Here is a 234,771-nt window from a genome sequence, read left to right on the forward strand (position 1 = left end):
GAAAGAAAGCTCAGGAATTATTTGCATATATGGCTTTTGGTCCAGATTAATTAACCAAGATCAGCTACAGCGCTGTATTTATTTCTAACACTTTGTTAAACACTTCCACAGAATCCGTGAAACAAACGTTAAGTCTTTCCCTCATGACGTTATGAGCTCTCCGATTAACCTGGCTTGTGCCTTTTTCATTTTTAAAGACAAACACTATATTAATGAAAACGGATAGATTTATTTCAAGTGATATAGTTTTTCAAATGAGTGCATTTCATGCACGTTATTGAGAAGTCTCTTAGAAAATTAGAACCCATCACCCACAAAAAAAAAACTAAGAAAAACAAACAAAAAATGCTTTGGGTTTTGTTATCTTAAGAACAATCAGATGGAAGCACGAGGATACAGCAGACTTGTTAGTATCAGCAGTTCACAAGACAACAGTCTTACAGCACAGGAGATCCAACGCAAGGAGTCAGCAGGCACTTGAGACATGGAGACAAAAATCAGTGTAGTCACAGGATGGTCTCCAAAAAAATTCACGGAATAAGCAATTATACCTTGAGCTTTACAAGAGGCACAGTGGGAGTAAAGTGGAACTACAAATCAAAATCACTAAGGTTACTGAAGGGAATTGGGTTTAAAAAAAATCCACTCCCTTGTTTTTCAGAGATGACATTCTCTGTTAGTGGCACTGGAAATGAATGTACACATAATGACAGGGGTCAGGGAAACATGGAATGATGGCAAGATGTCAAAATGAATACAACCTGGAGTGGTCCAGCTTTCTTTGCTTGCATAGAGGCTTTTATTGCTTTGCAGCAAAGGGTTAGACTCCAAATGAAAATACTGTTGAATTAAAAAAAAAAAAAAAAAAAAAAAAAAAAAAAAAAGGTAAAAAGCACCAAATTCTGTCTCTCACGTGGGTATCAATGCCAGCTGTAGAACCAACATTCATTAGGCCACAGCTACAGCTTGCTCAGGTTTGCAAGTAAAACCACTATGAGCAAGAAAGGCACTCCATGCCAAATGTGGCATGTTCTCATTTAGTGACTGGAGTCACAGAGTTACATAATAAGGATAAATATGGTCAATCTTTTCTCACTTTGGCTGCAGGAGAAGATTCGCGAGTTGTGTGTCGGGAATGTGGATTATCTTACAGCGTGGTCCAACAGATCTGATGAAAATCACAATTCCTTGCCACTGGGTACGTGACCGCTCCAGAGACGCAAATCGTGCATTACGTCATTGGAAACCAGGACTGAAATTCTACATTGTCCAGATTCATTTCCAAGAGTCCCTGCATTGGCCTCAAACATCAGTGACTGGTAGGCTGGCATCATCTATGTCAACAATCCCTGTTTCCAACATTCTCCCGGTGCTGGGCATAGAAGAGGTCATTTTGCTAGACTGGTTTCCTGCAGGGAAAGCCGGGATCTTGATGTGTCCTGGCTGGTTCTTGGCAACGGTGCTACAGTCTTCCCGCTCCCGATACGGGGGCCCGGGGTCAGAGTGCTGAGCTCGGGTGGTCGAGTGAGGGAAAGTGAAGGAGCGAACAGGGGAGTTGAGCTCTGAATATGAGGTGGGGGCCTCCTGAAAAGAACAAGGAGAAGGTGATGAGACAGTAACAATTATTGAGCACATGTTAGTAGGTGTCAGCCTCAAAAACAGCCATAGAGTGAGTCAGCAACTGTAAATCAAGAAGCGCACTCAGCTATTACTTGAAAGAGATTACTCTATCCTGTCTTTACAAGAATGAGCCACAGATAAAAGAAGAATTAGTCATCACCGACTTGAATGAGCCAAATCCACAGAAAATATTTCAATGAGTATTTACAGTTTGACACAATGAATTGTTCTGCAGTCCTTAATTACTAGTTTAAGACACGTTGAAGCAGAACTGTAGAAGGTGGTTAATGTTATAAGTAACAAAAGCAGACTATTTACATGAGCTGTTGTCTCCATATCTTCCTGAGATGAGGCATGCTCTGTCACAGTCTAAACATGTATCATGCAAGTACATCTATAGAGTGCAGTGGAGCCATGTACACAAACTACATGGTGGGACTAATGAGTTCAAGTAAGTGAATGAAAATTATGGGGTTGTGGAGTGGGTTACATGGCAGAAGGTGGCAGCGATTGGTCAGTATTTTGGGCATGCAGTGCTGCCCATGTACCTCGGAATACAGGGGTTTGAAAGGCGTCTGACCTGTCGCATCTGCGGGGAGACAGGGCAGGGTGGAAATTAGAAACACCTTAGAGATAGGAGAATAAGAAAGAAGAATAGATGAAGAATAAAGACAGAAAGATGCACACTGCAGAATGCTGTGAAAAGAGAAATGTGCCATCTAATTTAAAAGGACGAACTACACCCAAAAAGCAAGTTGTGTGTGAAAGAACTACTAGAGAGTTACATACACAAGCAGTAGTTTCAGGAGCTTTAGATTTAAATGCTGATCGATTCACGCAGGCAAGCTTTATTCCTAAGCACCCTTGACTTGCTTTGTGCAAGTCGACTGAAGCACTCTACACAGAGATGGAAATGGAAAAATTTTAGAGGACTTCAGCTGGAAATCAGCAACCTGAAACGCATACATGCAAATTTAATCACTATCATATATTTGCAAAACTTTATGTCTTTTCATACTATATCCACTTGCATGTTTAGTTAAGCAGACCTCTGGCAAAGTATCTTTAGTGCAAATCCAGGGTGAAAATACAAAGACACCCTTGTTTATTGAAGGATGTAAAATGTTAGCCTAATGGTTGGAATGTGGCGCTTCTTTGAAAAGAAGCATTTTGCAATTTTAATTAAAGAAATATATCAGGTACAAATCAATTTGCACTAAAAACATTTCAATAATGGCGTTCATAATAAAGTTGGGAGTGAAAATAAAATTGGCAACACCAAAACTAAACCGCTTAACATTGTGATTGTTGAAAATATGTGAGATAGATATGATGAACTAGACATTCTTCCAGCAAACATACAGCAAGTGGAACACAAGCACAAAAGAGAAGAACATTGGAATAAGAAACATTCTGAGTTCAGTATAGTGGTGGAGGGAAAGAGACAGATTTACATAAACAACTGTTATCCATGAGATCTGTGGGCTAGAAATAAAAAGTTAACGCAATTGCTCAAACTTATGTCCTCAAACATTTAGGCCACCCACAGAAAAACATTACCCAGAGAAATAATGTTGCTCCCTGACCCAATTTATCCAGCCTGCCAAACTTCTAGGGAAGAGTCTTCCTTAATTAATCATAAACCTTATAAATATTCAGCCATACTATGGCCATGATTTGAAAACTCCTGGTAACCAATAACCATGAATATCAATATAGGATTAATGCCCTCAATGATCAATCTTCAATTATTAAATTGCAACACTCAGGATGCCCGGCAACACGCAACATTGTGGGTGTTTGCAGTTTTACATCTGGACAACCACAGTGACCGCGTCGGAGACCAGTGTACACATTTTCACACCCACGATTACATGCTTTGGAATATCACCCATGGAAATTTCTCAAGTGGTTGAGAACAGTACATACAGTAAAAACGAACGAACTGTTATGCATCTGTAAAAATAAAATGACATCCAGAGGAAACAAATATATGTTATAAAGTCATTACACATGCAGGAAACCAACCACCTCCATATGCCCATAAATAACCTGTGTGCATAACTGTAATGTTGATAAGCCACAGGTTTACAGTGTGGCTTTGTCCTGCTGTAAATAGTGACAATTACATACTCCAGCCCCAGAGCTACATGAAGAGAATAAAACCTACAGATGCCGCAGATCTGGCCGGCCCACGCTGTGCCACAATCGCACCGGATATGGCTCGAATCCAGCTATGCATTTCTTCAGGACTGTCAGCCTGGGTGAAAAGTAGGGTATTAGTGGAAGACATAAAAAGGTGTTAAGATGTCAGATGTAGATTTGGGTTTCTAGACATTTCATTGTGCTTATGTGTAAAAAAAAGAATAAAAAAAAATAAAAGTAAAATGTTCAATTATATTATATTTAAAAACACAATTTCTATCCCTCTGTAACACTTTCACCCAAGTAGCCAGTCTCTCAAGGAATTGACAAGTGAACATGCAAGACAGATATATCCAGGAAAAATGTTTAGATACAGTAGTACCTGAAAATGTGTGCAGCCGCGATGTTCGGAGGAACATCATGGCCAATACCGCTTTCATACTGCCACCCCGGCAATATCCCGGGTTTTTCAAGCCGGGTTTTTGCCGGGGCTCGGAGCGTCCCAGCTCAGAAACACCATTTAATACTGCACCTCGGACCCGGGAATTTCCCGGGTTGACCCCATTCATACTGCACAAGCTTGTGCCCTGGAAATTTGTGGGAGTCATCACCAGAGCAGTTTTCATTGGCTGAAAAATGGTGATGTCATTGAAAGTGTGTCATAATTGCTGTTAATACACACTTTTTCAGTGAAATAAAAGCAATTTTCTCCAACAAACTCCGATTCTGCTTCAGCTTGATCTGCACTCCACCATCCACCATTTCTCCTAAACTCCTTCTCGAATCTTCCACGGGCTCCCACCGATGATGACATCCTCCAGAGACAGGCAGACGGCCAATCAGCTTGTTTTCCGTGCAACCCGGGTTGAAAAACCCAGGTTGCACCATTCGATAAATCCCAGGTTTTTAGACCCGTGATTTTTGACTTGTACCATTCATACTGCACCAAGACCCGGGTCGTTTGAGCTCGCCCCGGCAAAAACCCGGGATTTTGGTGCAGTATGAATGGGGTATAATTGAATATACCTCTAAGTTACATGATTACACTACATTAGAAAAAGGTAGGACAAATCCCAGAAGCATTTAAAACACTTTCACCGGAATTTTAAAATGGTCGTCTTAGCCCAGATTAGGTGTATACAGTATGCACAGTGCTCCCTCTTTATACTACAAGCTTACTGGTATTATAGAGACTGTGGCATTAGATGGAGGGTAGACCACAGACCATATTGGTGATATAGAAACTGTGGCATCAGAAAGAGGATGACCGATAATGCATTAAATTGTCAAGAGGAAAAGCACAATTGCAGAGAAAAGTGGATCCAATAAGAAAAGGTAACATTTACAGATTTCATATTAAGACACCGACGCTCTTTTTAAGCAGCAGTACTGTTGTGCTGGTTTAGGGGCCTGGTCTACTCACCCATATTGCATAAAATAAAGGCTAGTAGAGCCCTGCTGTATTGTCTGTGACCAACAGATGAAAGCCAAACACTTGAATCTGTTCGCTGGCTCTCCTGAGTTGCGCCCAGCATTCCTGAGAACAGTGAAGCCCACACCTGGAGTAAGCTGTCAGGAAAGATTCAGCAAGGGCAACCAGCAAGAGATTCTGCAGTAACCACATATAGCCCAAGAAATACACCATCAGATGCGGCACCTGCAGAGGGTAGGTGCATGCACAAGATGTGCACACATACACAATACAGACATCTGTGTGCGCACGCCAATGTGCTGTATGCGTCCACGTGGACATGGAGGATGGTGGGAGTGCTGTTCCAGGCTGTATAAAGCCCAGGTACCATGCTCCATGCCGTCTTCTCTTCTACTTGAATGGAGATGTAAGCATTTCTTCCTTCTCCTATTTTCCCCCTAGACACACATTTTGAAACACTGCAGAGGACCGGATTGTGATCCTACAATTTATTCTTATTTCTAGTACCTCAAATATTACAAGTTATATATGTGTGTGTTATGGGGCAACATTAGTTATCCTATAATATAACAAGTTTATTCTCAGGGATCTGCACAGAATACGTCTTGTTACTTTGGAAAATATTCCAGCAATGAAGTGAAATTTATTTGCATGAAGATGGACCACTAACTGTGATATGACCCATTGCTATTGTGTGCACACAACAAAAATGCGAGGAGGAGGAGTATCAATAATGCAAATCTATGGTATGAACATTTGCAATTGTGTATCTGCCTTGCAAATCTGCATGAAAGAGATAAAGACTTTACTGTGTGTGGGAACATAGGCTATACTGTATGTCAGGAGAGAACAGGCGTAAGGTTCCCAGACACAATACAACAGACAGTTATTTCAGTAATAACTGGCAGCAAATCGTCATTTCTATGTGTACAAAAATCATCTCTGATCCACATCTAAATCACATTTAAACCTGATGGTGAACCATCAGATGCTGAATGGGATGGATGGTAGATACAGTCAGATGATGCTATAAAGTAGCTCCGGCAGACCCTGGGATCATAAGTTCAATTCCCGACCATGGCCTTATCTGTGTGGAGTTTGTATGTTCTCCCAGTGTTTGCGTGGGTTTCCTCCGGGTGCTCCGGTTTCCTCCCACACTCCAAAAACATATAAATAGGTTAATTGGCTGTTAACAAATTGATCCTAGCCTGTCTGTGTGTATGTTAGGGAATTTAGATTGTAAGCTCCAATGGGGCAGGGACAGATGTGAAGGAGTTCTCTATACAACGCTGCGGAATTAGTGAAGCTATATAAATAAAGGATCATGATCTTCTGTGTACCTTTATGGCCAAATCTAACAGACCTGTATGCTCGAGTGTTGGGTTAAGCATCCAGATCAGTAGTGTATAGCTGGCTATATCTGTAGATAAAGCTACCATCTTTAAGCACACAACACAAATTTTAAGATAAGCCAAATCAGATGAGGTTTATTAAAACCTCTTCTAAATGCAGATGCACAAGATTATCTATCTCTATCTTCCCACATGGTCACTAAAGGACATCGAGAAATTACATTACATTTGGATCAATCTAAAACAAGACAATTTGTGTCCCAAAGAAAAGGAATAATAAATTCCTCAAATCGAACACATGTTGCAACCAATCAAAAAAACAGTTCAGATTACCTACATTAGACTGCTAAAAGCTGATATGCGATTGGTAGGTTGGCCATTGTTATGCAATAAGCCGCTGTGAGTCCCATTCAACAGCTGTGTAAAACTTGAACCAGGATTAGATCAAATTGTTCTCTCGGCACAAAGCTAAGTAAAATAGAATCGAGGCATGACGATTTGAAAAAGATGGAGCAAATCGCTGATAGCCACCAACTAGCCTTTTTTGGAGGGTCAATTTTTTTTTGGAACCAAAAGATTTTTATTTTTATTTTATAGGAGAAAACATCAATTTGTTGCACAAATTGTTTGTCTGATTTTCAAATGCATTCATAGCATTAATAACATTTCTTTTCAATGTTATTTATTATCTTTACCTGCAAGATGTATCTTATGTTAATTAGATATTTAAAATAAGGTTCCTGTTGTGTGTGCAATTGTTTGCAAAAGTAATAAAAACACTGGGTCATTCAAATAAGTCTCTTCTTTAGCTACTTGAACAGTTGAGAAGTAAGCCTTTTCCTACAACAAGGGTAACCCATATCATCACATCTCAACACAAGACAAAGTACATACCTGTACAAAAAACGTTCGAGAAGTTGTTACAATTTCAAACAAATTATCCCTCATCATTATGTCACTGTAAGGGAAGAAACAAATAAGTTAATCCATAAATTAGGCCATACAAGACATTTACAAATTAACTGATGTCAGAGTCTAACCAAAGTGCAAAACAAAACTGTACAGAATGCATAATTTATTTTATTTATTTTTAAAGCTGTACTACCCACCTAGGAAAATAATTTCTGAAGGTACCCCCTTCCTCACAACCCAGGCACTGCACGCAGCCATTTTTCCCTGGGCCTCTGCCTGTTCCGTAAAATTCATTGAGCTTAGCAAGTTTAATTGGTGGCAGAGGAAGGTTGAGAGCCAGAGGGCCAATCACAAGCTGCGATTACTGGATTGGCCCTCCTGCTCACAGAGCCGCCCAACCTCAGACAGAAAGGGGTACACAGACTACACAGTGCAGCCATCAGGCTTGTACACAGCTGCTTAGTTTATATATGCTTTTAACCAATGTCTCTCAACAACTGTGTGTACAAGACCTTAGCAAACAATAAATCCGATTAGAAAAAAATCCAGCTGTTAAACAAATATGAAGAAAGACTTCATTACTGTCTGGTAAAACTGCTATGCTCCCTCACTTTTTGAGATTGGCTCTAACAAAGTACAGGCATTGAGCACAAAAAAATACATAAAATGAAGAGTTAACTATATTGCAAATCTCTGCATTTTATACTCCTCAAATGGTACTGTAGATTAAACCTGTATAGGGTGTAACATAAAAGCATTATGCGTGGTCTAATCTCACCTTTGTTTGCACTCCTGCACTTTCAGCACCTCTCTCAGCTGTATCACACGAAGCGGATCCCTATCCTATGGAAGGACACAGGATAAACTGACTTATTGTTCTGTTCAGTATGTATACATTAAAGAATAAAGCAAAAGACATGTCTTACCAATTCAGACTTAAAGTATCCTATCGTATTGTCATCTAAGAGAAAAAATCTTCGTTTCCAGTTCTTCATCTACATCAGAAAGAAAAAAAAGCAAGCAATAGCAACAGGTTGGTTATTTGTTTGCCGTTTTGTGATCATATCATTTATAATTAGGACATCTGTTTCCTTTATTTATGCCTATTACAGGGTGGTAAGGTACCAATATACAAGGAAGATATTAGTATTTCATTTATGTGGACATATCCATTAATATAAGTTTAGAGTGTGGAGCACACTGATCTAATTAATAGCATCATACCTCCCAACTGTCCCAATTTAGGGAGAACAGTCCCAATCTGAGGGGTCTCTGCGGTCATCCCAACCGGACAAAGCTGGTAAAGTTGGCAAGTATTGTCTTTTCACTGCTGCTCTGCATGGCAGGCAATGGTGCGTATGACAGTGAAAGTGTTTGGAGAGGAGGAGGAGGAGGGGTTGGGGAAGAGGATGGGGCACCCATCGTGACGTAGACAAACCCCCATTCTGATGTGGTCACAAACCTTGTCCCGAAGCAGTCTTCCTCAATTTTGGGAGGTGTACAATATCAGATGTGAGCTTTAGAAAGCTGCAATTTTCTGAGCAGGAATGCAGCATTCTGACAGCAGAATCACTTTGATGTGACAGGGGTACAGAATTCCCCCATCCACTTTCTTGATACACTCAGTCAGTGTATCCTGCACTCAGATTGGTGCAGTTCCCTGATCAGAAAATCACAGCATTCTAAAGTGCATGTCTGACACTGTCCTTAGAGAATAATTCTGGTTATTTAATGGGGAGTCTTCAATGACATATTTACAATTTTTACTATTGTTTTCAGCATTGTTTTGCATTTCCATGGATATCAGAACAGCTTTTGCCAAGAAAACCATTCCTAAAACGGATCACTCTCTGTCCATGCCTCTGCCCTCACCTGGATCCATATCAGGACATGGGCACGTAAATAATCCAGTCCTGTTAGCAACAACATATTCTAGAGGATCCATACTGTGCTAAAGCAAACCAGCAGCAACATAATATGCGCAGGGTCTGTCAGTCTACTTATTACCTAGAACACAACAAATGCCATTTGCATCTTACCACAGCCCCTTGCTTGACGCAGTACCCGGCTTTTATGACGCTGCCTTCTGAGACCCGTAAGGGCGGAGTTGTGAGTTGGCTCTGGGTGCGTTTTAGATTGCCTCTGTCACCAGTGGGGGCACACTCGCTGAGCTCTTGCTGTATAGGAGTAAATAATGGCTTATAAGATAGGGTTAACAATGACAATTACATTTCTAGGACTAGCTGCAGAACAGTATGAGTGCAGACATGCCACTCTTGGTATATGGGAAATTGGGCTTACCCTGTATGGTGTAAGCTTGGACAGAGCTGTTAGATTGGAAAAGAGGGAGACAGGACTTTGGAAATGGCCTACAGCAGAACATGCAATGTCCTACTAAAACTGCAACTCAGAAAGGCCCATCATCTTTGTGCTACGCCTTTCTCAGAGAACATTTTGTGATTATTATTTTTTTATTTCCCTTTAAATAAAAAAAAAACAACAAAAAACAAACAAACAAACCTTTAAAGTCAATTATCTTTTATTTATTGATGATAGCAGGGTGGGGAATACAGTCATCATGTGAGCCTTCTGATAATTACTTAGGGATTTTAACGGACAAAATCTATGCATTATTTTATGAATCTTCTAACAATTACAATGATAGAAAGTATGTGTACCTTATTGGATGCCTGGCTACATGTTAATATTCATTATCATAGACTTGGATGTGCTCTTACTCTAGAAGTATTGTGGTAGACAGGATATGCATCTCGCTAGGCCCAGATTACCTGTTTCGTGCCGTAAACAATGCTGATCAATGTCACCTGTGCTTTCTGCCTGTCTCCAGGGAACCAATGATGCACTGGTGGCACTAATCTCACTTTCTTCATTTATAAAGCGTCGCGGTTTATCACTACTTAGGCACATGAGGCAGCTGCCTCCCATCTAACTGAACTTCTACTCTGTTGGCTGGCATTTGTACCCATGGACTTGTCTACAAAGGACTTACAGTGATAAACGTAGGGCATCACACTGAAAGGGTTAAATTGTACCTGTTGCCAGAAATTTTGAAGGCTGAAATAATATTCAGCGTATTAAATCACTAGGACCAAGCAACATCATGTAGGCTTCCTTGTGCCACTGGTTCACAATATAGTAACAAACAGCATTTCCATAAACACAGATTAGGACCACTAGGTGGCTGCCACCTGCAGCACAGGCCACTACCACTAGAGAACAATAAATCGTCTCTCACCTGTGTTGGTGTAATAATGGGGACACCACCAACTATTTCAGTCCTGTAAGATACCTGCTTTTTGCTGCCTGCATTTTCAAGCTGGTTTTGTGCATTGTCAGCAGGACATGGTTGGTCACAATTTTTTGGTACCTACAAAGAAACAGTTAGAGAGACTGTTATTTGCGAGTATAACTATACACAAATGCTAATATATGAATAAGGGAAGAAAGGGGCCCCTAGAACTATACACCACATCACTGATGGCCAATGGTTATTTCTTCTGATTCGTTTCACTGTACACAGTGATGTCTTGTTACACAATATTTGCCATGCTGTTTACTTTCTACTGGTGTGTGACATACACTAGCCAAAAGGAAAGCAGATTTTAAGGGGCGTATTCAATTGTTCCCCCGGTACCGGAAAAACGAGCGCTCTAAAACTATTACTGTTTATTCAGTAATTACTCGCTGAATTTCATCTCGCAGCTCCCTGAGCTGCGAGATGAAATTCAGCGAGTAAACTACCGTATTAACGGTTTTTGCGCGCAATATTACCGTATAAACGGTAATAGTTTTAGAGCGCTCGTTTTTTCCGGCGGCCGGAGGAACAATTAAATACGCCCCTTAATGTTCTAATTCAGCACCTACACAGTGGAAAGAGACGTGGTGAACCAATAAATTTACTTGACAACCCAGTCTAATCACTAGGAACTACATCACCAGCTGCAACTGCAGCGTATCCATTTGCTAGAAACCTGTAATACCACTGGTGTCCTGGTGAATGGACAGGCTGCACTGGTGTCCTGGTGAAAGGACATTGGTTCACCCCACAAAACATCTGCCCCTGCTGTCTGTAGGTGACACGGGCACATTAAGTTCTAGTCCACTGTTGGGTAACCTGTGACACTCCAGGTGTTGTGAAACTTCAAATCCAAACATGCTTTGCCAATATATAGCAGCTTTATTGCTGGAAGGGTATGCTGGGACTTGTAGTTTCACAACACCTGGAGTGTCACAAGTTAGCCAAAACTGTTCTAGTCTTTTCCATGCCAATAGCAGCATTAAAACAGTCCCCACAAGAAACACACTAAAGGTATCAGTTTAGGACAATTGTATAAGAAAATAAGCAGTGACTGTAGTTACAGCAATAATGTCCAAATAAAATATAGAGAGAGAGAGCGAGAGAGCGAGAGAGCGAGAGAGATGTTTAATAGGTTTGCATTATATATTTAACATTGATTATGCATTTCTTGGAGTTAATCAAGTTACATGTAGTCTACAGAGAGCAACCTGATTTTGAGAATGTGTCAGTTTCAAAAAAAATAAACAAGGATTTATACAGAGGTTGCTGACCTTTGGGCTATAGGCAGTGCTATGGTTTGGCTCAACTCTTATAGAGAAGTTGTTTTCTCAAAGTGTGTCAGAAAAGAGGAGAATTTCTGGCCAAAGTTACATGGGGCATCACTGAACATGATAGGTATTGCTCCTTATTAAAATAAACTCTAGCAGTCAAGGGCACGGAGCAGTCTTAAAACCCACTTCCAATGTTCCATTTCACATCACTCTGCAATTAGGTTAAGACTTGTCTCAGCAACTCAACCAAAAGGTCTCATAATAAAGTGATTATTCTGCAGCCAATGATATGTGTGGGAGGGAAGATAGTTTCTGGCAGGAAGCCTAGCCTCCCACAGCTCTGTGCTTTTAATAGGCATCACTTCAATTCTCGAAATGGAAGTTAAATACAAAGACCATACTTTGCATTATGAGAGCCGTTAGGCGCAGCAGAGTCTATAGAAACCTTTTCATGTGCCATTTCCTGTGTGAGATGATCAGACGAACAATTTTCTCTTTTAATACTCATACAAGACGACACACAGAAAATGTCAATTAGTAAGGCTAGGAAAAGGCACAATCTTCATCTAATGGCATTGGTGCTGATCCTTCTTTCTGAAAAGTGCTAGTTCTTATTTTACTATTATAAATAAGATGCTTTAAAATTTAGCTTACATCTGTAATTATTACTATTAATAATGCTATTAATATTAAGAATGGTTATGATTATTCATTATTATTATTATTATTATTAATATTAATATTAATAATAAAGATCTGAATGCTTAACACTACACTTAAGAGGCTTGGAACCTTTAAAATGCTGTGCAAATAAACAAGTATATTGTAAAATGTTTGCAATGTTCTCAGCGTACCCTTTCCCTCGCCCCATCTCTCTGCTCATCATTCACATACTAGAGTCACCCAGAACAATGACAGGACGCGGGAACGTCTCAATGGAAAACTGGCAACTCTGCATTAATGAAATGCTTTTAGCACTCTTCTGAAAATAGATTATAATATGTTCAGGTAACGCCGACCCACAGATATTAAATGATCAAGCATTATCCCTCTCATATTTAAAGGTTTCTTACCTTTCTTCAAACTAATCAGAAGCTTAGTAAATTCTGAATAGGAGAGACTCATGCTGGATAAGCTTTCATAAGGTTACCAGTAATCGTCAGTTTTAAATTACCATCTATTGGACCTAGTAACACAGAAGCATTTGCCCCACAAGTGTTTTGTTACAAGTATTTAGATCACTTATGCTATCAAGTCAGGCAGTAAAATGGTCCATGCAGGCTCCGTGAGGAATGCAATGAAGAGGAAGGGTGACCTCACACAAAGTGCATATGTCTATGTAAACAGACACTAACTAGTGCAGATCTGGTGCAACACTGATCAGAGATGCAAAAATGAAATCTATAACTCCTAGCAATTGCACATGGCAAAAATAACACTTCAGTAATATAAGACAGTTTTAGGGGTATATTAACTAAACTATGGTTTTGAAAAAGTGGAGATGTTGCCTACAGCAACCAATCAGATTCAAATTATCATTTTGTAGAATGTACTAAACAATTGATTGGTTGCTATAGGCAACTTCTCCACTTTTTAAAACCTGCAGATTAGTAAATATACCTCTTCGTGTAAGTTGGATGCAAATAAATATAGCTCAAGTCTCACCTGTGACATGTGGAGCAGACTTTGCTGACCAGCAAGATCTGCCATGCTGATCCAGAAGCAACATGATTGTAATGCTTTAACTTAATGTGTCCCTTTGACCAAGCGGTGAACGGTCTTATTATACCATAACATTAAACTTCAGCACAGCCTGGCTAACAGAGCAAAAAAGCCTGTCCCATCTGCATACATGGAGCTTTTAAGATATTGCTGTAAATCTTTTAAAGTAGTTACAATATGTGAACAAATTCATAATATAGTTAGACAATCATTTGCAAAAAAAAAAAGTTTTTAAAAGCATCTTTGAGACTTAGTAAAGCATGATACAAGTTAGTAGTGAAGGGGATACTCACTGTAATTTTGGTAGCTTTGTTGAGGACGTTCACCCATTCTACTAGATCTTGCTGATCATTGGCTTGGAGGAAGTATTTTCTCATGCCAGCATTCATCACTGGAAGAGGGCAAAAATAGGGTGTTTGACTAACATGCCCTTTCAAAATCTACCATCATTATTAGATTTCAATTTTAAAAATAAATACAAAATTAAAAACTATTAAGAAAAAAAAAAAAAAAAAAAAAAAAAAAAAAACTCGTTGGGTAGTCTTCCTTGAGGTTATGGTTGCAATATGAGACACCACACAGAAAACTTAAATACACAATCCAGGAAAAGTTGACTTTTGAATTATGTCTGGTGAATTTATGGTATATCACGCAGCTAGCAATTCATCTAACTAAATTACATCTGTTAAAATAAAAATTTCCTGTAGGTAATGCTTCAAGAGAATGATTATATTTCATATATAAAATGGGCATTACAAACATCCCCTTGTGCTTGGCAGCTACATTTCTTACATCACTTCTTTTAAAATGTAATAAGTGTCTGTCAAAGCTTCATTGAACTGCAGCACACATGGATGCTAAGACTTAACACAGGGTATAAAGCAGTATGAGATCACTTCCTGTCTCTAACTGTACTGCAGTAGAAGAAATACTAATTTCCCAAAAAAACAAAACAATAAAACATTAGAAATCAATATTGAACGCATAATAAATATTATAAATAATAATAAAAAAAAAGTGAAACAGCTTTCTGATTAGGACCACAAATTGTTGAGAAGGATGACTGATGTTAAACAGAATGGAATGTAACGAAAGTAAAAGAAAAAGTCGGACATCAGGAATTCAGGGGACAGGTTGGGATCTGCCCTTGAGAAAGGCATTCCAATTGTTTATAGAGATAGGACTGAAACAGCATGCACAATATATGATACAGTGGATCACTGTAAAAATGTTACGAAAAGAGACACAAAGCCCATTGTGTTTTGTCTTTAATAAAATTGCTGTTTGAAGAAAATGCATTCAAAGCGCCGAAAGACTGTTATATTAATATTCCTAAACTAAAAGTAACAAACTAAACAGGAAGAAAAAAAAAAAAGAAAAGAAGAAAAAAGAAAAAGAAAAAGAAAAATTTTAGACCCTCTGGCACAAAAGAGTGGATAGGAAAAAGGATGGCAGGGACAAATTTTACCTGCCCACTTCCCAATGTGCCTGTTAAAGTGACCTTAACCAGTTTATATCCATGAATACAGTTTTGCATGTATTAAAGTCATGACTTATTGATTGGCCTTCTGAGTTCAGACTCTGTGCTGCCTATGATATAGGGAAGGTCCTCATTGCCAAACTTTGTAGCAATAACAAATTGAAAGGGATATTTGCTAGGAAATGTCATGTTACGGTCGCATTTCTGATTATTGCCACAACAACATTTTTTAAACATAAAATTGTCTGTTTATTAGTGGTTCACCATTAAACATAGAGGTGTACAAAATAATGTAGAATTCAGGAGCCAGTCAGCAAAATCTAGAAGGCAGCAGGATCTTTAGGAACAGAAAGAATCCTCAAAGGTTAGGTACCAGTGCTCATTTTAGGCTTCTGTCCAGTCATGCATTAAACAATGTTCTATTCCAGGAGGAGAGGTGGTGGGGAGAGTAAGGTTGCAGCTACAAAGACTCTCTTAGCATTGACTAAGCAGCTGACCCAGATTCTCAATGATTCCATCATGTTACTGGAAAGATTTACCCAGTTATATTTTGACTGAACATTCACCTTGACGGACATACAGATTGATGATACCACACAACATTAGACACTACAGAACATGCAAGTTGGAGCTGCAAATTGCAGCTTTTGGAACAGAGACCTATGTAAATCAATCGATAAAGCACCAGGAGTTGACCAATCGGTCGTGACCACAGCAGGGAGCATGGTATGGGTGCCAGTTATCGCTCTGTGGGTTTGAGAGGACAGTGGAATTTCCCCTGAGGGGAACAAGTGTGCGTTGAGCTTTAGGAGCTTTGTATAGGAATGTTAAGGAAATAGGGGAAAGAGGGGAAGGTGAGCAGCATCACATCAAGGACTATAGTTACATATAACGTTCAAGAGCACTCTCATCCCCAGTAGAACGCACGGATGTAACAATAGCTTCCGTTAGGCAATCTGGAGGATTTATCTTTTAATGTGCAGCATAAAGTGTATGGAAAAAAAGAAATGGCATTAAGCTCCGAAGCTGGTTGGGAGGCAGTTTTGAAGCAGTGAGAGCCCAAATCCAGGAGTGGTTTCCTTGCACAGCCATTCCCTAAAGGTGGGAAATCAAGTCTCCAAGCTAGGGTGAGGTCTACACGAGCAGCCTGCCCCACTGGAGCCAGAGTCAGGGCCATCTTAACAACATTATGGGCCCCCGGGCAAAGCAGTGCACCGGGGCCCCTAGATATAGATATATAGATGTATACAGATACAGATATAGATATAGAGATAGATAGATGTACTTGCTCAGTGACCCTTGTAGGTTTTTTTGCAGGTTTTTTTCTTTTGCAGGATTATTTATTCTCATTAAGAGCCATGCCTATGAGGCTGTGGCCATATTCTCCCCACTGCTTGGTGGTGTCCATTATTAAGGGTGCCATTTAATGTGTATTGAGGGCAGAGTGACAGATAGCTTCCTGTCTAAGGTCACGTGAAAAGCTGTTGAATATTATTTACAGCTGTGACATGCGCTGGGCCTTATTATCTAAAGGGAAGCCGATAAGTTGAGTGAATAGATAGCAAAGCTCAAGTTTACTCTGTCAGTTCTCCTGAATTTTTGCTAGCATGAACTTCTCTCCATGGTACAGTTGTTTCAATAGAAGACGGTCGTGTTTCAGCTGTGAAGAGAAGGAGCTAGATAGCAAGGAAGCCAGGAAGGAAGAGCGGAAAATAAAGCACATCTATACAGGAAACACCAACTTAAAAATAGCTGATCTCAGAAGGGTCTTCTGGATAGAACTCTGTATTCAAACAAACTACTGAATTAGCAGTAAGGATGTCTATTTAGAGACCAATGAATTTCATTTTAACATTAGCAAAGTGATATCTGAAAGGACACAGCAACTCTTAAAATAGGTCAATTCTGCCAATAATGCCAGCTCAGATTCTCAAACCATAGACCCCAATCCAGGAAATCAATGCACGGCTATCCAAGCTGCTCTGATGCACTTTTAGCAGCTCATAATACTATTTATCCTTTAGCTGACTAACACTAAAGCAGGTCTCCCAACAATTATCTCCACAGGCAGTCAATTCTTCAATAACAGATTCAAATCTCAGCTTAGAGAGAAAATTGTAGACAAAACCATCTGAAACTAACTGAATTCTGACCTTCAACTACTTTCCTAATATTACCACAACGCACTACATAATGATATAAATGAAAGATGGAAAACCAACCACACAGTTCTCTATGGGAATACGTGGCATCTTTGTCAATGACTTATAGGAGAGTGTTTCCTGTTGTATTGGTAAAGAATTTCTCTGCATTCCACTCCAAATGCCTTAAATACTGATACCCTCCTTTGTCAATATTACGCTAAGCCAGAAAAATTAAAGAGGAAAAATGCAGGATAAAGATTACGATTGCCCCAAGAACAAAAGACAGTAAAATACCAAAATGGTGGCAATGTATGTCAACGTACAAGGGTCAAATGGCAATGAGAAGTAAGCTCTTTTACCTAAAGCTGATATAAGTCAGGCACTCATTTAAATGGCACCATCAACTTGTGAAACTGGTCAGAGAAATGATCCTGTGGGCTCTAAGTTTCTACTAATACGAGACAAGACTCAGTAGCTGGACCATTACTCCTGCAGTTTAACCTTCTAGCCATCCTGTTACGTATTAGTTGAACGTTCTGAATCACATGGGCAATTTTGGAAGACGTTTGCCCATTACAACAATACGCAGCTCGTTTTAAAGTATTGTGAGTGAGCCGTTACTTGTTCCCAATTGCCTTTTGTATGTGGATGTACCTCAACATTATGCTGTAATTTCCTTTCTTTTTCTGGTAACTCAATTTAAGAGATCGGGAGAGCTACAAAACTTGTTACATCCTATTGATCCCCTCTTGGATCAGCTGTACTGAACAGGACATGTATATTTTGGGAGTTTCGAATCCTTTAAAAAGGACCTTATGACAAAGCAGTTGTCCAACTTGAATCAAAACACCTCTCAACTATGTATCCCCCACTGGATTAGCACACAGAAAGGGAAGCCTCTTCTGGGATACAAGAGGTTAATAGACACCACTCAGCAAGATGAAGTGCATAATATCTGTGTTGCTGACTGCAACTGGGAAAGATGCTATATTGATGTGTATTGAATAGGATATTGGATTGGTCAGGTGCAGCCCCCATTCAAACACATGCTGCATTTCCAAAGTGGATGACCCCAAAAATCATTGCTTCTTCACACATATCAGGTTGGTGTGATCTACAGTCTATTGGTCTGACCAAAAGACACATTCACTACCCTGGAATGCCAAGGAAGACTTGAAATTGAATTAAATCAGGCAACAATCATTTTTTGCACATTTTAGTATTTGGATTGTTGTGCATGCTAGAGAAAATATAAAACATTTTACTAGGATCTGACCAATATACAATGCAGAAAATAAATTCTGCCAATATAACTGATCATTCACTCACCGAAACAAAATTCAGCTTTTGGTCGAATTTTGGTGGCATCGCTCACCTATGGAGAAAGAAGATTGGATGAGACATATTCCAAGAGTCGGAGGCAAGATCTGGGCGTTTTGTTTGTTAAATAAAGAGAAGCTTACCTTTGAAATATATGTGAGCTTCAGGCAACCTACAGAAGGGGAACCTGCTGGGAGGTTCTGCAAAAAAGAAGAAAGAGTAGATAAGCCACAGTAGAAGAACAAACATCTAATAATAAAAAAGATTTACATACAGACTAGTCTGAGTGGACTGTCAGCCACCCATATGCAGTCTCACCACATTAGAACAGAAGGTAGCAGTAGGCACTACGTAAGTGAGTATGAAACAGTCTGCCCTATAAACATCTCAGCCGTGGCTCATGTCCGGTATCCAAATAGGCCGCATGTCCTCATCTCACCTGAGGATTGTCCATGTACCATAGCAGACTATTCAGGCTAGTGTCCAAGATGAAATATCTCCGCAGGAACTTGCCACTATTTTCATGCTCCTCGATGTCCAGGAAGCCACAAATGCGATTCTGACGATCCACATAAGGCATGTCTGTGCTGGAACATTACCCTGGAAAATGAGTCACAGCTCTAATCATCACTGTGTGGGACTTTATTAGCGAAAGCACTGCCCGAGTAAAATATCAGATTCTCACTCACTATACAATGACCTCTCCAAGGTAATCACTAACTGTAAATACATGATGAGGAGGGACATTTTATGTTACAATTTAGGTTTAACAAAACAAAATGTGCTGGAGCTTTGCTGGGATTTTTTGCAAAGAACCTAATTTCTCTATCTATTCTCATTTAATGCAAGCAGCTATTTTTGTTCTGGATATCTTGTTTAAGCTACTTTAAAAATTGTATTCAAAATGCAACTCAATAACACTGCCTACAATACAATACAATGGCTTGATTAGATACTGAAAGAAGCCAATAAAAGGTTAAACCTCAAACTTAAACAGTTTCCTCAAAATGCCGTATTTTTTTTTAAAAACCAAATATGGTGCTAACATGAATTAGAAAATTATACATATTCATAGAAAAATGTTTCCATTGTGTACAGGATGGGTTGGAAAAAATAAATAAAAATGATTAACTCTCCTTGCCTATACAAATACCCAGGTCTGGGCATGCTCTCCTTATGGCAGCATGGCATGGCTGGCAGGCAACATTACCTGTAGGAGAAAAGCTGCCTCTAATAATCAGGCAAATAATCTGTGATAAAATGTATAATTTACGGAATGTCAACCAAAACTGAATTTAGCCCTTAAAGCTGTGTTACCATATAGAAAACATTTGTATCCTACAGTGGTGCTGCTTTCCCAGGCCATTTTTGCCGCTGCTCTGCCAGTTGACACAGAACTGGAAAATAAATAAAGATCGCCATCTTTAAATGGCATCAAAAGGTGGGGTGTGACCTACAGAATAAACCTAAGCAGCGGCCTCTTACTCACATACACCCCCAGTTTTAGGTCAAGGTTGTCAGAGAAACGGTGAAGCATATAAAAATATTTTCCTAGATGGTAACGCAGATTTTTTTTTTTTCTGTTAAATATATTTTATTAAAATGTTTTTTGCAACAAAAAATAATCTGAGAGAAAAGAGGGGTAATGCATATCCAAAGGGCTGGCTACAGCATAATCTGGCGAGAGATGCCCTTCATTAGGCAGGTATATAAAACAACTGTACTACAGTTAAAGGAATATTAAAACACAACCTACAGTACCTTACTCAACAGATCCTAAAAACAAACATTCAGTAACATACGTACAAAGTCACGGAACCTTGACAGAACACGAGGCGTTTAACTTTCCATTTACATTACTTATGTATGCAAGTCCAAGCTATTGTTCTCTGTTGCTAGATGATTTCTACACAAGGTAGTTAAAAAGTACCCGACACAAGTTACTTTCAAGCTGCATCACAAATTAGAAAACCGTGATGCAACTAGACAATAATGTCCTTTAAAATCATGGCAATTGAAGGGGAAAAAAAAGAAAAGAAGAATTAGGCTAAAAAGTATTTAGGTCACCATCATTTTTCGGTTTCTCTGAATCCACAAAAAACTACGACGTCATACAGGTTAACATCCTAACTTCCTCAAGCCACAACCTCTAACACCTGCTGAACATCACTGCAAATGTAGATTAAGTGGAGAGAACAATCATCTCTTTTCAAGGTCAACCATACCAACTTCCTGAAATACAGGCTATTCACACACTCTTTGTGTAACCCTATAAATCATTTTGTATTTATTTTTATAAAAAGTGCGTTGGATCAGTGTCTGACCTCCTGCGCATGTAAATATCCCCAGTTCTGAAGTAGGCAGGGGCTAGAACAACCCTGTAGCCAATCAGATAAGCAGGATAGTTATAGCAGCACAAAGGCCGCCATTCACCAAGCCCAAAAGGCCCAATGCCCAGTGAAAAATAAGGTTTGATCCCGCTGAGCATCTCTATCTGGCAAAGGGCATAATTTATCAGTAAGTAAGTGGCGGCATTTGCAGAGTAGTGGAAGCTCGCACAGCTAGAGGGGAAAAAGCAAGACTGTGGGGTCGCTCCTTCCAAAGTATCCCCAGGTGCATTTGTGCCATTAGTTTTGTGGAGCAGTGTAAAAACAAGTTTTCTTTTTTTGGAGATTAATGTAATTAGATAACATGATAGATTGCATTTTTGGGGGTGCTCTTTGCTGCAAAAGGGTACCCCAGCTAGCAAAATAAAAAAGGGCAACATCTCTAAGACAATAACCTCTTCCTGAACCCATATCAAACTCAGTTCTATGTATAAGAATTGAAGCTATTTTAAAAGCGTCAATTGCAGTTGGACTGAATGGAAAATTTGTGCAAGGGGATTCCCTGTGAAAATGTATCCTAAGTGGACATCTGCATTAAGAATACGGTTAATAAAACTACTTCAAGAAAATATTGATATATGATGAATTATCTTCGTATATCTGTTTTCAATAAGGACCTCGATTAAATCACCCCAATAACAGAATACCCCCTCTTTGATATCCACCTATAGGTTAACTACCCAAGGTAGCAAATGAGAGCCCACAACATTTTAGACAGTATCCACAGGTTATAAGTAAAAAGAAACAGGAAGCAAACATGCTCTGCACAAATGTGATGGGGAACACACATCCCTTCCAATAACCAGGACACGTCAGTGGGGAAGTACTCAAAGTTCTTGATAACGTTGCATAGATTTTTATTCTTTAGGCCCATTCTGAACTAGACCTTAAATAATTTTAAGTATGAGCAAGTTGCAGCTGTGTCTGTAAACACCAACCCAGACCATTTTATGAACTCTACATTTGGTTATTCCAGTTACTACTCTGAATTGCCATTATCTTTAGAACATTCATGTATTCAGTGAAGAGCATGCCCCTTAAACCTCAGTGACACCCCGCGTCATGGTCTTCTTCTGTTACCGAAGGCCGAACAAGTAAAACCAAAATGATTTACGTTCTATGCCATGTCCCTCCTCTCCTATTCAACTGTGTTAGTCAAACATATTACACCGCGTTATACAATCGAAACATGTTTAATTGTCACATTACTCCCTGTTCATCTAATTACCCTACCATAGGCACACAAATGCACACTAGGGCAATTTCATTACAAGACAATTCATTTTGGAACGTGGCAAGAAACCCAGAGGAAGCCCACACAACAGACACCATCCAGGATGGAAACGAAGCAGCCATGCTCATCACAGAAACTCGGCCCCCTTTCAGAGACATGGGGAAATCCCACTATGCAGACATGATGCAGAGCTTGTCCGATCAGTTCCTCCTTCACAACACCAGATAAAGCCTGTAAATAGCTTTATCTGGAGGATTGGGTGTTGCAGGCACCAGCATTGAGGAGCAGCAGCTCACGACTTGCTGAACACCTCGCCATGGGACCCTCTGTAGTTCTAAAAATTCAGGGTTGGAGTGTCTGGTAATCTGTGGTGTAACATGGCGCAGGCGCCTTCAGTTCATATATATTTTGACTTCAATTGTTGGTGTGTGAAAACTGACAAAATATATGGGGCCTATGGAATATTTAAAATACCTTTAGCAATTTTGGATTCACTGCATATGATTTTACCTTCATGGCAGCACTATGTTTGAACTGAATTCTTGATCCGCCAGAGTGCAAAGAACAACTGTGTGCAGGCACAGCACACGAACTGCAGATTAACAGACTTCTAAACACGGAACATGCAGCCAGATAATTCAAGAGCCTGCATAAGAAAGTGCCAACTATCATTTACATTACAAATCAAAATCTTGTATGATCAGTCAGAGGAAACCAAAAATAAAAAATAATGTAAATGCCAGTCTCTATGGGACGAACTCTGCGTACAGCAGTCCATAAACGCACACACAAAAAAATAAAAACTAATCCAATTGCTATTGTGCAAATAGTAAGATGCATATACTGCGAACAACCCAGAGTCATTCCATGTCAGTTCAACCAGGGGTGTCCACCACCCATCTCAGATTTGTTTGAAATTTTTTAAGTCGAGAGGATGTCAAAATAACTATTTCTGCCAAATATCTTGACTGTCTGACAATTAGTTGATTAAATATTGATTTTTTTCAATTTATTAAATAATTTACTAATCGCGGCTTCTTAATCCGGTTTATTTGAAGTATCACGGGTGTTTATTAAGGAATCACCACAAAGTTTGGACCCCTAAGGTAACTCTTCCTCTCGAAGCCAAAAATTCAAACCAAATTACTTTATCTGCCTCATGTTTTGCATTATGGCAAAAAGGCATGTTTTTCGAATAGAATTATAAACGCTAGGTTCAATCAACATTAGGGATCCCATTTTTTTTTTTGAGGGGGGGGGGGGGTGTTTCAAAAAGGTATACATTATTAACACAAAAAAAAAAAATCAGCAGGGTGCTCCGTTTCATAGTGGAGGGAAAAAAAATAATGAAGTTGATGCTTGATTACTGTTGTGGGCACATATTAGTTGTACAATGAAAAATAAATATTATTTAGAATTGAAGTACACCTGTCACAACCACAGAAGGGGGAAGTAGTTTTGCCGGGTGAGCCATTGTTCATGAGACTGCAGCTTATCAATTAAATAGGAACCGATATCAATGCACGAGTGATATCACAATGTACCTCAGTGGAGCCACTCCTTCCTGTTAGATTGATGAGCTGAATATCAAATGTGGCCATAAATTGGCTGCCTCCACCACGTGGTACAGTTAGTTATATAGTGTATTATGGAGCTACATAAGAGGTATCTCTTCTTGTCTTAGAGTGTGCTAGAAGGGAACACTGTACATACGGAGCTACACTTTTAGTATATGCAGACAGAAAAGAAAAATATTTCTCATTAAGGGAGTTACAAGATGTGCTGCAGCTGCAACAAACTTTCCCAATACAGGAAATCAACTAAGGATGTATTTCTGTAGTGAATAGAAAATGTTCCTGCAACAGACATAAGAAAAAAATTAAAACACAATTAACATTAAAGCTTCTCAAAATACGATTTTCATTTTCTTTCCATTTTAAACAGAGTCTATGTTTAAGCTTCCTCCTAAACATTTAAATAATATAGAAAGAACAATTGACGCCTCAGTCTACTTCCAGGAACAGATCTTCATTAGAAACATGTATCCTCGCTTTAAAGGGCCACACTAGGACAACAGGACAAAACACCCTCCATCAATGAATATCTTTCTGCAGCTGAATGCTATTAGCGCAGCAAACATTAGGGTCATTGTTCCGACTCAAGGAAACAATTGCAGGACGCGCAACTCTCTCCCCCCTTCATCCTGGGGCTTTCCTCCAGCACAGAGCTACTGTTAATTACCCCTTAGAGACAAGGCCTTAAGGCCGGCAGGCCATGCTGGAGAAACTGGGGGCGCAGCTAGGAATTGGATGGGGGGTATGGAAAACAGGCACATAGTCACTTCCCTTCATTCTCCACAGGGAACAAAGCTGGTTGTCTGAAAACCACTATGAATATTTATAACATTTCAATTTTCAGCTGAAAATCAGAGGCAAATCTGCATAATGGAAATCATTTATCAAGTGTAGCGTGCTGGGGAATGAGAAACAATAGCTCATTCATTTATAATAGAAACATAGCATTTGAGAGCAGATGAAACTGAAAGTGATGCAGCCGTCGGTGGTTATTTTGTGTCCATTTAATTTGAAGTTACCAAACATCAATAGCAGGGTTTGAGTAACAGCTTAATTGTAATGTAAAGTTACCAACACATACCATTCTTAATAAAAAAAATAAGCTATAAAACCAGTATCCAATGTCCTGCAGTAATGCCATATGCATAGCTTAATATTAGCTGTTGTAATAGGCTGAAGATTCTGTGACACAAAACTCATGTGACCATTAGGATGGTTCAGGAGCCTGATTTTATAGTTGCACATGGGCAAGCTTGGGTAGAAAGTGGGACATAGTCACAAATATAAAGACACATTTTGGAGAAAGGGGTGGGCAACATTTAGTAAAAAGCATTTTTGTCTAATTATTAGTCACATAGAAAGTATATCATACAAAACGAGTGACATGATCTTGTCATTTTTGGAAGGGGGCTCTGATAAGATCTCCCCTGCATACAAACATCAGTAGAACTGGTGGTTTATGAATCAGGTAACACTAATTCTAAGTTTTAGAGGAAGGAAAGATCAGACCTGGGGATAAACGTATTTTGTTTAAGCAGATCGATGTTTTAAAGGCAAAACCGCTGACAAACTGGCTAAAAACGGCAGTTTTAGCTGTCCTGATTTATAACCTTGACTATATACAAACTGTTGAACGTATTAAGCGGCGGTTTCACAAAATTGCTCCCATTAGCAATCAAATATTATTGCCCCTTAATATAATTATTTATTCACATTGCCATCATAATACAATAATATTGCCTTTTAATAAAATGAATAAAAAATTGTCCCCATAATTATAAATTAAATTGGCGATTGCCACAATAATTTATAACTCAATGGTCCTACCTCTTATGTTTTGAATGACAAGATCACTAACAGCATGTCTGAGCTAACAAGACTATCAGAAGCAGGTATTTAAATAAGCTGCGCTGTTACACTGAACCCTCAACCCGCCCTACAGTAAATACAGTGGTTTGGAGCACTAAGCCACCGGGCATTGATGGAGACGTGCGGTGGACTAACAGCTGCAAAAAGTGCTGTTTGATACATTTTTCCCCTGGACTTTCCCTGTACTGCCCCCACCACGCAGGTAAATCATGGTGCCATCATGACATCTATCATCATATTACCCAGCATTCCTCCGCCACTAAATCATCATTTAGTTATAAAGCGCCACTAATCACGCAGTGCAAGTGCTTTGTACAGCATGTTGGTAATCAGAGGGGCAGGAACCACTGATCAATAATTGGCATGTCAAAGGCTTTAGTGGGAACTCCCACTGATTTACCAGTTGTAGGCAATTTTATAGATGTTTCACATATAAAGATTCCAAGGAGACATTGATTTTGTTACAAAAAACTTAATTTTTTTTTCACAAGACCCATGTGTGCCAATCCCTATTTTGTAAGAATAGTAACTGAAAATAATTAGCCTGTGCACTCTACTTATGTGATATTTTTCTCCTAGACTACTCTGCCAATAAAAGAACAGATCAGCACCCACACATGACCCTCTATTAAGTAGAGGCTGAGGACACAGCTTCTCCTGACACAGCAGCTCTTCTGAATACTCCCATCTTTATTGCAGAAATGGGATAGTAAAGACACACTAGACACCTATTGCGTAAAAAGCTTGGCTTACCCGACAAGTATAAATGACCATAAGAAAACAGCAAGATTACTTTATCCTTTACACACCCAGAAAAACAAAAAGTCTTCATTCACAGCTGAGAATACTCAACCATTTAACACCCAGAAGCCCCAGCGTGTTCCCATTACTACAAAGGTATCGGGAAGGCTGTGGCAAGGGAAGGCTCAATTAAAGTTATTTTTCTAATGAACAAAAGAGGACCTATATTATTAAGAAATTCATAAAAATTAATGATTGCTTGAGGCCATAAGAAATAAGAATCAACTATCATAACTTCTACCAGTACAACCACAGGCCTGCCAAGTCAGTTTCCCAGGAGTAACCAGATTCTGACCCATCATATCACATATACCTGGAGACTGGGTGACAGATGGAGGCTGGTCTCCCACCTCCACTTCAGTAACAGAGGGAGTGCAGAGCTGTACACCATTTAGCTGCATTGAAGCGCTGGGGCGATGGATTCCATTCCGACCAGGCACTACCTGTGGAGGTTTAATGTTCTCATGGGTTTCTTCTAGGTGCTCCGGTTTCCACCCACAGTCAAAAACATACCAGTAGGTTATTTGGTTTCAGACAAAACTGACCCATGTGCGTTTGTGCGTTAAAGGTCGATGTTTCAGATTGTAAGCTCCAATGGGACAGGGACTGATTAGAATAGAACTTTCTCTGCCAAAACATTCATACAGCGTATCCACAGCAGTGTGGCACAAATCTGCCATATACACAGCTTTAAGTACAAGGTGCCATTCAGGGACATTTATAAAACGTGAACTTGTTATAATAAATATAGAACATTTTTGCCTAAAATATCTGCTGCTCACATTTCTAAAAATGCAGCCTCCTCCGATATGTATTCTATTTTTTTTGTAGGCAGCTACAAGGTGTGAAAGCTACACAACCTTGAGAATCCCTCTTATACAACAAACTCAGGATGTTAGCTAGAAGTTTTTCCACTGAAGGACTTGCATAAATTGCAGCTATACAGTCACATAAACATCGTTCTCATGGCAGTTCAAAACATGTACCTTCTTGCCCAAACACTGACACAATTATCACTTGCATATTTCTAATGCCATCACACAAGACAGCTTCCTATTAGTATTCAAGTTATAAATGGCATATCTATCCTATTACTGATATGTACTCCAGTTATATATTTCTACAGAATTAGCCAGCTCCTCTCTTTGAAGGGGGTCAAACATGAATGTAAGAGCAGCAACCACACAGAATTCACATTGCATCAAATCATTTACTGTATGTGCCCTGGTCCGTTCTATAAAAACTGGAACTAAAACCAACTATTTGCACATTTATAGGGTGAACAATGAACTGGTCAAGATTATCACTGCTCCAAATATAGTTGTATTTAGACTAGAAGAGCAAAGGTAGAAAACATGTAGCTCTCCAGCTGCTGTGGAACTACAAGTCCCTGCATGCCCTACAAGCCACAAAATTGTCTAGACCAGTGGTTCCCAAACTTTTGTAGTTCACGGCACCCTTAGAGTCTCCAAATATTTTCAAAAAAAAAAAATATTTGTGTTTCGCACACACTACAATTTGGATCTAACATAGCAGAAAGACATTTGTAGTGCTTGCAGAATATGACAGTAGAAAGATAGATGGAATTTGGAACTGCACAATTATAATATATAAACCTTAATCCTACCACGTTTAGATAATTTGCCATTTATTTGGATAACAATGTTACGATTGGATACAAAAATGGGATTGAATTCTAACGCATGCCCAATTTAAAGCTAGTGACAACTTTTTTTTTATTTTATTTTAAGGTGTGACTAAGGGTGAAATTCAAATCAGAGCGAAGCCTCTTGGGTATTAAGAAACCTGAAACCTCGCTGATTTTTACTCACATCTCTACGAGGAAAAACCAACGATGTTTCAGGTACTGAACATTCCACAGAGCATCATCATGCGAGAATCCAATGGGAAATTGTGAAGGGTGGAATCAGTCCCCCAAATGTGTGTGCTTATCAGTTTTCTTGGACCTCCAAAAAAGGCATTTTGATCAAGTACTTTCAATACCCAAATAAACAGTTTCCTTTGAGTTTTTTTCAGAGTAAAATAAATTTTTCAGCAACAAAACCTCTTCCCTCCAATTAGCAGAACCACTGGGCTCCCATGTCTAAAATTAGCCAGTCCTGCTTGGGCGGAGGAGGATCTATTGCTAAAATGAAGATGATTCCTTAACTTATATTATTTACTTTAGCATACAAGTCAAAGGTTGATGCCTTCTGTTCAAACCATACATAATGTATGATTCCAAAGTGTTTGACAATTTATTCTAACTGGTTCCTATAAAACAATGCAGCCAATAAGCAGTGTAATTTAGCCTAATTAAATACTTTTGGATTTAGTAATCATTGAGGCTTAATGCTAAATGTAGATAACAATATAGAATTATAATAAGAGTAAAGTAATGCCAATATACTCACAGCTCTGTAGACAAGGGTAGCAATGGCTTTTGGGTTGTTAAACAAAACTCACTGTACTCTTTTCCTAGCAATCGGACACAGCATCAATTACCTGTTTTATTTTTTTATATGTCAAATGTGATACTTGATAAATCTTAACAGCCAAGTTAAATGGTCAACACAGCTAACTTCATTCCACTACAGCAACTCTTCATATTGAGCATAGTGTCACCATCCATGAAACCACACTGTACAATATTAATAGCATATAAACTGTTTGCTCCCTGGGGAGAGAAACACAACTTTTAATAATCATTTAAACAAGATATGACACATTTTGCCACAACAGAACTCTGTCTAAAAGGTCAGATTTTTTTTTTTATTATTATTGAAAGCCAAGGACTGTACTTTCGATCATCCAAGTGCTCCAACAAAAGTGCATAAAAACACAAAGAAAGTGTACAAGGTCTGTGTAGAACTTCAGGTCCTCCACAAAATAGGAAGGGTCTCTTTATCCCCAACTTCTTAGAACCATAAGGTGGTCTCTCAATGATCCACAAGATACAGGAAGTCCTGCTACCCTGGGATCTACAGTGGCTTCAGCCAGAGAACAAATTCTTTCGACCACCCTACCTACCACCACCTCTGGATGGTGGTGTGGACCTCAGAGGTCCAGGGAGTTTCATGAAAATATACAAGAGTGAAAAATGAAAGTGACAAACAGTGGAGAAAAATAAATAAATAGGTGTTATGAGTTACAGCCCCAAGCCTTTGGCTGGGAATATAAAAATGTCCTGCCCAGCCAAAAGGAAGTGTGTGCAGCATGAAGAACATGGGGTTTCATGCTCAGTGCCATATTCTGTCAGTGAGGGGGGGGGGGGGGAGGGGGGGCGGCACCACTTTCCAGTGATTTTCAGGCACCTTCGGGTCGCTAACCTCCAAACCTGGGATGAACAAATCCATGAACCAAATACCATGGAATCAACACATTTGTTCCTTGTTAAATGCACGCTTTCCGTATAGGTGAAGCTGCAGCTGAGAGTAGTTGTTTTGGAATTATTTTGCCCAGCTCTGTTCTAAACATTGTCATCTGACACACGACCAAACCATCTCCAATATTTAAAAGGTGCAAGATATTCACAAGCTCCCAGTAACGAAAACAGCTAGGAATTGAGGGCATTAAACACTTTGCTTTTTCCTCCTAGCCATCTATTTTATATCAGATCACATTACTTGTTTTATTACCTGAGATTATAACAAACTTCCACTGAACATTTTGCAGTGGAAAAAAAAAATATTTCCAAAAAGTAACTTTGCGTCATATTGAAAACAACCAAGACTGATGAATTTAATCATATCCTTGAAATGTACATACGGGAGAAGGACAAATAAAGTAATGAATTTACTAAAAGCTGCAGGCAGACACGCCAACATGTACAAGCCAACTGGTAAAGTTATTCAATGGGACAAAGTCCTTTATCGGTCTTTCAGCGAAAATATAGGTCACTGGTTTGCAGAAAATTAATACAGTCATAATAGTCGGAATACCAAATCATACATAAAAACACAAAATTAATTTATGACTCTGCTAAAGGAGGTTCAGATGGAGACAGAGAATAGAGACGCTCACAAGAGCCTAGTCTAGAACAGTGGTGCTCAACACACGGTCTTCGGAGAGCCTGCAAAGTCATTGTTTGTGGCCTGTGGGAAGCAGAAGCAATACAGTTACTGCTGCAGTATTTCTGTCCCAGCCATCATGATTCCCCTGTATCTGTCCTACAGGCCCAGTTCTCCTTGTATTTGTCCTATTGTACATCTGGTTTTGTCTTTAATAAAAATTGCTGTTTTAAAAAAAAAAAAAACAACGGAAAACCGCCAAAAATCGCCAGTTTGTTGGAAGCCCGGCTTAGTAAAGTGGGGAGATGGAGGGAAGATCCTGCTACAGGGGGTGAGGGGGATTTTACAGATGTAAGGGAAGCCAAATGTGTTACAAGGGTAAGGCACAGCTCTAACCCCTATTATGTGACCACACCCACTATATTAGATGGCACTGCCCACAATTCTATCCCCAGAGGGACTTTTAATAAAGATGTGAGGTATAAGTAAAACTACAAAAAAAAAAAAAAAAAATTGTCATTTAACATCGTAAACTCTACATATTTTAAATGTTTTAGAAAGTTTTATTGCAACCTTTTCAAACGAGTACTATCTCCCAATGCTGCCCTCAGACAGACTGCTGTAACCCCTGGGCTAGCGGGAGATTAGATACTGGTTTGGCCCAAACCTTTGTGCCGCCATTGCATGTAGTGCTATGGAATATGTTGGCGCTATATAAATGATGATGATGATGATGTAGGTGGCTAGTGCACTTAATGGCTCATCCTCCTAAATTATTGTTTGGTCTATAAATTGTGAATGCTGTGTTACCAATGTGTAATCATACATTCAGTAGATAACATTGTCTGCAGGTTTCACTCTTTTCATTGCCATCTAAGGAGAGTTGCAGACAAAAGCACACGTATTTGCTAAAGGTTACAATCACCATTAGGCCAAGGAAAGAAAAATCTGAACAGAGCTATTGAAAGTGCATTCAAGCCTACACAACATCTAAATGTAGACTTCCAGTCAGTTTAACATTCACTTTCTCCATGCAATTCTTTTTAAATCATTAAACCAATTTACACCATTGGGTTCCTGGTAACTTCACTCCCCCACAGACTTATAACTGAACACAGCTTTGTATTTACAGATGGTAGATACAATCTTCAACTAAAATTCCTATTGCATCAGCTCTTGCAATATTAACACTTTACCAACTAACATTTTGTTACTTTGTACATTTTGCTTATGTTTAGTTATTTTTTACATAATATGCTGCCATATGTAGACTACAGAGAATACATTAAAAGATGATTTATAGGGTATATCCACCTTTGGGGCCTTTAAGCCCGGAACTGTACTACGCGCCCCCCTGCACAGGGGCTGGGCTGCCACTGACAGCCGCTGGTCCTTGTGTAACAGCAGAGAAACAAGTGGTTTTAGACAGCTCCAACTCAAAGAGAAAATTCTTTAAACAACGTACATATTAGAGGTTTATGCTTATGGTACCATACATACACTGTGCCCACAACATTCACTTGAGTAGACTACAAAATAAAGTTACTCCTGGTGGAAGTTAATATTTTTCTGGTCATAAAGGCTGAAACACTTGCATTTCTGAAGCAGGTAACATACAGCCATACTTACAGTCAGTTAAAAAAGTACTCCCTCTTTAAAATCTGTGTTTTAACAATGCACAAACATCAGACAGGTAACCTCAAATTTTCTACTAGAATACTTTGTTATCAAGAGCAGTACATTATGCATTCAATGACTGCACAGCACTGGGTACTGAGATTACAAAACATCCATCCCCCAAAACGATCACTCCTCCTTCACATCAGGTGATATTCGACCATTCGATCAGATATCGGGTTAGTGTGTGTATACTTACAGGATGAACAACTGTAGTTTCATTTGGTTGGTCGAAAGGTTTAAGAATTTCATTACAATCGCCTTACAATTATGCAGTGTGTGTGCACTCATGTTCATGATCTCCATAGAGTTTACAGAGTCACGGTCTTTTCAGCCGATGCCGGCAATGAACATGACCGCGTGAATAAATGTAGAGAGTGCAGTAGATGGAATAATTCGTTCTGTGACTGAATATTTTGTTTCAGAGTCACAAAAGCCAACGGAATTTGTTATGGTGTGTGGCTAGCTATAACAAGGCGGTTTTAATCAGCGCGACAGGAATGAATGAATGCATGCTGTGCTGTCATTCTCTAAACGACCAGATGAAGACCACAGATCTGAAGGTAAATCGCGTCTAAAGTGTACACATGAATCACCCGACCGATTGGACCTTCAGTCGTAGGTACCATTGTTGTAGATAATACGTTGGTCGGAAAATTCTCCAGTGTATACTTAGCCTTAGAGGCATATTCAATTAGGTCCGGAGATCATGGCTGCGCATTACATAAGGAAATAGGGTACCGCAACAACGTGGATTTCCCATTGTAACCCTATGTTGGGGAGGAGGGGAAAAGGGAAATTGGCATTGTTGCGATACCGCATAGTACCTTCACCGGCCATTCCAGAGCGTAACCATGATCTCCGGACCTAATTGAATATGCCCCTTAGATGGATGGTTGGTATGAAATTGTTGCAGTAATACAAGTGCATGAAGACCAACACCCATCCACTTTGATCTTACATGTCCAGAGACATTGTTCCTAAAGTCTTGCATTTTATTCAGTGCAACTCTGAAAACACAAGCCATACTTCAATGGGTTTTTTTTGTCTGTGTGTGTGTGTGTGTGTGGGGGGAGGGGGGTACTTTTTTGGATGGGGAGGGGGTGGTTGGAGAAAAGGGGCTTTCTCCTGGCTACCCTTCAATGAATATTTACTCTTATTCTGATGGTAGCAATGAACTTTAACATTTACTAAATTGACAAGAGACCAGTAGATCCCTGGATGCAACTTTTGGAATATTTGCAGACTTTTGAAACACCATAAAGTTTGCTATTTGGGTGAATTTGCAAGAATGACCATTCTTGGGATGATTGCCAAATGTCTTTAATGTCCTCCATTAACTGTAAAATGATTGACTTCAAGTTGCTTGGAAATGGCCTTCTAACCCTTTATGCTGGTGAGCACCAACAATTGTTTCTCTTAAATCATTGCAGATGTATTTTTCCTTGACATGGTGTTGACGCAAACCTGAATTGCCCACTTACAACTGCTAAAGGTTCGGCACTTATATAGAGGTGGTAGCACTAATTGACAACATAATAATGACGTGTACTTGGTTAGCAGCTCCTGGCTAATTATCTTTTTTTATTAATGTGAAAGCAGTTAGTGTATTTTACTTTTTAACACATGGCTTCTGCTGATTGTAGATATATTAAATTTTAGGACTTAATGAGGACTAGATGATTGCAGGACATAATTGACAATTTAAAAAAGGGTGTACTTTGTGACACAGACATATCTAATATATAAATGTCTAGTGGCGTGTGTTAGTCTGTCTGTCTGTGGAAAAAATAAAACCAAGCTGCAGCAGCCACCTGCTGGGCGGAGTTATACACTGACCTACTAAATTCTTAGTGTGTGTGGAAAAAAAATTCAGAAAGGGCTGAAATTTGGTATACTAAGATGTTTTTAATTTGTTAATTTAATTTGTTAATTGTTAAAAGTGTTTAAAAAGATTTAAAAAAATTCTATATATATATATATATATATATATATATATATATATATATATATATATTTATATTTATACACAGCAAAAATATCAATGGGACCTTTTAAGAAGCCAGGGAAGATGAACTCTAGGTATCAATACAAATGAACATGCATTTCTTTTGCTTCCTCAATAAACTAGAAGTGTACGCAAGCCCCTTGCTACTGATAGAGTCCACTTTGTAAACATTAAGGCTCATTTCCCATTTAGGTGCAAAATTTGCACTACTGTAGTCACTAATAACATACTTGATTGCACTTTCTAATTTCTAGCAGTCAACAGATACAAGCCGATTATCGATTGGTTGCTGTGCGGCTTTGCATGTAAATGTTATATTAGTAACTGTTCCTTAAGGTTTTTCATTTTCAACCTGCCAAGTCATGCTGCCTGTAAAACCTACAATATGTGTCTAAATTGACATTCTTACTTTACTTTGTAGTACAATTTAGAAAATTAGAGCACACATTTGGCTATGTGTGGGTTACAGAATCTTTTTCCTGAACACCAGTTTTCATAGTCCCTCAACGTTCATAGAGTGAAACCTTTGTAATGAAGAGGACTCCAAGCTGAACAATTAAAAACAGTCAAAAACTTATCCATATCAACTTCTGCCGTAAAATACCCAGTTTGGACTATTCACAAAACCAACAACCAGACTAATTTTGCACAGAAGATATGAAATAAAAGTGGATATCACTACTAGCATTGAAGCCAGTGTGACAGTGTAGAAAAACTTCACATGAGCAATACTATATTTTGATTTGATAAACTGATGCAAAAATTATTCATATACTAGTAATATGGTCTCAGAACTAAAAGTGTACCCATCACCCACACACCTGAAAGTGTACCCATCACCCACACACCTGAAAGTGTACCCATCACCCACACACCTGAAAGTGTACCCATCACCCACACACCTGAAAGTGTACCCATCACCCACACACCTGAAAGTGTACCCATCACCCACACACTGCAGAAAACCGCCATTTTGTAGGCTGAACTAACACTGTACAGGAGTAAACCTATCAAACATTAGATGGGTTGCCTTGGAGAATATTCAATAAATAAGACAATGTAAAATTGTACCTTTCTAAAACAATTAATATTCAACAGGTGTAATCCAGTTCTACTATGTTTAAGAGATCCCTGGATAACTGCAGTTTTAACATAACTTACTGCATACCTCTTCATTTTTCTGTGTCCGTTAACAGGAACAATAAACCCCAACAACATTTTTTTCATAACAATGCCTATTATGCGGACAAGTCTGAGATCAGATGTCTGTGAGGTCAGATTAACCAGCAAACCTGTGTGTTTAAGTTTCTATCTCCATGTGAACCCATATGTTCAGTGCGGCGTCTCTTGCTATCAATGTGTCCGATTTACTCTGGCCGCTGTGACCCATATGACAAAGATATGTTGAGCACCAATATTAAAGGAGAAGTCCAGCGCTGAGCTACAACTAATTAAAATTAAAAGTGATTGCAGCTGAAAGGAGGGATGTTGCCAAATCCCACTAAAGAACTTATAGAAAGCAGTGAGTGTTCAGCACTGTAGAACCCTTTCTTCTTTCTAAAACATATGTTGAGATATTAAGGAAAAAGCCTGTCACCTATGCAATATTGCCACGATAGGCAAAAGGCATATACGCTGCATGCTTCTCTGGCCTTTCCTATCTGCAAATTTATGTTCATCTCTCTTGCCATCTGCCAGTAGAACTAGGTCTGTATTTGTTGGGTCTATGCCTTATTCTCTTGCTGCCTGCCTGTGCACCTAGGAGTCCAATAACCCTTTTCTCACAAAAATGTCGGATCAGACACGGGGTAATGAACACGGTTGCAACCTAGGTATATCATCATCATTTATATAGCGCCACTAATTCCACAGCGCTGTCCAGAGAACTCACTCACATCAGTCCCTGCCCCATTGCAGCTGCCAGGTCGCCACTTTGCACACCGGACCCGTCTCAGCCCTGCATTATTGAGTCATTAAAAGGGGACAGCAGAGGCTCATTTAGACGACGTAGCAGAGGCCAATGAGCTGCTTTTAACAGAACCCGGAGAGAATAACCCAGGAACACTTTTCATACCGCAGCATATCCGGCTCCACCACGGGAATAACCCTGATCACATTCACACCAACACACTACCTGAGTTATTCCTGGATCCATGCATCTGTGTGAAAGGGGTATATAGCTGCCTTTCTTGATGCAAGTCTTTGGGTCTTTGTCTGCCTCTGTTGTTGTATGGCTATGAGGCTTTGGGTCTACGCATGCTTCTTTTGCATTCTGCTTATACAGCTTATGCTTATGTGTTCATGTCCATCTCTTTCCCTGCCTGGGCACCTATGTGTACTTGCTGTCTTGCCTGGGCACCCCACTGGGTCCATGCCCATCTCCCCCCCTCTCTCGCTGCCTGCATGGGCACCTACGAGTCCCCTCCCCCTCTCTCACTGCCTGCCTGGGCACCTACGAGTCTCCCCCTGCCTGCCTGGGCACCTACGAGTCGCCCTCTCACTGCCTGCATGCCCGGGCATCTACCAGCCTCCCTCTCACTGCCTGCATGCCCGGGCATCTACCAGCCTCCCTCTCTCTGCCTGCATGCCCGGGCATCTACCAGCATGCCCGGGCATCTACCAGCCTCCCTCTCACTGCCTGCATGCCCAGGCATCTACCAGCCTCCCTCTCACTGCCTGCATGCCCGGGCATCTACCAGCCTCCCTCTCACTGCCTGCATGCCCGGGCATCTTCCAGCCTCCCTCTCAATGCCTGCATGCCTGGGCATCTACCAGCCTCCCTCTCACTGCCTGCACGCCTGGGCATCTACCAGCCTCCCTCTCACTGCCTGCACGCCTGGGCATCTACGAGTCTCTCTTTCACTGCCTGCATGCCTGGGCATCTACGAGTCTCTCTTTCACTGCCTGCATGCCTGGGCATCTACGAGTCTCTCTTTCACTGCCTGCATGCCTGGGCATCTACGAGTCTCTCTCTCACTGCCTGCATGCCTGGGCATCTACGAGTCTCTCTCTCACTGCCTGCATGCCTGGGCATCTACGAGTCTCTCTCTCACTGCCTGCATGCCTGGGCATCTACGAGTCTCTCTCTCACTGCCTGCATGACTGGGCATCTACGAGTCTCTCTCTCACTGCCTGCATGCCCGGGCATCTACGAGTCTCTCTCTCACTGCCTGCATGCCCGGGCATCTACGAGTCTCTCTCTCACTGCCTGCATGCCCGGGCATCTACGAGTCTCTCTCTCACTGCCTGCATGCCTGGGCATCTACGAGTCTCTCTCTCACTGCCTGCATGCCTGGGCATCTACGAGTCTCTCTCTCACTGCCTGCATGCCTGGGCATCTACGAGTCGCTCTCTCACTGCCTGCATGCCTGGGCTTCTACGAGTCTCTCTCTCACTGCCTGCATGCCTGGGCATCTACGAGTCTCTCTCTCACTGCCTGCATGCCTGGGCATCTACGAGTCTCTCTCTCACTGCCTGCATGCCTGGGCATCTACGAGTCTCTCTCTCACTGCCTGCATGCCTGGGCATCTACGAGCCTCTCTCTCACTGCCTGCATGCCTGGGCACCTACGAGCCTCTCTCTCACTGCCTGCATGCCTGGGCACCTACGAGCCTCTCTCTCACTGCCTGCATGCCTGGGCACCTACGAGCCTCTCTCTCACTGCCTGCATGCCTGGGCACCTACGAGTCGCTCTCTCACTGCCTGCATGCCTGGGCACCTAGGAGTCGCTCTCACTGCCTGCATGCCTGGGCACCTACGAGTCTCTCTCTCACTGCCTGCATGCCTGGGCACCTACGAGTCTCTCTCTCACTGCCTGCATGCCTGGGCACCTACGAGCCTCTCTCTCACTGCCTGCATGCCTGGGCACCTACGAGTCTCTCTCTCTCACTGCCTGCATGCCTGGGCACCTACTAGTCTCTCTCTCTCACTGCCTGCATGCCTGGGCACCTACTAGTCTCTCTCTCACTGGCTGCATGCCTGGGCACCTACTAGTCTCTCTTTCACTGCCTGCATGCCTGGGCAACTACGAGTCTCTCTCCCACTGCCTGCATGCCTAGGCACCTACTAGTCTCTCTCTCACTGCCTGCATGCCTGGGCATCTAGGAGTCTCTCTCTCTCACTGTCTGCATGCCTGGGCATGAATGAGTCTCTGTCTCTTGCTGCCTGGGTACCTATGAGTCTATGCTCATCTCTCCTGCCACCTGGGAACGTACGGGGGTTCTGCTTTCGTCTCTTGCTGTGTGAGTTTCTCTCTCTTGCGGTCTGACATCGTAGGAGATGACTTCTGCCGGCTTCTGAACCGGAGTGTGTCTGTCTCTCTCACTATACGCCCGTGACTCAGATTTCAAGTCTGTCTCTGCACATGTCTGAAAGCCACTTCGCTTCTATAACCTAAATGCTGTCTCCCGCTTTGTAGCACCATATAACATACACTCTCCGTGACTTTACTGTCACTCAGTCATTTGTTCGGCGTCTCACCTGTACAGAGCTGTCTCATATCTGTGCGGCCGGTGTGTCCTGGGACCCGGTTGTTATACTCAGTGCACAGTACTACTGACCACCGGACGTCACTTCTCACAGCCGCTCCCTCTCCGCGCCTTCCAAGCCTCACACTGACACCTCCAAGATGGCCGCCGCTGCCATCTCGCGGACCAATCAGAAGGCGATAAATACATAACGTTTCCGCCCACTCCCGTCTTGTGGTCTTGGTCTGTATGTCTCGCCCTCAGCTCCTGCACATACCTGTCCCGTGGTGACGTCACAGCATACGTCACACTTCACTGGAGAGTAGAGATTTATAGGAACATGTACATGTAAACAAGTATGAGTATTTGGTTCTAAATCTATTACCTCTTTTTCTATAATGTATAGTACTATTGTTATTTTTTATAAGGCAACATATTAGTTTTCAATATAGTTTTCATTAGGCTATGCAGACAATGCATTGTTATGACAGCTGGACTCATGAAGATTACATTTATATACATTTTAAATCAGAGAGAAGCAGTCCCTAGCGGTATATATATATATGCTGTATATATCTGTTCTGCAGGGCAGCTGCGGGATTCTGTATTTTTTTTTTATTTGTAGCTCACCCATGGCTGGTTATGACCTGTTCTCCACTTCACTGGGCATGCATGGAAGAATTGCCACTGCGTAAGCACAGAAGAGGAGTCACCGCACTTGTGCCACTTCCCCATACCCTAACGCAGCGGTTCCCAAAGTGTGCGCCGCAGCTCCCAGGGGTGCCGTGGCGCTGTCACAGCGGCCAGGAAGAAAAGAAAGAGAAAAAAACTAACCAATTCGGCGACACCTCGGACCCAGCATCCTCCTCCCTCCTCGCTTTTCACTGAATGTCATCACGTCCGACATATTCAGTGAGAAGTCTGGGAGAGAGGAGGATGCTGGGTCCTGGGTGCCGCTGGATTGGTAAGAAGACAGAAGAAATAGAAGAAAGAAGGCCAAGTATGGTAAGTAAAGAAAGGGGAGAGGAAATGGTGATAGGAAACAGCAATGGAGGAGCAAAAGGATGAAGGAGGGCACAGAGTGTGTGGATGAAGGAGGGCACAGAGTGTGTGGATGAAGGAGGGCACAGAATGTGTGGATGAAGGAGGGCACAGAGTGTGTGGATGAAGGAGGGCACAGAGTGTGTGGATGAAGGAGGGCACAGAGTGATGATTTATGTACATGTTTTATTTTGTTTGATCTTATTCCTCTTAGTACTAGCTGTAAATTATTCTTTAACAGAAATATAATTGAAAAACATATATAAAAATATTCTTTTCCCTTGGATTTATGTCTATTATTTTTACAAACAACTTGACCTAAATACTTATTACGTTATTTTGACCCACCTACTTATAAAACGGTACTGCTCGGTAATTATTTTGGAGGGGTGCCTTGAAAAAATCATGGAGACTTTAAGGGTGCCGCGAACTGAAAAAGTTTGGGAACCATTGCCAAAACGCATGCTCCTTTGCCCAGGACTTGAAAGGTAGAAGAGCACCACCTGACCTGCCCACCTTGGACAAATATTTTTCGGTCCTTACCTTACCAGGCATAACGTGTTCCACTGGCTCTGATCTGACCCCTTCATTTCAAGCACTTATTGCTATCTGTAAAGTGATTGAGCAATTCGCCTATTGTATATTCATGTATTTGAAGCCAGCAGATGCCAGGCAGTGTCAGTCCTTCTAGAGTCTGCTGGTAGTTTTGCTTTTAATGTAAAAATATATGAATATATATGGGTACTGTCACTGTTCACTTAGGTCAATCCTATGCCTTGAATGCAGCAGATAGCTTAACATGTATTTGCAAACGTATGCAGCTGACTCTCCTGCACAGTTTTAATTAGTTGGCACCTATTCATTTTACTAGCTTCTCTTGAAATATGGATTCTGCCCACCTGTCATTCAAGGGATGGAGCCGTGAAGAAGGCAGCCTTGGATTGAAACCCTCAGGTAGTTCGGAAACATTTTCATCCAAAGAAGACCTGGAGAAAGACCATTGAGAAGGAAGTCCTAGCAGTAGGGAAGACGTGAAAGGAAGTAAAGAGTCATGCTGGCATTCTAACCTGATGGATGTGCTACTCCGAAGCCCTTTGCACCACATAGGAGCTAACAGGAAGAAGAAGTCATTCCAGGGAGGATTTGGTGCACACATCTGACCAAATTCCCTTTCCCTAGAATGGTGCCACCCTCCTCCCTGAGAGCTGCAGCCCATGGAGTCCGATGAAGCTGCAGCTATGCTGGTATTTCATATCACCGGTTGAATAGGGTGTTCACACTTTCAGATCTGGCTAACGACTGGTTTTGAGCACAGTTTAGTTACCCACATGGATATCCGATGTGGATAGATCTGGTTGTTCCATTTTTGGGCCAAGTAACCAGATAACATGGGGTACAATCAGTGCAAATGTCTAATAAATGTACAAACATACAATTCACTCCAAGCATGTTGTAACTTCAGTTGATGAATAACAATGCGTATGGTTACATAGGTTGTAACATTAGCAATTGTAATAAATACACATTTTTAGAAGAGGGGTTTAGTACTGTTTGTGTAACAAATTAAAAATAACATATGTAGCTACTTAATTATATATTATTTGTTAGTTGTGTATTTTTTAGAACATGAGAGTGTCTCTGCAGCTGGTTGGCTTTGGAGAGTGTCTTACGTTGTAAAGAAGATGGGGATAGGGTAGGAGGGTGTGAGGGTGTGGGAGGTTTTATGTAATGATAGGTGGGAGAAGGAGCTGGTGAAAGATCAGGTAAGCAGTTTTTTTGCTTTGTGTTTCCCAGGATTGCTGTTGAATGGTAAGTGCATCAGGCTTACCAGACTCTATGATATTTTTTATTGAGTTGCTTTGCAAACGTGTTATGTATTCCAGGCTGGAGACAAACCAGATATAACTCATTACTTCCTGGTGTGAGGCAGCACCTGTTGTTACATGCAATCTGGTAGTTGTTTGCACAGCAAATGTGCATTATCAATTTATCTGTATGTTTGCCTATACATTTAGCCTAATAGTAGGGTTATGGGACTTCGTTTTCAATAATGATGATTTTTGATATCGCATGCCAATACTAATACATTGTTCCAAAATTGATGATCAAATATGAAAGCAGGGGAGGGCTGGCAAAGTTTAGCCCGGGGGGCAAGACTTGACTTAGCAGCCTATGTTAAAGGGAAAAAAATGCAGGTGGCCTAGGGACCCATCTCAAGATAGCCCACTAATTGACTGGCCTGGGGGGCAGATGCCCCCCCAGCCCAGCCTGCCCCTGTATGAAAGGACCTGTAAATTTGCCCACATTGTACCCAACATTGGTTGGTGGACATCCTGGTTTTCTATTTCAAAGCTGTGATAACCCCATTTAGTAGTAGCATACCTCCCAACAGATCCAATTTAGGGGCCATCATCCTCCCAGTACAGAGTGTTGGGTGGTATGTCCCCCTCATCATGGTTCACAGGGGCTATGTGCAACTGACACTGGTATGCACAGAAATGCAAGGATCTTTTTAGTGGACAAAGGAGTAATGGGTTTGGAACTGCTACTATTACCCCCAGGAGATGTGACATGCTCGTATGTGGTGTGACTATGCCCCCCCACCTTGACATGACTACACCTTCTATTTGCACAGCGTTCTCACATTGTCTTGATTTGCACTGGGACAGTGTTGGAGGGTAAGAATTCGCAAGTCAGCATCAATCATCGCACGACAGCAGATTACTTGAGATCCTTACAGAGATTGCAGTTGCATATATTTGATTAATGGAAAACTAGAAAATATACAAATTGTTTTTATGAAAGTGCTACTTGTAATACTTGCAAATAGATTGCAGAAGAACTGAGCATATTTGAGATAACATGTATTCCACGAGAACAGCATTATACTATGCAAAGCAGACCTCTTGTTCTGCCAGGTAAGCTTGTTCAAGACAACTCAGCTAACAGGAGTACAGAAGACAATTTCCTTCACTTAGAAAGACTACATATAATAAGCTTAATAACTAATTACATGTTCCAAATAACAAATACAACCCAAAACAACTAGACAAGCTTTAATTAATTAATCAATGTTGTTAGTTAAACCTGAGTTTCAAATATCTGAAATTCTGTCATATGATGGACCGTTATTCCACAAGTATTACAACATGTCTGTTCACGATGGATCTAGCTACAGTCAGAGTGACCAGGTTTAATATTCATTTGACATTTCATTCACTCCTACACTGAGTCTGAAAGTCACTGTATGCTACCTATCAGCTCTTTTCCATTAAATATGCTGCCAGTCATCTTTTCTTGACTAAGGCAGAATTACGCTTACTGCGCATTTGGTTTATATTTACACTGATTGCCTTTTTTTGTCTGCTGAATAATTGAAGCCCACGATACCACACATGAGAGAACACATTTTTAGCAGTTATGTATTCTACATGGAAACCCATGGAGAATGTTTACCATCTTTGAGAGAGAAGAGATGTACAGGGTCATAGTATTGGTGGCACATGCACACAATTGTGTTGACATGGACAGTATGCATGCTACATTTTTGGAGTGTTCAGTTTCAGCAAGCCCTGTGTGATTGGGGCCTGCATTTCCTATAGAGATCAATGATTTATATGAACCCCATACTCCCTTTCCACCTCTGAGTGCTCACTATGTAATACAGGTGTACAAGAAAATGGAATCACCAGTAGGACATTGGTCTGCTCTGTATGTAACGTGGCATTGAGCCTGCCAATGTCTAGAATTGTACAGGAGGTATCATCATCATCATTTATTTATATAGCGCCACTGATTCCGCAGTGCTGTACAGAGAACTCACTCACATCAGTCCCTGCCCCATTGGAGCTTACAGTCTAAATTTCCTAACACACAGACTAGGGTCAATTTGTTAGCAGCCAATTAACCTACTAGTATGTTTTTTGGAGTGTGGGAGGAAACCAGAGCACCCGGAGGAAACCCACTCAAACATGGGGAGAACATACAAACTCCACACAGATAAGGCCATGGTTGGGAATTGAACTCATGACCCCAGTGCTGTGAAGCAGAAAAATGCTAACCACTAAGCCACCATGCTGCCCGTATGCGGCGTCATTCTTCCACAAGAAAGTCACTCAATAGACAACTATTTAATGGTTGTTGTAAAATGATCTGGTGTCATTCTAGAATATCTCATAAAGGCTCGATCACCAGATCTGGGTTCAGGTCTGGTGATAGAGGAGGCTATAACATATGGATAACATTAGTGTCATGCTCATGAAATCATTGGTTGACCACATGTGCTCACCATTGTCACGCCTGGAATACTCCCCTCCTGTCAGGAAAGAAATGCTGCAACATGGGGTGAAGTTGATAACGCACTATCCCATACCATGTTAGGAAAATGCACCTCATAATATTAGGGACCAACCAGGAACTTTCACTGTGGGAAAGAAGCACTCAAAGACTATAGAGCTTTTTGGCTTGGCACCAAACGTACACTCATCTGTTGAGAATATGGTGAAAGATGATTCATCTCACTATATCAGCTTCCTCCACTGCTCAGTTGTTCACCACTGAACTCCCAAACTTGCATTGCCAGAGATGATGAGCAGTATATACAATGATATCCTGCTCTGTGGAGGTCGTGTCTTCCTATTTTGCCCTGCACTTCGAATTAATGCAAAGATTTCACGATACTGGTGTACTCTACAGTCCACTGTTGCCCTTTGATTTTGTGTTTCCGCTTGGAGTTCCCTGCTGACGTCACTTTAGGCACAGCTGATCATGAAACAATAGCAAGTTGAGCTGTCGCGGCCACTGAAGCTCCTGCAAATGTCCCCCAAAATCACCCCACAATTATAGGCAACCAGGGCCACCCACGTGTATGCATGACCCTAGACCAGTGATGGGCAACAAGCCTTCACCTGTGGCCCCCAGCTCCTTCCTGCTTCATTGGCAGATTTGTTTGTTATAGCTTGCAACATTTTTTAAATGCCTCCTGATATGTTAGATAGGTGTCTCTTTCTTTGATTACATATATTGTTTTACCTTACTGAGATTAATTAAGGGTAAAGTGCGGCCCTTTTAAACGTTGGAATGCCGCACTATGCGTCCTACAAAGTGTATCAGGTTCCCCATCACTGCCCTAGACCTTTATGGGATTTTATTTGCTTAAACAATGCAGTAAACACTCCTCTGTGGAAACCGTTGCTTTCATGCTCCACGTTCCTCATTTACCCAGGTTTCCAGATGGCTTATTTGTCCACTGCCTATACAATAGAGCTGTGCACATGAGCTTTCAAAATATATTTTCCACCCAATAAAGCATTATTTATGGCTAGGGCTGTAAGAAGAAATATATCAGCCTATTGCTGGAAGGGTCTGCTGGGACTTGTAGTTTCACAACACCTGGGGGTAAATGTATCAAGCTGAGAGTTTTCCGGTGGGTTTGAAAAACCAATCAGATTCTAGTTATCATTTATTTAGTACATTCTACATAATGACAGCTGGAATCTGATTGGTTGCCATAGGCAACATCTCCACTTTTCAAACCCGCGAGAAAACTCTCAGCTTGATACATTTACCCCCTGGAGTGTCACAGGTTAGCCAACACTGCACTAGAAAAAGGACAATTACAATTTGATGCACACAGCAACATATTGTTAAATATTCCTCTTTTTAACAATCATATCTGCATATTAAACAATCATATCTGCATATTAAAATACAATTGGGTATATTTTAAATCTTACATGTAATACAGGTTAATAAATCTGCAAAATGTATCAATATTGTGTGTCTGTTTATAATAGAAACATACATGCTTGCAGGTGCTTTGAACTGCAAATGAATGGTTCTTTGCAGATATTATTTACATATGACAGGTTTGATGGTTGTGTACACAACTTTATATTGCCCTTTTTTTTAAATACAGTTTGTATCATTGTAATCTTTATTGATTCATTATACTGTTATTATACTTTATAGAAAATTGTTCTATTGTTGTTCCTGAATACATCTCAAAGTTGTGTAAGAGTTTGCACCTTTTTTCCTAGGAGCTCAAGACTGCTGTAGAGCAATGAGTTTATACACTATGGAAATTAGTATAGTCAGAATTGCCATTTACTCAGCACTTACTTTGCCAACTAATGCGACGGAAGAGTCAGACGATTGCTGGGACTGGATAGTTTTTTTTAATGTTTAATGTATAGTGTTATAATGATGGTACTACTTGAGGAACAGACATGTAACACTGGCATTATATAATGATGACTTTGTAAATTTACCCACATACTGACCATCTATTGTACGGTATGTGGTCTGATCCTATCCTATCCAATTACATTGGCTCAGGCATGGTTGAAAGAAACAAATCATAATCCCAATCACAAAAGAAGTTTAAAAAAAGTCAAGCTGAACCAAGCTATATTCCTTTGTATTATAGCACTTATCTATTCAATATTATGTTTCTCACACTCTACCACCGCACTAGTCTCAGCCCTCACATACACATCATTCTTCTATTTTCCTCATATCACTGTACAAAAGTTTGCTTAAAAATTCTTTGACCAGTGCTGTGTGCAAGGGGTTGTCCACCTACAATAAAACCATAACTCTTATTGTTTATATAGTGCCAATCATATGATGCAGTGCTGTACAGAAAATATGTAATAATTCAAATTAGTCTCTTACCCATTGGAGCTTACAATCTAAATTCCCTAACACACACACATGCTAGGATCCATTTTATTAGAAGCCAAGTAGTGTGCTAGCATGTTTTTGGACAGTGGGAGAAAACTGGAGTACATCCATGCAAACACAGGGCGAACATACAAACTCCAGACAGATAGGACCCTGTATGAAATCAATGACACCAGCTTTATGCGGGAGCGATGCTAACCACTGTGTCACAATGCTGCCCAAACTATTGCTTGCATATAAGGTCTACCTAGTGAAATGGAATGACTTGTACCCACTGTCCATACAAAAGTTTTACACCAGGGGATTGCTTTTTCACTGCTCCTCACTACACAGAAACAAATACAGCAAGCGGCCGTTTGAATTTCAGCGTGAATTCCCACTCCCCAGTCTATGGTTTGGACCAAGTGCTTTGTTTTTATTTGGTGGAGAAAAAATGTAAAGTCTATATAAGTATAATTATTATCCTCCGAAGTGATTAATATAACTCATAGGGATAGATCTTATTTGGAATCTTTATGTAACAGAACTGCGACTAGAGGGGTCCAGACCAGACGCCGAAGTCAATACAGTACATTGGCAATCAAGCAGAAATATAATAAAGTATAGGCTGGTTCGAAACACATCAAACAATATGTGTACTAAATTCTCAACATTATCTTTCTTATAGTACTATACACTGCCATTGTGTAAGCATGTTGCAAGTAGATTGATTTGAACATGTATGCATACAACATATAAACAAATGATTCTCAATTCAGCTGAAAAGTCCAGTCCAGTTGAGCACTAAGATGTTTTAACTAAATCATGAAAGGTTCTCCCAATGCTTATACCATTGTTCATTTCAAAATGATATCGTTGGTGAAGATCTGTTTAATAGGAACATATTTATTTATTTTGTTTAAATGTGTAAGTAATAATCTGTTGACTCCTCACACCTTGACAGGGATGGGAATAGAAGAGATTAGGTATGGATGGATGGATGAAGTTGTAACCTAATGATTTAAAAATATATAGAAAATATGTAAAACAAACATTAGTTTTTCATATGCTCCAGAAATTAATGTATAAATAACAATACAATATGAATAAGAATGGATCTGTTTACAAGCAACAAAACCGTCCAGGAAGAGGTGGTTATGAAATCTTTACAGTTGATTAATGCATACTTTACTCTGCTAGGTATTGTATGTTAATGTGTACTTAGAGGCCACTCTATATTACCATGGTTAATGTGTGTAAGTTAATGGAGTAGAGAAGCAACATTAATAAAGGTTAATCATAAGTGAAGTGACTAATTACTTATTCAACCGAAAAATAATTCCTGGAATAACTTGCTGGGCTTAGAGGGACTTTATATTTAAAGAAGATTTTTAGTTAAAATGAAAATATAATGTTCAAAGTAGTTTAGTATGGGAAGTATACATGTCATTTCTTTATTCTTTGGTGCTGCCATACCCCCAAATATCACCAGGTCACAGCTTCTTACAGCCCCTAGACCACTGGTCTCCTGATTCTAATATCTGTGTCCTGCCCATAGTCCATTCATTATTAATGGTGAAATTATACACTGGTTCATTTAGCTACAATGAGTGAGAGAAACAGTGAAAAGGGGTGGATGGAAAGCCCAGTGCATGAGACTGTCATCATGATACATGCACTAAGGCATACTTAGAGCATACAAATGTCCTGACTGTCCCGCCGCTCTGTCACTCAGGACTTTTGTTCTGGTTGCCGGTCCTGTTGGAGGGTGTGTCCTTTAAGTCGTAACTTAAAATTTTAGCAACTGGGGCAAGAAGAAAAATGCTGCCCCCCAAGCCCTCAATTTTAACCAAAAGAACCTAAAATATTCATAAACAGCGCCCCCACTTCAGTGTTGCATCCTGGGTGATCACCCCTATCGCACAGCCCTAGTTACAGCCCTTGCCCTACTCACAAAGATGCACATGGCAACGTAGGGGTTATGGAAGTGGAGGTGTGTTGGACTAGTGCTACAGAGGTGCTAGACATGCATCTCGGGGAATGTGGTCACAATTGTAAAGCGCTACGGAATATGTTGGCGCTATATAAATGATGATGATAATAGCGTGGCTGTCCCCAGATTGACATGACCACGGCCCTTTCCAGAAGCGCATCACCAGAGTCCTGACTAATACACTAAAAAATGGTGGGCACTACACCCCTACAAGTCAATTCAAGCTGGTACACTAGGGAACATTGCAGGCTGGGGTCTATATTGAGTGAACATGAGCACCAGTGGAAAAAAGGCATTAAAGGTACATTTATAATACAAAACTACATAAAACATTTCATTTTCTTGCTTTATCGGAGTTGTCCTTTAAGATTTTAATTTAAGAAAATATTGCAGGTAAATCCTGTAAACCACAGTAAATACTTAGATATTAATTTTTAGTAGTCTAACTACACTAACCTGATGATAGCTGATTGGTTGCTATGGGTTACAGCCCATTCTCTTTGCGCCATGTTATTAAATACTCAAAGTGCTTCTCTGCCCTGACAGTAAACCCTGATTGCTGTATCTCAGAACAAGGCAGTAACCAACAGCCACCTTTATCAGACAAGGAGCCAAAGAAAGACAATGAAATTACTCTCAGTTTGTGTAAATGTGATAATTAGGTTATATCTTTCGGTGCAAATGTATATTATGGGGTCAAAATAAGGAAATTAAGAAGAATATGATGAACTCATTAGCATGCACTCAGACCAATAGTATAGAGCAGGGGTTCCTAACATATGTGCTATTATTGGGCATGAGTCTTTAAGGAGAGTAAGGCAAAAAAAAGGAGTAAATTTGATTCTGGACAAACCATGTTACAATGCAAGGGGTGCAAATTAGTTTATTATTTTGCACATAAGGAAAATACTAGCTACTTTTTCAGGTAGCACGCAAATACTTGATAGCTTTATTTTTACACTGACATTTAAGGTTGAACTAGGATATGCCCTACCCCAGCTATAAATCTGTCCCCACATTTTAAATTGACCCCCCCACCTCCAATGCAACATGGTTTTGCCAAGGTGCAAAATTACTCCTTTTGTTTGCTTTACTCTTCCTAATGACTCAGGCCCAATGTGTATAGTTGGAAATCGTAGAAATAATAGTCTCTTAAGCACAAAAGCAATTAAAAGGTAGTGTCAATGTAGGCTGGATAACATTCATTCAAAGTTGCAATTTTATTGCTGGTAAGGATACACATATAATCGTGAATGAATAAAGGTTGCAACCTTTAGCGGGTACAGTAATAAACTCTTAGCAGTGGTAATCTGAATCCCATAGCATACAAATGAACAATAAATAATAAAGCCAGTAGGTGACCATCATTAGTCCAATATGGCAGTCCACCTGTCAAAGCCCAGATCAATATGTGTATTGAAATAACCCCTCTATTTTGGATGATGGTAATAGTCAGATATAGAAAATGTGGGTAGTTCAAATTCAACCAGGGGGTAAATGTATCAAGCTGAGAGTTTTCCGGTGGGTTTGAAAAGTGGAGATGTTGCCTATAACAACCAATCAGATTCTAGCTATAATTTTGTAGAATGTACTAAATAAATGATAGCTAGAATCTGATTGGTGTTTCAAAGCCGCCGGAAAACTCTCAGCTTGATACATTTACCCCCAGGTATGCGATGCCTGGTGTCCAATATTGCAGTCTTTATATGCAAAAATAGGTATAGATCCCGTATGTCAGGCGCCGTCCCCGCTGATTCCCTGTCAGACGGGGACGGCTTCCGGCTGGGCTGTGTTGTCGGGCACATGCGCCCTGCCTCAGGCAACGGGACGCCACTTTTCTGCATTGTGCTGCCCCCTGAGCCTTCCAATCAGCTGATCATCTGACTCTATTTAAACCTGGCTCTGGCGCCATTAGGGTGCCAGAGTAACAGGTTTTCCTGTCTAAGTGTTCCTGGTTTCCCTGCTCTGGTTCTCCCTAGAGTGCTTCTACTGTTCCTGCTCTCCATTGTGATCTGGCTTGGCGACTATCCCGTTATCTGTGTAACCCATATTGTACTGCGACCTCGACTTGATAGACTATTCCTTCGGATTCTCCTTGGTACCATATATTCCCGATTGGCTCGACCCGGACCGTCTGACCCTTCTACACTACACTGGCAACTGGCTAGTAGGACCGCGACCTGCGTACCCTGTGCAGCGAAGTCCAAACCTCCTTGCGGGGGTCCCTGGCGAACACCTGGGGTACGTTAGACTCCGCACCTGCTAATTCAGTAGCGCTAATACCGGTTAGTGTTTTCTCCATTATGCTCCTCAGAAGGCCTGCGGCCTGACACCGTAATGGCAAGGGGTAGGAGTGTCCAAAGTGTAAGATGAATCCCAATGGGGTAAATAGAGGATCGGTATTGAGGACGCCTTCTCCTCCCAAATGTTGATATCAAATAGATACAGTCAGTCTGGGTGGAGCGGTATCAGGCTGCTTTATGAAGAAGAAACTTACCCTATATAGGGCTATGGTGATGTTCCTCTTCCGGAGCCCTTCCCGTCTATGCCGCCACAGTAGAACGCTGTACAAGTGGTCAAAGTGATGAACAAGCAGCGGCCGCAACTTTGTCCGGTCTGCGCATGTGGTAAAGTGAATGAAGTACTGTTCCTTTGTAAGCTCCAACCTGGAACACGTATAGGGAGCAGATAAAGAGTAAACGATAAATTAGCAACGCGTTTCACCTTGGGCTTCCTCAGTGATATAGGTAATCTGCAGGGGTAACAATAAGTTTACAAAGGCGCCTGGTATAGTAATTGGTTGGTTGAATGCCGGATTACTATTGGTCCCAGCTGTGACTGGTAGTTCCCACAGCTGATTAGGCTCATGATCTTAATGTTGAATAGTGAGTTTCAGGTCCGCCCACCCATTCAGAAACTTGAATGACAAACAATGATCGTGGACTGTAAAGAAAGTCCCCAGTCCATATAGATATAGAGTATGTACCATGTATTGACATAGCTAGAACCACAAAGTTCCCAATATCTTAAATGAAGCATTTCTTGTTGCTTACATGTGTGAGACAAAGATTACATGGCTAAGGTATTTTTTAGGGGATATATGAAATGATACGGAATACATATTCAGAAATTCACAATATAACTCACTAATAATATATTTCTAATACAGATATTTGCATATGTGTTGCAGAATTAGTGTATTGATGCTCTGCATTGTGGGATCAAGGATCTGAGGGGTAATCATATGAATTGGCCCAGCTCAAAGTCAATGTTTAGACCCTTTGGCAATAGGGTCTTCATGTTAAATATCCATTTTGATTCTTCCTGTGAAATCAATTTGATGTAGTCCCCCCCCCTCCCCTCCATGGCTTATCCACTTTCCTGATACCCATGAATTTGAGTAGGGAGGGATCCTTGGTGTGATGGATAGTAACATTTTCTGATACACTGTGCTAATCTAAGCCCTTCCTAATGTTCCTTTGATATTCTTGCACTGAGTTTTCTAATAGTTCTACAAATGTATTGGAGACTGCATGGGCATTGTAATAGATAGATGACCCCTGTAGTGTCACAGATATTTCTGCTGTCAATAGTATATTCCTCCCCAGTGGTGTAGGATGTTATGATGTAACACATTTGGTGTCATGAATGGGGCCTACTCTATATGCCAGACATCAATTGAAATAGTAACAATCCTTTTTGTTTCTCTCTTAACCATGTACTTATAGAGGAAGTAGTTTTGGGGGGAATGGTACTATTAACCAATTGCTTTCTGAGGTTATTAGCTTTGGTGTAGATGAACCTTGGTTTCTCTGGGAGAATGTCTTTTAATTTGTCATCTCCTAGTAGTACTTTCCAATGTTTTTTGAAAATGTGCTCTATTTTTCTAGAGACATGGCTGAATTTGAAAATAAATGGAATCAGAATGGGTTCTGGTTCTCTGTCCTTACTATTGAGAAGGATTTCTCTATTAGTGTCCTTGATGGCATGGAGCGCATGTTCCACAGTTTCACGATCATAATTTCTCTCTAGGAAGCGGTCTCTTGTGTTTCATACTGTTCTAATTTGGAAAGGTTTCACTGTAATGTCATGAATTGGCCTTTTGGTATGTTATTAATCCAATTTTTGTGGTAGCTGCTGGTAAAGGGAATATAAGAGTTGGAGTCCACCTCCTTGAAGAATGTTTTCATTTCCATTTGGTTGCCCTCAATGTAAATCTCAAGGTCTAGGAATTGGACCTTTTGGACGCTGGTGTTCGCTGTGAGATGTAAGTTGAGGTCATTTTGGTTAATGTATTCCATTGTATATAGTTAAATTTCAGTAAAACATATTTCACTTGTAACTCACATTAAATTAATACAAATAAGTCAATAAATTGTTCATTTTAAACTAAACCCTCTACTGGACTAAATCTGGGCCCAGGCTGAAATGCTTAACAACTAATGCTGTACAGCAGGTTTAGGGAAACTGTGGTTCTCCATTTGTTGTCTCTACAAGGTAAGAAATGTTGGGACTTGTCCTTTCAAACCCGCTTGACAGTCATATATTGCTTAGATTGCTCTAGAGCACATCACAATATAAAACCTAATAAATTAATCATCTCTTGTGCTGAGAGCTGTGAATGGAACAGATGGTCCAGTGCGATATCCCCAGCCATCCATTTCTGCAGACAACAGCTCAATTGTACTTTGATGTGTGACAATTTTGTGATGAGAACACAGCAGCATTATCAGTATAATTGATAATGGCTTTAATTTATAGTGTATTCTCCTGTGACTCAGCCGAATTGGGAACACAGGCCACATAACATTTTTACCAGACCCTCCAACATGTCCTATTCTATTCGTTACAAAAATGATCTGCTACCGAATTTCATTTACTATTGCAGTTTTTCTCAGAATAATCTTTTTATCCCATATGATAAAGCAGGGAGTACGCACATAACCACATTCTGTATCGTTAAACACAATTAATCCATCCTGCCTCTTCACACGTGTCGCAAGCCTTGCTAAGAAGACATGTGAAGTGATTTTCTTACCTTTAGCTACTTATTCATCCACTTGGGCCTTCCTAGTTCAAAGTCCATAAAACATACACCATTGTTGAAGCCAGTGCATATATTTCACAACAAGTAACTCACATCACTAAGTTGTCACATACAAACTGCAGAACATGTGGGTCCCTGATGCATTCCATTTTGCACAAATGCAGCGTCTTTCCTGGGAAAGTTCATTGTTGAAAGATTAAACAAATTACACTTTAAACTGCAACCTTCATTAATTCACACTTCATTAATTTCAACTTTTCAGTTTAACTTCTTAAATAATGCATAGTTAAGCCTCATATATACCTTAAATAAGTCATGAGAATAAAAGGACATCAGAACTGTCTTTATTACATTGTCATTACTGTACATTGGGGGTTTTTTTTTGGTTTTTTTTACATTTGTAGCCATGGGTTTATAGGAATTCCACTTTTTTATAGCAAATGCATGTGGAAGATGTCCCATTGACATGATGTAAAAATAAGTCATTTTGCCGGGGTAAATAAAGCTATGGAGCAACTACAAATTTGGTAATGCCACAGTAAATGTGTCCTCTCCAGTTATTGCATATCGTGTCCTGATACTGTGCCCTGCAAAGTGAAGTCTTGCTTTTGCATGTGAGCCGAAAATGAGATACACAAATGAACCATACTTGCCTACTCTCCCGGAATTCCCGGGAAGCTCCCGAATTTTGGGGAGCCCTCCCGGAAGAATAGGCAAAGCTCCCGCATTCACTGAAATTCACGGCATTGAACAGAGGGGACGGGGGGCTTAATCGTGTCAATAAGCCCAGCCCCCGCTATTCAAAGCCGTGAATTTCTAGTCCACATTTTGTTATGAACATTTCCAATTCACCCAACTGCTTCTAACAGAACAAAATGTCACATGTAAATTCATGTGTGCATTGCATAAAACTTAATTGTGCAAACACAAGTGCAATTTGCATTCGCACTGCAGTGGCCACACTTTTGCACAAGTTGGGCCTGAGTCATAAAAAAAGGAGTAACTTTGCACCTGGGCAAAACCATGCTGCATTGGAGGGGGTGGTAATTTTATAATGTGTGGACAGATTTATTGTTGGGGTAGGGCATGTCCTAGATCATCTTTAAATTTCAGTGCACAAATAAAGCTATCAAGTATTTGTGTTATGAAAAAAACAGCCAATATTTATCTTATGCGCAAAATAATAAACTAATTTGCACCCCTTGCATTGTAACATGGTTTGTCCTAGATAACATATACTCCTTTTTTTGCCTTAATTTCCTTAATGACTCAGGCCCGTTAAGAGGATAGGTATAAAGTCAGGAAAAATGGTTGCCTATAGCAGAACCAAAATTGATCATTACTATTTTCTATAATGGTTGCTGTAGACAACAACGCCTTTCCCTGAAGAACCAGTTTTTAGAAATGTTTCCAATTGTGCTTTGCAGTAAGCTGTTTTGAATTTGTTTAACAATGTTAAAAAGCCTCTACCATCAGTTAATTAATTAATACCATGTTATTGCAGTTGATAAATTAGTGGGAAAAGGAGGACCAGACTTTTATTACACTGTAAAAAAGTGAGGTTGACAAGTATGGGTCCAGTCCCCCAAGTTATACAATGCAATCCCACTATTCAAAGTAATAGCTATTCTTAAGAACTAGTCTGATAGAAAGTGGTTTGGGGGTCTATTTGCTAACAAGCTGCGGTAACCATGGTTTTTGAATGCTAATTATTGCTGCAATTTATGAATAAAATCTCTCTGAGCTCAGCTGCCTTGGTGATCCTGGCTAGGAGCTGTAAAGATTAACGCTTCTCAGGTCCAGTCTCAGGAGATCTGCACATGTGTGACACAGCTAGCCAGTGTCTGCTGCCCATACTTCAGACCTTGACTATTGAGTTTGACTATAGTATGTCCTGGCTATACCTCTAATTACCATTTTGTTTACTGAACACCATATGACCGCTAGTTCTTTACCAGACCCTTATTATCTTTTGGATCATCGTTGTTTGCTGTTCCTCACTTACCAACAGAGTACTAGGTTCCTGCTAGCGAATTTGACTATTGTAATTTGCTGCTCATATACCTGAGAACATTTGCTGTTGTATGAAGAGAGACCTGTAGGAGGAAAAGGCCCTGCTCGACAGTGAGTTACAGGTAAGCTTCTGGCCTTGGACCAAGAGAATCTGAGAAGATTCACTATGATCCACTCAGAGGCCACTGCAATAAGCCAATCAAGGTTCAATATGGCATTTTTAATTTGCGCTCTGCAACAGGTCAATCCATTCTCGCCACATTATGACTCCATCCCCTCACAGTGGCTTATATTTAACTGTTGTGAGAAGTACGGTTCAGTTAGTTGGTAAAGGTTAAGAAAAGAAGAGCTCTGGAAGAAGACCCGAGATCAAGATAGAAAAACACCAGAGAAGAAAGAAGTCAAAGGAGAAAAATGAAGGGTGGAAAGCATTGCTGTAAAGTCGAGGACCACGAGGAGACAACTCCAAAGACCTGGAGTAGCAGAGGGACCTGGAGTAACAGAGGGCTGTATATAGCCCCCAATCACTGCGCCCTCTACTTGCCCAGATGATGAAGACTGGAACAGGCAAGTAGGTGAAGGTGGTTTCAAGGAGGTCACTGGGAAAGTTAGTGCTGTTCTGCAGGTGGACCGGTCGGGACCAGATAGGCCCTTCTTACAGTTGCTCACTTGTTACCAGAGTATCAGGTTTCTACTAAAGACTTTTAACTATTGTAATTGGCTGCTCATACACCTGGGAATGTTTGCTGTTACTCATTTGTTAATAGAACACCGGATTGCTGCTGAAGGTTTTAGCTATATTCAGTTTTGAACTATGATCAACGCATCCTCACGGCCTATGCACTAAGCCTCAGCTCTGAACATATTTGCAGCTTACCTGTGGCCTGTATATCTAACTGCTATGTGTATGCCTATTTTTGCATCACCTTTATTGGCATTCATGTACCGCAATCATCAACAAGACATCTGTGTCTAGATGCTGAGGCCTAGTGCATAGGTAATGAGGAAGTGGTGGTCAGAGTTCCAAAATGAACATAGTTCCAGACCAACTTAATATTTATATCAGGGGATAAATGTACCAGGCTGTGAGTTTCCGGCGAGTTTGAAAAATGTAGATATTGCCTATAGCAACCAATCAGATTCAAGTTATCGTTTATTTAGTACATTCTACAAAATTATATCTAAAATCTGATTGGTTGCTGTAGGTAACATCTCCACTTTTCAAACTCGACGGAAACTCACAGCCTGATTCATTTACCCTCAGGTCTGTCTTTTAATCTTTGTTTATATATACAGTATATTACTCTGTACAGAGATTTGACAATGGCTCCAGTCACCGGGTTTATTAATTTCTAGATTTTACAGAAAAAGGATCCTTGGTAAATAGCCTTAAATTTTGCATGGGGAAACCTATCGTCGGTGAGACCCTCCCCTTATGTATAGGGTAAATGCCTATACAAGGCAGAAAAGCCCTATGGCCGGCGGATCCATAGGGCTTTTCGGCCTACAATAATAATTATTTAAAAAAACGTTTTCTTATAAACATGTAGATTTGAATATGTTGAAAAAACGCTACTTACAAGTACTGTAAACTAAAACAAATTATGAGATATATTTATTGTCTCAGCTTTACATATGACAAGTTGTGACCTTACATTTCCTAGTTTTGTCAATCCTAATTTCTTGATTATTATACTAATGCTGAATTTTTACCCTTCCTTGTCTACCAAACACAGACCTTTTATTTCATATGTTGCTTGACTCTTTCATTGCAGGCTGAAAGATTTACACTCAGTCTGACAGTGCAGGGTCTGTGTGTTTCAGCCTCTGTTTGGAGAATAATGATATTAATTGTTATGTTAGAGGCAGAACTGACTGTGTACTGATTTGAATACATTACCGTAAAGTTAAACCTTTATTCCAAAAGCAATCAATTTGAGGTACAAACAGTATGACTAAAATAATGTTAGAGGGAACAGTCAACATGATTAATTGCAGACCTATGGCAACGAATAAACAAATTGTTGTCATTCATTTTTAGGTGTATTATACATTTTATCACAATTGTAATGAGGACACACAGATATGCATGACGTAAAGTGGATGGGATTAGAACAAGCTGCAGCCAATCAGAGCGTTAGAATGTTAACAGCAGCACAAAGTATTTCTGCTCCGTTTTTTTAATTGATGTTTTTATTTTATTTTTAGAATGCTTTCCATTTGAAATGAATGGATTTTAACTGAACAGTGTCACATAAGCGGATTTCCTGCTCCAGCAGCTGTTAGAAAAGCTCCAAGCTGAATATAAGGCTAGCAGGAAAACAACTAAAGCATACTTGCCTACTCTCCTGGAATTCTCGGGAGGCTCCCGAATTTCGGGGAGTCCTCCCAGACTGGGGAAGTTTGTGGAAAATGGTTATATTTATTAAACATAAATGCTATTTAGTTTGGATGGAGGAAAATAGGTTTATATATTAAATGGGCATACTGTTAATTTAATGTTGGGGCTGATTGGAGGGAAATAGGTCTATGTATTAAATGTGTTTGTTATTAATTTAATGTCAATTTTGTTTTGAAGGCAATGGATCTATTTTGCAAATGTGAATATTATTATTTTAATGTTGAGACTGGTTGGAGTTTTCTAAATTTTATGTACCCATTTTGTTTCCAAATAGGGCCTCCATTATTCCAGGATCCAGACAACCAGCAAATGAGCTAAAGTAACCAGCAGCCACAAGTGGTGACAGTGACAAGAACAGGTAGGAGAGAGCAGGACAGTCTGCCAACTGTCCTGAGTCTGGTGGGACAGTCTTCAATTTGGGTGACTTTCTCGCTTAGTCAGGATTTGGTCCGGCTGCAAGGACAGTTGGGAGGTATGTCCCAGGTTCATGGTGTACTGTTCGTGAAGGCAGAACTGCATGCAACTAACAGTAGTGCACACAGCATTGCCTATGTATTTGTCTAAAATGTTAACCATGTTACATCACAGGCCCCCCCCTGTTTAAAGTGCCCTGGGCCCCGAGAGCCTTAATCCAGTTCTGGGGCAGGGTGTCAGATTGACACCTAGTGCTCTGCTCCTCCTCCCAGTACCACCCCTAATATTATTTTGCTTAGGTTTACCCTAAAACAATTAATAACCCTGTTAGTATATAGGGCAAAGCAAAAACAAGTGCTTTTGCTGGCAAAAACACCTGGGGGTAAAGGTATGAAGCTGAGAGTTTTCCGGCGGGTTTGAAAAACCATTCAGATTCTAGCTATCATTTATTTAGTACATTCTACAAAATGAGATAGAATCTGATTGGTTGCTATAGGCAACATCTGCAGTTTTCAAACCCACCGGAAAACTCTCAGTTTGATACATTTACCCTCAGGTTTTTAAAGCAAACAGGCTTTTAGCATTTTGATAAAAGTGCTGTAGGGAGAAGGAACATATAAAATGCAATATAAAGTGAGGTTTGTTTTTTTGTTGTTTATTTATTTTATTTAAAATTTTTCATTTATACTAATAAAGTATGGCTGGATTAAGCAACACTAAAATAGGCTCTATTTATATTGATAAATATATAGAGAGCCTATCCGATGAGGCAGCTGTCCAGCACTTTAGGACCCGTCGGGCTTACTGTAAGCCTGAGGGTCCAAACATTGCCACTTTAAATTAACATGAATAAACGGCGCACTGACGTCCAAGTGAAGTGCCGGACAGCTGCCTCATCGGAATGACTGGCTGTCTGCAGGCGCTGCCATCGGAGAGCTGGATTTCGGATTTAAGGTAAGTCTGCTTAAATTGCCTTCTTCTTTTTCAGGAATCTTCATTTTAGTGGAGGTGTAAATCGTGTTGGGGTTCTTGTCCCCGTTAACACGTACCCAACCCCGTCATTAGGTCTATTTATTACTTTGCAGGATAGAATTAAACATATATTTTAAGTAACCAGGGGGTAAATGTATCAATCTCCGCTTTCTTCAACTCGCGGGAGTTCGGCGAGATGACAGCTAAAATTTAAAGCGGCGCTGTCTTGTAAACGGAAACTTGCCTTTACAAGGCAGCACCGCTTTAAATTTTAGCTGTCATCTTGCCAAACTCCCGCGAGTTGAAGAAAGCGGAGATTGATACATTTACCCCCAGGTGTACTCTATGTTATGGTTTTCTCTGAATGATCCCATGTTATTCATACTGAGAAGCAGGAAAAAGTCAAACAACTCCACTCAACCAAAACAGTTCAAAACTTGTGCAACAGTATTCTAGAACGACTAAACCTATTCTAAAGGCAAATTACACAATACCATATTAGATAATAAATATTCATATATTGGTTAGCATTTAACTTGTTTTGTTTACACCGTGTACAATGTCACAACACGGTAAAACAGTAGATGGTACGGGTGTGATAAAGAGGGAATAGATGGAAGACAGCAGACAATGGAGAAAGGGTTATATTAATCTTTCCCCGCTTCATTTAACAATGATCTAATTGATCAGAGCTCCACTCCCATACTCGGTCATACAGTACAGCACTGTCACATCAGGGCAGCCAGCTTGGAAAGTAAAATGCGAGAGTCAGTGATGGATTCAAACTCCCATAGGATCTGTGCGTCGGCCCCTAGTCACATACCTTTCTTCTGCTGAATCCCACTAAAACTCTATTCAAGAGAACACAAACCAAAGCCTTTAAATAGAGGCAGGCTGGGCAGGAAGGCACGAGGGCAGCAGTGGGGCATCTGCCCCCTGTGCCGGTCCCATAGTCGGCTACCTTGGGCTCCGTCACTGGGAATCTGCATTTTTTTCCTTTAAAATGTTCCTAATAGGCTTCTGAGTCAATTCTTGCCCCTTGGGCTAAAAGTTGCCACCCCTTCCCTGCCTTTAACACAGTGAGCCTCATGCTCCTAATATTTTGTCATCCCAAGCTTACTTTATAACATGTCATGATCATAATTGCACCACTGAGTTTGAATGGGGAAGATGTTGTCCCCCTTTGAGGCCTGGTCCCTGGCTGCTGCCTTAAGCGCCCATTTACTACCCTAAATAACCCTATTATATATATATTCACCACTGAGTCATAGAAGCTTTACTCCATTCTGCTCTCCTCTGGGCTTTGTTTACTTTGTGAATTCCTTTTTAAGAAAAAACATTGACCTTGACATGTTTATACCTCGGATGGACAATGGCAGCACTTTTTTATTTCAAATTGATCTTTTTTTTATATAGGTTGCTATAAAGATTAATAAGCCACAGCATAATGGCTACGCTCTGCAGCTTGTACAGTGTTACTGTAAGAATTGCATTCAAAACACACTGGCGTATTGGGAAGGTTAATCCCATACCGTGAATTATTAAGCTTCCATTAAACTTTTTGTCACATTTAGGTATCAGCCGTACATTAAATACCATTGTAATGCACTACTGACCTCTAGTGCTAATACAGCTGTAATGGCAAGTTACAAATGATTAATAATGTAATAAAGTACAATTAATGCTGCTGTTCTAATTACACAGTGGCCGTCTTACCACATGGAAGCAGAATAAGCCCTGTTCCTGTTGCAAAGCCTTTAGTTCAAAAAAGAAGCTATACTGAGTCACAATTTCAGAATGATACTGTGGCTTTATGGGGATAATTAAATTTTCTAAAAATATTGGCCTCAGTAAAACGAGAAGAGTTCGGGAAAATTCATAGCCTCACTTCCTGTGTAAAATATGCAAATGATGGTCTTGAAAGGCTGACGGGACATCTGGGTAAAGCCATTTAAATGAAGGTCCTTTGAGTCACTTCCTCACTTCTAACAATGAAATCACAGCCAAAGGTTACTTCATAATACTATAATTCCTTTGTACTCCAGAATTATGAGACCTCTCTTCATTCCAAGAAACAATTTGCATCCACACTAAACTGTAACTCAAAGTTCTGTATTTCTGTGTCCCTTTAACAAGCCTCTCCCATTTGGGGCTACTATCAATTGTAGTCTTCTGAAACCTGGATTCCTGCATGTCATTTGCCATATTGTCTAGTGCCTGCGTGTCCATAACAATTTGAGAGACCCAATACGTTGAACAACCAGGAAACTGCTTAAACTCTGTTCCACCTATAAACAATAAGATCTGATTTATAGGATGGTTGACTTAATCTAGAGAATTATGCCATTGGCACTGGTTGCAGAATATAGATCTGTACTGACCCACCTTGTGACTTTTCAAATCACATCATTATACTGTTTTAAAAAGTATCTTAAGTATGATGGGTTTTATTAGAGACATTGGGGTTTCTAGGGTAGCTAGTAGTGTATTTTCATACTTTACTAATAGCGTGAAGCTATTACATAGAAACACTATTAGTGTAGATGCATATGCAGAACTTGTCCTGAGCTCATTGAAATTGGACATGAACTGTGTCACAGTATAGAGCTACCAGTGTCGGACTGGGGCTTCAAGGGCCCACCGGGGGACTGCAACGCTAGGGGCCCACCAGAGGGGGTGTTGCCAGCCATCATAGAGGCGAGACAAGACACTAGAGGGGGAGTGGTCAGCCCACAAAGGACAGCTTGCACCATAGTGTAGTATATAAAGAATGCACTGTGTACATAAAGAGTTCACAGACTTGGCCTGCCCCTTAGATTGGGCGGAACAGTCACCAAAAATCGGGATTGTCCCACTAGAATCAGAACATTTGACAGACTTTCCTACCTGTTCTTCTCACTTTCACCACCTGTGGCTGCTGCTTTCTTTAGTTGCGGCTTGTCTGGATCCTGGAATGTTGGGGGCCCAATTTGGAAAAAAAATGGGTACAGTTAGAAAATTCCAACCAGGCCTGACGTTAAATCAATAGGACCCACGATTAATACTTCATTATGAGTTTCCATGATTCATAAGTCTTTTTGCCTGAAATGAATATGCAGGCCCACTGTCAAGTACTGGAGATGTAGAAGTTGCAGTCCTCATGCATACATACAGTACATATTTCATAGATTCACATTACACTGTTCAGGAAGCAGTATTATGAAATACATTAATACATTCCTTTTGAAACATGCATTTGGGTGAGCCTTTTACAATGTGTGGCTTTCAATGCATGACACTGGTATCCTCATCCTACATTACATAATTATTATTCTATTTTCTGGATCTCATTGGGACACTCACATTCTGTTGGTCCGCGCAGACATAGCGACTGCAATAAAACAACAAATTTCTCACCATTATGTTGCTGGAGAAAAGCACAACTATTGGGAATGCAGAAATGACAGAGGAGATGGGTAATGCAAATGTAATTATATTCCAACCAATATCATGCAGAATAAAACACGCTGAGGGTATTATTTGCTAAAATTGTTCAAGGTGCAAATCTGCACTAAAACCAGAGCAATCAGCATATTTGTCTAGTGCAGAGAAAACCTGAGACATTTCAATGGCTACATGGGCGACCCACTAACCTTGAAAAGGGCCACAAATTACCTAAATCAGACAATTTAGTGTGACACCTCCGTGACCAGATTTTCCACCAACTTTTGATGCTAGGTGTAAAACTGGAACAAACACAAAGCAGTACTGCAGAGAGGTTTCCATCCGTTAACCTGTTTTAATGTGCCCTTACATAGGAAATGTTTGTGCATATGTGTAAGTGGAACCAAACATAAATCACAATTTTGCAGGACCCCAGCACATAACAGAGCCTTCCTAAAAAGTCCTTATCTTGCTTTAATGAAGTAAGCAGGAATCATACAGGGAGGAAAGAGGGAGATCACATGGTGCAGACTGAATGTCCCTCCTCCTTGGATCTCATATATGCGCTGCTTGTGCTGGGTGACCCTGTGCTGTGCGGAGGAGGTCACATGACATCATGTGGAAGATCAAGTTCAATATTATTCAGTTTTATAGCCCATCCCCTTATGCTGGATGGGCTAAATATTATAGGTTGTTGATACAAGTGTATTGTAATCTTTAAAATTATGTGAGAGAAGCACTTGTATATGTGTGTTCCAGATTTATGACATTTGAAACTTCAGGGAAATTATATTATATGCTGGAAAGACAACTTTCCAATAGGTTTCAGCTCAAGGAAAGAGCTGGTTTAAGGGTTCCCTGGAGTGAATGGAAGAGAGTGCAGACCCAGTGTGGGTTTCTGACTTTTCAGCTGCATTAGCAGCTGCAGGGTCAAGGTAGTGTTCCTCCCTACCTGGGGAAAGAAGCAAAAAGCCTATGCAGAGAGAGACACTTGGTTTTCCTGTGACTGGCCTGCGACTACTGTGTCTATAGATTGTCCCACAAATAGAAAGGGACTATTTGTTAGTAAGAGCTGGACATACTTGGATTTATTTTGTTGTTTTGTTAGTTAAATATTTGTGACCTAATAAAACAATCTGTGGCTAATTACTGCACAAATATTTTCTGTACACGGATCCTTTTACATATTCATTACCATCACTTCTGTGCCAAAAGAAAATAAGTATTTTTGACTTGCTCAAGTAGGTAATCTAATACCTAGGTTCTAGGCTGTTCATCAAGACATATTTGTTTTATAACTGTAATAATTATTGTATGTTAGATGCTGCTAGCTGCTGCACCTACAAGTGTATTATCACAATAAACAAATGATCATGTTTTTAAAGCCAAGCCATTTACAGTTTGTTACATGCCCAAGATATCGGAATATAAATTGTATGACAATGACCAATGATTCTGATATTCTGATATCACTGTAGACACAGTTGGCAGGTGACAGGTGTCTATATAAAATATAACGCCAAGTATATGTTTCTGACAAAATGTTACAACAAGCTAACAGAAATATTTAATCATATTCAAATCTTCACAAAATGCAAAACTTTTGTTTTGGTGGAGTTAGTTTTGTTTACACTGCACATAAATATATTTTACAATTTTCTGTTTTTCATTATAGATATTTATTCTCTGTGTAATAAAATTAGCTGCACTACAGTTAAATTTCAGGTATCACTGTTTCCAGTAATACTGAGCTACGCTCTTAATCTGATTTCTTTCCAGTAGACTTATTTTTAGAACAATATACCTTATTTACACACGGATAATGTAGGCGTTTGGATAACTGACCTGTAAAACGAAATTAACAGTTATAACCACATTCTCTTGATTAGTAGTGGGCAACAAGTGGTACTTGGTCCTACTGGGGGGTCTCACATTATATTTGAAGATCACATTTTGAGAACAGAGCACTGGCGCAAAGTATTCCGAGCCAAAGCAATAACCTATAACTAACTAATTATGCAAATGTGTCAGACTAACCTGCTATATACACCATGTGAATGGATAATGCTCACTCTTTAACATTAGAGTCACTAGAAAGCTAATCCCACTGTGAGGATTCACAACACTAGCTCCTGATGACAGCTATCAGAAACCAATTGAATGAAAGCTACAAACACCTTCTCTCAATTCCTGTAATCAGGACTTGGCTAAGAACAGCATTCTGGCTCGTCACCTCCTCTGGACTACTGCACAGCTTTCTTTACTTTGCAATCAGTTTTGCTTAGGATTTCTCTGCTTATACTTTGAAGAAGACTTATTTTGTTGCACTGTACATCATGGTTCTACCTTCTCAAATCCCTCGACCTCACTTCTTCCCCCACTGTTCTACCTTCTCCAATCCCTTGCCTTTGGCTTCGCCCATCAATATTCTACCTTCTACAATCCTTTGACTTCAACTTGTACCTCTCTACCAGTCCTCTTAGGATTAAGTGGCTTGGCCGGATGTGGTGTGTCTCCGATATCTACCCCAGCCAATTAGTTCATTCCTGGGAGCTGCCAGCACTATGACATCCACATTGATCAGGTGACCAGCCCAGCCTGTCATTGCTTGGCGCTATTTGCAGCTTTTGCAAGCGGACCTTACACTGTTTGTACCCCATAATTGCAGCAACCATCTGAAACAATGAACACTAGTGCTAAGAGCATCTTTATCTTGAGGGAAGGGAATGGCATTTCAAAAGATGTATTTATTTTTACAGTGCAAAGGTCTGATGATCATCAGTACGTATCTTGCTCTAGGGATTGAGGACCTGCAACAAATACGTATCTGCTGCTGTGTCCAGGTCTGACTCCGTCGTAATTACATGAACATGCCCTTACTGTACTTGGCCTACAATAGCCCGTCCCTTCCTTCTCTGTTCTGCATTTCTAAGAAGTCATAGTGTAAGATAAAGTGGTCGAATCTGCATACAGACGTATGTTTCCACATTTTATTGTGCACATGAGCAGTATGTAAAAAGAAAAATACATTCAACTCTACATGAGCTCCTAAGTGTTATCCCAACCGACCCATGGCCTACTAGTTATACAGCCATGTTATATATCAGGTTAGCCAGGTAATAATTGTGTTCTACAGTGTATAGAACCTGAAACTGAACACAATTATTACCTGGCTAACCTGATCTGATTGCTGGTATAGAACAGCCCGTTAAATATTTCAGTACTCCTGATTATCCATCCATATGTAAGTGTACTTCTTATTGAATAGCACAGTGTAATATGGATGCTATATAAATAAGAGTAATAAAACAACCCTTGTTATTATTAAAAAAAAAACAGTTAATCTGTTTGAGTCTATCTCGTTCAAACAGCCACCCAGTTATATTACATTTATATAATTTATCAATTATAATATATAATATTATAATAGCTATATGACTGCTTTACCTGTTTGGTGGGGAATCTTAGGAGACTATTTGTAACGTTCCTCCCTGCGAGTTATCATATATACGACACATACGACAAAGGCCCTTGCCCTAAAATTAAGTGTATTTAGGTTTATCAGTGAACAACCAAATAGAATAAGTGACAATTTATATATTAACCTTGAACAGTGTAAAAGCACAGGACAAGTTATATTGAATCAATTAAATGGCTCCATGCATTAGCTGAGAAAGTTATCTTGTCAAAACTCCAAAACACTTTCAGAAGACTATTCTAGTGAGGTATGCAGCAACCCAGTTTATTGAGATTAATTCTGCTTCCCAGACATAATGTAATAAATAACCCAAGATCAAGGATCCTGTTTTGAAACACAGGCATGCAGCACGTAATTAATCAATGCATTTATACTGATATATGGGAGCTTGTGAAAACAAAGGATGTAAGCCTATTTAAACACAACATTGTTGTATATTATAGTATATTATACTAGTGATTGATGGAGCTTTGTGTGGACTATAAAGGACATTGCATGTACTGTAAAGAATAGCTAGTACAATATTGACATAATTACAGGGAATATGATACAAGGTGACTGTGTACTTTCTGGAGACGCTGAAATGATATTTAGTAGGATCCTTTATTCCTATACACATTTCCAACTTGTTTGACCTGTCCACCAGGAGATCCCAGAGGACAGGTCATGTGACAGGGGGTAGGAGGGGTGTGATAACATTGTCATGTCACCATAGCCCCACCCCCTACTATAAAATGCCAAAAATTCACGGCATTGAATAGCAGGTGCAGGACTTAATCACGCAATCACGCCCCTCCACAAGGATCTGGGGAATTGCCTACTCTCCCGGGAAAGTCATGAGCCTACCGGAAATGCCGGGAGAGTAGGCAAGTATGACATAGCTGCTGAGAACAATAAATGTGACCGCTAAAGGAGCTTACTCTGGCTTTCTTTTTCAATTTAGTCCCAGGTGCCCAGGGGCGGGCTGGCCCGGGGGGCAGGGGGGCATGTGCTTTTGGGCCAGTCTCTTCTGCTCGGTGGCTGGTCCCAGCCAGTGGTTAAAGTGGAAATGTAGAAGTGGTGGTATGCTAAATGCAAGTGAATGGAATGTGACTGCTTCACAATGAAGACAGTAGAAGTGGCACTATGACACACCACCAGGGCTAGACTGGGACTAAAAATCAGCCCTGGCACTTAAAGCACACAGGCCCAGCTCTCATCCAGACAATGATGTTAATAATTACAGTACTTTTTGCAAAGCTCACTATTAGTGTCCTGTGAGATACAGATGTATTACACGCAGCTTGACTCTCTATTTGCAGCATAGGGTGCACCAGTATCAGGCAATGGTAAGTACAGGACCACCAAGAGAAATTTAAGATCCAGTAAACTTTTGGGGCCCCCCTCCATAGATGAGGAGGAAATAAACTGTCGCCACACAGAAACGGGAGCAACCACACAACCCTTACCCCTTAGTGTGTGCCTCAATTGATATTAAGTCACTATAGAGCCCCAAATCAAATTATACCAAAGAGTAGTGCCATAAAATCACAATATACCATGCATTAGTGCCCCATGTTCAAGAAAGGAGAATAAAGTTATCAAAAGTACATTGTACATGATAAACTGCAGTAACTTCCTGATTTCCCTGATGGGGCACCAGGCAAGGAGCGAGCTGTCATCTCTCACAGACAGGCAGTCTTGAGAGATGATCTCAACAAACAGAACTCTGCACTAATCTCCTGGTAACACTATAAAGAATTACAGCAAATATCTAAATTATAACAAAATAATATTGTGCCATCACACACTTACATTGCCATAAGCCCCTTGTGCCATCACACATACATCACTGTGCCACTTCATCATAACCAGACTGCCCCCCTTTATGATCACACTGCTCCCTCCATTCTGCTTCCCCCCCTTGCCTCCATTCCTTTACTTGCCTTTCAATTTGGCTTCTTTAATCTTTTCATCCTCTCTTGTCTTCTTCCTTGCTCCTTTCTGCGACACTCCTCACTTAATGTCGGGCATGACATGATGACATCACGACCAACATTCAGTGCGAATGGAGGAGGGGCACCACGATGAGGTAGGTTTCCCCCCCCCCCTCTCCAATGCAGACCCAGCCACACAGCATTGCGGCCGGAACGCGGGACATGTAGTCAGGTGGCTGGCTCCTGGAGAGGAGCTAGCCACCAGCCCATCTGGCATTTACCCGATGGCCATTCCAGCCCTGCATACCACTGTATACCAGCCCACTTCCATCACTGCTTGTAGGAATATGCTTTTTGAGAAATTTGATATCACCAGACAATAGCACATTTCAGTAAATCACATTCTATTACCAGACAATCAACTTGCATGATATACCACAACAGCTAACTTAAATTAATTTAGGTGTAAGTGATGGATACAGAGGGAGGTGCCCAGATTTACAGCTAATTTCTCAGGAATGGCATGTGTATCACTATCTGTACACAGCACTTTGATTTTTCTTCAGGCTGTACTATTTAAAATGTGTTGTAACTTTAAAACAAAAGAATTCACACTAGTGTTCTGTCCAATGCACCAATTCTCTTTCAAGCTTTCTGATTTTTATTCTGTATTTATGACAATCCATGCAGATCCTTGCAGCATTCATTTTTATTCATGTCCATTTGCTGTGTAAGGCATCAGGGACAAACGCAGGAATTGTAGAGGGGGTTTTCCACACCATGCCACCAGTGGGCGTGACCAGCATGCATGGGGGCGTGGCTATAATTTTAGACAGTGTTTGGCTGCTCTCCAAGTCTTCCTATCCCTATAATATACATGGGCAATGCTGCGTGCACTACTGTTAGGTCATGCAATTCTTCCTTTTCAAGCAGAGCCGTGTGAAGCGGGGGCAGGGTCCAGCGACTTAAATTATACAGTGCCCCAGGCTTGTCGGGAGGGGGGGTTTCCAGGCACTAGCAACCCAGCCCCCCCTCGGTTTGCCTATGGGCATGTTGTATACATGCCTGCTTGCTTTTTGGACCTCTTGTAGGGCAGGGTGGCATCAAGACCACATCCCCATCTTGTCCTGTTCAAGAAGGCAGGATCAAGTTACCCACTGAATCATTGACAACCCATTGGCATTTTGTTGGCTTCTTACTCTTTTATAAGAGCAGAACATTTGGCATAGCAGTGTTTATTACAAGTTTGTCCCAGAATGATCTCTCAGCATTAACACAGACATATTAAACTCTAGTTCGTAATAACACCAGTAATGAAGGTAAAAATATTGACATTTTTGGCGCAGTAACATTTTCTATTAAGAAATAGCAAATGGATCAAGACAAATTTTTAACTCAGGGTTCATCCATTAGGATTATCTTCTGGGAAAAGATGTGTTTTATAAACGACTGAATAATATTACAGATTTATTTTCTCTATCGAGTGTTGAGAACATCTGGCTTCAATATGTGGGAAGGGATCGAATGAGAAGATCAAAATCTGTTTTACTGAACAGTATCAAGTACACAAGAGTACTGTGCTCTTCACTCACTCTTCCCAGATTATGGAAAGGGTGCAGTAAAGCTGCTTCTAACCTACTGGAAGGTGACAATCCAAAATATGTGAACCTGGGTCAGCTGCAAGAAATTCAATTTGAACTCAGGCACGCTGGGCAGCTATTGTGGTTTTATAAAATAGTCACTATTCTTGACGGCAACAATTTTATTGCTTTACTGAGGAGAATGGTCATTAAAATACTTGAGAATCCAAAATTAATTTTAGGTGAACATTGCAATTCACAGGTAATAAATATGACCCTGATTTAGTATGTTTATTATTTGTTTGTTTTTAAATCCATATTTTGAGTTGTCTACATAACTAACTAAATAACTAGCAAATGGGTAGATTTCTTTTTTTTTTAAGGTTCTTATTTATTTCCAATTCCTGTGAAAAGAGGTTTTGGGGGAATTTGTATGTCAGAATCATTAAATACTTAATAAAGAAAGCAAAAAGTATTTACAAATTTCATTCATCCTTGGTTTGTTTAATAATTACAAGAACCTCCAAAACATTTTGGAAGACCAAATAACCAAAAGGCTTTGTTTTCTCTATAAATACAGAATTTGCTAGGGTTTAGAGTTGCCTCTTTGCAACACATGGTGATCTGAATAAAAATAAAATCTTTTCTAACTCCGTTGAGAAGGGAGATCTTAACCACAAAAAAACAAACAAAAATGAAAAAAATAATAATCTCAGCTGTTGGTAGTAGAGCATCCATCAAGTCGGATTATTACAAATCAATCAGAAGTTCATCAGATAATTGAAAAAAAAAAGCTGTCCTGTCTTGCACTCTGGGTGAGTTTGACACCAGGGGCCTGATTCATTAAGTATCTTAACTTGAGAAACTTCTTATTTCAGTCTCCTGGACAAAAACATGTTACAATGCAAGGAGTGCAAATTAGTATTCTGTTTTGCACATAAGTTAAATACTGACTGTTTTTTCATGTAGCACACAAATATCAACTTTAAATTTCAGTGTACAAATAAGCTATCAAGTATTTGTGTGTTACATGAAAAAACAGTAGTAAATTAACTTATGTGCAAAACAGAATACTAATTTGCACCCCTTGCATTGTAACATGGTTTTGTCCAGGAGACTGAAATAAGAAGTTTCTCAAGTTAAGATCCTTAATGACTCAGGCCCCAGGACACAAGATTCAAAAAATGCCTGCTGCCATCTTCAAACTAAAACAATTTGTAATAATTATATATATTTATATAATTTTAGGATGTAAGCTCGTATGAGCAAGGCCCCCCTCCCCTCCTGTCTCCATACCTGTTCTTCTGCTCTGTCTTTACTCCATATGTCACCCTGGAGTTCCTGAAGTATTGGTACTTTGTGTTTATTGTTCTGTACTATGTCACCCTGTTTGGTCTACTGTTTGTACTGTGTACAGCGCTGCAGAAACCTTGTGGCGCCCAACAAATAAATGATAATAATAATAATAATAATAATAATATATCTATATTTCAGCCATGAAGAACAAGAGAGAAGCTCAAGTGCTCCGTCCCACAGAAGCATGCAGGCTCCAACTGCTCTTTTAAAAATCATATATGTAAGAGTGAAAGGTCTGCATGTGCCCCAATCTGTGTGATGGAGAGTAGAGGGAGAAGATGGGACACAGCTTTCCACCCTTCCTTCAGCAGTCCCAAAATACCTTAAGTGCTCTTATTAAAGTTAAACTCCAAGAAATGGTTGCATAAACAAAAAAACAAAAACTCACAGCTTTGCAATCTGTCCATATGCCAGGCTCCCTCTTATCAAATGCCCGCAAATTTCAGACCTTCTGCCCTTTAATTTCTTTGTGCCAGACAACCTCACCCCCCTCTGCCAGGATTCATCATTCAGTCAATGAGTCAATATTTTCTCACAAATGCAAAGTCATTGGTATTTGTGTGTTTCTCTTTTAAAAAGTCATTAGGGAAAAACAAAGAAAAAAAAAAGAAAAAAGAAAAAAAAGGAAGCCCCAAGTAAAAACGAGCAAACACAAGAGAGGAATATTTAGTCTCTATTATCAGTATCCGACTCATCTTCTGCTTCCCACAGCCATGTGAAGAAAGCGGTGACAGATTTGAGGGCGACACCTTTTCCCTGTTGCTTCGCTGGGTTCTTGCTAGATTTTCACTTGTAAAATGGTTCTTCTTTATCACATCTTCATCATATAGAGCATCGAAGAACATCCTCAAAAGATTTGGGGGCTGGTCAATTTTCACAACAAGTGCCTGTGGAGCATAAGGAGCCTGTAGCTCCTTTGCCTCATTATTTAGGTATTTCTGAAGTAGCTTAGCTCTGGTGTGGATCACGTTGACATCTACTCTATAAGGACTCTCAAAGATAATGGCAGAGTGGCACACAGCACTCATTGGAGTTCGGATATAGGAGTTGGATGACAACTGCTGGTCATTTAAGTTGGCTTCAATCCAGTCAAATATCTGTTGGTTACTACTATTCTCTTTCAAGAGTCTTGTGAGCACTTTGTCCAGCTCTGCTGGGGAAAGATCTTTCTTACTGGATGACTCAGTCTCCTCTTCCAATATGTACTCAAGTTTATGTTCACTGATAAACTTGTTCACATCCTGATCTTTTGACAGGAATTCCTTCCAGCTGAGTCCAGATTCTTGCCAGAGGGCACCTGCTTTTTTGTGAGACATTCCTTTACACTGTAGACCTAAGAACTCTGCTAGTAAGATACCTGCTTTCCCAATTGGAACCAATGTTTTAGTCAACTCTCTGCACAACTCTCTCATTGGAATTCCTTCCTCCAACAAAACAGGTCTGATGAGCTCAAATACAGCCAGATGTGAGGGATGTCAATCTCCATATCTTCACCCACCTCAAGTACTTCCAAAACTCCCTTATAATACTGCTCCTTGGATAGTGTGCCCGCCTTCACTAGTGTACAGAAGGAGCCCCATGTGCTCCGGGCAATAGTACTCCTTTCCAACGTGGACTCAATACCATTCCGAACAAAGATGAAGAGCATCAAAGGGCAGTTCAGCTCCTGCACGCACTGGAGTGCCTCCTTCATATCATTAATATGTAGCTACTCTTCTATAATTGATCTAGATTTTTTCTCCAATTCTTCTTCGGACATAGAGGATATTGAGGCGGTAGCTGTAGGAGCAGCTGTTGAGGGCTCACATTTGATGCTTTCTTTGGTGTGATCCCTTGGCTCAGTCATACTTGCTACACTTTGTAGTGCAAATTCAGAAAAAAAGAGTGCAATGACTGGTATATTAGGATTTCAGCACTGAGTAATTCAGCAATGGAGCTTTCTCTAACACTGCTACCACCCTCCTCTTTCTCTTCTATCTCTTTGCCTGCCAAACTGCTCTATACTCTGTCCTAACCCTTCTCTATCCCTCTCTCAAATGACGCTAGATCGCGGTGGAGGGCGGTATTTATAGATTCAAAAAATCGCGAGATCCGACGACGTCACGATAACGTTTTGCCTCATTTTGGAATCCGAAAAGGTGCGAGAGTACCGAGCCGACTCTGTCACGACTGATAATGGGTACCTGCTGTTGTTGGCGCAACTCAGAGGAAAGCGCGGAGTCTAACGTGCCCCTGGTATTCACCAGGAACCCCCGCAAGGAAGTATGGACTCCGCTGCAGGGACACGCAGGTCGCGGTCCTTCCTAGAGTCCACAGCGAGATACAAGGAGGTGTCAGACAGGCTGGGTCAGCAACGTTCAGGTAGAAGAGGTACAAAGGAAAATCCAGAAGAATGGTGAGGCAAGCCGGGTCGGTAACTTTCAGGGAGAACAGTACAAAGGCAGAATCCAAATAGAGGTGGTCAAACGGTCCGGGTCAAAAGGTCACAAGCAGCACGAGGATAGTCAGGAACGAATATAGCAACTGGTAAACACAAACGCTGGAGGCAGGAAGACCTGATACTGTGGCACTGGTGAGAGGGCTGGAAGAGGTTTAAATACTGTGGTAACCCAATCAGAATCAGCGCTGCAGCGCTGTCATACCTGCCGCCGGGAATCCTGTTCATAGCGTCCCGTTGCCTAGCAACGGGGCGCGTCATCACACCCAGAGGTCGGACGGCAGCGGAATCCGGAAGTAATGCGTCTGGTTGCTAGGCAACCAGACGCGCTGTCAGCAGACAGGCGGCCGTGCGAAACGGCGCCTGACAGACTCGGCTCGGTACTCGGAACCCCGAAGTTCGTGTGGGTTCGATTTTCAAGAAACCGAGCCCGCCCATCTCTATTTTTAATCTGCTTATATATCACTTTGTCCGATTTTCATTCTGTCCCTATTTTTTTTCTCAGTCTATCCAGACACAGGGATCTCTCTCAGCGGTCCTGAGTATCACACTCCTCTCTCCTGTCACCCCCGGCAACCACCAACCACTCCCAACTGTCACCCCCGGCAACCACCAACCACTCCCAACTGTCACCCCCGGCAACCACCAACCACTCCCAACTGTCACCCCCGGCAACCACCAACCACTCCCCACTGTCATTTCTCCCTCCAGGAATCTTTTTTTTTTATTTTTTAAATCTTTATATACACCTATAACAATTAACAAATGTGACCACATCTAACCAGGCATGTATATGAACACAGCCATGAGTACACACATATATTTACATATAGGTACAGCCTAGGGTACTCAGGTTTTGGGGTATCCCAACAGTGCTCCCATTTTTCAAACTAATTTTCCAACTAAATATATCTGGACTGAATTGGATAATCGATGACACTTATTATTATTATTATTATTATTATTATTATTATTATTATTATCATTACTAATTAATTAATTCCGCCAGGTTAATTAATTGGGGAACTGTATGTGGTAAAATCAGAAGAGGAGTAATGTGTCCAGGGGAAATGGATCATGTTGGCAGGTATGGCTAAACCCAGGCTTGACTATCCTGGGGCACTCCAGGTGTTGTGAAACTACAAGTCCCCGCATACCCTTCCAGCAATACGCTGCTATATATTGGCAAAGCATGCTGGGGCTTGTAGTTGCACAACACCTGCAGTGCCACAGGTTAGCCAAGCCTGGCTTAACCAATGAGCCAGGACTGGAAAAGGAGTTACCATTCATGTAAGGTAAATTCCCATAATCCTCTTTTTGCAAACTGATGGTGTATAACTAATAAATACTTATTTTCATTAATATTGTTGCTTTGAACAAGTCCATAATTATATATTATGTTTATTAACAATAGTGCACAACAATAAAAGCATTCTAATTAATAACTAAACAATGCTGATTCACTCATAATCTTGGGCACGTTTGAAGAACACTTACACTAGATTCTTATATATTATATTTAAGTAAAATGCAATAGATTGCTAATTACTGCTTACTGAATGACAGATAATGAATACTACATGTGTAGTCTGTGCACCTGCATGGGGACCCTGCAATTATTATTTTTTATAGAATTATATCATGGTATGTATTAACTAAGGCCCACCATAGTGCCTCTGTCTGGCAGCTTGGCCACTACACTGCAAGGACCAGGTCCCACTCCTCTGCTTTAACTGATGCTGCATTGGACAGAGTTAAGGAGCTGAACCCAGCAAACAAAGTACCAGAGGAGTGGTGTGCTATAGTACAGATCCTATATTTGACCTCTACTACATACTTGCCAACTCTCCTGGAATGTCCGGGAGACTCCCGAAATTCGGGTTGGTCTCATGGACTGCCGGGAGAGCTGGCAAATCTCCCGTATCCCACAATATCAGGGCTAAAATGACGCGATTCGCTGTGAATCGCGTAATTTTGGCCCTGCGACAAAACGGACGCTTTGTCGCGGAGGCGGGGCCAAAATGATGCATTAGCCCGGGCCAGCCCCCTCCCGCCCTCTAGACACGCCCATCTCCAGGATACAACTTGCCAAAAGTAGGCAAGTATGCTCTACCATCTCTCCAGGGCATGGCCTCTTAGTCCCACCTTCAGGTGAAACGTGTCTATCACTGGGATAAGTCTGTGGTGTGTGGCTGACAGTGGGACTTGTGCCATGCAACTAGCAGTTCGATCTAGGCTGAAATCACCAATGTAAATTACAATGTTTTGTGAGGCCTGCATACATACATTTACGGACAGAGCAGTACCCCTGCTTGAGCTTATAGCACTGCTCATAGATGTACAGCTATACACCTGCTAGATCCCATAACAGAAAGCATTCAGGATGGATAATAATGTAAGCCACAAACACTATTCCTGCACAGGGACCCTCTGCTGTCTGTGTCTATCACTGTATTGAAGCAGTATGCAGTACTTTTCTAAGCATGACTTTAACCATTTTCAAATGCAAAGATCATTCTAGGACTTTGTAGATCCCATTGTAAAAATGATTTATTTCACACAACAGAAGTAGAGAACGTCCACATATCCATCTGGAGGTAGTGCCGTAACCAAGAATTGAAATTCCAAGGCGACAAAACCCTTTTTGAAAAGTAGTTACTGTATAGAGATGTGCATTAAAAATACTAAAATTATATTTATACTGCTTGGTGGATAATAATTATAATGTCATGTGCATTTAGTACGGGCAGTGATTTTATTGCAGCTAGCAATGACATACAAAATATTTTGACAATGTCCATATTTATTTCAAAGAGTCATATGGGATAAAATGTTCATTTCATAACATGAGTCCTGACTGTGAAAGTCCTGGAGTTTCGTTAGGTTGATGTTAGTACGCTCTCTGGCGTAATGTCAATGGACAGAGTAGGAAAAACACACACATATGCTAACGCTTACTGTACATCTGGAATGACGCATGACCCTCCCACAGAGTTGCAACTACAGATGTGACTCATTGACTCCATGGAACATGAAGACACAGGAGGAAGTCACTTGCCTCTACAGGGTCTTAAATTTGACAGCCACTATAAACTTGGAAAAACATCTGATAGATTTTAGAATCAGAAGCTGAGGAAAACCATATTGTGAATCCTGTGTATGTGAAATCAGAAAACACATGGGTAAATGTTTATTCATAGTTCTGCAAAATGGCCGTGGGACTCGATTCCTTTGATGTGTTTGCGGTGCCATAAACCTATATAAACTGTAATAGGCACAGCCTTAGTTCCACTTCACCTAAATACAAGTTCATTTTTACAGGGCAACATTCTATGCATTTTTGGCATTGTTCAGTAGATTAAAGTGTACCATAAACAGGCAGGAGTTTTTCCTGGGATAGACGATCAACTATTTCACACAGGAAGTCAAGATTGTAGACCAGTCAACATGACCCATTTATGATGATGTCCGCTACATCTTACCCCATTATCTGATCACTGCCACCAATTTAATTCCCGCAGTGTAATAATGCTCTGCGACTTTACCCCATATGTGATTACAGCCACCAATCCCATTTGTACAGCCTGATACTGGTACAGCATCTCTTTTACCGTTGTTTGACCGCAGTCAATGAGCTAGATGTAGGAGTTTTAAGCATAGTCAACTTATCCCATCTTTGTGATTCAGTAAGTACGACAGGATATTTGTAATTAAGTTAATGAATAAAATGGCAATTAGGTGTTGCTTTCACAGCAAACCTTCTTGCAGGATTATATTACTAGCCCAGGGTCATTTGCTGCACTCAAAACTAGCTGTCCCTCCTCCTCCTCTGTTCTGCAATCGTGTAATTGGAGGGGTGAATGGGGGAGGGGCTAATTGGGTTTGATACTAAATTAAGATATTCTGTAAGGATTTGGAGGAGTCCATTATTGGAGTTAACATCAGTTACCTAATGCAGCCTGGGTTATTGCAGTTGGAAAATAAGTGAAAAAATCGGTACTACCGAATAATGGTATTATATCTCATAACATATTTAATAGGGGGGCAAACATTTTCATCATCAGAACCCCAATGATGAAATAATAAATGATCCCTAAAACCCTTGTTTACCATTGTATTAAATAGAAGTTTTACTTTCTTGCTAAATCGTAGTCAAAATAAAAAAATAAATCCACAAGTTCCTATAAAAAAAAGGATACACCTGCACACCAGGAATGACAGATGCACGATTGTCATGCCAATCACAAGTGTTTTCACAAGCGCTTATAATTGACTAGTGGTAAAGGGAGTCATGTTTATTTCCAATTATAGTCATTTTGAGTCTGCTATTCATAGTGAGCAGGTTGGTCGTTTTTTATTTGGATGTTTGGGGGAAGTCCATTTGGTCTATGTTGGATCAAGAAGTTTTGGGCATTCGTTTATTTAAAGTTTAATTGAAAATCTCATATTTGTTATTTTAAAAATAATTTTGCAGAGTGCTGAAGAACAATCTTGCTAATTACCCCAGTCCACACAACTCAGGGTGGTGGGGTGGAAGGGGGAGGGGTGAGTGAACATTGGGCTTATAGCCTCTGTGGGGGCATTGTTTTTGCACCCCTCCCTCCTATAGAGTTTACCAGCAGAGAAATCGACATCTGTGGTCTCCCTATTATAGGATGAGACCAGCCCAGCCGTTGTCTAGCTCTAGAAATGATTGCGGACTTGTGGGAGGGGGAACATGCTGCTCATTTTATAATTAGTTTATTTTTTTTTACACAGGGCACTGCTCATATGTAATATTTTATTACAGGTCACAAGTGCTTCTTAATGGAGCCTAACAGGTTCCATTAAATGTAGGTCTTCTGCTTGAGAAGTGTGCTTCTAGCTGCACTCCAAGCAATGTTGTAAAATGTTTCACACAAACTAAAGTGAGTAATTTGATAAAAACAGTCCTAGGGGTATATTTACTAAACTGCAGGTTTGAAAAAGTGGAGATGTTGCCTATAGCAACCAATCAGATTCTAGTTATCATTTATTTAGTACATTCTACAAAATCACAGCTAGAATCTGATTGGTTGCTACAGGCAACATCTCCACTTTTCAAACCCGCAGTTTAGTAAATATATTTCCTGATGTTTCCTTAAACCACTAATAAGGCTTAAACAGCGTTATAGGACAAAAACAGAAACCTTTATTTAAGTGGAAGGAGTGAAGTAAATGGGTAGGAGATTGGATTAAGATTTTTCTGCTTCTCCCCACATTGAGGCGCCATGAGTACGGAGAAGGGACTTGCACCTTCATGTGCTGGGTGGCCCTTCATGATGCACTGGTAGAAAATGTAAGTGTTTTGCGGTGCTCAACTGTTGTGATTCTTAAATGAGTTGCAGCATGTTTTTCCATACATTTCTGGGATGGGCAACCTTATCGTCAGCTTTTGCTTGATGTCATAAAGGGTTGACCCCATTGAGATGGAAGTCTCCTCCTGGGACCCTCACTGTAATGTTGTATTGAGCAAAAAAAGAAAGTATGCAAGACTGGAAAACAGCAGACAGAGTTCACTATGTTATGGAAGGGAGGTGTGTAACGGCAGCATGTGATATAGTTGTCCAATCATATGCTGCTGCAATACACACCTTCCTGCATGGTGGGATTGATTGGTCTGCCTCCTAAGTTGTCTTCTGTGATAGCTGGGGTCAGTGCTGAATACAAGGTAGTGATGGGATTACTAGAAGAGGGAAACACACTGCTCATGAGTTCGCCTGATGAATATGTGTTGTCCCAGAGTGGACAACCGCTTTAATAAGTTACTAGGAGATATAGTTCAGTGGTTGGCTGAGCTTCATGATAAATGCAGCTAAGGGGTTGGCTAAATTCTACTGTAAATGTTGTCAGCACCAGCTGGAGTTCTAATGGAAGCTCATCTCTGATCTATAGCATGGACTCCCAGCTCTGTTGCTCAATAGCAGCACTAAGCTGTTAGATATTACTTCTTCAAGTGCAAAGGAGCCCATTACTTGTTCAATCATGTCAACTGAGCCATCTGTAAATAAGCATAAATAATTCAAATTGTGTTCATTTGGGGCAGCCAAGGCCTGCAGTTGAGAAACACCAATATACAGAGTACCCTGTACTGCAGCATTGACAAGACAATAATCAGCTGACTATCAGGAGGCAGAAACCTAATGCAAGAGCCACCATAAGACGAAGATAGCAGGCACTGATGTGGCTGCTGGATCCCTGACTTCCACTGTTACAGTTGTTGGAGAAGCAGCATTGGACACTCACACCAGAGACTTTTGTACCTTCCCGCAATGCACGATCGCAGAATGACTTGAAAGAGCAAGACTTCATCACTCCACCTGGAAATATACACAAACCAGGACCAACATGTTATGATTCTGACTATAACAATCAACATATCAAAGGAAGATTTCTTTCTTACATGAAAGCTGCCTATATGTTTAATATCATTTATTATAACTTATTTATGGAGCAGTAGAATGACATAACATGTGATCATGTTACATTAAGTTTACATTGTATCTCCATGGATTCTCGTATTATTATAGTTTTAACAATATACTATACTGTATTTAGTTAGAAGCTGAACAACAAGACTTCATGATGTCATAAGGAGAATATGGGTTCTGGTCAAAAAATATTAAAGACCGTTAGCCTATGGAAACTAAGACCCCCCTCGTTCTGGGCTAGCAAAGATCTGAATTCTGAAAAAGCAAAGTTCTATGTTAATGAAGTGGCAAACATCAAGACTGTCCTGGGGAGGGGCCTGGATATGGCTATAAGAATTCTGAGTGGGTGGAGCTTGCTTCTCTAGATGGATGAGCTGATAGGATGGGTTATGCTTATAATTGGCTTGTCTGCAGCATCCATCCGATAAGGTAGTTGTATCCCCTAAATTATATCCCAGTTGGTACATCCCCGCTTGAATAAACTCACAGCACAAATTACAATTACTTTCCAAATCTTAGGTGACATAATCTTGTATATTAAGACTTCCTGAATATGTTGGTAGTATTCTCGAGTGCATGAAAAATGTATAAAACAAAAGCATGTTGATTTTGTCCTTAGTGTCAAAGGTCTTCACGGTATTTCAGATACACTACTAAAGGAAAATTATTATGTTTAATTTTTCTCTGTTCCTTCACTAAAGACGTGCTTGGGACACATGTTCGCAAGAAGTTCATTCAGCATTGAGTCATTAGAAATTATATTGCTGTTTATAAGACCTGTTCTTTAACACTTGTCTACTAAGTAGGTCTAGTTTTGATAATGACTGATTACAATAACTAACAACTCAGATCTTAACTGTCAGAATGGTGATAGTCCCACAATAGTGAATGCATACTCACTGGATTGCCCACGGATTATGGCACAAGCGTCAGATTCTCGGGGGCATTGCTGTGATCCTTGCCGATTACAGTCATGGTCATTGGAACCCACACAAGAAAAACACTGTAAACTGCTGCCTGACAGAAGAAATACATTTGTATAAAATATACCATAAAAGTAAGTTCAAGGAAGCTTCTTTAAAGAAACACAACATGCCAATCTGCTCTATGAGTGTAGTAATGGAACTGTGTCAATTGACCACACGCTCATCTGGCAAATCAATTTTAAAATAAGGGACAATGAGACAATACTTTTAGGCTTAGGAGACCAAAAATATGATAAAATAATACCTAACTGTTGTTGGAATTAAATTGCTAAGATCACAAAACCACATGTGCTGTTTATAATTTACCTTCCATTCAAGTTTACTATTTACTTAACAATTTTAGAAAGTTTGGGGCACAACAATGGAGTTGGGCCCAGTAATCTTAGCACTGTTTCCAGATTTGTTCTGGAAGTACTAGCTGGGCAGATTAATCCAATTAGCACACTAAGTGATAGAGTATATCACTTGAATTTAAAATTGTCTTTCAGTAAGAGTCACATTTGAGAATCTTCTGTAGATATACGGTATATAGTTCAGTAACGATTTCTAACAGAATGATGTAGTTGATAGACAATAAAGTAGCATACTTTATACACTGAACAGCCACGTTAAAACCACCTGCCTAATATTGTGTAGATCCTCCCTTGTGCCAACAAAACAGCTCTGACCCATCGAAACCCATGAGCCTCAAACCATTCCTGGACAATTTTTGCAGTGTGGGAGAGCACATTATCCTGCTGAAAGAGGCCACTGCCATCAAGAAATACTGCTGCCATGAAGGGGTGTACTTGGTATGCAACAATGATAAAGTAGGTGGTATTTGTCAAAGTAACATCCACATGAAAGCCAGGACCCGAGGTTTCCCAACAGAACATTGCCCTGAGCATCATACTACCTCAGCCGGCTGGCCTTCTTCCTATAGTGCATCCTGGTGCCATATCTTCCCCAGATAAAGGACGCACACACACCTGACCATGCACATGATGTCATAGAAAACGTGATTCATCAGACCAGGCCGCTGTCTTTCATTGCTCCATGGCCCAGTTCGGGCACTCAAGTGCCCATTGTCTTTAGCGGTGGACAGGGGTCAGCATGGGCACTCTGTCCAGTCTGCACTGTGTTCTGACTCCTTTCTATCGTAGCCAGCATTAACCTTTTCAGCAATTTGTGCTACAATAGCTCTTCTGTGAGATGGGACCAGGCCAGCTTTTGCTTCCCACACGCATCAATGAGCCTTGGGCGCCTATGGCCCTGACACCGGTTCACCGATTGTCCTTTCTTGGATCACTTTTGGTAGGTACTAACCACTGCCTACTGGAAACACCTCACAAAACCTTCCGTTGTGGAGATCCTCTGACCCAGGCATCTAGCCATCACAATTTGGCCCTTATTAAAATTGCTCAGATCCTTACGCTCGCCCCTTTTTCCTGTTTCCAACACATCAACGTCAATAACTGACTGCTCCCTTGCTGACTAACATATCCCACCCCTTGACAGGTGCCATTGTATCAAGATAATCAATGTTATTCACTTCACTTGTCAGTGGTTTTAATGTTGTGGCTGATTGGTGTGTGTGTTCCTATAGTTTTTTTTTGTGCACAATTATGGTCTTTCTGGTGCTATGAATAACATGAAAATTCATTTATAAAGCATAAAAAAGTGTTTTGTGATTTCATGCACCTTGTTTGCACAATTTCACCCGTTTAAATAGAGCTTTTTTATCCCTTCAGAAGGACATCTCGGGGTGGTGAAGATCATTTCCTGGTGTTATATTATAAAGTACATTTCTACTTGTGTAAGGAAAACATTCATAATACATAATAATTTTGTGTCACATATAATAAGTTCCTGATGTCCCATCATTTTCACAGTCATGGTTGGTTCATGTAGTCTACATTACATGCAATTATATACCTGGATTAAGGGTGTATGTTAGGACGGTTTTTGGTATTTTTATCATTTACTTATGTAGCGCCGATCATATTATGCAGCAGTGTACAGAGAATATGTACTGGAGAAACTGTCTGCCTCTTCACAAGATGTAAGCAAAACCCCTTTTTCAGTCTTTGAAGCCTCTGTGGTTTTAATCAGAGAACATCACAGCTTGTACACATGGTGCTTGATCTTGTGTAGTTAATATACAGCATTATGCCCCCAAAAAAATATGTAAGGAGCTATCAATTACTAAATGGACGGACCAAACTAGCCAACAACATGAAAGGTTCTTGGGGTATATTTACTAAACTGCGGGTTTGAAAAAGTGGAGATGTTGCCTATAGCAACCAATCAGATTCTAGCTGTCATTTTGTAGAATGCACTAAATAAATGACAGCTAGAATCTGATTGGTTGCTATAGGCAACATCTCCACTTTTTCAAACCCGCAGTTTAGTAAATCTAGCCCCTTGTCTTTGTTGAATCTTTGATAGTCCATACATTTGCAAGCAGGGCCTTCATACCTTTCTGCCTGTAATTACCCTGTATAGTTTTATTTACTGTGTTTGTTCCCAATTGTAAAGCGCTATGAAATTTGCAGGCACTATATAAAAATAAATGTTGATGAAGATAATGCTAGTTCAGCTAGAGCCTTAAGGTTTAACACCATCAAGCTTAATTTGGGTGTGATTTAAAATCACTGCTATAAAATACAAACATCACGGATATAGCTATATGCACATTAAAGATATATGCACATTGAAAATATATAAATCCTGAGGACATTTAAAGATGGAGGCCAAGGGCAAATGCCTACTCTGCCCTGTTGTAAATCCAGCATTGTGTGTAAAATCATGTATATAGGTCTTTAAGGAACAAGTTCCAATACACCATCGAAGAAGAACCTCAGGATTTTCGGGTTTGGGAATCTCAGATAGCGCACCATGGTAGTCTGCACTAGCTGGTTAGGAACACTTTCCTAAGAACTGGAGTGGTGAAAGACATCAGGGGGTAAATGTATGAATCTCCGGATTCTTCATCTCCGGCGTGTTCAGCCTTTTCAGCGCTCAAATTTAAAGCGGCGCTGCATTGTAAAGGGAAGAGGCTGAACACGCCGGAGATGAAGAATCCGGAGATTCATACATTTACCCCCAGATTGTATGTTCTTCAGGACATGAGCCAATGTGTTATAAAACCACTGCATGTTCTATTATATTTATGAACTTTTGCATATCCATTTACTTGTATTTGTTAAGAAATATCCATGTAAGATATTATATTCTGATCCTTGCACATGTATAATGTGTGGACTGATGGATCATTGTAATAATAATAATTACATAAATCCTTTAGAATTTTCATAAATTCATTAATTCTTTACATTCTCCGTAGAACTGAGCTGAATTTTTTTGTAATGAAAAAATATAATTTGCAATTAATTAGTCATTTGACTGAGTTTATGGTTACAGCTGTAATTAAAAGCACAATTTCTTCTAAAGTTGCGCAAAGATGAAAGAACTCTTACAACCTAACATGGAACGCTGTAGACATATTAGATTACTGGAAATATTTCTTAATTGAGGCTAACAAGAAAATAAGTAGAAGTAAACAAATGATGTCATCTGCTGTTCATAAATCCCAAACTAACGAAGTAAAGCTGCCAATGGTTCTAAACCATCAAGCTTTGTTGGCAATCCCGATTGGACGTAGAGACTCCAAGTTTATTATAATCAATGAGGATCATATTATTGATGACCAGTAAACCAGCGACTCTGCCGATGATCTAGACTTCAACTCCACTAATCATCATTTATTTATATAGCGCCACTAATTTCGCAGCGCTATACAGAGAACTCAATCACATCAGTCCCTGCTCCATTGGAGCTTACAGTCTAAATTCCCTAACATACACACACACAGACACACAGACAGAGAGGGAGAGACTAGGGTCAATTTTGATAGCAGCCATGCACCGGAGCACCCGGAAGAAACCCACGCAAACACAGGGAGAACATACAAATTCCACACAGATAAAGCCATGGTCAGGAATCAAACTCATGACCCCAGTGCTGTGAGGCTAACCACTAGGCCACTGTGCTGCCCTATTATGGTGGCACATAATATAACTAGGGCTGTTGGAGAGGGGCGACCAGCAAGGGCACAACACTATAGGGGGGGCGCACTTTATGAGTATTTTAGGTTCATTTGGTTAAAATTAAGGGCTAGGGGGGTGGTAGTTTGCCTTCTCGCCCCAGGTGCTAACATTTTAAGTTAATGTTCTGAGTTTAATAACAATTTGAAGTCATAAATGTATGGTGGCACAGTGGTTAGCACTGCTACCTCACAGCTCTGGGGTCATGAGTTATATTCCCAATTGTGTGGAGTTTGTATGTTCTCCCAGTGTTCGTGTGAATTTCCTCCGGGTGCTCCAGTTTCTTCCCACACTCCAAAGACTGGCAGGGTAATAGGTTGGACCCTAGTGTGTGTGAGCTTGTGTGTCATTGAATTCCAATGGGGCAGGGGACGTTTTGAATTACAAATATTCTCTGTACAGGACTGTGTAATACGGTGGCGCTATATAAATAAGCGATAACAATAATTAGTAATACTGAATAGGTTATATAATACTGAGACATTAACATAGCGATCTAGGGATATGATTGCATCAGTTCTGTAATATAGCATGTTATAATGCAATGGGACTAAGTTAGGTAAAAGCCTGTTGCACCACACTTGGTAATGCAATACCCTGTGCAATATTTATATATTTCAAAATAAAGTCCAACATAAATATAAAATAAATATATACAGAAAAAACAGTAAACCACAGAAGGGTCAGCATAGTAGGAAGGTAGATTGTATATTAAATGCTCCAGGTTCATATGGGGATATGGTGCTAGGCTGCCTTAATTGAAAACGAAAAGGTTTACTAAAGGGGAACAGTGAAACAGTGTCTAGATATGCAGCTGCGAAACGTCATATATAATAACAAAATGTTTTACAGTGTATGGAGCAACGGGAATTAAACTAGATTACTTCTTTTGAAATAGTTCAGTGTATAGCAATAAGCAAGCTATGGATCTCCAGTTGTTTTGCATTTATAAATCCTAATGTGTCCATGCTGGGACTTGTAGTTCCACAACAGCTAGACAGCTACAGCTTGTCTCCCTTTGGTGTACACTATAATTCTTTACTGCAAAAGCAGTTTTTTCTGGTACTGAAGGGGTTAGCCCTTAGTTTGGTTGAAACCTTGAAATGAGCTGAGAGTAGGTGGAAAGCCATAAAATTATATTTTTAACCAATTTAAGCTACAGAACTTCCTGCCTGACACTATTGTAGAATTTCAAAGTCACCACTTACCTTCCTGTATCCTGAGAGCACAGAGAAGCAGAAGGGTGTATATTAACCACATGGTAACCGTCCCAGTGTCTTCCCTGCTGACTAGTGAAGGGGCCTTCACTACCTCTAGGATTATCGTCTTTCTTTAATCTCTTGATAAATGGGGGCAGCACATGCTGGCAGAAACAACTCATTCCAGTTAAAAGCTCCTGTCACATTATCTCTAGAAAAGCATCCCAGCTTAAGCCTCCTATTCCAAGTTTATTCTGATCTCCTGAGTTCTTAGGTCATTAACCCCCTTACACCTATATATGCCATAAGAGAAATATCACAGCATTAAAAAGTTTTTTGTTTTTTTTAAATTATATCATCAAAATAATATATTGTTTGATTGGTTATTATTTAATATCACACATAGAAAAGAGATAGTAATCTATTTTTTTCTATAAACTCAGCATAATTGTCATAATCATAATTAGACACTTGCTGGTGGTTTATAGAAGTCTGATTCCTCCAGCTACCTTGTCAGAATTCTCAAGTCATGTTGTGTATGTGTTGAATATATATGTTTACAGCAAAGTATTTATATGATTTTTTTGAGGTATAACATTTTGATCTAATAAAAGATGTGCTATTTTGCTGAATTAAATCTATAATTACATAGGTTTTCACGATAGTTACGATAGTTATGATTTACAGGACAAAAAACTTGTATAAAGAGAGAGAAGTCAGTTGTACTACTAAGGGGGGACATGCAGCAATACAGTTCCTGTAAAAGAATATGTCCCAGAACAGAGCTAATGTAAGAATTACAGATACAGAATGTCAAGTGTCAAAATAAAATCAGATTTTGGGATATTCTTAATTTCTAAGTTTGTATTGTAAAGGCGCATTTTGAACAAATGGGTATGACCCACAAAAGATGCTTAACCTGTGGGTCAGAATCACTTTTCGTGGTTAGATGTAACATTCTATTCAGACCAATGGCACAATGACACTTGGGGAGTTCTAGAACACTGGCACACTGACACATGGGCAGTCCCAGAACACTGGCACACTGACACATGGGGAGTCCCAGAACACTGGCACACTGACACATGGGCAGTCCCAGAACACTGGCACACTGACACATGGGGAGTCCCAGAACAGTGGCACACTGACACATGGGGAGTCCCAGAACACTGGCACACTGACACATGGGGAGTTCCAGAACACTGGCAAACTGACACATGGGGAGTCCCAGAACACTGGCAAACTGACACATGGGGAGTCCCAGAACACTGGCACATGGGGAGTCCCAGAACAATGGCACACTGACACATGGGGAGTCCCAGAACACTGGCACACTGACACATGGGCAGTCCCAGAACACTGGCACATGGGGAGTCCCAGAACAGTGGCACACTGACACATGGGGAGTCCCAGAACACTGGCACATGGGGAGTCCCAGAACAATGGCACACTGACACATGGGGAGTCCCAGAACACTGGCAAACTGACACATGGGGAGTCCCAGAACACTGGCAAACTGACACATGGGGAGTCCCAGAACAATGGCACACTGACACTTGGGGAGTTCTAGAACAATGGCACACTACCATATGGGAAGTCCCAGAACAATGGCACACTGACACATGGTGAGTCCTAGAACACTGGCACATGGGGAGTCCCAAAACACTGGCACACTGACACATGGGGAGTCCCAGAACACTGGCACACTGACACATGGGGAGTCCCAGAACACTGGCACACTGACACATGGGGAGTCCCAGAACACTGGCACACTGACACATGGGGAGTCCCAGAACACTGGCACACTGACACATGGGAAGTCCCAGAACACTGGCACACTGACACATGGGGAGTCCTAGAACACTGGCACATGAGGAGTCCCAAAACACTGGCACACTGACACATGGGGAGTCCCAGAACACTGGCAAACTGACACATGGGAAGTCCCAGAACAGTGGCACACTGACACATGGGATGTCCCAGAACACTGGCACATGGGGAGTCCCAGAACAATGGCACACTGACACATGGGGAGTCCCAGAACACTGGCACACTGACACATGGGGAGTCCCAGAACACTGGCACACTGACACATGGAGAGTCCCAGAACAATGGCACTCTGACACATGGGGAGTCCCAGAACAATGGCACACTGACACATGGGGAGTCCGAGAACACTGGCACACTGACACATGGGGAGTCCCAGAACACTGGCAAACTGACACATGGGGAGTCCCAGAACACTGGCACTCTGACACATGGGGAGTCCCAGAACACTGGCACGCTGACACTTGGGGAGTTCTAGAACAATGGCACACTAACATATGGGAAGCCCCAGAACATTGGCACACTGACACATGGGGAGTCCTAGAACACTGGCACATGGGGAGTCCCAAAACACTGGCACACTGACACATGGGGAGTCCCAGAACACTGACACATGGGGAGACCCAGAACACTGGCACACTGACACATGGGGAGACCCAGAACACTGGCACACTGACACATGGGGAGTCCCAGAACACTGGCACACTGACACATGGGGAGTCCCAGAACACTGGCACACTGACACATGGAGAGTCCCAGAACAATGGCACGCTGACACTTGGGGAGTCCCAGAACACTGGCACACTGACACTTGGGGAGTCCCAGAACAATGGCACACTAACATATGGGAAGTCCCAGAACAATGGCACACTGACACATGGGGAGTCCCAGAACACTGGCACACTGACACATGGGGAGTCCCAGAACACTGGCAAACTGACACATGGGAAGTCCCAGAACAGTGGCACACTGACACATGGGATGTCCCAGAACACTGGCACATGGGGAGTCCCAGAACACTGGCACTCTGACACATGGGGAGTCCCAGAACACTGGCACACTGACACTTGAGGAGTTCTAGAACAATGGCACACTAACATATGGGAAGCCCCAGAACAATGGCACACTGACACATGGGGAGTCCTAGAACACTGACACATGAGGAGTCCCAGAACACTGGCACACTGACACATGGGGAGTCCCAGAACACTGGCACACTGACACATGGGGAGTCCCAGAACACTGGCACACTGACACATGGGGAGTCCCAGAACACTGGCACACTGACACATGGGGAGTCCCAGAACACTGGCACACTGACACATGGGGAGTCCCAGAACACTGGCACACTGACACATGGGGAGTCCCAGAACACTGGCACACTGACACATGGGGAGTCCCAGAACACTGGCACACTGACACATGGGGAGTCCCAGAACACTGGCACACTGACACATGGGGAGACCCAGAACACTGGCACATGGGGAGTCCCAGAACACTGGCACTTGGGGTCCAACCTGTAAAAAGGGTGAGATAATAAGAGCTTCTGGATGCTGTGTGTTTACAGAAATCTGCAGTAGTTGCAATACAATAACACGCAATTGAACACTAGATTCAGTGACGCTCAGCAATAAATGATTTACAGCATGAAAATATAGCTAACAAAGTAGAATTTATCAACAACATGAAGGAAACACTGAAAACCATTTGGCAATTTCAAATCAGTAGTTAATTCCAAACCAATATATTTCCATTTATTTATATTTACAGTACAATATATGATCAGCTCATTGTATTTGTTTGTCCTTTTGTCATTCTTCTCTTCTCTGATGCTTTAGATCCTGTGGATTTCCCATTCATATCTTCATGAAGCAACAAAAGGCTTATTTAAGAACATGCTGCAAACAGATGTTCTATTAATTCAATCTAGCAAAAGTTCACTAATGTAAGTGATTCTCTGACTGGTTGCGAGGCTATGTCTGACAAAGCCGTCCGTTGTCATTTTTTTGTATTGATAATAAACAGGCATTTTAGTAGCAATTTGTATCCATGAGAAAATATGTAGTTCCAGTTTGACACCAAGATTGCACTACACAATTTATTAAATGTGTGTATTGGTGGGTATTATATAGGAGTCATGTATACAAAACACTATGTTTTCCTGTGAGGTGCTGGTATTGTCTAGCAACATCTCAGTACATGTTTTATCTGAATTTATAAGCCAGACCATTTTTCAGAGCACTTTTAGAGAAGCTCTGCATTTGGGGAAAAGACACCTAGATCCGCACCTAGTGTGACATTTGCTTAATTTGCAAGCCAATTTTGTTCTATATACTTTGTATATAAATAATTTATTATTTACATGTTACAAACACTTAACCATTGGCTCAAACAGGGTGAAGTCATTTTACAGATGAGATGCAGTGGTAGGGAATATGGGGCCACACAGAAATTGTTGCCTATAGGAGCAGAGGAAGTTAATCCGGGCCTGATTCAGATTTGGATTAAAACTGTTACCAGCAACTAAAAGTGACTTCATTTATGTTTGAGCAGAGATGCATCTGACCTCTTGTGTTTCCTCTTCTGTATTTTGAGCTGCACGAGTCTAAAGATATGTGCAACGTTAAATATAACGCATAGCTGCGTCCAAGGCGAAGATACAGCAATCATCATCACTTGCACCCGGTTTATGTAGTTGCAAAATTTGCATCTCCCAGCTAACATATTTCCAGATTTGTGTAAGTCAAAATAAGACGTATCTCAATGAGGCATGCTTAACTAGCGCTGGCAAGCCCATACTACACTGCACCTGCGAGTTAACGCCCCTTATCCGTCTTTCCAAGACCTAGGGGGGCCATATGTGCAAGATACCTGCAGCTCTAAATATGGAGCCAAGTTGTGAGCATGCACAGTGCTTCAATTTTGCACAAAGATACATCTCTGCTTTGCGTAAATGCACTTTTGTGCTCCTCTCCATCAGGCCCTAAAAATAGTGGATACACAAATACGTAATATGTTTCAAAAAACACTTTAAAGGTGAAGAATGATCTGGTACATTAAAGTCCTCCTCCCTTTTACCATTATGGATAAGTCCAGCTTTGCTGACATATAAAGAAACTGAGCCCACCAACATACATGCCTTTGGGGGTGTAGGTGGGCCACGTCTAATAGATGACAGTGGTGATTATATACAGTAACTCAGACAGTCCGTACTGTGTGGTTACACTTGGCAAATCGTGACGATATCTGTGTCTGTCATGGTCAGTGCAGCTGTGAGATAGAGTTGTTATTAGCACATATAAGGCAAGATGCACAGAGATATATTTCTTAAGGGGAAAAATGGGTTCTCCAGTGTTTGCATAATACATATTTATTTACAACACCCCATTCATGCGGTTATGAGCTGGATGTCTTTCTTTTTCTTGCAATCATTTGAAATAGCAAGTACAATGTATAGGAGGACCCCAGCCATCTCTTATGAAGCGCTTGAAACATGATGCAGTCTTGCCCGGCAGGACGTAGAATGAGCTCACAGCTCGCTTTGACATGGTGAAGAACACCTATAAAAATTTCACAATACACGTGGAGATGCAGGGCCAGTTTTCTGCCTCCCTGATACAGGAAGGACATGCGTGAGGGAAGCTGGCGTCACCCGCTCCCTGTGCCTCCCGGAGCCGCAGGTGCCTCTGCTCCACGTTGAAGGTATACATTAAAAGACTGGATCCCCCTCTTCCACGTCATCCCGATTGCACTCCGCTTGAAAACCAAGCATCCCGTAAGAAGCAGGCGCAGGTTAGCTCTTCCCCATCTTAGCAATGAGTTCATCACAAATTTTGGTAAGTTCTTCTATCTCCTTATTCTGTAAAGAGGAAGAATGATTGTGCGATTGTACGTGTGACAAAAGGGAAAGGGAAGGAGGAAAGGAAAGACCTTTCGTGTACTAACCTTTTGTTCCAGGGTCCTCTCCAAGGCATCTACTTTAAGCTGTTCCTTCCTGAGGCTGGCTTGGTAAGCTGCCTGTTCCTGCTGGGACTTACTCCGTACCTGGGCAATGTCTGAATTAGCTCTGTAAGGAAACAACACATAATCTTATCATACAGCTATGGCATATGATTTATGAGAACTGGTGCACAGGAAAAAGTACCCATTGCAATCGGACATTTACTTTAATTCTGTCACTTGATATCTGCCTGGTTTGTACTATCCCATTACCTGTCCAGCTTCTCCTCCGCATGGATTTTCAGAGCATGGTACCGCTGTTCTTCTTTCTTTACCCGTGCCAGATACTCCTGAGCACATTTCTTTAGCACCTCCTCATTCTGTAGAAGGAAAGGTCGTACGTTATCAGATCCTTCAAACGTGTGAAATTATTGCTGTAACAGGCAGCAACAAAGTGATCAGTGCAGCAATGCGGATCTCTAGAGTTAATCAGCTAGGACTTCAGTCCACAAGATCACTTACCTTTCTGAAACCTTCCAGCACATCCTTCATTTTCTCATATCTTCGGAAGAGATCAGCCAGTGACTTCTCCACCGAGTTGAGGTCGGCAAGAGCTTGTTCTTTTTCCAAGATCAGCTGCTGAACTGTATGGTGAGAGACAGACTTCTCTCTCTGCTCATCCTCTGTCCAAAGACAAATCTATTATCAGTGTCCTGAATAAAATACACACCAGTACTTTTCCTATGCAGTGCCGGAAACTTAGATAAAGATGGCAAATCTACAAAATATACCGTCATCAGACCCCAGACTGGCAACGCATAAATCAGTTAATTTGTAAGCTGTAGAGTATTCTCAAGTAGAGCAACCATATACTGTCCCTGCTCCTGGCACTAATATCTCTCACTGCAACCGCCTACACTGGCACACATGACCTGTAGCACAGGTACGTTCCTGGAGAAATTCCAATGTCCATCAATGATAAAATGAGCACAGGGGTAACACATAAGGGAATGAGCACACAAAGGGGCAGGTGGAGGTGTTTCTCCCAGCGAGTAGCTAAAAATGTTTATGGTTCAAACACCCAGAAAGTAATCACTGCAGTTTTTAAAAGGTACCAAAACTGTATTTTATAGATAGTTTGGTATGGCTCTTTACATAAACAAAATTAAAGATAATATTATTAATGCTTGGTCCTGACAAGAAAGCACCCTACCATATTCTACTGATAAATGTTACACACAGATGTTGCTGTCTAGATTGGTGGTAATCTAAAAGCGGATGCTGGCAACACCGTCAGGAGTCAGCACGACATGTTCTGTCCAAATATTGAGGAGCGGGACCTACTGTTCTTATCAAACAGAATGACGTCCATGTGGACACCGACACTAATCTTTCTACACTTAAGGGGGCAGTTTTAGACTAGCTTAAGGCTACATTATGTTATTATAGTGACTTTGACTGAATGCGATTAATGAAGAGGGCGGCACCACAGAAGGACGTCCATGCGGACGCTGACAGTAATGTTTGTACACTTAAGGGGGCAGTTGGAAGAGGCGCAGCCTCTTCAATGTTATTAAGTAAGGCTTACATAATGTAGCCTTAAGCTAGTCTATAACTGCCCCCTTAAGTGTAGAAAGATTAGTGTCGGTGTCCACATGGACGTCATTCTGTTTGATAAGAACAGTAGGTCCCGCTCCTCAATATTTGGACTGAACATGTTGTGCTGACTCCTGACGGGGTTTCCAGCATCACATTTTAGTACCCAACCCGTCTAGAACACAGTTTATATAAAAAAAAAGTATTAGTTTGATATAGACTAAGATTGTGTTCAAAATAATAGAAAAATAATCATGATGACAGTTTTTTTTATTTAGCCTGTTCATTAGTACTACCATTGGGTCTAACCCACATTGTATAATATACACACTATCTAATTACCGTTGCATGAACTATTATATACAGTTAACTAAACGGGGTGGAAACCCTTACAGCATTGCAATGTTTGTTACAACTGGCCAGGGAAACCAACGGCAACCTGGCCAAAAAGTGTGTCCCAATGATGGGATGTGGGCGTCACATGATCAGCTCACACCGTCACTTGGTATGCCCTCATCGGCACGGTATACTCTACTACTGCCGGGAGTTTCATTCACCTAATCGGCTTTAAATTCTGGAGATTCCTCGAATTGTATAATTATTAATATCGAGATTAACGGAGATTAACCCCGATTTATGCTGGCCACAATGTGATATTTGCAGCTCTATTCGGCAATTGGCCCAATATTGTAGCATCTATGATCTCAAAATGACCCTCACACCAGATCATAACCCAATGGAAATTGCATAGATTATTACCGCACATATTGGTCGGAAGATAACTGCACATGACCATCATTGCCCTCCTCACTAACAGGCCCCGGAAGAAAATGTGTCTGTCTGGCCGGATCTTGTCTAATTTGGCCACTTACATGTTCCTGAGCACTGCACAATAATTTAATGGACAAGCAACACTTCCCAGAGTTCACAACACAGAGCTATAAACATACAGTAAGTTCTTACCTGGGCTGCCTTGTGTTTGCAAGCAAAAAAAAAAAGCAGGAGGTAAAAAAATAAACAAATAAAATAAGCAAAAGTAAATCAGATTAATTAGAGGGGAGAGCGGTTAATTAGAGGGGAGAGTGGCTTAATAGAGGGGAGAGCGGTTAATTAGATGGTAGATTGGTTTATTATAGGGGAGAGTGCTTTATTAGAGGGCAGAGTGGTTAATTAGTGGGGAGAATGCTTTTTTATAGGGGAAAGAGATTGAGGGCCAGAGCTGGTTGTAAAATGAAATATAGAGGGGTGGAGTTATTTGTAAAGGAACACTGGACAGAAGTGGCAAAAACTCCACTAACAACCAAAATGTTGTGCAGCAATTCAGGTTTATATCCTTTCAAAACTATGACTGCAGCTGGCTTTTTTCAGTGTAGGATCGTAATTGGCTCTATCTGATCACATATTGATTTCATCAACTATAATTTGTGTATTCTAGAGGATCCATTACTTGTAAATCAGGAGGCTGCTCTATTCCTGGGCTAAAACGGAATTTACAGATGCAAGACGTTGTCTGGGGTGATGTATCAAGTGTGATTGGCAATCTCTATATTAATAAGCTGCGTGAATCTTTGATGCTACCTACGCAGCTCAGTGACTGGTTGTAGATGTTTAGCCCCTTCATAAATCCGACAAAAAAGAATCAGTTTGCACACAAAATGCAACACATTCATCAGATAAAAATATATACAAAAATACATAATGAATGTGGTTCTTTTAAAGTTTTTACGATATGTTTACATCGATTGAGGTGGGGCCCTCATACTATTTTTCATATGTGTTATAGCATCAAATATAAAATAGTGTTTGTACTGTCCAGTTCAGATCAGTAACATTAGTTGCATTGTATAGCGATAATAAAGAAAAGTGTTTTATATTTGTCAGACGGGTTTAATGTTGATCTGTAGTGTAGTGTGCTTTATGAAATACCGTCTCCCTTGTGATTTATTTTCCAGGAACTGAGCTAATGATCAGGAAACAAAGAACAAATTCATTTCTGGTGTAAAAACTGCAAAGATATAACAATATGTATCTGTCAAGCGTTCCAGGGCAGTGTCCAACAGAATCCCATTTAATGTAAATGTTTAGTACAAAGGTGTAATGGATAATCTGCAGGAAAGGTGTTATAAGATTCAGAGGCCAGCAGGGTCAGTATATTGGGATAAAAAAAAAAAAAGAGCGCCCACCAATTCAAATCCCTCGATATGACAATATGACGAACATGTATATAATACTGATATAAATATATATATATATATATATATATATATATACACACACACACACACACACACACATACATACATACATACATACATACATACATACATACATAGTAAACTTACCAATCATCTGTGCAATTGTCTGTTCATATTCAGCAACAATTTTCCTAAAAAAAAAAAGCCATCAGTCAATACTTATTTTCATTCCACATCATCCCAAATCAGTTTACTATATTAAATAAAATATACCTTAATTAAGATATTAACAATAAATGTAAACTGCTCAGATCCAGACAGTGAGGATTATTAGGACTAGATTAATTTCAGTGAATATTTATATGTATTTATATGCACTACATGGCTAAATGTATATGGACACCCGAAAATCACACCCATAAGTGTTTGTTAAACATCGCATCCAAATCCATGGGCATTAATATGGAGTTGGGAAGGATTTTCACTACATTCTTGAACATGGCTGCGAGGATTTTCATTGATTCAGCCACAAGAGCCTTAGTGAGGTCTAGCACGGATGTTGGGCGATAAGACATGCAGCTGCTCTCTGTGCAGGTCAGTCAAGTACTTCACACCAAACTTGGAAAACCATTTTTTGATGGTCCTCACTTCCCCTTACCACAGAGTTGGAAGCACACAAGTCTCTAGAACGTCATTGTATGCTGCAGCATTAAGATTTCCACTTCACAATAACAACATTTGCAGTGGACCAGGGCAGCTCTAGCAGGTCAGTGTCAGGCACCGTCCCTGCATTGCGTCCACAGAGCGGGGACGGCTGCCTGCCACTTCCGGCTGGGTAAGCTCTGTTGCTAGGCAACAGATACGCTGCTTCACCCGGCCATCAGAACACTCCCTGAGCAGGCCCAGTAGCGTGTCCTGTTGCTAGGCAGCGGGACGCTAATTCTGGCTCCTCGTTGGCGGTCGGTGACCGCCAGCCAATCACCTGCTTCGCACCTCTATATAAACCTGACTCTGACACCATTATGTTTCCAGAGTATCAGGTCTTTTCCTGCCTCCAGCGTTCCATGTGTTAGTCTCCTGCTTTTGACCTCCTGTTTGACCTGGCTTGTACCTTGACTATTCTCCTGGATCCTGATTTGGTTTGCTTGATCTCCTGGTTTGACCTCAGCTTCTACGATCTTTGGATCTCCCTTAGTACTGTGTTGTCCGATTGGCTTAACATGGATTGTCCTGACCACCCACATCTCTAATACACTGGTGACTGTCGTGGAGAACCTCAACCTGTGCACCCTTAGCAGCAAAGCCCAAACCTCCTTGTGGGTGTCCCTGGTGAATACCGGGGGTGCGTTGGACTCCGCACCTCCTTGTTCAGTACACAAATATCAGTTAGTAGCTGCATCCAATTCATCAGCTTGACAGTCAGAAGTTTGATGAACTGACTGGTTAGAAAGGTGGCACCCTAAGGCAGTGCCACACTGAGTCACTGAGCTCTATAGTACAAGTACATGTTTGCCTATGGAGATGGCTGTATGCTTGACTGTATGCACCTGTTAGCATTGGGTTTGGCTGAAATGGTCAAACACCCTAATTAAAAGGGGTGTCCACATACTTTTGGCCATGTATTGCTAATGATACACAGTTTGAACAAGTAAACAACATACAGTATGTATTAATGCTAATCCTATTACATTGCACTATATTACATTGCTATTATCATATGGCTACTACTGTATTATATTGATATGCACATATTTATCTATATTTTATATAGGGCACAAGGAGAAGCATACAGACTGTGCATTAAAGGTTTTCTCTACACATTGAACTGTAAAACGTAACTAATAGTACTCACCCTATCTGTCCAACACTGCCATTTGGTACCCAGTTCTCTATACACCTCACTTTGTAGCACAATACAACCAAAATGTGTAGGCCTGCCTCTCAATGCTGGGCATGGATTATTCTCCAAGCTGTGTATTGAGGGACTGGATGACAACTTGCAGTTCAAACAGCTTACCGGAAGGCAATGGCGTCTGAATAAATGGTGTGGACAGCGGGTGAAGAGTGCTATCATTACTATTAGCATGTGCACTGCCCATGGACAGAGTATCGTAAATTATGTGTAGAGATACACATTAAAGGAGAACCCCACCCTGGATTTAACATTGAAGTCAAATAAATCCAAATAAAAACTGTGATTAAATTAGATTTTTTTTTTTTATAGAATATATCATAATTTATATATGGTAACACATACTCCACTTTTTTGCTACACCACTTTTACAGAGTACACGTTTTATCTATCATTGAATAGAGTGCTGAGTATATTGAGCGGACATCCCTTAGCAAATTTTATATTTGTTTGTTTATTGGTTGATTTGTTGATGTACATTTACTGGGTATGAGAGTGTTTGGATGATTAAGGCAGTCATGTTATTTAGTTAGTACTATAACAACCGTTTAATCTGTTAATTCGTTATCTGTTACATAATGTTGTCCAGTATGATAGAAAATTAGCTTTATACCTATGATATGAAAAGAATGTTACATTTCACCACGTAGGACACGTTCTCCTATCAGTGTTATAGAAAGAAAGGAGCATTAGGAAACCTGTCTGCTATCCAGGTGGATGTGAGTTTGTACTTATCTCCTTGCCATATGGAAGAGGGTTTAGTACTTAGGATTTGTAAGGCCGTCTGAGGTATAAAAAGCAGGATTACAGAATACAACAAGAGGATCGGCTGCTCTGTTTAAGTCGGCCCAGGCTCCCAGACCCCTTAATATGAAAACCTAGATCCTAGACTTATAGCGCAGGATTTACTGCAATACCTGAACACTCGTCAGTAAATGACGGAACTGAATGGATCTCTGTGACGACTCACCTCATCTCCACCACCTCACAGCGGCTGCCATCATACTTCTTCTTCCACTCCACTGCCTCCCTCTCTTTAGCTACAATCTAGTGAAGAACAAGAGCAGATTAACGGGACAACCGAATATCAGCGGCAAAAAGAAGAGCAAGTCATTTAGGATTAATGTGTAGATAGATGTCAGAACTAGAGAGGAGAGTTCTGACCTACAGATCCTGTCTGCACCCTAATATGTATCTGAAAACTGTATTCTATAAGGTATCTAATTCAGGACTTGATTTACAATTAGGCTCAGAAGGCCTGTGCCTATAAGTAGTCATAGATCTAATACAGGCAAGATAACATAGTACCTCTCATTTCATCAATCACCCATCTTTAGTTAATTCTACAGACTTTTAACAAACCTTCACCTGTGATAGAACTACACAAGGAATGTGATCTCCAATATATCTCGCTTCTACTGTCCCACTCAAAACGTAACATTTTGCATTAGGTGGTGATCAAAGACAAGCTTAAATCCTGTGTTTACTTATCTAAATAGTGCTGTTTGTTCAATCTGCCAGGTCCCCCAATGCCCCAAATGGTCCCATGCTTGTCCTCTGCATATTACACCTGCTTGTATTATACAAACAGGCAGCGGTGTTGTCAACGCTCCTCCCCACTGTACATCACAGTGCATGTGAATGGGAAGTATAAGAGGGAGGGGCATTGACAATAATGCTGCCTGCTTGATCAGACGAGCAGCCCTAGAATGCTGGAGTCTGGTATGGAACTACTGATGGATTTGGGGGACTTTACGGACTGTGTGAGAGGTGTGTAACAAGTAAGCAATACACTGTATTTAAATTTAAAGTGAACTGTGCCCATTATTAGATTTTAGTACTCTAACGTCACCCACAGGGGACTGGTCATGGGGACCAATGGATCCTTTACTAAGGAAGCTTTAATGCTACAGTACATTGAGTAGATGTTTCTAAAATACCATAGTACTGGATTTTTATGCAAAAGAAAACTAGAAAGATTTACCAAACGAACACTGATTGTTGAGAGGCATATCTCATTTTAAAAAAGTAAAAAGCTAAATAGAAACAGGTGTAGTATAAGTAGTTTAATACGATTTCTATAACCAACAATAGTTTCAAAGATAAATTCCTTCTTTTTTTTTTAACAAATAAAGTAATGTTAGTTCCCTGCTGAATGCTGTACTATTAAGTGACTCTCAGTCCATCTGTACTGTGTACTGTGAGAATATCCAATGGTGCAATAGAGACACCTAGTGGCTGAAAACTGAATTTTACATTCAAACATGTAGAATTTCAAGCAGAAACGTAGGTGCATCCTGTGAACATTTTTATATTCTAAAAGAGAAGTTCCCTGTTCATGTGCAGTGTGAGTAATCAGAATGGATAGTTGCAGGGAAAACTATGTGATAGGAAACTGTGATGGACATTTACCTCTTCCCTGGCGAGTTGAAGTGCTGTATCAAAGTCTGGCTGCTGGTAGGCATGTAACAGGCCAGCTCCGGATGTCTCCATAACCACCGCTCGAGAGTAAAGTGACTTATGCGAGAGGCCAACATCAGTTGAGTCCAAGCCCTCAGACTGTAGGTAGGAAACAGGGTTTGTTAGAATCCCGCTGTATGTCTGCTTACCCTATTATTACCATGCAAGAAGAAGGTGCACACATTGGTAATGTAGCATAGATCACAGCACACAGCGAGCAGCTCTACCTTGCTCTCTAATTGTGAGTCACTACAGCAGATGACATTATAGGACAAACTCATATTTCTCCACTGTGACAAGAGGTTATTTACCCAAAGGTCACAATGACCGCTAGTGACTAGTTAATCAACAACCCAGTGCAGTTCCTGAACAGGACAAACAGTGATCGTGCAATAACTCCTTGCCTTCTACTCTCCTAGTAAAACAGGATTTAAATATGAAACAGCAAGGCATTCATGATGCTGCAGATTCCACAGCCAATGCAAAACGCAGTGCCGTGTGTGTTTAATTGGGTGTGCTGTTCTTAGACTGTAAAGACATACTAGATCCCATGTACAAGAATTTGCTTATTGCCAACACGTACTAGATGAGCAACACTAAAAACCTTGGTTTTCTTTATGGCTTATATTTTTCCTGAGAGAGAGGGGACATGGAGACTGTCTTTATTACATGTGGCACCTTTGTGTATGCATCTAGAAATGTGCTTCATTGAAGACGTACACTTTGATGCGTCCCATTAAAATATATGGCAAAAGCCAATCTCCACCAGCTCAGAGCTGGTTCAAAGGCCAAGTCCTATTGTGGAGTGCAATTGGTTGTGTGTGTTTCACACAGCAAGAAACACCACTGAAAATGTGCCTTCTCCACCGCTTTATCTAATGCCGTTAATATAGCTTCACAAAATAAAATGTTGATTTTGAATTGCACCACAAAACTAGGTGCGCCAACTCCTTACTTAGCAACTAAGACCGTCATTCGGTCAAACTCCCGGTCCTACGCAAATGCTGCTATCTTGCTCCGCAAACCCAAGCCCTCTGATGAAAAGCCAAATGCACAGCAGCACCAAACAGCGTTCTGCACTACACTGGTGCCGTTTTGCGCTTTGTAAATAAGGACTACACCGTGTCTGTGAGGTGTTTTAACGATTTTGTAAGTCAAACACGGACAGTATTTAACCAAGCATGTCTAAATTAAATACCACTAAGGTCCAAATTAAAGAGCAAAATACAAATGAGGGTCACATTAGCGTTATGGAGATTGCACTCATCTCATTGGAAGAACCTACTATTTATTCCTCTATTATTAATGACTAAATTCAAAATTTAGATCATTGCAATTTGTAATCTTTCAAACTCTTTTATAAATACAAAAATAAAAAAGTATTTGACTGGTACTAGTCCCTCAACTGATACCCCCAGCATTGTAATCACTGCTGGTGTCTGTATATTTCAAGCCTTGGGAGAATACTGGGGCAAATATCTAGGCGTTGCGGATATTCAATTAAGGTGCTGCATTCACTATACAACTCCAAGGGTGCAGCTTTACACTTGGAAATTATTTTGGATATGTAGAATACTCTGTGGGGTATATTTACTAAACTGTGGGTTTGAAAAAGTGAAGATTCTAGTTATCATGTATTTAGTACATTCTACAAAATTACAGCTAGAATCTGATTGGTTGTTATAGGAAACATCTCCACTTTTCAAACCCGCAGCTTAGCAAATATACCCTTGTGACTTTATGTTTTATTGAATATTTACATACAATTAGTGGACATACACAATATCTTCAAATAGGGTGTTGAGGCTGTGTGGAAAACAGAGGTCTATCTTGATGGACACCTAAAGTAGCTCATTACCATAGTCTGTTATACTATCACAACTCACAACTCTTAAGCATCTTAATAACACTGTTATGCAAATTCCCCAACCCGTGCAGCAGTCATCAATGCACAGAGCACAACTAACACACACAGGTCAGGCAGCGGTGCACTCCCACATTATAGCTACAGACCACGAGTTATTTTCATCCAAGGTCAGGTGAGAATAGTATAAAGCTGCAGGACACAAACTCATTCATGGCAAAGTAGAGTAAGTCAGACAGATTTGGTTTTTTTGCAGCTCGTCACAGGTCAGCATAATGTGGTTTTAGGGGGATAAAGACAAACACAGGAAACCAGCTCTGTTTCCATGTCTGTGGTATGGCGAGGATGACCTGCGTTTAGCCACATGCTGAACACAGAGGGCCTGATTCGTTAAGGAAAGGAAAGCAAAAAAAAGGAGTAACTTTGCACCTTGGCAAAACCATGTTGCATTGGAGGGGAAGCTAAGTTAAAATGTGGGGACAGATTTATAGTTGGCTTGGAGCGTGTCCTAGATCAACTATCAATTTCAGTGTAAAAATGAAGCTATCAAGTATTTGTGTGCTACATGAAAAAACAGCCAATATTTAACTTATGTGCAAAATAATAAACTAATATGCACCCCTTACATTGTAATATGGTTTGTCCAGGAGAAAACCTACTCATTTTTTGTCTTACTTTCCTTAATGAATCAGGCCCAGAGACTTCATATATAATAGTGAGTTAATTTTTCTCAATGAGAATAACACACAAGCCAGAAGAATGAATGTGCTCCAAGGAGTTATTTTATTGCGGTCAATTCCTCTCCCAGCATTATATTTGTACTACCCTATAAAGAGCAATTGACTTTGTTTGACATTAGCCTCTGCTGCATTCAACAAATGAATAAACGCAGGTCAACCTTACTACATGCTGGAGGCTATGGGTGATATTTTATCTGGGCCAAGCACATAGCTCCAATGTTAATAAAGTCAAATATGCAGAGAAATTTAATTTTATTCACAGAATGCACTATGACCTCATGTTTTATCCTTATACTTTATAGTGAAAAACATTTTGACCCTCGTTTTTTATGTTATATCATATAACCTTGTTTACACATGTACTTTATTGTCCAAAAAATTGTTAGTATAGAAAAGCCTATTGCTGATTGTTTACTCTGTGTTACTGTACACCTGTGCCATGTTATTAAGTTATACTTCCCATCCATTAAACCCAACCTATCTGTTAAATATACCTCTATACTTAGCTGGCCTACTTCAGTTTATTAGGTTGGGAGTATACTCCTTAATAAACATAAAGACAGTCAGCATACTATTAGTCTACAGCAATTTACTGCTGTCTGGCTATAGTGCAACTACAAGTTCCATAGTAATAAAAAACACAGACTGTAATGAGCTTGATATAATAAATAAAATTGATAAAAAGTAATCAAATGAGTCGAAACGGGGGTGTCAATCCCCAAAAATAATGGATAATAAAGAGGAGCGATAGAAAGGTCGCCAACAAAACCTACATAACAATGACCAAGGATATGGAGGTGAGAATGTATGTAAACAAAATATTTATTAAGAAGCACTAAATGCAATGCAGGAATAAGTACAGTACATGTATAAAAAATACACAGAGATAAATAACAGCGAAAAGATACCTAGTGGAGTAAAAATATAATAATGAATAAAGTTCCGGATGTATATATTTTCCGGCTATTCATGCACCTTGATATTAGTAATTAAACTTAGAATGGGTGGCCAACCCATTTTTCGTACCTGTTTTACACCTCTAAAGTTCACACATTATTGCAGCATTTCGATTGTGGATAACATCTGAGGTTACATATACATCCAGCAGGGGGGTCTCCCCAGAAGAGCCACTACACTTTATTGGAGGATATTGAATTATACTACATTAATGCAATGAGGTAACTCTATATATGACAACCACTTTCTAACTTTTTATATTGAACTAAGGTTTTTTCATTTTTTTATGCTACACAGCATTTTGTGACTTTGGAGTTTGTATGAGCTGGCCAACCATTCCAAGTTTAATTACTAATTTCAAGGTGCATGAGTACCCGGGAAATATATTATACATTCGGAACTTTATTCATTATTATATTTTTACTCCACTAGGTATCTTTTCACTGTTATTTATCACTGAATATTTTTTATACATGTAGTTTATTTATTCCTGCATTGCATTTAGTGCCTCTTAATAAATATTTTGTTTACATACATTCTCTCCGCCATATTCTTGGTCAATGCTATGTAATTTTTGTTGGCGCTTCTTTCTATCTCTCCACTCGTAGTTCCATGACAGTTTTGTTGGCGCTTCTTTCTATCTCTCCACTTGTAGTTCCATGACAGTTTTGTTGGTGCACCTTTCTATCTCTCCACTTGAAGTTCCATGACAGTTAAGGAGCAACAGGTGTCCTCTGGTCCATAAATTATACAAATTCATTCAGTATAAGTCATGGGTCTGATTTATAATGACAGCTGAAGGTTTATTCAATGATGACATAAAAAACAAAAAATATTTTTCTACTACTGTTCTATGACACTGTTACGCTTAGCATCAGATGAATGAAGAATTATAATAAACCTATATAGCAGTGAATGATATAGTTCACTTTGGGAGATAACTGTGTAAAGTCTTTTGTGTTGTAGTACAGAAATTGGTCTGCAGGTGGAACTGCCCATCACTTGACAATAGGATATCTGTCAGACTTCGGTGAGGTACACATTACAGTGTTTTAAGCCAATTATCGGGTCAATCAGACGATAAACGACTGATTGGCCCGACATCATTGTGGTGTGTACCCTGGAACGATGAACGATAATAGCTCCAAAGCACATGAAATCTGTGACCAGGATTTTCAAACTGACTTGAAAATCTCATTCAGTAATGGAACGATGTTGTTCCAATTCTGCAGGGTGTCCACACTCACGATCAGGATCTCCACAGAGTCTTGGCGGTATATTTACTAAACTGCGGGTTTGAAAACGTGGAGATATTGTCTATTGCAACCAATCAGATTCTAGTTATGATTTATTTAGTACATTCTACAAAATGGTAACTAGAATCTGACTGGTCGCTATAGGCATCATCTCCACTTTTTCAAACCCGCAGTTTAGTAAATATACCCCATGATCTTTTCAGCCAATGGTTATGACAGACGAAGAGCACAGACCTAAAAGTAAATCTTGTAAAACGTGTATAGTGTGTACACACGATTTGGCATTCTGATTGGGACTTTTTTTTTTTGCAATCATTATAGATAACATATTGTTCGAAAATTTCTGTAGTGTGTACCTAACCCCCCCCCCCCCTCTGAATACAATATTTCATGGATATTACAAGTGGTGCGATGCGGTCAACTTTGCCAGCCCGTGCCTGATCATCACCATTTATTTTTATAGCACCACTAATTCCGCAGCGCTGTCCAGAGAACTCACTCACATCAGACCCTGCCCCATTGAAGCTTACAGTCTAGATTCCCTAACATACAGACATACAAACACACACGTTCCGTTACGCGCCTGTATCTTCCAGAATACCATGTTCACCATAGCGATCAATGGTCCCTATTGCAAGCTGACAGCTTCTCAAATGTGGCTATAAAAGTCACAAGTGTTTAAGCCCTTGTTTGTTAAAGTGTAGGCATTAGGAGATGAGTAAGGTAACTATTATCTTTATGAATTAGACCTGATTAAAGACCAGACTACTTTGTTTTTAGGGAAAGATTTCAGTGTTTAAAGGTTAAAATTTTAGGGAGAAGCTATTCTGCTCTGAGTCAAATCAACAGATATATTGAATGCAGTTAAGTAACATTCTGAATGTTGCTCTCACTTTCACCTTAGTATTGGGCGGAATTAGCCATTCAAATTTGTCTTTTGTCTTTTTTTTTTGCCATTGACTGGCATTTTCCACACTTTGTAAAGCTGATCCAATTTAAATGTACACACGTCTTAAATGTCTTAAGCTTCAAATTACATTTTTGCGTCACCTGACAATCCACAAAACTTTTCCAAATGTGTTTTGTGGATATTAGGCAGCGCAAGTGACTAAATTGGTCCACATATTAGTTCTAGATGTACAATGAAACCCTCATTTGATGGAACATAAGACAAAAGGCTAAAACCGCCCCAAACGTCAGGTAAAACAAGGGGGGGGGGGGGAACACACAGGGCAATCTGCAACCGAGCATATTGGATTATATTGTTAAACAGTTTGTTCCAACATGCAAACTGTCTACAGATGGTGGACTTTCAAGGAAAAAACAGATCTCTACAGAAAATAAAATGTTAACTTGAGAAAAACAATCAGAGAGCATATCCAGTACGATATACTATATGAGCAGTATTTTGTAACTTGTGCAATAACACACTACAACATGTTGCCTTTGGGTGAATTTGGTGCAAAATGTGGAAAAAGAGAATATAAATTAATATACAAATTGGTGTTTGATGGTCTTGAGACGAAACGTAAGTTCCAGGAAGAGGGAGAATCAGGGAAGGTAAAATGGGTGTTTGACTGTATTTTGAACAAGAAACTATTATTTTCTGCTGCCCTTGTTGTAACAGTAAAAATATATAGAATTCTATTTACAACAAAAGCTTATTATCACTGTGACAGTTAATCGTGACAGGCATGAGGTGCTGTGGTGGGACGGAAAAAACACTGTGGGGATCAAAGGACACACACTGGCAAATGGATGCGGAGACTGGTTCACTGCACAACGCACCCCAGATACCTCTGTATACTGGGAACCCTGGGAAATGTGTCTGGCTAACTTCAAGGCCTCAATTCGCATGGCTGCAAACTCTAACTCCTCCTGCTCCGGGAAGAGGACAAGTCAGAGAGAAAAGTATGTAATAATCATACAAGACAAACAGAGGAGAGATCTCGCAGACAGAGCAGGTTCGCTGGCAGAAAAACCGACATGAGCAGTGCAGGGAGGACAGCCAGGAGGAAGACGAGTTTAGAGAAAGGAGATTGACAGAAGGATAATGGAGAAACACACATTTACCAACTCTCCCGGAATGTCCAGGAGACTCCCGAAATTCGGTTTAGTCTCACGGAGTACCGGGAGAGCTGGCGATTCTCCCGCATCTGGCCCATTTGCTCACTTCAATACAATTAGAGCCGGAATGTACGGGCAAAGGGCGGGGCTTCGCAATTTCCGTCATTTTGGCCCTGCCCCCAGTGATGTAATGCTTGTCTGCCGCAAACCGTAAAGCCCCGCCCCCAGCCAACAGAAGGTTGGCAAGTATGGAGAAACATTATAAAGAAACGATGTACAATTGAGAAGTGAAACACTGAGCACTCCAGCTATGGCTGAACGATATGTCCCATGATGCTTAGCTTGCTGCTGGTTGGCTAGGCATCATGGGACATATAATTCAGCCACAGTTAAAGAGCCAAAAGTTGCTTATCCCACTTTTAGAATACAGTTAATTTAGAGATGAACAGACAAACCTGTAGCTTCTGTGCAAACGCTTGTGGGTTTTTCTCCGCTAAATCCGGTTCCAGGTAACTCAGCTGGTCACAGAGCGCCGTGTGGTGTGAAATACGAGACAGCAGAGTCTCCGCGGCCAAGTACTCATCGTCAGGAGAGCCCTGCATCACAGGCAGAATCACACATGATGCGCACATGTAGTTATATGACAATATTAAACACAATCATTAATAGACTTCAAACAACAAATGGAAACTCATAGACTGACTCAGATATAGAACAGCCGTCTCTATTTTACATTTTATGCTAAGTGTCCTTTATAATCCAATCTCTCCAAAACAGCCAAGTACTATGCAGCAACTTGCATAATATATTTATAATATATAAGCATAGAGCCCCGTAAAGGTAATAGGTGACATCTATGAAAACAGGTGAGGAGGAAAAGATGCTGTAACTGATATCAACCAATCAAATACTAATTTTGTACTAGTTAAGAAAATGACAACAAATATCTGGCTTTGGTGCATTTTAATGTGTACCGGTTTTCATAACCAGCTTCCAGTGACATCAGTCACATATCAAATTACGTATTGCTTAGACAACCTGCAGCACTGTAGCTGTTGTGGAACTACTAGTCCCAACATACCCTGTGACTATCTGGCATTGCATGCTGGGACTTGTAGTTCTGCAGACTGCCCACTTCTGCCACAGCGTATTCATGGTTAATTTCAGAATCACAAACTTAGCTGCAGATGAAGTCATTAGGTATTTCTGATAATATGAATTACTGTTGTTCTCCAAAAGAAATATGGTTTCTTTTAGTAGCCTACAAATTAAACACGTATCCAGATAAACAATTACAGAACACGCTCTAACCTTGTATGTTACCACAAGCCCCAGGGAATACTTATCAAGTGCACATCAAAGACCAGCACAAGTGTTTATGAAATGTGTTGGACTTATTGCATTTCCTTAAGCTGGAAAGCAGAATTGATTTGTCTCCAGGAAGAATAAATTAAATGGAAGACATAGGAAAGAAATGCCAGGAGTTAATGTAATGTTTCTTATTAAGTGCAGCAAAATAAAAGAGAACCATTTATACTATATAAATCGCAGTTTCTCACCAGTCTTCCACTGTGAGTGACGTGTTAACCTGCTCTATAAATAGTAAGATGAATGTAAATACATTGCTTCCTTACCAGCTCCATTTTGCCGCTCCCCAGCACCCCCGGATCATCTTCTCTTTGCCGCAACCTCTCCAGGGGCTGGTGCCTGGTATCCTGCATCATGGGTGGAGATCTTGGGATGGGCAACTGTCCAGAGCACAAATTAGGTTCCATCCCCTCAAAGCTTGAGCTAGCGAGAGACCATAAACCATGAATGAATAAACACTACAACTGTCTGCCTGGTCCCACAACTTGCCTCCATCATACATGACAGGACGATCGGCTTCTCATGACAAATATCAGCATTACTTACTCTGTTCCTGGAGTGCACGAATCTGAAAACTTGACCAGTGTGTTTCCTGGGCTATCCTGCGATGCTTCAAACATGAGGTACATGGACTGTGTCTGGGTTACGTCACGGAGCTAAGGAGACATTACAACAGCACGATGGGAGTGAGACAATCTTTGTAGGCTGCTGTCACAAGCCGCACACACCCAGAACATAATTCTTTGTACATCAATCAGTTTATATTTCAATGACATGAGAGTCAGAGCATAGTCAGTCCCACAAGAGGCCTGGATTAAGCATAATGTAACTATGGTATGAGGCAGGTTTATAGCATGGAGAGAGCACTCATTACTTCCTCTTTTTTATATTTAGACTATACAAGGACATATTGTCTATCATTGATTTCCATACCTGTGTTCTGGAGCCTTAGCACACTTAAAGAGGAAACACCATTGTTAAATTATTCCAGATATTGAGACACTGAGACCACAGATACATTGTGGTTGCACCCATGTCAGTGGCACAAATATCTGTAGATGTAACAGGGCAGGACAGGGCAGAGTCAGGCAGGGAATATGTCTAGAGTGCTGGTAGCTCCTAACTTCTGAGAGTCATTTCTATCAATGTCAATGGTAACACCTGCTGGATCCTAAATTTGATTGACTGGTTCCTGAATTGTAAATTATTAGTTAGGATGATATTTCTTTTCATGAAGAAATGTCATATAACAGCCCATTGTGACATTCTGTGCAGTCCACCATATATGTAATGTAACAATCAGCCTATTTTAATTACCGTAATAACTGCAATGGACATATCAAAAGGTGCAAACTAGTCAAGTATCTCTATCGTGGCGTTTATACTGTGAACATTGGCAGACCGCTAACCAAAAACCCTTATTAAGTACATGTCAGTAGTATGATTTGAGCTCCCTTAGGAGTTTACAGAGAGTAAAATATGTCATTCAAGTGCAGGCCATATATAATGTGGTATATAATGTATATGCAATATATGGGGGGGAATTCAATTAGCCGCGTTACTGCCGAAAGTAACACCGCCTGTGCTCTATTACCGTTAATACGGTAATTTTAACCCGGATTTCTGCTCGCAGCTCCCTGAGCAAAAATCAGCTTTAAAAATGACTATACTACGGTAATAGTGCACAGGCCGCGTTACTTTCGGCAATAACGCGGGTAAATGAATTCCCTTCATAATGTTGAAAAATATCGCCCACTGTGACAACTCTGATATTAAAGAGCACTGCAAGAAAAGTAGACCCCATTAAGCCTCACAAAACAATCACTGAGCCACGTGAGCCAATACCAGACCTACTTTCTATATTCTACATGTTCTCCATTGCCAGCAATGTCCTATTATAGATTACTGGGAGAGGCTCACATGGGAAGGGAAGTATGTTCATATGTGTCTCACAGACTACAGTATACAATACAAACATTTTTGGGATGATATCAATTTGATATATTTCACATATCCTTTTTAACAGTGAGCATGCAGAATACCCCCAACATGGCAGTCCTCCTGCTACTTCTTTACTCTCTCTTCTCATGTGTCATGTGACAACTGAGCTAGGCTTACCGGAGAGCACTTCCCAGTTTTCTCCATGTATTCTATGCTGAAGGAGTTCCCATACTCTAGATCTGAAAACAAGAATATTAGATTAACCCAGATGAATGACACACACTTTGCTCTCCACACATGCACTGTGTACACACGAGAACTGGCTGCACACTCAGCACTTTCAGCCTTCGTTAACCTGCCTTGAATCTTAACTTTATATACATACTGTACTGTATTTAGACCGGCACATATTCAGAGTAGCTATTATCATCCTATACTTATATATGGCTGGTTATATTGCTAGGGCTGCCACCATCAGTTTTACTCTCTTACTCACTCCTACTAACACATACAATGTGATTTCAATATCATATTCTGCATTGTAAATAGAGTAAAAGTCATAAAGTAAGTTAACACTCAACACGGCAATGCACTATGTAATTATCACACCATACACATTATACCTTGTACTGTTGTTAAACTATGATGTAAAGCCATTGTCTGCTATCTTTAGGAGCATTAATTACTAAGGTGTGTGTTCAGAGACATAGGGGCTAGACTGATATTCACATGTTACATTACTATTTAGCTGAAAGGCTTTTTATTGCTTCTTATAAAGGTGCAGGTCAGTGAAAGTGTGGCAAAAAGTAAACATGTAACAATTATTAATATATCTAAAAAATAGAAGAGGGAAAATAAACAACCGTAGCATTTTTTCGCAAATTTTGGTTTTTGAGACAAACATCTTCCTCTAGACGTGGAGGCGTGGAATGAAAAGCTCAGAAACAAATTAACTAATGTCACAATAAATTAATCAATGGAATGACGTCAAGGGCTATATTATGGGTATACGTGGACGGAGAGAGAATGTGAGCTCAACAGGTCCACACCTTTAGAAAAAGGTCATAACAACTACTGAGTGCAAGAATGTGGTTGTTATGTATGAAATGTTAACTGATAAACCCATGGAAAAGAAAGCAAGATTGATAGTGAGACCTACCTTCAGTGTACAGACTGTGTAGTTGGTTAATAGTGTAAAGAATGACAAGATCAAATATTTCCAATCTTTAAAACCTATATCTGTCCCTGCAAATTCGGGTCACCTGGTAACTATGGGCCTGAGTCATTATGGAGAGCAAAGCAAAAAAAAAAGGAGTAACTCTGCACCTTTGCATAACCACGTTGCATTGGAGGGGGAGGTAAATTTAAAATGTGGGGACTGATTTATAGTTGGATAGAGCATGTCCTACATTAACTTTAAATTTCAATGCAAAAATAAAGCTACCTAGTATTTGTGTGCTACATGAAAAAGCAGCCAGTGTTTAACTTGTATGCAAAATAATAAACTAATTTGCATCCCCTGCATTGTAACATGGTTTGTCCAGGATCAAATTTACTCATTTTTTTGCCTTGCTCTCCTTAATGACTCGGACCCTATGTGTTTGCTGTATTAACAACCACAAATACTGTAAGTGGCAATGATGGAGATGCACAGCAGTACGTGCAGGAAGGAGGTGACATACCCTCGGAGGCTGGGAGGAACTGGTTCTCGTTGACAAAGCTGGTCAGGTCGGAGGGCTGGGGATAGTCTTGCTTCTCTGGTTCCAGGTCCACGGCCATGCATGTCCATTTCTGGCTGCTGACGGAGGAGGCCAGCTTTTCCTCATCTGTAGCATGTTCTTCTGAGACTATCACAGGAGGGGCGTCTGATTTGGAAAGTAACGTTAGCTCCTGAAAGAAGATGTGCCCACATTTAACTAATGTTTCATGATGCGATATTCACATGATCACAAATTCTGCAACTCAATTCTATAGTAACTGAATTAGTGAAACCAAATACAAATTAGAGTGATGAGACAGACTTAGCAGGTGTTCTACTAGTTTAAAAAGAAAGATGGCTGCTGCACTTTAGCCTTGAAAGCACAGCAATTACACCATGTCTCGGTGCTGTTACCCACTGTCACGGAGATAATTCCATTTAGTGGTGCTTTGGTTACATAAATATGGTCTGCATGTGTAGCAAACATTTATCAGACACTGAGAGCCACGGTCCGTCCATAGACGTACAATAGAACACTGTTGAATATGTTCCATAGAGATCTATTGGAAGTTCTGTGGAGGCCTCTAAATGTACTACAGTAAAAACAAGCACAATTTCGAGCAAGGTAGATCTCAGAGTCAGGTAACGGGGGTTGGGAGGGGGCAGGTGGGGTTATTTCCTTCACCTGTATATGGGGGCATATATAATTCCCAAAAGTTCCACTAAGGGGTATATTTACTAAACTGCGAGTTTGAAAAAGTGGAGATGTTGCCTATAGCAACCAATCAGATTCTAGTTATCAGTTATTTTGAACATTCTACAAAATTACAGCTTAAATCTGATTGGTTGCTATAGGCAACATCTCCACTTTTTCAAACCCGCAGTTTAGTAAATAAACCCCTAAAGGTAAAGATGTTCTTTAAGTACACCAATGTGATTCTATGAGGAGGGACAGGTCCACAAAGGACCGGTTAACCCAAAAGTAATTTTTTCCCCCCCATATTTTAATTACCTATTTCTTATTTTGGGTTTTAACGGAAATATTATTATTCTTGAAATCTAATGAAGTTTACTATGTTTCTGCATTGTTAATGACCTGGGTAGGAAACCATGTCCCAGTGAAAATTAAAAATCCTAAAGTATAATGTAGTATCCTGAACTATGTATCCAAGAATACGATCTTGTTACTAGAAATATTCATATCAAATATAATTTGGTAATGTACCCCTATTGTAACACAGAAGAATATTAGAAGTCTTGTAAGGATGACTTGTACTGTGTTATGTTATAGTAAGGGGGTGCATTATTCCTTACAATACACAAGTTTTACATTTCAACAAGTAGCTTGTATGAGATGATTGACACATCCAGGTGGGTGTTACCCTCACTGACTGTTACACGTTCTATCACGGAACACTCTACAAATTAGTGTGACAATTAATCTGCCATAAGTGACAGAGATTAACTACAACTTTCATCACCTGTTTGCACATCTTAGGTGCCCAATGTATACTAGCCGCAGAATAATGTTAAATCAAACCAATATAACTGTAAACTAAATAAATACTTTGAAATAAAGACATTCCAGGTGTCCCCCTATTTTCCTGAGTTAAGTAATACATGAATCAGGATAGAACAAGTAATTAATTAGACAAATTTTGAAATGTTTAATTTAAAGTGGCCCTGTCACCTACACACAGTGGGCCTGATATATTAAGGAAAAGAAAGCAAAAAAAGGAGTAACTTTTCACCTTGGCAAAACCATGTTGCAAAGATTTATAATTGGGGAAGGGCATGTCCTAGATCAAATTAAAATGTCAGTGTAAAAATAAAGCTATCAAGTATTTGTGTCCTACATGAAAAAACAGCATAGTATAATAAACTAATTTGCAACCCTCGAATTACAACATGATTTTGCCAAGGTACAAAGTTATGCAACTTGTCAATTTGCTAGGAACCATTACTGAAGCACTGCCTGACTAGTATTTACAAGGCCTCATGTTTTTAAGGTGGCGATTGAACTGATGGGCTACATTCTTGTGAATTTTGACTCCACCCACAAAATGGCTGCCTCCATGGTTTGTAGTTGACAGGGCCAATTTGATCGAGGGGTTGAGTCCAAATGGTAAAGTAGCCAGTGTTTTAAATCAACTTTTTTTTGTACCTTAGTTAGCATATTGTGCACTGTTCTGAGTAAACGATCAAATTCATGACAGAGCAAAATAAGCACTCGTTTGCAAGGCACCAAGATCTCATAATTTCCCCAGCATACGTCTGTAAATGCCATAAATAAAATAATTCTTATACAGTACTGCTCAGAAACAAAGCATTCAGAGGCAGCCGTTTAATCCATACAAACCTCAGAGCCATTTTCAGTGACTGGGGAACGCTTTGGTGATTTCTTCACCCTAAATGTGTCACTGAAACAAAAGAAGAACATAAATAACGTGGATACGAGAAACTGAGCTGGCACCATAGCTCTATGTGAAACTGCTATTAATCATTTCTCTCTATTTCTAGAGACTTGATGCCATAAAGATGAAATGACAGACTTTTCAGCACCATTTTGTCGTAGTTCAGGCTCAAGTCAAGGAAACTTTTTAAACTGACAGAGGAGTTCTGTGACAAAATTCCATATCATCACTCACTCAAATAACAAAAATGAAGAAAACTTAAACACATTTCCCCATGCCACTAAGGGGTATATTTACTAAACTGCGAGTTTGAAAAAGTGGAGATGCCTATAGCAACCAATCAGATTTAAGCTGTCATTTTGTAGAATGTACAAAATAAAATATAACTAGAATCTGATTGGTTGCTATAGGCCTTATAGCAACCAATCAGATTCTAGGTATCATTTATTTTGAACATTCTACAAAATGACAGCTTAAATCTGATTGGTTGCTATAGGCAACATCTCCACTTTTTCAAACCCGCAGTTTAGTAAATATACCCCTAAATGTTTCCTGTGTACCAAACAGCCTTCAAAATACAAAAACAAAACAAATTAATAGCGGTAAACAAGCATTAGACCCTGAACATCCAGCAGAGGGGACACGCTGCTGTGGGGGAGGATGGGCAGCCTCCTCCCCTCATATCTTTGAGCCATACAGAGAACACTTGGCTACATAACACATATTCACAAGCATGCCATCAGCTATAGCGTAGGTTTGGCAGGTGAACAGCGACATACCAGGATTGGCAGAGGAGACAATAGGAATATGACAGGTCAAGGAGAAAGACAAATACAGGCTGAATGAACGAGCAGCAGGGAGACACAGAAAAAGATTGGTGTGAAGTTACTTACAAGAGAGAACAGACAGACACGACATCTTCAACCATCCTATAGACACAGAGACAAAGAGACAGACAGACAGGAGGCTGTGTACGCACTGTGATTCGCACCACAAGAGTTATGTGCACACAAACACTTATTAACATACATCAGGAAGAAACTTCACAACAGTCTGCCCAGAAGACTAAACAAATCCTCCCACACAACCCTGGAAACTGGCTCTGTGACTGCCTTAATGAAAAGTGCAATTATAGGAAAGCTATATGTGTTCAGGGAGGTGTATAGGTTTATCATGCACTGTTCCCAATAGGCAACGAGAATTCTTATCCTATCGGAATATTCTCCAACTGATTATAAGATGATCTGCAATCATTTTATTTTTCTGTTGTCTTGTGATGAACTGTTCTGCAGACTCCTGCAACTAAGTGAAACACTAATGTTGGACATTAATGGATATTTTCCCATACGGCCACCCACGTGTGTGGATGATCTGACAGAGATCCTGTCGCTCAGATCTCAGGCCAAGTGGCAAGATTACAAGTGTGTACAGTTTAACAGTAGTACTGGATATTAGCCATACTCTATAGTAGGGAACAGGGAAGAGAGGGGGGCGAGAGCTCAGACTACCATCTCCTCAAAGTGAATTGTGAGACATCAGCTGAAATCTTTGGAAATAAAACATTATGATGTTATAACCGAAAATATTCCATATTCATTAAGAAGGTAAATAACCAATTAGAAGTCGCTCATCAGAGTTTACGCTTTATGGGCCTGATTCACTAAGGAAAGTAAATGCTGATATATGCAGTATTTCAGCGCGTGCTCAGAACTGGACCATACGCCAGTGAACGCAGCAATGTTCAATTCATCTTCGGAAGCAAAGGACATTTTCTACAGCCTATGATATCATTGGCGGAACGAGGACTGAGAGTATGCGCGTAATCTATGTACGGTAAGGGCGTGCAAAGCTAAAGCGCACGCTGCAGCGTCTGATTCAAACTGGGCATCTCAAAGGTACGTGTTTCTCTGTTGTATCACTTGCACCAGCTACAGATCGGGTGTAAGTGCCGAGTACTAGTCATGACGGTCGCATATATGCTAGAAAAAGTGTTTGTAATCAAGAGCAACTGTAAAAATGCATTTTTTGTACAGTGGACATTCATAATATCCTCATAAATGTATTTTACAGGGGGAAAATGAAAAAGAAAACTTTTTTTTTTTTTATATAATGTCTTTTCACTAATGACTACATTCTTAACAGCTGACTATAATATCATTTTTTTTTGGACTTTATATTTCACATATGTATAGGACGTATCCTGCAGTGTATTGTCTGGTAGATCAGAGCGGACCCATATTCAACAACAGACATATCTTCAGATCCACTCTTAGTTGAATACGGACATGCATATGCCCGATTTACATGCATTTAAAAAAGCAACAACGCAATTTACGCTCGTTATGCGTGCCTTAATGAATCAGGCCCTATGTGTCTATGATCAGTGCAGTGGATATGTGGTATTCAAGTTAATGGTCTTTGGATAGTTACCTATTCACAACAGATGGACAGCCTGTGGCTTTTCTACGTATGTGCTGAAATCTCCAGCACACAACTTGAGAAGTTAATATAACTTTAATATAATAAATGCTATTTTTCCACTAGAATATTTTGCAATTCATCTTATTATCAGTTGGGAAATAGTATTTTTATTTTGTGTGGAGTTGCATGTAACAAGAGTTCCACCCTGAAAGGCTGCATGGAGAGTATGCTGTTCAGTGAGACCCTACAAATCATATATTTGTCATATTTACATTCCCCAGATCATTCAGTTTAGAGTAAACAGTGCTCATATGTGTTCTCTATTTTCCCAGTCATGTTTTTTTTCCTCCTGGATAACTATGAAAGATTATTTTCAGAGAATTCAGACTACTGATTCACTCAAACAACAATACCTATGAAAAAAATCAAGTGTTTTTTAATGTAAATCACAGTGGCAGGTGTGAAAGGACCTCTCGGGTCCTCAGCAATAATGGTAATAATGATATGTGAAGACCCCGGATAAAGGCCAAGGACATAGGATAATGGATGATGACATTGTGAGTACTTGCACCAGCGAAATTTGATAAGAAGAACCCATAAGTGACATGAAGAGAACTATCTAGCTTTGTTAGAAGATTTATATTTACTCAGGAAAATATCAATCATATGTTTCTATCCTATAACCAGATCAAACGCTTTTTCATGTATAAATGTAGCCCACTAATAAATGAGCACAGCTCAGTTCCAACTTGACATTGGCATGTCTTTGTCTTGATTACTTATCTCCTGGTTAACCAGCATCTTATCTCACTGATATCTGAAGGGACTTGATAAAGGAGAGGTAAATTTACCCTAACACAGGCTATAAGTAGAATGTTGGCATTTACCATTTCCCTTGTTTATTTACTTCAGGCTGCTATTAATGATTTGTGATTCTAAACTACCATGGGAACCACAGTCTTGTGATGCAGTGAGCAGAGAGGCTTTGGAACATCCCTTTGAGCTTTGTCTGCACTATGACATCCTCCTCTAAAAAAGCTAAGGAGTTGGCTCAGTTGGTTATAGCACCAACAGAAAAGCATTGACACTCGGAGGCTTGCTGGAGTTCCTGGTAAGAAACTCAGTGGCCACTACCTGAACAAGTTACTTGTGACCCAAGTTGCACTTTTATACAATAGCGGGATTCCTCTTACTAATTACACAGTGTTTAATAAAAAGTTGGTACATTAAAAAAATACTTAATAAAAATAATAATCTGTCAGTTATGTCTTTTTTAGGCTAAGGAATGTTCCTTTAGTTTTTTGCCCTGCAGTCATATAAATGAAAGCATCATATTTGCACCGTTGTCTTCCGTAAGATTGTATTTTTAAAGATTACAAAACCTGGACTGCAAATATGACATAAATCCTATAGGAATTAAAGGGTATATAGCCTGTGATGGTGTTTTCTGGATCATGGATTAACAACAGTAGATGAACTTGTGTCACTTACGTCTTCAAAGGAGTCTTCTTCTTCTTAGCTGGCTTATTGCTTTCTCCGTTCTGCTCAACGCCTGTCGGTATCTCAAAGGAAGCTGGTGTTTTTGCAGGAGACTCTGATCTGTGGGCAGTGGGTTTACACGGTTCAGGAGGTTCTTGAGCTGACGATGGTGGATCTGGCATTCTCCCACTGGAAGAGAAGGGGTTAAAGTTGGGGTCATCCCATTGATCCATATTGTATGTGTAGGATCCTTTGGAAATGGGAACATCATCAGAATCAGTAGGAATAGGACTGGGAGGTCCAGGAGGAGCGTCAGGTTTTTCAACAGCTTTTTTGGGCTTGGGTTTCCGTAGTGGCATTTTGCCTGAGGGTTTCTTGCCTTTCCTTGCAGGAGGCTGCCCCTCGCGTGCCTCCTCGGAATAATCGAACTCCAGCCTCACTGCTTGTCCAATCACTGCAGGAGTTTCCAGTACTTCAGGGCCACTTGGGGCCACTTCAAGCTTCTGGTGGGTAGGTATCGGTGGGGACAGCCTTCCAGTTTCCTGTGCAGGACAATGGTCAATGGGAAGAACACTGATACCACTATCAAGCTGGGGCTCCACGGAGGATAATTCTGAGGATGATATGGATGAGATTTGCTGTTCCCCTACCAATGGCAAGTCTGCATCTGTCTGGGGAGGGGATGGACCTGGTTGTCCCTGCAAATTAGTGTCCACTTCCGCTTCCTGTGACTCTCCTGATAATGCCTCACTAGTGTCTTTAGGGCTAACAGCTTCAGTCTGTTTTTTAATACTTCCAGCCTTCTTCTTCAAAGATGCTGGCCGTGCCTTCTTTGTCCTGCGTAAAGTGCTACAGGCACTATCCGATCCTCCGTGACTGCTAAGGATGTCTTCAAGTTGGAAGTCTGCGGCTTGCAAGCTAAGGGAGCGGGACAGAGTATTACGGCTGACAGGTACAGAGTCTGTGGATCTGCGGCGGGTTTTGGCCGGAGCTTCTGAAGAACTGGAATTGGCTTCTGCCAACTCAGCATTTACCAAGTCCAAGTTGTATGTGCCACTACTTGCTATGGGCTTGTCCTCATCAAATACCACAGAAAATGAGCGAGAGGGCTGACGGAAAGGAGAATCAGGAAGATCCTCTGAGATGGTCACATCAGTTGCTTGTGTGCTCTCCAAACTGGGCACCAAATCTGAACAAAGGAAAAGATATACATCAGTTATATTTCTCAAGGTTACCTGTTTTTCTGCTATATATTTTGCTCCAGCTAAAGGACTGATCAGTAGTGATGACAGTCTCATATGCATGCTATAACATGTGTTTGCAATCATGTGCAACTGTAAACATGCATTTTATGCTCAGTAGACACTAGCAACATCCTAATAAATGTATTTCACGGGAAAATAAATTTAAAAAAACGTGTTTTTTAAAAAAAAAAACCTGTTTTATCATTAATGCCTAAATTATTAACAGGTGACATTAATTCAATAAAAACAACATTCTGTGCGTTCTTTGGTGATTTTATAATCCACATTGGACGTATCCTGCAGCTTCTTGTGTAGTAGAGTGCAGCAGACCTGTCCCCCTGTTTCAACAGCACACGTATCTTGAGATCCGTGCCTTAATAAATTCGAGAGTACGCAAAACCTAACTACATGTGTATAATACTAAACGCAGGTTGCGCTCAGACTGCGTGCCTTGATAAATCAGGCCCTGTGTGTTTAATCTAAAACAAGCACCAAATAAATATTAATATTTTTCAATAACATTATTATTTCATCCAGTATACGGCATTTTCTAGAATTCAGAGTGCATGTTATCTCAGAGAAGTTTTTGGGGAACTGATCATTTGCGCCTTCCTGGTTTACCTGGTTCTTCAGGTTTGGGTGGAAGTTGGGGAGTCTCTTCCTCCTGTCGTTGCTGTGGCTGCTGTTCTTGAACCTCTGGAAGGGTAGGGATGGGGACTGGAGGTGCTGACTTTACTGGAGTTGTGGACTCTGGAGTCTCGAAGGCTTCTTCCGAATCTGAGCTCCTGCACACAAGATAGATATTATTATAAGGACAACATGAATAGCGGCACAAGCCTGGTCCTGTCTAAATTCAATAAGGAATACTACAGAGGGAGGAGGAAAAATAAAGGGCACAAAAGAGGAGGACAATTTAAAGAAGGACAGGCAGATGGTCAAAAAAGAAAGGATACAACATGCAACCGATACAAAACTTAATCCATTATTTCAAGGACTGAAAATTGTAAGAGAAGATAAACCGGAATGAAGTACAGGTGACATGTAAATGATTATTTTCCAATCATCATTTCTTTACATTTTACGTTTCTTTCTTTACCACCATTGTTAAGATAACTGGAATATGAACATATATCATGCTCATTAGTAGACTCTATCCAAGGGCTGATGCATTGAGTGTTACATCTCCCACACTCCATGGATATTCCTCATCTTGGGCCTGATTCATTAAGGATCTTAACTTAAGAAACTTCTTATTTCAGTCTCCTGGACAAAACCATGTTACAATGCAAGGGGTGCAAATTAGTATTCTGTTTTGCACATAAGTTAAATACTGACTGTTTTTTCATGTAACACACAAATACTTGATAGCTTATTTGTACACTGAAATTTAAAGTTGATATTTGTGTGCTACATGAAAAACAATCAGTATTTAACTTATGTGCAAAACAGAAAACTAATTTGCACCCCTTGCATTGTAACATGGTTTTGTCCAGGAGACTGAAATAAGAAGTTTCTGAAGTTAAGATCCTTAATGAATCAGACCCCTTATAACTTTAAGTGTTTCAGTATTGAAGGAGTCCTATAACGTAAAATTTTGGTGTGCTTTTATTGAACTAACAGATGATTGATAGATTGGCCTTTCAGCTCCTGTAGATATTAAAACCATTTCAATGTGAAAATCATGCAAGACAAACCTATTGAGAGGGTTAAAGGAAAATGTATGTAAGCAGTAAAAATATGACTTGGGGCTTTAAGTCAGTCTCCACATCAGCATTAATACACAGGAATGCATTCTACTTCTCTGAGCAATAGTAAAACATTAGCCACAGACTACTGTGGCAAAGGGACAAATTGCCATGTAAAATGTATATATTGCTTGCCTGTCTTTTGAACCAAACACATCAACGCTATTATGGTGCCCTTGTTTTATTCAGCAAGTGTATTATAAACATTGTGAAAGGTAGCCATCTTGTGAATGGCATCTATCACTCCACTCAGAAACCACTGACATCATTGAGGCACATCTTACTAAGTTACTGGTTCCTGGTGAATTGATAGCTTCTATACTCATTGATTTAATGATTTGATAGCGGCACTCATATGAATATTTTAACTAACACCAATGACCACGTATGACCTTAACCCAGTGAAGGGCAGACAGCCTTATATAACAGGAATGTTTGCATGTTACTGCGTGTTTACTGGTATGCTCTACTCACTGCTCTAGGTGTGGATAAAATAATTTGGGACTAAGGAGTGCTACTATTTGCAAGGCACTGAATAAACGGAAGCAAAAATTATTTTGCAATGAATAGAGGCAATTACAGACATACAGGCTTGCATGACATATCCTAGACTTACAGCTCAGTAACATCAGACAGGCCCTGGAGCGAACATACACACTGTAAGATGACAATGATGTTTATCTAAAGTTTTATGTACAAGGGCATACGTTATAGTGGCTTCCTCTGCCAGCTAATTTAATATAATCTCACTTTGGATGATGCAACCTGTACGTCTGTGGTTCTGGAATGCTGGCATTACAATGTTCCATTAAGTATTGTATAAAAAATTTCATATAAGTAAATTGTGCTAGAATGATATCCACTCAGACGCCATCTGATTCATTCCAGATCAACACCGATAGTAACTTCAAGGAAACAGCAGGAGATAAAACATATGTGCGGGAAAGCAATGCACATACACAAGGTTTTGATATTACGACAAGCCGTGAGAATGAAATAAACGAAATATAATCCAGACAAGTTGCCGTATCAGAAAAGTAGGTGATAAATCAGAAGGCCCAACATGTGGCAGGTTACAAAATAAAATGAGATAAACATTTTCTATACTCCAGCTGTTGCTGGCTCGGCATCATGGGAAATGTAGTTCAACAGCAGCGGGAGTGCTAAATGAGGTTAAATCATTATATAACAACAAAGGCTATATAAATAATAATGGTATTAATACTTAATAAACACTAAGAAAATTGTAAAAGACTTTAAAATGTACTCATTACCTATATAGAGTGAATACTGCCTATTAGTTCACTAAGAGCCAGTGGCATTGATGAGGCATGAGGCACTTGTGTAGATGTCACTGGGGTTTAATGAAACAACATGAAATTCACACTGAAAATGAAACCTATTGCAGGTTTACTGTTTGTTTCTAGGTGACAAGATGCAGCACAAGGGAGCGAAGGCATCCACAGGTACTACATATAAGGCTGCCATTTCTAGTTTTCTTGAGATAACTATTTCTTCAAGCAAGGCATACAGATGCTGACGTCTAGTTCTCATACTGCTGAAGGTACTGGGGTGATAACCCAAGGGGTACCCTGCATAGTCCCTTATTTTATCCACTCCAGCAGGTCGGAAAGGAAGCTTAGTGGTTACTGAGGGAAGTTAAACATTCCCGCAATCAACAATCAGGCAAAGCAGCAACGGGAGAAAGGTCAATTAACAGGCTGAGGTCAGATCAGGGAGAGGTCAATGAGTGTAACAAACAGGCTACTCGGTACACAGAATAGGGACACAATAGGAATGCACAACCTGTAAGTGATTAGCTGCATGCCTGTGCTCATATGAGTAAAGATTATAAAGCAACAGAATGTAAACACATGAGTAACAAGACGGCAGATACAATGGGGAAGATTCAACTGGCCATGATGTGTCGTCGGACAGCGCTGCGATGTCCAGTTGCGCACACTGCCGACCAATACGGTAAAGAATAGAGGTGTGAGGAAAAACGAGCTGGGATTCCATCGTCAACATCGACGTGATGTGTCTCCGTGGACTGTTCCGCAGACACATTGAGCTGAACTGAATCGCCCTCAAACAGGAGCAAGTAAGAAGGTTATATAATGAAGCGTGTATGCAAAAGACTCAGGGGCATATTTAATAAAGCACGATAGTGCTTTTAACGGGTCATTAAGGTCCCACAGTGTCCTCCGCAAATTTATTAAGGGGGCATCGCAGCAGATATCATGGATATCTGCTGCTTTGCATTCCTCTTCGTTTTTGGGAGCAGTCACCATTCAACAGAATGGTGACTGCTCCTGGCCGCAATCTAACAAGTCCCGAAAAAACATTTTTTTTGGGAACTTGTCATGTTAATGTACGCCAGCTGCAGCTGGCGTACATCATCCGAATTGAAGAAATCTAATGCTGTCAGCTCTGCTCCGAAGAGCAGAGCTGTACAGCGCATGTGTGGAGGGATCACATGATCCCTCCCTGTCACTCAGCGTCTCTCTCTCTGCAACGATAGAGGGGATCTGTGTGCGCATGTCCAGTTCTTGGAACTGGACATGCGCAATTGAAGAGTGAAGAGAAGACCCGAAGACAGCGCTTCCGAAGAGGGGGGTAAGTATGATTTTTTTTTATCACTGAAACAGCAGTTTTTCGGAACTGCTGTTTCTGTGCAGGGCTGTACATAAATGTGAGAAGTAGTTCAATCCTTATCATTGCGATAAGGATTGAAAACTACTTTTCACTTTATGTGAATATTGATAAATGTGCCCCTCAGAGGCCGGAGTTTAGCAGGTGGTATTCCTTACCTAAGAATGGATATGTTACCTTTATCTCAGTAACTGACCTTTCTTCAGGTGTATTTGATATATTTGATACATGGCATGTATTACCATAATAATTTATGCTGCTGGTTCAATGATTTATTAACAGTTATTTATATAACGCCTACATATTGTGCAGTGCTTTATAGACAATATTTATTCATTCACATCAGTCCCTGCCCCAGCGGAGCTTACACTCTATATTCCCAACCATACAGACGCGCACACACACAGGTTACAGAAGCTAATTAACCTACCAGTATGGTCCCCTCGTTACAACTCTGCTTCGCTGGGCAAGTCTGTGCTGATATGCGCATGTACCAGCTGTCTAGTACGCGCACAGTGGAAATGAAAGAATGAAAACCCTCAAGCTTGGATTTTCAGTTTCACTTGGTGGACAAAATAAATGAATACATTGTGGGGAAAAACAGATTGTACACACACACATACTTTAAAATCGTCTAATTCTTCTATGATTTTCGTCTGTATCTCTGTTACACCTATTTAATACATTAAAGGTACATCGCAGCAGATATCATTGATATCTGCTGCTTTGCACTCCTGATCGTTTTTGCGAGCAGTCACCATTCAACAGAATGGTGACTGCTCCTGGCCGCAATCTAACAAGTCCCGAAAAAAAAATTTCGGGAATTTGTTGTGTTAATGTACAGCTGAAGCTGGCGTACATCATAGGAAATGCTGGTAAAAGTTGTGCTCTTCGGTATGTCCAGCTCTGCTCCGGAGAGCAGAGCTGGACAGCGCATGGGCAGGGAGTGATCTTGTGATCCCTCCCTGTCACAGCCTCAAGTTCTCTGGTCGGCACATGCGCAGTAGCATGAAGAAGATAAAGTAAGCCGAAGAGGAGGAGATCGGGATACAGCGCAACGGAAGAGGCAGTGGTGAGTATGGGTTTTTTTTATCACAGAAACAGCAGTTTTTCGGAACTGCTGTTTGTGTTCCATTTTTAATAAATTTGAGAAATACATCAATCCTTATCCATGCGATAAGGATTGATAAGTATTTCTCGTTTTGTCCGATAAATGATAAATGTGCCCCTTAATGAGGGATTTTTCCTTCTGGTACATGAATTAGTATAGTAAGTTATTTGTAGTATTCATATAATGTTACTGTTTTCACATTAATGTGGTTAGCACAGTATACTAACATACTATTGACATTGTGGTAGCATACTCTTCATAACATCAGTTTTGGAAATATATTTCAGGTATTTTATAAATAGACAATAAAAAGTATTCACCCCTTTGACATTTTTCACGTTTTATTTTGTTACATCATGGAATTACAATTGATTTATTCTGGAATTCTTAACACTGATCAATACAAATACTCTGTGATGTCACTTGAATAATCACAAATAAAAAGCAGACAAAGATTGATTACTTGTGTATTCAACCCACTGTTTTAATACTTTGCATGTTTAACTGTAATTCCAGTGGATAAATGTATGAATCTGCCCATTCTGCAGGTCGATAAATATCTGCGACTTTGCCAGGAAAATTTAAAGTGGTAAAACCTTTAAAGGCAAACTTGCAAAAAGCGCATTTACCCCCAGGTGTCTATTTTGGTAAGTCTCTACCAGCATTGCACATATGGGGCCTGATTCATTAAGGAGGGCAAAGCAAAAAAAAAAAAAAGAAGTAAATTTGCTCCTGGACAAACCATGTTACAATGCAAGGGGTGAAAATAAGTTTCTTATTTTGCTCATAAGATAAACACTGGCTGTTTTTTCATGTAGCACACACATACTTGATAGCTTTATTTATACACTGAGCTTTAAAGTTGATCCAGGACATGCCCTACCCCAATTATAAATATGTCTCCATGTTTTAAATTTACCACTGCGTCCAATGCAACATGGTTTTGCCAAGGTGTAAATGTACTCCTTTTTTTTGCTTTGCTCTCCCTAATGAATCAGACCCATCGAGTCAGTAATGTTCACCTATTCTTCTTTGCTATATTGCTCAAATTCCATCAGTTTGGATGGGAACCGCTGGTGACCAGCAATTATCAAATCATTGTCACTGGGGCTGAGGTCTTTGACTTGGCCACTTCATGACATTGATTTTTTTGGGTATTTAAGTCACTCTGGTGACCTCCCTAACAAGGGCCCTTCTCGCATAGACGCTCAGCCTGTTCTAGCCAAACTCACGGTTGTGCCAAATTCTCTCCATTTATTTAGTAATGGATTTTACAGTCCTCCAGGGGGTATTAAACGTCTTTGAAATCTTCTTATATTCCCCATTTTTTGTTTCTTTTCAATAACCTTTTCTTGGGTTTACTTCGAATTCCATCTGATGTAGCTCATTTTGTAAATACACTAACCAGCTGTTGGACCTCTCAAACACAGCTGTATTTATTAAAAATAATAATAAAAACTTTAATTAAATACAAGTGGACTCTAAGTCAATTAATTATATGACTTATGGTAATAGTGTGTGGGCCGCGTTACTCATCAATTGAATTCCCCCCCTTAGAGTTGTTGTTTTTTATTCAACAGAGTATTGAGCTGTTGTTGATCAGTGGCATAAATTCCTGAATAAATCTATATATACATAAAAAAATATGTGAAAAAAAAATACAAAGTGACAAAGATACAATTTTTTTTATAGCCTAATAAACTTATATATTATTCAGAGTTATTTACATGAATTTTGTAAGCACAAGCTACCAGACTTGGGGGCGCCCTGATGCAGGGTCATACTAAAGTCAGCACCTGTCTCCAGCTCTAAGGACTTGGGTAACTGGGGAAAGCAGCAGACATAACAATAGTCTTAAGGGGAAATTTACCAAGCTGCGAGTTTAAAAAAAAAAATGGAGATGTTGCCTATGGCAACCAATCAGATTCTAGTTACCATTTATTTAGTACATTCTATAAAATGACATTTAGGGGTAAATGTATCAAGCTGAGTTTCCCGGCGTGTTTGAAAAGTGGAGATGTTGCCTATAGCAACCAATCAGGTTCTAGCAGTAATTTTGTAAAATGTACTAAATAAATGATAGCTACAATCTGATTGGTTTTTTAAACCCGCCGGAAAACTTTCAGCTTAATATATTTACCACTAGGGGGTAAATGTATTATGGTCCGTTTTTTTCAACTCGCCGGAAATCGGCAAATTTACAGCTAAAATTTAAAGCGGCGCTGGCTTGTAAATGCAAACTTGCCTTTACAAACCAGCGCCGCTTGAAACTTTAGCTGTAAACTTGCCGATTTCCGGCGAGTTGAAAAAAAACGGACCATAATACATTTACCCCTAGATGTCATTTTGCAGAATGCACTAAATATTATTATTATTATTATTATTATCGTTTATTTGTTAGGCGCCACAAGGTTTCCGCAGCGCCGTACATAGTACAAACAGTAGACTATACAGGATAAGACAGTACAGAACAATAAACACAAAGTACCAGTACTTCAGAAACTCCAGGCAGGCAGATACAGTAGAGACGGAGTGGAAGAACAGGTATGGAGACAGGAGGGAAGATGGGCCCTGCTCATATGAGCTTACATCCTAAGGGAGGGTAAACAGAATCAGGTACATAAGGGAGCCAGTGAAGCAACGGGGAGAGAGAAAGGGGGCAGGGGAGAACTAGAAGAGGTGAGAGGTTTAGTGGATGGTTGGTAGGCCTCAAGGAACAGGTGAGTTTTAAGAGCCCGCTTGAAGGAGCACAGATTGGGTGAGAGACGAATGGAGCGAGGGAGGTCGTTCCAGTGAAGGGGGGCAGCACCAGAGAAGTCTTGGATTCTAGAGTGGGAAGAGGTGATCAGAGTGGAGGAGAGGCGGCGATCATTGGCTGAGCGCAGGGAGCGGGCAGAAGTGTGAATGGAGAGGAGGTTAGAGATGTAAGGGGCAGTAGACTAAGAGAGAGCCTTGTAAGTGGTGGTGAGGAGTTTGAAAAGGATTCTGTAGGGGAAGGGGAGCCAGTGTAAGGAAAGACAGAGAGGGGAGGCAGAAGATCAGCGGCGTGAGAGGAAGATGAGTCTCGCAGCCGCATTGAGTATAGAGCGGAGAGGGGCAAGGCGGGAGCAGGGAAGGCCAGTAAGGAGGAGGTTGCAGTAGTCGAGACGGGAGATGATGAGAGCATGGATGATAGTTTTGGTGGCATCTTGCGAGAGGAAGGGACGGATGCGGGCAATGTTACGGAGTTGGAAGCGACAGGCTTGGGCAAGGGATTGAATGTGGGGGGCAAAAGAGAGAGAGGAGTCGAGAGTGACACCTAGGCAGCGGAGTTGGGTGAAAGAGGAGATAGTGGAGTTGTTAACAACGATAGAGAGGTCATGGTGGGAAGGGAACCTGGGTGGGGGAATGACAATGAGTTCGGTTTTGGAGATGTTAATTTTAAGAAAGCGAGAGGACATCCAGGATGAGATGGCTGATCTCATGGCTGATAAATGATAACTAGAATCTGATTGGTTGCCATAGGCAACCTCTCCCTTTTTTTTAATCCCTCAGTGTGAGTGAGACACACTGGATTGATTAAGATGACTGGATTTGTCTTAAAGGGGCAGTATTATCTTTAACTGTGTTACTGGTCCCTTGAAATGAATGCACATATTTTGAGTTTATATTTATTAATGGCTCGGTTGAAGCGCGCTATAAATTTATGTGCACTAATATATATATATATAGATATATATATTTATATCGTAGCGGTACGGCGTACCACTTTATACCAGCCCACTTCACTCACTGTATAATTGTATATATAAAACAGTAATTGTGAGAGAGGAGAAAGAAATGTAACCATGTTTCTAACTCTGCCTTTGTATCTTTATTGAAGCTATAGAGATAACAGTACATTCTAGCTGTGTCACCACTTTGGTGGTGAATATGCATCGCAGAGATAAAGACCAAGAAGAAACAAAGATAGTATGTGGTTAACACAACACTGAGCTTAAAATACAGCTGATAAAGTTGATGCTGTATGCAATTTGAAAGAAACCTTAAAGGGTAATGCTGCTAGTTATAAACAAAAAGTTGCTTGTAGATCTTTGGGTATTTTCAATGTATTTTTTAAGTAATTATTTAGCTAGGGCAAGCAAGATTTTGACCATTTTACCTGATCATTTGACCTCTGGGTAATTTTCTAGCATGTCCTTTACAAAAATAAGATGCATAGATAGGTATTTTCACACGTGATAGATCCTCACGGAAATGCAGACATAGACTGTCAAAAAAAGTAAGGATAAGCTGTCTTGCAGAGGTGTAGGGATAGGCTCTCTTACAGAGATGTAGGGATAGGCTCTCTTGTGCAGGTGTAGGGATAGGCTCTCTTGCGGAGGTGTAGGGATAGGCTCTCTTACAGATATGTAGGGATAGGCTCTCTTGCAGAGGTGTAGGGATAGGCTCTCTTACAGAGATGTAGGGATAGGCTCTCTTACAGAGATGTAGGGATAGGCTCTCTTACAGAGATGTAGGGATAGGCTCTCTTGTGGAGGTGTAGGAATAGGCTCTCTTGCAGAGATGTAGGGATAGGCTCTCTTGCAGAGATGTAGGGATAGGCTCTCTTGCAGAGATGTAGGGATAGGCTCTCTTGCAGAGATGTAGGGATAGGCTCTCTTGCAGAGATGTAGGGATAGGCTCTCTTGCAGAGATATAGGGATAGGCTTTCTTGCAGAGATGTAGGTATAGACTCACAGAGATGTAGGGATAGGCTCTCTTGTGGAGGTGTAGGGATAGGCTTTCTTGCAGAGATGTAGTGATAGGCTCTCTTGCAGAAATGTAGGGCTAGGCTCTCTTGCAGAGATGTAGGGATAGGCTCTCTTGCAGAGATGTAGGGATAGGCTCTCTTGCAGAGATGTAGGGATAGGCTCTCTTGCAGAGATGTAGGGATAGGCTCTCTTGCAGAGATGTAGGGATAGGCTCTCTTGCAGAGATGTAGGGATAGGCTCTCTTGCAGAGATGTAGGGATAGGCTCTCTTGCAGAGATGTAGGGATAGGCTCTCTTGCAGAGATGTAGGGATAGGCTCTCTTGCAGAGATGTAGGGATAGGCTCTCTTGCAGAGATGTAGGGATAAGCTCTCTTGCAGAGATGTAGGGATAGGCTCTCTTGCAGAGATGTAGGGATAGGCTCTCTTGCAGAGATGTAGGGATAAGCTCTCTTGCAGAGATGTAGGGATAGGCTCACTGGCAGAGATGTTGGGATAGACTCACAGAGATGTAGGTATAAGCTCACTTGAAGAGATATAGGGCTGTTCTCAGGGAGATTGTGGACTAGGTTCTCATAGAGATGCAGCACTAGGCTCTCACATATATGCAAGGATAGGTTCTAAAGCAAATAGGCAACAATAAGAATTCTACTGAGATAGGCACTCTCACATAACAGGATATACAGACACAGGACCTCATTTAGAGTCGGACGCAAGGTCAGTTTTAGGCGCATCAACCAAAAAACCATTATCACGCATGTGCAGCAAGCACCATATCTGCCTGCATCTTGTATGCAATTAACACTTGCGACAGCTTGCGGCTTACTATGAGGGAAAGGGCGTAATCCGGAATTGTGAAGGTGTGACCCGTAAGTAAATCCTAGACGTAGTAAGGGGCAGATGCAACACACGTCAAAAAAGGGCTAAAACTGTGCGGGAGGAATTCAATATGAAATAATTCTACTAACATGCAATGCAATTTTACAAAACTGCACCAACACAAAAGTCTTTACATGTCTTAACATATCTCCCAACTTCCCCCTCCAGCCTGTCCATGATCTGAGCCTGAGCCTGCAGGCACTTCAAAGTATGGATTACTGATCACTACTTAGAACTGTTCACAGTACACCTGAGAGTGGATGGACCATGTATATAGAATGCACTTTTCCCTTGTGTCCATTCCAGTGATATTCTCAAGAGACCACTAAATCTATAATACAAAACTACCTTAATAAAGAGTTATTAATATAATTTACAAATATACATGTAAATGTTCCCATTTCATTAATGAACTTGGGTTGTTTGACATTATGTTTACATTTACAACGCGATTTACTGACAGCTACTGTCCTTTGCTAAGAGCCAATTTATGCTAAAGGTGGCTGAGAAAGGCCATGGATGTATGAATAGTGCGTATACATAGTCTTAGTGCAGCTACTGGGGTGCGGTACAGTTAGAATGAGACATTGGAAGTAAACATGAAAGATTAACTAGTTTGTAGAAGTCTTACGACAGTCAGCTGTTGGCAACCATGCTTGTCCTTCACCATTTATCTTACCTGACCCTCCTGTCCCTTCTGTTTTTAGAAAATGTTTTATCTTTTATGCTGCATGGGCACAGTGCCAGCTTGGAGCAGCTGGGTGCCCAGTATATTTGTTTGGCATGTTGACTGCTGGCCACAGAGCCAGGACACTTGTTCCCCGTGTTCATAGAAGTTGTGGAAGCAGCTGCTTTCACCAAGGAGGTCACAATCACCAACGGAAGAACAAAGATGGTAACAGCAATAACAGTTGAACTGAGATGGTATTCCAAAATCTCTTCCAAACAGCCCTCTACTTGCTGCAATGTCACTCCTCAGTACTATTCTGTAATTTCCCAAACTTTTAATGGATTTATATTTGTGAGAAGATGATTATGTGGCTGGTAGGCACAGAGCTGATCTAAAGTGCAGCTATATCTAATAAAGCTCATAGGCAAGCTCCAGTCAGAGTAAACAGTTGTATAAATGAAGATACATTTGAAGTGTCCCCCCAAGGTCTATTCTGAGCTACTGGGAGACATCCTTATAAAAAATAATAAACAAAAAAAAACTAGAAATAAAAAAATGTAAAAATAATTTTTCCTAAATTAGAGAAATTACAGACATTAGGGGGTATATTTATCAAACTGCAAGTTTGAAAATGTGGAGATGTTTCCTATAGCAACCAATCAGATTCTAGCTGTCATTTTGTAGAATGTCCTAAATAAATGATAACTAGAATTTGATTGGTTGCTATAGGCAACATCTCTACTTTTTCAAACCCGCAGTTTAGTAAATATACCCCATGGTATCAAAAGAGCAAAGTAGGTGAAAACATATATGAAAATATTTCTAGGGATGCACTAAATCACGTGAAAATAATCAGTGCACTATTTACGCTTTAGCTTTTATAACCCCAAGAAAAACACTATTCAAGACGGTTAACAAAAGAAAACCTTTGTCATGTAAAGAAATAATATAAAATTCACTTAACCAATACAAAAACAAATGAAAACATTACTATCGCTTAATCAGTTAAACTGTTGCTGGTCACGAAGCTAAATAGTACCCGACCATTAAAGGATTAATTAAATTGCAAGATATTTTAGGAAGGTCTATTTCAGGCGTACTACAATTGGATTTTAGGGCCGCAAGTGCGAAAAAATAGTGATCTCTTTCTCTACTCATTGACACTTTTATGTTTCCATCTGCTTTACATACATTCATATGAAACCTGGATGTTGTTCAAGGGAAATACAAGACCGGCACACAGTCCTGTAGAACATCTGTAATGTCTACTATAATATCAATATGCTTTTGTTATTAAAGGCTTCATAAACTAAAGGATTACAGGGTCACCATTTTAGACTGTGTTTTATTTCTCCAGCTTAGTATATATGGGGAAACAAGGAAATAGCCCCAAAACTGATAGAAAATAAAAACGGACAACAGATAAGAAAACGGCCACAAAAAAATAAAATAAAATTTTCTTAAATAAATATCACATGGGTCAGCTGGACCCCTATCTTGGATGAAAACAGAAAATATATAATGTAAGAAGCAACAGACAAAAGTGTGGCTATAGAAATAGAGAGGGGCAGACAGAGAGAGGGGGTTTGAAAGATGGAGAGGAAGAGAGATAGGTTAGAATGATGGAGACAGAAAAAGAAGACGAGGGAGAGACAGAGGGGGTTTGAGAGAGATTGAGGGGTATATTTACTAAACTTCGGTTTTGAAAAAGTGGAGATGTTACCTATAGCAACCAATCAGATTCTAGCTGTCAGTTTGTAGAATGCACTAAATAAATTAAAGCTAGAATCTGATTGGTTGCTATAGGCAACATCTCCACTTCTCCAAACCAGCAGTTTAGTAAATCTAGCCCTGAGAGACAGAAAGAAAAGGCAAAGGAGAGGGAGACAGAGACAGAGAGAGAGAGAGAGAGAGAGAGAAAGAGAAGGTGAGGGAGTCACAAAGAGAGAGTGAAAGAGAAGGCTGGAGAGAGAGAGAGAGAGCGAGAAGCTGAGGGAGAAACAGAGAAAAAGAGTTTCTGAGAGAGGGAAATACAGAGAAAATTAGAGACAGAGAGAGGGTGAGAAAAAGAGACAGAAAGAGAGTGTCAAAGAGGAAGAGACAGGGAGAGTAAGAATAACACTAATGAGTAAAAGGGTCGCTAATATGTTGTTCCTTTTTTTAAGCATATCACATTTGTTCTGCCCACAATACATTTTCATAGTTATAGAAATCATCAACAGAGTACACACAAAACACTAAAGAAAGAGAATGCTGCACTTTTGCTACCTCTTATTTAACCTATATTTGTGCACAAATGAGATCAAAACTGTGAAATTCCAATTATGTGAGTCCTCTGACTGACAGTAATAGTGTTAAATATCTACAGCCAGCACAACATCCAGATAACCAGAACTCTCAGCCCTGTAAGTAACTAGTGCCTGAGGGAACAATTGTCTGACTTCAATGTGCTCTCACCGTCCTAATGATTTCTAATTAAATATGAGCTTAGGGTTTGTGTGTGGGAAGTATGAATTAACAACTAATATGTTAAAAAAACAAGAATACACCAGCATCAAACTATAATTTAAGTCTCACATCCCTGTTATACGGAGCACTTCCTGTCCATAGACCAAGCGGACCAGTCATTCACGCATAAAGCCACATTTGTGTCTCTTAGAGCGCCAAGTAAAAATATATTGTCTAGTTTAGTGTCTGAAGAGCCGAATAGAAGGCACCTATTAAAAGGCTTACTGACGGTATCTTCTTTATCTCTCTTTCCTTCTTGGTTCCCCTCTTTCCTTCTCTATGTCTCTCTCTCTCTCTCTCTCTCTCTCTTTCACTCCGTCTCCCTCTGTCTTTCTTTCCTTCTTTCTCCCTCACTCTCTCTGTCTCCTTTACTCTTTCCCTCTCTCTCTGTCTCCCTTTATCACTCTCCTTCCTCTCTTGGTCTCACTCTCTTTCTCTCTGTCCTCCTCTCTCTCTCCCCTCTCTCTGCATCTCTGTTTCCCTTCCTCTCTCTGTCTCTCTCTTTTTTTTCCCTCTCTCGGCATCTCTCTCTCTCTCCTTTCCTCGCTGTCTCTCCTCTCTTTTACCACTTCTCTCTGTCCCCTCTATCTCTCCTTCCTCTCTCTGTCTCTCCTTCCTCTCTCTGTCTCTCCTCTCTCTCTCTCTGTCTCCCTCCCTCTCTCCTTCTCTCGGCCTCTCTCTATCTCCTTCCCTCTCTGTCTCTAATCTCTCTCTTTCCCCCTTTCTGTGTCCCCCTCTATCTCTCTTTCCTCTCTCCCTGTCTCCCTCCCTCTCTCTCTTTTTTCCTCTCTCACTCCTTCCCTCTCTGTCGGTTCTCTCTTTCCCTCTCTCTGCCCCCCTCTATCTCTCTCTTAGTCTCACCTTATTTGCAAGCAATGCCAGAGGCAAAATAGAAGGTGAATAACTTATATTTGTTCCAGAAATACTGAAATTATTTCTGGAACAAATGACATATAGTTTGTGGTATAATAGGATAACTAAATGAAAAAATGTTAACATGTGGAATGCAAAAATAACTCTGCCCTACAAAGAAAATAGTAACATAAAAATAAATCATTATACTGTGATTGTTTTTTTAATTCCACCTGTTGTCTGCACACACTGGAGGCAATCATTGTGCAGATTGGATCACTATTCTTTAGAAAGCAGCCTATGAATTCACTATTGCCATCCTTATATCATGCTTCATCATTATCACTGGGCTAAGTGAGTTGCACTGATAGGCAGCATTCTAACAAACGTTGGGTAAACCTACATAATGACCACCTTTGCTACATGTAGGCAACAGGCAAAGTTAAAAGGTGTGATATGTCTAGAAAGAGGACGCTACTCACTTCAAAGGCCAGTACGGCAAACACACACAAACAACCATAAACCTTTAGAGCAACCAGGTACACGGAAAAGTAAGACATGTTTCCCTGTCGTGTCTAGAACATGGAAAACCAGTTGGGAAAAAAAGGGCAAAATATGTATATTCTAAGTTAAAATGCTTTGGAAGGTTAACAATTCCTTGTCATGTTCATTTAGTGCAACTAAAACAATCTTGATTTAAAAATCTTATTCCCTACTTTCTAAAATTCTACCATCATAAGTGCCTCCATTCTCAGTGTTCCCTGGAGGTCTTACAGTCCTTACCCGCCACAGACACTCAGGTAAATACGCTGCCATTCATGCCATTACTAGGCAGCAATGACACACATTCCTTAACATGACAGGAACACTGTGTGATGTCTCTGAAAAGGCTCATTTTGTCTGAAAGGATTGTGAGGTAAGATAGCAGGGAGTGCTGTAGAGCAGTAATCAGATGTACTGGCACATAATGCACACGGGCATAGCATAGCTCTCCTGGCACAACGCCACCCCAGGCAGCTGCTTGTCGCTTATTAGGAACATTTTCTACGCAGTGTTGTGCAAAAGCCCAATAGATTAAAGACAAAGTGAATTTCCCTTTATAAAATTGGACGACAATAGCACCTAAGCTTAAGCTCCAATGGGGACTGATGTGAGTGAGTTCTCTGCACAGAGCTGCGGAATCAGTGGCGCTATATAAATAAATGGTGATGATGAAGCTTAGAGTGGAGGCATATAAGACTGGATACCAGCATTGCTTTTTAATGGTCTATAGGCAATTTGAGGGAGTTACTCAATTAAATGTTTTTGTGGCAATCATCTAGATGTGTATAATATTAATATTTTAATGGAAATGCAAACTAGTGTTTAACACTTTCTGCCGAAACACTAGACACCAGTGCTGTGATGCGAGTTCACTAAAGGCTTAGGGGCTAATTGTGCTGTGCACTAGATGTCGCAGCCACTAGAGACTCAGGATTAATAGCCACATGGAGATTTCAATGGTTGGAGACGAGAAGCACTCAGAATTTATGAATGAATGACATTGCATTTATGGTTCAGAGGTTAATGTCACAATGCACTGGTAATGTCATATTTAGCAGGCACAGTGCCCTGTTACATGACATGAGATGCACAACACAGATTTATGACCTGTCTGAAATGATTTCCGATCTGCACTGGGGTAGCGCTCGGGAATATTCTTGTTAAAAGGAAATTAGTGATTACTCACATATTTTCGGAGGGTTCACTCGCCAGGCTTGTGGCCTGTCCCTGCTGCAGTGCTGACTCAGTCCCTCCCATCCTCAGCAGGCTGCAGGTCGGCTCCAAGCCTCCTGCACTGCCCAAACAGCAGTGCTTGACCCAGAGCAAGACAGGACCCTGCAGTGCGGAGCAGAGCAGCGACCCGCTGTCAGTCCTATTATCCAGCCCGAGGAGATGACAGCCGGGATCAACGTCAATCAGTCCTTCTCCTGCCACAATCCAGTGTCACCCAGCGCAACGGTGGTGCCACGGGAACAGCAGGAATGGACACTTTGCTCACACAATACAAATGGTCACAGTCACTCCTTTCCCAGAATAGGATCCATTTACCTCCTCCGTCTAACCTCAGCACAGTGACAAGTGTGATTAGTTCAGTCAACCTCTGAGCACAGTCACTGGCTGATTGAAAATGGCTGTAGCTCACCGGGTGATGGTGGTTGCCTGCTCAGACAGCACAATAAAAAAGCAAGAAGGGGGAGGGGAGCCAGGGTGATTGTATCGCTCCTCAATAAAAGGGAAAATTGTCAATCCTCATCTCTCACCGCCGCATCCCTTTTGTGGAAGAGATTTGCTTGGTGGGGAGAGGGATGAACGGTCAATCTATGTGTGAATTACAGAAGCATAGATGAGGAGAGCAAAGACAGCATCAGCAGCAGCGCAGGCTCAAGGAACAGAGGAGGAGGGGGAGTAATGGCTTCTATTTAACTCTTCTATGTCTGAGACTTATACTAGCTGCCTCCTAATTGGTAGCGATGTCATTCTTACAAATGGATGCTGAAATAAGAAATCCTATGTTGTCTCCCTATAGCAATGAAGAGCACATACCCTGCTACCTATAAAACACCATGTACCTGACACAAGACAACAAAACTCACTGCTGCTCAGGTTTGTCATCACAAGACAACAGAGACGCCCCCTTTCAGGGATACATTACCCACCTCGGACCCTCACAGACAGCTAAGTGTTACATATCTAGGATGGGGAAGAGGAAGCCATACAATAAAATGGAAGCTGATCTTTGCTGCTGAAACTGTTAAAAGCACAAACAAAACAGTGGGTGATGTGGATGATTCTTCCTATTCTTTGCAAACAGAGCTCGATATCACTTTCTACCACCCGCTGAGATATTAGTGTCACTAATTCCCATAGAACAAGCAACACAACCATATGCCTCTCAGCATTAGTCAGACAGCAGGTCACTCCGACTTCTGTCTTCACTATCTTATTACATACAGAAAATATTGGTACTAGACAGTTCCCAGCAATTGCAACTTTGAAGAAAAAAATATAAATGTTAAAGAAAAAAAAAAAAACTATAATTTAATATACGTATAAAAGTACAATGTAAAATTTAACACACGACCCAATTCATGGACACAGACAAATACCCTCACACTAGCACTTCAAGTTGAATTTTCCCAGTGTGAACCCACTAACTCAGAAATACACATGTAACTAAACTGCATTAACCTGGACAACCTATACTCTAAAGATGGGTACACATCCTACTTCAGATGTAATTTCTGTAACAATTTCTCCAACGTAAGAAAGTCTGGATGATCATGTCGATCCATTCGTACACACTTACACAATTTATAATCATCATAATTTATTTATATAGCGCCACTAATTCAGCAGCGCTGTACAGAGAACTCACATCAGTCCTTGCCCCATTGGAGCTTACAGTCCTAACATACACACACAGGCAGAGACAGAGAGAGACTAGGGTCAATTTGATAGCAGCCAATTAACCTACTAGTATGGTTTTAGAGTGTGGGAGGAAACCGAAGCACCCGGAGAAAACCCACGCAAACACGGGGAGAACATACAAACTCCACACAGAAAAGGCCATGGTCGGGAATCGAAACCATGACCCCAGTGCTGTGAGGCAGAAGTGCTAACAACTTAGCCACCGTGCTACCTTCAGATCTGTGATCTTCATCTCTCATAACCATCTGTTGAAAAGATCTTGACTCTGTACACTCTACAGATATCAGCCTACACAGCTGGATGTGAGTGTGTACACACTGCCACATTTGCTCGGCATTGCTCCAAAGCTGATTGTGAATTTTAGGAAGTTTATAAAACAAAACCAACAGATGCAATGTGTTTTGGTACGATAAAACACGTAAGAGCATACACACTAATGTAATATCTGACCAATTGGAATTGTGTGATCTGGACAATAATGGCATAGGTGTGTACCCTGCTTAAGTACATTATACCCATTAACACAATGTACACCTGCATCCCAAATGCAAGCACTCAGATAACTAACGGACACCTGCACCCCAAGTGTAAATACTGAAGACAAACAGGCCACATATGCACCCCAAGAGCATGCACTCAAGAAACAAAACCCACATCTAATTTTTTGTCTGCTGCTAGTGACTTCTTTTAAACTTCAATCTCTACAGCTCATGTGTGACAGGCTAGAGCCTACTACATTCATTTCAATGGACGTATGAGAAAAAACTCTTAAATGTTTCCAAGCTTTTTAAAGCAACAGAAATACGCCAATCCTAAATAGCAGGTGTGAAGCCAGCCTTTAAAAACACATTAGTATAATATGTAAATAATTATACAATAATATTTCTGTTCCTTTCTTTTCCAGCTGTATTGCATCTTTGCACAGATGCCTAAATTCAATACAGCTGTCAAAGTCCATTTAATCTGGTTACACTGCTGCCTCCAGCAACCAGCTATGAAACTGTGAGGGCTTGAAGCATGGACTGGTCGCCAGGGAGGGATTAAGAAGTGTCAGTGTAGGGTGGCACAGATGGGGACATCATATAGTGCTCACATTACACAACCATCTGTCGAGTGATAAGTATGGGCATGGCACTTTTACTGGGTCATCTCATGCATCTGAACAGGGCCCAAAGTCAGATTATAATTGTGTTTCTAAATGTGTCCCATGTAATTTAGATTAAATTACAGTATTATGGGAATACATGGGAACGAGTCACTTAGTGATCAAACCCTAGGCTCTAAGTCCAGTAATATACCAGACAATGGAGAACAATGCACTTTATGTATTAATGCTATACTACGCCTCCCTGTGTCCCAGCTTTTCCAGTACAGGCCTGGTTTCTTGCAATCTTTAACTTGACAGCATTTATTGTTCAAACCTTACAGTTTCAAGATGTAATTAAGCAATAGACTGGGAATAGGTTCGTATAAGAGTTTCACAATAAAAGGAAGTAAAGAGTCGTCTTCCATTATGGATTTCATGTCAGAACATCCCAATTCTGCTCTAATAAGAACGCACATTGTTGGTCCTGTCCTCAGGACAGAGGAATCCTTGGATTGCAACCATGAGAGCAGCGACATTCCAGTTCCATTTCCACACTCAGTGTGAATGCTACAAAGACTCTCTGTAATAATATGGTCTGACGAACAACATGCAGAGAAATCTAGTAACGTTTTGCTGTAGTGCATTTCTATGTGATCATAAACAGACTTTTGCATAAGTACTTTAAAAGGATACAGTTAAGTGGAGATCCATGGGAACATATGGCCTCTTTACATTATAGCTTATACTGCATGTTATAAATGTGGGTAAAACACATACAGATATATGGTTGAGTGCATAAGTTACAGTACCAAGAAGTAACTGTATTATTAATAGTATCTGCTGATATTATTTTTCAGCCAATGTTACTGTCATTATTTTAACAAACATTTTATCAAGAGCAAATGACAACAGACCACTTGTTTTACCCAAAGACGCCACAAGCACAGTGACACTTTTAGCCTTTAGGTTCCCATTGCAGGTAACGTATGTTCCCCACACAGTGGATAGAACTAAACCTCATGAAAAATGGTAAAAGCACAGGCTGGAGTCAAAGTGCCTGAGTCATTAAGGAAAGTAAGGCAAAAAGGGGAGTGAATGTTCTCTAGGACAAACCATGTTACAATGCAAGGGGTGCAAATTAATTTATTATTTTGCACATAAGTTAAACACTGGCATTTGCCATCTAGCACACAAATACTTAATAGCTTTATTTTTACACTATAAAACTGTTAAATAGCTATTCACTAGTTTAAAACAATTCTGTAACTTTCCAAATTTTTTTATATACCCCGTAATTTTCTTATAGAACCTTTGAAAGTGGGTGGCCAGTCCACTGTTATAAACGGAATAAGCATATATTGTATATTTAGCACTATTCTTGTTCCGTATTTTGCCAGTGTTAAATGAGCACTATACATATGTGCTGTTAACTTGTTTTGGAGATGTGAGTCTGAATCAATCTCACCCAATTGAGCGTGGTGGCTGTTAGGGAAAACCTCCCCCCTCCTGAAGCCTGTGCAGCCTAAGTGTGTCACAGTCGGGATCACTAGGTGGTATACTTCATGCTTAACAAGCACTTATGCAACAGGCAAATCTCCACAGTTGGTGTTCGATTAATGTTTGAAACTCAGCTTGAAAGAAAAAAAGGTCCTCAGCAAGTCCTGCAGCTAAATCACCACTGTCAAAAGTGATGCAATCGACTAGTTTCGTCAGTGGAATCCTGACTTTTTTCAAAGATCATGTATAGTAAGGGTGTGCTAAGTTCAAGTGCACGCAGCAGCGTACAATTCAAACGTGTAAATGTATTTTATGTACAGTAGGTATTCATAACATTTATATAAATGTATTTTATGTACAGTAGGTATTCATAACATCCTAATAAATGTATTTTATGTACAGTAGGTATTCATAACATCCTAATAAATGTAATTTATGTACAGTAGGTATTCATAACATTCTAATAAATGTATTTTATGGTGGAATTTTTTTTCATTATTTTTAATATTTTGTCATTAATGATTATGGGCCTAATTCATTAAGGTAAGTTAAGAAAAAAAAATTGAGTAAGTTTTCTTACTATTTTGCACATAAGGAAAAAACTGGCTGTTTTTTCATGTAGCACACAAATACTTGATAGCTTATTTGTCCACTGAAATTTAAAGTTGATCTAGGATATGCCCTACCCCGAATATAAATCTGCCATCACATTTTACATTAACCTTCCCCTCCAATGCAACATGATATTGCCTTACTTACTTACTTTTGCTTAACTTTCCTTAATGAATCAAGCCCTAAATTATTAGCAGGTGCATTCTTTTGTGACTTGATATGCTTCATATGTTCTGGGTGTATCCTGCAGTGTACTGTATGTTAGAGCGGAGCGGATCTAGACCCGTATTCACCAACAGACATATCTTCAGATCCACTCCTTCTTGAATACAGACGTACAAATGCCAGATGTACGTGCGTTTTACAAAAAAACTGCACATTATGTTCGTCTTGTGTTCCTTTAAGAATGAGGCCCAAGTGTGGTATTAATGTGTCTTATGCACTTAAAGACCAGCATTTCAGACAACACCCTGTAAGCAAGTAATGTATACAAACCATTTAGTGATCCCTTCTTTAATGCACCTTATGACAGGGTTTATTGTTTGAGAGTTACACTTTGTATTGTGAAACACTTTGAAGGACACAGTCTGACTATTTTCATTCCTTGATGACCTTTGTAACAGAGTAACCAGTGTTCCGTGAAACAAAACAGGCTGCTCCTGGGTTTTATGTGTGGATACTGTGCTGTTATTGTGTGATGATGACACATCAAGTCTTGGAACCAGTACAATCCACATACACAACTTTTGAGTCGAGAAAGAGCTCTCCAAACCCTGTACTCAAATCTATTTTGAGATTAAGTACTGTGCTAAACATAATAATCACAATACGGGACACTGCTTTTGTGTCAGCATCATTACTTATTTATATTCCATCAATATATTCTGCTGCGCTTTACATATATTCCGCATGTGCTTAAACAGGCATACAGAACAAATCCCTCAACATCACATGACCAATAGACAGTCATGGTGGAATTCAATTGGGCTATATTAAAAATATTAATTTACAGTGAATCCAACCTTACAAAGCCTTCATGATAAGAACAGATGCTGATTGGACAGCACTAATTTAGTTGACAGGAATTCAGTAACTGATTTCTACATTAAATAAAACCTATTCTATATACTGCCATATTAATGTATGTAAATGTTGTATGGCAATAGACAATACTTCCATCACCACCTTTAAAGAATAGAAATCAGTAGCATTTGGTTAATTACAATCAACAGCAACAATTGTTGATTTGTAAGACGGCACGGAGCTCCACAGTGTCGGACAGTGTAGAAAACAGGACATACATAAAACAGGGACATACAAGGTACACATACGTAAAACAGGGACATATAAGGTACACATACGTAAAACAGAGTCATATAAGGTACACATACATAAAACAGGGACATACAAGGTACACATACATAAAACAGGGACATACAAGGTACACATAAATAAAACAGGGACATACAAGGTACACATACATAAAACAGGGACATATAAGGTAAACATACGTAAAACATAGTCATATAAGTTACACATACATAAAACAGGGACATACAAGATACATACATAAAACAGGGACATATAAGGTACACATACATAACACAGGGACATATAAGATATAAGGTACACAAAATATACGCAGACATGAAAACCAAGAGTAAGGAGAGTCCCGCTCATTAGAGAGCTTCAATTCTAATTGGAGGTGGGCACAGCTGAAACAAGAGGAGTAAGTGTGGCTAGCAGTGGAGGTTGGGATAATGTGAGGGTGCATTAGTAGGTGCGAGAAGGTAATAGATGGGTTTTCAGACAGCGTTTAAAGATTTGGAGACTGTGGGAGAGTCTGATTGGGAGTTGTGGGGAATTCCATAAGTGGGTAGCGACACATGAGAAGTCCTGCAGGCACGAGTAAAAGGTGGGAACCAGAAGTGAGGCGCAGGTCCAAGGTGTATCTAAGAGGGCGAGGGGGGGGGGGGAGTATTTTGATATGAGATTTAAGATGTATGAAGGGGTGGAGTTGCTGAGGGCTTTGTAGGTATGGGTGAGTCGTTTGAACTGGATTCTGGAGGACACAGGATTTGCAAAGCGGTGCAGATGTGGAGTAGTGAGGTAGGAAGATTAGTCTTGTTGCAGCATTTAAGATGGTTTAAATCGGGGATAGATGGGTGACAGGAAAGCCAGATATGAAGAGGTTGAAGTAGTCACAGCAACAGTGACATCACTATACTAAATGATGAGATGTTTTGAATTTTTTTGCAAAGATCTCATGTTCATACCCTTCATTCTGAATCATTTCCTCTGGGTAACAAGATACAACTAGACTGTTCTCTAGACTCCTTACCCCTCCTGAATTGGCACAGCCCATGTATACTGCTTCACTTAAAGTTAAACATCATAATCAGGAATGAAGTAACTGCAAACTGAACACTTATTTATCATCATAAATGACTAATAAATTATCAGATACATTTTTCAGTATATGGTTACAGAAGTAATGCCACCTCTTAAGGATGTACAAACCTAGTACTTTCCCCTCAATAAGTGCACATTAGGCAAAGGGAGACAGATTTGTGTCTTTATCTGGTAACACATAAGAAGTTTGTGACATAAATGTTCATGTTGAAGCTTTCCAGCGTTGATGGTTTGTGCTGTACGACAGCTATATATCACTCCTCACACATCCACCCTATGAGTCATTACAATGCCAGCGTTAATTTACTATTGCACAACGCTTTGAAGTAAGCGATTATCATTATGATTTATATAATTACAGTTTATTCACGAAGACCAAACCTTAACTTTCCAACCAACAGTCTATTGTCAAAACCAACATTCACAGGCTCCTCTGTGGTTAGATTCTGGGTAGTCAGATCAAAATGTACATTTACCTATGTCATTAACCATACTCAGAACATGGTGACTACTTGCCTAAATATATCTTACTATTAGATGAACAGATCTCTCCTGTTAGCTGGATACTATATACTGCAGAACTGTATTATATAGTAGCTGACTTCCAGGGCACATTTCCGTAAGTAAAATGGAACTTAAATCAATATGGCCAGATCCAATCATGAATGGGGTGTAAACGCCCAACAACATCAAGACAGAGAATGTGGACGATCTATATATACAGCTTCTCACTGCCAACAGCGGTGCCCGATACTTGCCCAAACACATGAGAAAAAAAAGTATAAAATGAATTGCACTACATGCATGAGGTAATTTTTCCCATGTTGTATTTAGGTGTTGAAAATAATGCATCACATTCCATGTGAAGCAAGAGGGGGAGCTTCTTACTACTCAGCAACGCTCAATAAAGGTCCAAACACATGAGAAAAAATAAGTATAAAATGAGTGGAACCCATGCGTTCAGTATTTTTCCCCATGACTTAAGTACTGAAAGTAATGCATGCATCATTTTCCTGCATGCTGCTCGCCAAGCCGTCACCTCTAGGCCCTCAGTTCCTTCCCGCTCTATGAATAGTCAGTCATTTTTTATGCTTTATGCCCCCATCAGCCCCAGCTCTTATTCTCTGCTTCATGTTCCAAACAAATTTCTAATCATGAGGAACAGTACCTCATGAAATAAATCCAACCTCCTGGATATTAGTCAAGCAGTGATGTCACTGGTTCCTAGCAAAATTATAGGCTGCATACTGGTTCAGCCCACAAGATGGATGCCTCCACTGTGTATAGACGACAGGTCCCTTTTAATAAATGTCATTGATAACACACTTTTAGTTGAAAATTAACTTTTTATGGATTGGCCCAATAAGTGTGGCTATCCATCTCGTCTTTCCAGCGTTTCCACTTTAGAGCACGTTTTCCTGAGAAATTGTGTAAAGATTAAAACATACACTGGAACTCACCCAGGTTCTTTGTTCTTTCTATTTATACTATTAACAGTAAGAGTTTTCTTTATATAGCTTATAATATGACTAACTAAAACTTGTGATATGTAAACATCACCTTTTTATCACATTAATGGTATCCTTTCAGGGGCAAACGCAAGATTTGTAGAGGGAGGTTTCCACACCACGCCGCCAGTGGGCGTGACAAGCATGCATGGGGGCGTGGCTATAATATTAGACAGTGCTTGGCTGTTCTCCAACTCTTCCTATCCTATAATATACATGGGCATTACTGCGTGCACTACTGTTAGGTGCACGCAGCTCTACCTTTACAAGCAGAGCCGTGTGAAGCGGGGGCAGGGTCCAGCCACCTCAATTATACAGTGCCCCAGGCTAGGAGAGGGGTTTCCAGGCTCTAGGAAATCCCTCCTCGGTTTGCCTAAGCCTTTTGTTATCTGTGAAGACAGGATTTAATGGACACGGACATGGTGACTTTCCATCAAGTCCAAAAACAAAAACATAATTCTTTCATGGCTTTTATTGATATGCGACTAAGGCCTCTAATAATTATTATGTGCCAGTAACACAGATTTTCTATCTTCACTTATTGCAGGGATAGAAAATCTGTTATTGCTGCAATTTACGAATAAAATACCGTCAGAGCAGCTGAATGATACACATCTAGCTGGCAATACTGGTAGCAAGAGTAATCTTACAGCTTTACTGGATCAATGTTGGTGCATCTGCCCATACGTTACCGGCTTACAGTTCTAATTGTCCAAAGAAAATTAATATTGTTAAAAAATATAGAAAAAAAAAAATTATTTTCCCCTTATTCTGAGTTGTAAAAATACTTTAGTTAAATAAATAGAATTTTTTTCTATGGATATCTTTTGATAGCGAAAGAAGGACTGCGGCAGTGCATGTACTAATGGGATTTTTGTTAAACAGGCTTTAACAGATATATGAATAGTTAGAAGTTGCCTGTAACACTGACAAACACAAAAGATGAGGCGCTCCTGCTATGCTAACTAAACAATATTTACTTCCTAAATGCACACAACGTATAGTTGTATAACTTGCAGTGAACATTTTGAGCAAAGTTAATCAAAATTGCACATTTATAACGTGATATAACTGCACAGTTTTAAAACAGCAATCCCATGTAAAAATGAGGTGTGTTTTAATATAAATCACTGTGGCAGGCTATAAGAAGCAGCTTATTAGTTACCATTTTCCTTGGCTGGATTTTTCAGTTTATTAATGATTTATAATTCTGCAGTTTCCATAGTGTCATGTGAGTACCATGGCAACCACAGTCACATGGCACATGCTGGCACTGTAAAATCACCCTGCTCTTTCTTTCTCCTCTGCCTTTACATGACATGCTAAGAGTCGGAGTCAGTGTGTGCCATATTTGTCTACCTCCATAAAGAGTTTGAAAATTATATAGTGATTCATAGGAGGACAGAGCTAAGATACATGCTTTAAAGGTATTAAGAGAAAACCTTCTATGTAGGATTGCTGAGTTAGCATCCCAGCCTCCATGACATCGGCATTCATTTCGCCCTCTTATAAAGAACAATCACTTTATATTAATTGGTTATGGTATATTGCACATAGAAACAGGTACGGCTAGGCACATGTTTACAACTTTTACAAAATTATCATTATTATTATTATTATTATTATTATTATTATTATTAATAATAATAATAATAATAATACAAATATTACACTGAATATATATTTAAAAAATAATGATAGATGTTTTATATGCTGGCAGGCATCTGAGCCCCCTTCAACACCCATTCTCTCACTTACAGGTGTATATAAAATATTTCACCTGTGGCAACTTAGGAATGTGGTAAGATGAATGTGAACTTTCATCATCTTACCACAATTACTCTTAAGTTGTCACAAGTGACCGCCCACTATGTTCACTGACGGCCCGTCTGCCGTGGCTACTATTCTGCCACACCAGGTCGTCTTTCCAAAATCTGGGCCTTTATTTTAATGTCTCACATCATTATCAAACTCTCAAGTCTGTGTCTTCCAGCTTACCCTGCTCACATGATGACATTGACCCTATCACAAGCAGCCGCACTGTCCTCACTGACAGAATCACACAAGTGGACAGGTTACTGCCCCTGAAGATTAGCACACTTGTCCTGAAATGCTCTGTGCAGCTGTGAATATTTTGATTTTATGATTGAATACCGGTTAATCCAATCCCAGAATCCTGAATAAAACCAGTGGATGTAACAAACAAGCAGGAGATGAAGAATGATGACAAACATGTGCTCAGGCCCTAGTCAAACACTCCTTATAAAGTACATAGCTGGAATCTCAATTATTGCTGAATACCACCGACCACCCACTATGTTTACAGCCCTGTAGTTTTCTCCTTAGCTACATGGAACATGTGTGACCTTCTATGAATAATCTGTAATAATTATTCCATTCTGACCTTTACTCTGAAACTTCTGAAACTTCAAAAGGTTAAAGCAATTAATACATAGGGTAAGTGTTCTGAGATGGTTTGTCTGGCTAGTTATAAACACCATTAGCTTTATGCAAATTACTATATACTGGGATTAAAGGAAATAATGCTTAATGTTCCTTGCAGAAGACAATGAGTCAGTAGACTCACATAAATGTAACTTCAGATATCACGGTTCAATGAGGTACCAGCTGTTCCGTCTATGCACACAACCCCCACCCCGCATTAAGCAGATTGAGATGTCTGCAGTGGGACCACTGTGATGTCATTACTAGGGAATTCAAACCCTTCTGTCCCAGCGGAGCCAACATTATGGTAGATAAATGTGTAGAAGCACTCTATGCCATTGTCCAGGTTAGTCATCCTTGTCAACATCACTGGCTAACAGCAATGTGCCTTCAAAATCTTTCTCTTAGGGACGCAGACCTAACTTATACTAAGCAAAATAAAGGTCAGCGAGGGTCATGGTTGCCAGCTTAGCCTATACATAGATGCATGCCCGCTTTCTCCAATTAGAGATCTACCTACTGAAGATGAGGCTGCACTTATTTCTAAAGGATTGCAGGTGCCCATGAAAACGTTTATAATAAAAAATGGGAAATAAATCTTAATGTTCATCTGAGAGCCAATTCACAGAATGCTTACAATTTTATTCATACTCGGGATGGGGCAACATGCAATGTATTGTTCCTGCAGGTTGTACTAGTGCTGCCAGGGTAGCAGACAAGCCCACAAGAGGCACTAGTGAAGTAAGTGAATAGTTAAATGCTCCCATATAAGGAGCAGGACTCTACAGGAGTTTACAGCATCCTGTCAGTCTATAGCCAGATCCCCTCATCAATGACTTTGGTTGCTTAGCAGCACAACAATTGTACTTGTCAAACAAGTCAGGACATTCTGTACCTCAGGATCTACTGTGGAATTGTTGGTTTATCTGGCAGCAGGAAGCTGTGATCATATGCTGCACGATACAAACTAACAGAGCGAAGGGAAGTTTAACTTTCAGACTCCTGTATTCCTCTTACACTAAAGGACTTCTCCCTGATCGACGTTACAGTTTACACTGCTTCAAGGCACACTGCATATCTTTAATGTATGTGCATATGTACAGTGTATGTGTATATGTTTCCACAGAATTATACACATTCCACACACTGGAGGTAGAATTTTTTTTAAAAAAAAGTGGGGTGGGAGGTATAATAATGTGTTCAAGTTATAACAGGTGAAACACAACTTACAATATATAAATAATAAGTATTCTCTGACAAACGTACAAGTTAGCACCACGTTGTCTCACACTGACATCACACTGCTCTGTGTCTCATTACCCCACTCCGTTGCAAATAGGTGAACACAGTCCCTAAACTCAAAACCTACAATTTGTGTCAAATCTGCACCCTCTGCCAGATTTATCACTTAGTAACCTGTTGTTTTGTTGTCCTCTGACTGCTGTGTCTCACATCATAGTGTAACGTGTCTCAGGACTCTTCTGCAACATTAATACCATTACTGCCTACAGTATAGCAATGATAGTCTACGTGTTCCCTATCTGTAGTGATTCCTTACATCATGGATTATTCCATATTACATATTTGCAGAATGTCACACCCAAGATCCAGTGACTCGGTGCTTCCTTGCTATATTCACCCTCATGTGGTGTGGCCCATTCTCAGTCCTTTTTAAGTTTTGTGCTTTCTGCTAGAATTTCAGTAAGTCCAGTCTCCTTCATACAATTCACTTTATAATCATAAAGGGCACTGCATGGCTCCCATAAAACTGACACTCCTGATTACCTCGTTACAGCATCTATACCCACTTTACCAAGAAAGGGGCTGACAGGTAGAGAATGTGACGGCTAAAGATTTCTTCTATTAGTTTCTCGGTCGTCTTATTTCTACAATTCACTGATGTTTCTGGCACTGAGCCCCCTGATATATTCTCACTCACCAGACTCCGTCCCCAGAAAGCTGCTTTGGGTTTCACTCAGTCAAGGCGTGTCTGTTGTATCCTAATTCCCAGAGAGCGGACAGCTAAGGAAATACCCCGGATACACCATGCCTGCGTCTGTCAGTCCCACGGAATGGAAGGAGCCGGGGAAACTTTGCTTCTCCTCAGTGAAAGTTGAGACACAACAAAAGGCCAGGGAATGTAGTGAAGCAGTGTCTGGGAGGGGCTCCGCATCTCTCCCCCCTTCTTACAGCAGGGCACAGTGAAAGCTCCCAGGCAGACATGGGGCCAGAGAAATCTGTGACACAGACTGGAGAAGCGTGCCTGGGCACTGCTACAACATTCCCACCCCTAAGGGCAGGAATACACAACCTTCCAATCAGTGGGGGGGGAAAGATGGAGCAAGGAGGCAGGGAGGGAGGGAGGGGAGTTGTACACACTCTGCCCTAGGACTACATATAAAAGACAGTCTGCGTGTCACAGGCATTGGAACAGATTTGTAGATCGCTGTCACAGGACACAGTGCCAAGAAACCTTTCAATTCTAAAAGGTGTTGCATAAATCCCTAATGTGCCCTATTGTTAGACAGACAAATATAAAGCCGAGATCATCACAATGAAGTCATCACAAACCTGCTAATAAAATATTTTGTCATGTATATTCAGTTTTTCTTCCAGAAAGGAGAAGAATGTCACAACGTGACACCTTTCATAACACCCAGCTCTGCAATATTGGCAGCAGAGTAAACATTTTCCAACAGGGATCTGCAATAACAGCGATAATCCTGCTCTTGTCTTCTGGTAGTTGCCCAGTGTTTTCTTATTCTCCACCTCTTGAGTGCAACCTGATACAGAACAGCCACTAGAGCTTGTCAACAAAGTTAAGTTGCCAAGGAATTTAAATTGTGTTGGGTGACTTTAAACATGGCAACCTCTTGTTACAGTAGGTGCTACCTAACAACCAATCTACCTGTTACACTAAGGAAGGGATCGCCAGCAAACCCAAAGCTGTGATACTTTAGCTAGCACCACAGACAGACATGCATACCTGCTGATATATTTTTTTATTGTTATTTGTGGTACTATATAAATAAATAGTAGTGGTGATGATGATGATTATGATGATGATGATATAGTGCTTTATAGACAATATTTAATCATCAGTCCCTTCCCTAGTGGAGCTTACAATCTATGTTCTCTAACGTATGGACACACACTAGGGTTAATTTTTTTAAGTAGCCAAATGAACCTACTAGTATGTCTTTGGAGTGTGGGCGTAATACCACAAAAACACGGTAAGAACATATAAACTCTACACAGGTAGGGCTCTGGTCAGGATCAAACCCATAAGCCTAGCGTGGTTAGGCAGCAATGCTGACCACTGTGCTACCATACTGATGTGTTTGTAATGACACAACATAAACACAGAGACAGTTTGCTCAAAACAATGAAGAATCTGATCAGTAAACGCTCTGATGAAGCTGAGGGGTTATATCATTGTGCATATATATCTGTAGTGGAATTGCCAACAGAAGAGTATCCTTGAGTACAAGAGTACATGTAAATACACTGGTTTGTTTAACCAAAAGGAGCTTTAGGAAATCATGTATTGTGTTTAAAATATATATGGCCTGATTCATTAAGAACCGTTACGTGACGTATCCAGAAACGGACTATACGCCAGTGAACACAAGTGCATGCGATTCATCTTTGAACGCAATGGACACTTCCAACTGCCTATTTGTTCAAGGACGGAACAAGCCTACGATTTCAATGTATTTTTTATTAATGATTATATTCTTAACAGGTGTTGTGTCTGTCTGTCTGTCTGCATACGGCAAGTGCCATATAGGCAAAGCGCACTTACACCTATATTCAACTGGAAACATTTCTTCAGATCCGCTTGTACTTGAATAACGCATGCGTGCAAATTCCGGGCTATTAAAAAAAAATACATACTGCGTTCACTTTCCATTCCTTGATGTGCAAATGTAAATAACGGCAGCACAAGAATTACAGTTTTGTATCCAACTCACGTACTGAGGGCTGCAAATAGCTCAGTAAAACAACTCCCTCTCATTATAAATGGGATACACTGAAGAAGAGCTTGAACCTCCACCCTCAGAACACACATCCTAGCTTTCCTGCACTCTCATGACAGGACATGAGGATGTCTCCACACTGTCTGGCTGGGTAGATGTATTCCTGGGTAGCAATACAGAATACAACCAGAGAGGCACAACTTGCAGTGGGCATATGTAAAGTATGGTGACAACATGGGCAATGTTTTATTGCAAAACCTTTCTTACTCCATGCCTGAATAAATTAGTATTTGTGTTGCAAATGTGCAAGCTTAGTACAACACAGCAAAGTCTTTAGTTCGATTTGACCCAACTTTGCAGTACATACACTTTATGTAGGTTATAAATGAACGAGCAAAAATGCAGCCATTTTTATGGGAAGCAGACAAACCCAGATGACAGTGTTTGCAGGGGGTGCAAACATTTGTATCCTCTGATAAAAAGAGCTGGAGAGATCCAGGGTTTCTCTGCTCATATCAGGATAGGTGCACTTGTATCATCATCATCATCCCCACTAAAGCCTGGTGTGCACCCACATGCAAGGATGAGATTTCATTTTGTGGGATAAGATCATTTAAATAAGCATGAGGGTTTGATAAGGTGCAATCTGGGGAGGGGGTTCCATTATAATGGGGGGGAGCAGATACTTTTTCTCTTGGCAAAAGGACTTAATTGAGCATTTTAACCAATTTAATAAAAGCTTTTAAATTTACCATAGTGACACATATAATAAATACAGTCCCAATGTACCGTCTGTCACCTATAGCATTTAATGAGATATATAAGGCTCATTCCTGAAGTATATTAGAAGAAATAAGGTTACAAATAATGAAGGGGTGGCTCTAAAGCGATGGTTTGAAGTGACATTTTTACTGTTTCCAGGACGCTCATTCCCAGCCAGACCCACAAGTCCACAAATTTAGGCACAACAGGAACAGTCCCAAATATCGGAATGTGGGCATGTACCTTGTGTGCGAGGCAGGTAAATGAAACGCACTGTACCCCATGTATTTTACAGTTCATAATTCACCCTGTATATCACTAGTTAACATTCTACTTCTTGTATCATAGCTATACTCCTTACAGGATACGTAGAGTAACAAATTACAATTTTTTTCTTTATTTTGCCATGCACACCCCTGAAATGTGGATTTTGACCACACAAAATAGCAATTTAGGGTTGTATTTAACAAGAGCATTTCCTATATCAATGAAGTAATAAGACGCAAGCAATATATAACATACCATCAACAGAGCACACATAGCATACAATGTACTCTGATCACAAAATACATCACCTTGGGCCTCATTCATTAGGGAAATTTAAGCAAAAAATTGAGCAAGTTTTCTTGCTCAAGTTTTCTGGACAAAACCATGTTGCAATGCAAGGGGTCAAATTAGTTTATTATTTTGCACATAAGGAAAATACTGTCTGTTTTTTCATGTAGCACACAAATACTTGATAGCTTATTTGTACACTGAAATTTAAAGATGATCTAGGACGTGCCCTACCCCAAATATAAATTTGCCATCACATTTTAAATTTACCTCCCCCTCCAATGCAACATGGTTTTGCCTTACTTACTTACTTTTACTTAACTTTCCTTAATGAATCAGGCCCCTTGTTTGGAATTGCATCAACGACATATATGATACCTATGCTATAGAAGTAATATAACAATTTTATTCTTTTAACAAATGTAAACTTAGGAAACCTACATGTGCATGTACTGTGGTTGCCTTGTCAAACAAAAATAGCTTATTTGTATTGTGACTAGGTTGTTTGCCTCAAAAATGTAAAACACAAGGGGCCCGATTCCTTAAGGATCTCAACTTAAGAAACTTCTTATTTCAGTCTCCTGGACAAAACCATGTTACAATGCAAGGGGTGCAAATTAGTATTCTGTTTTGTACATAAGTTAAATACTTACTGTTTTTTCATGTAGCACACAAATATCAACTTTAAAATTTCAGTGTACAAATAAGCTATCAAGTATTTGTGTGCTACATGAAAAAACAGTCAATATTTAACTTATGTGCAAAGCAGAATACTAATTTGCATCCCTTGCATTGAAACATGGTTTTGTCCAGGAGACTGAAATAAGAATTTTCTTAAGTTAAGATCCTTAATGAATCAGGCCCAAGGTTATTAAAAAGAACAGATGTAGTGGCAACTTTAGCTGACTATCTGCACATGAAGAGGTTCTGTAAAATCAGTCTGGGAAACTAATTAAAATGATATAATGTATTGTGTAGTGAATACCCAATGTGTTTCCCCAAGCTGCGCCCTAACATGGATGTAGGTGGTTTAGCAGCACTATATATTTTGTTAAATTCACTCCAGATTTCTCAAAAATCAATTCCAACATCAAAACTACTTTAAAGAAACAATAAAGGATGTCCCCACAAACAATACACAATCCAATCAAGCTACATAAACACAACACATCCTTTCAGGGGAAAAACAAGTAAAAGTGTACTTTACATAATTACTGCCACGAGTACATGAAACAAAGGATAGCAAAGACTATTTGTCAGCTGTTGTAAAACATCCATAACCACATAGACACTAACTGTCCTCTTTTTGACTGAGAATTCCTAAACAACCTGAGAACTACAATTTCCAACACACTCCTTTAACAGATACAATTACCACAGTACCTTTCATTGATTGCTCCTTTTGCAAACAGCCTGGGACTTGAGGGGAGTACCAGCGGCTCAGGAGACGTAGGGGTCACAGTCTTCTTGGTAAATGGCCGATCAGAGTGAAGGACACTGCGTAGCTTCTGGGTAAAACTATAGGCGTCTGATGTTGGAAAAGTTGGGCTTCTGATGACCATAGGGCAAGATGCTGGCTCATTTGGAAGAGAAACCAATTTGTCATTAGTAGGTCTGAAGGAACCATGTTCACAACTTGATACTTCTGAGTCAGGAGCTGGAGAGGATGCCAAAGGTTCATTGTCTGCAGTATGGTGGTTTCCTAATTGCCCAGAGAGAGAGTTTCCTTGTTTGATGCTTGTGGACAGTTCCATACACTGAATTTGAGTCTCTTCCTGTAAAAGTTCTGCTCCTGCAGACGAAGGACCACATTGTTCATCAACCACTGGTACATGAATGGTCTCTTGTGTAACATTTATCTCTACAGGAGTTACAGCCTGAGCCAAAGTTGCAAAGTCATCAGTGGGAGGGCTTATGGCCTGAGACGAATGATTTGTCTCTTTTGCAGTAAAATGTGGTTCATCACATAGAATTTCTGTTTCTTTAACAGTGGAAGATAACATCTCAGATAGAATATCCATCTTTTTATGGGTTGGATGTAACTGATCGTGTATTATTGTTGTCTCTTTAATTTCAGGGACATCACTAATTCCTTTGACAGTCAGGTTGGACCTCTCTTCTACTGTTTCAGAAGCTATCATTTCTTTTTCTTCCAGTGAAAGATTTTGATGATCAGAAATAAGTTCTTTGCTGTTGATTTGTGGCTTTAATGTTGTATCTTCAAAGTTTTCATCTTTCTCCTTGGGAAGAAGATCGAGAGATCCAGTTGTCACTTTAGCTTCATTGCTGACAGCAGCAGTTACATTGGATGTCTCTGCTTCTTTACAAGATTTTACTAGTTGAGGAATAACAGTTTTCACTTCTAAGTCTGGTTGGTTTTGTCCCTCTAAGGATAATTTAAACTCCTCATTGGAGGTGGCTTGGTGCATACATGCTGGGTCTTGCATGCTGACAACTTGGCTCTCAGATGCTGTATTTAATATATTTTTTACTTGGGAAGATGAATCGCTGTCGGTAATATATATTACTTGAGAAGATGGATCGCTGTCGGTAATAGATATGGTATCTGCTAAAATGCTCAATTCTTTTACATATTCCCTGCCTGTTAGGGTCCCGATAACGTCATCTGTGTGTATATGGATGTGCTCCTGGGAATTGTGGTTCATTACTTCTGTCCCTTTAGGATGAACGCCAAGCATTCCTTCACAAGCCATCTCAGGATGTTTCTCTTGAGGGGGTATTTCCTTGTGTATATTATGATGTAGAAAATCAAATGCTCCCTCTGATTTTTCAACATTAACACACTGTGGATGGGTACGATCTGAGAACTTGCTCCTTGAGTTAAAAGGCTCTGTTTCTAAATGATGGCTATTAATCTGTGATATCGCAAGATTACTATCCATCTGAGAACTATGTACGGTATCTTTCTGGACACCAGACACTGATGCACTTTGCAAGGACATATCCAGATTATCTGCAGAATATTCAGCAATGTTTTCAGTGCTCCCCATTTGCTCATATGTTTCCATCTTAATAGGCTGGGCTTGTTCTTTTGTTCCAATTCTGGGCACAAAGTCGGATTTGGAGTACTGCTGTCCCACCACTATACCAGAAACATCAGATGACTCTGGAGGCTGCAGTTCCTCTACTAAAGGAGTCATGAAGGAGCAGGTACTCACATGTTCATCATGTTGTATTCCTCTGGACTGATCCCCATGTCCAACCTGCCCCATACCTTCAGTATAACATCTCTGAATGTCATCAAGAGGTTGTACATGTTGAATATTACAATTATTGTGTATTGACTCACCAATACTAGATATAGGCGACACCTGCAGTAAATCTTCGTGTGTTTTTCCAAGAGCCTCTACAGGTAAATCATTACTGCAAAGGCTCTCTTTAATGTCCGATTGTCCAGACATAATTTGAAGGTCAGTACATACCCTTGTCTCACCCTCTGGACAAATGACTGGACTCTCATTTTTTCCACTATAACCACAAGGAAGAGACAATTGTAGGTTCTTGTCTGATGCTGTCAATATGGGAATTTGCAGTAATTCAGATTCTAAACTTAAACAAACAATATCAGTTCCATTCTCTCCCTGACATGGAGACGTTGCTGCTAATTTACTTGTATTGCCCACATGGATTTTATCATTGTTAGGTGTCTTTGTGGTGCTATCTTTATGAGAAACTTCCACTGTGCTGCATGTATCAGCTGATATTTGAAGCTGGGTGTCTGTATCTGCTGGTACCTGAGGCAGGGTGCATGTGTCTGCTGGTACCTCAGGCAGGGTGCCTGTATCTGCTGGTACATGAGGCAGGGAGCCTGTATCTGCTGATACCTGAGGCAGGGTGCCTGTATCTGCTGATACTTGAGGCAGGGTGCCTGTATCTGCTGGTACCTGAGGCAGGGTGCCTGTATCTGCTGATACTTGAGGCAGGGTGTCTGTATCTGCTGGTACTTGAGGCAGGGTGTCTGTATCTGCTGGTACATGAGGCATGGTGCATATATCTGCTTGTATTTGAAGAAGGGTGACTGTATCTGCTTGTACTTGAGGCAGAGTGCCTGTATCTGCTTGTACTTGAAGCTGGGTGTCTGTATCTGCTGGTACCTGAGGCAGGGTGCCTGTATCTGCTGGTACTTGAGGCAGGGTGCCTGTATCTGCTGGTACTTGAGGCAGGGTGCCTGTATCTGCTGGTACTTGAAGCTGGATGCCTGTATCTGCTGGTACTTGAGGCAGAGTGCCTGTATCTGCTGGTACTTGAAGCTGGATGCCTGTATCTGCTGGTACTTGAGGCAGGGTGCCCGTATCTGCTTGTACTTGAGGCAGGGTACATGTATCTGCTGGAACTTGAAGCTTGATGCCTGTATCTGCTGGTACTTGAGGCAGCGTGCCTCTATCTGCTGGTACCTGAGGCAGGGTGCCTGTATCTGCTGTTACTTGAGGCAGGGTGCCTGTATCTGCTGTTACTTGAGGCAGGGTGCCTGTATCTACTAGTACTTGAGGCAGGGTGCCTGTATCTGCTTTTACTTGAGGCAGGGTGCCTGTATCTGCTGGTACTTGAGGCAGGGTGTCTGTATATGCTGGTACTTGATCCAAGGAGCCTGTATCTGCTGGTACTTGATCCAAGGAGCCTGTATCTGCTGGTACTTGAGGCAGGGTGTCTGTATATGCTGGTACTTGATCCAAGGAGCCTGTATCAGCTTGTACTTGAGGCAGGGTGCCTGTATCTGCTGGTACTTGAAGCTGGATAACTGTATCTGCTGGAACTTGAAGCTGGATGCCTGTATCTGCTGGTACTTGAGGCAGGGTGCATATATCTGCTTGCATATGAAGCTGGCTGCATGTATCTTCAGTTGCTTTAAGTTGAGGTTGGATCCCCATACTGGCAGTATCATTTGCATTTGGAGACATTCCAAAATATTTACTACTTTGGTTTTCTTTCACCAACTTCAGTGACTGTTTCTCAACTGGAATAAAGCCACTTACATCTGGCTCACTGCAAGGCACAGTTGTTTCTTTCTGTAATCCTGAAGCACCAGTAACTTCTATTCCATTAAAACACAATTTTTTGTCTGTTTCATTGCAAGTTTTAGACACAGGCTTGTCCATTTTAAAGCCTATGATTGAAGAGTCTGATGTGCACGCTATAGGATGCTCCTGCAGGTTGGAAGTAATAAGTTTATTCTCCAGGACTGCGCCAGGACAGAGAAATTTGTCAGAGGTTAGGTGGGGTGTGTCCTCTGAGGACGCTTTCTCTTTCTGATTCAATGTGATCAAGGAAACCTCTTCCTCCTTTGTAGACCTGCCTTCCAGGTTTCTGCTGACATTTATTACCTTTAAGTGTTCTGGAGTTACGACAGAGGCATCCTGCATGAGCTGAACCTTGGACGACTCTCCCACGCTACAATTTGTCTTGAGGTTCAGCCTCTCCACATCAGACAGGACGGATAATTCCAGACTAGAATTAATGTCACTACTTTGTCTCTGATGTGAAGCGTTTAAACACATGTCAGTTCCACTCTGGATTTGGCTGATTTTCATCTTGGTTTGGGCTGGAAATTTCTCAGTCTTTTCAAGCAGAAAACTTGTCTTTTCTTCCTTTAGACTTGCTAAATGCTCGCGGTCCATAGCAGACTCCAGTCCAAGGAGAGGCAAATAAGGCTCTGTCTGTGGAGGTAGACGATGGACCTCTTCTCTTAAAAATACTGCACTTAATGACTGAACTGGCTTATCCAGTGAAGTGTGTGTGGCTGGGGAGTGTCCCAAATTAGTGGGACACGCAGAAATAGATAAATAAGTGTTTTTTATATCAGTCTCTGCAGCTTTTTTCTGATGGGTGGCTGATCCTACATTGTCACATGCAAGTTTCCCATGATCGGTTCTCTGTATATCATTAGCAACATACTCTTTAACATTACTCTTCTCTTCTGCTACCAAGTCCATTCTGTTAGGTTGCTGAGGGAGATTTATACACAGGGGAGTCTGCTCACTCCTATTATTATACTGAAGCACATTTTGACTTTTGGGAGCTTCTTTGATCTCACTAATGGATGGAGAAGTGCATGCCTTCTCATGGCTACACATGGGTGATCTTTTTGCAATATCATCATTATATGTCAGGTTTAGTCCCATTGTCTCAATGCAAACATTTGTCACATCTTCCAAAAATAAATTGTTCACACAAGTTTCAGTTTTATTGTCCCTAACTGTTTGCATGATATCATCATTTTTATTGATTACTTCCTGCTGATCACCAGAAGAAAGAATCTGCAAATTGTGTGGTGAGTTTTCTGAAAGAGCTGTCTTGGATCCAGTGGGAGTTTCAATACGGTCTTGGTTTTCTTTAAAGTCACTGCGATCATTGACCACGTTATTCTGTACACTGTTGTCTGCGTAAATGTATGGGACAAAACCAATACCTAGGCTTGTGTCTCCACCAATGTCAGTGATGTCATTAGGTGTACATAGCACTTTTCCACTCTCATGTGTTCTTTGACTGTGGAAACTTTTTTTGTTCAGCAGATCGGAAGGAATTAGATTTTCAGAAACGTCTTTTAAGGCCTCTATTGTAGGCTCGTGGTTTACTACATCTTTATTGCTAAAATCTCCACCATCTGTCCTGAACTTCTTCAGCACACCATAGTCACTGCTGGTTTCCTGGATTGTGCTCTGAGGTTGAATGTTTTCTATTGAAGTCACTTCTTTCAAATTAACGTTAAGGTTCATATTATCATCTGAAGTCTCTGATGGCACGGCAGCAGAACTGTGACATGCTGTTATCTCACCCGTCTGTGTCAGAATACTTTCCTCCTCTGCAGACGGCTGAGCAGAGTGTTGATTAAGCAATGATGTAACAAGATTATCAGAAAGGACACTGAGCTCTGACACCACCGGATTGGGCTCAAAGCTCTGAACAGCAGGGGTTTCTCTGCTGTGTAGAAGGGTTTCTGGTACATGTCTATGTGGAGTGGAGAGTTTATTTTCATTCCTGTCTGAGCTTCCATCTGTTCTAGTAGGCAAGATTAAATTGCCCTGACTCCGTAACTGGCTGCTCCCACCATCTGTAGTCAAAGGGTTATTGTTCCACAATCCGTCTTCTCCTTCACCAGTAATACTATCCCTGGAATCTCCGGTAGTTTGGTTACAGGTGTCGTCTGGTTTTCTCAGCATTGTATCTGGCTGTGATGCTGCTGCATTCCTTGAGAGGACTTGTAAGGGTGCTGGAATTAGCTGGGGTGTGGCAGTCAGAGGTTGAATACTTGGGTCCCAAAAATTCCAGTTATCCTTGTTTAAAGTATCATTGTTGTTAAACTGAGTCATTGAGAACACAACACTGTCTGGATCTATATCTGGATTGTCCAATAATTCTGTACATGCTGTTGACTTTCCTTGGGCTTGCAAATTAAAAGCATTGCTAATGACTGAAACATTTTCTTCAGAGGATGACTTAGTCCACGGCATCCACACCGAGTCCTTAAGTTCCTCATCTGACTTCCTAGGAATTTTTTCTGGCAACACTTGCTGACCCCATTCTCTAAGTATCCCAACAAGTCCTATATCTTGTGATGCTTCAAATTCATCTTCTCTGGACTCTTCACTGGAGAGGACACTGCAGTTAATAAGGTAAATGGTTCAAATCATTCAGTCTTCCACAAATAAAATTTTGGACGAGCAATACAGTGTAATAGCAAGGATGCAAAGAAAGATCCAAAACCGACCACAACAAGCAGAACCCATGGACAATAGAAGCTCGGAACACCACAAGATCATGCACCAAGATCATGCACCACATGCTTGAGAAAAAATGGGACATTTATGAAAACTGGTGCAGAGGTAACATGCAGAAAAGGTGTTGTAACCAGTAGCAACCAATCAGACATTTCTTTCATTTTCTAAAGTGAGCTAGACAAGCGTGACGATATTCTAGATATACATATCCTCCTTATTCCAGTTACATGTGCCTCACTTTCATAAATGTCCCAAAATTAGTTGTACAAAATAACTAAAGAAAAAGCTAATAAACATCACAATGCAAAACGCAAACAAAAAAGTAAATTGTCCTCTAATGTGCAGATCAAAAATTCCTTGTGCTACATAGAGATTAAGGAGTGCATTAAAATTGTATTTGCCTATGTGTGCAATGATAGCTAGCTAACAATAACATTAATGAGACCCGCATGCCCCGATAGAGGAAGTTCGTCGCTAGGAAAATACCACTGGACTCAAGCCAAACAGATGGAATAAAGGCAAATACAACAGCAGAAAAGACATTTCCAAGAACAACGCAAGCCTGCCACACTTTGCTCAGCATCATCCAGCATGCAAAGAATGTGTAGAAGGCTCCAAACTCAAAAAGGAACTCTCCAACTAGAAGAGTTGCCGCTACTTCCCTGTAAACCGGTTCCAGTGTGCAATGTATATAATTACCCCTACTTAATGTAGTGGCAGTTAGATCTATTTATTTTTTACAATGTTCCGATCGCCTGGACACAGTGGAGGCAATCGTCTTGTGGTACAAATCAATATTCATGGAAATGCAGAATATCAGTTCACTAGTAACTAGAGATATCACTGAGGAATGAGACATTTGTTGTCACTAGTTCTTTGTGAATTGATAGGCTTAATATCACTTCCGCCGCCCCTAGATCTAAATGAACAGGTTCAAACACCACTGCGTGCAAAAAAAAAAATATCTTATATATTCACATACAATAACGTGGGGTGTAACATGTATTTTAATATGGGGTGTAACATCATCACAGGATTAAAAGCACTAGATTGTCAGCTCCTAGTGCAAGTTCCTCTGTCCTGCTTTTTTTCGACCTGTTTGTGTTTGTTACGTTTTTGGGCAGAATTGTACAACTATAATAATACACATTATGATATAAGTAAACACATAGTACAGTGATGTGAAGTATGTGCCATGACTATTATTGCTAATATTATAATATTTGGCATAGCTCTGTTTACACAATAGATCATTTTGCATGTCTGTGTTATATGAAATATGTTTCTTGTTGAGCGTTAATACTAATCCTAGATGCAGACTACAAAGGATTTAACAAGTTTGCACACGACTCGTGCTTGGCTTTCAAGCAGAATATTTAACAGCTGGAAGCAAAGTCAGGCAATAGGACAAGCTCAGACCATATACTCAGGTTTGGGCTAATGAATAATAAAAAGCATTTTCACCGTAAATAGTTCACTCTAAGCTCACAGCTGTCAGATATGAGAAACACAAGTCTCCCCCAGAGTTGTGCTACAAGCCATGCATATAGGAATGATACCTGATGGTGCCAGGCTGTGTGCTGCTCCCAGATTCCTTATATTCCAGGCCCTCTATATAAAGACCAGTCTGCGGAAGGGCAGGACGCAGCTGTCCTTCTTCCCAAGCACTAGGCTGCGATGGGATGCTCCTGGGAAAGAGAATGGATCATTGGACAGAGGGAAATCAGAGGGAAATAGGTGTTCATGCTGAAAAAACAAGTGTACTATATTTTTCCAAGTTAAACAAGATACGAAGTATTGTCCCCAGAGACTTTCCATATCCTCATCAAATGCCAAACTAAAGATAGCCATGACCCCTGCAGCCTTCAGCTTGTAAGCACAGAAACTTGCATGGAAAAAATGAGTGGTTTACAGTGACAGATCCAATTGCTTCTATGTTATTCCAGGACAATTATAAACGTCGGTTAAATGTTACACTGCAGAAAACAGCAAGTGTCTGCTGTATGCAAAATGATTTTGTGCAACGTGTCTAAATACTGGCGATGTTAGAATGGCTTCAGTTGGTCTTCTATAGTATATTTGTGGCTCTCAGCCCCCATAGCATACCTCCATAGACCTAACTGCAATATACATTACACATATTTTTCTCGTGAAAAACATAAAACAGCTCTAAAAGCTATCTCTAAAAAGAAAAATAAAGATAAAATAAAAGTAAAAACACTACTAGCTTCTAAAGATAAGCCCAACTCCTTGGGCACTTAGTTTAAAACTGAGGCTACAGGGGTTGGTAGAGGGGAGGGGTCAGTCAGCATACATTTAACAAAGTTAACTAGCTAAGTGCCAACTCCCCAAGCTCCCCTCCACAACCCCATGGTAGAAGTGTCCCCCAGATAGGATGATAGAGATTTTTGTATACAGTTTTATTTTAGTACCCTCCCGCTGACATAACAGTGCTGCCAATAGGGAGCAAACGACAACACCCATAGCTTTAAAGGAGTTTATCCGATCACATAGATAAGTAGTGTTACCACTACTGTTGCCTGATGTCAGCTGCCAGGCACAGGTGCAGGAGCAGGGAGCTTTCATTTTTTATGCTAGGGGAAAGGGCGTAGTGGATGCAGTGATGCTTTAATTGTCTGTAGCTTCAGTACAATCAAGTAACACATTTACTACAAACGTCTAGCTCGAAAATATTATTGTCTCAGCTTAAGGGGCAGCTTCTACGCTACATTCTTTGCTGATATAACATATAATATCATAAAAAAAATTCAAAGGAATAGTGAACCCAGAATCCAGGTTAATCCAGGTACTGTCAATGGTTCGTAGAACATCTAATGTCTCAGTTAGTGGCTCTATAAATGATTGCTTGGCTTTGAGATGGTATAAAATATCTGTGTGATAAGGAGAACCCTTATTTTTATTAGCAGAGGTGATAGGCAAATAACTGTGTGTACTATTTCAAATAAGATTGCATTAACAGAGCAATGCCTATTTAAGATGTCTGCAGCAATTCAAATGTAAAAAATAATAGCAAATAGCAAAAATGTGTTTACTAGAACAGTTTGGATTCATGGTGGCTTAGTGGTTAGCACTTCTGCCTCACAGCACTGGGGTCTTGAGATTGATTACCTCCCATGGCCTTATCTGTGTGGAGTTTGTATGTTCTCCCCGTGTTTGCGTGGGTTTCCTCCGGGTGCTCCGGTTTTCTCCCACACTCCAAAAACATTACAGTCGATCAATTGGCTGCTATTAAATTGACCTTAGTCTCTCTCAGTCTGTGTGTCTGTGTGTGTGTGTGTGTTAGGGAATTTAGATTGTAAGCCCCAATGGGGCAGGGACTGATGTGAGTAAGTTCTCTGTACAGCACTGCGGAATCAGTGGTGCTATATAAATAGCTAATGATGATTCATGAACTTCGTTTTATACATAGGTGCTTCAACCTCCACAATCTTCCTGCAACAGTTTGATAACAGCCTCATATCACTACTCTGTGTTGTTGGGGTACCCTTGTTCTTTCCCCTATGTAACTATAGTCTGTTGTTGTCACAGTCACTGTAACTGTCATGTTCAATTTTAACTGGGGTTTATTTCTGCTTTTTATGAGATCCAACTCGACAGTGTGTTACAAACGGTCAAGCAAAACTGTAATTAGAAGCCTATGGCATGCTCACTAAAATATAGAAATACATAACACATCCCAGTAAATCATTTTCCTGTTCTCAAAATGCATTCAGCAGCTATCTTATATAACAATACTAACAGCACTCTCTGGAGGCACAAAGTAAAAGTGGAGCCTAATATGAAAGCATTCTTCCAATACTTACCCGGGATTTGCTGCTGACAATCTCAAGTTCTCAGAGAACAATGATGGAAAAGTTTCATCTCCCTGGTGCTGTCCTCCTAGTTGGCTGCTAAGATCCCTCTGAGGATAAAGCACGGGAATGGTTTCTACAGATGGAAAGAATTCCTGCAAAATAACAATCAACACATTACAAAATGTCCAATTGTTCAAACTGCACTTGTCACCTACTCATAAAGGAGGAAGCCATGCTGTACCAATATTCAAGAGAATTCAGCCTATTAGCTCACTAGGTTCTATTGACATTACTCAGGCACGGAGCACATTGTCAACATTATGAAAATAGTCCTACAGTTTGGATCAGTGCTCAGAGAATATGAGAAACCACAGTGGGCTGCTGCCTACTTTCCTTGCACAGAGGGTTGTCCCCCCTCCTTTGCTTTACCAAATAGCAAATTAAAAATGAATGATGAAAAAAATACCTAGGAAATAAATAGGTAATTGGAACAGCCCAAAGATGTGTAGTTGAACCTGTATTACCTACAATAACATAGGTGACATTGTCATATAAACGTTCAGGCTTACCAGGATGACCCATCAGCCTGCTTGCACCACAATAATATAATTTCCGAAGCGGGCAGCATGCCCCCTTAGATTCCGAGAATCCACCCTGAACAGAGCAGGTATAGGACAAAGCGCAGGGGTATTTGAGAGCGGCTTCATAGTGCATGTGCCAACTCTGTGCAGGTGGGGGGGGCGCTGGAGTGTTTAGTTAGTGATTGTCAGGCGCTGTTCCCGCACACACGCCAGGTGCCGGGGACAGTCACCTTATTTGCCCTCCAGGTTTGCTTGGCACGGGACGCTACTTCCGGTTCTCGGCCAGAGGTTCAGGCGCATGCACCTGAACATCGCATCTCCGATGACACCATCAGCGCTTCCTGTCGGTGGTCAGCTGCACTAGGGTGCCAGAGTATCAAGGTCTCTAGTCTCCAGCACTTTGTTTGTTTCCTGTGCATACTTGACTTCTTGGATTCTGACCCGGTTCTGCCTAACTACTCTTTGAATCTCCCTTTGGACTCTCTTTCCTTTGGTACCTTGTATAGCCCGCACGGTTTGACCTCTGGACTTCACGACTACTCTAGTTCACCTACACCTCGCTGATAGCTGTCTGGGAAGTCCACGACCTGCACGTTTCTGCAGCAAACCCCCTAGGGGTCACTGGTGAAGACCTGAGGCATGTTTAGACTCCGCGCCTCCAAGCTTAGCAGCACTAATACCGGCAGGCAAGACCTTCAGAGCAAGTCTGTTTGTGACAGTGATATCTATATTACTGAGAGAGTGTGAATAATACATCATTATTATACATCATTATAATTAATTACCTCTAGAGTGATTACTTATTTCCACATAATATTGTTACCTCGTTTTATTAACTAAATCCTACTTCCTTACCTACTAACCATCATTAGTCTCAAATTTATTTGTGTCTTAATGAAAATGTACCAATTTGGCTTGTTGTCAGGCACTGTCCCCACTTTCTCTCCTCACTGTGGGAGCCTAGCAACAGGACGCAACTTCTGGAAGAGTCCCGTTGCAAGACAATAGGGCGCAACTCTCAAAAACCAGTGTGACGTCACTGACTGACGTAAACTGTTTTTTACTAGCTTATATAAGGCTGACTCTGACATATTACATACCTAGAACATGTCTGTCCAAGATGTACAGAGCCATAAGACAGACATGCAGTTACTTTTTATTACCCAGCTGTGGAAGCTAAATGAAGAAAATTATCCAATTCACAAGCAGCACTTTAGTTAGGTTCATGCTATAAACACATACAAGCAGGTGGATACCGCATCGATGCCTATTCAGCTATGATTGTGAGAGACAATACACTATGTCAAATATTAATACATCTGCCCCAAGTGAACATATATAATGCACTACTTGATGAAGTGCTCTGAAAATACACTTTACTTAGTGAGAGAGAGCCCAGCATGGTATAAAGAAGGACATCCATCAGCCTTTCAGCGATAATTATTTAATATGAATCTTCAATTCATAATGTCTCTTTAAAGCATTCATAGGTTTCATCGCAGCAGTGTCTGCAATGTTTTCTCTAAACAGAAGCATTACTTGTACAAACCGTTATAATCCACACTATTAGATAGGTCCGAATCAGACTGGCTGTTTAGATGAATAACAGAATATCATAGCAGTGAAGAACACTGGGATCTATGTGAGTTTTTTTGTCTAAACTAATGAAATAGGAATCCAAATAAGGCGACAGTCAGTAGAAGAGTTGCTGGAGTGCGGTATGTGATTTATAACGCAGTGCTGAATACAACCAACACAGCCACAAGTCAGAGCTCTCAGTGTGTGGCGTGGGTCCTAGATATAAAGGAGTATTGTGGGATTGTTTGTCCTTCCCACGCTCGTACATCCCAGAAGGCATCTCTATGTAACACTCCATAACCAGATGCTGACACTTCACTATCTTCTGCCCGTGTCTAAATATGCAGTATTGTTATTTCCATGGTAAAGAGGATATTATCCCATAGAATCCTTTCTTAACCTTTTATGTCCAGGACACATGTTAAGTATTTGCTTTATTCTTCATATTAAAAAAGGCTAACAATACATATGTCTATCTATATGTTAATATATACATATATATATATATATATATAGATATATATATAGATATAATTAGATCAATCAATCACTGACAGACAGACATTTGGAAAGCAGAGATGTAAAATATATCTGTACATTTGGCGAGAACTGACAATTATTTGAAAGAAACCTACAAATTGTTGAGTCCATGTAATGTAGATTGGTAGATGACCACAATTTTTTTTTAAATCTAACCAAAATTTATCACCTCCCCAAGATTCATAAACCATGCAAACCATTCTAAATAATGAAGACGAGAGGAGTGTTTATAACCGATGCAAAATGTGTGGTAGACAACAGTATGTACAAGCCCTGAGTTAACTAAAATGAGTACAACTTTATGCTATATGGCGCTATATAAATAAATGATGATGAAGATGATGATGATAATTGCTTCCAAAATTCATATTATTTCCAACCTGCTGAATTAATAATAAGTGTGTGGGGGGCAGGAAAATGAGAAAGAGAGAATCTAACATTCATCACATCATCTATTTATATAGCGCCACAAATTCCGCAGCGCTGTACAGAGAACTCACTCACATCAGTCCCTGCCGCATTGGAGCTTACAGTCTAAATTCCCTAACATACACATAGAACGAGAGAGATTAAGGTCAATTTAATAACAGCCAATTAACCTAGTAGTATGTTTTTGAATGTGTGGAAACCCACGCAAACACGGGGAGAACATACAAACGCCACACAGATAAGGCCATGGTCGGGAATCGAACTCATGGCCGCAGTGCTATGAGGCAGAAGTGCTAACCACTAAGCCACCACTGCCATTGTAAAGCTTAAAACGAGTCAGCTTAGTATGCAATACTATATATTACTGATTAGGCTTGCAGCCATGGTTAAAAATGTATTAAAAGGAATGCTACACTGAAAATAAAATCAAGCAAAATCTGTTGGTAACGGCTCAGGCTGAGTGAACAGCTGTGAGTCAGCTCACAGACCTCAGCATGTCTCACACTATGCTAATCCTTTCTCTGGTAGCACTAAAGCCTATTACATTGTGGGCTCAAGTGCTGCTCTCCAACACCGAAATACACTTTCATGTCCTGTGCATTAAGAACACATAGGAATTAATACACTTCTCAGCTCCAAAACAATACTCTTCTTGTGTGACCATTAGCTGCTCATACCTACTCACAAGCACTTGTCCATAAACATGGATTCCTTTTAGACAACAGTAGAAACAAAGTGTATTGTTCACAACTACTTGGAGTTGTGTGAGGGGGAAGATAAATTATAATAAAAATTTGATTTTTAATATGTGGTGTCACATTTATTTTAATATAACTGAACCTTGCAATTTAATGTGGCATTATGGCTTCCACCTTAAAACTCTTGGACTGAACCAATATTAATGAAAATATATCTTCAGAAGGGTTAGGTATTAAAATTCTACAGTCAACAGACCAACTGCCCAGCCCACGAACTTAAGTGGGAGGCCGACTTGGGCAGGCCACCAGATGAGGGCACCTGGTCAGTAATCAGAGAACAGGTCTTGAGAACCTCTATCTCCTATCTCGTGAAAGGAAACGCTTACAAAATCTATTTTTTCGGTGGTATCTTGTTCTGACTAGGTTGAAAACAATATACGGGACCACATCTGATCTATGTTGGCGGGGGGGGGGGGGGGGGTGCGGCGAACGAGGATCGTTCCTCCACATCTGGTGGTCCTGCCCAAAGATTGCTCTATTTTGAGATGATGTGGTTGCTTTAATAAGTGAAGTAACACAGGTACAAATTACTAAATGTCCCTGGTCCTTCCTTTTGGGCTCTCCATTAGAAGCGCTCGATAAACATGCAGAGAAGCTGTCCATACAAATCCTTAATGCAGCCATATGCCTAGTGGTCTAAGAACTGTAAAAAATAAGATCCCCCATCTAGACAACACCTCATCAATAAAATATGGTTCCTGGAATCAATGGAAATTTTTTTGGCAAAGCTAAACAATAAATTCTCCCAAATCTGTTGTAATTGGTTTATATATAATATCCCTTCCAGTTCACACGACACCAGCGCTCACCCTCAGGATACTTCAGCCCTCTTCTTATAGGTTGTCAAATTTGATGTTATATGTAGATTCTGTCTTCCTCAAATAGAGGAATGCTGGCCGTCAGGACTCCCATGTCTTGTCTCAGTCTACCCACCCCCCACACTTCCATCTCCCTCCCTCCTTATTACAATACATAAAATAGAGATCACACTTCGATATATCACTCAATGGTTTGGAATTTAATATTTTGATACAGTTCAGACCATATAATGGAACGTGTAATTTATTTGCCTTTTGTTACATTTTTTTGTACATTCTTTTGTGTAAGGGCCGGGGCTGTCAAACAGCCCCTTCCTGATGTATATACAGTCACCTATTTTGGCCTACTTTGGCTTTCTACATTGTATGTATACACTGTGTGTTGGTACTTTATAAATAAAGTTATTAAAATAAAAATAAAAAAAATTATTAAAATTCTACAGTCAAAGGGACATATTCAATTAGCCGCGGAGTGCCTTCGAAAGCATTCTGGAGGCACCCCACGGCGATGTAATATCACATATTTCTCTTCGACGCCCCCCCAATAGGGGAGCGAGGAGGAATCCACAATGTTGCAGTACCGTAGTGCCTGAAAAAGTGCTCAGACGTGATGTTTGAAGGCTAACTGAATATACCCCAAAATGTTGACAGTGAAACGTCTACACCATTTCGACATCTGCGACAATTTGAACCAGCTGACCATTAGTTAGTGGCCTATGGTTTAAGTTTGTTTACAATGGAGTGAATATTATGATTTATATCAGTTCTATGTAATGTTTATGGTTTCATGTTAACTTAAGTATGTTATATAACATTTATAATAATTTGGCTGTTTAATGGTATTAACCAGTCGAATAGATCTGCCAGATTGGGGTGTCTTCTAGGGGATCAATAGGAAGCTACATCCACAGGGCCATCTTTTCCATTGGGCACGATGGGCAGGTGCCCAGGGGCCCCACGGGCAAGGGGCCCCATAGGTAAGGCTCTTAATAAGAAAAAATAATCCTGCAAAAAAAAAATAATCCTGCAAAAGAAAAACTACAAGGGTCACTGAGCGAGTATATTTAAGAAAAGCAGTGCATCTGGGCCTATATATATATATATATATATATATATATATATTATAGGTGCCCCGATGCACTGCTTTGCCCGGGGGCCTGTAATGTTGTTAAGATGGCCCTGTACATCCATAGGGTCCATGTGATCATCCCCTTATAGTCTGTGGACGCAGTACTCACTTAGAGTTCCCGTGAATCCACTAATGGGAATGAGCAACTCAGCCAAATTTTAACATTTAATCAATACTGTTCCCTAAAGGTTGGATTGCCGATTGTGAATCATAGCCCCAGTTACGTGTATGAACTTTTGGCCTCAAAAACCACTAAACAATCCCATTAATACTTATAGAAAGGGAGACTTAAGGTACTCAGAGTCCACTAAATACCTTTGGATCTCAAGTCTTTTGAAAGGCCTACCCTCTATAGGGGTATTAAAGAGAAGGCTGAAAACAAATTCCTTCACCCAGGCATACGATATTAATCTCATTACATCATGGTGGGTCCATGGGAGAACAGTGTTAAGTAATTATTGTTGCTATTATTAGTATTATTCGTAGTATTATTATTAGCTAATTATTCAGAGTTTTACAATCTTCAGAAAAATATACAGAAAAACTATATCCACTTATCTGAAGACCGTGACATATTGCCCGATGCCATATCAGTTTATTTCTCAGACAAGGATTAGTAGTTTTCCAGATAAATGTTTTAGTTTCAAGATAGAATACGTGGAATAAATTACATGGAGGGTTATTTGTATTAAAAGGGTTTCATACCCAGCACCTACTGGCCCACAATGTAGGTTTGTTTAAAGGGATTATGTGAAGTTTGGATTCTTTGTTATAATTAATGGAACAACTTGGTCAATGCATAAAGGTTAATATATGAAGATTAATCATCAAAAAAAAATGCAGAACACTACAACTCGGTAAGGCAGAATTTTTGCTGTATATTTTACTTCTATTCTTATTTATAACATAATATGTTTATCCTACCAATGGTAAGCTATTTTATAACAATCATTGGGTCCCTATAGCAAGACTTAATTGTGGGTCCTTCATAAACTAGTCTGACGTTGGTCTGAAGCATGAGGAATCTGGAGAGAAGGAAAGGGTAACAGACTTGCATAGATAGTAACTCAATTCTTCTATGGTGATAAGCGCTATCTAACGGTATCTAATGTGCACCCAGTTATTCATGAGGGGTCCCCATAGGAAATGTCCCATAGGCTAGTCCCACTAGGAAGAAGATAACAGAAAATGTCCCATAGGCTAGTCTCACTAGGAAGAAGATAACAGAAAATGTCCCATAGGCTAGTCTCACTAGGAAGAAGATAACAGAAAATGTCCCATAGGCTAGTCTCACTAGGAAGAAGATAACAGAATATGTCCCATAGGCTAGTCTCACTAGAAAAAAGATAACAGAAAATGTCCCATAGGCTAGTCTCACTAGGAAGAAAATAACAGAAAATGTCCCATAGGCTAGTCTCACTAGGAAGAAGATAACAGAAAATGTCCCATAGGCTAGTCTCACTAGAAAGAAGATAACAGGAAATGTCCCATAGGCTAGTCTCACTAGGAAGAAGATAACAGGGAAATGTCCCATAGGCTAGTCTCACTAAGAAGAAGATAACAGAAAATGTCCCATAGGCTAGTCTCACTAGGAAGAAGATAACAGGAAATGTCCCATAGGCTAGTCTCACTAAGAAGAAGATAACAGAAAATGTCCCATAGGCTAGTCTCACTAGAAAGAAGATAACAGGAAATGTCCCATAGGCTAGTCTCACTAGGAAGAAGATAACAGGGAAATGTCCCATAGGCTAGTCTCACTAGGAAGAAGATAACAGAAAATGTCCCATAGGCTAGTCTCACTAGGAAGAAGATAACAGAAAATGTCCCATAGGCTAGTCTCACTAGGAAGAAGATAACAGAAAATGTCCCATAGGCTAGTCTCACTAGGAAGAAGATAACAGAATCATATAGATTTAGACAAAAACACAAAGGGACAGGCTAAGGGTCAGGGCAGGCAGCAAATATTCACAGTCAATACACACATATCAAAGTCAAGGTCACTAGCATACAATTGTAGTCCACATATCAAGCAGGTTATGTAACAGAGGGTCATATATATAGAACCAGAATGTACAAAGTGCTAGGACTAGCTGCGGCAAACCTCATCCTCACACAATTAACACCAGTCTGCACAAGCTTTATAGTAAACCAGGTAACAACATAAAGCTCCCCCTTCATGAAATGCACGCAAATAGGTGCATCTAATAAAACAGGAAACTGAATGGGCCCCTATACAGTACTGTGCATGAATTAGCTCACACAGGAGCCACGATGAGCAGGAGGTCAGCATTTGAGGCAATGCGAGTGTAAAACTCACATTGCCTCAAATGAGTGTACACTGTTCACCTGATTTGGATGTAAATATCCTCAAATTAAAGCTGAAAGTCTGCAGTTAAAGCACATCCTGTTAGTTTCATTTCAAATCTATTGTGGTGGTGTATAGAGCCCAAAATATGAGAATTGTGTTGATGTCCCAATATTTATGGACTTGACTGTAACATGTTTATTCAGCACTATTTCTGATTGTGACTTTTTGTTGAAATAAGCAAAGGTTCATTAGAATCCTGCTGTGTGATTCTCTCTTGCAGTCCTCCGTCTAAGGCAGACAGAAAAGAGTGGAGGGCGCAAGCACTTACTCAATGGCGATGGGCTCAGTAAATGTTTGAGGAATACACCACAAATTGCATAAAATCAATTAACTGTCCACTGGGGTATTACATCCATGACAGGCAATTTGTCTTTGCCAGATTATGCCACATTTCTGTGGGCAACCTCTAATAGAGAAGCTCTATTCATAATTCTCAAGAGAGAAATTAGCCAGCTGCACCCACTGAGAGGTAGACCCATTATGTCGCTTAGAAAGCTTCCAAGAACAGGCAATGCTCATCCTGGCATAAATAAAAGTGTCACAAGTGTTTTTATATGAGGCGATCCGAGCAAAAGTAGAAGCAGGCTTAGTGGTGCAAACATATCTGTATGGCTGGGGCTATATGTACAACAACTGTTTTAGTCCATTGTTCTTCAAAGTCAGAATTGAGACTAAAATTGCACCACCATCCTATACAGTAAGAAAATATATTAGGTAATTATATTTGTCTTGTAGTTTTCTGTATTTACTTTTTCTGTAAACTGGAATCAACACCCCTCCGAAACTCTCCAGTAGCTACGTCTACCTGCTATTTGCTTTCTTCTCCTCCTAATAAATAGATAAGCATGTCATTCCTGTGGTGGAATTATCCAAAGCCTTCTGAATCAGGCCAGTTACTACATTCTGGCTAAAACTACCAGCGTCCCTTTCACCAGGATCATTTATAAACCAAGATCCAAGATGGCAACTTCAGTACAGGTACATAAGTTTACAGCGTCCGATCCACGCTGTGGGCGGATCAGCGATGCTCCTTGATGAGGTACATGAGTGCGCCTAATTTTGCTACAACATGCAAAAATTTGATTATTTTTTTTTTGCAAAACGTTGTTATTTTAAATGAGATAAAAGGGTGTATAATGGGTGCACAACCTTTTTCTTCCTATAAAAGGACTTGAATTTTCCGGCATTGGCACCTCTGCAGTAAAGTGCAATTCTAGGTGCACGTTGAACAATGTGATAAACATCACAGAAGTGATACGTGTTATAAACAGTCCCGATATATATGCTTGTGATTAATTTAAGACATTAATGATGGTAAACTGAGTAACATTTTAGTAGAAACGTAATAAATTAGGTGGTCCTGAAGTATTAGACATTTGGATTTTTACGTGATCTTTCCATGACAAAAATGCAAAACTTGAGCAGGTCCAAAGACCATGATGTGGCATGTACCTTTATATGTGCTATGCGGACAAGGAGGTGAACATATAAAGACATATTGCAGTCTGCACTTTTTGAGATCTGTAAATGACTATTTTTGTTATGTTTCTGCCTTATTAATAACATTAACACTGATTCAAATTTTTCCAGCCAGGCCAATAAAATAGTGGCCAAATGACAACCCTATAGGCCCACCAGCAGCTGCTTATCTGTTCTGGGCTAGTCACATAGTTCAGAACAGTGTTTTTCTGACAGACCTACAGGCAGCAGCCATTGCAGTGTTTGGAGGAGCGAGCAGTGAATGTATATTATATTTACTGTATCAGTGAATCCCTATGACCAGGTACAGGGGAACAGGTAGTGAAAAGGGAGGGGGCAGTTCATCACCGGGCCCCCATATAAAAATTTGGGTAGGGCCGGGTGATGCAGCTCTAACAACCCGGCCCATACACATCCAGCTAGATCTCCGGGGTAAGCAGGGGGCCCAGTAGTGGACGCACAAACTGTAACTCTGCCCTTCGGAGTGAATGAGTTAGTAAGAATGTGTCACTGTCACTGATAGTTCTTCTACTGTCTGTGCTTATAAATTAATACACATTTCTGGAACTGAAAGGCTTAGAGCTGTGAGTGACATTTCAGTCCCAGGCAATAGAAGGATATGGAAGGGAATGAGGACATCTCCATTGGGACTGTCCTATCCCATTTCAATCTATCATCAGCCACATATGGTCTGGACCTGATGCTGCTGCAATCTGAGGATATAGCACAATGGAGGTTGTGTGCAAGGTGTGAGTACTAGTGAATTCATTTCTGGAGGTTTATTACAGTTATGTCTATTATTAACAATATAGCAGGTTAATGGGGCATATTTATTATTAACCACATTTTCAACAAAATCCCCCGAAAACTGCTGTTCTCAGGGGATTTTAATAAAAAATGTGTTTCATAAATAGACCCCAGTATGACAATCACACAACTACAATTTGGAATTAAATATAATTTAAAGGGAAATTATAATGCCTCTTTTCTTTAATTTTCTTTGCATACTTAGATAAATTGCATGAGAGGGACTTATTTATCTGCATATGTGCGCTGCCTATGTGCATTTTAACATGGGACCTACCATACTGAAATAAAATGAAACACCATCCATAGCTTGCAATGAAACAATGGTCACTGTGGGGTCAAATTACCATTGAAGAAGGGAGAACCCTGGCTTAGACTTAAGCTGGGTACACAATACAGGTTTATCACCCGATTATCGCGCCAATCACACGATAAACGACCGATATTGCACCAGTGTGTACGTTCTCATGTCTTATCGTTCCAGAGCACATGGTATTGTTTCATTTGATTTTATAACCGGACTAAAAATTTGTATAAACGATAGAATGATGTCGTCCCAATCCTGCAGTGTGTATGCTCTCACGACCAGCAGTTTAGGCAGATCTCCATAGTTTACAGAGTCACGATCTTTTCAGCTGATGGTAATGACAGATGAAGAACACAGATCTGAAATTGTGTAAAACTGTGTAAGTGTGTGCTCACCGGCATGCTGATTGGGACTTCCAGTAGGTGGTAAAAGATATCGCATCGGGAGTAGTTTTCTGTAATGTGAACCCAGCTTTACTATGTAATAACTTATTAACAAATCAGAATTCCCCAAGTGAGTTCCCAAGGATTTGACCAAAATGGATCTAGTTTATTTACAGTAAAAAAAAATAATGCAGACTGGAAATTTCTTTCATGCATTAAGGAAGATAAGGCTCTCTGTGGAAAAACTACTGTTCGTATATTTTGCTGCACAATTTAAGTAAAATAATGAATTAATAGGAAATTAGCAGTATGCAAAATACATGTATTCAGTGCTATTGAGTCCCCTGAGATTCTGGCTTCTAATCATGCATGGAATCCAAGGCAAATGATAGTTAAGTGTGGGGTTTTCCACTTTTATCCTGCTGTGACAACCAGGAATCAGTGGATTCATTCTGATGGCGTCTTCAGGGATCCAGCTCACTTATTCTGTGTACTAATATTTTCCAGTAGCTGTGCCAAGGATAATCACTTCCAGACAGCTCTCTGTGTGTAAACATCAATGTCTCCGTTCCCGCTCCACCCTGGCATAGCCATTCATAACAAGCCTTACATCCTGAAAACTGAGCTTTAAACTGTGCTTTAAAAGCCTTGTAAAACAATCAAGGTGAGAGGACTTTCTCTGCGCGCTGCCGTGAATATCCATGCTGCAAAGTATAATAACGATGAGTGCCACAATACATACGTTCCAATGCCTCGTCCCGACAGTAAGCGCCGTTACTTGTATACAGTATGTATATGGCTATATGTTTGTAGAAATGGACAGTTTAACTGTATTATTTATTTATGACTATTAATGACTTAGGCAACCTCTGACACAAAACACGTTGAATTTCCTCTCCCATGGTGCTCAGACAGCTGGTGGCCAGAATACTGACTTTCCTGACAGTGTATTCACATTTCACCTTGCTTCTATATTAATGTTTATTACCTTATTGTCTTTGTTTCATATGTTGGCACACACATATTACCCAGAATCCCTCAATTTTAATGGCAAGAAAAAAATTGCTCTCCTGTTTTATTAACTTTCCTGTGCCGCAACAAGCACAAGCTACTTCACAGCTGCTTGAAAATACTTACAGAAGCCTAGCAACGTCTGCAAAATATATACTAACAAAAGTGCTGCCGTGTCATTTTATGAAGGCTTCATATTGAGTGACAGCATATTAACCCACAGGATTGAAGACGTAAGGTTTCAATGCTACATGTGCTTAATGCACCCCAGGTTTCTACCCAACAGACATTGCAGGGATCCTAAATCTACATCTCAGCTGCAGTTCTGGCAAGTGTCCCTCTGCTACTCCATCCCTCCCCCCTCCCTCTACTTCTAATCCCTATTTCACAACAAGTGACCACATACCGAGGTCTGTAACTAAGGGGATCAGCCTACGTCAGACTCATGCAGCTTACTGAGTGCATTACAATACCTTCCTTGCAAGAAAATAAAACAAATCCACTGGCAACAATTAACCCATTCAGTGGTGAAAACGGCATTTATCTCTTAATTTATAAAACAGCAATAAATGGGTTAAACTCTCTTTGGTGTATTTCCACTTCACAAGAACTTCATTTACTAACATGTGCAAATTCTAGTGTAATAACAGGTACAATGACAGTCATTGTAATGTGGAGACAAGGAACACATACCTCAAACCAGCAGTAATGAAAGCAGCTGAGTTTACACCATAATGCCTACTGTACTTCCTGGAGAGGTCCCAGACAAGGAGTGACCATTTACCAGACTGCAGGTGAATCCTGGGTAATGGGCTAAGGTCGTCCTCATGGAACTGGGAGTGATATTGCAGACACCACTGTAAGCCTGTACAAACACAGGGCCGTGTCAGGTCAGGCAGGGGGCACCCAGAGAGGGGGACATGTGCTGATCTGGACCTTGCTATCCCAGCTGTTAGGGGTCTGGGATGTTCCACAACCCTCAGATCAGGAACAAACAGCAAAGAGCAGCAATGATAAAATCAGGACAACAAAAACAAAATGTATAAGTTACATTCACACTGTCACAAATGTTCGAAAAATATGTACTGTAAAAAATGTAATAAAGTATAATACACAAGCTGTTGTACAGATTGTAATATGATCTGTAATAAGATCTGTGCCATTGGGATCCCGCTCTTAAATTGCATTAGAAAGGTTTGATCTCTTGTGTAATATAAAAAAGGTCACATCTCACGGCAATCTTACTGCTTATTACATCACAATACCTAGCATAACAAAGACATGTTGCGAAAAAGTAAAAATAAATTATAAATGCAATCATATAATAATACTCAATAGTAATAACTAACCCAGAGAATTTGATCAGCATATGGCAAATCTTATTTCTTAGATGCCGCTAAGAACCGGTTTACCACTAGCAATGCGTTTCCGTCGCAAAAAGGAAGTGCAAACCGCATGTGACAATGTATATAAATGTTATGCATTTGCACAAGCGTTTGATAGACGATTTGTGTGCGTTATACCTGGGGTTGATGTGCACTGGACGTGCATTTGTGACTGTGTGCGGCACAGAGCTTTTCACATTCATTTCAATGGTTTTGAAATTAATTGGCTATTGATAGCAATAGAAGAAAGTCTAAATAAATAAATAAAATCGGGCAACGTGGCCCACTACCCCCAGATGTCTGAACCAGCCCCAGCATTAGACATCCTTAGCTACCAGGGTGGCAACAAGTGTGGGGGGTTGAAGCCAGCAACATGCTAGACAGCCAGGGTTGGTTCCCACTATTAACAGGGAAAATCACAAAGTGGCAAATGAAAAGCTGGAGCCTCTATGGTGGGGGAGTGGATGTAAAAAAAAGCTTCTTGTAATTCAGTGGTAATATAATTTGTAATCATTGGGAAAAATTGTAATACAGTTAATTTTTCTTGTAATCCACAAGAAATATGTTTCTTTTGTAATATAAATGGAAAAAATTGTAGTCCGAGGGAATTCTTCTTGGAATCCACGAAAAACTACTCAATTTGTAATCCACAGGATCTTCTTCTTGTAATCCACAGGGAATGTTCTTTATTTGTAATCCGCGTGAACTCTTCTTGTTATCCAAGGGAATTCTTATTCCGCATTTAATCCATGAGAAATAAATTAAAAAAACACATGTCAGTGGTAATTGCTCTGCTCGGCATCAACCGCTCCCCCCCCGCAAAATGACTGTGAATAAAATGGCTGGGACTTTCCTTGCCACTCATCCAATGACAAGGCAGCTACAATGTTATTGACTGACAGTAAGGGAAATCCCATGGACTCCCCTTATTGGATCCCACATCAGTAAAATTAATAGAATCTAGAAAACAAACTAACAATTCTGTGGAATTCCACGCATGTCAAAAACCAAATCAAAATTTTCATTTCAATGGAGTTTTTACCTGTAGCGAACAGCTCCATTGAAATGAGTAAGCCATTGTAATGAATGAGCCTTTCATATCAATGAGAAAAAATAGAGCACAGTGTTATCTCCTAGTAGGTATGTACACAATGCGCTCCCCACAGATATCAATCGTCTTCATTAAGTGTGGAGACATGCTAGGAACACACAGAAAAGGAACACACAGGGCCTGAGTAATTAAGGAGAGCAAAGCATAAAAAAGGAGTAACTCTGCACCTGGACATTGGAGGGGGAGGTCAATTTTAAATGTGGGCACAGATTTATAGCTGGGGTAGAAAAACTTTAAATTTCAGTGTAGAAATAAAGCTATCAAGTATATGTGTGCTACATAAAAAAAAACAGCCAGTATTTAACTTATGTACAAAATAAGAAACTAATTTGCACCCCTTGCAGTGTAACATCCAAGAGAAGATTTACTCCTTTTTTTGCATTGCTCTCCTTAATGACTCAGGCCCACAGTGTCCAAAAAAAGTACCACAACACAAGTGCAGCTATAAGCACAAATTGGTATTCCCCACAGCAGGGCTGATGCAGAGTTGAATGCAAAACTGGAGTAACTTACTGACAAAAAGCGGCATGGAAAACAAGCGTATTTCAACCATATGCATCTTGAGATGCGTCCACTTCTACATCAGCATGTGGACAGCACGGTGGCTTAGTGGCTAGCACTTCTGCCTCACAGCACTGGGGTCATGAGTTTGATTCCCGATCATGGCCTTATCTGTATGTAGTTTGTGTTTGCGTAGGTGCTCTGGTTTCCTCCCAAATTGCAAAAACATACTAGTAGGTTAATTGGCTGCTATCAAATTGACCCTAGTCTGTCTATGTGTGTGTGTGTGTGTGTGTGTTTGGGAATTTAGACTGTAAGCTTTAATGGGGCAGGGACTGATGTGAGTTCTCTGTACAGCGCTGTGGAATTAGTGGTGCTATATAAATAGCTGATGATGATATGTGCCTGGTTTACAATAAATCATCATTAGCACATACTTGTATGATCAAGCCTTTAATGTGCTTGAGCCTGGACGGGGAAGTGTCAGTCACGCTAGTCTGCGTGACCATATGCCTGTGTCCACTTTCTTAGCATGTGCAGAGCACTTTCATGCAAGATAGGCTATGCACACCGGTGTATGTCCCAATCTGCATGCGCCCTAAAGAATAGAATTGGTTTTATTTCTACATACATGTGTTTGCATGCTTTATGCTTGCATTAAAAATGCGTGTCAGCTTCAGCTTTAAACACCAGTAAGAAATAGCCCTATAGGACAAGTTTAAAATACTGACCATCTTCCTTATTTTCTATTCACTTATTTATTATTTTTATATTAACAGTTATTTATATAGCACCTACATATTATCACTTTACAGAGAATATGTAATAATCATACACACATTTGGGTTAATTTTGTCAGGAGCCAAATAGCCTACCAGCGTTTCTTTGGAGTTAGAGGAAACTGGAGCGCCCGGAGAGAACCCACGCAAACTTGGGGGAGAACATACAAACTCTGTTGCATTCCAAAAACTTCCATTTACTATAATAATACATCCTATAATTAAAATCAAGCTGAAGATGTATGATGGGGGTAATATGTGAAACATATTTTAAATGGCAATAAATGGCAATAAATGGGAATAAATGGGAATAAATGGGAATAAATGGGAATATGAAAGCCTGGCCTTTGGTCTCACAGGAGTGTCCACATACTGAACCACTGTATAAGGGAATAATTATCTAGAAAACCAATACACTTCCTGCCATTTTAACTCTTCAGTTCTGTTTACTTGGCATGGACCAACATATCGGGCCTGATATAGAGTTGGACATCAGGCCATTTGTGCCAAGTAAAAATGTAACACGTAAAACCGCGGCCTTTTTTGAGTTGCATACTTGCGGCGCCTTTGTCTTGGAGAGGTGGACAGTGGACGTTCACTTGTGATTTCAGTGCAGCAGTGGCGTGGAGATACAAGTCAACCACGCCCCTTAGAGGTGTGTCTGATTTTGACTTACGTATCTTTAAGATACGCCTTTAAGGAGGAGTATCTTTTCGCATCCCATAGCCCTAGTGCAAGTTTCCAAGCCGATGATGATGACACCAGCGTTTTTGCGCTGGATATACCTACAACTGTATATTTTAAGTTGCGCAGATTTTAAGATACCTGCAATTCAAATTATGGCCTCAAAAACTTAAGAGTGCACACAAGTCACAGTTTTATATCTAACTCTAAATTGTAGCATTAAAAAAAACTTCCAAAACAGTTGGCAGCGGCTAAGCAAGGAGTCAGCGCACACAATCGATGGGGACATATTTTTACTGGAATGTAGAAATTCCAAGACAAGACTCTCTGCCCCGCAACATATGTTGCACAAACCAAAGGAAAAGTTTTACAGAGAGCAAATGGCACATATTTCACATACACAGCAGTGAGGATGCCATGTCTAACAGAGTATTGTTACACTGAAAATACACAGTATCCACAAAGTCATCAGCTTAAATCTACACAGATTAAAGGATAACTCCACCCGTCCTTTAATACTCTTTTATGATCATGCAAAACTGACAACCCACAGGGCAAATGCTCATTTGTGACACCATTTGTCAACTTTTACGCAAATGCACAGTATTTTACGGATGTTTACGGACAATCCACCCTGGCAGCATCAGGCGGGCACAATCGTGTGCATCATTGGTTGGCAGGAGCAGGATTGGGGCATTTCTTGATGAGTGCAGATTAAGCAATCATATGCCAACATGAGATTCTGATGTGCAGAGTGAGATTATATACATGAGAAAAACAGACATGCAAGGTGAATTTGATGGAGTGCTCCCACATTCAAGTGCTATATTTAAAAAGCTGTCGGCATTCTCTGTATGGCCCTATAAAGTAAGGCTTACACACAGGAAGTACAGTATACACAGGACAAAAATGTTTCCTACATGAACTTTTTTCCTTCTAGTAATCTACTATGTAGTCTACTATAGAACATTACTAACTGCAGAACAAGGGTGTAATCACATACTACTTCATGGAAAACAGTATAAATTTAAATTATTATGATTTTATTTTTCTGTAAAACTATGATTTCAGCATATTTTTGTCCACTTTTGGAACTTTTCTCCTCTACTCACCTATCCTCAACTGTCTGATAGGCTCTCAGGTTATGGAACAATTATGATAATCGCTTAGATTTGAGAAAAAGCTGAACAGTACCTTTTTTTTATATTATTTTGCTTTTAAAAATAATGAAAATAAACAAACTATTAGTATTATTATATCTACAGTTTCTATGAGATGCCAGCACTCACTTACCTGGGAAACTTGTGAACCACTAAACAGCATTATCGGAGCTAAGTATGGCAGAAGCCGTAGCAATGGGCAAAAATGTCTTCTGTAGTGGTAGCGATATGCCACTTGTAGTAGTGCCCATTAGTACACAGCGCTGCTCTACAATGACATCTCAGCATCACAGCTGATAGGATCCACAGTAATATTTACTTACATACGGTAAAAACATGCAAAAAACATGCAACCAACCAATCTGCTGTAATGTGATGTCTTCCATATGCCTAAAAGAGCCGAAGTCACTAGCAGAAATCATCATCATCACCATTTATTTATATAGCGCCACTAATTCCGCAGCGCTGTACAGAGAACTCACATCAGTCCCTGCCCCATTGGGGCTTACATCCTAAATTCCCTAACACACACGAACAGACCCACAGACAGACAGAGAGACACACACTAGGGTCAATTTGTTAGCAGCCAACTGACCTACCAGTATGTTTTTGGAGTGTGGGAGGAAACCGGAGCACCCAGAGGAAACCTACGCAAACATGGGGAGAACATACAAACTCCACACAGATAAGGCCATGGTCGGGAAATGAACTCATGACCACAGTGCTGTAAGGCAGAAGTGCTAACCACTACGCCACCATGCTGCCCTGTCATATGAGAGCACGTACAGACGTCTCTGATGCCTTGCCATACCGTTGCACTCCTCATGATCAGTCTCATGCGTGACACTGATCATCTGGCAGAAAAAAAATTAGCAATGTGCTCTGGAGCATATTGCTATAGAACAGTAATGGGCGACACTAGTGGCTCTGTGACCCTTTACCTGCATCCCCCAGTTCTATGCTATGACTTATTATCTGCTTATGCTATAAACAGGAGAGAGTAATACTGATAGGAGCAGCCGCAGTCTGTGGATTCTAGACTGACTGGCAAAGGTAAGTGGGAGTTTGAGGGGCATGTGAGGGCATTTTATGGCAAGAGGGTGGTGTGAATGGCATTTGGGGGAATTTGGTGGCAAGTGGGAGGACTTAGGACATGTGGGAAAATTTTGCCGCTAGTGGGCGGTTTGTGATGAGTGATATGGGGTGCGGAGGTCATTTTGGGGATGTTTTTTATAACTGAGATTAAAGATTTTTTGGAATTAAATGATTTTGTAGGCTCTAGGCCAATGGTTCCCAAATTGTGTGCCACGGCTCCCTGGGGTGCCACGCCAATCTCAAAGGGGTGCCGCAGCCAGGGCCGGTGGTAAGCAAAGAGGGGGACTACTTGATAATTATTTTGGCTTAGGGGTGCCTTGAAAAAAATTATTGAGACCCTAGCGGTGCCTTGAACTGAGAAAGTTTGGGATCCACTGGTCTAGGCCCACACATGTGACTCTTGAAGTATATCAGGTTGCCCATCACGTATTTACAACCAAACTGCCACATAATGGTCTGGATTCTTCAAGAATAATGTCTACTCTTAGTTAGGAATTGTAAATTAAGTGCATTGTGAATTCATGTTGACATTTGCAGAATTATAAATTGGGTTATGATCCTGAACGTAATTCTATGGGGCATGTTCAATTGACGGCGGGATCGCCGAAAATCCCGCGCTCGAAAAATATTACAGTTGATACGGTAATCCTGCGCGTAAATACCGTTAATACGGTAATTTACTCGCTGGATTTCAGCTCGCAGCTCAGGGAGCCGCGAGCTGAAATCCAGCGAGATATTACCGTATTAGCGGTAATATTTTTCGAGCGCGGGGTTTTCGGCGATCTCGCCGTCAATTGAATATGCCCCTATGATAAAGAGTATGCTCTTTTATAAATATAAAACATGTATTTGTTGTTACAATGATGCCCTGCTTGTATGATGAGTTTTGAAAACCATTTTACATTATGTTCCTTTACTGTTGCAATACTCCTCTTTGGATAAAAATATTCCTTAAATATCATCATCATCATCATCATTTATGTATATAGCGCCACTAATTCTGTAGCGCTGTACAGAGAACTCATTCACATCAGTCCCTGCTCCATTGGAGTGTACAGTCTGAATTCCCTACTATAGACACACAATCACCCAGAGACAGACAGACAGACAAAGAGGGAGAGACTAGGGCAGCCAATTAATGTACCAGTATGTTTTTGGAGTGTGGGAGGAAACCGGAGCACCCGGAGGAAACCCACGCAAACACAGGGAGAACATACAAACTCCACACAGATAAGGCCATGGTCAGGAATCGAACTCATGACCCCAGTGCTGTGAGGCAGAAGTGCTAACCACTAGGCCACTGTGCTGCCCACATATGTTAAATATGTTAAATATGTTAAAATGAGTAATTATACTTCACAGGAAAAAATATATAGCACAACCACTATAAGCGCCAGTGCATTTAGCGTCATGATACAAAATGGAGGTCATTTACAAAGCACAAAACGTCTGGGGGTCAGCAGAAAATAAGTTTTGGTCGCGCAGTTCACCCAAATTTGCACAGCAGCAAAGTGCATAGGTTTTACAGAGCAAGGGTGCTGCATTTAAGGTGAAACAAAAGCTTGTACAGAACGTCGAGTTACACCACAGCAAAATTAATGTGCATTGCAGTGCACCATGTAGCGAGGTCCACTGGACTAAACATGACTATCCCATCTAGTAATCCCCCAAACTAGACATTTTTCTTTTTTGTACACGCATATAAATAAGAAAGCTGATTTTCAATAGTTTCCTTAAAAAACAATGATCAGTAAAAAAAACTGTAGGAACCCTACAGATCTACAAATAACTGGAATATATATATATATATATATATATATCGCATATTTATAATATATATTATTATATTATAAAACTAATAAACAAAAAGGCACTTTTAACACTTTACATTTTTATGTTTCTAAGCTATATAAATTTATTAAAACTTCCCAGTGCCTAAATACTGTACATTTAAAAAAAAAGGTCTGCATATACACAGTAGACTTAATACTTGAATAAAAAGTATAATAGAAATGTAAAATAGTTTGCAGTGACTTTTCACTTTTTGGAACTGGAGCAATGCAAAAAGAAAATTACAGTCTATAAAGTCATTTATGACTAAAGGATTAGTTCAACATGTCATTGCTACAGAATACAGTATAATGTATGTATCTCCTGTGATACATATAAGAAGCATAAAATACTTACATCCAGGGCGCCCTCATCGTGATGCTGTGGATCAGAATGAGTGGGACCAGCCGGAGGCTCTATCTATAAACACATATTTGAAAAGTTAGCATGTCCATCTATTTACAGTTCCCTTCTGTCAACCACCATGTGCTTATGTGCTGTATAATACCTGGCCCGCCCCTCTCACCCAATTAACTATTTGTAACTCCCCCTCTGTAATCTCGCCCAGTCAGTGTAGTTCATCTGTCTACCACCTGGGGGAGCTATAACCCAAATTGACTGTTTGTTCCTTACGCTTAGACATACACAGACTAATGAACTGGTTAATCATTACACAGACACAATGCTGATTTCTAAGCCTGTACATGAAAAGCCACATAATAATTATTAAACAGAATATTAATTAGTATGATATACTTAAGCTGATAAAAACAGTAACATCCAACTCTTAGATATATATATATAATCATTTCCACAAAAACTAAGACCTTGAAGATCTGACATTTTAGTAAAGGACAGGACCACTGATAGTTGTGTGCACTATGGTCATAAAGTAAAAACACTGTACCCAGTACATATATTTTAGGGTACACTGATATTCCTGTATGTCATGATGTCTCACCTGAGGTTCTGCTTTGTTATGGCTGTTGTCATTACCCATCTTGAACTGATTGAGATGGTGTCATGTATGAGAAACCTGCAAAGAGAATAATATTATAAGACATATTAATCATTCAAACAATTATTGGGGTTATTGCTTCACTGAGGTGTAAATCTCTACCCAGTAAATTGTTATCCTTTGTAAGAAAATGTAATTACACAAAGTAGTAATAAGCACAGTCACCAACCATATGTCGTATTCCTTGTAATTTTCTATTGGAGCACTGCAAGTGGACAAAGTCACACATGCAGTGCTCATCTCCTGTAAACAATTTACTTACTGTTTTTTTGCAAGAACAAACATGTATGTTTCCTTAGAAATAATGAGAATAAATCAATAATCATCTTTAAAATACAATTACAGTATATTCTGTAGAGGGACTCAGCATGTTCCGTATTTATTTTAACACTAAGCATCTGTCAGTAAAGACTGCAATCCAATATGTTTACTTTCCTTCCTCCTGTAAATAAGTTTGGAAATCACTCACTGCAGAGTTCCCCATCCAATGTGATGTGTTTCCCAGCTCCAAAACACGTATGGTGGCAGTATGTGTCATATAACTCCTGCCTGTACATGCAGAGGTGTAATGTTTTCACTTCCTCCTACACAAACAGATACAATATATATTTTATCTGGGATCCGCCCATCATAACACAAAACCTGTTAAACACACATTGCCAGCACCCGCCCTTAGTCAGAAACATAGGAAGAAGCCAAATCTCCCAATTATGCAGGATTATTTACCACCTATAAAGGTACAGTATGCCTGGGATTAGTGTTCATGTCTCACTTAAAGGTTCTTAGAAAATGTACTTCTTTTGAAACCAATATTGAGGGTATTTACAGTGAGCAGCTCATACACACAATTGTGCCTATATCTGTACCCAGGGCTGCCCACAGGGGGTATACATGTTCTGAGGCCCGTTATGTCAAGGGCCCCACAGCTATTACTGTAACCTTTTGGAGCCAGGAATAATTCAAACATGGTGCCCTCGAATGACCAGGCCCCATGTGTCAGGATCGCGATGTCATGGTGCCAGTCATGTGGCGTGTGCAGGGCCGTTAAGAGAAACTTCAAGCACCAGTATAGCAACTTCTTGAGGCTCTGTCCTTAGCCACTGAAGGGGAGATGGGCCAAACCAGGTTGGTGACTCCTCCTATTACACAGGCTGGCCAGGGCCCCAAGGCAGGCTCGGGCCCCGGTACTTTGTACCTGCTCCACCCATCCCCGCACCCCTGGGTATGTGAGCATGCAGCTGCCAGCGTGCCCTGCAGTGTTTGTCAAGTGAGAAGACCACTGCACCACAGTTCTGTTACTTATTATAGCTCCTGCAAATTAGTTTTTTACAGTATAGTAAAAGTTATAGTACCATCTACAGTCTACAGCGGATCTTCTAACCTGCAGTGACTGGGAATATCCAGTTTAAATCTTACCACCCACCTGGTAGAAAAACACCACAAACAGGTAGAGTGGTTTACTATAAAAGTTCTTAATTACATACAGATTTTATTTTTGTTTTTAAAATGTTATGTTTTGTTGCATTTGTTTGCTTTCTCCAACCCAAAACATGATACAATTATTGTTCTAAACTTATTCATCAGACATTGAGAAATAACATTTTTCAAACCCATCTTTCAAGAAGAGGTGGGATCAATATTTGTCTGGGGCCGACCTTCTAGGTACTCCCGACTCCTGAGGCCAAAACATCCTCCTCTTATTAAACATAGAAGATGCTGAGACAACACAATGTGCCACCAAAACATCTCATTCTGAGATGAAGCAGGCACGGGGTTTCTATTTGTGCGGTTTTTTTGCCTTGCATTTTTTCAATAAGTCTGCCCTATTTTTGCCTTTCCTGATGTAACGCCCCCTAGTGGCGTTTAAGTAAACCCTGCACCCCAGTGAATACAGGAGGGATCACCTAGGGGCAAGTTAAGTAGTTCTGAAAAGTGACACAAGCTGGTTGCTATGTTGACAACCCAGCCCTCTCCACTAGGAGTAAAATAGAAAACTATTCAGCCGTTATAGAATCTAGAATATAAATAGAAATTGAGAAAGGCAATTTGGTATGTCTGCATCATCCTCATCAACATCACCATTAGCGCCCTCGTCGCCTACACAAATCTCCCCCTCATCCTCTCCTAATTCCAAAGTGGCATCCTCAATTTGTGTATCAGCGGCTACACTCGGGCTGTTCAGGCACACATCAGCACAACTGCTGAAAGGGCCCTTCTTTATGGGTACACTAACAGAATGCTCACGATTAGACATCCCACTGGTGGATGGACTTTCCACAGGGATTGGTGCCATTTCTGATTCAGAGCATACATTATCCTCTATTGCCTTACTGTTTTCTTGCAGCTCGGCTTTCACCCGTAACAGTAGTTGTGCACCACTTTTAGACTCCAAATTCCTTGGTCTTGCTTGGTCACGAGTGACAGTACAAGAAGAAGGCTTAGTAAAATTTTTGGATCTGCCCCTAATAGAGAAAGGCGAAGGCCTCATTCTTTCTTTGCCACTGCGTGTGTAGAATGGCATGTTGGCAATTTTTTTTTTAGCGGCAGTTAACTTTTCCTCAGTTACACTTCTTTTTCGCTTCAACACGGTAAATTTTTTTGGGGTGTGTGTTTTTTTCTCTCATTTAAAAAGACTATGTACTTTTACATCGGCTTTACCAGATGACATACTGGGAACTTACCATCAGGACTGGTGCCAGCACCTGCTTGCTGATTCTGCTCATATGTGGACTGCTTTGAATCCATGTTAATGAGCCCAAAGCACTTGTAGTGCAAAAAATTGTAGAAATACTGCTGACAAATATGACTTTTATCAGCTAGTAAAATTAATATTTCACACTGGGGAATATGGGACACCCTAAAGCACTTGTAGTGCAAAATATTGTATTAGATACTGCTGACAAATATGACTTTTGACAGCCAGAAAAATTTGTGTTTCACACTGGGGAACATGGGACACCCCAAAGCACTTGTAGTGCAAAATATTGTATTAGATACTGCTGACAAATATGACTTTTGACAGCCATAAAAACTAGTGTTTCACCCTGGGGAATATGGGACACCCCAAAGCTCTTGTAGTGCTAAAAATCGTATTAGATACTGCTGACAAATATGACTTTTGACAGCCAGAAAAACTAGTGTTTCCCACTGGGGAATATGGGACACCCCAAAGCACTTGTAGTGCAAAATATTGTATTAGATAATGCTGACAAATATGACTTTTGACAGCCAGAAAAATTAGTGTTTCACACTGGGGAATATGGGACACCCCAAAGCACTTGTAGTGCAAAATATTGAAAAAAAAAAAAGCCTCCTCTATCCTCCTCTCTTCCTGCTCTAACAATTGTTAATAGAATTGGAATTAATATCAGAATTGAATAGATTAGAAATGAAATAATAATACAAAGAATAAGGTGTACAATTATTGCTCTGTCCCTGCTCTAATATAGCCTGTGACCTAACCCTGCTCTTTCCCTCTGTCAAATGGCGATGGATTGCTGTGTAGGCGGGTATTTATGCTTTTCAAATCTCGCGAGAACCGAGCTCCGAGATCCGACTACGTCATGATGACGTTTTGCCTCAATTTTGATTCCGAACGAGTGGAAGAGTACCGAGCCTGCTCGGCTCGGTACTCGGATAGGCGAAGTTCGGGTGGGTTCGGATCTCAGGGAACCAAGCCCGCCCATTTCTAGTTGATTATTTAATGATTTTTTTTATAGTGGGCAGGGGTCTCAAGAACCCCTTGGATGTCACTCCCCAAATTGGAACAGATCCTGCACTGACCAGAGCCATACAGGGCAGACATGCTCTGTGATGCCTCAGACAACCATATGATATCAAGATGTCATGTGTATCACATTACGTGAGCTCTAAACCTGTACTTGACTAGGTAGTTCCTATATATATATATATATATATATATATATATATATATATATATATATATATATATCTATAATATAATATATATATATATATATTTATAATATAAATGTCTATAATATAAATGTCTAGTGGCGTGTGTTAGTCTGTCTGTGTGTGTGTGGAAAAAATAAAACCAAGCTGCAGCGCCACCTGCTGGGCGGAGTTATACACTGACCTATTAAATTCTTAGTGTGTGTGGAAAAAACAACTCAGAAAGGGCTGCAATTTGGTATACTAAGATGTTTTTAATTTGTTAATTTAATTTGTTAATTGTTAAAAGTGTTTATAAAGATTTAAAAAATATATATATATTTCTTGAAGGAGAAGTGACAGTTGGGAGTGGTTGGTGGTTGCCGGGGGTGACAGTGGGGAGTGGTTGGTGGTTGCCGGGGGTGACAGTGGGGAGTGGTTGGTGGTTGAAGCCTGGGCTATGGCCCAAATGCATGACAAGAACCTTTTTAACACCTTAAGTAGCTTGATTTGACTAGAATGCATGAGTATCATGCACGGGTTAACTTGTATATATATATATATATATATATATATATGTTTATATATTTATCTACACACACACACTCACGCACACATGATAATGTGAATATATATAATTATGCAGTTACTGGTTTCTGAAAACCATGATGTTTCAAGCAAGTAGCATTTTAGATTCCACAGTCCATTAAAGGTTAAGTTGTCTACAACAAATGTTTTTGTCTTATTTACATAACTGCAGCGCAGTGTCCTATTCAGTCTGCGTCATTGAGTAACACTGAATCCTTCTGCTAAGTTTAATGTAGGGGATCTTTGCCAAGTCCCATTAAATGTTATTCCAGCTGCTTTGATGCCTACGTCAGACTGGACGTTAAAAAGTCACATGGAGAATTGTTTCATATCATGAACAAACTAATCTGCAATAAGATTGGAAGTGTGAAGATGGATAGATATAGATATATAGATATAGATATATATCTATCAGTGTGTGTTCTCCCCAGAAAATGTTACTAGCCGGGTGGTATCAAAAAGTAGCCAGGTGGGGGCATTTGCACAACTTAAATGTTGAAATCCTGACCTTATATTGATTTAATCTCTTGGTTAACATTTTATTTAATAATTCTTCTCTTCTTCTTAGAGGCCCAGTCGTCTGCAGCTTTTTCATAATCAAAGTCTTTAGGATCTGGTTCTTCTAATGAAATCAGTATCAGATTATTCAGTGTGCTCTGCTTCATGCGATTTTTTAAACTGGTTTTAATTCGTTTTAGAGTAGAAAATCCTGTGCCCAGATACTGCACTAATCTGGCTATACACAAAAGAGCCCCAAGTAAGAAGCACCGTCTTTAAGGTTTACCAGCAAGTGGACTGCCGGAAAACTCTCAGCTTGATACATTTACCCCCAGATGTGCTTAGATGCACCTGCTCAGCAGCAAATTATCCCTGCCAGTTATTTTAAAATGTTGGCAACTTTGTCTCAGAGTCACTCCTCGAGTTAATCCACATAAAGTTGTACCCTTCATATTAAAAAGCTGTAAATAGTGCTTCTAATAGCTCTGTGAGTCACACACAAGAGGCACGTTGATCCAGTAAAGTCACAATTATATACGTGAAAGCTATCATTATTTGTTATCAGCCATATTAAAGGAGGTGGAAACTCTCGGTGAAAGAGCCAATCTCACAATTAGCCAGGAAGCAGCAGGTGTTCCTAGCTGAAGGGAGCAGCACATGATGTAATGTAAATGTCACATGATTGGCTCAAATCCAACTATGTGACGTCCTATTGGGCCAGGAATGCCCACTGTTCGAGTCCCCTTCCACCTAATGGTGCTCCATAATGTGATTGGTTAGGGATTTTGCACACACTTTAGTGTTTGATCTGCACTCTGGGGTGTATTTCAATAGACACAGAGGTACAGTCATCATTGTTAGTGCCCCTGGCTATGAAACCAGCCCTGCTGCAACCTTTTACAGTTCAACAAATCTAGACTACAGTATGAATCAGTGGAGCAAGTAAGGAACAGAGAATAGTTCAGCACCAGATTTCTTTAAATAAATGTGTCAGGAACCCCTCCAACCAATACAACACCACCCGGAGTCTACTCTGATAGTCAGGTGTTCGCTGGAGCCCCTAGTGGTGGGGACAGACTTGGCTGCAGACTACAGAGGGTCGTGTGGCGTGTATCAGCTGCGGGGAACCCAGGAGCAGAGGATAATGGCAGGCAGCAGTTCCAAAGGACGGGCCGAGGTCAGGGGTCACTTGCTAGGAAGAATAGTCAGGAATCAAGCCAAGGGTGGAGGTCACGGGCAAATCAGCAGAAATGGTGGTAGGAGCTAGAAGGTCAAGAGCACAGGCAAACAGGCAAATCCAGGAAACAGGCAGGGGTCATACACGGCAGAAATCAATCCAAAGGCTTAACACCAAAAGTACAGGAGTACAGCAGCAGGTAGCAACACAGGAACTGGAAGCTATAACCGGCAGGGAGGCTAAGCCCTCCTTGCCTTAAATAGTACAAGCAGCCAATCAGAGCCTGGCTCTGCAGTCAAACAGCCCCCTGCATAATTAATTTATTTCATAAATTCAGTAGCCCGCAGGCTGGTGGGGCCAATTCGCGCATGCGCCCGGCTTTCATTCATTGCCGGGACGCAGCGCTGCAGAGGAAGCGTCCAACCGTTGCCTTGGCAATGGCCGGGTCACGGCCGGAAATGACGTCCCGGTCGTCAAGGTGACAGCCGGGACTTCGGGGAGACCAGGAAGCGAGTCGCGGCGGCGGTGAGTGCCGCCGCGGCTCGTAACAAAACGCAGATATTCAGGCTAGATAGCATGGGATGGTTTCTACAATAAAATGGAGTCGATGAGCATGTGAAGACTGCAAAAAATAGCATGCCTCCCGTACCAGTAAGTACCATCCATATGTGGAATAATGCTAGGGCTCTTCCCGACTGTGCTGTGGGGACCAGGGTAATTTACAATATTTGGACACCTGGGGGTAAATGTATCAAGCTGTGAGTTTCCAGTGGGTTTGAAAAGTGGAGGTGTTGCCTATAGCAACCAATCAGATTCTAGTTATAATTTATTTAGTACATTCTACAAAATGACAGCTAGAATCTGATTGGTTGCTATAGGCAACATCTCCAATTTTCAAACTCCCCGGAAACTAGCAGCTTGATACATTTACTCCTTGGGTGAATTTCCCATCCAGTGGTCCCAACTTAATGGACACTGGTCTGTAATTAACACATATTGTTGAGTTTGGTTGGGGATATAAAAAACCCTCTTCCCTGGAAATCTGTCCCCTGACACCTTCCCCTCTCTTCTGGATCCCTATCCTCTCTAACCTGACAAATGTTCTCTGAGACTCCCTCCCCTCTCCCCTTACACCTTCTTCTCAGGTGCCTGTCATCTAACAGCCTCCCTTCTCCCACATGTCCCCTTGATCCTGGGATCCTGTCCCAGGCAGTTTTGTTTATGTCCTATCTATTCATCAACAATTAAATGACAGATTTGTTTGTATGTGTATTGAGTAGCCCCCGGAACAGAAATACTCTGCAGTCACCTGACAAGCTGTGTTGTCATCTTGTGGTACTTTATGAAAAATGACACCATCATCAGAAAGTGCCTAAAGTGACATGCAAAAATATTGTAACTTAACTGAATAAATTAAATGTAATAAAATTTATAAATAATATATACAATATGAAATGTCAAATTTATGTCCTTGAAGGTGGTGTGCTATCAAGATATCACAACATCAGAAGGGGGTATTAAATTCTAGTGATTCATTAAGAGCCTCTGCATGTAAAGTGTGCAACCTAAAATCCAGAGGACCTCTGTTAGGTAAATCACAGGAGTAATGTGATTGTGTTGCAGTGACAAACAATATGGAGTTCATTGCAGAAATCCATAGCAGCCAGGAAAAGTACTGAAGTAATGCTAGAATTAGTAGTTGCCACAATGAAATACAAGAATAGTAGAAAAAGCATAACAGTCACTATGCAATATGTAGTCTTTTAGGCAAGGAAAGATAATTTAGATTGTCTCTTGAAGCAATGCTAGAGCAAATTAGCACAGACTTAGGCAAGGCTTGGTAATACACAATGTTTCTTGAAGCAAGGCTGGTGCAAATTATAAACACAGCCAAAACCCAAAATATTTGTATGATGCAATTCAGACATCAAAGATTTGTATGATGCAATCCTGAATCTTCTTCTAGTTTGTTCCAATCCTGAATCTTCTACTAGTTTATTCCTGTCCTCTCACCAGTTGCCAAACCGGGAACTGGTGCAAGGACAGGAACAAACTAGAACAAGATTCAGGAGTACAGGTAGTCAAGCTCATCCAATTCTATCAAAGTCTATCACAGGCTCTGACATTATTTCAAACTCTATCACTAGCAAGGCATGAAGGCAGGAGGAGCCTTTAAATAGTGCAGCTCACCAATCAGCAGAAGGCACACCAGCACTGCAGCTCAAGGTGACTGAAAACAAGGATGCACATATACACAGCAGCTCAGACTTGACAGAAGGCAAGATGAACCAGCTGACCCCTAACAGCCTGTCTATTGCACAACCTCGGAATCTGTTTCCTCCCCGACTGGTCTGCCCTATTGCTGCTGTACCCGTTATCCTAAGACCTTCAGGATCTACACGATGCTGAGCAGTAAAATGTTTGGGCACACCACGTGTATTCACCTTCCTCATTATATTCCTTCTGTGTTCCATATTCCTCAATTGTAGTGGTAATTCCTGTTTGTCTTCACTTGTTTTACTGCAGAATTACCGGGCACATTTGTTCGGATCTCAGTTGAATCCTGTTTATTGTCACCTGTTTACTAGTTGGCATTCTGAAATTATAAAATCGTGGAGTTTCTTCTTTCCGTCTCACAGTTGCTAGTAGCCATTATTCCCACCTTTTCTGGATATTACTTCTTGTCCAACTGCTGACAAAGGCCTGATAGTTTTATTTAAGTACTTTACATATGTCTGCTGATGCTTCTCTCACTCCTGGGATATATATTGCAAATTGACTCTCGCTGGCAGTAATTTTCCTGGTATCACAGGGATCACAGAGTGTAATCTTCTGCCCGTCAGTCATTGAGCAGATGGAAACCTCCTGTACTTCAAAAACCCATTTCTGAGAATGTGCTTGAAAATACTTCCATATTTTTTTTTTTTAATAAAGCATTTTATTTAATGTTTAAAGGTTTTTTTTAACTTGTGTTTTAATTTTTTGAAATATTTTCCTTATAATTTAATTATTTGGTTTATTTAGGCTTTCAGTTCCACTGTGCAAGTGCAGAGCATGTAGATATTTACAGAGACTGGCCTTATCGTTCTGGACCATTATAGACATGGCAGTTGAGTAACGCTCAGCTGCCTGGTGATATTTTTTTTATAAATTGCAACAATAAAATCCCTTATCATTGGAATAAGTGAAAATAACAAATGAGCCTCATCTGAGAAAGAGGCCTATTCACAGATAGACCCACTAGAACTGATAGGGCCTTTGTTGATACGACAGACACAGGGCTATGCAATTCACACTCACTGTCTGTCTCTTCCAAATGTACCGCGTGTATTGTTTTGGTTTTGTCTGTAGTTCCAATTCTCACTTCTGTACATGTTTGCAGCATTTGTGGTATGTTTGCTTTTGTGCTGCCTTTGATGTAATGTTTGTGTCTATATATAAGTTCTGCAGAATTTGCTGCCTGCAGGGTGTGCTTTGTACCTTGTTCTTCTATATGTGTCTCCTTTGTCCTATAACAGCACGTACTTCTCATGCTGCACCTAGAACACTGTCATACTGGTTTTTGACACTTCAAAGGTTCTGGATGGTTGTAATTCCTTCTCTTGGGTCCTTCTTGTAAGAATAATTTTTCTTGCAACCTTCTGTTTAGTCCCCATTAATATGCAATTTGTAATCCTATCACCTGTGTTTTTGAACAAGGAGTCCTGAGCCATCGGCTTTACCTGAGTTAGCCACTGACTGATCTAACTTTTGATGTCCTCTCTAAAACAACTTGCAAAATATCAGAACATTTTTGCAGCGATTGCAATGTGTTTCAAGTTAGTTCATTAATAGTTTTTCCTTTGTCTGCTACAGATTGTTCTCCTAGAGTACAGTTTGCACTGTGTATATTGTACCATTATTTCCCTGTATATAAGCATGCATGCTGCCTTTGGTGTCTCCCTCTAAATGTGTGCATCAGGACCTGTAAATAAATACCAGATGCAGCAGTTCCTTCCATCTTGCCCAGATCAGTGCAAGAGTGTGATACCTCCCAATATGTCTGTCCCCACCAGCGGGACAGGGGGCGTGACCACTGCAAAATGGGGGCCATGTTGTTTGGCCACGCCCCCAGAGGGCTGCCTAATGTAGTAAAGCGCTAGGCTGCCCATTACATACCTCCTTTCCCCCAACATTCTCACCTGCGGGACAGCCCTAAAATCAGGACTGTCATCATCATCATCATCATCATTTCTTTATATAGCGCCACTAATTCCACAGCGTTGAATAGAGAACGCATTCACATCAGTCCCTGTCCCACTTGAGCTTACAGTCTAAATTCCATAATATACACAGACAGACAGAAATACAGACTAGGATGAATTTGATAGCAGCCAATTAACCTACCAGTATATTTTTGGATTGTGGGAGGAAACCGGAGCACCTGGAGGAAACCCACGCAAACACAGGGAGAACATACAAACTCCACACAGATAAGGCCATGGTCGGGAATCAAACACATGACCCCAGTGCTGTGAGGCAGAAGTGCTAACCACTAAGCCACCGTGCTGCCCAACGCACTTAAATCGGGACAGATAAGTGACTTGGGAGCTACCTAGCTCTTTAAAAGCCCCATCACTGCTCACTCACCCCACACTGTGATGCACCACACCCTATATCGTAATTACAAAAATCTTAATGTTGAGAAATATGTGATATTGTGTGGACAACCATATTTCTAGTAACATGTATGGTAACAAACTGCAACTACTGCAACTAGTCCCTCTGCACTGTACAATTTCTATCTGCATCACTTCCAGGTTTTTTGTCAGTCATTCATAATACAGCAACTAGTGGCAAAAATGGCTCAATTTATGTACTGTACCAAACTCAGGGCGTTCTAGAAGCTCAAACACCAAACAAGAGTTTATATACCTAACAGAAGTGTGGAGGGACTGTGTTGGGGGATATGCTAGTGAGTTACATTCACATATTTTACACTCATTAATAAATATTAATTTTAAAAACTAGAGGATAAGAAAAGATAGCAAGAACAGAAACCAGTAGGAATAATAAGGACTGAACTGTGCAACTGCTCCTCGTAATTCAATCCCAAATTTGCCAACCCCTCCCCCTTAAATCCTTCCTGAGCAAATAGTTCTGCAAAGCTGGGGATGTCAAAATAGTCAAATTTATTGTAATTTTAGTCATTATTCTGTTTGTAGTGGTTTTTATTTGATTATTTTGGAAGGTCACAGTATGTGAGTCTTCCCAAGCTAAATTTATCACTGCCCTGTTAGACGACAGAGCTGTAACATAATCATAACAGCTAATCCTCAACCGACCATATGGACATGAAGCCAAATGTGAGCTGCCAAACGCAAAAAAAACATGACAAAAAGGTGCCCAGACACAGAACGCTAACCAGCGCTGTGATGTCATGCTGTGTGTTTGTGGCAATGTTCCCCCTGCTACATCTGGTCTATGTTCTCCTGTGAGTTCTGCATGTAGACTGTATGTAGATTTGTTTTATAGGTCTGATTGTTTTACTGCAAGTTCAACAATCATTCGGTCCAATAATGAAAATACGATTCTGCAAGTCACCAGGGCTGTATGAACATAGAAAGTCACTGAGGTGTTGGTCCAGTGAACCCTGAAAATACATTATTTACCATGCAGGTAACGTGCAAACCTTCTCACTTAGCAAGAAAATGACTAGAAAATGCTTAAGATTGTTTAGGTTTTATTTTAGGTAACTACCTGTATGATTGCTGTGCCCAATTGTGGATACATTATGTAATGTTATATATAATGCGGAAACATTATATAATGTTATATATAACATTATAAAGGCCTGATATAGGTTGCAGAAAATACTTTGCTTTACTGCAATTAGTAAAATAAAGCACATTTTAGAATTTAATGTAACTTATATTTGCAGCCCCTGGAGTGGCAGATCGGTGGGGTACAAGCACAAGTTATATACAGTATGCTAGTTAGAGTAGTCATATGTCGGGATATACCTCTCAGGAGGCATATCTGTTGCGGTTCTCAAAGGCCTGGTGCAAACATATCTTCTAATGATGATCATGATGACCATCAGCACTTATCTATAATATAAAAGCCTAGCGGCGTGTGTTAGTCTGTGTGTGGAAAAAAAAACAACAAGCTGCAGCGCCACCTGCTGGGCGGAGTTATACACTGACCTACTAAATTCTTAGTGTATGTGGGGAAAAAAACTCAGAAAGGGCTAAAATTTGGTATACTGACATTATTGACAAAAAAATTAGAATAGTGAAGTCAGTTAACTTCCATCATCCCCCCTTCCCCCCGTGGGAGGGGTAGTAAAGGCTAAATTTACGAGTTGAGGGGTCAAACTCATTTTCGTGAGGTAATTTTACCTCATGAACACACATGTGTACAGTGGCGGATCCAGGGGGGTGCGATCGGGGCAATCGCCCCCCCTCTAGCAGGGGTTTGCTGCCGACGGCTGCACAGTATGTGCAGGTCTGTTTGGCAGTGACAGTGTGCTGCCCGGCTGCTCTAATTGTGTTTTAAACAATGATGAGGTGGTGACATGTGGACAAAACCACGTTAAAAAAAGGGTGCTTGCGTCGGGAGTAATGCTCTTTCCCTGAGGAGGCCTGGGCTAGGCCCAAATGCATGACAAGAACCTTTTTAACACCTTAAGTAGCTTGATTTGACTAGAATGTATGAGTATCATGCACGGGTTAACGTGTGATATCATACTTCCCAACTGTTCTGAATTCAGCGTGACAGTCCCGATTTTAGGGATCTGTCCCACCTGGGGACATGTTTGTCCTGCAGGTGTGAACGTTGGGGAGGGATATTTCTAATGGGAAGCCTAGTGCTTTACAGCGCTAGTCAGCCCTCTGGGGTTGTGGTCACGCCTCCATCGTGAAATGACCACACCCTATCATGACATGGACACTTCCCATCGTGACATGGCCACGCCACCTGACGCACAGTCAGGGACTGACATGTTGGGAGGTATTTTTATATTTACTTGTAATAAACAATTTAAGAGAAAAAAAACAACAACAGAAATTGTGTGTATCCCCTATACCATATCAATGCTATAGTCTGTGCTGGTTACTCCTAAAGCAGGGAGACAACGAGTGTGGAGTTTACCTGTAAAAGAAGCAACCAGTACCAGACTATGTTAGGCTAACATGGTCACACTATAACAGGGAGACCCACGGCATGGAAGTAACAGTTTATAATTTAACAAAAATGTCTGTTTAATTTCATTTGTTTTAAATGATAACTATTTACCTAGGATTCCCAGTAGGAAATGTCTTGCTTGCTTTTGGTATGCTGCGTCTATACCAGGAGTGCCCAGCCTTTGGGCCTGCAAGCTGTTTCATACTGTACTGCAGGTGTATTCTTTAGTTGTTCACTTGTCTTTGCTTGCATCACAGAGTTACATAGTTGTCTGCTGATCAATGGGGCCTTTTGTCATCTCTGTTTCTACAGACTGTGTGGTTCTTTTGAGTGTATGTTTCTCTTTCTCTGGAGGAGTGTTCATTTACAAAAGAACACAATTCCATGAATGGAGCATAATCCGCTCCATGAGAGAGAGGGAATGTGAGACTTACTGACATTGAATTTGACAGCAGATGAGAACTACAGATCCATCTAGTCTTTCCCTGTTTTGTGCGTGTCTGTTTTATTTGTTTTAGTTTGGGTGGAAATTGTTTGGAATTCTCGTATTTTGTTCTTAATATTTTCTATCTAAAACAAAAATTGGTGTAGGCCACTTACAGATAAATCAGCATTACCCCTCATATTCTACCTTTATATAATTTTTCAAAAAAATGTTGTTTTGTTTTTTAAAGAAACCTTTATTATATATCTATTAAGATTCATATAGATTTTAATGGCTATATAATAAAGACTAAGGGGTATATTCAATTAAGCCTGAACATTGCGGCTAGGTGCGTCTGCAATTTATTTTTATAGGGTGTGAACAGAAACTCAGCAATTCAGTGCCAGTACTTTTGTATTTGTCTGAGAGGCATGTTGGTGTCAGTAGCTGAGAGGGGGTACTGGCACTGAATTGCTATTTGGAGGCTTCTGGGGTACCTCTTTGGTAAGTTGGCTCTCAATTTAAAAACACATATGTATGGCCCAAATATATGGGACTCTCATTGTTTAGAGTAGAACCATCCTATTAGCAAAAGCGCCTTGGCGTGGCAGGATGGCTTAAACATACATTTGCAAATGTGTGCAACAAAGACTTTTGCATTTTTATCTACAGTAGAAATGGCAGATCTGTTGCTGGCTATAGCAGTGTGCTGGGGGAAAAAATGTTGTGTGTATGTTCCTTTCAGGATAACCCCACCCTTTCAAGCACCTGTTATGGCCTATAAATTGATTTGAGCAGCTTCCACTTTTGTATTTGTCTGAGAGGTAACAGTTGAGGCGGCGGTGACAGCCCACCAGGATGCAGGATGGAAGAGTAGTCAGCAAGCCGGGTCAAAACCAGAGGAATGGATATAGTCAAATCAGAAGCAGGAGAATGGTCAGGAAGCCGGGTCAATACCAAATATCGCTCTAAGCTAGAATCAGGAACCAAGGAGAAGTCAGGAACAAGCCGGGGTCACAATCCAAAACAGCAACACAGGAACAAACGCTGGAGCAAGGCTGAAGACCAAATACTCTGGCACTAGACATGTGTCAGAGGCTGCCTTATATACCCTAAGGTGCCTCCTGATAGGGTTAGGGAGATTTTGGCGGTAAGACATGCTGGCTGCAGACAGGTGAGCAGAGATAGCGTCCCGCTGCTAGGCAACAGGACGTGGTTGCTTGGAAGGTGCAGGCGTCCGTCTCCTGCACCAAGTGTCAGTGCGGAGACGGCGCCTGACAGCATCTTCATCAGTATGTGTTTATTCTGTGCCCCACTCTCCAATCTGTCTTGTCTATAGCCTAAGCTTGGCTCTAGTAGCCTTCTCTAGCTATTTTCTGTTTCATTCTGCTCTTTGTTTCCATGTCATCCTTTCCTCCTGGTATCATGTCTTTGCCCCCTCTTTTCTGTGTCTTATCTGTGGCCCCTCTCACTACTCCTGTTCACCTATCTCTTCTCCCCCAGTGTTTTTCCATTGTTTCCCCTTCTTCCCCCTGAAGTCTTGTTTTCTATGACCCCCCTCTCTTACTGTCCAAGGTTTTTTCTATGGCTTTCCTCTATTTCCCTCCATTGTCTTGTCTATGATCACTACTCTCTTCCTCCATTGTCTCACCTGTGCCCCCTTTCTCTACCCCTCCATTGTCTTGTCTATTATCACTATTCTCTTCTTCTAGTGTCTCACCTGTGTCCCCTTTCTCTACCCCTCCATTGTCTTGTCTATTATCACTATTCTCTTCTTCTAGTGTCTCACCTGTGTCCCCTTTCTCTACCCCTCCATTGTCTTGTCTATGGTCACTACTCTCTTCCTCCAGTGTCTCACCTGTGCCCCCTTTCTCTACCCATCCATTGTCTTGTCTATGGTCACTACTCTCTTCCTCCAGTGTCTCACCTGAGCCCCCTTTCTCTACCCATCCATTGTCTTGTCTATGATCACTACTCTCTTCCTCCAGTGTCTCACCTGTGCCCCCTTTCTCTACCCATCCATTGTCTTGTCTATGATCACTACTCTCTTCCTCCAGTGTCTCACCTGTGCCCCCTTTCTCTATCCCTCCATTGTCTTGTCTATTATCACTACTCTCTTCCTTTATTGTCTCACCTGTGTCCTCTTTCTGTACCCATCCATTGTCTTGTCTATGATCACTACTCTCTTCCTCCAGAGTCTCACCTGAGCCCCCTTTCTCTATCCCTCCATTGTCTTGTCTATGGTCACTACTCTCTTCCTCCAGTGTCCCACCTGTGTCCCCTTTCTCTACCCCTCCATTGTCTTTTCTATGGTCACTACTCTCTTCCTCCAGTGTCTCACCTGTGCCCCCTTTCTCTACCCCTTCATTGTCTTGTCTATGGTCACTACTCTCTTCCTCCAGTGTCTCACCTGTGCCCCCTTTCTCTACCCCTCCATTGTCTTGTCTATGAACCACTACTCTCTTCCTCCAGTGTCTCACCTGTGCCCCCTTTCTCTACCCCTCCATTGTCTTGTCTATGATCACTACTCTCTTCCTCCAGTGTCTCACCTGTGCCCCCTTTCTCTACCCCTCCATTGTCTTGTCTATGATCACTACTCTCTTCCTCCAGTGTCTCACCTGTGCCCCCTTTCTCTACCCCTCCATTGTCTTGTCTATGGTCTTTACTCTCTTCCTCCAGTGTCTCACCTGTGCCCCCTTTCTCTACCCCTCCATTGTCTTGTCTATGATCACTACTCTCTTCCTCCAGTGTCTCAACTGTGCCCCCTTTCTCTACCCCTCCATTGTCTTGTCTATGATCACTACTCTCTTCCTCCAGTGTCTCACCTGTGCCCCCTTTCTCTATCCCTCCATTGTCTTGTCTATGATCACTACTCTCTTCCTCCAGTGTATCTTGTTTGTGAATTCCCTCTTTCACCATCCTGTGTCTTGTATATATCTCCCTATCTTCCTCTACTTGTTATTTAACCCCACCCACACATACCTCTCAGTGAATATTTTGCTATTATGCCCCATCTCACCCTCTCTGTTTTATCTGTGCCTCTATATGACTTGTATAGTCATAGGGGGCATAGACAAAAATGAGGATAGAGATGAGGCTTAAATGAAAGGTAATATTTCCTAAATTCTCTCTTGCTCATCTTACCCTGAAGAGGAAGGCCCAGAGCAAGGCTGTCAGGGATATCGTCGCTCCAGCCTAATAGCACCTCTGAATTTAGACACACACACTACAGTCTGTACATTTGTAATCATTTTGTAAATAAAAAAACAGAATGATTGCTTCACACACCTTGTAGGCAGCCGGAAATCTTCCACCAAAATTTGATTGTATTTATCGATTTGGTATCCACATTTGATCGCACTGGATTTATTGTTTCACACACTTATGTTGATTCTTTAAATAATTTAAAAATGATCAGATTGAATGATTGTATAGTAACGTGTGTGGCAAGCCTTATAGTAAATTTACCAAGCATTTATCCGGTAGTTGATACTTAACAATGGTGAACGATTACTAGGCCCTTCAATAGATTTTTCATCATCATCATCATTTATTTATATAGCACCACTAATTCCGCAGCGCTGTACAGAGAACTCATTCACATCAATCCCTGCCCCATTGGAGCTTACAGTTTAAATTCCCTAATATAGACACTCACACACTCAGACAGACATAGAGGGAGACACTAGGGTCAATTTAGATAGCAGCCAATTAACCTACCAGTATGTTTTTAGAGTGTGGGAGGAAACCGGAGCACCCGGAGGAAACCCACGCAAACACAGGTAGAACATACAAACTCCACACAGATAAGGCCATGGTCGGGAATCGAACTCATGACCCCAGTGCTATGAGGCAAAAGTGCTAACCACTAGGCCACTGTAACACACAACAAATACAACTTCAAGGCAATTGCTGCAAAGGAAAGCTGAGATGTATTTCCCTTCACCATTATATATATATATATATAAGCCCCCATACTATGAATAGATTTCATGGTTACGTAATCTGGTCTCAAGCTGTGTGCCTCTGTTGACATCCATTCTAGGCTCTCAAAGGCTCTCTGTAGTGTTCTGCACTAGGCTTATATAAAGAAAAACAGGTGTGCAAAGGAAAAATTCATTTCCCAATTATCGAACCTTTATCTCCATTATCGTTACTTTAAAAAAAAACCTTGAAAATCTTAAATCTATATTTGTGAATGATATAGGCACTTATAACTTATATTTTAGGATCAGAGCTCCATTAAATATGTGTGAACAGTAATGTGCTTGTTGATTCATGTAACTTGCCTTCATATTAAAAAAAAAAGTAAAGCTATATAACTGAAAGGAGCTGGATATGGAAAGATGTGTACAAATAACAATTTCTTACCCTTCTAATACATCCAAGGAGAGCGACCACAGCTTTGATCCCTCTGTCACATTAACGGTTAAGTCCTTCTATTAGAGTCTTCTCTGAACTTTATATTAATCTTTTAATATCGTTGTCTCACAGTCTCACCAGAGATCTGTGTGTCTTTCATCTCGCCCTTGTTTCTTTTAGAATTCTGCCAACTATCTGCTCAGTACAGCGCCAGTCTATGTATTTTTTCTCCGTGAGCACTCTCCTGTCCCTGCTCGCTCTGGATGTTGATCCCCTCTCCTGAGCAGGTCACATGTAGCAAGCTTCTATAAATGGGATTTGAAACTCTGGTGAAGTGTGAGGAATCTGATCCCAGAGCTATATAACGGGCCTGGGAATGCTCACACAGTACACCCAAGGGGAGTGAACACAGACAGGAACAGAACCGACCCGAAGGAAAAAACAGGACTTTGAGTAACCATGTAAATCACTGTGAAATAGAAAATACGGGTTAGGTATGGAGTAATCAGATATATCTGTATCTGTAAGGGAGAAGAGTTCAAGATAATACAGGCAAACACGAAAGTCATTTTTTGGGCAGTTGTTTTGAAATGCATTAAGAAAACTATTGACAGATGTAGGATTACAAAGGTTTTCAAGAAGACACTTAGAAACAAAGAGGTATGTAATTAAGCAATTTGTCTGTCTGATAAACAGCAATTTCCAGAAACACTTTTCAGTTGTAAAGGTGACACTTCCCCGTGTCATCTAGGGCTGAGAGAGCTCCTAATTATACTTGCCTCCTCTCCCGGGATTTCCGGAAGGCTCCCGAATTTTGGGGAGGCCTCCCGGACATTTGTGGAGGTGGAGCTTAATGACGCGACCGCGCCGTTAAGCCCCCGCCATTCAATGTTGTAAATTTCAGGGTTTTTCTAATAGGGGGTGGAGTTAGTACCACACCCCCCTATACTTGTCACATGACCTGGCCTCTGGGGATTTCCCAGAGGACAGGTCTTAAAATTTGGCAAGTATGCTCTACATCCACAAACAAAATTAAACCAGTGGATAGAAACATAATACTTGTCAGGTGCCGCTTCCACATCCCTCATAGGTGCTGGAGACGGACGCCTCTCTCTTCACACTTGCATCCCATTGCCTAGTAACGGGAAGCACTTCCGGGTCTTGACAGTGTAGAGCATACATGCTAGGCAACGGGACACTGCTATTCCCAGCTTGTCGGCGGTCAGCTGCGTTCTGACCGCCGAAATCTCAGGCTCCAATCAGGGAGCACCTTCCTCTATTTAAACTTGACTCTGATGCCATTAGGGTGCCAGAGTATTGGTTCACCCTGCTCCAGCATTCCAGTTTGTTATATTGCTTCTTGGTTCCTGATAAGGCTTGTCTTTGTCTCTCCCTGTGGACTCCGTTTGGTACTGCTCTGCTTATTGCGGTTTTGACCCCCGGCCCATTCCTGACTATCTATGTTGTACTGTGCTACTATTGGATCTGATCCGGACTGTCTGACCACTCTGCTCTCATTACTGCACTGGTGATTATCTGGGGAAACCGCGACCTGCGCACCTCACGCAGCCAAGTCCATACCAGCTTACGGGGGTCCCTGGTGAACACCGGAGGTGCATAAGACTCCGCGCCTCCCTGTTTAGTTGCACTAATACCAGTCAGTGATAAGTCCTGTGTTCATTACAATACTGTAATGTGACAATACTATTTTAATGTATTATAACTACTTGCCTTCAAAAAATAAATGCTTAATGCATATGTCATGCTGAATAAAGTAGACCTGTCTCCTACACACAATGGAGGCAGCCATTTGGAGGGCTGAACCAATATTGATGAGAGTGTAGCCTATCAATATACCATTCTTACCAACTTTGGAGATCTCGCCTCCAAGAGAGGAGATCTCCATGCTGCGTCATGGGGGCGTGGCCAGGTGAATCACATCTTTAAGCCCCACCCTTCTGCTAAGCTGAACCTAATTCGGCCTATTACAGCGGGAGGGGCAAGATGTTGCAATTATCCCCGACCCCCAATCACTTCACCTATTACGTGGGCAGGTTGCGGGAGGTTGCCCTGCACCCCTGGCAGTCTCCTGGACATTCCGGGAGAGTAGGCAACTATGTAATATACTAGATTGTAAGTTCTGAAGAATGGTAACCTATCTACTCCTGTCCTTTTGTCCATTCCCATCTTGTCCACCTGGGTGTCCTTTTATTATGCCTCTTGCAGATTCTGTACTGTGCTTCATGTTTATTCTGTATCTTGCCTATTTCGTCTTAGTTATTATGCTTAATATTTTTGTATAATTGAATTTATGCTATTCAAATTTTCTGCATTTTGCCATTGCTTGTCCTGTTTCTTGCTTTTTGGTCCTCTATGCTTTAGGTACGGTGCTCTATTTCCTCACTGCATAGCACTGCAGAAATTTGTGATGCCTTATAAATAAATGTCAATAATACTAATATGAAAAATTAACAATAGTAATAACTAGAAACAAATTAGATGACGGAGGGATGAGGTATATTTGTAACAATTACTAAGAAATGTTTATAGCACATAAAAAGTGTCATTAAATGCAGGAAAGCAGGACATATTCATCAATGAGGATTCCATGGACAAATCTTTAAAGCTTCAATGCGAACGTGATTTACACGGACAGTTTCCGACAATGGGATGAACTGACAAATCATAAGAAATAAGTTATCAATTTAACTTCTCTAATAAATTTACTACTTGAAAAATAAAAAGCATTAAAAGCAGTGAGTAGCACAATGGAGATTATTTATGAAATACCCAAGGTGTACCGCAAAATATCTCAATCTTAGGCTGCGTACACACTACAGGTTTTTCACCCAACTATCGTGCCAATCACACGATAAACAACTGTTAGGTCTGATATTGCATTACTGTGTATTCATCCACAGTAACGTTTTATCGTCCCAAAGTACATCGTAACGTTTGATTTCATTTCATAGACTGACTAATAATCACTATCAACGATGGAAGGATGTCGGACAAATTCTGCAGTGTATATAGACACGACCAGTGTCTATAGATCTCTATGGACTGTGCAGAGTCACGATCTTTTCAGCAGATGGTTATGACAGATGAAGAGCACAGATCTGAAGGTAAAACGTGTATAATGTGTACACATGAATCGCCATCAGGACTTTCAACCGTTGGTAAAATCTTTACAGATATCTCATTGGGAGAAATTTTCTGTAGTGTGTACCCAGCTTTACGTCTTTGCACCTTGATGATCCGCCCAGCAGTGTGCACTCCTCCTCTCGTCCGTAATGTGCAAAAGTGTAAACGTCACATCATGATGAAGTGGTTGAAGTATATAAAAGTGTAAACCACCCATCAAAGTCAAACATCCTACCTCTTTTGTATCTGTTTCATTTAAATAAACGTTTACATTTATCATAAAATACTGCTTAAATAAATCATGAAACTATAGATTGTAAGCTTGTGAGCAGGGTTCTCTTACCTCTCTGTCTGTATGTATTACCCAGTATTGTCTTATCAATGTTTGTTCCCAATTGTAAAGCGCTACGGAATTTGCTAGCGCTATATAAATAAATGTTGATGATGATGTTGATGATGAAACGTTGGGACTGTTTTTTGACACATGTCAAATTTGTGTGTAGAGCTTTTTATTACATTGCTTATAGTGCACCTAGAAATACACATCTCTGCCTAAAGCTAATGAAGATTGGGTCTTGTGCTATACACAGAGTGGGACCCATCATCATCATCAACATTTATTTATATAGTGCCATCAAATTCTGTAGTGCTTTACAATTGGGAACAAACACAGTAATAAAACAGTACTGGGTAATACATACAGACAAGGAGGTAAGAACCATTTGCCAGAGAGGTAATTTGCAGGCATACACAGGGCACACGCTACCACTGGGTGAACCCATGTGACTGTCTAGAACACCAGGATGTAGGTGACACCTAAAACACTGAATGAATGACATAACTAACCCCAGCCTTCACAGTCCAGGGGGGTCAGAAAGAGCCCAGAAGCTTCTGTTTGTGAGTCTCTTCCTATAGAGGCACCAGTCCAGGATTCTTAAAACTGGGACTGGGTGATAATTTGGTAGGGGGTACACTGCCCATTTTTACATTGTTTATTGTATAGTGCAGTATGCATGAGAAACATTTATAGGACAAGGAAAGATCAGGTCTGAACTGGTGCAGAAAGTTTGAGAAATGGAAATGGACATCCCGGGCATTGAATGCCCCTGCATTTGCCCTCTCTCCACCACTTTATCTCCAACCCTTTATCTCCAAGTGTAGATGGCAGAGGGGAAATTGGACATACAGGATAGAGAAGAGAGGTCAGGTTAGGAGAGGTAGATTTGGGTGTTGTTTACATAGAGGTAGTAATGAGTACTGAAGAAGCCTATTATTTCACCAAAAATTATATAAAAGAGAACTTAGAACAGAGCCTTGAGTGCAGAGCAGGATATATGAGAAGACACTGAAGGAATAAGGAACATTTAGAATGGAGGAGAACTAGGAGAGAACAGTGCCACAGATTGTATGTAGACAACATACACTAGCTAGAATAATGACTGTGAGTGACACACTGGTTGACTGGTTGGCATAATAAATCACAGGAGCTGGGTGGGTGGCATAATAAATTGTGGGCACATAATGGTTTTATGCATTGGGCCACGTCTTCCAAATATAAATTGCACAAAAAGTATATAACTACAATATATATATATATATATATATATATATATATATATATATATATATATATATAAATATAAACAATGGTTGAAATGGAAATTTAGAAGTGGCAGTATGGAGAATATGCATGAATTTAACTTGGTAATTTTAATTAATTTTTGATTCTTTGTGAAAAAAACAAAACAAAACACTTGTAACCCCTCTGACCGACTTAATTCTCCACCAAACCTGTGTCTGTGCATTCTCAACCACTCCTCATTCCTGCTTTTGCTTTGTCTGTGGTCCAACTCTCCCTTCATTCTCTTTCTATCCATTGCCTCCTCCCTTACCCTTCCCATTCCTGCTGTAACTCTTCTCCTGCTAGGGTGCCTCTTGGATGTACTGCACTTAACAAGAAATTATACAAAAAACTTGGCATTTCACACATAGGCTCCTGGGATATTTCTAGGCCTGAAGAATAGGCTCTTGTAGCACCGATATAGGCAACTACAACACTACATACTTCAAAAGGGCATAAAGTCTAAGGGACTAGAGGGTAGTGAAACTCAATAGGAGCAAATGCTTCATTAAGCTAATGGTCTAAGCGGGTCCAGGCACACACACCTGCTCCATGCAGGGGTCCAGCTCAGTGCTAAGAGCCTCATCCGTCCAATGGTGGAGGCCATACTGTATTTGGTTCTGCGCATGGGCAGATCCGATCTGCGCATGGGCAGATCCTTTAAGTCCTGTTAAGTTGCAGTTGGGGTCTCTACGGCTCCGTCTTGTTTTACAGCACATCCCACAGATGCTTGATCGGATTGGAATTTGGAGGCCATGTCAACACCTTGAACTCTTTGTCAAGTTCCTCAAAGCATTCCTGAATCATTTTCGCAGTGTGGCAGGTGCATTATCCTGCTGAAAGAGGCTACTGACATTAGGAAATACCATTGCCATTAAGGAGTGTACTTGATCTGCAACAATGTTTAGATAAGTAGTACATGTCAAAGTAACATCCGCATGAATACCAGTACCCAAGAGTTCCTAGCAAAATATTGTCCAGAGCATCACATTGCCTCCACCAGCTTGACCTCTTCCCATAGTGCATCCTGGTGACATCTCTTTTCCAGGTAAATGACGCACACGCAGCCAGCCGGCCACATGATGTAAAATATAACGTGTTTAATCAGATCAGGGCCCCTTCTTCCATTGCTTCGTGGTCCAGTTCTGGCGCACAAGTGCCCATTGTAGGTGCATTTGGCGGTGGACAGTGGTAGTAAGGGCACTCTGACCGGACTGCGGCTACGCACTTCCATAGACACCAAGCTGCGATGCACTGTGTGTTCTGACACCTATCAATCACAGCCAGCATTAACTTTTTCAGAAATTTGCGCTACAGTAGCTCTTTTGTGAAGTTTTACCAGACAGTCTAGCCTTCGATCACCATGCGCATCAATGAGTCCATGACCCTGTCGCCGGTTCACCAGCTGTCCTTCCTTGAACCACTCTTGAAGGTACCACTAACCACTGCATGCCAGGAACACAAGACCTGCCGTTTTGGAGATGCTCTGACCCAATCGTCTAGCCATCACAATCTGGCACGTGTCAAAGTCGTTCACATCCTTATGCTTGCCAATTTTTCATGCTTCCAACATACCAACTTCAAGAACTGACTGTTCACTTGCTCTTTAATATATCCCACCCCTTGACAGGTGTCATTGTATCAAGATAATCAATGTTATTCACTTCATTTGCCTGTGGTTTTAATGTTGTGGTTGATCCGTGTATATATATTTTACCTATCTCTCTCAATATATAGCTTTATCCAATTTACAATATTGGGCGATACAGGCTTCATTCACTGGCACGCATCCCTGTACTGAGATTATGTTTAAGAATAGATCTAGGAGGCTGTTCCTAAACTGTGCGCCGCGGCTCCCAGGGGTGCCGCGGTGCTGTCTTAGGGGTGCCGCGGGCCAGCCATAAAAAAATCAAACAGAAACACTTACCAATCCGCGCGGCGCCGGGACCCAGCATCCTCCTCTCTCACGCAGCTGTCATATCAGTGACAGCTGCTGCTGCTGGATTGGTAAGTGTTTCTGTTTGATTTTTTTATGGCTGGCGCGTGGCAGAAGGGGCAAAGTGAGTGCAGAGGAGCGTGACAGGAGGGGACAGAGCAGAGTGACAGCGTGACAGGAGAGTGCAGAGGAGTGTGACAGGAGGGGACAGAGCAGAGGAGCGTGACAGGAGGGGACAGAGCAGAGTGACAGCGTGACAGGAGGGGACAGAGCAGAGTGACAGCGTGACAGGAGGGGACAGAGCAGAGGAGCGTGACAGGAGGGGACGGAGCAGAGTGACAGCATGACAGGAGGGGACAGAGGAGAGTGACAGCGTGACAGGAGGGGACAGAGCAGAGTGACAGCGTGACAGGAGGGGACAGAGGAGAGTAACAGCATGACAGGAGGGGACAGAGGAGAGTGACAGCGTGACAGGAGGGGACAGAGGAGCGTGACAGGAGGGGACAGAGCAGAGTGACAGGAGGGGACAGAGCAGAGTGACAGCGTGACAGGAGGGGACAGAGCAAGGTGACAGGAGGGGGACAGAGGAGAGGGACAGCGTGGCAGAGGAGCTGTGACAGAGGGCAGAGGAGCTGGGACAGAGGGCAGAGGAGGGGGACAGAGGGCAGAGGAGCTGGGACAGCGTGACAGGAGGGGACAGAGGAGCGTGACAGGAGGGGACAGAGCAGAGAGACAGGAGGGGACAGAGCAGAGGGACAGCGTGACAGGAGGGGGACAGAGGAGAGTGACAGGAGGGGGACAGAGGATAGGGACAGCGTGGCAGAGGAGCTGTGACAGAGGGCAGAGGAGCTGGGGCAGAGGAGGGGGACAGAGGGCAGAGGAGCTGGGACAGCGTGACAAAGGGCAGAGGAGGGGGACAGCGTGAGAGGGCAGAGGAGGGGGACAGCGTGACAGGAGGGGGACAGAGGAGAGTGACAGCATGACAGGAGGGGGACAGCGTGGCAGAGGAGCTGTGACATAGGGCAGAGGAGCTGGGACAGAGGGCAGAGGAGCTGGGACAGCGTGAGAGGGGCAGTGGAGGGGGACAGCGTGACAGGAGGGAGACAGCATGACAGAGGGCAAAGGAGGGGGACAGTGGGCAGAGGAGGAGGACAGCATGAGAGGGGCAGTGGAGGGGGACATCGTGACAGGAGGGAGACAGCGTGACAGAGGGCAGAGGAGGGGGGACAGCGTGACAGAGGGCAGAGGTGGGGGGACAGCGTGACAGAGGGCAGAGGAGGGGGGACAGCGTGACAGAGGGCAGAGGGGGCAGCGTGAGAGAGGGCAGAGTGTCTGGATGCAGAGGGGGCATTTTTGCATACAACTAAATAAGCATTTCTGTCCTGGCCTAAATACTTATTACAATTTTTTGACCCAACTACTTCTAAAACAGGACTGCTCGGTAATTATTTTGGAGGGGTGCCTTAAAAAAATTATGGAGACTCTAAGGGTGCCGCGAACTGCAAAAGTTTGGGAACCACTGTCATAACTCAAAGATGCACCACCTTGTGGCTGCCTCTGTTAACACAACATGAAAAATGTATAAAAAGTCTGCATGTAAAAAATATAGTTTGCAACCAGAATTAAAGCTGCAGAAATCGTACGACAGATTGAGTTTAACTACATGTAGACTGTATGACCAAAAAATAAAATGATGTTAATGTACATATATAATTTATTAGCTGATAAATCAGTAACAGTAGGCTTGATTCATCAAGTCACAGATCTCTAGATATGTGTGCTTTAGAATCGGGGGCAGGTCTGCTGTGCTTTACTACACAAGACTCTGCAGGATACGGCCAATACCTATATGGATTATAAATTCGTAAAAGAATACACAGGGGGAAAAAAGTGTTCGTTTAAAAAAAAAAAAAAATAATGTTCCCCATTAAATACATTTATTAGAATGTTGTTAATGTCTACTGAACATAACTACTGATCAGGACTTAGACTAGCCCCTTAGCTGGAGCAAGAGTTATGGCAGAAAAACAAGTAACTTTGAAGCGCTCAGAGCTGGATTCGGACGTGGCTGCGTGCTCTTGAGTTTGGCACGTCCTTACCGGCCAGTTCACTTCCGAAATCGCAGGCTGTATTAAGTGTAGCAAGTGTACAGCGGACTGGACTACGTTCACGCATGTATCTCCTGATTCTAGGCATGTGCAATGTCATTTTGTGGACAATATGCTGAAAATCATCAGATAAGTGCCTTGATGAATCAGGCCTAGCATGTGCACAAACTGCTGTTCAAAGCTCGCTTGAAGGTACCAATAAAGTGTGTGTGCATGAAATTCAACTTGGTATGGGATTGGGGTAGTGTACTGGGGACAACAACACTGCTGGGGTTTGTATGCATGAAAGTGTCATGGCTGTCCTCAGAAAAGGCTACCACCTAAGTAATCATGGCTATATGATTAGAAACAAGCCAGATATGCCAGGGTCACTAGCTTAATTCTCCACTTTAGAATAGCTGCAAAAGGGACATGTGAGCCAGAAGACCAATTAGAAAGCACAATCTCTGTGATTCTTCAAAACGTATTTTATTACATGTCGCAAACTGACTTAAACATCCATCTATAAATCAGGCCCTAAATGAGATATGATTGGGAAAATCTGAGGTGGAAAAGACTAATGGGTCTATTTACGATCACGGTTCCAATATTGGCATTTGTTAACACCGAGCATCGCCTTAAGGATCTGCATCGCCTCTGAACGAAGCAATGCAAAAACATGTACCACTGATATTCAAAAATTCTGACCTGCCATCTCCAGTGAAAAACCTTCTCTGCAACAAAAATCATTTAGTTGCAAAAGGCACTGGCTCCTTTGAAGAAATGAAGTTGACTTACTGTGTATGTACTAATGTTTCGTTGCGCATGTGCAGTAAAGTCGACTCTGACCTAAGAAGGGGAGAAGCATGCAGCCCTGAAGAGGATCCTCTCCAGCGGGCCTGCACTTCATTGGAAAAGGTAAGTAACGCCATCCAGAGATGGCATTAAGTTTTTAGTGCTAGCGGTGAAAAGCAAGCTTTTCCCTGATTAGTAGATTCAGTTCACCGAGGTCTATGGGGATGGTGCTAAACAGCTAAAAGAAGCTTGAGGTAGGAGAAATCTCTGATTTCTCTGATGTTAAACATATGTTAAGTAGGACAAAGCGGTGAAAAAGCCTCTTTCCAGCACTCTTGCAGGATTTTAGGCTCTTCACTGCTTCATAAATAGAACTCTTAGGGCTATATTTACTAAGCTGCAGGTTTGAAAAAGTGGGGATATTGCCTATAGCAACCAATCAGATTCTAGCTTTCATTTATTTAGTACCTTCTCCAAAATGATAGCTAAAATCTGATTGGTTGCTATAGGCAACATCCCCACTTTTTCAAACCCGCAGCTTAGTAAATATAGCCCTTATTCAGGGGAGTATGAACGAAAATTTTCATGGGCGGGCAAAAGACCAATGACTACTATAGAGCTTAGAGCTGCTTTTTCTCGCATTTGGTATCTTGCTTTATGACAGTTGTAACAGTGACTGTAGATATACAAAGACTCCCAATCCTATGTTAATTTTTGTCACTGTTTCAGGGGTTGGTCGAATATTTATTTATACTTTATTAAATAAATATTATAATTAATATTAATTACCAAGTAGTACAATAGCTTTTCGAAAGATAGATAACTTCAATTATTCAGCTTAAAAATTTATATTTTTCATAGTCATTAACCTAGTTTTTATTCAGATTTTGTTGACAGCCTAATCTTATTTGATTGGGAGTATTTTTAAATATATGTAGTCACTGCCTCACTGGTTATGGACTGCGCTATAAATTTAAATTGCTATACCTCATGCTTGCTTACTTAACTCTGTACTAAGGCATCTATATTAAAAAACATTTGGTAGTTATACTGAGACAATCTGTCATTTAAAAAAGTTTCACAAGTTTAGGACAGATACCATAACTCCATAAAGTATCAGTAAGGCTTCTGTGTAGAAGTTCATGGGGTTGCAAAACAGTCTTTGCCCACTCAACAGAAATCATGGGGGAAGGCAACTGTCCCCCTCTGACCCCCTGGTTCCTACACCCCTGCCCTTAGTACTTTCGTTACAGGGGAGCTGGACTAATCTCACAGTTGTAACTTGTAAGCAAATTCTACTTTACTGATAACCGGTATTAGAACGAGGCTTGGAACACACGGCCGGGGACTCACAGTTGTTAGTTGTAAGCAAATTCTACTTTACTGATAAAGTTTAGAAAACCGGTATTAGAACGAGGCTTGGAACACACGAGTCTCTTGAGCTTACGTAGACAGTTTTCTGTCCTGCGTCACTTGAGTTACAGGCGGTAAAGTGTGTATAGGGGTTGGGTTGGGAGGTTGTTGTTAGTGACAGGGTGCTGCTGACTCCATGGCCCGCAGAGAGTCCACCGACTTAGAGGATCATCAAGACAACTCGGTCGATCATGATTTGGAGGGAGACCGAGACGATGGGAGCCGCAGACAGATCCGACATCAGTATCGGGAACTTATGCAGAGCATGCAGCGTGAGTGTTTGTTATGAGCCCGGAGTTGTGTGCTGGACTCTTATGGGCTTGTGTACACATTGCTGTGCAGTGATGCTGATGTTGAATTCTCCTCTTACTAAATGTAGTCTCTGTCAGTAATGTAGCATTTTTGGAATAATTAATGTGTGTTACTATCTGGTGGTGTATGAAATGTATATACAGTATATTTTTATTGAATGTTTTACTGATTTCATATGTTGTGTTGATAATTGATTTACAATAGAGTTTATTAATATAATCAGTGGTTGGATTGAACAACTAAACCCATTTTGTTCATATATACTGTATGGATGTAAAAATCAAGCGTTCATCTCGTTAGATTAAATGTGGCCTACTGCATACTCCTGGGCTAGACAAATTCAATGGTGACTAGAGGAACCGAAGATATAGCACTGACATGCCAATTACATCACAGTCCCATGGTGAGCTCCAACCTACACTGTACAGGGAACTGAATTGACATTTGTTTGCGGTCACTGGTTTCAAGCAAATTGAGAGACTTTATCAGACCACTCCATTCATATTTTCAATGACGCACCAATATTTAAGTGTCTCAATAAATTCAATGAAATATCTTGTTTTTGTGTACTGCGTTTACTCTTTCCCAATATTAAGCAGCAAGATGAGATAGTATTAAAAGCTTTTTAAACGTATCCGCTTTCAGCAAAGCATTGGAACATACAGAGCGCTGAGCATATTTTCATAACTTCAGTCTTTTTCAAGTACATTTTGTCTTGCTCTATAGCTTAGTATATGTTAAAATTCAAATGTGGAGTAACATGCTCTTTAAAGTGGAATCCAGTTTCAAATGGCTTGTTCATAACTCTGTTCAACTTTTTACATTGTGCATTGCTTGTTCTTCTAACTTCATTTTGTACTTTTCAGATGTGTTTGTATATCATCTGGTAGATGTCCTGTAATGATGTTTCTTTTTGTGTAGAAAACAGAGATGACATGCTGAGTTCCAGAAGTAACAAGCTTACAGAGACTCTTCAAGAGGCCAACAAGCTCTTTTCAACAGGCAAGTGACTAAATCTATTGTGTTTGTACTTGGTCCCTAGACTAGCCTGTAAAGATTATAATGTAGTTGCACAGTTAAGTGACATCTAAGGTGTATTTTGATTGTAAGTAAATCACCTCAGTTTGTTATAATTTGACCCCTTTGTGGCTGGGTCCCCTATCCGAGGACCCAAATGATGTGGAAATTATTTAGTTATTGGGCCTGCTGCTCTGCCTCATAAATGTGAAAGGACCAGTGAGTGTGAGCGCTGGAGGTCCTTCCCAAGGTCCAAATGGGCTCTAATGAGCCTGAAATAACCAGGAGGCAAAGCACCCCAGCAGAACTCTGTGAGCAGCAGCTGTCTATGTAGCAGTAAGATTATCCGGATATGAGGTCAGCCTGGAGTGGTTAAGTGAGCTGGTGGCCGTTTCACCCACCACTAGACCCGTGTGAAGCAGTATAAAAGGAACATTAGAAGCCCGCGGAAACTCACTTGCTACAATGCTTTGGGTGATGGGGCATTATGGACCAGGAGTGTTTTATCAACCTCAGAGCTCCATCCAGACATGGGGTTTTTTTTTTGCTTTTTTTTTCCCATGGCCAGGTTTTTGTGGAATAAAATTTGTGAAGCCCTGTAAGATGGGAACGAGTTCTTATGCAAACCTGTTTTTAGTTCAGAAGCCAAACTGTTTCTTTCGGCCTATTTTGAATCCTAAGTCCTTCAACGCTTATGTTCGGGTGGATAAGTTCAAGATGGAATTGTTGAGATCTGCCATCAACTTGCTGGAACAGGACAACTTCCTCGTAACCATGAATGTCGAGGATGCTTACTTACATGTTCCAATCTGAGAGGTCACCAATGCCTTCTCAGGTCTGTTGTTCGATCAGATCACTTCCAGTTTCGGTCTCTGCTTTTTGACCTCTGCAGGTGTTCATGAAGTTTATGACACAGTCATGGCTGCTCTCCTGAGGTCCAGGGGTGTGGCGATCAACCTTTATTTGAACTTTCTCTTGATCAGTGCAGAATCTCCAGCCTTTCTTAAAAAAACATTACAGATAGATGGTACTGACTCTGTAGGTCAACAATTGGAATAGCAATAACCAGAAATCCAATTTCTTTTATTAGATTTGCTGTTCAATTTTTGACAGCAAAGTGTTATTTTCCGAAGTACAAGATAGACTCTTTGCCCAAACTAGCAAAATGTTTTTCGACTCTCAGGCATGCAATTTGCAAAGTTTCGTTTACGAGCGTTCCAGATCGAACTCCTTTCAAAAGTGAACAAGTTGCACCATCACATGAACAAAGAGGTCATTAGTCTGTCTCCATGAATGAATTGGTTGCTCCTTTGGTGGCTATTGGTCAACAACCTTGTTTAAAGTCGCCATTTTGCCAAATGGTATTGAACAATTGTAACAATGGACATCAGCTTTTAGGCCTAGGGGGCTGTTGCCCTTCATTGCTGTTTTCAGTGTTTGTTGTCCCCGGTGGTTTCAAAGTTTCCAATCATTGTACTAGAGCTAACCACTGCTAATCGTCTTAGTTCAAGAACCGCTTCTGTTGAAGGAAATTCCAATAGGGACTCGGATGAAAAACACCACCGCAGGGGAAAACATCAGGGAGGCAGAAAAAGCCCCCTGGCAATGACACCAGCTTGATCATGCGCTGAAAACTCCCCAAAATATTGGTCATATTTATACTACGGGTAGGCAACTAACTCTTTTAGCTGATTGTGGAAAGATGGGTTCAGCCAGGCATCGTCATAATTAGGCCCTGGTTAAATCACAAGGTGGAGAGATTCTGTTAAAGGACCAGGGATCCATTGGTATCTCTGGTAGGCGCCAAGATAATTCCTTGGTACTTTCTAGTTTGTATGTTCCTTCCAGTGGTGATGACACTGCATTCTACAAAGAACCCCAAATCATAGAAAAAAAGGGATTTGGATACTACTAGTGGCATCATACTAGTCACAATGTATTTGGTCACGGACATTCTCAGGATGCCACTAGATACGTCATGGCACCTTACTCTAAGATGGGACATTTTTACCATCATGGATTAGCATGATCGGGTTTAAAGGTGTGGTTGTTGAAACCATGATTCTTTAAAGAAAAAGGAAAAAGAAAGTGTCCTCTGATGTAGTGGTTCACACCATGTTTAGTGTTAGAAAGTCTTTCTCAATGCGAAATCATCATGATCTGGAATACTTGTCTGTTTTGTTGTGAAAAACAGAAGTTCCCCACTACTTTTCATTTACCCAGGATACTCCTGTTTTTGTAGGATGGTTTGGCTAAAGGGTTAAATTTTTGCGCCTTCAAGGCTTAGATCTTTTTGTTTCGTTTTTGTCGTCCCCCCTAGAACTTTGCTGGTATACCCAAGGAACAGATGTTTCTACAGGGCTTGTTGTATTTACTGCCACCATTCAGTTTCCCACTAGTACTTTGGGGCCTAAATTGGGTTTTGAAGGCTTTACAGAGATCCCCTTTGAACCACTTGATTCAGCAGATGAGACGTTTCTTACCTGGGAAAACCATTTTTCTCCTGGCTAATTTCCCCAGTCTGAAGGGTGTCTGATCAGGCAGTGCTGTCTTGCAGATTGTCTAATCTTTCATGAGGAAAGGGATGTTCTTCAGACAAAACTATCTTTCCACTCCCTGATGTGTTTTAAAAATATTTAAATTGACGATACAGCGACCCAGCCACAAATCTACCATAGTCTAGTCTATATTTTCACATGAACAAATGGGACTAATGTATGTAGTCTTTAGACATGATACCAATATTTACTGTAACAACTGTAAAACAAGATGCTTTGTTTTCTAAATCTGTAGTATCTAAACCCAGAGAAGCTGCCCTCGATGCTCAGTTACTTGTTTTGGCGTCAAATCTTGGGAAGGAGAAGGCCAACCAGCTTCAAGCAGACCTGACCGTGTTTGACCCAACATCATTTACTGAAGATCTGGTAGGTTTGTATGGCAACCACAGTCGCATGACACGTGAGCAGAGAGGCATTGGAACGCCTCTCCGCTCTATTTGGGGTGTCAGTTAATTGCTGATGTCAGAGTGAACATCTTAGTAGAGATCTCTGCTGCCATTGCACCAAACCTTCTCTGGCCCGGTGCTCAGCTCCCCCTGCAGCACTAAACTTCTTTGTAGTCAAGCCCTGTGATAAAGTATACTGATGAGCTCCAACAAGAGTGACGCAGTCTGTCTGTAGATGGGATCCTGTCACGGTATTGGCTTATGTCGTTCATGCTCTAAATGCTCAGTTGGCAAAAAACGTTTGCTGCTATGTAAGTGGCATTCATAGAATTCACTGTTCCGAAGTATCATTTGCATATTTGTTTAGTTCCGTTCCAGTGAGGGTTCCTGTCCCGTCCCCCCCCCCCCCAAAAAAAAATAAAAACTAATGACAAAAATCAATCAAAATAACTTGGACTTAAAGCGTCAAAGTTGTCAGCTGTTTTTGGTAAATGTGACAGTGAAGCAAACCTTGCCCACAGTCTACCATATATAACTTCTCTCCCTGCAGCTTTCATTTATGGGCATAAATCGCTTGGAAAATCCAGACAGTGACAGTGAAGATGAGAGCTATGGCAAAGGATATCTTGTGCCAGATGCTTGGCACAAACTGGGAACAGAAGCTGATAAATACTTTAAAAGAACGCCAACCTTTCATTTCATGTGAGTGTCGCCCTGGCCACCTCCTAGTTCCTATGATGTTGTCTATATGTGTTTTTTAAGGTTGTTGACTCTTTTCAAGCTCTGTTGAATATGGAATATTTTATCCCACATCTTTAGGTTGGGCTCATTTAAGACTGAACCGCCTGTTGTGAGGCAAAAAATGGAACGTCAGAGGAGAAATAATAAGGTGGAAGAGAAAACCGTGATGCCAGCACAGGTCTGTTTTTCCTTCCTGTGAAAATATAATATATATATATATATATATATATATATATATATATATATATATATATATATATATATATATATATATATATATATATATATATTAATATATTATAGTTTTTTCTTTTTCATCTTGCGCTTTCCATGCCACCAGTGATATATGTATTTCATAGTGTGTTTTGTGTGTGTATCATGAGACTATGATGATAGAATACATTTGTTGCATAGCTAAGCAGCATTGTATTGTTCTCTAGTTGAAAAAAATGGAAGAGTCTCACCAAGAAGCTACAGAGAAGGAAGTTGAACGTATTCTTGGGTTCCTGCAGACCTACTTCAAAGACGAACGTAAGTGATGAAATATGTGGGAAGGAGTAGTGTTGTGTTTTTGTTTTATTATATTCTGAATAATTAAAGATATTAAACTACCTTTATCAGAATGTGTAGCAAAATAAAGAATTTTTTTTTTTTTTATTGCAGTACCGTGTCAGCCAGAAAAATTACAGAAGTATTATAGGAGTGATACCATTTGTAAACTTGCCTGATGAAGGGGCGTCTGTGCTCTGAAAGCTAGCAAATATAAAAATTTCTTTTGGTTAGCTAATAAAGGTATCACTCCTAGAATACTTTTGTCTTTTTTGACACGAAAGTATTCAACATCACATAAAATTGTTGGTGGTTAGTTGGCCTCTCTTACAGGTTCTCTGCTAATATTGCTTGAATTGACCAAAAGCCCTCTTGCTTGCTGCTTCCCAGAGTGGTCGCTTCATGGAGACCAGTGAACAATGCCTGCACCCATTGCTGACGTCTTTGGATATGAATAGTATAGAGAGAAATTCTGAAATGGGAAGCAAGAGGGTGGTGGTGGTTGTTTTTAGAATTAATTTAAAAGCAAAGCCCCATGGGTACTTTACATTTTAAATATATAAAAAAATATTGTGCACATACATGATAAAGCCATGATGGCTTGGGAGGAGATGAGGATTAATTATGGTGCAAAGACCAAAAATGGCACTGCATGCAAATTCTGTAAACTGAGTTAAAGAGATTTTTCTATCTTCAAATAACTTTAGTGTCCTGTGCATGCCCTCCTTCACATTCTGCTAAATACTTTGTTTGTTTGTTTTATTTTTATATCTAGCTTCCATCTGCTTTCTTTATATTATCTGACAGCTATTTGTTTTCATTGCCCATATATCTGACACCAAGCTGCCCTCTGGATACATTTATATCCATATCGGAACTGTGTCCTATGCCAGGACTGTGGACATAAACAAGCTGATGTTAAAGAGATTAAGCTAATAAATGTGTGTGTGAAGGTAGCAGCGTAACGCCCTTATAGAGGTTAAGGAACATCCTGCTACAGAAATGTTCTAAAATAATATCTTAATATTTCCATGACGTAAAGGAGAAACTGGGTCCGTTTCATCTTTTTAATATATTTTCTTAAAAATGCTAATAAGATTTCCATTGCTTACATTGGAATTACACATTATTGTGCCACTTTAGTTAAGAATATCTCACAAGTACAAGATTTCTACCTTTTTAATTCATGACTTGATTATTTTTTTTCTTTTGGTAGCGGATTCACCTATATCCTTCTTTGATTTCGTAATTGATCCAAATTCTTTTCCTCGTACAGTTGAGAACATCTTCCATGTTTCGTTTATAATTCGGGTGAGTTTTCCATTGTGCCATGCGTTAAATAATTTATGATGCGATTGATAGTTTGTGCTTAATATGTTGTGTTATACTCTGGTCAGTATTTATCTTGCTTCATCTATTTTGAAGGGGAAATTAATGTTTTTAATCACTTCCCCTTTCATGGTAATAAATATCTTGCCCTCAGAAAACGTTATTTCGGGCCTGTAAGAATAGCCGTGGTGACGACAAGGTTTTGCACATTCAGAAGCTTGTAATGTGTGTTTCTGAGTGCCCTCCTACAACCTTTACTATATTGCTTTACTTTTCAGCCTTATCGTCATACAATCCGGCAGAGTAGCTTACTTTCATTACCCTGGAATACAACATAATTTTGTCATATCCAAAGATGCTTAAATAAAGGCTCTCTGATGTAAATATAGTCCTGACAGCTAGTAAAGGGAAGTATTTCAAAGTTGTAGGGATCATGTGCTAGTCATCAGTCATCTGAAAGTGAAAATTACCTTTTAAAAAGTACCCGTTGCCTGTACACAATGTAGGCAGCGGAATGTTGATGCTTTAATCATGAGTTCACCAGGATGTAGTGATATTACTGAGGCATGAGGCACAATATACGTTTTACATTTCATTCTGTCTGCTTTTTGGTGCTTTCTCAGTGCCAGTACACTGTTTATAATATTCCATACCTGTACATTTAAAAGGGTATTATTCTGCTTATAGGATGGATTTGCTAGAATAAAGCTTGATCATGACAAACTGCCAGTTCTTGGTAAGGAAACATCTGTTCATTTTTTATTTTAAAAGTAAGAAATGACCGGTATCGTCCCTGATTCCCCTGTCTGTAGTAACCAACCTTAAGGAGTTGATCAAATTGGGGAAACGCAATCTTTTATATAATCTGGGAGTCCACTCATTTGGCCAATTGTACAGGGAATACCTTTTATTTTAAATCCTTTGATCAACTTAAAGAAGAACTTCCTATTCCGAATATTTTGTTTTATGGTAAATTACGACTGCGACATGTCATAACTACCCAGTTTGGTGGTCTCTCCATCACACACAGCCCTGCCTTGATCAAACTATTTCTTGAACAGTTGGGTTCCAAAAAAGTGATCTCTATCCTCTATGCTAATATCCATTCCCCATCTTAATATAGCGGATTTGAGTGGCCTTAAAATTAAGGGTAGAGTACAGCATATTGATGCTGACTACCCAGACAACACTTAGAAAGGCTTCTACAATGTAGAACCCTTTGTAAACTATATTGAACATTGTCGCATACTTACATTACTACCTTAACAGCAGCGGTAATACCGACGCGTTTCTCTGTGACGTCATTAAGTGTAGCTGGCTTCTTCCTACATTGCGATTGATTGAAGTCGCATTTGACAAGTCGTCATTGTTAGTGCGTCATGAAGATGGCGGGGTAGTCCGCATCGATGTGCTACTACCAGTGAAGATCAAAGTGGATTTTTAGGTTCAGTAGTGCCAAAGACGCCGCCTTCTGCACTCAGTACATGCAAATCCTATTGTACATTTTACACAGGGTGTATTATACACCACTTAGGGCTGTTGTCATTGGGCAGATTGAATGATTCCAATTGTCCTTAATACGGTGTGAATTCATCCTCTTTCTGGCATCTCCTATGAGGATGTCTGGGGGTACAGCGGCTTTGGGCTGCGGTGGTGGAAGCTACACAAAAAAGATATAAATATCCCTCTTATTCCCCAGACTTGTATAAATGTTGCATCTATTTTTGATGATTAATCTCTTATATTCTTGTGTGTTTCACAAATCCTTTTTCCCCCCAATTGAACAGAACCGATAGTACAAGAAAGTGAGTCACAGGTTGATAAAGACAATCAGCCCAGATACCAAGGTGTCATCTCCCTCAGCCACCAGGACTGGGAGGTAAGCTCTTATACTCTAGAATTGCTTTGGTGTGTTTTGGTTTTCACTTAATTTAACTTGCAGTGTAACAAACATTTTGTATGTTTTCTGTTTTTCTTGGGAGTATTTTTATCTTTCCCCCTTCAGTACCAAATGTCTGTACTTTGCATAATTTGCTTCTCCTGTTTGCAAGTCAGCTAATGCAACAACAAAAACTCTGCAGATGAATATAAAGTAACCTTAAATATTTGACTAATGCATGGAAAGAAATTGGAATTTTTAAGGGAATCATTTCATATTACCACGCTCTGGTTGCCATATAGTACATTATAAAGATCCAGCACAAGACTTATTGGATGGGGAAAATGTGGAATTATTTTATTTTGTCATGCAGTTTACACCCACTATATGGTACGACACCTCTGTGACCATTATATAGACACTGATTGTACTAGGATTACTTTCTTTCCTTACATAGCCGTTGAACAATTACTTTCCTGAATAACCATCATCATCATCACCATTTATTTATATAGCGCCACATATTCCACAGCGCTGCACAGAGAACTCACTCACATCAGTCCCTGCCCCATTGGGGCTTACAGTCTAAACACACACACACTAGGGTTAAGTTGTTAGTAGCCAATTAACCTACCAGTATGTTTTTGGAGAGTGGGAGGAAACTGGAGCACCCGGAGGGAACCCACGCAAGCATGGGGAGAACATACAAACTCCTCACAGATAAGGCCATGGATGGGAATTGAACTCATGACCCCAGTGCTGTGAGGCAGAAGTGCTAACCACTAAGACACCGTGCTGCCCAGATTTTGTGAATGTGATAAACCCTTCTGGTGACTGCACTCGAGACCTGCTTTGTAGTAAATAAAGGGACGGGAAACATCAATTGGACCCATCAAAGAAATGAATATAATCCGTAGTTCCATATAGACGGGGATACTGTTGCACTGCATGGTATTTACTTTCTGCTTTCACAATTTCCATTATGCCTACTTCCAGTTTGTTGCTAATAAATAAAATATTTAGAAGTAAATGTCAAGTTACAAGTTAAATATAAGGAATAGTATAAAGCCGTCTGTTATTTAGGAAAAATCAAATCCTATTGGTGCTCTCAAAATTAAATGAAACTGTAGGTAATATCTCGCTACAAAATGCAGCTGCTTAATATGGGGCTGCTATGATCCCTTTTACCCCTTCACCGCTGGGGCTTTTCTCACTCCTGTACGGAGCCTATTCTGGTCACATCACAACATCAACATCCGGAATTTGTTTATCGAGTACCCACACAAATTGTACCTTGGACTTTTTCCGGTAGACTGAAGAATTTTAAGAAAATACCATTAGTTTGATTTTGCAAACTGTTGGGGAAATGAAATTTGACCCCAATTGGGAAAAAAAGTGGTTTGATTTGGTTTTTTGGTTTTTTTGCATTGACGTTTAACTAAAAGCAAACATGTGTTTGCTTGTTTTTTGTTTTTTTGTGTGTGTTTTTTTTTTTTACAGTAGTGCAGTGGATGGGAAGGGATTGAGCTTGATGATGTCATTGTAATGCAGTCATCAAGCCTCTCCTCTTCAACTGCCCCACCAGCATTTACTTAGTTAGAATTTCTAAGTAAGGTTTATAGTTGTTTCCCCCCGTGTTTCATCTCCTGCAGTGCTAGGAACAAGTGAGACTTGTCCTTAGCAATTTTAAGGTATGTGTTGAAGAGGTGTCCCATTCGTCCTCCTTAGTACTGAAGGGGTTAAAAAGGCAGACACATAGGAAAAAATAATTAAACAGGGCAAAAAAGTCTTGTTCTCAAAAGGTTATGGATACACTCTAATTTACTAAGACGGAATTATTATGCATACATGGAACTGGTTAAAGTAATTACTAAATATTATATAATACTAAATGTATTAAAATTAATAATTAAAAATATAAATTCAAATTCCAAGTGAGAAGAGAAAAATGGTGAACAGCAACTGTGTAAGTACAGAGCTGTCATTCAACACAAATAATAAGAAATACTAATGAACTCTAAATTATTCCCAACTAAGAAACTGCCATCCACTATATTCTGGAATGAATGCCCAAACAGATGCTTATTTATTTTTATTTCTTTTTTGTAGTCTGATAATAAAAATTGTATCAAACATTTTGATTTCTCCCTAGGAAATTGTTGAAAGCTTTGAGATTATAGAACCTATGATACCTCCACCCTGAGTAACATGACATTTAAGGTTGTCACGTAAGTATTCATTTTGAATATTCTAGTACTATTTTATAGTATGGAATGTGAATGCTTTCGTTGTATTTATATCCCAGAGATGACCTTTGTTGTATTTCTATGTTTAGATGTAGAAAGGAGTGTTCCATTCAAGATTTTTCAAACAATCATGACAGGCACACTAACGTTATCACTGCTTTGGGCTTGTGCTGATATTTTTTTAAATCTTTTTATTTTTTTATTTATTTTTTTGCCTCGCAACTTTTGGTATTGGTGTGTGTCTCTGTATTGCTGTCACAGAATGTTCCATTTATCTTGATGACTGGACTTTGCGGCTGAATATCTTGGCACACTATAAATAAAGAGTAGTAATTGAATTCTGCGTGATGTGCACCTTTATGCTCTCTTGTTGGACTGTACGTAGAGTGCCAGCCTTTTGTTCTTTATTTTTCTCTGCTGTGCTTTTTTAATTTTTTTTTTTATTTGTGCATTAAATAACAACTTTTCTTTTTTTCTATTTAGGTTTGGAAAATTTGTTCTACTTCATTCAAGTTCTTGAAGCAAAGATTATTTTTGTTACCTCTGTAAACTATTTTGTATATAATATATGGCACATATTTTATTATGTACATAGTGTGTACATATGTTTTATTTAAAGTTACTTTTATAGTAAAATGTACCACTGTTGTCATGTTCTCCAGTATCGGTTTAACGACCTTTTGTTGTACAGCCTGTATCATTTGAAAAGAATATGCATACGTTGTATAAACTACATGTTCTCCAGAAATATTTGTTAAATCTGGGAGTTTTTGGAAATAAATGTGTTTACCTGAAGGGCTCTGAGCCATTCTTCTAAAGCGGGTCACTGTTGCTCTCCTTTTATAGTCTGTTGCTTTAAGCGGACATTGGGTATGCCGAAAAACTCGTCAATTGCCATCTGCTTATTTATGATCACCTGCGGACACTGAATACACCTCCAGACGATCTGGCTGCTTGGACTCCAAACCTTCAAATCTGTCTAATTTGACCAAGGACATTTTTGGGCAGGCTAATGATGAGTGAGCAGGCTTCAACATAGAATTACATGTTCTTTAATAATATCATGCTAGCAGAACACATGTTCTGTGATCAATGGACTTAAGTCTATGTATACTGTCAAATACTTTTATTATTGATTATATATTATATTGATCATATTACTGATTATTATGGGTCACAGCCCATCAAACCTTTGTTAATAAAGAAACCTAAACTCATTACAAAGTGCAACATTTTGCATATTCTGAAGTTTGGGGGGGGGGGATTGGAGTGCAGATTAAATGCAGGAATGTACCTTTAATGTGGAAAAACAAGATTTCAGCACATAGTGGGAGATATAACATTTTGCTTCATGTAAAATACTTTATTTTGTACATTTCGAGGTGATGTAAACCAGTGTTCCAGCCCCCTTTGGAAGTCATTTAGACTTGGGGGTAAATCCAGATACCAAAAAGGTGCAATTTTGCATAGTGGCAAAACTCTGTCTGTCTGTCTGAAGTGCCGACATAGAGTTTGATGGCAGATAACCACTAGGTCCATCTAGTCTGCCCATTTCTTAACCTATGATAACCTCAATTCCTATTTGATCCTTAGTTCTTTGTAAGGATATCCTTGTGTGTATCCCAAGCATATTTAAATTGCTCTACTGTATTAGCCTCTACCTCCTCTGATGGGAGGCTATTCCACTTATCCACTACCCTTTCTGTGAAGCAGTTTTTCCTCAAATTTCCTCTGAACCTAGCTCTCTGAAGTGTCAGTACATGTCCTCGTGTTCTACTACTTCTCTTCCATTGGAGAATGTTTCCCTCCTGTGCAAACTTTACTTGGTGGACTGCAGATGTGCTTAATAAATGTATATAATCGCACTTGTAGCTAATCCATTCTGTTCAACTATTATATTGAGACCTGTGATAAATTCAATATTAATGAAAATGAGATCATACCACATACTATGCACTACATAAAGCACTTTGGTGTGCGATTTTTACAGAAATCTCTGCTGCTTTTTCCTCCAGCCCCATAGAGATTTTACCATAGTAATGGCTAATTGAATTTCCCCCTATATGTACAATAGAATGCTTAAACCCAATTAGTCACATGACTTTTAAGTAATCAGAAAAGATACCTCAATAGATTTCTCGGTCATGTGTCGTATCTCTTATTCAATGTAAACCAATTGAAGAGATGAATCCCAAGACCTTAAACATAAATAGATCTAAATCTATGATTGTGATTATTTTACTGAAGTGTGAAGTATATGAACTTTTCCGGATACCATCTGATTGCTGGGAGGAGAGTGTATGTATGTATGTATGTGTATGTATGTGTGTATAGATATTTGAGTGAGAACTATACTAACTTGTCTGGAAATCAGCTGTTGCTTGAGGCTTGTATGTACACAAATTGACTGCCTAAGGGCTCACATATACAAGTGATTATTCAATGATTAAGAGAGATATATATATAAGTGACTGTTTAGGATCATCTGCACATAATGGCCCTAATTATGGATTTATAAGCTATTAATGTCTGTTTTCATGAGAAGTTGCTTACTTCCTATTGGGCAGCAGGTGATTCAATTAGATACGCTGAGCGGTTTGAATTACTGATTTTATGGTTTTAGTAATTCTATAAACTATATTTGTACAATAAGATCAGCTCTCTCATAATTTTCTTTTGTTGATTTTTCTGTAGTAGGTACAACGCCGGCTACTTTGAGAGCTGTAGATCCACTTGGCACCGATAATCATTAATAACAATATTCATACCCACTAGCGCCTATATATTTCATTTATCTGTTTTAACTAAATTTATCTGTTAAGAAAAATACAAACTACCTAGACACACTTTATCTAAAGTGCCTTAAATATAGCCGTGTACAGACTTCACAGCGGCAGCTCCATAGACTGTTGCAAAGTCATGTGACCTGAAAACTAAATAGAATGAATAAGTATCTGTGTTCCACATGCATTATTTTACATTTTGATCTATTAAAATACTGAACACTTTAGTACATTCCTATATTTATTCTAAATTACTATCCATTTGTTTTACCCGTTCTGGGGTATCCACCCTGTTACAATTGCAGAATTTATATCCTGTGTAAAAAGATAAATGTTTTCTAGACCACAAGCAATATCACTAATGAATACATTAAACAAAACAGGACCCAGGACTGACCCTGAGCTTCTCTGCTGATTACTAGACCGTCATCTGAGTTTACATCATTGACTGCAACACTCTGTCTCCTGTCCTTTAATCAAACTTTTATCCATTCCACTATCTGAGTCCAATCAAAGGATTTTCAGTTTTTAAATTAACTTATAGTGGCACACAGTATCACGTGCCTTGCTGAAACAGTAAGATCTATCCACAGATCCATCCTGGTGTTTAATTTTAGTTAAGTGAGTAAAAAAAATAATCATCCGCTAGATTTGTTTGAGATGATCTCCCAGCAACAAATCCGTGCTGCATCAGATCTTGTGGTTTGTTTCCACTCTAAAATAAGACTAGGTACACACTGAAGAATTTTCCGACTGACGTGTCATCTCACATTGTACTTACGACCGAAGGTCCGATCACTCTGGCGATTCATCCATTCACACTGACACGATTTACCTTCAGATCTGCGCTCTTCATCTGGTCCTCTAGTCTTCAGGAAACCAAAACCCACAATTCTAACTTCCACCTTAAATGGCAGCCTAGAAAGCTAAAATATTTAAGGGTCTTTCTTATGTCGCACTATGATCTACTCTTTCAAGAAAACTTCCCATCTCTCTTCTCCAAAATGCAATCTGATTTGGCCTCCTGGAGCAGACTTATAATTTAGTGACAGGGCCAGGCCCGGCGCTCCTATTAGGCAAGGTTAGGCAATTGCCTAGGGCGCCGGGCTCTGCAGGGCGCCTCAAAATAAAAAAAAAGTGAAATCCACGGGTAGGAGAGGGGGGAAGGGGCTATTGAAACGTACCTGCATGAAGCAGCTCCTCTCTGCTCTGTCTTCTCCCCTCCGCTCACTGACAGTGACAGGCTGTGATGATGTCATCATCACGGCCCGACAGTGTCTGTGAGTGGAGGGGAGAAGACAGAGCAGAGAGGAGCCGCTTCATGCAGGTAAGTTAAAGAAAGACATGGGGAGGGGTGGGGAGGGAAGCGCATCGGCGATTTTAAAAGGGGGGGGGGGGGCGGCGATTTTCAAACTGTGCCTAGGGCGCCAAGGACCCTAGCACCGGTGCTGGACAGGGCAGGATCATAGCTGTTAAAATGAATATCCTATCCAATTGGCTTTACCTTTTTCAAACCTTATCTATCCTCTCCTCCACATTAACATCCAGAAAGCTCTCACTCGCTTTATTTGGGATCTTAGACCCCCAAGGATCTCGGGCAATGTCCTGAAGAGGGTGATCTCCGGAGGAGGCAGGGGTCTCACGGACATCAAATTTTACTACCTGACTTCTCATTTCTCTTGAATTGTTGCCTTATATACTCATCCGGCTCCATCTACTGGCACGATATAAAATTGGGCTGTGTCAACCTAACCCATCTGACATCCTTAATTGGCCTACATCTTACACAACGACCGGCTACCACCAAACTGCTCCCTACTACTGTCAAATTTGCTGCTAAGCTCTGGGACTTATTGCCATGGTGAGCTTCAGTTTATAGGAGTGTATCTCCCTTGACCCCCATCTGGCACAACTCTGTTTTCCCCTGGGTCGTCTGTTACAAGGTACTGTAGTTGGACTTGGGTGGACCTTAAATTTCCTGCAGATTTCTCCATATGGGGTCAATGGCAGTCCCTAGTGGCGCTTCAGCAACTGTCCCCCATCCTTTTCTATGAGCCCTGTCCCCAACACATGTACTCCGAGACCTCACCCCATTTGAAAACATTTGTAGACACCACCCCCTGGCTGTAGACATGATTTCCAAAATTTATAGTATCTTTCTCGACTCTGCTCTATCCTCTCCAGGATATCACAAAGTCGAATGGAAAAGGATCTTGGACTCCACCAGACAAAGAAGTATGGGAGCACATGAGACTGGGGATAGCCAAACCACAATAATAGAGACCTCGTATAAAACGTGCTACAGTTGGTACTATACTCCAACGAACCTCAACAAAATATTTCTTTCCTCCTTCCCTGACTGTTAGCGGCGTTGTGGCCATAAGGGCACTATGCTACATATCTGCTGGACCTGCCCGATTGTCGCCCCCTTTTGGGACAAGATTCATCGTCTCTTGAGCGCCCTCTTTGAGGCCTCAGTGGCAAAGGATCAATGGATATTTTTGTTATGTTATCCCCCAAGATCTTGATAAATTCTCCAGAAAATTTGCAGCGCACATACTGGCAGCAGCATTAACTCTCTTGACTTTGAATAACCCCTCTCCCCCATCCCTTTTCACACTTAAAAAGCTGATTTGTAATGTTGCAGCCATGGAGAAGATAATAAGCCCCACAAGTAAATAAAATTATTTCTGTAACAACCAAAAGAACAAGGCAGCTAAACCTAGCTGAAAAAAACCCAGAGGTATCAAATCAAGGCACACATCAAGTCTCCCATATCATTCTGTATTAGCTGCTGTACTAGCGGCTATTTGCTAGTTTTCTAGATGAAGTCACTTGGGGTGATGCACATCTGAATATATGTAATGACAGTATGGGGTCAGAAAATCAGCTATAAAATAATTACCCCTGAAAGCTGAAATGCTCCATCTTTTCCAGGCGCTGCCATGTGTCAGGCCAGCAGGTAAAGCATACACATATGGCATCCCCATAAACAACAGATGAATGTGTGTTGGGTGAAAACGCTCTGTTAAAGTAAAGAATTTAAGAGTAAAGATGCCGTTTAATTTTTTGGCAGCTCATTCATTTAAATACCAGGAAAATTACTGAGTATTTATATGAATTAGGTCTATTATTTATATAGGGTCTGATTCATCAAGGAACGTATTCTGAGTTCAACCCATGTTCAGTGTTATATGCACGTATTTAGGCATTGTGTCCGCCTGAATTCAGCAAGGCTTGGATCTCAAGATAGATACATGTGCTCTTGAGATCAGGGACAGGTCTGCAGTGCTCTACTACACTGGACGCAGCAGGATAAGTCCAATACCAATGTGGAATATAAATTTGAAAAAGTACAGGAAAATAAAAAAAAATCTTGCATTATTGTTACCTGATAATAATAATAATAATAATAATAAAGGCATTAATGTTAAAACAGTAAAAAGAAGAAGTGTTTTTTTTTTTGTTATTCCCCCCCATGAAACACATTTCTTAGAATGTTGTTAATGTCTACTGAGCATAAAATAAATTTTTACAGTTGCTTGTGATTGCAAACACATGTTATAGCATGCACACTGGACTATCATCACTACTGATCAGCCCTTTAGCTGTAGCAAGAGATACGACAGGAAAACAAGTAACTGTGACGTCCATAGGGCTTGATTTGGATATGGCTGTGTGCGCTCGGGTTTGGCACGCTCCTATTGTACATTGACTATGGCAAAAGGCCACTTCCCCGCCCAGTTCACTCCCCGAAATCGTAGGCTGTATTAAGTGTCCTTTGCATTCGCAAGCACATGGAACAGGAGGGTGTTCACAGCCGCTTCTGCTGCTTCTGGGCATGCGCAAAGTCATTTTGCATACGAAACGCTCAAAATTGTCACATACATGCCTTTGTGAATCAGGGTCAATGGCGGACTGGCCAGGATGTCAGCTTGCCCGATGAAGTAGGCCCAGGGCCGGATTAACCATAGGGCTAACTGGGCTACAGCCCAGGGGCCTATGGCATCCAGGGGGCCCTTGAAAGTGCTCAGCAGCAGTATTGATCGATCGGGGGCGGGGGCGCCCCCGGCGCGATCAGTGCTGCTGAGCACTTTCACTGCGGTCCTTCCCCGGCGCACTGTAGTCTCCTTACTGAGGAGATCTCGTGAGTCTCACTCTCATGAGATCTCCTCAGTAAAGAGCGCTCAGCGCGCCGGGGAAGGAGGTAATTGCGGGGGAGGGGGGCACGGGCAGCTCGGATCACGGGGGGGGGGGCCCTCACGGGAGAATGGAGGCCCTCTTAGCCCAGGGGCCTCCATTCCCTTAATCCGGCCCTGAGTAGGCCCCCCTAAACATTAGACAATATGTTAAAAATATTAATGACCTTTCAGTAGCTTGAAAATAATAGCAGTTCTAACATTCATACTGTATGCAACTAAAATTTATGTTGTATTACTATTTTAATAAAATCATTTTTGCAGGATACTTTATATGTAAGAATAAATAATTCATCTGATTCAGGTTAAGTGAGGCAGACGCATACATCATACAGGCTCGGATCTTTACTATTGCGACTACACAATGAAGCATAACTGGGAATTTCAGCCTGGGATCGTGACGTGCAGCCGGAGTCAACTTTGTGTCGAACTATTGCATACATTGCAAAGACAGCAAATATTTTTCATTGCATCAATTTGAGTGGGCTTCGTCAGTTCTTCGCCTCGTGCCATGAGTTCAATTCCTGACCATGGTCTTTTCTGTGTGGAGTTTGTATGTTCTCCCCATGCTTGTATGGGTTTCCTTTGGGTGCTCCAGTTTCCTCCCACACTCCAAAAACATACTTACTAGTAGGTTAATTGGCTGCTATTAAAATTGACCTTAGTCTCTCTCTCTCTCTGTTAGGGAATTTAGACTGTAAGCTCCAATGGGGGCAGGGACTGATGTGAATGAGTTTTCTGTAGTGTTGTGGAATTAGTGGTGCTATATAAATAAATGATGATGATGATGATGAATGATGGTGATATAATGACTTCCAATTGTAACAAGTGTAAAATTTGTAGCTCTTGCCCATTGTGTGTACTAAAAATTCTGGCATCCAACAGACTTCATGACAAGGCATATGATAACTTTATAAAGTTCATTAAGGTTATATGCACACTATCAGTTACTCAAGTCAAATCTGAGAGGACATTTTCAAAGCTAATGATCATAAAGACAAGACTAAAAAATTTACTGTCTGAGGAGGAACTTGGAACCATATATGTTGTTTTCCATTGATAAGGAATTGTTAGATGAATTGGATGCAGAAGCAAATATTAACAGATCTGCACAATCATCTAGTGAATTCAAACGATTGCTCTTAATATATTGGAATGCATTAAATATGCATTTCAACTAGTTGTTAATGTGTAAAATGTTCAGTACAAGCAAACTATTTGAAAATATCTACCATTTACTTAAAATAATAAACAAAAATTTAAAACTTCAATTATAACAGTCTGTACATTTATTATCTCCTGTATACTGCCAGTAA

General features: G+C 40.6%; 3 protein-coding genes and 1 pseudogene across 11 annotated transcripts; 1 reads left to right on the top strand and 3 right to left on the bottom strand.

The window, feature by feature from the left end:
- Window positions 1-209: 209 nt before the first annotated feature.
- Window positions 210-38,895, bottom strand: PLEKHA1 (pleckstrin homology domain containing A1). Of its 4 annotated transcripts, XM_075216285.1 has the most exons (14): window positions 38,757-38,895; window positions 19,157-19,317; window positions 18,861-18,917; window positions 18,727-18,772; window positions 14,067-14,164; window positions 10,718-10,849; window positions 9,501-9,638; window positions 8,388-8,456; window positions 8,240-8,304; window positions 7,444-7,507; window positions 3,791-3,880; window positions 2,410-2,517; window positions 2,169-2,209; window positions 210-1,584 (listed from the first exon to the last, which is right to left on the bottom strand). In XM_075216285.1, exons 2-14 carry the CDS (start codon window positions 19,295-19,297, stop codon window positions 1,389-1,391), a joined length of 1,245 nt encoding a protein of 414 aa, XP_075072386.1. In that variant the 5' UTR covers window positions 19,298-19,317; window positions 38,757-38,895; the 3' UTR covers window positions 210-1,388. The 4 variants fall into 4 exon arrangements, with proteins under 4 accessions (XP_075072386.1, XP_075072388.1, XP_075072385.1 ...); XM_075216287.1 differs by lacking the exon at window positions 2,410-2,517; XM_075216284.1 differs by lacking the exon at window positions 2,169-2,209.
- A 32,481-nt stretch (window positions 38,896-71,376) lies between these two features.
- LOC142095316 (eukaryotic translation initiation factor 4 gamma 1 pseudogene) lies at window positions 71,377-79,207 on the bottom strand (annotated as a pseudogene).
- A 10,544-nt stretch (window positions 79,208-89,751) lies between these two features.
- On the bottom strand, window positions 89,752-204,755 carry TACC2 (transforming acidic coiled-coil containing protein 2). Of its 5 annotated transcripts, none has more exons than XM_075216288.1 (23): window positions 204,470-204,755; window positions 186,297-186,371; window positions 185,693-185,755; window positions 164,612-164,754; window positions 162,347-162,475; window positions 154,435-160,668; window positions 120,197-120,360; window positions 118,344-119,520; window positions 115,325-115,360; window positions 114,377-114,437; window positions 112,001-112,208; window positions 110,496-110,557; window positions 108,924-109,033; window positions 108,644-108,800; window positions 107,465-107,605; window positions 106,731-106,820; window positions 100,078-100,224; window positions 98,636-98,712; window positions 95,901-95,944; window positions 92,485-92,645; window positions 92,236-92,342; window positions 91,969-92,089; window positions 89,752-91,882 (listed from the first exon to the last, which is right to left on the bottom strand). In XM_075216288.1, the coding sequence occupies exons 2-23, from the start codon at window positions 186,333-186,335 to the stop codon at window positions 91,817-91,819; spliced, it is 9,537 nt and encodes a 3,178-aa protein (XP_075072389.1). In that variant the 5' UTR covers window positions 186,336-186,371; window positions 204,470-204,755; the 3' UTR covers window positions 89,752-91,816. The 5 variants fall into 5 exon arrangements, with proteins under 5 accessions (XP_075072389.1, XP_075072390.1, XP_075072391.1 ...); XM_075216289.1 differs by lacking the exon at window positions 204,470-204,755 and adding an exon at window positions 186,823-186,910; XM_075216290.1 differs by lacking the exon at window positions 115,325-115,360.
- A 10,724-nt stretch (window positions 204,756-215,479) lies between these two features.
- On the top strand, window positions 215,480-227,268 carry NSMCE4A (NSE4A component of SMC5/6 complex). Of its 2 annotated transcripts, XM_075216293.1 has the most exons (11): window positions 215,480-215,728; window positions 216,690-216,770; window positions 219,579-219,709; window positions 220,280-220,431; window positions 220,549-220,648; window positions 220,911-221,001; window positions 222,236-222,330; window positions 223,036-223,084; window positions 224,136-224,227; window positions 226,380-226,455; window positions 226,957-227,268. In XM_075216293.1, exons 1-10 carry the CDS (start codon window positions 215,593-215,595, stop codon window positions 226,428-226,430), a joined length of 978 nt encoding a protein of 325 aa, XP_075072394.1. In that variant the 5' UTR covers window positions 215,480-215,592; the 3' UTR covers window positions 226,431-226,455; window positions 226,957-227,268. The 2 variants fall into 2 exon arrangements, with proteins under 2 accessions (XP_075072394.1, XP_075072395.1); XM_075216294.1 differs by lacking the exons at window positions 223,036-223,084; window positions 226,380-226,455; window positions 226,957-227,268 and having other exon boundaries at window positions 224,136-224,226.
- Window positions 227,269-234,771: the final 7,503 nt, after the last annotated feature.

This window comes from Mixophyes fleayi, chromosome 6 (assembly GCF_038048845.1).
Source record: "Mixophyes fleayi isolate aMixFle1 chromosome 6, aMixFle1.hap1, whole genome shotgun sequence".
NCBI lineage: Eukaryota > Metazoa > Chordata > Amphibia > Anura > Limnodynastidae > Mixophyes > Mixophyes fleayi.

Excerpts from the sequence above, each read along its gene's own strand:
- PLEKHA1 (XM_075216284.1), bottom strand. The coding sequence starts at position 19,297 with ATGCCTTATGTGGATCGTCAGAATCGCATTTGTGGCTTCCTGGACATC. Across the intron at positions 18,773-18,860 it reads AGCTCACATATATTTCAAAG|GTGAGCGATGCCACCAAAAT; the intron begins GTAAGCTTCTCT and ends CTTTCTCCATAG. Across the intron at positions 10,850-14,066 it reads ACAAAGCTACCAAAATTACA|GTACCAAAAAATTGTGACCA; the intron begins GTGAGTATCCCC and ends GTTTCTTTGTAG.
- TACC2 (XM_075216288.1), bottom strand. The coding sequence starts at position 186,335 with ATGGGTAATGACAACAGCCATAACAAAGCAGAACCTCAG. Across the intron at positions 185,756-186,296 it reads ATAACAAAGCAGAACCTCAG|ATAGAGCCTCCGGCTGGTCC; the intron begins GTGAGACATCAT and ends ATGTGTTTATAG. Across the intron at positions 162,476-164,611 it reads TTGTCAGCAGCAAATCCCGG|GAGCATCCCATCGCAGCCTA; the intron begins GTAAGTATTGGA and ends TCTCTTTCCCAG.
- NSMCE4A (XM_075216293.1), top strand. The coding sequence starts at position 215,593 with ATGGCCCGCAGAGAGTCCACCGACTTAGAGGATCATCAAGACAACTCG. Across the intron at positions 216,771-219,578 it reads CAACAAGCTCTTTTCAACAG|TATCTAAACCCAGAGAAGCT; the intron begins GCAAGTGACTAA and ends CTAAATCTGTAG. Across the intron at positions 222,331-223,035 it reads ATGTTTCGTTTATAATTCGG|GATGGATTTGCTAGAATAAA; the intron begins GTGAGTTTTCCA and ends TTCTGCTTATAG.